Source organism: Pongo pygmaeus, chromosome 1, assembly GCF_028885625.2.
Source record: "Pongo pygmaeus isolate AG05252 chromosome 1, NHGRI_mPonPyg2-v2.0_pri, whole genome shotgun sequence".
In the NCBI taxonomy this organism is placed as follows: domain Eukaryota; kingdom Metazoa; phylum Chordata; class Mammalia; order Primates; family Hominidae; genus Pongo; species Pongo pygmaeus.
This window is the reverse complement of record NC_072373.2, coordinates 212044290-212332647: the sequence shown is the minus strand read 5'-3', so window position 1 is coordinate 212332647 and position 288358 is coordinate 212044290. Positions and strand designations below refer to the sequence as shown.

Here is a 288358-nt window from a genome sequence, read left to right as displayed (position 1 = left end):
ATTCAGTGGCATTAAGTGCATTCACAACAGTGCATCTATTTGTGTTGTATGTGATTACAAAAGATACACAAACATTTATTGTAGAATATGCAATTGGAAAAATCCAGAGAAGCCCAAGAAGACAGTAAAAATCATTTCCTCTCAGAAATAATTTGTTATTGTTTTGACTTCTTTATTTCCAGTTTCTTATCACCCATAATTTTAAAAATAAAAAATGAGATCTTATACATAACATAAAATTTACCACTTTTGCTATTTTTAAGTGTACACTTCAGTGGCAATAAGTACTTTCACATGGTCATGCAACCACCGTCATTATCCATCTCCTTTTTCATCATCCCAGGCTGAAACTCTGCACGCATTAAAGGATACCCCTCTGTCTCCCACTCCCTCCTTAAGTAAAAGTTGTCTTTAACTTTGCAAAGCATCCTTCACAAGGATGAGGAAGTTCTTTGCTCAGTCAGCACAGAAAATTGGAAATGTGCCTTAAGCACAAAGACAGACTGGTTTTCATTCATTCTGGAAAGTTCCACAAACAATGCAGCACCCAGCTCACTGGGATGCTCCGGGGCAAGAGAATCTGCCCTCACCAGAGGACATGATGAATAGCTTCCTTCTCTAAGTCACCAGCGCTCCCTCCTCATTGCCATGGGGAAAGACAAAAGGAAAATCACCCTCTCTGTTCTCCAGGTACTCCCTCCATCCTCTTGCTACATCAATTACTTTTGGTGTTGTAACAAAAATATAGGTTGGAAATGATAGAGGTATAAAATATGGGGATGATTTTGTTCCATCGTGGGTCTTAATTATGCAATGACAGGCACTTTTGGATACGTGAAACTAAGTAACTGCGATCATGGAGAAAGAATCGCTTCAAGGTTGTTTGACACCCAGGACAGGGACTGTATTTAAGAAGCATCAAGTTGCTTTAACCACAGGGATGAATGGGAGTATGGAGGATTGGAAGACCAAGGCTTGGGTGCAAAGTGGGCATCAGAGAAGGTTTCCAGAGGCAGCAAGGTCCACAAAGGGAGTAACAAGGCTAGCACATCTGCCTGTCAAATTGACAGGCATGGGTTCCACCTTTCATCCATCAGATGTTCATTAAACCAGTACTACTTGCAAGGTGCCAGGGGAACTTTGTGAATGGCTGAGCCCATTGTGCTAGGGATGCTGAGAAATAAACAGGTGAACAATTACAGAAAATGATGGGAGATTGGCACAGATTCAGTGCAGGAATCAAATGTAATGCTGGGGTGGAGAGTGACAGCGGGGGCACACTTAAGACAGTTCTCAAGGTGGCTTCCCCAAACAGGTGGAATTTAAGCTGAGATGTGAACAATGATGAGGACTTGGCCAAGAGGGAGGAAGTGTGGGGTGGGGGAAAGAGAGGGAGGGAAGATGAGAGAGAGAGGCACAAGAGGAAGAGCATTCTAGAGGAGGGAACACCAAGAGCAAAGGCCCTGTGTCCTAGCCCAGTGAAGGCCAATGTGGCCAGAGCGGGGATAGGAGACCAGGTTACACAGGTGTTGTCAGCCAAGATAAGAAGGGAGAATTTTATTCCTAGTCCACTGAGAAGCCTTCAGCAGATTTTGTTTACTTAATTTTTACAATAAATGTCTTATTTTACAATAGTTGTAAATGTACAGGAAAGTTTCAAGGATAATACATCACACATACCCCACACCCAGTTTCCCCTGTTGCAAGGGTCCTCAACCCCTGTTGGGGTTCTGGTACTGGTTCATGGCCTGTTAGGAACTGGACCGCATAGCAAGAGGTGAGTGGTGGGTGAGTAAGCATGACTGCCTGAGCTCTGCCTCTTGTCAGATCAGCAGCAACACCAGATTCTCATAAAAGAACGAACCCTATTGTGAACCATGCATTCAAGGGACCTGAGTTGCATGCTCCTTATGGGAATCTAATGACTGGTGACCTGAGGTGAAACAGTTTCATCCTGAAACCATCTCCTGCCACCCCGGTTCATGGAAAAATTGTCTTCCACAAAACCGAAACCAGTCCCTGGTGCCAAAAGGTTTGGGGACTGCTGCCCTATTGCTAACATGTTGCATTAGTATGGTTCACTTGTCACAACGAAGGAGCCAGCATTGATACATTATGATTAACTAAGGTCCATACTTGATTCAGATTTCCCTTTTATCTGATGTCCTTTGTACTCCAGTGTTCCATCCAAGACACTGCATCACTTCTAGTTGTCATGTCTTCTTAGGCTTCTCTTGATAGTGATGGTTTTGATACAGGGCAAGCAAACCTCCAAGTTGGGGCTTATCCTGGGAGGGTTCTTCACCCAGGAAAGAATTCAAGGGTGAACCAATGGTGATAAACAGCAACTTTTATTGACGCAGCAGTGCACAGCAGCAGCAGCAGCGGGAATGCTCTCTGCAGAGCAGGGCTACCTCATAGGCAGTGCACCCAGAGTAGCAGCTCAGAGGTAGCTCTCTACTCATATGTATACCCACTTTTAATTACATGCAAATTATGGAGTGGTTTGGCAGGGCACAGTGGCTCATGCCTGTAATCCCATCTGAGGTAAGTGGATTACTTGAGGTCAGGAGTTCCAGACCAGCCTGGGCAACATGGCAAAACCCCATCTCTACTAAAAATACAAAAATTAGCTGGGCATGCCTGTAATCTCAGCTACTGGGAGGGTGAGGTGGGAGGATAGCTTGAACCCGGGAGGCAGAGGTTACAGTGAGCCAAGATCATGCCATTGCACTCCACCCTGGGCAATAGAACAAGACTCCACCTCAAAAAAGAAAATGGGGTGGTTTATGCAAAAATTTCTAGGAAAAAGGGTGGCAACTTCCAGGTTGTTGGGTTGTTGCCATGGAAATGGGTGGTAACTTCCAGGTAGCCATGGTAAACTGACAAGGCACACTGATGGGCGAGTCTTACAGAAAGCTGCTTCCACCCTGACCTGTTTTAGATAGTCCTTAATTTGGTCTAGTGTCCGAGCCCCACCTCTAGAGTTAAATCTCATTTCCTACCTCAGTTTTCCAGAGCTTCCTTGTTTTTGGTGTTCTTGACAGTTTTGAGGACTGCTGGTCAAGTGTTTTGTAGACTGTCTTTTCAACATGGTTTTGGCTGATGTTTTTCTCATGGAGTTATGGGTTTCTTGACTGGGCTTACAGGTTTTAAGAGGAAGACCACAGAGGTAAGTGCCCTTCTCCTCATATGATATTAAGAGTGCATGCTACTAACACAACTTATTACTGTTGATGCAGACCTTGATCACCTGGCTGAGGTGGTGTTTGCCACATTTCTCTGCTGCAAAGCTGTTCTTTTTTCCCCTTTCCATACTCTACCCTACAGAAGGAAGTCACTGTTTGCAGCTTATAGGGTGGAGTGTCATGTTCTGCCTCCTTGACGCAGGGAGTATCTGCATAAATTATTTGGAACTCCTCTGTGTGGCAGATTCATCTATTCTTCCTTATTTATTTACTTATTCAATCATCTATTTATATCAGTACAGACTCATAGATATTATAGATACAGATATCATAGATATTTCCTTTATACTTTGAGTTATACTGCAATACTACATTGTTTATTTCCTTAATCAGATTATCCAGTTTGGGCCCTGAGGAGCTCTTTCAGTTGGCACCTCTGTCCTTTTGGTACACCCTCACTGATTTCTTTTTAGCATTTTCTTACTCTCTGACCCAGACTCATCTTCTGTATTTCCTGCCCAGTCTTAGAACCAGACATTTCTAGCAGTGGTTTATTTTTTTAGAGAAGAATATTGAAAACCAAACTCTGGACACTAGGTCTTCAGAGGTTTTGGCACACACTAGTGGTCTAGGGAAGAAATCACAATTTTTTTTCTTTCTCTTCTTAGGCCCATAGTTGAGAAACTCTCCTGAAAACAAAAGTCAGATTAACAGAAGAAAAATAAACTGAAGTTTATTAATGCATGCTATACCTATCATGTGGGTGAGGCTTCAGTTCAAAAGTATTTCTCTCTTAAGGCAGTGGCTTAGGAGTTTTGCCTAAACAGTATTTTAACAAAGACCCATAAATCCTATGTTAGAGAGAAATATTTTGGTTTCCTTCAGTGGCATTGTCTAGTTTCAGTTTTAAATGTGTCCTCTGGTTGCCATGGAGAGAATGTATTGGGGGGTGGCCAGAGGGGAAGTCAGGATACCAGCGAGAAGAATACAGAGGTCATCCGGGCAAGAGGCAATGGCCTTGATGCCACAAGGACACAGGGGCAGGCAGAGGTGAGTCTGAGTAGTGGCAGCATACCTACCAGATGGCTCCTGCTGCCCGGCCTGCCTCTGCCCCTAACCTCTCCAATACATCTGTTTTGTATCAATTATCCTGAATTTATTTCTGTTGCTTACAACCAGGAACTCTACCCAACAGAGTTTAGCAACTCTCACCTTTGACCTCTACACTGGGCTCCTAGAAGATAGGGTCTGGGTGTGATTTATTCCCCAACTCTTGCACAGAGCCCAGCACAGGGGCTGTGTTCAGGAGATGCTTGATGAGCTGGATTTGTGCTCTTCAATGAACAAAACAGTTGGCTGTGCAATGGAGCCGCCTACACAGGGCTACAGGGGGCACCATGGTAACCCACTTAAGGAAATAAACTGTTTGCAAGATCTTTCCCCACATTCATTTGCATGTAAACAATTAGTGTGCTAATTAAAATGGAGTCTTCTCTGTTCATTAAAGTAGGCCCAGCAGGACATCCAGTTGGCAAGACTTCGTTGGCAAAAAGTTTGAGTTTCTCCAGGTGGTAGAAAAGAAGCCATTTTCATCTCTCAACTAATGCTTAATAATTCAGGTGATGCTGAATCTGGCTGGCCCTCGGTTCCATGGGTTCCCATTAGTGAGGTTGGCAAGCACTTGTCAACACCTCCATGTCTCATCTCAAACGAGTGACAATTTGTAATCCTTCTCCCAGCCCGGCCTGGCTGGAGTTTGTCTTGCTCCATAAAAAAAGAGTCTGGGCCGGGCGCAGTGGCTCATGCCTGTAATCCCAGCACTTTGGGGGGCCGAGGCGGGTGGATCACCTGAGGTCAGGAGTTCGAGACCAGCCTGGCCAGCATAGTGAAACCCTGTCTCTACTAAAAATAAAAAATTAGCTGGCTGTGGTGGTGTGTGCCTGTAGTTGCTACTGGGGAGCCTGAGGCAGGAGACTCGCTTGAACCTGGGAGGCGGAGTTTGCAGTGAGCCAAGTTCACGCCACTGCACTCCAGCCTGGGCGACAGAGTAAGACTCTGTCTCAAAAAAAGAAAGAAAAAAAGAAGAGTTTGTTGCTCAAATTAATAGTATAAACAAGATTTCAGAAGGGAATGTTTAACCTACTTAAGAGAACACACTGTTTTCAAGCTATTAGTACCATTTGCACACAATGAATGAGCTAATTGCAGATAAGCCTTATTTCTCCAGTTAAGGGAGATCCAGCAGGACCAGTGCTTGGCAACACTTTGCCAACAGTTAGTTTGTATCACCACATGTTCTTGAAAGGAATAATGTAGCAATTCACCGAAAGCAGTCCCCTATATTCAGATATTTAGGTAATTTTCATTAATTCTCACTAGGCCTTAATTTTGGCATCTACAAAGTAGGGGTAATGCCTATCTCATAGGGTTACTGTGAGGAGTTAATGAGTAAGTTTATGTCTGTAAATGGGAGGTAGATTCACTCTGGCCTTCCCCCAAATTTGATCAAATGAGGAGATAGACTCTAGGCTCAGCTGCAGCTGGGGAGGACCAGGCATCCTGCTGACTGATTCAGCCAACACTGTATTTGTGGAATGAGAACGGCATCACCTTGAACCTGGTGCATTAGTCGGTTTTCATGCTGCTGATAAAGACATACCCGAGACTGGGAAGAAAAAGAGGTTTAATTGGACTTACAGTTCCACATGGCTGGGGAGGCCTCAGATTCACAGCGTGAGGCAAAAGGCACTTCTTACATGGCAGCAGCAAGAGACAATGAGGAGGAAGGAAAAGCAGAAACCCCTGATAAACCCATCAGATCTCGTGAGAGTTATTCCCTATCACGAGAATAGCATGGGAAAGACCCGCCCCCATGATTCAGTTACCTCCCCCTGGGTCCCTCCCACAACACGTGAGAATTCTGGGAGACACAATTCAAGTTGAGATTTGGGTGGGGACACAGCTAAACCATATCACCTGGGCTCTGCTACCAACTAGCTGGGCAACAGGGGACCAAACTTCTCTAATCTCAAGTGTCTTCTCACAAACAAGCTGGGTGCATTTGCTTTGCGGTTTTAAGCTTAAAAAAATTTTTTTTTTCTTTGCTTGTTTATATTCTGCTGGAAGGGAAAAACTTTTCCTCTACTCTCTTTGGTTCAGTGATTGGAAGCTTACATATTAAAGTAACAGAAAAGATAGACTCACAAGAGGAATGTTACCATTTTTATTAATATTCATGTACCCAGGAGTTCACAGAGAATTGAAACTCAAAGAAGTGGTTAGACTCGGGGACTTATATACTCTTTTAAGAGAGGGAAAAGGGTTGGGGTTCAAGGGATAAGAAGTTATGGGAAGTAACTAGAAAATATATGGGGGAAATAACGGAAGATAAAGGCTATTTGAGTGAAGTCTGTTTATGGCAAACTCATCTTGGTATCAACTCCTAGTCTTTGATGGTAAGAGTCCTCTTCTCTCCTGGAACGGGAGTGTGAGGGAACCCATTACTCAAAGAGAAATTTATGCCCTGTTTTTAGGCAGATAAGGGGAGGCCAGAGAACTCTTCCTTCGTCTGTTGATTCTCAGTTTTCTTCAGCTCAAATAATCCTTAGGCCAAAGTGATACGTTTTGGAGTGGCATATTCTTTTTTCTTTTTTGGTAGACATGGGGTCTCACTCTGTTGCCCAGGCTTCAATGCAATCATGGCTCACTGCAGCTTCCAACTCCTGGGCTCAGGTGGTCCTCCTGCCTCAGCCTCCCAAGTAACTGGGACTACAGGTGTGTACTGCCATGTCTGGCTAATTTTAATTTTTTGTAGAGACATGGTCTTGCTATGTTGCCCAGGCTGGTCTCAAACTCTTGGCCTCAAGCAATTCTGCCTCAGCCTCCCAAAATGCTGGGATTATAGGCATGAGCCACGATGCCCAGCCTTGGAGTGGCATATTCTGATCTCCTTCAATTTCAAGTGGAACTACAACCTATATAGCCCAGAGTTTTACTGGGTTGAGGGGGTCTGACCCAGAGACAGAGTCCCCCAGCTGAGCTTCTCCCTTGACTAGGGGGTGGGACCTTGAAGCAATGCCACGGACCTCTGGGAATCCAGACGGAAAAACACTCTTCTCTCATTCATTTCACTAATATTCACTGAGCACCTACCCAGCTTCAGATCCTGTTTCAAGCACAGAACAAATAAATAAAGAAAGAAGACCATTTTGGATAGTGAGAAATGCTATAAAGACAATAAATAGGTGACACAACAGAGAGTCTTCAATTGGGGTTCCCAAGAACAGACTCTGAGAAAAGGATTTGAGTGCAAAACAGTTCATGAAGGAGGTGATTCTGATATAGGTAGGAGGCAGGAGGCAAGGAAATACTGGGTAAAAGAGGGCAGTTCCCTGGCAAAGGTCCCAACCTCAGGTCTGAAAACCCACAGCCCTAAATGAGAACAGGAATTTAGTGCCCAAATGTTGCCTTTTGGCCTGCCATGCCCACCTACCCTGTACCCATATAATTCCCAAACCCCAGGCTCCACAAGCAGACAAGCAGATGAACAGAAGAGCAAAGGAAGAGAAGAGTGGCACAGAAGAGAAGGAGAAAAGAGAAGGGACATCTGAACATTGAGAGAAGTTTGACTGGGGACAGTCAGAGAGGAAATTGACCATAGCATGGCCAAACTCCAGGGGAAGATCTTCCCACTCCTTCCCCTTTCCAGGTCCCCATCCATCCTGCTGAGAGCCACCTCCATCACCCAATAAAATCCCCACATTCATCATCCTTCAAGTCCACACATGACCTGATTCTTCCTGGACGCTGGACAAGAACCCGGGTAGCAAGAGGGCATTGAGCTGGTTAACACTTAAGCCATCTGTGGATGGCAGAGCTAAAAGAACATTGTAGACTACCCACTGGGGCTTCGAAATTAACAGGCATCCACCCCTAGATGCTACCCTGGGGCCGGAGCCCAAAAGCACTCGCCCTGTTTCCTGCACCTGCCTGTCTGCGTGCTCTCCCTCCCATAAGGGGTTTGCGCATGTGCTTGAACAGACAAGACACACCCCTGCCGCACATCCTGCGAGGTGGGTCGGGGAACTTTCCCATTTCATTTCCAAGAAACGTGGATAGTGGAGTGTGAAGTAAAACAAGGAATGGAAAAAAATCACTAAAGAGTGTGCATGAGACTCAATCCTGTTGGGGAAGTCAGGGAGCCAGTGCAAAGCATACCTGAGTTATCCCACTGGAGAAGAGAGGGGATTGGGGTATTTAATCACCGGCTCCCATCAGTCAGTGTTTGAGAGATGTTCTTGGGAAAGAGGGGAGGAGGCAGGAATTTCCTGATGGTTCTTCCTGCTGCATGTGGGCACCCAGAGAAAGCCCTCAGGCAGAGTCAAAGGTGTTAAGACCAAGGGACTGTACGCAGCGTGGGGTCCCTGCAGAAAGTGTAGGGAAGAGAGGTACCAGCTTCAGTGGTGTACAACTGCTAATGTTTCTCTCCACTGGAATTCTTTTTCTCAGGGGTGAAGCAGAAGGGATGAACCATGAGATAATAGCTGTTTTCTTTTCTCTTTTTCTTTTGAAGTAATTTCAAGTTAACCGGAGAGTGGCAAGAATAGTCCCAAAACCTTTTCTTCTGAACTTTTTTCTCTATGAGCAGATTGGTGACAGGATGCTTCAACACTCTCAAATTCTTTAGTATTTATTTATTCCCTGCAAATAAGGACATCCTCCCACATAACCACAATACAGCCATCAAAATCTAGAAATTAATATTAATATGTTACAACCATGCAACCTGCCAACCCCAACTATCTCAATAATGTCCTTTGCAGCAAACTAATCCAACCAGGGTCCTACATTACATGCATCACCAGAGGTCATTTCAGTCTCCTTCAATCTGCAGCAACTCCACTGACTTTCATGACCTTGACACTTTCAATGATTTCCAGCCAGATATTTTGTAGAACATCCCTCCATTTGGGTTTGCCTAATGTTCCTACATAATTAGATTCAAGTTATGCATTTTGGCAGGACTTATCACAAAAGTGCTGCTGTGTTCTTCTCATTGCATCCTGTCAGGTGACATGCAATTTTGATGTGTGGCATTACCGGCAGCATTGATCACTTGATTGAGGTAGCATCTGCCAGCTTTCTGCATGTAAAGTTACTCTTTTCCCTATATAATTAACACGTATTTTGTGGTGAGGTGTTTTGAGACTCTGTAGGTAACCTGTGCCTCATCAAACTTTCACCCACTGGTTTTAGTAGCCATTGATATTTCTTGGCAGAAATTAGTTATTACTGTGATGGTTGCCAAATGGTGATTTCCTAATTTTATCATTCCTTCTACAGTTATTAGTTGGCCTTCTACAGTAATACCTTTCTCTTCCTCCCATTATCTATTTATTTATGTATATCCATGCGGACTCATGGACTTCTCTTTTATTCAAGGATCATAATCTCCTTTAACATAGTTTATGTTGAGGTTCAAATTGCTTCAGATCTGGCCAGTTGCACCCCTTTAAGCTAGCTTCTGTATAGCTTTGTTCTGTAGGGGAAAAAATAGCCACATAGGAACATGGTTAAAGATGAAGTCTAGGCCGGGTGCGGTGGCTCACGCCTGTAATCCCAGCACTTTGGGAGGCCAAGGCGGCCGGATCACTAGGTCGGGAGATCAAGACCATCCTGGCTAACACGGTGAAACCCCGTCTCTACTAAAACTACAAAAATATTAGCCGGGCATGGTGATGGGTGCCTGTAGTCCCTGGTACTCGGGAGGCTGAGGCAGAAGAATGGCGTGAACCTGGGAGGCGGAGCTTGCAGTGAGCTGAGATCCCACCACTGCACTCTAGCCTGGGTGACAGAGCGAGACTCCATCTCAAAAAAAAACACAGATGAAGTCTAGCTTCCGTCTGATCCCACAGAGAGTTCTGGTGCACACCGCCTGACCCCAGCCAGTTACGGGAGGGATGGCTTCAATCATTCCAGGTCATTCCTCCTGAGAAGGCAGCAATTTGCACAGGACCTGGGGGACGGGCAATCTACCATAATAAGGAAGCCAGGGATCTGGGTGTGGCACCAACAGTGCCTGCTACATGTCCATTTTCTCTAAGTTTGAATAGAACAAATACTTATATTTGGTTCAACTAAGTTTTTCTCTAAAGGGCCAGATAGTCAACCTTCTAGGCTTTGAAGGCCATATGGTCTCTCTCACAATTGCTTAACTCTGTCCTTCTAGCACTCAGGCAAGCATGGACAATATGTAAGTGAACGGGTGTTGTGTTTCTATAAAACTTTATTTACAAAGCAGGCAGAGGGCCAGATTTGGCCCATGGGCTATATTTCACAGGTCCTTGCAGCCTCTTCTGCCAGGTTATAAGTCCAAACAAATTTAGGCACTTTACCATGATCAATTTATGGACACTCCCTCTAAAACACCAAGTTTCGCCTGTGCCAGCCCCTCCCATTGTTTTTCAAGCCCTAAGTAGAGCCACCAAACTGAGCAGATGAGATCAATTTTCTCCCAGTTTGGGACCTGGAACTGGATTAAGGAACAAATTGGTCAGTCAAGGGTTCACACCCTCTAAGGACCCTAAACACATTACTGGAATCTTAAGGAGATGGAGAAAATTGAACAGAGAAGCTTAAAAAGATGACAACATCACATGCAGAAGAATGAATTTGGATTCCTGCCTCACATTGTATACAAACATTCGCTCAAAATGGATCAAAAACTTAAATGTAAGCCTAAAACTATAAACTTCTATAAAAAAACAAAGGCGTGACTCTTTCCTACCTTGGATTAAGAAATGGTTTCTTGGCCAGGTGCGGTGGCTCACGCCTGTAATCCCAGCATTTTGGGAGGCTGAGGTGGGCAGACTACGAGGTCAGGAGAGCGAGACCATCCTGGCTAACACGGTGAAACCCCATCTCTACTAAAAATACAAAAAATTAGCTGGGCAAGGTGGTAGGCACCTGTAATCCCAGCTACTCAGGAGGCTGAGGCAGGAGAATTGCGTGAACCTGGGAGGCAGAGCTTGCAGTGAGCGGAGATCGCGCCACTGCACTCCAGCCTGGACGACAAAGCGAGAATCCATCTCAAAAAAAAAAAAGAAAGAAAGAAAGAAATGGTTTCTTAAATATGACACTTAAAACACAAGCAACCAAAGAAAAAAATAGATAAACTCAACTTCATCAAAACTGAAAAATTCTATGCATCAAGCAACACTGTGATGGTTAATTCTATGTGTCAACATGGCAAGGCTACCATATTCCATTACTTATGCAAAACACTAGTCTAGATGCTGTTGTGAAGGTATTTTGTAGATGTGGTTAATATCTACAATCAGTTGACTTTACGTAAAGGAGATTAAACCTCCATAACATGGGTGAACCTCGTCCAATCATTTGAACGCCTTAAGAACAAAACCTGAGGAATGTGGAAGAAAAAAGAAATTCTGCCTTAAGATTACATCACTAATTCTGTCTGTGTTTCCAGCCTGCTGGCTTGCCCTATAACTCTCAGACTTGCCAGTTCCCACAATTCCTTAAAAGAAATATTTTTTCTGTTACTTCTATTGTTTCTGTTTCTCTGGAAAACCCTGAGTGGCTCAGACACTATCAAGAAAGTAGGCTGGGTGCAGTGGCTTATGCCTGTAAACCCAGCATTCTGAGAGGCCAAGATAGGCAGATCCCCTGAGGTCAGGAAATTGAGACTATCCTGGCCAACATGGTGAAACCCCATCTTTACTAAAAATACAAAAATTAGCTGGGCATGGTGGCGTGCACCTGTAGTCCCAGCTACTTGGGAGGCTGAGACAGAAGAATCACTTGAACCTGGGAGCCGGAGGTTGCAGTGGGCCAAGATCGTGCCACTGCACTCCAGCCTGGTGACAGAGTGAGACTCTGTCAAAAAAATGAAAGACAGACAGACAGACAGAAAGGAAGAAAGAAAGAAAGAAAGAAAGAAGAAGGAAGGAAGGAAGGAAAGAAAGAAAGAAAGAAGGAAAGAAAGAAAGAAAGAAGGAAAGAAAGAAAGAAAAAGGAAAGAAGGAAGGAAGGAAAGAAAGAAAGAAAGAAAGAAAGAAAGAAGAAGGAAGGAAGGAAAGAAAGAAAGAAAGAAAGAAAGAAGGAAAGAAAGAAAGAAAGAAAGAAAGAAAGAAAGGAAAGAAGGAAGGAAGGAAAGAAAGAAAGAAAAAGAAAGAAAGAAAGGAAGAGAGAAAGGAAGGAGGGAGAGAGGGAGGGAAAGAAGGATGGAAGGAAGGAAGGAAGGAAGGAAAGAAGGAAGCAAGCAAGGGAAGGAGAAAGAACCAAGAAAGTAAAAAGATAATCCACACAATAATAAGAGAAAATATTTACAAATCATATATCTGATAAGGGTCTACTATCCAGAATATAACAAATTCCTATAACTCAATAGTAAAAAAAAATTGAAAAGTGGGCAAATATTTTTAATAGACATATCTACAAAGAAAATATACAAATGGCCAATAAGCACACAAAAAGATGCTCAACATCATTAGTCATCAGGGAAATGCAAATTGAAACCACAAGATACTACTTCACATCCCCTAGGATGGCTACACTTTCAAAATAAAAAATAACACGTATGGGTAAGGATGTCAAAAAATCAGAACTCATAAATTGCTGGGGGGGGTGTAAAATGCAGTAGCCACTATGGAAAATAGTTTGAAAGTTCATCAGAAAGTTAAATAGAGTTGCCATATGATCCAGCAATTCCATTCCCAGGTATATACCCAAGAGAATGGAAAACATATGTTCACACAAAAACTTGTGCACGAGTGTTCATAGCAGCATTATTCATAACAGGCAAAAAGTGGAAACAGCCCAGATGTCTATCAAGTGGTAAATGAATAAACAAAATGTGGCATAGCCATAAAAAGTAACAAAGTACTGATATACACTACAACATGATAAACCTTGAAAATATTACGCAAAATGTAAGGAGCTACACAAAAAGACCACATATTGCATGATTCCATTTATACAAAATGTCCAGAACAGGAAAAATGCACAGATACACAGAACATATGAGTGGTTGCCAAGGGCTAGAGAGAAAGGGGAAATGAAAGGTGACTGCTAATGTGCACAGAGTTTCTTTCTGGGGTGATAAAAATATTCTAGAATTAAATAGTGATGATAGTTGCACAACTCTGTGAATATACACAAAAAGAATTGCTGAATTGTACACTTTAAAATAGTAAATTTGATGGTGTGTTTGTCTGTTTTCACACTGCTATAAAGATACTACCTGAGACTGGATAATTTATAAACAAATGAGGTTTAATTGACTCAGTTCTGCATGGCTGGGGAGACCTCAGGAAACTTACAATCATGATGGAAGGCGAAGGGGAAGCAGGCACGTCTTATATGGTGGCAGGTGAGAGAGAGAGAGAAGGAGGAAGTGCCACTTTTAAAACCATCAGATCTCATGAGAACTCACTCACTATCATGAGAACGGCATGAGGGAAACCACCCCCATGATCCAATCACTTCCTACCAGGTCCCTCCCTCAACATGTGGAGATTACAATTCGGATTACAATTCAAGATGAGATTTGGGTGGGGACACAGAGTCAAACCATATCAGATGGTAAGTGAATATCTTAACTTTTTAAAAAGACATGATAGAGGCTTATTTTAGCTGACAAGCATTATTAATTGCTCATCCCAGTAGCTCATGCTGGCCCCAACAGTAGTAGAATCTGCAATTTTTATCTGAATGTATGGCCATCTGGGATAAAGAGCTCCTTTCCCATAGCCTGTAGCTAGATGTGGCCAAATTCTGGCCTAGAAAAATTGCTGGCCTTCCCTCCCTAAGCAGGGAGGAAATCTGCCATTTTCCCACCCTTTCCCTTTCATATTGCCCAGAACATGCCATGATACTTGGTACTCAAGCAACTGTCCTGGACCATGAATTGACAACCAAACACAGTGTTAGCAAGACAGAAAGAAAGTAGGTCCCAGATATTGATGAACTGCCATGTTCAGTCCACTGCCTACCTTAGACTTCTTTTACAGTAGAGAGAAATACACATCTTTCCTATTGAAAGAAGAAAGAAAAGATGACAGTGTGTATTTCACTCATGCATCTGCAATTTGCTCATGCAGCAGCTCATATCTGCACTAGTCAGCATCAGCTGGACTGACTTGAAGCCTGGGAGCTAGAATCACCTGTGAGTGAACAAGACTGGAGGGTGATGGTGACTGTTGGCTGGGATCTTAGCTGGGGCTGTCAGAGAGAACACTTAAACACACCCTGTCTGTGTGACCTGGACCTCCTCACGACATGGTGACTGAGGTTCTTTTGTGGTTGTTTTTTGTTTGGTTTTGAGACAAGATCTGTTGCCCAGGCTGGAGTGCAGTGGTGCAATCATAGCTCACTGCAGCCTCAACCTCCCTGGGCTCAAGCAGTCCTTTCACCTCTGCTTCCCAAGTAGTTGAGACTATGGGTACCCACCACCACACTGACTATTTTTGGGTTTTCTGGGTTTTTTGTTTGTTTTTTTGTTTTTGTTGTTGTTTTTTTTGGTAGGGACGGGGTCTCACTATGTGACTCAGACTGTCTCAAACTCCTGAGCTCAGCTGATTCTCCCACTTTGGCCTCCAAACTTTCTGGAATTACAGGCTTGAGCCACTGCACCTGTCAAAGTGACTGAGTTTTTAAAGGGAGAAACAGAAAGATCCCCGGGCAGAAATTGTATCACCTTTTATGACCTGGCTCCAGAAGTCATGCATTTTCACTGCATTCTATTCTTTAGATATGAATCCCTAGGTCTTGGTCGTTAGTGTTGTTTAAATAATCCATATCTTTACTGATTTTTTGTCAACTTATTTTATCAATTCCTGATATAGGAGTAGTATGAGCTTTCTATTCCTGCTATAACAAACTGCCACAAAACAAGCAGCTTAAAACAACATAAATGTATCATCATGCAGTTCTGTAGGTCAGAACAGTCTGACATGGGTCTTAGTGGGCTAACATCAAGGTGTTGGCAAGACTGCTTTCTTTTCTAGTGACTCTGGGAAATTACCTGTTGTCTTGCCTCTTCCAGCTTCCAGAAGCTGCCTGCATTCCTTGGTTTGTGGTCCCTTCCACCATCTTCGAAGCCAATTGAGTCTATCTCACATTGAATCACTTGACATCCTCTTCTTCCTCCCTCTTCCTCATTCCACTTTTGAGGATCCCTGGGATTACATTAGGCCAATTCAACCTAGGGTAATTTCCCTATGTTGATGTCAGCTATTAGGTTGGTGAAAATAATGGTAAAAACCACAAGTACTTTTGCACCAACCTAGTAAGTATCAACCTTAATTCTAGCTGCAACCTTAATTCTCATTCACCGTGTAAGGCAACAAATTCATGGGTTCCAGGGAGTAAGACATGATCAGCCTTGGGGGACCATTATTCTGCTTACCACAGGAATGCTGAAATCTTTGACCATAGTTACATAGTTGTACTTCTTCTTGCAGTTCTATTAGTTTTTGCTTCATGAATTTTAAGTCCCATTATCAGTTGCAAAAATTTAGGATTATCATATCTTCTTGATGAATTGATCCCTTTTTCATGATGACATATTTCTCTCATATTTCTTGTCCTGAAATCTCCTTTGACTGATATTAATATTAATATAGCCACTTTGACTTTCTTTTGATTAATGTTAGCATGGTATATCCTTTTCATCCTTCTACTTTTCACTTGTGCCTTTATATTTAAAATAGGTTTTGGCTGGGCATGGTGGCTCATGCCAAAACCTATCACTAACACTAACCTATCCTAGCACTTTGGGAGGCCGAGGCAGGAGAATCACCTGAGCTCAGGAGTTTGAAACCAACCTGGGCAACATAGTGAGACCTCATCTTTACTAAAAATAAAAAATAGGCTTCTTCACAAGAGATACCAGCTCACACCAGTCAGAATGTCTATTATTAAAAAATAAAAAAATAACAGATATTGGTAAGCCTGTGTAGAAAAGGGAACATTTATACACTGTTGGTGGGAAAGTAAATTAGTTCAGCCCCTGTGGAAAGCAGTTTAGAGATTTCTTAAAGAACTAAAAATAAAACTACCATATTCAACCCAGCACTCCCACTACTGGGAACCTACACAGAGGAAAATAAATCATTCTACCAAAAGGCATCGGCACTCATATGTTTATTGCAGCACTGTTCACAATAGCAAAGTCATGGAATCAACCTAGGTGCTCATCAATGGTGGACTGGATAAAGAAAATATGGCACATATACAGAATACTATGCAGCCATAAAAAAGAATAAAATTGTGTCCTTTGCAGCAACCTGGATGTAGCTAGAGGCCATTATCCTAAGTGGATTAATGCAAGAACAGAAAATCGAATACCACATGTTCTCACTTGTAAGGGGGAGCTAAACGGTGGGTACACCCAGGCACAAAGATGGAAATAATAGACGCTGGCAACTTCAAAAGAAAGAAGGACAGTGACTAGGATTGAAAAACTACCAACTGGGTACTATGTTCACTATTTGGGCGATGGGTTCAATAGAGCCCAAGCCCCATAGTTACACAGGCACCCACTGAATCTAAAATAAAATAAGTTTCTTAAAGACGGCATTTGATTAGGCCTTGCACCCTTTTTTATTCAAACTGAAAGTCTCTGACTTTTAATTAGTATCATTAGACCATTCATATTTAAAGTAATTAACAATATGCTTGGGTTTGAATATTCCATCTTGCTATTTGTTTTCCACTGATTTCATCTGTCATTTCTTCCTTATTTCCTCTTTTCCCGCCTTCTTTTGCATTCATGTTTTATTATTTCCTTTTATCTCCATTCTTGGCTTATTAACTATATTTCCTTTTTGGTATTGTTTTGTTTTTCAGAGGTTGCTCTTGAGTTTACAATATACATTTTTAACTTGCTGCCATTAAAAAATATTACTTCACACATGGGGTAAAAATCATAAACAGTGTTCTTTTATCCCACACTCCTATCTTTTGTGCTGGTGTTATCATACATTTTATTTCTGTAGATGTTACAAACTCCAAAACACGTTGTTATTTTTACTTTAGCCAGTAATCTTTTAAAGAGATTTAAAAATTATAAAAATATATATTTTATACTTATCCACATATTTACCATTTCTGGCACTTTTTATTCCTTTGCATAGACCCAATTTCTATCTGGTGTCATTTTTCTTCTGCCTGAAGAAACTACTTTTACATATCTTATAGTTCAAGTCTACTAGTGATTAATTCTCTAAGATTTTGTTTGTCTGGAAAAAAACTATCTTGCCTTCATTTAAAAAATTGTAGGTATGATTATAAATGGACAGATTTTTTTATTTCATTATTTTTTAAATGTCACCTTAATAGTCTTTCAGATTACATAGTTTCTTATGAGAAGTCTGCTTTCATTCTGATCTTATTTGATATGTAATGTGTCCTCTTTCCCTGGTTGCTTTTAGTATTTTCTCTTCATCCCTGATTTTTAGTGATTGTATTATCATGTGACATAGCTTGGGTTTTCTTTATGTTTATGCTTTTGGAGGCAGTTCATTGAGCTTTGGATCTGTGGATTTAGTTTTCATCAAATTTGAAAGGTGGTTCACACCTGTAATCTCAGCAGTTTGTGAGGCCCAAGTGGGCGGATCACTTGAGCCCAAGAGTTCAAGATTAGCCTGGGCAACATTGTGAAACCCCATCTGTACAAAACATAAAAAAATTATCTGGGTGTGGTGGCATGCCCCTGTGGTCCCAACTACTTGGGAGGCTGAGGCGGGAGGATCGCTTGAGCCTGGGAGGCAGAGGTTGCACTGAATCAAGATTGTTTCACCGCACTCCAGCCTGGGTGACAGAATGAGACTCTGTCTCAAAGAAACAAAAGCAAACCCAAATCGTGGCTTCCCCAGTCTTGGGGAATCTTCCCCCAATCTTGGCGAATCTTCCCCCAATCTTGGCTTCCGGACTTACCAGCTTCATGACTTCAGATGCATTATCTCTGTTTCTGAGCCTTAGAGATTAGCCTCAGACATAATAATAGCCCACTTCATAAGGCTGCTGTGAGACAAAATGAGGTAGTATGTGCAAAGAACTTTGCACAATGCCTGGCACATCAACAACCTTGATGAATATTAACTGCCATAGAAAGAGGAATGGCCGGTCCATACTGGCCACCAGGCTGCAAGTCTTATTGCTGATGTGCAGAAGAGAGTCGATTGCAGGTTGGCTCTCTGCTGGGCCTTCTCCCTTCAGCCTATCTCATCACAGTTTTTATAACCAGACCAGCAAATTCAGGTTTCTCATCAGCACCTAGCACACGAATTTGTTTCTACATGGATTCCCAACATAGAACACTGTCTGACTGAATAAAGGAAGGAAAGCTCATCTGGCTGATTCGTTTGTTGACGGTTTTTATACAAGTAATTCTTGCAAACAAGGGGAGGCAGGAGTCTCTATTTGAACTGACTTCTGTGTACTGCGGCCAGCTGGGATGCTGGCCAAATTTTCTAGGCTGGAAATGAAAAAGAAATATTATTTTCTTGTCCATAGGAACCAATCTACCTTCAGGCCTGTGTATTTCATAAGGGTCACTGCTAGATTCCATATTTTGTTGATTTGGGGGAGTCTGGGGCAACATTCCAAACCTTTTTCTAAATGTTGTTAGCATTATTGTCCATGTAAATGAAGGTTTATTTTATGGTTTCTGCTAAGATGACCATTTCAGATGGCAACCATCCCTCGTCATGGGCTGGTCCCCCTTTCATCACTAGAAGGCTGATAAGCCAGAGGAAGGCAGATGGTGCTGGGTACTGGTGGTCTCACAATTCCTGGCAAAAAAAAAAAAAAAAAAAGCAGAATGTTGCAGTCAGTCTCCCCTGGTGGTCTTGGTCACACTAAGACTAAGAAAGAGTTTTTTTTTTTTTTTTTTTTTTTTGAGACAGAGCCTTGCTCTGTCGCCCAGGCTGGAGTGCAGTGGCACGATCTCAGCTCACTGCAAGCGCCGCCTCCCGGGTTCACGCCATTCTCCTGCCTCAGCCTCTCGAGTAGCTGGGACTACAGGCGCCTGCCACCATGCCAGGCTAATTTTTTGTATTTTTAGTAGAGGCGGGGCTTCACTGTGTTAGCCAGGATGGTCTTGATCTCCTGACCTCGTGATCCGCCTGCCTCGGCCTCCCAAAGTACTAAGAAAGAGTTTTGAAAATTGAAGACAGAAGAATGAAAAGCAATTATTGTTAACCCTCCCATTAACAGGGCCATGTTACAATGGAGGAGGAAGGGATCGCTTTGCATATAAGACACCTCTGCCCTTTCTTTGATTGGCTGCTCACCTGGCCACTTTGGGGCTGGGAGTAGAAACATCTTGTGACCAAGGCATGGCAAAAGGAAAAGGGCCACCTGCTCAGAGGAAGTGTATCAGGTCATCTAGGAAACAATGGCACACTCATTTCTGTATATGCTGTGCCATGTTTTTGTCTCTTAAAAGGCCACATACCTCCCCACTTTGTAGCGAATTTAGCAAGCAAGATCCTCCTCAAATTCATAGTTGCCGATGACATTTAGCTTGAATCCTGGGCTCAGAGCTCAGCTTGAGTGTTGGGTTTAAGAACACAGAAACAGTTTGTTCTCTTAAGCAGATCAACTACCATTCCCCTGCCTTTGGTGCATGGCATTGGTGCATAAATGATGCTAATTTAATCCCACATACATTGCCTAAGACTTAGCCTCCAACTGCTAGGGATGGGTGGGCAGTGTGTGTGTGTGTGTGTGTGTGTGGTGTGTGTGTGTATTGGGAGGTGAGGTACAGGGATAAAAAATAAAACACAGTGACTTCCTTTAAAATAAAACACAGTGACTGCCCTTAAAAACTCACCCCTGGAGACCATCCAGCAGATGCTTTTAGGATGCTCAAGGCTGAGACAGCCAACAAACTGACCCCAGATTCTCCCTGTCACCCCCAGAGATTCACATTGCTGGGTTCCCTAGAGAGCCTACTGCCATCTTGTAGGAGCACAGGAAGCATGGAGGAAAAAGGACACATAGTTTGGGGGACAGTTGGAGATGTCGTCCACACCCTCTGCCTCCCCCTACCACTTTCCTGTGTCACCAGGGTAACCAACACATCACCCACAGTCCCCGCAGGTACAGGAAGCCAGGCAGCCAGAAGGTCAATGCTAATGAAAGACGCTATCTGGAAAACTAGTGCCAAGCCAAGCTGACATAATTAGCTGTATTTGTGGTCCTTGAGGTTTGGCAAGAGAGGATGGGGTGGGAGGAGAATTGGGGAGGGGGTATCTTCTTCCAAAGCCTTGGAATAAAGAGAGCAATTTGGATGGCTTCCAGTTAGCGATAGCAACTTTCTGAGTGGCTATCTAATTAGTGCCTGCCCAGCTTCTGAAAGACGGCTGCACACAGCAAATAAAACAGGGATGCTTGGCTTCCCCTTAGCTCCAGCCCATGGACTTTCAGGATGTCGACAGCTTCAGATTCAGCATTCATTGCCACTATTCCAATGCGTAGGGCCATTTTTCCAAAAAAAAAAAAAAAAAAAGTGTCATTTGCATCATTGGTGTTTGGAGTGCAGCTTGATAATGTTGTTGACATCCCAAATATCCCAGAGCCACGTCAGAGATGTTAGTTCTCTGAGGTTGATGGGGAAAGGAGGAAGATGGATGCAACAACAAACATCCCTTTTATTGGTTTTAAATTTTCCAATGAGCCAAAGTTTCTGCTGTATGATCTTGAGCAAGTGGATTACACTAGATTATTCTCAGTTTCCTCATCTGTAAAAGAGGGTTGATAATCAGCACAACCTGAAAGATTGCTGTGCAAGTCTATGACAAGGGTATAGTTTGGTAGATGTTCAGGAAATGGTCATGATGATGCTGACAATAACAACAATAATGGTGATGATGACAATCATCATGATGGGATGGTGACGATGATGGGGTAGGCAAAAATAACAGTGACAATACCTGCTTCCCCTCAGTGATCTTGTTTCCCAGAGTGAGGAAGTTATAAAAGAGGGATCGTTGGTGGATGAGCTCACGCACTGCTCCTCATTGTACAATGAGGCAAAATAAGGGCAATTGCCATATAGAGAGAGTACTTGACCATTTTCGAAGCGCTTCTACACATGCTCTCTCATTTGCACCATTCCACTGTTCTGTGAGGAAGTTACTATGACCATCCTTAGTTTACAGATGAAAAAAAACCATGAGACTCAGAAGATTAAGGCCCTTGCCCAAGGTTCCACCAGTGGTAAGTAAAATAGCCAGGTCTTAAACTTGAGCCTTGAGATTTCAAATCTTTTTTTTTTCTTTTTATTATTATTATTATTATTATACTTTAGGCTCTATGGTACATGTGCGCAACGTGCAGGTAAATTACATATGTCTACATGTGCCATGCTGGTGCGCTGCACCCACCAACTCGTCATCTAGCATTAGGTATATCTCCCAATGCTATCCCTCCCCCCTCCCCCCACCCCACAACAGTCCCTGAAGTGTGATGTTCCCCTTCCTGTGTCCATGTGTTTTCATTGTTCAATTCCCACCTATGAGTGAGAATACGCGGTGTTTGGTTTTTTGTTCTTGCGATAGTTTACTGAGAATGATGATTTCCAATTTCATCCATGTCCCTACAAAGGACATGAACTCATCATTTTTTATGGCTGCATAGTATTCCATGGTGTATATGTGCCACATTTTCTTAATCCAGTCTATCATTGTTGGACATTTGGGTTGGTTCCAAGTCTTTGCTATTGTGAATAATGCTGCAATAAACATACGTGTGCATGTGTCTTTATAGCAGCATGATTTATAGTCCTTTGGGTATATACCCAGTAATGGGATGGCTGGGTCAAATGGAATTTCTAGTTCTAGATCCCTGAGGAATCGTCACACTGACTTCCACAAGGGTTGAACTAGTTTACAGTCCCACCAACAGTGTAAAAGTGTTCCTATTTCTCCACATCCTCTCCAGCACCTGTTGTTTCCTGACTTTTTAATGATTGCCATTCTAACTGGTGTGAGATGGTATCTCATTGTGGTTTTGATTTGCATTTCTCTGATGGCCAGTGATGGTGAGCATTTTTTCATGTGTTTTTTGGCTGCATAAATGTCTTCTTTTGAGAAGTGTCTGTTCATGTCCTTCGCCCACTTTTTGATGGGGTTGTTTTTTTCTTGTAAATTTGTTGGAGTTCATCGTAGATTCTGGATATTAGCCCTTTGTCAGATGAGTAGGTTGCGAAAATTTTCTCCCATTTTGTAGGTTGCCTGTTCACTCTGATGGTAGTTTCCTTTGCTGTGCAGAAGCTCTTTAGTTTAATTAGATCCCATTTGTCAATTTTGGCTTTTGTTGCCATTGCTTTTGGTGTTTTCAACATGAAGTCCTTGCCCATGCCTAGGCATTACCATTCAGGAGACTTCAAATCTAATGTTCTTCCTGTGGCACAAATAGTGCCTCCCGTTAGATGCGCCACAGCTTCAGTAGCGACAGCAGCTCCAGCCCCGTCTGAGCGATGCTAGCACCTCCCCTAGGAGACTGTTGCAGTCGGCCAGCCCCCTTCTCCACGGTAACCATGTGCCACCAAAAGACCATGATAAAAAATGCGGACATGTCGGAAGAGATGCAACAGGACTCAGTGGAGTGCGCTATTCAGGCGCTGGAGAAATATAACATAGAGAAGGACATTGCGGCTCATATTAAGAAGGAATTTGACAAGAAGTACAATCCCACCTGGCATTGCATCGTGGGGAGGAACTTCGGTAGTTAGGTGACACATGAAATCAAACACTTCATCTACTTCTACCTGGGCCAAGTGGCCATTCTTCTGTTCAAATCTGGTTAAAAGCATGGCTGGGCGTAGTGGCTCACGCCTGTAACTCCAGCAGGTGGGTGGATCACCTGAGGTCAGGAGTTCGAGACCAGCCTGACCAACATGGTGAAACCCTGTCTCTACTGAAAAATACAAAAATTAGCTGGGCGTGGTGGCACCCACCTGTAATCCCAGCTACTCGGGAGGCTGAGGCAGGAGAATCAGTTGAACCAGGGAGACGGAGGGTGCAGTGAGCCGAGATTGCACCATTGCATTCCAGCCTGGGTGACAGAGCGAGACTCTGTCTCAAAAAAATAAAAATAAATAAATAAATAAATAAATCTGTTGCAGATGTGGGGAAAAAAAGCAAATAGTGCCTCCCAAGCATTTCAGGGAGAGAAGTGCAGGACATTGGTTAAGGTGGCTCCAGCATATGGACTCTATAACAAAGAAGCTCAAGAGACAGAGATTTGAGACAGAAAGAAAGTGGACCTCAATGGCCAATGACCCATAATGCTCACTGCTTCTGCTGATTGGAGATATGGGAAGTTGATAGGAACCAGTAAAAAGCCAAAATTCCAAAACACACTGAAAGAAGTTGTTTTTGTTATCCATGCATAACAAACTTTCCTAAAATTTAGTGGCTCAAAACAACCACGATTTAATATTCTCTCACATTTCTGGAAGTTAGGAAATCACAGATGGGCTGTTGTCCTCTGGGGTCTATTCTGAGTGGAATCATATGAGATGGCTCACTCACAGGCGATGCTGTCTATCAGCTGAGATCTCTGCTGGTGCACCTTGGCTCCCCTCCACGTGGCCCTCCATGTGGCTTGGGCTTCTCACAGCTGGACAGATGCATTCTAAAAGGGTGTATCTCAAAAGTAAACTTTACAAAAGGAAGCATCTTCATCCATTTTGTGTTGCTGTAAAGGAATATCTGAAGCTGGGTAGTTTACAAAGAAAAGAGGTTTATTAGGCTTGTGGTTCTACTGGCTGGAAGGTTCAAGACTGGACGTCTGGTGAGGGCCTCAGGCTGCTTCCACTCATGGTAGGAGGGAAAGGGAGTCAGCATGTGCAGAGTTCACCTGGTGAAAGAGGAAGCAAGAGGAGGGTAAGTGCCAGGTTCTTTTTAACAACCAGTTCGTGTGGGAACTAACAGAATGAGAACTCACCCCAGCTCCACCATGGACTATCAAATTTCAACATGAAACAAACTGTATCCAAACTATAGCAGGGAGGAAAGAGAAGCTGGCAGTTCTCTTAAGACTGAGCCTCAGAAGTCCCAGAACATCACATCTACTAGGTTCTGGTGACTCAAAGCAGTCGCAGACCAACCTACATTCAAAGAAAAGGCATAAACTCCACTTCTCGATGTGAGAAGAGGCATGTTCATACAGGGAGGGGCAAAATTTATGGTGGCTGTCTTTGAAGATGAGGTACCTCAGAAGCTGAGTTCTATCACTGTCAAGCAGGAATTATACTGAACTTGGGTTTATGTAGTATTATCTAGAGTAAAGAAATAATAATCACTACAACTTTTTTTTTCCTTGAGACGGAGTCTTGCTCTGTCACCCAGGCTGGAGTACAGTGGCACAATCTTGGCTCACTGCAAGCTCCGCCTCCCAGGTTCACGCCATTATCCTGCCTCAGCCTTCTGAGTAGCTGGGACTACAGGCGCCCGCCACCATGTCTGGCTAATTTTTGTACTTTTAGTAGAGACGGAGTTTCACCATGTTGGCCAGGCTGGTCTTGATCTCCTGACCTCGTGATCTGCCTGCCTCAGCCTCCCAAAGTGCTGGGATTACAGGCATGAGCCACCACACCCAGCCTAATCACTACAACTTTTTGAGTGAATGCTATGCACCAAGTGCCATCTCAACTCTCACCACAGGTAGGAATTATGGAGATTAAGTGACTTATCCAAGCATCACACCCAGACACACATTCAGAAGAAGAAAAGGAGTCATCTCTTGCCTGGATGTCCTTTCTAGAAGAAAGACAATGTTTCCTGGCTATTCCCTGCTGTCTCCCCACCACAGATTTCCCCTTAATGCTCCTTCACTAAAGATTGAATTGCATGTCCTTTCATAAGTTAGTTGCCAGCAAGGTTATCATGCATGGTATAAGCAGGTGCTTCCCCACACAAGAAATAATCTTTTTGCACCTCTCTGAAAGTGACCATCGTAGGGGTTCTGATCATCCCTCTGTACATTCAGCTATTTTGAGGGCTTAAGGGGATGATCCTTCAGCTTAGATAATCACTTGAGTGGCAGTGAAGACATGGGTGCTGGGGAATCAACCACAAAGACCATTCTGGCTGGAAAGCAGCAAAACCAGAACCAAACGCCCACCTCTTTCCATTCCAAAGCCAAAGTCCTTTCCATTACTCTCTAAAAATCCAAGAACAGAAATATGATGAAAAGGGAAGTTCTAGTTTCTTCCCTTTGCTGTCTATGCTGATGACTTGGAAATCCACACCAGACTGGAGTAGGGGGTGTTCCCTGTGCTTTTGCCTCCAAAGCTTTCCTTCACCATGATGAGTAATTGAGAGCAGCAGTCACAGAACATCAGCCCAGGAGGTAGAAGAAATTGCTCTCCTCGCCAGGCACAATGGCTCACGCCTGTAATCCTAACACTTTGGGAGCTCAAGGTGGGTGGATCATGAGGTCAGGAGATCGAGACCATCCTGGCCAACATGGTGAAACCCCGTCCCTACTAAAAATACAAAAAGCTGGGTGTGGTGGCACATACCTATAATCCCAGATACTAGGGAGGCTGAGGCACAAGAATCATTTGAACCCAGAAGGTGGAGGTTGCAGTGAGCCGAGATCATGCCACTGCACTCCAGCCTAGCAACAGAGTGAGACTCCGTCTCAAAAAATAATAGTAATAATAATTGCTCTCCTGCAGGCCAGGGCTTTCAGTATGCCCAGACTGCACCAAGGCAGGTGATGTCTGATGGGCACGTGGAACTCTGAATCCCCCTGCCCAGCCACCAGAATCTGGCCCATCCGCGGCTTTTCTTGGAAGTATCTGGGCAATGGTATATATGTTGTATAAGAACCTACCTTCTCCTTTCATTAGAACAAACTCAGATCTCCCAATTTGAGTTCTTGCAAGGGAAACCTCAGATTTGAGCAAGGGCAGTGGATAACGAAACAGGCCAACTCTGTGGGCTGTAACATCCAACCTGACCTCTTCACTAACATATCTTGCACCCTGTACCCCTCCACATGATCTCTCTCTCCAGGAGGATAGTTGGACTTCTTACATGGCTACTCAGGGCTCGCAAGAGCACAAAAGCAGACGCTTCCTGGACTTCACTTCTTCTGCATTCCACTAGCTAAAGCAAGTCAGTAGGCCAGCCCTGATCCAACATGGGATGAAATTACACAAGGAAATAAATACAGGGAGGTGTGGTTCATGGCAGCCAACCAAGCAAATAGTAAGAACTCTCAGCTGCTCAAGCTATCACATTGAATCCAGATTCTCTGGAAAATCCCCCCAAATAATCAATCAAAGATTAATTCAGAAACGTTATGTAAAATTATGTTTTTCTATTCCTGGTCTAACACCTTCTGAGTCTATGCCCACCTATCTCCCCATTTTCTGCTAACAAGAATTTCCAAAAAAAAATCACTCTTTAGGTGCATACAATGCTTGGGTCTAACTTTAAGCACAGCTCTAGAGATAGACTAGATGCAGTGGAGGTGGCCAGGAAGAAACATGGCTTCCTCTTGCAAAGCGGTCATCCCAGAATTTTCAAACAAGGCAAGATTCACTGACATGGGAGGCTCTGTGAACTGGGGATTGCTTCAGCCACTAAAAGCCTCTCCAAAAGTCTAAATTTTAGAACTGAGTCCCATTCTTTTAATGCATGTGCTTGCTTTCACTCAAGAGACCCATAAGTCTATGAATTCAACTTATATTGTAGTTCAGCAGCCTGTGGGTTTAAGCAATGCAACTAATGTTCAACTATGCTAGATCTATGTCTAACAGAGATGAGAAATTACATTTAAAGCAGCCATAGAAGTTTTCTGGTTCTCTTAAGTGGCCTGGAGTCATGAATACAGAATGCTGAGTTTATTGTTTTCTTCCTTTAAACTCTACAGTATAGTTAGAAGTAGTTAACATATCCCACTGTGCTTATATTAGAAGCACTTCAAAAAGTCCCATCCCCAAAGAAGTGTCACAATTTTACCTAACTGGCAGCTCCCTGAAAAAGCCATATTTGCAAATCTTCTCTTATTTAACCCAAGACAGAGTTTGATAACTGGAAAAAGTCATATCCTAGAGAATTTGTTAAAAAAAATGGTGGAAATTATTGAACATCACAGACCAGTTGGAAGAAATAAGAAGCTGATCAAAAACTTAATGTTTGGGAAATGAGATGTTCATAGGCAACTCTGAAAACCTCCAACATATCCCTGGGAATCTGGAATGCCATGAACAGGTGCATGGCTGTGCATGTGCCCGGAAAACATCAAAGTAAGGCCTTAATCTCTCACTTCTGGATGACCTGAGACCCTACACAAGCAGGAAGTGAGAGTAAAGCAGAGTTGTAAACTGACAGAACATTGAAGGTGCACACAGACTCCTTGACAAAGGGCAGAAGTCCTATTTGTTCAAGACATTTAAGGGACTCTGTCTAATCTTTAGCTTGACACTAGGCTAAACAGGCAGCGACACATGACAAGTAATTTAGACTTTATACAGTTAGTCCAGAAATGTCACTAAACAAACATATAGGGGGAAAGAGACATCAACAGCCACAAACCCTGGGGAAGTAATCCAATTTCTAGAGTAGCCACATTATATTATTAAAAATGTCTAGTTTTCAACAAAAAAAAATTAAGACACACAAAGAAATAGCAAAGAATGGCTTATACACAGGGAAATAGGCAACCAAACTGTCTTTAAAGAAACCTAAATGTTGAACTTACTAGGAATAGCCTTTAAATCTAAATTATAAATTAAATATATTCAAAGAATTAAATAAAATTATGTTTAAAGAATTTAAGGAAAGTGTGAGAACAATGTCTTATGAAATACAAAATACAAAAAAAGAGATAGAAATTATAAGAGGAACCAAATAGAAATTCTGAAGTTGAAAATTAAAACAGAAAGGAAGAATTTACTAGAAGAGACAAGTAACAGATTTGGATTATCCTTTCCATGGAACAGAAAGTAAAATGAATAATGATAAATAAACAGAGTCTCAGAGACCTATGAGACATAATCAACCATACCAACATATGAATAGTGAGAGTCTCAGCAAGAGAGGAGAAAATAAAGAGCAGAAAAAAAAATTTGAAGAAATAATGGCAGAAAATGTCCCAAATATAATTTTTTTAACCATGGTAATCTGTGCATTTGGAAGCTCAGTGAACCCAAGGAGGATAAATCCGAAGAGATCCACACCTAGACAAATATAGTCAAAAGAGATAGACAAGGCCAGGTGCGGTGGCTTACGCCTATAATCCCAGCACTTTGGGAGGCTGAGGTGGATGGATCACAAGGTCAGGAGATCGAGACCATCCTCGCCAACATGGTGAAACCCTGTCTCTACTGAAAATACAAAAATTAGCCAGATGTGATAACATGTGCCTGTAGTCCCAGCTACTCAGGAGGCTGAGGCAGGAGAATTACTTGAACCTTGGAAGTGGAGGTTGCAGTGAGCCAAGATCATGCCAGTGGACTACAGCCTGGGCAACAAAGTGAGACTCCATCTCAAAAAAAAAAAAAAAAAGAGAGAGACAGAGAGAATCTTGAAAGTAGCAAGAGAGAAGAAGCAACTCATCACATGCAAGGGATTATCAATAAGATTAACAGCTGATTTCTCATCAGAAACCGTGGATGCCAGAAGGCAGTGGGATAGTGTATTGAAAATAATGACCAAAAAAAACCTGTCAACAAATAATTCTATATCCAGCAAAATTATCCTTTAAAAATAAAGAAGAAATTAAGCCATTTCTAGATAAATCAAAACAGAATTTGCTGCTAGAAGACCAAAAAATATTAAATGAAGTCTTTCAGGCTGAAATGAGAGGACGCTAGGCAGATAATTCAAATCCACAGAAAGAAACAAGGAGAACTGGTAAAAGTAACTGCATAAGTAAATATGCAAGATACTATAAATGTATCTCTTATAAATTTCTTCTTCTCCTATCTGATTTAAAAGTTAACTATATGTAGCAATATTTTAAAAAACTATGTTAAAGATATTATAATATATAAGGATGTAATTTATATGACAACAATAGCACAAAAAATAAGTGAGGTAGTATTGGTTGGTGCAAAAGTAATTGCCATTTTTGCCATTACCTTTAATGAGAAAAAAACTCCATTAGTTTTGCATCAACCTACATAGAACTATATTGGGGCAATGATTTGTATTCACTTATACATCGCTTAACAATGGGGAACTTTTTGGGAAATACGTCTTTAGGTGATTTCATCATTGTGCAAACATCGTAGAGTGTACTTACACAAACCTACAGAGTATAGCCTACTACAACCTAGGCTATATGATGTAGCCTATTACTCCTAGGCTACAAACCTGTACAGCATGTTACTACATTGAATACTGTAGACAGTTGTAACACAGTGGTAAGTATTTGTGTATCCAAATATAGAAAAGATTCAGTAAAAATATAATCCAAAAGATTTTTTTTTAAAGGTATACCTGTAGAGGGCACTTATCATGATTGGGAGTTTGCAAGACTGGAAGTTTCTCTGGATGAGTTAATGAATGGGTGGTGAATGAATGTGAAGGCCAAGAACATAACCATATACTACTGTAGACTTTATGAACTCTATACATTTCGGCTACACTAAATTTATTTTTTAAATTTCTTTCTTCAATAAAAAACTAAACTTAGCTTACTGTAACTTTTTAATTTTATAAATTTTAAATTTTTTTTAGCTTTTTGACTCTTTTGTAAACCAAATGCAAACACATTGTATAGATGCATAAAAATATTTTTTCTTTATATCCTTATTCTATAAGCTTTTTTCTGTTTTTTACATTTTCATTTTCTTTTTTTTTTTACTTTTTAAATTTTTTTTTGTTACAAATAAAGACAAATACATTCTTAGCCTAAGCCTACAAGGGGTCAGGATCATCAATATCACTGTCTTCCACCTCTACATCTTGTCTCACTGGAAGGTCTTCAATAACATACATGGAACTGTCATCTCTTATGATAACAATGTCTTCTTCTGGAATATCTCCTGAATGATCTGCCTGGGGCTATTTTACAGTTAACTTTTTTTTTAGTAAATAGAAGGAGTACACTCTAAAATAACCATAAAATGTATAGTATAGTAATATATAAACTAGTAACATAGTCATTTATTATCATTATCAAGCATTACATGCTACACATAATTGTATGTGATATACTTGTATATGACTGGCAGCACAGTCAGATAACAGTATCACCACAAATATGTAAGTAATGCATTATGATATGCTCTTACAATGGCTATGACATCATTAGGCAATAGAAATTTTTCAGCCCTATTATAATCTTATGGGACCACATCATATATGAAGTCCATCATTGACCAAAATGTTATGCAGTGCATGACTGTATTGTCTAAGTTAAGTTGGTATTAACCTGAACTAGATTGTTTTAATTTAAGCTGGTAACTGTAACATCCAGAGCAATTAATGAGAAAATAACTAAAAATAAAGTGAAAGGAATGAAAATGGTGTGCTAGAAAACATTTGCTTAATACAAAAGAAGGCATTAATGGAGAAATAGAGAAACAAAAAGATGTAAGACATATATAAAACAAATAGCAAGATGGGAGATGTAAATCCTATCTTATCGTTAGTTACATTAAGCACAGATAGGTTAAACACTCCAATCAAAAGGCAGATATTGCCCAAATGACTTTTTAAAAATGATTCAACTCTATGCTGTCTGCAAGAGACTCATTTTAGATTCAAAGACACAAATGAAATTACAAAAACAATTCCACTTACAGTAACACCAGAAAGAATAATATGCTAACAAATAAATTAAACAAAAGAACTGCAAGACTTGCATGTTGAAAGCTATGAACCATTGTTGAAATGAATTAAAGACCTAAATCAATGGAAAAACATCTCATGTTCATGGATTGAAATACTTAATATTGTTAAATTGGCAATACTTTCCAAACAGATCTACAGAATCAAAACAATTCCTATTCCAATCCCAGCTTCCTTTTTTGCAGAAATTGACAAGCTGGTCCTACAATTCATATGAAAATACAAGAGATCCTAAATAGCCAAAACAACCTTGATAAAGAAGAACAAAATTGAGGGACTCATCTTTCCCAATTTCAATGCTTACTACTAAGCTATAGTAATCAAGACGGACATATAAAAACAGACACATCAATCAATGGAACAGAATTCAGAGTTCAGAAATAAACATCTATAGTCAATTGAGTTTTGAAAAGGATGCCAAGATAATTCAATGGGGAATATTAGTCTTTTCAACATATGCTGCTTAATATTCACATGTAAAAAAAAAATGAATTTGGATTCCACCATACAAAAAGTCAACTCAAAAGTTGTCAAAGGCCTAAATGTAAAATCTAAAACTATGAAATACTTGGAAAAAAATAAGTGTAAAACTTTTATGACCTTGGATTAGGCAATGGTTTACTTATACACATATCACATCTAAAGCACAGAAAAAATCACATAAACTCGACTTCATAAAAATTAAAACTTTTGTGCATCAAAGGACAGCATCGAAAAAATGTAAAGATAATCAGCAGAATAGGAGAATATATTTGCAAATCATACAGCTGATAAGGAACTTATGTACAGACATATAAAGAACTCTTACTACTCAACAGTAAAAAGACAAATGACCAGATTTTTTAATGAAAAAAGATTTGCATAGATGTTTTTCTAAAGGAGATATACAAGTGGTCAAGAAGCACATAAAAAGATGCTCAACATCGTAGTCATAAGGGAAATGCAAATCAAAATCAAAAAATACCATGTCACACTGCCAACAGGATGGATATAATTTTTTAAAAGACAATAACAAGGATTGGCATGAATGTGGAGAAGTTAGAAAGTTTATACACTGGTGGGAATGTGAAATGGTGCAGTCACTTTGGAAAACAGTTTAGCAGTTCTTAAGAAGCTAACATGGAGTGGCCATATGACTCAGATTTCCATTCGAGGTGTATACCTAAGAGAACTGAAAAGATCTGTTCACACAAAAACTTATACACAAATGCTCACAGCTACAATACTTACAGTAGTTAAGTGGGAACATCTCCAAATTTCCCTCAATGTGGATAAGCAAAATGTGATATATCCATATGATGGAATATTATTTGTCCATAAAAAGGAATGAAATACTGACACCACTACAATATAAATGAAACTTGAGTACATTGTAAGTGAAAAAAGCCCGTCACAAGAGACCACATATATTGTATAATTTCATTTATATGAAATATCCAGAATAGGTAAGTCCATAGAAAGAGAAAGTAGATTAGTGGTTACCAGGGGTTGGAGAGGGGGAATGTTGGGGGTCTCTTTTTAGGGTAATAAAAAATGTCCTAAGATTAGATAGTGGTGATGGTTGCACAACTCTGTGAATATACTAAAATCCATGAATTATACACTTTAAAATAGTGGATTTTGTGGTATGTGAGTTTTATCTCAATAAGCTGTTATTTTAAAAAAAAGTAAACTAAAATAGAGGAAACTTCCTTAACTCATAGTGTATTTGCCAAAGACCTAAAACAAATATTATATGCAGTGGTACAACTGTAAACATATTATAATTAAAGTCAGAAATAAAATAAGTGTTCCCGCTACACCGTTTTTTATTCTTTTCTTTTCTTTTACTTTAAGTTCTGGAATACATGTGCAGAACGTGCAGGTTTGTTACATAGGCATACATGTGCCATGGTGGTTTGCTGCTACACCTTTTTGTGCAGCATTGTACTAGAGACCCCAGTTAGCAACATAAAGCAAGAAAATGTCATGTAATTAATTTTTTTAAAAAGAAATCATTGTTGGTTTATCATAAGATTGTTTGTATGGAAAATCCCAGATATTCTATAGACAATTACAACTAGAAAGATAAGATAGTCAGCTTCATTTCTGGATACAAGCTCAATCGTGTTCCTATACGCCCACAATAATCAATTAGAATATGTAACTGAGAGAAAGTTCCCAATCATAAAAGCAAGAAAAACTGTAAGTTACTTGGAAATAAATCCAGTGAAAGATGTGAGAGACCTTTATGGAGAAAATTATGAAAAGTTACTGAAGGACATAGAAGACCTGAAAAAAAATGGAGAAATATAACACATTCATGCATGGGAAGACTCAATGTTATACAGATGTCAGTTCTCCTCCAAATTAATCTATAAATTCATTGCAATTCCAATCCAAATCCCAATGGAGCTTTTCACAGAGCTTGACAAACTGATTCTAACATTAATCTGAAGTAGTTGAGAGCAAAGAAGAGTCAAGACAAAAGAATAAAGAGAAAGAACTTTCCCAGCTAGACATCAAGTGAACTATAAAGTCATGTGAAATTAAAATAATGAAGGAGGTATGCAGGATAGACAAATCTATCAGTGGAACAGACTAGAGAGCTCTGTGTATTTATGAGGACTTGGTGTATGTTGGAGGTGGCTTTATGTATCATCAAGAAAAGAATGATTATTCAATAAATAGTGTCAGACAATTAGCTACCTCTATGAAGGACTTTTTTTATTTCAATCTTTTTGGGGTACAGGTGGGGTTTTGGTTACATGGATAAGTTCTTTAGCGGCAATTTCTGAGGTTTTGATGCACCCATCACCAAAGCAGTGTACCCAATATGTAGTCTTTTATCCCTCACCCCGCTCCCATCCTTCCCCCTCGAAGCTCCAAAGCTCATTATATCACTCTTATGCTTTTGCATCCTCATAGCTTAGTTCCCACTTATAAGTGAGAACATATGATGTTTGGTTTTCCATTCCTGAGATACATCACTTAGAATAATGGCCTCCAGCTTCATCCAAGTTGTTGTAAAAGACATTGTTTCATTCCTTTTTATGGCTGAGTAGTATTCCATGGCATATACACACCACATTTTCTTTATCCACTCATTGGCTAACGTGCACTTTGGTTGGTTCCAAATCTTTGCAATTGTGAATTGTGCTCCTACAAACATGGGTGTGCATTTGTCTTTTTTCATATAATGACTTCTTTTCCTTTGAGTAGATACCCAGTAGGGGATTGCTGGATCAAACAGTGGTTCTACATTTAGTTCTTTATGGAATCTCTATGAGGGACATTTTTAACTGGATCCCTACCTCATACCACACATAAAGATAAATTCCAAATAGATCAAACAAAACTTTAAAACTATTATAAGGAAATGTAGTTGAGTATCTTTATGATATGGAGTTAGGCAAAGATTTCCTAAACAAATAGCAAGATATTAATTATAATGGAAAACCCTGTCCATTTGACTACATCAAATACTAAAATTTCTGTACGCTAAAACCATCAAAACAAAGTAAAAGTACAACAATACATTTGAAAAAATAGTTGCAACAGTATAGAAATAGTACTCAGAATACACAGTACAGTACTCCTGTAACTCAAAAGGAAAACGACAAATGGCCAGGTGCAGTGGCTCACGCCTGTAATCCCAGCAGTTTGGGAAGCCGAGGCAGGTAGAACATCAGAGGTCAGGAGTTCAAGACTAGCCTGGCCAACATGGTGAAACCTCATCTCTACTAAAAATACCAAAATTAGCCAGGCATGGTGGCGGGAGCCTGTAATCCCAGCTACTTAGGAGGCTGAGGCAGGAGAATCACTTGAACCTGGGAGTTGGAGGTTGCAGTGAGGCAAGATCATGCCAATGAACTCCAGCCTCGGTGACAGAGTGAGATCTGTCTGAAAGAAAGAAGGAAGGAAGGAAGGAAGGAAGGAAGGAAGGAAGGAAGGAAGGAAAGAAGGAAGGAAGGAAGGAAGGAAGGAAGGAGAGAGAGAAAGAGAGAGAGAGAAAGAAAGAAAGAAAGAAAGAAAGAAAGAAAGAAAGAAAGACAACCCAATTTTTTTAAACCGAGTAAAAGAAAACACAAAAGATGTGTAAAAGAAAACCCAAATGATTGACAAATATATGTTAAAAATGAAACTTCAATACTAAGCTGGGAAATAACATTTTTTAATTGAATTATTTTTCATACAGATCACATTGGCAGAAAAAAAAAAAATCATTCCCACCATCCTTGTCCAGTCAGGATCACACACACTGTTGGGGCTGTAATTGGGAAAATCACCCTGGAAAATAGTTTTGTAGTAACTATCGAAGTTAGGCATGCAACTATTCTATCATCTAGCATGTCTACTGTTAGGTCTATATATAGACCTAGAAAATTCCATGTGTAGCAGTGACTATAACTGAAAAGAAAAGGCAATGACCTAAATGTTCTTCCACATGAAAATAGTTTTTAATGTGTTATATTCACATAATGGAATATTATACAGCTATTAAAATGAATGAACTAGATCTGTGAGTATCAGCATAGATCAAACTCACACAGAGTATTAGGAGAATAAGGCAAATTGCAGATGGCTAAACACAGTGAATCATTTATGTAACATGTTCAATCACACAAAAACCACTACATATTTTCTGTAAGTACAAATACATATGGCAAAAATGTGAAAACATGAACAGAAAGGATGAAAACAAATTCATGATTATAAATGCCTCTGAGGGATGAAGAAGGAGAATTGGGACTAGAAAGGGGGCTAAAGAACTTCAGTTTCATTAGTAATTTTTAAATTTTCTTATTTTGTGCAAGGATGTGGGACACATGCTAACATTCATGAATTCAGAATAGTAGGTAAAGGGGAGTCTCTTCCCTCCCTCCCTCCCTCCCTCCCTTCCTTCCTTTCTTCCTACCTCCCTCCCTCCCTTCCTTCTTTCCTTCCTTCCTTTCTTCCATCTTATCTTTCTAATAAAAAATAAATAATAATGGCCTCTCCTCCCTGGAAGTGGGGAAGGAGAATGAAAAGCTAAAACGAATCCATTTTTTCTTAACTCGTACTCATATATATCTTGGAATAAGGATGGTGAGAATCCAGGAGGCCTTCAGTGAGGAAGTGATACTTTAATGGCATTTTGAAGGATGAATAGAAGTTCTCCTCTGTACAGGATCAAGGAGAAAGATGGAAGAAAGACATTCTAGATGAGGAGACAAGCATGTACAAAACCTCAGAAACCTAAAACAGCATGCATATTCAGGAATTATAAGTAAATGGGCAAGGAGGGGTACAGGGAACTGGAGAAATAGCCAAGGCCAGATCATGGAGGCACTGGGGAGACAGGCTAAGGATTTCAAACCTCATCCTGTGAGCACTAGGAACTCAGGGCTAGGAGCATCCTGCAAGGTAGACCCCTTCCAGCCTCCGCCTGCTGTGCACCAGAGTTTAGAACAATTCCATACCACTTGAATAGGTAAAGGTGGGTCTGCCATTCCAGTGGAGAGATCCTCCCTCTTGCCACTTTCTAAAGTGCCATTTTGAGAGCAACTTTATCCATGGGGGATACAACAGACCTCTTGGCACAGAGTGACTGGTTACAAGGGACTAGCATCCTGCAGGAGTTTCCTGGGAATACCAGCTGTCCAGTACTTGGAGACTTCAGTGCTCAGGAGATATTGTAGCCTCTTTACCAAGGAAGAGAAAGTATTCAGTCCTATGGGGAGCTGAGCTTCAGTGTAGCTCCTTCACTGGAAAGAGTGCGATGGAGAGAACTCAGTCTTCCCTTGTTTACTGTCCAGCCAGCCCAGAGTCTGCTGCTGTGGTCAGTTCAGGCCATTCTTCTCATCATACTACAAGCAGCAAAGGTCGTGATTAGGCTTGTTATTTTTAAAGCCTAGCATCAAGTAAAAGATGAATTGGAAGAAGGGGGCAGGATCACGTTATGACTTCATGGGCCTTTTGGCAATTATGCCTTCATGGGTTCCTTCCTCCATAAAAATATTAGAAATTATATTTTACCATGTGTTCGTATAAAGGTAAATCTATTTTTTACAGTACTACACTATTTATTGAAAATTTTTATGCATATATACAAAATATGCTGTTACATGTATTAATAGAGATAGAAAAATCATTTTAAATCTGTGATTTAAATCTGTTGTAAAGGTGAAAATATTAATATCATATGTTTAAACATTTTTATTGACCTAAAAGTTTGGTTTTTCTTCTGATTTTAAAATATCTTCATGGGTTCCCCTAAAAGTATCATAGGCCATTGGGACTGTGCCTACTGTGCCTATTGGATAAGTCAGCAGCCCTGGGGACAAGACACAGGGAGACCATGCAGGAGGCATCACAACAGTCACTGGGGTCCATGCTGATGCAGTCGCCATAACGATGGAGAGGCTGGTGAGAGAGATATTTGATGAGCTATAGTGAAGTGAACACAGATATTCTTCGTGGAAAGATAAGGATGGAGGGTGGAGGGGAAGAAGCAGAGGCCCAGCAAACAGAGAAGTACCTCTGCCTCCCACATCTCATACACTATAAATGAAGATAGACAGAAGGAAGCTAATTGGAGCCATTTGCAGCCTAAATGGAACTGCTTCCTCATCCCTCCAATGGGACACACCCACCTGGGAAACCAAGCATCCAGAGCAGCCAGTATTTAAGAACTTGCTCGTTCAAGCACATCACTGCTAAATGAGTTCCCGGGAGAGTCTCTCATGCCATAGCGGAGACACTGGCATTCTGGAGTTCCAGAACAGGGTCAGGAACCTGGCCCTCAGCTAAGATGCTCCTTCAGCTTCATCCTTCAGTGGGCAAGCTGCTCAGCTGGCATCGATGCCCCATGCAGAGCCCACGCCACAAAAAGAGCAGGCCACAACATTGCCTAGACTTGTAGCTGTGGTCAGCGTGTTGCTGCTCCATGAGCTGAGCCAGCAGCTTGGGAGAAAGAGAAATGGGTCCCAATTAAGGGCTGCCTCAAGCTGTAGCAGGATGTCAGCAGGTCCCTCCAGCTACCTATACACACACACACACACACACACACACACACACACACCTTTCTCCTATTCTTTCTTACAAAGCTGGGTCAGCATTCACTGCCTCAAATTCTGTCACAAAACCTAAGGCTCAGCTCCCTGCAAAGCAAAAAGAAAGCAGGAATGTGAAGCTTTCTGTGCCCTCATTCTACAAATGAACGTATTAATACCTTCCACAAATGTCTTGATATAGATCCCTGAAATCTCTTCCTTGCATTTCCCCAGCACAGGTCAGGCACTTTGCCACGGGGACTCTTGGGTACCTACCTATTGTTCCCAGGCCAAGTTTGAACAATCCCAGTTGTTCCCAAACTTTAGTGTGTATCAAAATCACCTGGAAAGCCTGTTAAAATGCAGACTGCTGGGCCCCAGCCTCAGGGTTTCTGTTCCAGCAGGTCTGGGTGTCCCAAGGACCTGCATTCCTAGCATGTTCCCAGTTGATGCTGATACGGCACCTTGGGGACCACACTTTGAGAACCACTGCCTTTACCCATTTCCAACCTTTTGCTTTTCTGCTTTTGACCTTCCTGCCTGTCCTCCAAATCCTTACTTTTCCACTGTTTCTTACATGTCTCCTAACTTGACTTTCCATCCAAGCCCCTGGCTCCTCTGAGCTCCAGTGCAGCCATGCTACCTGTGGCCTTCATGACTAATGACTCCCCCACCCAGCTCTGCCCCAGGAGGAAGGCACCAGTTGTGGCTGTCATGGGGCCTTTTACTTTTTAAGAACCCCTCTACATGATTCACCTTACATGTTGGAGAGGATTCTCTGTCCACACTAAGTGCTTATCAGAGAATAACCAGAGAGACTTCTCTTGTGTTGATCAAGGGGATCCTGGGGTTAGAAATGCCCCCTACATCTCACTTCAGCCCCAGAGGAAGCCGTATCTCACATATCAGGAAACTGAGCTGCACATCAGTTAGTGACTAGTCCAGAAAGGGTCCTGCTGGTTCCACAACAGAGATGAGTGTCCCAGCCAGGTCTTCTGATGCCAGGTTCCTTGCTCTTCCCACTTGCAATCAGCTTCTGTATCTGTTGGGAATGCTTTCAGCTGCAACTAACATAATCCCCAGCTAACAGTGGCCAAAACCCACCAAGGTGCATTTTTCTCATTCATGGTCATGTATTTTCTTAGAAGTCTGGAGGTGAGATGTTTTAGGACTAGGTCAGTGGTTCACTGATTATCAGGGCACAGGCGGCCTTTGCAATTCTCTGACCTTTATCTCAGGATCACAAGATTGCAGTCACAGTTCAGGGATAGTATTCTCCCTGTGGCCATGTTAAAGCCAGCACAGAGGGGCTTGCAAGATGCAGATTTTCCCCTGACTTGTTTCTCTCTTATGAAGGAGGAAGCTCCCTCTCCCAGCTGATTTCCCCTTACACCCATTAGCCAGAACTAGACAGGCAGGGAAGTTCTGCTATCAAAGGGAAAAGATGGTGATAGCTTTGGGGCAAGCAACCAAGACGGTGTGCCACGGCATCCTCCCGAAATAAGTGTCCCACAGGATTCTGGGAGCTTCTGGATGGCCAACACATTCAAGCCTATTGGACCGTAAAACCACTGATCTGTGTCCTAGTCTTCTTTCTATTCTCAGTGTCTGACACACTAAATCTGTGCATTCAACACACATCAATTCATTCCCATGTGCCTGCTACATATCAAACACTGCAGCAGGCATTGGACCAGGATGGCATAGTAGAAAGAGCATGGGCTTTAGAATCAGACTGGATTATCCTCAAATCTCACCATTTTCAAGCTGTGTGACCTCAGGCAAGCCGCTTCACCTCTCTGTGCCTCACTTTTGTCATTGCAGAGTTGTCATGAAGACTTAACACACATCAGGCACAGGACACATAGTCATTCAATGGATGAGAGCTGATGATAATGACCTAAGAAGGGTGGCATATGGCACGCTGGCCACACCCTCAATTAACACACTGCCAAGTCTCAGGACTCACAACCCAGCAAAAGAGATAGACAACAAAACACATAATCACAGCATAATGGGACAGGAGTGGAGATGGCACTAAAACAACACAGAGAAGGGGGTGGCCAATGCATCTACGCACTTACCACAGCTTTCCCGCACAGCACCTTAGCAAGCGGGTCTGATCTATCTCACCACTGAGGGGGGGCGGGGGGTGAAGGGGTGAGTCACCATCATGCAGAGCTTCAACTCCTTTGCAAAGCCACCATGAAAAACATGGAATGAGGCCGGGTGTGGTGGCTCATGCCTGTAATCCCAGGACTTTGGGAGGCCTAGGCGGGAGGATTGCTTGAGGCCAGGAATTTCAGACCAATGTGGGCAACATTGTGAGACCTCCTCTTTATAAAAAATAAAATAAAATAAGCTGGGCATGGTGGTGTGGACCTGTAGTCCCAGCTACTTGGGAGGTTGAGGCAGGAGGATCACTTGGGTCTGGGACGTTGAGGATGCAGTGAGCATGATCATGCCACTGCATGCCATCGTGAGTGACAGACCAAGACCCTGTCTCAAAAATAAAAAATCTAGGAGATAGGCATGATGATTAACTCCATTTTCAGTTGAAGAAACAGAGGCACAGGGAGGTAATACATTTGAACCCCAGGCCCCAGCTCTGGAGCCTGTGTTCTCACCATTACGTTACACTGCCTCCCTGAGATGGGTTACAAGGCATCTTCCCTGCTCAAGGACTCTGTTTGGCAGATGCCATTTGCTTACCTGGGGGATATCCAGGTGAGGTTGGATTTGAATATATTCCCACCATGAAGAGCGGCTGGCAAGGCCTCGTCACACCTCCACTCCCTGCCTAGTCCAGATAGGAGGGGGATTCTGTACTCCATTCTGTACTTCTAAGGGGATGTGGGCAGAATGGCACAGGTCCAAGTGATGCCAGTGGTACCTCAGCTCTTGGCAGTATTTCTTCTTCATTGTCGTTGAAGTCCTGCATTCCCAGGCCATGCTGCAGGATCCTCCATCCCTTTCCTGGCCCCTCATCTACACCAGCTTCTAGGCTGGGCACCAGATACAGGCAGAGATGTTGTACCAGATTCAACCTCAGCCCCTGAAGGGCTCAAGATCTAGGAAAGAACACAAAAGACCAATGTTTGCAAGGCTGCCTGCAGAAGCGTAGAGGAAGACATCGCACCCAGCCTTGGAGAAATGATGGTTAGGGGAGTCTACAATGAGATACTGCAAGATACTGCATACTGGCTCATGAACAGAGCCCAGCCAGGTGAAGCATTTGGGAGAGGTGATAATAATAACAGCAAACATTTACTGTGGCAGGTGCCTGTCTAAACACTTCACTGAAGTTAATTCACCAGGACTCAGAAACAATCCAGTAAGGTAGGTGATATGATTTGGCTGTGTCCCCACCCAAATCTCATCTTGAATTGTAGCTCCCATAATTCCCACGCGCTGGGGGAGGAACCCAGTGGGAGACAATTGAATCATGGGGGCGGTTTCCCCCATACTGTTCTCATGGCAGTGACTAACTCTCACAAGATCTGATAGTTTTGTAAGGGGAAACCCCTTTCACTTGTCTCTCATTCTTTCTCTTGCCTGCTACCATGTAAGACGTGTCTTTCTCCTTCCACCATGATTGTGAGGCCTCCCCAGCCACATGGAACTGTAAGCCCATTAAACTTCTTTTTCTTTATAAATTACCCAGTCTTGGGTATGTCTTTATCAGCAGTGTGAAAATGGACTAATACAGTAGGTATGCCTATCATCTCCATTTTACAGATAGGAAACTGAGGCACAGAAAGTTTAAAGAGCTTGTCCAATATCATTGAAATAGCAGACAGTGAAGCCAGCATCTGATTCTGGCCTCTGGGCTCTCAACCTCCACACCATGCTGGAGAGTGTTCCCTGCTGAACAGCAGCTCCTGCAAAGGCCTGGGCACCTGGCAGCAGGGTCCACCCAGGGCAGCCAACAGTGGTGAGGCTGGAGAGACCAGCAGTCAGCTTTTGTTCACTGACACAGCTATGGAGCGGGCTGACAGCATGATTGTGAGGCCTCCCCAGCCACATGGAACTGTAAGCCCATTAAACTTCTTTTTCTTTATAAATTACCCAGTCTTGGGTATGTCTTTATCAGCAGTGTGAAAATGGACTAATACAGTAGGTATGCCTATCATCTCCATTTTACAGATAGGAAACTGAGGCACAGAAAGTTTAAAGAGCTTGTCCAATATCATTGAAATAGCAGACAGTGAAGCCAGCATCTGATTCTGGCCTCTGGGCTCTCAACCTCCACACCATGCTGGAGAGTGTTCCCTGCTGAACAGCAGCTCCTGCAAAGGCCTGGGCACCTGGCAGCAGGGTCCACCCAGGGCAGCCAACAGTGGTGAGGCTGGAGAGACCAGCAGTCAGCTTTTGTTCACTGACACAGCTATGGAGCGGGCTGACAGCAGTCCAACCATGCACCATGTGGGAAAGCCGGTCAGTTCTCTCCACTCCCCTGGCTGATTGACAGCAGACCCATAGACTCAATCCCCAAAGACCCAACCCTGATTCCAGCCCCAGCCTTAACCCAGCCTCAGTTTCTGCAAAACCTTCCCCAGTTAATTAGATGCGTGGAGATCATCCAACCCACCAGGCAGTTTTCCACACTCCCTCCTCACTCTCTGCTCTCACCCCTGCCTGGTCTGGTATCCATAATGCATTTTCACAACTTATGTATGCCCTTTATGGGATCTTTTAATATCTCTCCTCAAACCACACCTGGCTAATTTGCTAAGCACTGAACCAAAATCCAGAACCATCCAGCAGATAAATTAAGGAACAACTGTTTCCCTTTCAGGAAGATTGGCCAAAAAAAAGTCACCAAACAGCAAACTCTTTTTCAATGCCAATGCATTATAGAAGGATTCTATTTGTAAATCAATCCACAAATGTTTGTCCTATTGATTTTGTTGATTTGTTTATATACACCCTGTCTCATTCCACTGAAAAAAAGGCTTGTGCAATTTTCAAAATACATGTAACAATTACAATAAATAGATGTAGAGTCAGGACAAAGAAAAGCAAAGGTAGGAAATAAAATAATGCAAGGAGTTTTATTCAGCTTCAAAATATCCTGTACAGTTTGCTTTGGTTGGGTAACTTGCTGAGTTTGAGCTTCCTGGTGGCCAAGGCAAGGACAAGTGTATTCATTAAACAGATTCCTAGGGCTCCACCATCAGTGGGGGGCCTGCCATTCACCCACCCCTGATGGCACAGTTGCTTATCTTTGAACATAGATGGGCAATGGTCCCCAAGGCCCAGACAAGCCACCTTCTCGACCAGCGATGTCCCTTCCCCTGGGCTCCTAGAAGTTCTTACTCTTAAGATAAGAAGGGGTGGGCTACCCTCTTTTGAAGCTTCCTAGGTTCCAGGCATTGTGCCAAGTACTCCATGTGTCTTAACTTACCTAATCCCACCTCTATGAGGTTCAAATTTCCAGCTCCAACATCTACTTGGAACCCAGGTTCTTCCAGAAATTATTGGTTACTTAGATGTCTCAAAGTCACACCACACTCACTGTGTCTAAGTTGACCCCTCATAATCTCCCCATCCACTCATCCAGTCTCTTTCCTGTGTTTTGGGGCTCAGCAAATGTCACCATCCGGTGGCTCAGGCCAGAACTGATAATCATCCTTATCTCTGTCATGCCCATAAAACACCTACTACCAAGTGCTGCCAGCTTTACCTCCTAAACAGTTCCTGAAGCCCTCACTTCTCTTTACTGCATCTGCACCTCCCTCCCTTGATTGGCCAGCTCCTTTTGTGTAAGCCCCTCCAAGAACTTCTCACCCTGGTTCCTCACATCAACTCTGGTTCCTCTAACACACCCTTCACTCTGCAGCCAGAATAATCTTGTCAAGACACAAAACACATCTGACTTCAGCAATCCTGATTAAAACCCCTCACTGGCTTCCCCTTATTCTTAAGATGGAGACCACAGCGCTCAGAGTGGAGAACAAATTGGCCCCTGTTCACCTCTCCGATTGCACTGCAAATCACAGCCCTGTTGGCTCCTCTCCAGCCTCACTGGCTACCTCCTCCTTCACTGTGCCTAGGACGCTCCTTCATGCCATTCTGCTCATCCATCAGCTCTTCCTAGCCATCACCTCCTCTGGGGAGCCTTCCCTGAACCCCCGTCACTAGTCAAATCCTGCCTAAGCTTTCCTAGTGCTCCACACCTCCCCTTTGAGGCCCTCATCCCAGCTGGGAGGATGGGAGCCCCTCAGGCTGGCCTCACTGTCTGCACTTACACCCTTTCCATAATAAGCAGTTGATTAGCCCTTGATAATATTTGTTGAATGTTGTTGAATGAATAGATTAGAGGCTTGTCATAGACCAAATGATGGCTGCTAAAGATATCAGGTCCTAATCCCTGGAACCTGTAAATGTTACCATATTTGGAAAAGGATCTTACAAGACGTGATTAGGTGAAGGATCTTGAGATGGGCAGATTATCCTGGATTATTCGGTGGACCTTAAATGCCATCAAATGTATCCTTTTAAGAGGGAGGCAGAGGGAGACTTGAGACACAGAGGAGAAGGTGATGTGAAGACAGGGCAGAGAGAGATTGGAAGACACTGGCCTTGCAGACTGGAGTGACAAAGCCACAAGACAAGAAGTGCCACAGCCACCTGAAGCCAGAAGATGCAAGAAGCAGATTCTCCCCTCGAGCTTCTGGAAGGAGCACAGCCCTGCACACACCTTGATTTCAGCCCATTGGTAGCCGATTTGGACTTCCGGCCTCCAGAACTTTGGAAGAATAAATGTGCGTTGTTTTAAGTCACTAAGTTTGCAGTAATGTGTTACAGCAGCCAAAAAGACCTAAGGTGAGGCTCACAGATGATGAAACCCAAGCTCAGAGAAGCTAAGTTATTTGCCCAAAGTCACATGGCTAGTCCAACCCTGCCCTCCCCTCAATCTTCTCCAGGAAGCTATTTAGACAAAGTTGACTTTTCCAAAAGGAAAACCCAAGTGGGGCTGAGGTTACATGGGAGCAATGAGAGCTCACAGCCCCCAGAGCAGGTGAGCGGAAACCGGCCCCTCTCAGCACACATGGAGCCAGCTCGGGTCCTGGCCTCTTCTCCGTCTCTTGTTCTGAGGTTGCAGATCCCAGCTTATCCCTTCACCTTGAACTCCAGGAGAGGACCCTTCTCAGGACTTGATTATTCCCAGCACAGTCCCTCAAGAAACTGGGCAATGACAGCCAGGAATTATCCAAAAGCTCTGGCTTGATCGCTCCTGAGCCATGAAGCCTGCTTGCTAATGTCTCCCTTCAGAAAGTTCCAGGCCCCTGCCTCTTTGTTTCCTCCTTCCCTTGCTCCTTTCCTTCTTGCCACTCCTGGCATCATACAGAGAGTGAAGCCAGTATGGATATCACCTTGACAGCCGTCTTGCTAGGGGAAGCTAAGACAAGAACAGTGCTACGATGAACTGAGCACAACACACCCCAGGCTCACGCTAGGTACTCTCAAATGGCACACCTCAACAGGCTCAACAGCTGGGCAACTTAAGCGGTACCTGTCTTGCTGTTGGGGAAACTGTGGCTTAAAGAGACCAAGAGCTCAAAGTTACCCAGCTAGGAAGTGGCCAAGTTGGGATTCAACCAAGTCTGCCTGACTGCAGATCTAGTGCTTTTCCCACCCACCCCACGATCTCCAGTCCCAGCCCAGGAGAAACTGCTTCTCCCTTAATAGAGAAGACACCCAGGGGTCCCGCTTTCTCAGCCTGTCTCCACCAAGTCTTCTGCCCTGAGTTTCCATTTATCCATCCAAAAAATGAAGCAACCACCCAACCCAGCCCAAGCCCACTCAAGGGAAACTCATGCAAATCAAATGCAATAATAGATGAGGAGCTGTTTTGAAAGTAAAAGTTTCGTGCCTGGGATTATTATTGTAAATACTGTATACTCAACTCTTGATTTCCCACACTAATGGGAGGGAGCAGTGGCGCAGATAATTAAAAATGCATTTATATTTGGCTCTGAAATGTGTTTTTGTTGTCATATTTGGAGACGGGTGGGTCTGATGTTCTGGGAATTCAGTGTGACTTCATAATCCTTCTGAAAAAAAAAAGGGAAAAAGAATAACAAATGCTTGTCTTGAGAGCAACCAGAAAGCCATTCCATGCTCAGTCTCAGCTGGTCTCCCTGTCTCTGCTAAGCATGGGAAGTGTCACCTCCAAGGTAGATGCAAACGCACCCAGCCTGGCAGAGCTTTGAAATAAACGACTATTGTTGCTTTAAACCACTGGATTTTCAGATGGTTTGTTATGCAGCAGTAGTTAACTAATACACCCCCAATTCCACATTCCTAGGAGGTCTGTGTCCTCTCCAAGATTTCTATGAATTCCTGGTCACTTTGGAGTCCAACTTCTTTTAATCCTTCCATCTGTCCCCCTGCCCCTCCTTTCCTCCCACACTGTTCCTTTCCCAGACCCAAAACCCATCTCTTAACCCTGATATTTCCCAAATAACTTACAAGGTTTTGGTGAGTGCAACAGACTACTGAGAATCTGGAGGCAGTGGAGGAGTTTTCCTAGGAGTTTTCCTATCACAGAATTTCAGATGACTTACAGCTGGATGCTAAAAATCTCTGTTCTTAAAAAATATTTGGCTGGGTGCGGTGGCTCACGCCTGTAATCCCAGCACTTTGGGAGGCCAAGGCAGGAGGATCACGAGGTCAGGAGATCGAGACCATCCTGGCTAACACAGGGAAACCCTGTCTGTACTAAAAATACAAAAAATTAGCCAGGCGTGGTGGCGGGCACCTGTAGTCCCAGCTACTCATGAGGCTGAGGCAGGAGAATGGCATGAACCCGGGAGATGGAGCTGGCAGTGAGCCGAGATAGCACCACTGTACTCTAGCCTGGGCGACAGAGTGAAATTCTGTCTCAAAAAAAAAAAAAAAAAAGATATGTATATGTGTATATATATATATATATATATACACACATATATTTGGTCCCCCCCACCAACAACTTTCTTCCTTAGCTTTGGTCTCCTGCCAGTTTGCCTCTCCTCTCCATTTGTTTCTCTTCTCTGTTCTTCCACACCTCCAATTTCCCATGCGTATCATCGACTAGCAGTTTAGCTATCTGCCATTTCCAGACACTTCATGCTCTCTGAGTCTTATCTTCCACTCCCAGAAGATTGTCAAAGTATTTTCCAAAACAAAGATAGTTTCCCCTAAGGGGATTCTGATGCCAGATATTCAACTAATAGTTGTACTTTTTAATCCTGCTGCATAAGTGAGGGAGGATACTTCCAGTTGTCCATTGAATATTCATTCTTTTCTTCCTTCTTACCTTCGGTTTGCTCATTTCTTCAGGGGAGTTAGTTTTCCCGCCTCCTTTGCAGACCAGAGTGGACATGAGACATGGTTATGGTCCTTGAGGTGTAAAGAGAAGTCTGCTGGGGATTTGTGAGAATGTTCAACTTTTCCTGAGACAGGTGCCACCCCATCCTCTTGCATCTTTCTGACTAGGACACAGACTCAATGTCTGGCATCTTTCTGACTAGGACACAGACTCAATGTCTGGCAGTGCAGCAGCCATCTTGCCACCATGAAGAAGAAAGGCACGTGCCCAGGATGGCAGAGCAGAAAGACAGAACAGGTCTGTACTCTTGACTTCCTTCAGCTGCACCTGGACTGCTTAATTCTGGACTCCACGTTCAGGGCAAAAAATAAACTCCTGTTTGTTGGGGTTTCATCTCTTGCATCTGAATGCAATCCTATGCGAACCTCCCTGATTCAATAAGTAATTACATTTTGATTTCAAAAACCCTTCCTTTCACTGCTGCTGCTTCAGGTAAACGGATGATGCTGTCAACCACTGACTATACGTTAAGCAAAGTTGATAATGATGTCAATTAAAAGTGTTCAAGTAATATCACCTGCAACGATTGAGTGTTGTCTCTAAGTGGAAAAGAACAGCTGGGAACCCCACGCTCATCTCAGAATAGCGCTAGCCTGAGCCCTCCTGAGGGCAGAGATGGTGCCCTTGTTCGTTCAGTCTCCCTGTGACATGCCAGGCACCGAGGGGACTCAGAGCTCATGAGTGGAAGGGGAGTGAGCCACAGAGTGGACTCAGAGCTTCCTGAGCATCTTTTTGGTTTGGGGTGGCCCTGAGGAGGTGGATTTCTTTGGATGCTTGGCAGACAGGCAAAACCCATGGGAAGCAGCTTGGCAGGACTTTAGACCTCACACCTGGCTGTTATCCCAGCTTAGCCATCTGAGTAGGCAAATAACCTTGGGTGGGGACAATATTTACTCTACAAGCCTCAGCCTTCCCGACTGTAAACTGTCGACATTAATCACACCATCTTACATAGTCATGAGCATTACCTGAGATGACACGTGCAGAGCGCTTACTACCTGCTCACAGTAAGTGCTCAGTAAATGCCCACTTTACTACCTTTACCTGCAAGAAGGTCATTTCAGTGCCGGATTCCATAAGGAGACATAGACTAAATGGGTGACAGTCACTCAGCAGAGGAGGCCCCATCTGGGCTCTGCAGGGAAGTCAGCAAGCAGCAGGCGTAGGGCTGGGTGGCTCCCTACTTGCAGCAAGAGCAACTTGCTGGCTCTCAGGTGCTCCTGTCCCCTGCTCAGACCTTCCTCATCACCCCGATGTGCCAGGATTCATCTATCTGTCCACCTTTCTCACCAGCCTGGGAGTCACTCTCTGTACCTCCAGGATCCAGCACATAGTAGGTGACAATGAATGTTTATTGAAGGAGGAAGGGACAGCCAGCCAGAGGTGCTGGATCTGGAAGTGACTTGGGCCAATCTCAGCTGCCTTCGGGCTCCCTAAAAAGAGGATCTAATTCTAGGGTACTCTGCAAGCTGCCAAGGTCTTCTGTGAGAGTGGAAAGGGATCATGGCAGTGGGGGACAGAGGCAGAGAGACTCAGGATGGGGACAGCAACCAGCCCCAGCCATGTAGCTGGGTCCTCAGCCAGAGAAGACTGAGATCAACAGCAGGACAGGCTCTGAACAGGAAAGTGAGCATCTGATTCTCCCCAGGGGTGGGGAGAGAGCATGAGATTTGGTGCCTGGAACCTGGGCCTGCCTCTGGCATCCCCTTGCTGTGGAGTTGGGGCAGCACAGCCCCTCTCCAGGCCTCAGTTTCTCTGTCTATAGAATGAACAATTGAGTGGGGTGACCTATGAAGTGGTCATCCAGCTCTGACCACCTGGGATCTGGGAATGGGCTGCTCTTCAGGGGCTGGACAGAGGCTCTTGCCAGATTTCTTAGCCCCAGGCCCATCACATGCTGAACCGAGGACCCCTGAGGGCCACTCTGACCTTATTAGGCACCTGCTCACCTACCCCCTAGGACCCCATCCCAAGAAGATATCAGAAATGAAGGGAGAAAACACTAATAAACACATTATCTGGAACTTCCTGCCCTAAGAAACTATGGATCTAGAGGGGCCTTTGCTCCCTCCCTCATTCAGTCAGTCAGACAGGCAATAACTCATCAGACCTCAAGTGGGTCCTGTCGGTTCCAGGCCCTAGGCTGGGCACTGGAGACGGAGCCACGAGGAAGATCCTGCAGAAGCCCACAGTCTAAAAGTGAAAAAGGACCGTGGGACTGACAATTCAGATCTGGAGCAGTAGAGGTTGCAGTTGGCGGCAGGAGGCAGGCTCTAGTGACACGGAATGAGAGGAGATGCACCGGCCAAGCCAGAGCCTTCAGCTCAAAAGCATCCTGGGAAGCCCCTCAGTCCCACGTAAACAGGGACAGCTGATCACCCTCTTTGGAGGGGGTGCCCCACACCTCCAAGCTTGTAATGGAGGAGATGATGGGGCAGAGGAGGACCCTTTGAGAGAGGGAAACTCACAAGGGGCAGTGGAGAGAAGGCAGATGGAGTCATTTCTCCCCTCCACCTCCTGGGCTCTGCCTCTAGGTGAGGTCTCCCTGTGCCCTGACCAGGTCTGTGAACTCCACCTTCTGTATCTTGAGGGCAAGCAGAAGGCCCTATAGCAGGCAGCGAGTGATAGCAGAGTTTTTCAGCATCCACTGAAAGCCCAGTGGGCAAAGAGTGCGTGCTGGCTCCCCCATCCACTGCTGCCTTTCCTAGCATCAGTCCCCAGGGCCAGCCGTGGTCTCTGGACCCAGAACCCCGCTGGTCACTGCCCAGGCTGGGAACAGCAGCCCCGGTGGGGGCTGTTCCTCACTGGTGCCAAGCCCTGCTTCACAACCCCAGATCCTTTGCCTTGGGGGAAAGCAGTCTACATTGGCCCCCACTCCAGCCGGGCTCCTGCTGCACTTTGATATATTGGCCTAATATTCCCAGAATTATTTTTTGCTCAGTATTCTTTTTTTTAAACAGCCCCTGGGAGGCCCCATGACTTTGCTCTGAGCATGTGGTGCTACTGTCATCAAGTCACTCCTGAAGAATCCCGCACAGCCACGATGACACCCGAGCCAGGGCCCAGGAAGATGCAGAGACAGGCACCCCGCAGCTGAGAAGGCGTTGGGCTGGCGACCTTGGAAGTTTCACCCATCCAGGGAGCTGGGAGCGCATTAGCACGTTCATCTGCACCCTGTTCCCGGACTGACCACAGCTTTCTCACCTGGCTCAGCTGAGGAGGCAGCGGGAGACCTCCCTGCTCAGGGTCCCAGCTCTACTCACCCTCCTCTTGACTTGATTTCCCTCTTCCTGTTTCCAGGGTCTCTGGTTTTTGAAATTCTCCGTATGTCCTTTTTACCCCTCCCCCTTCTCTGCTCCAGAGAGCTCAGGGAAGCACTGGACCCAGAATTAGTGGGAATGGGGTCCATGCCAGGCCCTGTACTCAGTGCCCTGCAGCTGTGAGCAGGTCCCCCAGGCTTTCAGCATTTCACTTTGTTCTTCTTTAAAATAAGGGTGCAATTTTCCGCCTTGCTCATTTCTTAGGCATTATTTAATGAGCAGCTACTATGTGCTAGGCACTATGCCATGCTCCCTTGCCATAATGTTATTGTAAAAGTTAAATAATAATAGCAGCAACAACAACCAACCTGTGATGTGCCAGACCCCTTGCTAAGCAAGCATTTCCCCTCCTTCTCTTTCTGCTTCACTTTCCTTGTCACCTTCCTCGTCACCTTCCTCATCACCATTCTCATCACCAACCTAGCCCACATGTACCAGGTGTGTGCCATGTGCACTGCTCTAAGTTAATTATGGATATTAACCCTTTTAATCCATGTAACAATGCTGTGAAGGATATACTGCCAGGATCCTTATATTGCCGATGAGAAAGCTCAGTCTCAAAGAGGTGATATGAGCCACCCAAGGTCACATGGTTTCTTAGTAGTGAGGCAGGAATTTGAATCCAGGTCTGTCTGACTCCCAAATCCATGCTTTTAACCACTACATTCAACTGCCTCCAACATAAAATAATGTATGTGAAGGTAGGTGCATGGAGCATTATGCTAAGGTGAATGTCACAATTCCCAGTCAAGGCAGCAGCAATGCCAGGAGACTGGGAGACACCTCTGCCTCCTTCACAGCACTCAGAGTGGTGCCCTGAGGTCATTCAGACCCAGAGTCAATCCTGACTCTGCTGCTAATCTGCTGCATTGGCTGGGAAAGTTCCTTCACCTCCTGGAACCTCAATTTTCCCATCTGTAAAATGGGGTTAATGATACCAACTTCTCCAGGTTGCTGTAAAGGTGACATGAAATAGAAATCTGTTTATGAGCCTAGCACACTGGCTGGTGCACAGACTCTCGATGAGAGGGGCTCCTTTCCCATCCTTTTCACAATCCAGATCCCTTTGCCTCAAGGTAGGACCACTGTGTGGTGTCATTCATGCCCTAGCATTCCCTGTGGGGTCGGGCTGAGGCTGGGTTTTACCTGAAACCACAAGCTTGCTGGCATCTTGCCCTGCCTGTGCTGCTTTCTTTGCTCCCTTACAGTAAGAGCCCTCCCTCAGTAAGTCACATGCCCCAAAGCCCTGTATCCAGAACCCAGACCTAAGACAAGCAGCACAAGAAGAAGGCATTTCAGGTGGCAGCAGGAAGGGGAAAGATGCAGGGGGTGGGCAAAAGAGCTTGGCAGCCTCTTGGCCTGGCCTCCACTGAAAAGTCTTGAGGAGGCTGGGCCCAGTGGCTCACGCCTGCAATCCCAGCACTTTCGGAGGCCGAGGCGGGCGGATCAGCTGAGGTGAGGAGTTCAAGACCAGCCTGGCCAACATGGCAAAACCCTGTCTCTACTAAAAATACAAAAACTAGCTGGGCGTAGTGGCACATGTCTGTAATGTCAGCTACTTGGGAGGCTGAGGCAGGAGAATCGCTTGAACCCAAGAGGCAGAGATTGCAGTAAGCTGAGATCACACCACTGCATTCCAGCCTGGGTGACAAGAATGAAACTCGAAAGAAGGAAAGGAAAGGAAAGGAAAGGAAACGGAAGGGAGGGAAAGGGAAAGGGAAAGGGAAGGGAAAGGGAAAGGGAAGGGAAGGGAAGGAAGAAGGGAAGGAGGGAGGGAGGGAGGGAAATTACGAAGGAAGGAAGGAAGGAAGGAAGGGCTTGAGGAGCCCAGACCAGGACTCTGGGATGGGAGGCAGGAAAACTACAAGAGCCTGTGGGTAGTCAACCTGTCAGTTCCCCTGTGGGACACCTGCCAATTCCCATCCCTGGGCTGCCAAGGGGTGAGCAGACATGCTGGCTCAGCTGACCCCACCCACCAGCGGAGAAAATGGTCACACCATGGAGTATCCCTGCAGGAGGTGCCTCAGCCCTAGGGGCCTGGCAGGAGGCCCCAAGCTGATGAGAGAGGCCTCCTCCAAAAGAAAGGGTGGACAAGTAGTGAAGATGAAGATGGCATCCCATGTGTGACAGCTGGGTTGAGGCTGCCCAACACTTCCCTACCTGGTCACACTCCACGCTGCGACCTTGGTTAAGGTACCTGACCCTTCCCCATTCCCTGCCGCAGAGCTCGGGGGAGCACTGGAGCCAGAGCCAGAGCCAGTGGGAGTGAGGTCCACACCAGGCCCTGCATCCTGTGCCATGCAGAGGAGGTCGAGTCCCCCAGCCTTTCAGCGTCTGGAGTTGCTCCTCTTCCCTCTCTTTGTTCATTGAACAAATATTTTTCCAACACTGACCATGTGCCAGGCTCTGTACTAAGTCTTCACACCCAGATGCAGGAAGCAAGTAACAGTAATGACAGTGACGATGAGAGCCAGCCTCCTCCAGATGACAGCATGAATGGTGGTCAAGATCCAGGCCTGCGTGAGTCCCCCTGCTACTTTCCCAACTGTGTGATCTTCGGCACATTGCTACACCTCCCCGTGCCTCAATTTCCTCCTTGTAAAATGGAAGAGATAGATTGTGTGTGATGGAGAAGAAACGGGATCACCCAGCCCAGGCTTTCAGCACAGCACCTGGTCCATGGGGGGCTCTCAGTACATGGTGACCACTGCTCTTACAGTCCCACAAAGCAGTGGCTTCAGACAGAGCTCGAAGAAGTGAGAAGGGATCTGGAGTGACTCTCCTTCTTGCTCTTTTCCATCCTCCCTATTGTGGCCCTAACTCAGGCCTCGTCATCCCTTACAAGGAATTTCCCCCCAGCCTCCCTGCCTCTGGCCTCGTCCCATCCAATTTGTCTGCAACACGGCCACCAGGTTGATCAACCCCAAATTGCAGGTTGCCTTGGGATCACGTCACTCCCTGGGCCTCCTCCTACATGCATGATAAAGACCACACTGCTCAGTGGGCCCTCAAGATCCTCAAAGGCTGAGGCCAGCATTGATGCTACCTCCTGCTGCCTCTCACCTCCTATCAGCCTTTCCCACGCCTGCCACCTAAGGTCTACTTCATCGCCTAGGGCCTCTGGAAAGAAGACACCTAATGGTTATCTGAGCAGGCTGGAGGCCAGCTCACATGGGCATGGAGGCCCATTCCTCAGGTTTCTGAGACCTGGAGAAATTGGGGTTACAGCAGGATAAGGGGCTTCATATAGAAAGGGGCAGCTCTGGAGGCTCCAGGGGAGAATCCTTCCTGGCCTCTTCCAGCTTCTGGTGGTGGCCGGCAGCCTTGTCATTGCTTGGCTTGTAGCCACATCACTCCAATCCCTACCTCTGTCATCACCCGGCCTTCCCTGTGTCTCTGTGCCTGTGTCTTCAGTTGGCGTTCTCATAAAGACACCTGTCATTGGATTTATGACCCCCCCGCCAATCCAGCATGATTCAGTATTAACTTGATAACATCTGCAAAGACACTATTTCCAAATAATCTCACATTTGAAATTCCAGTTTCACATGGATTTGGGGGAGACACTATTCAGCCACAAACAATGGTCTTATTCCCCCATTTTCTAGAAGAGGAAACTGAGACACAGAAAGTGACTTGCTCGAGGTCATGTGGCAGGTCCAGGATCCGTGCTCCTGTCTGCCTGACATCAGGACCTGCCCTACCCATCCCACCACCCTAGAACTCCAAGGACCTCAGTCATCACTGTCACTTATTGATGTGCCATTTGACATCCATTCTTCCATTTAACCCTCAGAACAGTCTTCTGGGACTGGAGACATTATGCTTGTTTCATAGACATCAGCTTAGAAAGGCTAAGTGGCTTGCCCCAGACAGTACAGCAAATTAGGGAAAGAGCCAGGATTAGAACTGAAGTCAATCTGACTTCAGAATCAAGGGCTTACCCACTACGGCCTTGAAACACTTCCATTTCTCTCTTTGCTTTGTGACCATTTAAATCTGGAGGAATCACATATCGCCATCCCTGCAATCCAAAGGCCGTTTTCCAGAGTCAGAGATCCTCCCCACTTAATCCATGTTGAAGGGGCTCTCCCATCCCTAGGGGTCTGGGAGGGGGATGTGGAGCGGAGAAGCCACCTCCCCCATCCACATTTACACACACACTCACACTCACACATCCATACTCACACACTCACACTCCTCTGCCAGCCAGCCATCTCCCAGAGCCAATTAACAAGGCTGGGTGGTCTCAAGGGAGCCCCACGGGGTGATAGACTTATTGATCCGCTAGAGTTGTGGAGTGTCAGGCCGGAGAGAGGAGTCATTTAGGCAGTGTTCTTTCTGAGTGCGGCAGGGACTCCGGGGGTGGAGAGTAAGTTGTATTTACTGTGACGGTAATTGAAAGGCAGCAGCAGCCACCCCGCATTGTCCCCAGCGATACCTAATTGGTGGACCAAAAACTGCAGGAGAGCTGGGGCTGGGGCTGGGGGTGGGGAGAGGGAGAAAGAAAGTTAATATAGCCCAGAATCAATAGTGAAAGCTTTCACAGTGTCAGGCACAATAAATGGAGCTGAACGACTGGAAGCTGCAGAAAATTAGCCTCGAGGCTGACTTGGTTTGAAAGCTAAAAGCTGGTAAACGCAGAGACAGACGGGAGTTCCCGGCCACCCCTTCTGTTGTCATGTTTTCTGGTGGCAACTGGAGGCCTGGTGCCAGCTCAGGGTGCACAGGCCTGGGGGAGGATGCATCAGACAGACTCTAATTTGGCCACCTGGTAAAGGACTCAAGACATGGAAAGGCTGCGGTCACCCATGACCTTGGCCCAATCGTGTCAGCTCACAGAGCTTTAGTTTGCTCCTCTGCAGAGTGTGCACCTAGTATGGGAGTGCAGTGTCATATGGTGGAAAGAACATGAAAAGACCAGGGTTTGAACCCCAGGTGTGCCATGTCCTCACGGTGGGACACTGAATAGGTGACTTAACCCCACTAGAAAAGGAGAATTGTGATACCTGGTTGTGGTAGGCTGAGAATGGACCCCTAAAAGATATTCACGTCTCAACACCTGGAACTTGTGAATGCTACCTTATAGGGCAAAATAAAAATGGTTCTTTGCAGCTGTGACTAAATTAAGGATATTGAGATGGGCAGATTATCCTGGAGCATCTGGGAGGACCTTAAATGCAATCACCACTGTCCCTTATAAGAGAGTGGCAAAGAGAGATTTTACAAAGACACACAGAGGAGGAGGTGACGTTAAGATAGAGCAGAGGGTGATCTGAAGATGCTGTCCTTGAAGATTGGAGAGATGCAGCCACAAGCCAAGGAATACTGGCAGCCTCCAACACTGGAAAAGATTCTCCCCTAGAGCCCCTAGAGGAAGAACAGCCCAGCTGACACCTTGCTTTCTGCCCAGTGATCCTGATTTTGAACTTCTGGCCTCGGTAACTGTAAGAGAATAAATGCCTATTGTTAAAGATGCCACATTGTGGTCACTTGTTAGAGCAGCCTCAGGAAACTAATGCACCAGCTTTGCAGAGCTGTGAAGATGAGAAACGTGTATTAAAACAGCTGGCACATGGCAAACTTCAGAGCCGAGAGGTCACAACTCTCAAGCAATCAGCAGCTGTCAAGCTAGAGCCCAGGGCTCCGTTTTAAGGCCAGGTCTTCAGTTTCTACATGAAGCATCTGAAATTTCTCCAACAAGATTAATTGAGAAAATTATTATAATCTTTTGAGACAATAATAATTGGTCTCACTCTGTCACCCAGAGCTCGCTGCAGCCTTGTCCTCCTGGGCTAAAGTGATTCTCCCACATTAGCCTCACGAGTAGCTGGGACTACAGGTGCACACCACCACACTGGCCTAATTTTTTTATTTTTTTTGTTTGTGAAAACAAGGTCTCACTATGTTGCCCAGGCTGGTTTCGAACCCCAGGCTTCAAGCGATCCTCTCACCTTGGCTTCCCAAAGTACTGGGATCACAGGTGTGAGTCACTGCATCTGACTGAGAAAATTACATATTGTCTGTTTTCTTTTGCTAGAATGCAAGCCCCAAGAGGACAGGTTTCTTTATTTTGTTCACCCATATACTCAAATGCCTAGGACAGTGCCTGGCACTTAGCAAATGTTCAATAAACACTTGCTGAATGATAATAATAGAACAACAACCAAAAAAATACTCACCTAATGCAAAGCAGATGCTCACAGGATGGCAGCTGTAGTGATATTAACAAAAGGCTTTGTCTTTCCTCTCTGAGCCTCAGTTTCCTGACTTGGGGAATGATGTTGCTTAAAATAGCATAGCTCTGGAGGACTGGCCATGTGGGGAATACTCAGTGAGGGAAAGAAGAGTGCTTTGAAATTTGTAAAATGTTGTCCAGAGTCCTTAACCCAGCCTTCCTGCCCTCTCATGAGACTCCAACCACTCACAGCCCACTAAACCCCCTGAGACCCTGACAGTGTCCTTTGATTGCCTTCAGGAGTCAAGAATTCCCTATAATTATGTACAAAATGTTCTGTAAATATACACTCCTGCACTTCCCTTGCTAAGTGTTCAATTTTTAGATTCTCAAAGAGGGCCTGTGACCTTTAAAAAATCTGTAACCCCTGGAACAATCTATCTCCTGCATCTCCAGCTATGGGGAGCCCCAGAGGCCAGCTAGGAGAGCAACCTCCAGATTCACATTATCACTGGCTGTGCCCCAAGACAAGACCCTCTGGGGGACGTGGCAGAAATACCCTGCCTCTGTGGGCGGAGGGCAGGAGGCCAAGATGAGGAAGCAGTGAGGCCTGGGGAAGCAGTGAGGAACGAGGGGCACCAGAGGTCAAGGGAGAAGTCTCAGGCATGCTGCAAATAACCTACACCTCCTCCCAAATGAGCGCTGACAGTGTACATCTCACCTCAATTCTGCAGTAGCTTGAAGGTGGCCACAGTGGGAATATTTACACCACGGAAATTGGCAAATGCTACAAATCAGTTTACCTTCTTTATTTTTCCTGGATAACTGGCTGTTAAACATTTTACCATCACACCACTGGAAAAACCCCCCTTGGAGACAAGCTACCTATTCCAGAGCTTTGTAAGGAACTTCCCCACCACACCAGCATCCCCATGCAGGAAGCCTTTGTCCAACATGCATTCATGAATGTTTATTTACCAGAACTCAACTGAGACAGCTCCAACACCTGCTGGACCTAGAACAGGGAGGATGGCCCATCTCACCCCATCTCATCTTTCCTGAGGGGCCTCAGTCCCAGCCCCACTGGCAGCAAAGGATTAGTGGGGCCATTTGGGCACCAGGGAACTCAGTTGGGGCTGATCTACCCAGCATGCAGAGACGGCTCCACCACAGACAGGCCAGCCTTGGGGGTCCAGCCTCTCTCCATCCCTCTCCTGAGCAAGTACTCACTTTGCTTGGCTCCCTCAAGCAAGAATCCTAAGCTGGCAAGTCAGGCAGCCTGAGGGCCGGGAGGTCTTGCACTTTCCAGGTGGCGGGATCACACTTTCCATCCCCCAGCCTCCCTCTCCTCCTCTGTACCCTGGCAATGAAGGGCAAGGACTGTGAGAATTAAACATGACCAAGTCAGAGAAAGCTCCAAGCCAAAACTCCCATTCGAAGTGCATCTCCCACACACCAGGAACTTGACAGATGGCATCATAATTCACCCTCCTGAAAATACTTCTGTCATCCCTCCTTTCCAGTTGAGGGAACTGAGGCTCATAACAAGTAAATTCCATGCTCAAACCACACTAGGAGCTTGAGGTGACTTGGAAATTAGACCGGTCCAAAGGCCTTTGCCTTCACTGGCTCCCAGGAGTGCACATGGCACATCACTGTGAGATTCTAGCATCGTACCCTCCTCGCACTTGCCATAGAGACCACACACCTGCCCCCCCAGTCCAGCAGCTCCAGCTGTGTCCCTTCTTCTCCAGCAAATGCCACAGGTTCCGGGTTAATTGCTGGCTTGAGAGCAGGGAAGGGAGGCCAAAGTGTGCAGCAGTGCAGATGGTCCAGGCAGGAGCAGTAAACTCTGCAGGTGCATTGCTGCAAGCTCCACGTCTGCCCTCTGCCTTGCTAATTGGCACTTCCTTGTTAGAGCCATTTCATCGAGATGGAAAAATACATACATGTGTGGACGTGGTGGGAATCTGCTAGGAAGGCTGAAATATCAAAGTAAGGTGGCCAACTCCTTTGGAGAGCTGCAAAAATGGGAGACTGGGACGGACAGGGCAGGGGTGAGAAGGGATGCAGCCAGAGAATTTGGTGTGGTTCAGTGCTTCCCCTCCAGTGGCAGACAGATCTGAATGAGAAACTCTCCAGGAATTCACGGGAATCGCTTGAAGCCGGGAGGCGGAGGTTGCAATGAGCTGAGATCACACCACTGTACTCCAGCCAGGGCAACAGAGTGAGACCTTGTCTCAAAAAAAAAAAAAAAAAAAAAAAAAAAAAGATATTTGTTATGAAGCAGGAGCCCACAGCATCCACAGGTCCTCAGCTGGAGGAGATGCAAGCCAGCCACACAAAAAATGTGTCTTTTTCACATCCTCTCTCACGCCCCACACACACTGTCCTTCAGGGGCTTCTAGGAGCCAGCATCACCCCCTGACTGCTCCTGACCATAAACACCCAGTGGCAGATTCTGTCTGTCATCTTGGAGAGCAGAAACAACTTGGCTCTGGTCACCAAAGCAACTCAGCATCCAGACCCCAAGAGGGAGAAGAGGAGGGAGTGGGCATCTTCCATTCATCCACTCACCCACCCACCCACCCACCCATCCAACTCAGTAAGCACTGAGCGATTCTCTCTTTGGGCTTTTGCACATGCTGTTCCCACTTGCTGGAATGCTTTTCCCTTCGGGTGCCCACATGGAAGATTCTTCTTATCATTCAGGTCCTAGCTCAAACGCTAGCTCTTCGAAGAGACCTTTCCTGTCTATTTAGAGCACTTCTTCTCCAGCCCTGGGTTTAACAGCCTTCTTGGCACTTGCTTCTCTCAAAATGATCTTGTGCCTTCGTTTTAGTCCTTGATTACTGCTGAATCCTCCCTCTCCCAATAGAAAGCAAGCATCACCCTTACTGCTGCATTCCCAGTGCCCAGGGTGCTGCAGGGTGCAGGCATGGGTGAGTGAGTGGGTGGACCAGTGAGTGTCACTTGCTGTGCACCTGCCATCTGCTGGGCCCTGTGCTAGGGACCCCCAGAGGAATGAGAGTGGTTCGGTCCCTGTCCACCACCTCCCCAGCAGCTCACAGGCCTGCTGCCCCAGGGCAGGTGGCCTCCTTGTTTTAAGTGTGGTCACAAAGCCACCAGGAAAGCCTGTGATTTCAGAGAAGGCTTTCCATAGCCAGAGGCATTTAAGCTGAGCATTGAAGGAGGAATAAGAATTCCTCAGGCATCCATGGGTCAAAGGGGATTCCAGGAAGAGAAATTCACGTGGCCCAGGCCCTGATGGAAAATGGGGAAACTACAAGTTGCTTGGTGGATCTTGAACTCAAGAGAGAGTGATGCATCCAAGTTGTCTGTTAAGATCTCTCGGGCAGCAGTGGTGTAAATAGATAGGAAGGAGAGATTCGATGTGACGCAAGGTGAGAGGAGAAAGAGGACGCTGTTGCAGGAGGCAGATGGAAAAAGGAAAGGAGGAGAGGACAGATATGGGAGATATCAGATTGTAGAAAGGAAAGGATTTGGGTGGGGTAAATGGAGAAGCACAGGATGGCATCCAGGGTTCTCTGCTGGGCCACAGGAAGGATTCCTGGGGTCTCCACTGAGCGAGGAAGCCAAAAGCAGGAGCCAGTGGGAGGAGGAATTCTGTTCTGGGTCTACTGAATTTGAAATGCCAGAGGGACCTCCTCCTCTCTCCAGCCCACCTACAGCAACAACAGAATCTGCTGGCTTAGGGGGAGTGTGGCAGGGGCGAGGCAGGGGCGAGGTAGGGGTGTGGCAGGGGCGAGGCAGGGGCGAGGCAGGGGCAAGGCAGGGGCAAAGCAGGGGCAAGGTAGAGGTGCGGCAGGGGTGAGGCAGGGGCTCCTGTGTGGGTGTGGACAGCAGCCCCTTGATTCATCCCCTGGAGGTTGAAATGGAGGGAACCCAGAGACAACCTGGCCATTGGTCCAGCCTCTCATCTTCCAGGTTAGGAAACAGGTCTAGAGAGAGGAAGTAATTTTCTCACCAGTCGGGAAAAGCTATGTTTGCTGCACTCACAAACAGTCCCAAATTATCAGCAAATGGATTCAAGCCACAGTACTTACTTCTCATTTAACATGACCGGGATAGATCCTCTGGGGTCTGTTCTGTGTCCTCCTCCAGGACCCAGACTGCCCCAGTCACTGGGGCAAAGGGGAACGAAGCCCCTGGAGAGTCTCCCACAGGCAAGCATGATGCCCGGGTCACTTCCCAACTCCTTGGCTGGAAGCAGTCCATGGCTCCACTCAACCCCAAGGGAACCAGACAAGCTGTCTTCCATATGCCCAGAAGGAGGGGGACTGGGAACATTTGGGGACTGCACTGACGAGCCTGCAGCCCAGGTCACTAACAGAGCTGACTCAGTGCTGGGCAGCGTGCTGTGTGTTTCACAGACACCATCCATGTGATCCTCACCACAACCCTGCAGACACAGCACCATGACTGCCCCCATCTGCCAGTCCAGGGCCTCATGGCTCACAGCAGGGATGTCTTGGCCAAGACCAAGAGGTGGAGCTGGGGTTCAAACCCAGGGCTTCCACTTTTGGAGGACCAGCAAGAGTCTGGATGACCCAGAGGAGGAATCCAAGACTCAGCCTTACTCCACAACCCTAACATGCTGTCAGTCTCCTCTGAGATCTGCTGTATTTTTCCTGAACACTGCAGCCAGCTCCACCCTCAAATCTCCAGGGAGTGATGGTGAGAGTGAATTTGATCTTAAAATCTGTCAAGTCACGTGTGTGGTGAGGAGAAAAGTCCCATACACTTTCCAGGTGTTTTTATTGGAAAAGAAACATGCAAAGTCCAAAGTCAAGCTGCCTTCATAAGTGGGACGAGGCCAGTCGGCTGGAAAAATGACAGCTCCACACCAGCCCTCCGTGTTAATTGCATCCCAGCCACTACCCCCAGCTGGAGAAACACGGATGCAATTAGCATGCAGCCCACGACTCTCTGGGGCCTATTCCATCAACACATTTGTCCGATGGCATTAACACCACCTCGCTGCCATCATCCTCACACAGCTGGGCCCTCATGCTCTTAAAAAGAAAAACTCGGGATATTTTCTGTGCATAACCCTGGTTACCCGCCCAGATGTCTGCACTTCTCTTTTGCTCACCTTGTATCCCCAGCAGCATGCCAGGCATGTAGTAAATGCTCAATTAATATCTGCAGATGAATGAATGATGTTCCAAGTCTTCTAGTTTTATGATTCACCTGCCCTTTAATATTCAAATGAAGTGGCTCCAGGCACCGGCAGATGACTTCTTTTGCTCTGGCCCCTCATCTGGGAAAGGCTCAGTTTCGTCCACCTCCTCTCACATGGACTTTCTCTCCTCCCTTCCTCTGTTATCCCAAATGTGGGACATAGCGGCCCCCTTGCCTTGGTTCCTCCCAGCTTCCACCAGGACAAGGCACATGTGTGTGTCCAAAATTTGCTGAAGGTTTGGGTAGTGCTGACGAAGAAAAATGACATTGCCTGGAAATGGAAAAGCAGACATCTCTGCTACGAAATTCCTTCTTCCAAGTCCCATGGATGGAAGGAAACTTGTCCTTATGAGCTCCCCAACCCCAGCCCTCTAGCCTCCCACCAGCTCCTCAGCCTCCCACTCCTCCCCTCTCTTGCTCCTGGCCTCCAACCCCCAGCAGCCATCTGCTCCTGTTTCTCACAAAGGCAGCTGGCTTTCACCCCCTCCCAGAGCTCCCCCAGGCCTGCTGTGACGGCCCAAACCTCACACAGACTCTGCCAAACAATCCGATCTTCACCCTTACCAACCCAGAGCCCCGGGAGAAGCTCGGAAATTGCCTGGACAGGGAATTCCTGGGCTTGGCTCTTGGCATGTGGGCTCTGTAGGTGAAGGCCTCAGTGCAAAGATGTATTCTCCCCTAGACACCAGTTGTGCCACCTCTGCCTCCTTGGGAAGCAGGAGTGGCTACGGTCTGGTTTGGGGAGTGTAAATGGCAATGCATTTAATCCTCACAATCACCATTTGAGGTGATGTCATGATTCTTGCCATTTTCCAGATGAGGAGTCTGAGGCCCAGAGAAGTAGGTGACTTCTCCGAGATCATCAGGTTAGCAGGTGGTGGAACCGGGATTCAAAGACAGCTCTGTGTGAGTCTGAGGTCCATGTGGTGCCTGCACATCACACGGCGCACACCGTGCTATGTCATCCCATCCAAAATCCACATCCGCTTAATAACAAGGAACACACAGAGGGCAGAGAGGTCTTCTCACCCAGGACTGAAGGGGCAGGGAGGCCTTTGGGCTCTGAATGGGAGAAAGGGGCAAAGCCAGAGGAAGGACCACCTTTGTGGGACACCTGTGGTGTGCCAGGCACCAGCTGGGCATGCTGCACAGTGTCCCATTCATCCTTGTGACAGCCTTTTACTACCATGTTACAGATGGGGAACTGAGGTCCACAGAAGGTCATGCAGCTTGTAAATGGCCAAGCTGGGACTGAAACAAAAGTCTGTCAGCCTCCGAGGCCCACACTGCACCCCTCCATCTCAGCATGGTCTTCCAGGGTAACCGTCTCAAGGTCAGGCTGTGTGGGGAGGGGAGTCCAATCCGTGTTGTGGCAAATTCAGCTGGTGGACTCTCATGACAGCCCTGTTCTCACACAGTGCTCTGTGCAGACAGGTGGGGCCCAGACACTGCCAAGCAACTGGTCCACCCCACCTGCATTCACTGCTTCCTGCAGCCACCAATGTGGAATTATTGCCCACCTGGCAAATCCACCCTTTGGGCCATTTCTGATCCCTCTGTCCCAAGACAAAGCCCCAGCATCCAGCTCCACGGGCCGTCACATCTGGTTGAGAAGTAAAATGCTTTGTTTCATCTACATGGCATAGGCTTTGCAGTCAGACCAAGGTCAAGTCCTGATTCCACAATAACAACCCAAGATAGCTGATGAGTGACTGCTAAATAGAGAACCAAGAGGCAAGGTTATGGATGCTAATGAAATCATAGAAGTAGCTGGGCATAGTGGCTCACGTCTGTAATCCTAGCACTTTGGGAGGCTGAGCAGGTGGATAACCTGAGGTCAGGAGATTGAGACCAGCCTGGTTAACATGTTGAAACTCTATCTCTACTAAAAATACAAATATTAGCTAGGCACATTGGAGTGCACCTGTAATCCCAGCTACTTGGGGGACTGAGGCAGGAGAATCGCTTGAACCCAGGAGGCAGAGGTTGCAGTGAGTCAAAATTGTGCCACTGCACTCCAGCCTGGGTGACAGAGTGAGGTTCTGAAAAAAAAAGAAAAAGAAAGAAAGAAAAGAAAAGAAGAGAAAAAAGAAAGAAGGAAAGAAAGAAAGGAAAGGAAGAAAGGAAGAAAAGAAGTTCGGGGACTATGTACACACAGACACATACAATGAGAGAGAGAGAGAGAGAGAGAATTGCCATCTGGTGCAGCCTTCTCTCTCCACTCTGGTAATATTCCCATTTTACAGACAAGGCAACTGAGGCACAGAGCTTTGCCTAACACATGGCAAAGAGGGGGCTAGAACTTGGCTCCTCCATCAGTGGAGTTCACACTGGGTCTCAGGGAGCCTCAGACTTCACGGAGATGCCACAGGGAGGGGAGAAGCCAGTCAGGCAGAGGCTCCATCGCCAGAACAGCTTTGCTTTGGTCTGCACCTGTCGGGGCTCCGTGTCAAGTTTTATTTGAAGAAATGGTTTGCTGCTTAAGGAAAAATCTGAAAGCCAAGGTACTGCTGCTCCAGGGAGAGGCCGTGGCAGCCTTTGAGGAATGAGAAGGTCAGGATGACAGTGGTTAAGCCTCAGGAAATCAACTACCCAAAAACGTGCCCCTTATTTCCTCTACAGAGTGCCTTCACCTCCCCAAGGACCTTGTGCCTATTTTCTCTCCTCTGTCTTCTACACAACCCTCCCTCCCCACTGGCTCTCTGCTGCAGGCCTTGCCCCTTAAGACTTGGAGAATAGAGAAGCCGTCAGATGCAAACCCACCATCAAGTCTTCCTCCTGCCCCACTGCAGTTGCCCCCTCCTCTTATAGGGAGAAAGTCCCCCCCAACTCACTGAAGGCCAGTCTCTCTACCCGGACCGTGGGTCCTACTAGGAACCCCCTCCATGCCATATTTCACTTACCTTCCACATCTTCAGTCTGTCCCCTTCCCGGACCCTTCCCATTAGCTTTCAGAAATGTTCTGCCCTCTCTCTTTTGTCAGGACACCTTCCCTTGAGCCCTCATGGCTCCCACATCTGCCTCTCTGCCTCCTCCCATCAGCTGCTTAGCCCCAACCCCAAAGGCCCCCACCCACCAACCTCACGTCGCCAAATCCAGCAGGCACCTGTCAGCCTGCCCATCGGGAGCTCCCAGCAGCATTTGGCCGGTGGAAGTTCCCCTCTTCTTGCGACGTGCTTTCCCAGCATCTGCACCCCCCTGCTCCCTGGCCTCTCCTTCTCAGTCTCCTCAGCTGTCCCTGCCGCTCCACATGGCTCCTAAGGAGTGGCCTTCAGGACTGGGCCCAAACCATTTTCTCCCTGAGTGATTTCCTCCATGCACACAGCCCAAAATGCCACCTGCTCACTGATGACTCCGAAATTTCACCTGTGTATGAGGCACTGACAAAATCACACGCTTGGTGTCTTTAATCTGCTTCCTGACCCCACCTGGATGTCCCAGGGGCACCTCAAACTGGCTGTAACTGGAACTGCTGATCTTGTCCCGGGATCTTCTTGGCCACTCCTCAGACTCACAACCTCCAGCTTCTCCCACCCCAACACTCTGTCCAGAAACCCACACCCTCTGCAGGATGCCTGACTCCTCCGCTGGCCCTGCCAACCCTGTCTCCTGATTCTCTGGAACCATCCACTGAATCGCTGCCGCCCCCACGTAGCCCGAGCCAACATTATCTATGGCTCAGAACTGCACAGGCCCCAGCTGTGCCCTCTGCTTCCCTCCAGCTCTCCCTCCAGTCCCTCTCCACAGGGCAGTCAGAGGGGCACTGTGAAAACAAAATCTAGTTCGTGGGGCTGCTCCTCCCCACTTCAGCAGCTCCCCGAGCCCATAGTGTGGCTCTGAGGCTCTGCCGATTGGCTCTGCATCCACGTCCCTGGGCTCACCTCTCGCTCTTGCCGTCCACACATGGCACCCCCTTCAGCCAGGCATCCTCTTGCCACAGGGCCTTTGCACGTGCGAATCCCCCTTCCTCCCCCAGCTCCAGTGCCACTGGACATTCACTGTCCCTTATTCTCAGGGGTAGGGAAGTCTCAGCTCTAGATGAATTCAAATGACCCCATCTTTCAACTTCTCCAAGGCCCTCCTCTCTTTAAACCAATCCAAGCAATGCCTCCTTCCTCCCTGGGCCGAGGGCATCATGATGAGGTCGAGAGCTCCATCCATCTCCTTGACATGATACCCCACACTTAGCGCTGTGCCCAGCACCGAGCCCATAATGGGTACCCAATAAATCCTTGCTGGGTGAATAAGTGACTTACAACAACCCTCAGAGCTCTCCAGGGGCTGCCTTGGGGCACACTCAAGTAAGGAAGCTGGGCAGGAATTCTCTCCATTCTGCAGATGGCAATACTGGGGCTGAGAGAGGAGTGGCAACTTGCCCTCAGGGACACAGTTAGGATATGGTGGGCCATGACACCGAGCCAGGTCCAATCAGCAAGCCCTAGGGCTCAACCTGTATAGATCCTGGTGACCTCTCTCCCATCTGACTTTGACAACCAGCTCCAATTAGAGTAGCATCATAAGTGGTGAGAGATCCACTAAGCAAACCATGTCCCAAACCGTCTATTGTGTAATTGGCCGCATAAGACACATTTTTCTCTGCCGTTCAGTTACAACTTAATTTGCCAGGTCAGCAGTTCTGCCTAAAGTCACGGGCAGCAGCCTGGTTATGAATATCAACTGATTCTCCCAGCACGGCTCAATGAAATGGAATTCATCAGCACTTACCCAGGGATGAGTGTGACAGAGGAGGAAACTGAGGCACGGAGAGGGGAAGTGACTCACTCCAGGCCACGCAATCAGTAAGTGCTGGAGCCGGAACTGGAATTCAGCTCATGTCTTTCTGGCATCACACCCGACACCTCCCCTACTGCCCCGCACTACACATGACTGCTCCGTTTGGTTTTGATTTTTTTTTTTTTAATATAAGGCTTCTCTGAAACGAACTGCTTCCCTACATCTCAGGTTCAGAAAATAAGCATCACTTTATATCCAACTAGATTGTAGCACTTAGTTACCATGTTTTTGGAGCTGTTTATACCCATCCCCATTCTCTATCCTGTACTCCTAGCCTCTGACCGGGAGCTCCTGGTGGGGACAGGGACTGTATTTATCTTGGTATCGAAGGTGCCCTGCACAAGTTTAACCTGAGGAAGCCAATCCCCACGGGTGCTTCCTGGGTGGAGTTGTTACTTTCAGAGCAGTCACTTTGTATATTATTAACAGTGATAGCGATGAAATATTTATGAATGAATGATGCGATGTTTGAAATTTGCTTTAACTTAATAAGGGACAAGAGGAGAGGATGGGGGTGTGGAGGGGGCAGAATTGAAGAGGGATTGGTGGCGAGTGGGGCTGGGGACTGGGTACATGGGGGTCCTTAGACACCCTGTCCGTTTGCATGGAAGTTCAGAATTCTCCATAGTCAAAATATTTTTAATTAAATATCCTTCCCAAAATAATACTAATCATGGCAATGGGAGTAGCTAAAAGTGGAAGTAAATGTGATCATTTGTTAATCACTGCTCATGTGCCACGCTCTATGCTGAGATTCACACGTGTCATCTGATTCCATCCTCATGTTACCACTATAAATATTTTGACTGTGTTGCACCCAGGAAGCAGCAGGTCACAGACAGAGATCTAGAGATTCAAACCCAGACCTGTCAGGAACCAATATCCACAGTCTCTACCCACAAGCCACATTGCACATGGCCTTGACACTGTCAGTGATGGAGACATCCTGGCCTGTATTTTGGGAAGGGGCCTCCAAGCCAGCACCTTTCCTCTGGGGGCCTGTACCTTTATCCTTTAAAGAGAGTGATGCTGATTTTCTGAGTCATCCAGGAATCACATGGAGCTAAAATCTCATGGGCCAGGAGGGCTGTCAAGCTGGACAAAACTGCCTTGGATCAAGACAAGCAGCAGTCATGAGCACCCAGGCCTCCTGGCGCCAGGCTGCCACAACTCTTCCTCTTTAATAATTCTGAAGTTCCTCCTGCCAAGGTGCCCCTGCTTCCACCCAGGTTCAGGCCTCAGCATTGCTCACCCAGGTCACCCTCTTCCCTAGTCCACCTACCTCCCACGTGGCCAGTCTGTTCTGACCTCCCCACAGTCAACGGAGACTCAAGTCTAGAACCCAAAAGTGATGTACCCTATCCCTTCCCAAGCCCCGGGAGATGAAGCCCAAATTCCTTAGCATGGCCCTGGGCAATCTCCCTGCTCCCTATCCTCTTGCCCCTGACCTTCCAACCTCATTTGTCTTATTTGCCCACCTCTTACCACTCCCTGCCATGCATTCTCTTCCCCACCCCAGCCAGACTGGACAATCTGCAGGCAAACAAAAGCCCCACATTCTTGTATCTGGATGGCTTTGCTTATCTGTTACTCCATGTAGCTGGGACAACACTTCCCTCCTTAGCTGCTACCTCTCCCAACCTGACAAATGTCTAATCATCCTCTAAGACTCAGCTCAGGTGTCACCTTCTCCAGGAAGCCTTCCCTGATGCCCCAGGCTGGGGACAGGGGTATGTTCCTACAGCCCACTATGCTTGTCTCCAGCCCTGCACAGCAGCCTGGGTTATACACACCTGCTGCTCTGTCTCCCACTCCAGCCAGGGCTCTTCTCCAAGGCAGGGACCCATCTCTGTGTCCCCAGAGCCTAGCACTAAGCCTGTGACACTGTAGCTGCTAAACAGAGCCAGTATGTGCAAGGGTAGCCTGGCCATTTAGTCTTTCTGAGCCTCGGTTTTCTCATCTGCAAAACAGGATTATGGCACCTACTGCATAAGGATGTTTGTTCACTCAGCAAATATTTATTGAGCTCCTATAATGTGCCAGTCTCTAGGCCGCAGCTTGATAGCTGAGAGCAAAGCCGGACGAATTCTCATGAGCTGACATTCCAGCAGGGGGAGACAGACAAGAAATAAGACAAACAAATACAATGTAGAGCAGTAGTCCCAAATTTTTGGCACCAGGGACCAATTTCATGGAAGACAATTTTTTTCATGGACTAGGAAATGGGTGGGTGGGAAGGGATGGTTTCGGAATGATTTGAGCACCTTACATTTATCGTGCACTTTATTTCTATTATTATTACACTGTAATATATAATAAAATCATTATACAACTCACCATAATGTAGAATCAGTGGCAGCCCTGAGCTTGTTTTCCTGCAACTGGATGGTCCCATCTGGGGGTGATGGGAGACAGTGACAGATCATCAGGCATTAGATTCTCATAAGGAGCTCACAACCTAGATCCCTCACTGACGCAGTTCACAGTAGGGTCCGTGCTCCTATGGGAATCTAACACCACTGCTGATCTGACAGGAGGAGGGGCTCAGGCAGTAATGCTCACCCGCTGCTCACCTCCCGCTGTGCAGCCCCATTCCTAACAGGCCACGGACCAGTATCAGGAACTGGGGAGCTCTGATGTATATAGGATTTCATGTGGCAGTGATGAAAATGAATCAAGAAAAGAGCACTAGAGATTAAGGGGAGCCCAGAGGCAAAGTAGCACTTTTTTTTTTTTTTTTTTTTGAGATGGAATTTTGTTCTTGTTGCCCAGGTTGGAGCACAGTGGCACAATCACAGCTCACCGCAACCTCCGCCTCCCAGGTTCAAGCGATTCTCCTGCCTCAGCCTCCCGAGTAGCTGGGATTACAGGCGCGTGCCACCACACCTGGCTAATTTTGTATTTTTAGCAGAGATGGGGTTTCTCCATGTTGGTCAAGCTGGTCTTGAACTACCGACCTCAGGTGATCAGCCCGCCTCGACCTCCCAAAGTGCTGGGATTACAGGTGTGAGCCACCGCGCCCGGCCCAAAGTAGCACTTTTAAGTGCTTTGGTCAGGAGTGGCTTCCCTGTGAAGGTGCCACTTAACTGGCGTCCTGGAGCAGGTGCAGGAACGGACTGTGTGGGTGTCCTGGAGAAGTCTAGGCAGCAGGAAGGAAATGCAAAGGCCCAGAGGTGGAGCCTTGCCAGGGACAGGGTGGGAGGTGGAGAAAGGAGGGTGGGGAGGAGAAGCAGGCCGTGGTAACCATGGTGATGAGTCCTGTACTCCGAGTTCAATGGGAACTCATTCTGAGCAGCGAGTGACACAATCTGATGTCTGGGCTGGCAGGGAGTAGGCGTGTGAGCACTCAGCCTGGTGCCGGCACACAGAGGTCGCTGCAGAAGCGTAGCTGTGGCTGCTCTTATAGCAGCAAGCAGCGTTCTCGCCCTCATCCTGATCACTAAGGCATGAATAGTAGCTGCTTCTGATGGCCGTTTCCGGAAACGTTCTGCACACGGGAGCTTCTCTTGAAAGAGCCTCGGCCCTCAGAGGTGGCTTCTTTGAAGGACAGCCGTGGTTGTGATGCGTGAACCCTGCTGCGCCTCTTTAGAGCAACACCAAAGTCTCTTTACCTGGTGCACAGGCTCCATGAGATGACTGGGGAGCCTTGCCTGGGAGCTATTTACAAGCTGGCTAGGGACAAGAGAATTGAAAGAATGGCTGTATTGAGCAGAAGACTACACCACCAGGATGAATTCGGGGTAATCGTGAGCCCCAGCGTGTGTAATGCAGGACAGGGGCAGTGGAGCCCAGCGGGGAGGTGCCTACTGGGGCTGAGATCATCGAGGGCGAATGAGGCTTCACCTCCGCCTAGAAGGACTAGGGTGGGGGAGGGACAGCCTGGGCTCGCCAACCCACCTGTGCAGGCAGGCAGTGGAAATTTCTGCCAAGGAGATCACCCCTTGTGCCTGACCCTCTGACCCAGGACAGAGAGCAAGGACCGGGAAGACCTTCTCCTGCAGGAGGATCAGGAGGAAGAGAAAAAGGAAGACAGGAAGGAAGAGGGGGAGAATGGAGGGACTGCTTTTAGAGCAAAAGGTATCCGGAGGTGTCTGGCAGTCCGATGGAGGAGACAGCCCTTGTGCTGGGGAGCTCCCAATCTGATGGGGGAGGCACACCACCACTACCTCTTTGCCCTCTGCCTTCCTTCCTAGATGTATCCCAGAAGACTTATGGGGGCCTGCGGGGACGGGGTGTGAACCATCCAAAATGAAATATCTTCTTTCAGAAATTGAGGCCAAGAAGTGAAGCAAAAGCAGAAGGTAGCGACAGGCTGCTGACTTCTACAGAAGTTTCTCCTAAGGGGATGAGCGGGGTTTGTTTTTAAATTCAAGGAGAACCACAGGAGCAGAAATAAAACGAACCTCAGCTAAACTCAGAGAAAGATTTGCCAGACTGCCACAGTGGAGCTTTGTCTTCACAAGGTTTGGGTATTTTTTCTAATTATAAAGTTAAGATGTGCACTTTCCAGAGTCCAAAAAATATATAACCAAGAAGACGGGGGAAGAGTCCCGTAACATTTGTTTGTTACCTTTCTTTCTCCTTTTTATTCTATGCATTTTAACGTGGTTGAATCACGCTGCATACCTCCTTTCACTTATTCATAGAAGAGCAATTTAAGTCTCTCTTATATACCTGGTACTGTTCTGGGGATGGGGGATACTGCAGTGAACAAAACAAGCCCCCTGCCCTCATGGAGCTGAAAGTCTACTGAGGGAGACAGGCAAGACACAAATAATTCCACACATAAAATATGTTCAGCAAATGAGAACTCCTGTAAAGAAAACAGGAAAATGATGGAAAGTCACTGAAAGGCTTGGGGCAACTTAGTCAAGGTGGTCAGGGAAAGTCTCTTCTGAGAAAAAACTTTTTTTTTTTTTTGTGAGATGGAGTTCCGCTCTTGTCGCCCAGGCTGGAGTGCAATGGTGCAATTTTAGCTCACCACAACCTCCACCTCTGTGAGATGGAGTTTCACTCTTGTCGCCCAGGCTGGAGTGCAATGGTGCGATTTTGGCTCACCACAACCTCCACCTCCCGGGTTCAAGCAATTCTGCTTCAGCCTCCTGAGTAGCTGAGATTACAGGCACCTGCCACCACACTCGGCTAATTTTGTGTTTTTAGTAGAGACGGGGTTTCTCCATGTTGGTCAGGCTGGTCTTGAACTCCCAACCTGAGCCCAACCATGGAAGAACCAGCTGTGAAAAGATCCAGGGGAGAGACACTCGGGGTAGAGGGCACCGCGGGGGCAAAATCCCAGGGACTGAGATGTGCTTGGCATCTTCAAGGAACAGAAAGAATGCCAGTGTAGCTGGAGGCATGTCCCTGTGCTATTATTAAACACTCAGGAAGAACTTTTTAGACATCCAGGGGCTGTGAGCCTGGACTGGGTAATCGGGAGTTTTGTCCTTGAGAAGACACGAGCATCCCCGCAGCCTGCATTTATCCCAGAATTGGAGCGTGAGGAGAGGATTTAGAACCCGTCTGCTCTCCAGCTTCTCTTACTGGAGGAAGGAAGAGAAGGTGGGCATTTCCCACTGAAAAAGGCTTCGGCCCTCACAGGGGGCCCATTTCAAGGGCAACCGTTGTTGCAATGCGTGAACCCTGCAGCGCCTCTTTAGAACGACACCAAAGTCTCTTTACCTAGTGCAAAGGCCCTGCGAGATGACTGGGGAGCCCTGCCTAGGAACTATTTACAGGCTGGCTGGGGACAAGAGAGTTGAAACAACGACCGTACTGAGCAAGATGAATTCAGGAGAATGATGTTGCTTGAGAGCTGCCAAATGCCAATTCTGCCAGATGCCATTTAGTGCTGTGAAAATCTTAATTCACTTCAACCTCATGGCAGTCCCATGAAGGAGATAATGTTATTCTCCCATTTTTCTCATGAGGAAACAGAGGCTTAGAGCTGTGAAATACCTTGTCCCAAGGCCGGGCACAGTGGCTGACGCCTGTAATCCCAGCACTTTGGGAGGCCGAGGCAGGCAAGTCACTTGAGGTCAGGAGTTCGAGACCAGCCTGGCCAACATGGCAAAACCCCATCTCTACTGAAAATACAAAAATTAGCCGGGCATGGTGGCAGGCACCTGCAATCCCAGCTACTCAGGAGGCTAAAGCAGGAGCATTGCTTGAACCCGGGATGTGGAGGTTGCAGTGAGCCAAGATCGTGCCCTGTGGATTGTTGCACTCCAGCCTGGGCAACAAGGTAAGACTCCATCACAAAAAAAAAAAAAAAAAAAAAAGGAGAAGAAGCGAGAACAAAGACAGCAGACGTGCCCCAGTGAAGCCTGTACTGCCTGTTTGAAGGCTCTGATCCTACATCAGGACAAGCCATGGGAGGATAAAATTAACTTCTATTGGCCAAGACCAAGTGGTGTCAGCTCAGCACAACCTCACCAAACCTCACCTCTGAACCTGTAGTTGTAAGGCCAACAGGGGGCCCTGCTCAGAGAGGAACCATGCAGATGCCCTGGCTGAGAAAAGTCAGGCACTGCACCCAACCACACCACCAGCCCAGCAGCCCTACCTCGCCTCCATACAGAGCAGGAAACAGTGAAACACCAAAGGGAAAAGAATGAGACAGACCTGGAGTTTAGTAAACAAACACACGGAACAGATGGATAGGTGGATGGACGAATGAGTGGATTCCAAGTAGAGAGCTCCACATGATGACAGATGTGATAACTATCAGAGATCTATCAGAAAGAGGGGAGTAAATTATATATTATATATGTATGACTATGCTTATATGTCAGATAGATTGACAGATTTTTGAGATACACAGATTATATGTTTGAGGTAGATGAAAAAATTCAAGGGTGGACTGGAGCCCCCATTCACATCAGCAGGTGAGTCAATCCCGTGCATCTCTCCCTGACTCTGTTCTGTAACATCACATGGGTTGCCTGAAATCAGCCTTGGTGGGAACATTTACACCAAAGAAACGGGGAGACGCTACAATCAGGGCTATATTTTTTCCAAGGTCTGATTTAGCAGCACATGCTGATTAGATCTGCTGTAACAGGTTGGTAATTGGATATATCTCAGATAGATTGTATATACAATGCACATATATGAGACAGATTATATATGCAAGGTACATAAGTTATATTTCTTTAATAAACTGACAAACATAAATATATATATACACCTAAATATAATTTACATTTGACTGAATCTTATGAAATTGTGGTTCTTCTACTGTTTTTAGTCTGCCAAAAAAAGGCACTTTCATAGGATTATACCTAGTAGACAAGTTATAAATGTGTGTGTCCCTGTGTGTATAATCTTTAGAAAGCACCCAGGACTGAGAGTCAGAGAGGAGACAGGGACACCTGGGCTCCAGGAACTACTCCACCACTTACTAGCTGTGTGGTCCTAAGCAAATGGCTATCCTTCTCTGAACCTCGGTTTCCTTGCTGGGCATTGACAGCCTCACCTCCAGGGTTGCTGAGGGGACCGCAGGAGGGCACAGCCCAGCGCACAGCCCCCGGCAGGGCTTCCTGGGAGCCTCTCAGGCCTGCACTAGCCCCCACAGCACATTCCCACTGCAGGTCGGCCCTGGGCATCTGTGTGACCTCGCTGGATCTCCAGAGATCTCCTCCTGCAGAAATGGACTCTCCCTAGGGGAAGTCGCTCCTTTCCTGGTCCTCACCCCTCCCTATGTCCCCCCCGTCAGAGTGAGGATGCACCAGCTGACAGATTCCCAGCCCTGATGCCATGCTGAGTCTGGCTGGAGGAGTGACACCCCTCGGCCATCAATCAACAGAGCCATGACAAGCACCGGTCTCTAGGAGAATCCATCATCATTTTCCTGTTCACCCAGCCCCTCCAGTCCATCCAGCAAACTCCCTAAGGGGAGGGGCCAAAGGGAGCCTTTCCAGCAGGACAGAGGCAGAGCCAGGCGCTGGCTGGGGCTCTGGTTCTAAGTGTGCTGGGTGTCCATGGGCAGGGCCACTTCCTTTCTGGGCCTCAGTTTCTCTTCTGTATGTTTAGCCTAAAAACATTTTTTTTAGACAGGTTGTCACTCTATTGCCCCAGCTGGAGTGCAGTGGCACCATCAGGGCTCACTGCAGCCTCAAGCTCCCCAGGTTCAAACAATCATCTCGCCTCAGCCTCCCGAGTAGCTAGGATTACAGGCATGTACCACCCCACCTGGCTAAGATTTTTTGAGTTTTAATGGAGACAAGGTCTCACTATGTTGCCCAGGCTGCTCTCAAACTCAGCTCAAGCAATCCTCCTGTCTTGGTCTTCCAAAGTGCTGGGATTACAGGGATATGAGCCACCACATCTGGTCCTAAAAATATTTTTAAATCAACTGAATAAAAACAAAAAAAAAAACCCTTCCAGCTGAAGAAAGCTGCTTGTAGGTGGATCCAGCTCTGGAGAGAAGAGATTACAACCCTGCCCTTCACAGAAATCAGCTCTTGGGAATCTTACCTTAGTAACTGGTGTTAAGGAACAAGTACAGGTTCAAACTCTAGCTCTGTGACCTATTAGCTGTGTGACTTCAGGCAAGTTATTCAATATCTCTGAACCTCAGTCTCTTCATCAGTAAAATGAGGATACTAACACCTGCCTCACAGGGTTCTCATGTGGATTAAAAGACATAACTTTTAAAAATGATATCAGGCCAGGCGTGGTAGCTCACACCTGTAATTCCAGCACTTTGGAAGGCTGAGGCGGGGGGATCACTTGAGCTCAGGAGTTTGAGACCAGCCTGACCAACATGGTAAAACCATGTTGCTGCCTGGGATGCTGCTAAGTTTACTAAAAATACAAAAATTAGCTGGACGTGGTGGCATGCACCTGTAGTGCTGGCTACTCGGGAGGCTGAGGCAGGAGACTTGCTTGAACCCAGAAGGCGGAGGTTGCAATGAGCTGAGATTGTGCAATTACACTCCAACCTGGAAGACAGAGAGACTCTGTCTCAAAAAAAAAAAAAAAAAAAATCTGCCATTTTTAGAGCACTGGCTACATGCCAGCTTCTGTGCCATGAACTTTGTGTACCAGCTCATTTCTTACTACAAGGATACTGTGAAGCAGGTCCTATTATTCTGCCCATTTTACAGAGGAGAAAACTGAGGCTCAGGAAGATGAAGTGACTTGCCCAAGGCACACAGCTGGCAAATGGCAAATCGGGATTTGAACCCAGGTAATCTGTCTCACCCAGAGTGGGTGCATGTTCTCACCCACTACACCACAGCAATAACACTTATAAGATCTCTGATGCATAGGAGGGGCTCTATCCAAGTCAGTTACTGGGGTAACCATTGTTAAATTTTCATCCTTTATTCACTAGGCTAACAGGACCTTCCGGACTGAGACATTTCCTCCAGGACTCAGCCTCGGGGCTTTTGGTCCAAGGCTGTGAAAGGGAAGGAGTCTATCCCAGTCTTTTGAAAGCCTTGATTGGAAATGGTTTTGCTGCTGCCGCCCTCTATCAACAGGCTTGCCCTGAGCCTTGTGCAGCTTAGCATCCCTTCAACGTGTTGGGGACATTTGGGGCTGTGCAGAGATCTGGGGCAGGATGCCAAGGGGAGGCAGAAACAGGTAAGCTTTGTGTACAGAGCCTCAGCTTGGCCTCCTGAGCATCCACCAGAGAGGAGAGCAAGGGCGGGGGGCTCTCAAACCCATTTCACCTCAGACCCTACAGGAAACTAGTTTGCAGATGCAGGGAGAAATCAAAAGCATGAGGCTGGGAGCAGTGGCTCACACCTGTAATCCCAGCACTTTGGGAGGCCAAGGCGGGCAGATCACTTCAGGTCAGGAGTTCAAGACCAGCCTGGCCAACATGGTGAAACCGCGTCTCTACTAAAAATATGAAAATTAGCCAGGCATGGTGGTGCGTGCCTGTAATCCCAGCTACTCAGGAGGCAGAGGCAGGAGAATCACTTGAACCTGGGAGGCAGAGGTTGCGGTGAGCCAAGATAGTGCCACTGCACTCCAGTCTGGGCGACAGAAGGAGACTCCATCTCCAAAAAAAAAAAAGAAAGAAAGTATGAGCTTTAGGCATGAGAGAGACTGGGAATCAAATTCAGGCTGTCCACTGTGTGACCTCAGACAGGAGAACTCACCTCTCGGAGCCTAACTTCGTCATCAGTAAAATGGGGATGTTAATGGCAACCTTGCAAAGCTGCAACGTACAAAAATGCCTGGCTCATAGCAGATGCTCAGTAAATGGTAGCTGTCACCATTATTTTAGTTTGGCAAACCACTGATTCTGAGCCAATTAGAGTCAGCCCACTTGAAACCCAGCAGCTGTTGGCCAAAGTCTGTCTGTCTGGTTTCAATACACCCAGGGGCTTGGGTTCAACCAATGGCTTTTGGGGGAGTTGGTTGAGTTTCGCTGCTGGTTATTTGCAAAGTATCTGGCTGCTCAAACCCAGCCCAGCTAGCCAGTTCCTCAAAGAAGCATCTCTGGACTGAACCACGCAGGCTGTGTCGGGAGAGCTGGCTGTTTCTTGCACATCTGCAGAGCAGCTGTAGATGTGAATTTAAGCTATAGAATGGAATTTAAGCCCTTCCTTTTCAAACACAAGAGTCTGGCTTGAAAATAAAGCCTGGCTTAGCCCCAGAGGCAACCAGTGTGGCACTCAACCTGTATTTACAGGGGAAGGGGAGGTGCTAACAGCTTGGGACTCTGCTCCAAGCCTGTCTCTTTTAAAAAGCCACTGAGCAGCTCTGCCTGGCTGTAGAACATCCCACTTGGGGTGATCTGCCTGGAACGCTGCTAAATTCCAAACCGATATTGAAATCAGCCTTCATAGGTAGGCAGGGCATCCTGGGCACATGGAAAACAGCCAGGGAAGGGCCAGTTCTTTTGTTCTGAGCAGACCCCAACCCCACTGGATGAGGCCCATTTTCCAGTGACCAGTTGAATTCAAGGACGCTGCAACACAATTTGGAGAGGAGTTGAAGAAGGGAGCCAGTGTGCTGGGACTCTGGCAGAGGGGGCTAGGAGGGACACTGATGTGGCTGAGAGAGGGAAGAAGCAGGAGACTTGGGAAGCAGTGTGAGTTTTCTTTCCATCTCTGCTGTGTGATCTTGGTTACTCTGCTTGCCCTCTCTGGGCCTCTTCTGCCTAAATGAAATATGACCATGAGCTGTATGAGCACCGTGGCTGGGCGTTGTTCAATGCTGTCTCTAAAGCACCTGGCTCAATGCTTAGCACACAGTAGGCCCCCTATAAATAATTACTGAGTGAAAATGCCTCTCCCTCCAGCCCTTCTCCATGTAATTTTCCCAAAGGCAAGCCTTTGATTAGAGAAGCATTCTTTGTCAGTACAGACTGTTCTCAGTGCAAGAAACAGTGTCGGTATGTATCTGATTTTTAAAAGCATTGATCTCCAGCCCATTCCGATCCTAATGAGGCAGAGAAGAGAAGAGAAGCCTTCATTCTCGCATTCCTCTCTGGAATTGCTCTCCCACCCCTGCCACCGCAGGCCGACAGCTACTGAAGGCAGACAGTACCTTGGGACCCAAGGCCAGAACTGCAAACCCAAATGCCTACAGGACTGATGAGGTATTGGGAGAGTGTGGGGCCCAGTGAGGTCTGGGGCAAACTGGATTGTATCCACCCCATCCACAGGGGCACCTCCTATCAGCTCCTGCCCATCATTAACACAGGAAATGCAAGCCTGATACAGCCAGCCCTTATAATCTTTCTAAGATACAAATACAGATTTGTATGTTAAATCACTTAATTTTAAGAGTTGACAACTAATTCAACATTGAAAAAGAAAAATTACTGGGTGAGGCAAACACATTTTGCTGGCAGGATTCAGCCCAGCCTCTGAAGTCTACTGGGTAGTGGATAGGAACCTATTCGAAGAGGGAGGACTCAGCTCTTGCCCTAAGGGACATGTCAGTCTGATGATGGGGACCCAGCTCTGCCCTTGGGAATCCTTCAGTTGAGATGAGAGAGGCAAAAAGAGACAAGAATTCCAGATACTTCCAGATTGACCCACAAAAATGTGCAGATGAATCTCACACAGACTAAGGCCACAGCCACTGGGAACCACAGGGTAGAGGACCAGCCTGGACTAGTTTGGGGTGAATTGGGGAAATGCCTCTGACACTTTCCTACAGGGTCTTGAAGAAAGGAAAGGATGTGGATGGTGAAGGTGGGTGGCCCAGGTGAAGTGAACAGGGGAAAGCCAAGCAGAGCAAGGTGCTAGGTGGGTAGCAGGTGCACCTGGCCGCTGAATGGAGAGGCGCAGTCTTAGAATGTCTGGGACGGAAGGGTTGCTGGCATGGCCTGGTCTCATGGTCCCAATACAAGATGGGAAAATAGAGGTTCAAGGAGGGGAGAAACTTTCCCAAGACCAGGGAGGGCACTGATAACATGGACAGGATGGAAATGAAGTCACAGGAGATGAGGCTGGGTGGGAAGGGACCAGGGAGCCCACCTGAGGGATTGCAGTTTACCGCATGGCAGTTTACACGGGGGAAAAGCTTCTGGCTGATGACCCCACCTGCCCCGCTTCCTGTGGACTGGAGCCAGGTGGAAGGCACCATCTCCAGCCCACGGCTGCCCTTTGAATTAACCTTTAGACTGCACAGATGAATGGCTCCATCTATCTTTCACCCAACAGGCTCCAGAAGTCTGACAGAGGGAGCGAGTGTGGCCCAGAAAGGGCAGAGGTCCTGGTAAGAACAGGAAAGATGTCCCAGAGACAGGAGGCCTTGCCTGCCAGGACTTAGGGGCCCATGAGGGGTGAAGGGAAAGCTGCATTGAGCGATTTCAGGGGTTGGCCAGGGCCTTCATGGTCATGGTATCCCTGACTCCTCTCATCGACCGTGCAAGGCCAGGACTGTCATGACCCATCCCACAGATGAGGAAGCAGAGACTTGCCCATGGTCACCCAGCCAGAAACGGCAGCTCTAGGCTTAGGATCTTTTGAATAGACCAGCCAGGTGATGCCACACCCTGGTGTGGAGCCACTCCATGACCCTTGCCTCTTTCTCCTGCTCCTGATCCTCCACCCTTCCCTCGCACAGGGTCTTTGCACTTGGCATTCACTCCTTCTGGAGCACTCTCCCAGCATCCTTCATACAGCTGGAGACATTCAAGAATCTGCAACAGTCGGGGGAAGGGGAGGCAGAACTCAATCTCAAGGGGACACTGGGGGCTGGGTCTCCAGGGCCTCCCTGTGCCGGGCCAAGAGTCTTGGACAATTGGGAGCTGGCAGAGGACTTTTACCCTCTGTGCTTATTCAGATACTCTTCATTGCAGCCTTTAAAATTTCCTAAATTGAGGTATAAAATGCATCAAGGGTACTGAACTTAAGTGACCAGTTCAACTTCTGACATATCCACATCCGTGTCCTTTCCACCCATATCAAGGCAAAGATCATGTCCTGCACCCCAGAAGATCTCTTTGTGTTCCTTTCTAGTCAAAGCTACCTTCCTCTAAAGGTAATGTAATTCTGACTTCTCTCGCCATCCATTAGGGATGCCTCTTGTTGACTTTCATCTATATGAAACCACAGAGCATGTGGCCTATGGCAGATGGCATTTTCCACAGCTGGCTTCAACAGTATCTCCCATTCCCCATACTCTTTTTGCAATGTGGTGTTGATACTCCTCCCATAGAGAACTGAGTTCTGTGTTCCCTCCCCTTTAATCTGTGTGGACATTTATCCCCTCATCTAATAGAGCATAGTGGGTGGAATGCTATGTGAGTTGAACAGGTGATAAAAAATGCCACATACTTCACTGTGCTCTCAGGGGACAATTGCTCTTGGATCTGGCCACCATGCTATAAGGAAGTTCAAGCAGCCTGTGGAGGGGCTGATATAGGAGAAATCCATCGCCCTGGCTGAGCCCCCAGCCCACAGCCAGAAACAGCCTGATAGCCATGGGAGTGATCCATCTTGGACATGGGTTCTGCAGCCCCAGTTGAGCTACCCACCAATGCCAATTGAGCAGAAACAGGCCACCCCACAACATCCTGCCTAAACTGCCTCTTTTGAGTGAAATAAATTATCATTTTGTTTTATGCCACTAACTCTGAGATGGTTCATAAAAAAGATTTTAAGCAGGAGAGTGATTTTGAGTAAGAGTTTTGCCCTTGTATATAATAAAAGACACAACATAAATTGGCTTGAGGGAAAAGAAAGAAGAAGGAAGGAGGGAGGGAAGGAGGGAAAGAAGGAAGTAAAGAAAGAAGGATGGAGGGAGGAAGGAAGAAAGAAAGAAAGGAAAGAAGGAGGGAGGGAAGGAAGGGAGGAAAAGAAGGAGAGAAGGAGGGAAGGGAGGAAGGGTGGGAACGAGAGAGGGAGGGATGGAGAGAGGAGGGGATATATTGGTTCTCATAACTAAAAAGTTCAAAGAGGGTTTGTATTGGTTTCCTAGAACTGCTATAACAAACAACTATGGACTGGGGGCATAAAGAACAGATAGTTATTGTCTCACAGTTCTGGAGGGTAGCAGGCCAAGGTCAAGGTGTCAACAGGGTTGGTTCCCTCTGCAGGCTGTGAGGGAGGGATCTGTTCCAGGCCTCTCTCCTTGGCTTGTAGTCAGCCATCATCTGTCTTCACGTCATCTTCCCCCATGTATGTCTGTGCATATGGGGATGCACGAATGTCCCCTTTTTATAAGGACACATGTCATATTGAATTAGGGGCCCACCCATTCCAATATGACTTCATCTTAACTAATTACATCTGCAAATGACCCTATATCTAAATAAAGTCACATTCTGAGATTCTGGGGTCAGGACTTCAACATAGGAAGTTGGAGGGGGTAGGACACAATTTATCTCCTAACAAGGCTAATCCAGTCATGGCTAGGTCCAGCCATCATCAATGTCACCAGCATCTCTACACCTCCCGAGCTTTGCTTTCCTGTTTGGGCTCATTCTCAGGCTCTATGTGCTGACAAGATGTTCCAGGCCTGCATCCTCCCGGGCTCATGTGCCTGGGAGAAGAGCGCTGCCTCTCTCAACAGCCGTTTTGAACACACAGCTCTGGCCAGCTTGGGGCCGGCGCCTGCCAGTGAGGGGGACAGGGCAGGAGAGTGGGGATGGCTCCGCGCCAAGCTCTCCAAGCCTGCCACACTCTTGCAGGAACGGATCCACCATCCCCGGGTCACTTGTGTCACGTTCCCATTCCAAGAACAGCATGCTCAACACCCAGCCCTGAGATTAAGAGGAAAAATAATATTTAAAGGCACTTATTAAAGATACTCAGAAGGCCCTTCGAATGTCAAACAGCTGTGAGCAAACCCTAATTTGATGATCTACGTGTTAATGAATCCCAGACATGCAGATTAAATTCTCTTTAAATTGCACGTGGTTTTAAAATGCATTTTTCTCTGGCATGTCTGGTTCAGAATAAGGTTAGTGAAACACCTGTGAGGCAGGTCCAACGATCTGGGGATGGAGCAGGAGCTGGAGATGTCCCTGGCTCGGGCCTGGGGGAGCCTGTGAGCTATAAAGAAAAAGACCCACTGAGAACCGCATCAGCAGCAATGCCGACTGGAGCATGCGGTTGAGGGCAGCTTCCCACGTGCGGGTCTTTCACTTAGCAAATATTTACAGAACTTCTACAGAGGGTGCAGGCCCTCTCCTGGGCATTGGGGATGAAGCAGTGAAGACGGAAGCCGCAGCCTTGCCCTTACCTCCAGGTGAAGGGGACAGACAATAATGAGAGAGGTAGATTGCTAATCAAGGGAATTCAGAGTGGAATAAGTGCTATTAAGAAAAGAAACAACGATGTGATGAGGAGCAGTTTGGTAGCAGGTAACTGGGGAAAGGAGCTGGTTCAAGAAAAGGGGTGAACCATCATGAGGCTGGGGAATGGCACAGGCAAGAGCCCCGGCACCCACCAGGCCTGGCCCAGTCAAGGTGCCAAAGCTGGCCTAGAGGGAGTGGGGAGGTGGCATATGGCAGACACAGGGCAAGCCGAGGACTCCACAGCAGGTGATAGGCGTCTTCTGAACAGCAACGCAGATACACCTGAAAACACAGTACATGGAGACCAAGGTAAGAAACAGAACAGGAGCCTTAACTCAGCCACGGCTGGGACATTAAACATACATGTTGGCTGGGCGCAGTGGCTCATGACTGTAATCCCAGCACTTTGGGAGGCCGAGGTAGGTGGATTGCTTGAGCTCAGGAGTTCGAGACTAGCCTGGGCAACATGACAAAACCCCGTCTCTACCAAAAAATACAAAACTTAGCTGGGCATGGTGGCACATGCCTGTAGTCCCAGCTACTTTGGAGGCTGAGGTGGGAGGATCGCTTGAGCCTGGGAGGTTGAGGCTGCAGTGAGCTGTGTGATTGTGCCACTGCACTGCGGTTGAGAAGGTGAGACCTTGTCTCAAAAAAATAAAATAAAAATACACATAATATACCAGAATGAGGCATGGCCAGGTTACTGGGTGCTGGTCACAAGCTGGGGGCTGAGTCCACTCTGGAAAAAGTCCTCAAGCTGTATTTGGGGTACCTGTACACCTTTCTGTCTGTATGTTATTCTTCAATAAAATGTGTACCAAAATGATTACACAACATAATGTTTGAGATGCTGGATATGCTAATTACCCTGATCTGATCCCTGTACATTACAGATATTGAAACATCACTTTGGACCCCATGAATATGGACCATTATTTTATGTCAACCATTAAAACATAAAATTAAAAAGACAAAAACTAAAAGAAAAAAGACCAAAAAAAAGTATGTACATGAGAAATAGCAGCGCGCCTTTGGCAAGAACGTGGACCCACAAAAGGATAAATCTTAAAGACATTCAAATGGTTGTCTAGGAGGGACGGGAATCAGGGATGAGGAGAAGCAAATTTTCAAAAACTTCCTGGAGCCCCCAGACCCCATAGCAGTGACTTTGTGTGTAACTCACTCACTGGTTTTGTATTGTCAACAACCTCGTGATCCATCCAAATGAAGAGACAGGCACTGATTGGACCCCTGTTTAACAGATGCATTGGCCGTAGTGGTGCATGACTGCAGTCCCAGCTATTCAGGAGACCAAGAGGGAGGATCCCTTGAGTCCAGGAGTTCGAGACCAATCTGGGCAACATAGCGAGACACCCCCTACAACACTGACCCCACGTCATAAATAAATAAATAGCCGATGAGTTCTTTGTGCCACTGATAATGAATGAATGGGTGAGTGAATTCTGGCGAGAGGCCCCGGGTGCCTGGGAGTGGCTGTGAGGCACAGGTGGGGAGGAGCTGACAGAGTCTTAAAGGCCAGTGCTGTGTGCTCTCTCATCCCTCCCCTTAAGCCCCCAAGACACCCCCAGCCCACCTCTGGTCACGGTGGGAGCTGGCCCTCCTATCACTTCCACAACCTGCACCTGCTAGGGTGGCAACATGACGGATGAGGGCTTCCGCGACCCCAGCCGCTGGCATGAGGAAGGGAGGGAGAGGAAAACACCCCCACCGTCCCATCGTCTATTTTTATTTCTCTCTGAACCTTGAAAGGCAAGGGTTCCGGCAAATCACTCTCGCTGGCTGATAGCGCCTGGAAGTGTCTTGCGTCGCCCATCAACATCCTTGAGTCAAGTCCTGCCCTGCTGCTCAGACTGACCACCCTTACTTCTGGCCCAGGTCTGGAGGGCAGATATCTCAAGACCTCAGAGACAGGGACTGAGCTGTTCATCCTGCCTCGATGCCTCTGGCAGGGCAGAGTGGACAGTGGTCAGCTCCTTGTGGGTTGCCAGGTCAGTGAGCCCAGCCACCTGCTGCCCACCTGCTCTGGGGACACAGGAATCAGGAGCGTGTGTGGCTGAGGTCAGACTTGCTCACTCATTCATCATGCTCTGCTTCTTTCGTTCCTGCACACCCTGTAAGCCGTGGTTCTCTTATGTAGAAATTAGTCGACTTATTTTTTGTCTTCCCACTGCAGGTAAGCTCCATGAGGACAGGGCCCAGGGCCTGCCCTGTCACAGTGGGTCCCCAGGTCACTCATCCCCACCTACCTCATGGCAGAAACTCACTCAATATTTGCTGAACAAGAGAGGGCCTCTGTGAAGGAGGCCGGGGTTATTCCCATTTATAGGTGAGGGGACCAAAGCTCAAGGGAAGAGCATTCGAACCCAGGACCTGGGAACTGCAAGCCTCGTATTATTCTCCGTGCAGGCTGCCTCTTGGGAACTCTGCTTTAGAAGGGACGGTGCAGTCTAAACTGGTGCATGCAAATGAAATGCAAATGACAATGCAAATATCACTGGCTGGCTTACACAATGTCCTGGCCTCTGGGAGGATTCTCTGAGTGACACTGTCGGAAGCTCTGCTGCAAACTGGTCCCTCCAGGTGGCAGCTGGAGTGGGAATAGGAGAACACCCAGAAGAGACAGGGAGAGCAGTTACAACACTGGTCCTGACCCCAGCCACTCCATCATCTAACGTCTTTGGAGGGGCGCTCACCGTCCTGTGGGCTCAGGCCCTACCCTCCCCATTCTGCAAAGAAACCAAGGCACACAGTTTAGGACTGGAATAGAATGGAGCTGAAACAAGGACCCCACCATGATGAGGAGGATCGAAGTTCTCAACCCCTGTACCCGGCTTTATGCACATAATCTCATTCTGTCCTGACACATCCTAAGCAAGAGGGATCTGCATGCTTCATTTTGCAGATGAGAAAACTGAGGCTTAGCAAAGTCAGCTAACTCACCTAAAGCTACAGAGCTGGCAAGTGTGGCTGGCATCACTGCCCATTTAAACCTCTGCACAGTTCCGCCTCGCTCATCCCTGTATTTCCTCGTCCTCCTCATCCACACACACCTATGTTGTTCCAAGGATTGCCTCTCTGCTCCTGCTGTGCTCCAAGACCCCCCAATCCTTCCAGGCTAGAGGAAGCCCTCCTCTTCCAGGGAGCCCTCCCTCATGTCTTCCTCTTTGGGAAGCCCTGCAGCAGGGAGAAGCTGTGCCCACAAATGTGTGGTTTCACTTCCTCTGTATTTCTTGCATGAGCCACTGGGCATGGTGGCTCATGTCTGTCACATCTATTTCTTCAGCCCCCACCCTAGTCAAGCCACCCTCATCTCTCCCCTGGAAGACCCCCACCACATCTCCTCATTCCATCTCAGCCACACGGGCCTCCTTCCTTTGTTTCCAACACACCAAGCTATTGCTGCCTCAGGATGTTTGCACCAACCATTCCCTCTACCTGAAGCCCAAAGTCTCTGGCCTTTGTTCAGCAGTGTCATAATTTGAGGTCTCAGCTCATAGTGCACCTCTAAGAGTAGCCGCTGCCCCAGTGGCTCCTTATCTCATTCCTCTCTTCACCTCTCCTGCAATCCACAATGCTCTGTTTGTTTCTTTCTTTGTCTCCCTCCCTTAAGGTGTGAGCCTCAAGGACAGGGACCTTGTCTCTTTAGTTTGCTGCATATTCCCCCCACAGAGGAGGCACTCAATAAATATTTGTTGAATAAATGAATAAATCAACTAGTCAATTGAACAATCAATCATGAAGGAGGGTTTTAATGTTTTGAAGAGGCTCTGGGTCCAGAGCCACTATGAACAGCCAGGGCCAAAATCCCAGAGAGGTGACAGGGCCACTCTGGTCTCACTCAGTCAATCATAGGGTCAGTCAACAAACTCTCTCTGGGCTTGATCATCCAGCTGGCACAAAGATTCACCAAGGAATATGACGGGTGTCCACCCTGCCCCCTGAGCCCGGTGTCCAATAGAGATGTTGAATGGCAGCTGACAAAACCACTACTTCGACCTAGGTCCCACTTGGGCCAGGCCTCTCCACCACCTCTCCCCTGAGTCCAGCCTTGGCAAGACTCTGAGACCCGGGTCTAGGGAAGCCATTCATTGACTCAACTTCTGCTCACTGGGAAGCAGTAAAGTGATTAGCAGTGTGGACCTGGGTTCCAATCCTGTCTCTGCCACCTACTAAGAGCATGACTCTTTGCAATGTGTCTAGGCCTTTGAGCCTCAGTTTACCCATCTGCAAATGGGGATAGTAAAGGCATCTCCCCAGGGAGTTTCTCCAAGGAGGTGTCAAGAAGGACCTACCGTGGTGCTGGGCACATACGTGAATGCTAGTCACCATTACTGAGCTGCCCGAAAGGAGCCAAACTGGGGCCCAGGGGTACAGAGTGGATTCAGACACTACTGCAGAACACTCCCAGACCACAAGGCCATGTGACAAGTGTAACAGGACAGAGTTGTGGGGAGCCTCAGAGAGCCGCAGGACCTGGAACCCACCCTGGCGGCCAGAACAAGTTCCCAAACCTACTAAGCTGGGTCAAATCGCCCCTGCCCACAATCCCATCTTGTTTTGTTACTTAAAAAAAAAAAAAAAAATTCTGGCCGCATGCAGTGTGCACACCTGTAATCTCAGTGCTTTGGAGGGCAGAGGCAGGAGGATCGCTTGAGGTCAAGAGTTGGAGACCAGCCTGGGCAACACAGTGAGACCCTGTCTCTACCAAAAATTTTAAAAATTAGCTGAGCGTGGTGGCATATGCCTATAGTCCCAGCTACTCAGGAGGCTAAGGTGTGAGGATCACTTGAGTCCAGGAGTTGGAGGCTGCAGTGAGCCATGATTGTGCCACTGCACTCCAGCCTGGGCAACAGAGCAAGATCTGTCTCTTGAAAAAGAAAAAATTGAAAGCTGAAGCCAGGATGCGGGTGTCGTTGGCTCAGCCCCTCCCTGCCCATGTCCCCTTATCGGTTCTGAGGCCTCTCCAGGTGGGCAGCAGCTGAGGCCTGGGATCTCCTCTAGGAGCTGGAGGGGTCTCCTGGGTAGAGAGAAGGAGAGAAGAGAGAAGCCTCTGCTTAAATCCAGAACCTCTCGTCCTACCAGGGGAGCACACGGGTTTTCACAGCCCAGCTGGCTCAGCAGGGGCTCTGTCCTCCAGGGCAGGGCTACCCAGGCCCAGCAGGGGCTGTAAAGGGGGAACCTGATTTTAAGCCACAGAGCCCTTTCTGTTCATGAAAAGGAGCCTGCAGGTCCCACAGACAGAACAGAGGACTAGAAGTCGGGAGGCACCAGGCAGCCTTGCCTCCCCAGAAACTAACCAATCCACCAGCTCCCTGTGCAAATGGGGAAACTGAGCCCCAGGAGGCACGGGAGGGTGACTTACCCAAGGTCACACAGAGACAAGACTGGCACTCAAGTCCCCTCACCCCAACGGACTCACTGCATGAGAGAGTAGAAACAGCACCAAGCTCTGGATGAAGGGGTTGGGAGTGAGTGACATCTGGCCAACCCGACCCCCAGCTCCATCTCGCCTAGGGCAGCCCCCAGCCCAACCAGGCACCCAGTTCCTTGGGACAGCTTCCCCCAGGCCTTGACTCTGCTGCCCCCCAGTGGCCACCTGTGTTGTTCTCCAGCACCAGGTCCCTGACATTGCTGACAGCTGGTCCAGGGGCTGAGCCCTGGAGTACGCCAAAAATATGCAGGAATGAGGGAGCAGGAAGCCGAGGTGAGAGGCCACAGAAACAGGCTCGGCCTCCTCGCCTAACTCCTCCCCACAAACACAAACCTGAAAAAGACGCTGGGGAGAAAGTGGAAGCCAGTCAGTGTGGGGTCAGGAGAACACCTCTGGGGGTCTTTGGACTCAGACTGAGGCTCCAGTCCCTGCTATGGTGGACGGTAAAAGGCAAGAAATTATCCTCGGCTGTCCTCCCACGCCAAGGTGCAGTCTATTTCCCTCCCCTGAATCTGGCCTACCCTTGGTTTTGTTTGACGAGTAGAATGCAGCAGGAGTGGCTCTGTGTGATTCTAAGGCTGGGCCTTAGGAGATCTGCGGCAAGCCCGGGTGTGGTGGCTCACGCCTGTAATCCCAGCATTTTGGGAGGCCAAGACAGGCGGATCGCCTGAATCCAGGAGTTTGAGACCCGCCTGGGCAACATAGTGAGACTCTATCTCTATAAAAAAATTTTTTTTTAAATAGCTGGGTATGGTGGTGCACACCTGTAGTCCCAGCTACTCAGGAGGCTGAGGTGGGAGGATCACTTGGGCCCAGGAAGTTGATGCTGCAAGTGAGCTGTGAACGCCCTGCTGTACTCCAGCCTGGCTGACAGAGCAAGACCCTATCTCAAAAAAAAAGAAAAAGATCCACATAATAAGCACACAGTAAACAAACAGGTCATTTTCACCAGGTCATCACCGTCACCACCACTGCCATCATCATCAACACTCTCATCACCACCATCACCACTATAATCATCATCACCATCATCACCAACATTATGCTTTGTGACCACAGAAAACTAGCTGAGCCTCTCTGGGCCCAGGAAAGTGCTGCCTTCCAAAGTGGGCAGGACCCTCAGCAGTGGAGATGAAATGCAGAAAGCTCTCTTCCCTCTCTCTTCAGCCCTCCCCCACAAGGACCAGCACAGACGAGTGAGTTTCCACCCCGTCTTCACTTCTGGGCAAAACTCCCTGAACATGTGGAAGACAGAGTCAGCTTTTTAGCATCTGGGGCTTCCTTCCCCACGTTTGAGCTCACCCGAGCCCACCAGCTTCAGAAAGGTGTCCCTGATCCATTGCCCCCACTTGTCTTCCTGAGAAGTAAGTGCTGGACAAGGACAAAGACACATTTGAACAGCCCACATTCTCCAATTATTGATCTTTCACAAATATCTCCTGAACCCCCACCTCCTGGGGCCATACACTGTGTTGGTTCCTGCACCTACACAAAGATGAGAACAAGCTTTGGAATCAGACAGGCCTAGACCCAGGCAGACCCCTTTAATTCCTAGGCACATAAAAGTGGACAAGTCATTTAGCCTTTCTGTGCTCCAAGTAATAGATAGATGACTGAACACAGGAAGCCCTTCCAAAGCTCCTCCAAGACATTCTCCGCACGCTCATCCCAGGGTACCAGTATCCAAGGCAGAGTCTGGTGTGGACTGAACAGTGGGGCTGCTCTTAGGCCTTCATAGATGCAGGTGTCCTGCCCTCTAGCTCCATGGCGAGTGGGCTGAGCATGATGTTCTCACCCATGGAGGGGACTCCCCATTCTCTGGACCTTGCTTTTCTCTCTGTTCCCAGCTCTGAACCACTTCCAGCCTCTGGAGAAGGGATGAGCTGTCAGTCAACAGCCATTGGGATATGGACGGCTAGGGCCCCTGCTGTGGCCTGGCTTTTCTTTATCACTGATGCCTTTGCCAGATGGTCACCTGCACAGGCCATTTGAAATAAACAGGAACGTTTCATCACGGACAAATTGAGGCCAGGAGTTTGAGACCAGCCTGGCCAACATGGTGAAACCCCGTCTCTACTAAAAATACAAAAATCAGTAGGGCACAGTGCCACAGGCCTGTAATCCCAGCTACTCAGGAGGTGCAAGAATCACTTGAGCCTGGGAGGCAGAGGCTGCAGTGAGCTGAGATCATGCCACTGCAGTCCGGGCTGGGAGACAGAGTGAGACTCTATAAAAAAAAAAAAAAAAAAAAACAGAACCGCTCAGGATTTGTAATGACAGCTGCTACCACGTCTCAAATGCCTAGGTGTCCCAGGCAGAACTCTGGGACCTTTCCCTATGTGCCATCAGCAAACATTTATTGAGCACCTACTATATGCCAGGTGTTTTTCTGGGCACTTGGGAGATAGTAGTGACAAACACAAAGCTCCATGACTGTGCAGAGCTGATTTTTCTATCAGGGAAAGAAAGCAAATTAAATCATAATAAATAAGTAAATTATGTAATAGGTGGTAAGGGCATTAGAAAAAGACAAACCGCATGGGGAAAAGGGATTGATCCTGCTGAGAGAATCTCAATTTTCATCAGGTGCTCAGAGTGGACACCACTGAGAGGTGATTTTGAGCAAAGACCTAAAGGGGGTAAGGGGATGAGCCAAGCAGGCATGTGAGGAAGGTTTGGCCTGTGGGAAGACCCTGGGGCAGGAAGAGGCTGTCCCGTTCCAGAACAGCGAGAAGGCCAGAGGGGCTGGAACAAAGTGGAAGTAGCAGGAGACGGAGCCCAGAAAAACTTTGGCTTTATTCTGGGGCTTGCTGCAGAGTGTTGAGCAGAGGGACAACAGGATCTGACTCATATTTTTCAATGCTCTCTCTGAAGCTGGCACAGTGGCTCACGCCTGTAATCCCAGCACTGCGGGAGGCAGAAGTGGGCAAATTGCTCAAGCTCAGGAGTTCAAGACCAACCTGGACAACATAGCGAGACCCTGTCCTTACCAAAAAATACAAAAATTAGCCAGGTGTAATGGTGTGCACCTGTGGTCCCAGCTACTCAGGAGGGTGAGGTGGGAGGATCACCTGAGCTCAGGGAGGTCAATCAGCCATGATCACATCACTTTACTCTAGCCTGGGCCGCAGAGTGAGACCCTATCTTCAGAAAAAAATTAAAAAGGCAGGGCGCGGTGGCTCATGCCTGTAATCCCAGCACTTTGGGAGGCCGAGGCGGGTGGATCACGAGGTCAGGAGATCGAGACCATCCTGGCTAACACGGTGAAACCCCATCTCTACTAAAAATACAAAAAATTAGCCGGGTGTGGTAGCGGGCACCTGTAGTCCCAGCTACTCAGGAGGCTGAGGCAGGAGGCATGAACCTGGGAGGTGGAGCTTGCAGTGAGCAGAGATGGTGTCACTGCGCTCCAGCCTGGGTGACAGAGCAAGATTCCGTCTCAAAAAAAAAAAAATTAAAAATAACTTCCTCTGGCTGCTGCGTGGAGACTTGCAGGGGGCAGGGATGGGAGCAGTGAGGAGGCTGCCTAGAGTCCAGGTGTGAGAGGATGATAACTCAGAGCAGGGTGGCCCAGTGGAGGTGGGGAGAAGAGATCAGAGCCAGGATGTATTCTGAAGGTAGGGCCCTGTATTAGTCCGTTCTCAGGCTGCTATGAAGGACTGCCTGAGACTGGGTAATTTATAAAGGAAAGAAGTTTAATTAACTCACAGTTCCGCAGGGCTGGGGAGGCCTCAGAAAACTTACAATCATGGCAGAAGAAGAAGCAAACACATCCCTCTTCACGTGGCAACAGGAAGGAGAAGTGCTGAGTAAAGGGGGAAAAGCCCTTTATAAAACCATCAGATCTCGTGAGAACTCACTCACTACCACGAGAACAGCATGGGGTAACGCCCCCATGATTCATTTACCTCCTACCGGGCCCCTCCCATGACAAGTGAGGATTATGGGAACTACAATTCAAGATGAGATTTGGGTGGGGACACAGCCAAACCATATCAGGCACCAACCAGGACTCCCTGATGGACTGGATGTGACTTTATCTCAGCTTCCTGGCCCCTCTGAAAGGTAGGCATGATTATTCCTATTGTATTTTATTTTATTTTTATTTTTATTTTTTCTGAGACAGGGTCTCACTCTGTTGCCCAGGCTGGAGTGCAGTGGTGCAGTATCAGCTCACTGAATACTGGGCTCAAGCAATCCTCCCACCTCAGCCTCCCGAATAGCTGGGGCTACAGGCACATGCCACCACACCTGGTTAAGTTTTGTATTTTTTGTAGAGATGGGGTTTTGCCATGTTGCCCAGGCTGGTCTCAAACGCCTGGGTTCAAGCAATCTGCTCACCTCGGCCTCCCAAAGTGTTGGGATTACAGGTGTGAGCCATCACACCCAGCCTATTCCCATTTTAGAGTTGAGTCAACTGAGGCTGAGAACTTGTCTTTCTCCTCCCACTGGCTCAGGGGCATGGCAGCCAGGCAGAGCTCTGCCATGAGTAGCACCGCTGGCATCCAGAAGCCGCCAGAGACAAGCCTGGGGCCTCAGGCAGGGGCAGTCAGGGGTCAACACCTGCCTGCCCAGCACCCCATAAAGCCAGCTGGAGCATGAATTGATGGTCCATTAACAGCCTGGAGCTCAGAGCAGCCGTGTCCTCAGCAGTTTATAAACTCATGAAAACACCATGGTCACGGCCACACATCCCTGCCTCCTTTAGCCGACGATGAATGGGCTTTCCTGGTGGAAGAGGTACTGGGCTGCTGGGGTGTCCCTAAGCTTGGGCATAACAGGACTCCTGTGCCCCTCCCCATCTCCTCACTAGGAGTCTGCCCAGGACCAGGCACCCACTTCCCATGGCTGCCTCATGGCTCTGTCCCCACTGTCCTCACTCTTTAAGGAAGCCCCCTGGGGCAGGGGGTATAGGAAAGGATGAAGGAAGTTTATATCTGATGGGAATGTACTGTGTGCCTGACACAACCTTTAGTCATCACAGCATCCCCACAAGGTCAGTGGCACGGCCCCCATCTTAAAAGTGGACAAACTAAAGCCCACGGGACTGGAAGGACTCACTCAAGGTCACCTGGCTGGTAAGATCAGAGCCCCGGGGGTCTGGCTCCTGAGTTGATCCCCTAAACCCCCACCCTCTGAGGCCACATGAGTGCCCCAGCCCTCAGTGTGGTTCCTGGTTTGCACAGATGGATAAACGGCATCACGTGGGCACCAATATGTGTGTGCCAATGTGTGCCATCCAGATGGGATCCTGCCCTGATCCCTGGCATGACTCTGGCACGTGTATCCCGGGGACACACTGCCATCTGGACAGAACCCAGAGGCACCACCTGTGCTCCCTCCACCATCTCTCCTTCACCATTCATTCAACAAAATTCACTGCGTATCCTGACGTTAGGGAATGCTCTCTGCATCAGGCTCGGTTCCAAGCTCATATCGATTCACCTGACCCACCCACCGTTTGATGAGATGTGTATTCTTTTTCCTGATGTGCAAGTGAGGGATGTGAGGCACAGGAAAGTTAAACAACTTGCCCAAGGTCACACAGCTGTTTAATGGCAGAACCAGGCTTTGAACTCACGTGTATCCAACCAGAACCCACTATACCTTCTGGCTTGGTCTAGCTGGCTTTCCCCTGAGGGTCCCCACTCACTGCAGGGCAGGGGGTCTCTGTGTCCAGGCTCCATCTTTGAGCCCCTGTGGAAGAGCGACCAGGCACATCTGCTGTGGCTGGAGAAGAGGCTGGGCAGGTGCCCACCTCCACTCTCAAGCTCTAGTAAGGCTTCTGTTCCTGCTCCTGGGCCACCTCCAGCGGAGCAGTGTAGCTCGCTCTCCTCAGAAGCTCACCCCAAGTTCCCTGGAGGGATGTCCTGAGGGGCGCAGGCATCCAGGGTTCCAGAAGGCACGATCCAGCCCACACCTGCCTCAGGTGGGACGCTGGCGCCACCTTGCGTCCTTCCGCAGCCCTGCAGCCCTCTGCACAAGAGCTCTTCGGACAGGGCTGGGCCTTGCACCCCAAAAACCTCAGGCCCTCCCGTGCCATCTTCATTTTGTTGTCACAACAGCACACCACCTGAACTATTATTTTTTTTTTTTTGAGACAAAGTCTCATCCTGTCACCCAGGCTGGAGTGCAGTGGCACGATCTTGTCTCACTGTAACCTCCACCCCCTGGGTTCAAGCGATTCTCTGCCTCACCCTCCCGAGTAGCTGGGATTACAGGCTCATGCCACCACGCCTGGCTAATTTTAGTGTTTTTAGTAGAGATGGGGGTTTCACCATGTTGGTCAGGCTGGTCTCAAACTTCTGACCTCAAGTTATCTGCCTGCCTCGGCCTCCCAAACTGCCGGGATTACAGGCACGAGCCACCACACCCAGCCTGAACTATTATTTACTCAGTATATTTTTATTTAAATCAACTCACTTGTTTTAGCTAACCTCATCCTGGGCAATAATGTCTGCAAAATCCCAAGTATGATGTGCTGGTCGCATTTTGTCCTGATACCAATAAATACTAAGTATATACCTTCAAAAATTGTATTCATGTGCCATGTAAAATCGCTTCTCCACTACGTTTTGGCAACAAGCTCATTCATGAGTGTGTCCCTTCTTCCCTGGGTGAATTTACAGAGGCTGAGAGCCTTCTTTATGGAAAGAGAGAGGCAGACTCCACCCCTGTCCTCATCCAATTTGCAGCCCAGTGGTGGTACCAGATATTAATCAAAGAATTGCAAAAATAAATATACAATGATGACCCATCAATGCTATTGAATTATAAAGCTGATTTCCTATGAGGAAGTAAAGACCACTGGATAAGCCCACGATAAGGGGACTTGACCTGGATGGGGAAGTCAGGGAGGACTTCCTGAAGGAGGTGGTGCTTGAGCTGAGAGCTGAAGGAAGAGCAAAACGTTAACTAGGTGAAGAGGGAAGGAAAGTGTTCTGGGCTGAAGAACCAGCATTTCCAAGAACCCCAAGGCAGAAGGGAGCCCTTCCCATGAGTTCCTGGCCTTCAAACTTGGCTTCCTGTCTGTGGGCAGCGTGGGCACTCTGCCTGTGTGGCCTCCTTCCTTTGCCTTCCTTGCTTCAGCTCCAGCCTAACCCACCCACGCATATCCCCAGCACGAGCAGGTTCTTTGAGTCTATTTCCTTTTTACTCTTGTAACTTTGAGGTTTTGCCATCAAGAACCCCATTTTTAAATCAAGAAAATCGAATTTGGGGGATTTCCAGTTATTTTTCCAAAGTCACACAGCTTGGCAGAGCCAGGATTTGCACCCAGGCCCGGTGGCTGTGCTCTCCTGCTACATTCGGCCATCTCTCAGCAGCGTCCCAACTCTCATCTCCATGGATTTAGAACCGGGAGATCTGGGAGCACAGCCTGTCTTAGCACTAGCTTGCTGGGCAACTTTGGGCAGGTCACTATGCCTCTCTGAATCTTGGTCTCCTCATCTGTAAAATAAGAAGGCTGCACAATAATGGTATTAATAGCTAACATGTGTTGCTCCTCATACCCACCCTTAAAAGTACACAGTGGAGTTATCCCCACTTTGCAGATGTGGAAACAAGCTCTGAGAGGTTTAGCAATTTGTCCAAAGCCACAATGCTGGTAAGTAGCAAAGCAGCCTGGAACTATCTCCAATGTGCTTTCCAGTAACAATGCTCCCAATCTGACTGTCCCAAGGTTGTCCCTGGAATGTGAATCCACATCTGGCCTCAGTCACCGGATTCCAAGGCTGTCCATTTTAGTCCACTCCCGCTGTCTGTGGGTGTGAGACTTTTCTGTCCAAAGAAGTAGGGGCTCAGGCGCTGCCTGCCTGGCACTGCCCAGCCCACGGTGAGCTGAGCTGGGTCCCTGGGGTTCTGGCTAAGCCCATCCCTGCAACCCAGGCCACCCACTCAGCCGCCTTTACAGAGATGCATTGACCCATTTAGACACTCTCAGGGGAGCCATTGCTCTTTCAGAGTGACATCATTCTTCTGGCCTCAGGTCAATACACAGATTTGTTCCTGGCATCGGAAAACATTTAATAGCTGGCTCCATGGCCCTCTGTCAAAGCCGCCTCCACTCCCAGCCATGGCCCAGGCTCCTCTGGGAACCTTGGGAGCGCTGGGTTGACCCACTCTGGCCAAGAGCTGGCCTGCAGAGAGGGGCGGAGCCAGGGTGTGGGTGTGGTTCTGGCCAGGTCTCCCCTGGGGTCCAGGGTGATGGTACAGCACAAGCTCTGCACATGCTGTCAGCAGCAGGGTTTGCAAGCCTCTGGGCCAACTTTTGATGCGATACTCTGGCCTGGCCCCTTCCCTTCAAGAGCCTCCAGTCTGATGGGACAGACCCAGCCTCTGCCTTCAGGGATCCCCAGGTCAAATGGGGGAAGCCAAGCTTCTGCTTTTGGAGGCCTCAGCCTCAGAAGGAAGAGTGACATCAAGATGAAAACAGCATTAAAACAAAGCCACAACGAGACAAAGGCAAATCAATGCCCAGAAAATGGAGTCTGGCCCATGTGCAGGAAGGGTTTGACAAGGGTTTGGAGTTTATCATGACTGGCTGCATGGAGGAGGCGAACATTACAGCACATTTAAAGCAAAGAAAATTACAGACAGACTGAAAGTATGAGAGTGAGCAATTTGAGGAAGGAAAGCCCGTGCAAACGTTCAAAACGGAACAAACTGCAGCTTGTACAAAGGTGGATAGTTGAGCAGTTGAGGGATAGATCTTAGACTGTCCAAGAAGAGCCGAGGTTTTACTGAGCACATACTATGTGCTGGCTGTGTTCTAAGGTCTCCACCTGTATCATTTCATCAGGTCTTCACAGCAACCCTATGTGCCAGCTGCTACCATGTTATCATCCCCATGTCCAAATGAGGGCACTGAAGCACAGAGAGGTTAAGTAACTTGCCCAAGGTCACACAGCTGGTAAGTGGCGAAGCTGGGAAGGTCCTAAGTCATGGCCCACTCTAATATCTCTGTATTACAAATAGCAGCTAAGGCTCAGAGAGGGGTGACACAACTTGCTCAGCATCACACAGTGAGAGGCAGGGTCAGAATGGGAGCTGAGGTTATAGTGCTCTGGAATGGAAGGCTAGGAGGGATCTTCAGAAGGCACTGAGAGCAACCTTCTGTAGATCTGACTGATCCACTGGGGGTAGGGGATGTGGCAAGAGCAATGTGGAAAGGTTGTTGCCATAGAGAGAGAAATGGCAGCATCAACGTGGAAGGAAGTCTTAGATCTTGCAGCACCGTCTGCTGGAACCTAAAAATAGCCTGACATTCCATCTGTAACAGGCAAAAGGTTTTAACAGATGCTCCGCCAAAGAGAATATGTGGATGGCAAGTAAGCACATGAAAAGATGCTCAACCTCATTAGTCATTAGAGAAATGCCAGTCACAAACACAGTGAGATGCCAAGTGTTGGCAAGGAAACAGGACTCTTCTTCTGGGAATGAAAAATGGTACAACCACTTCAGAAGAGTGTGGTGAGGCCAGGCACAGTGGCTCACGCCTATAATCCCAGCACTTTGGGAGGCCGAGGCGGGCAGGTCACTTGAGGCCAGGTTTGAGACCAGCCTGGCCAACATGGTGAATCCCTATCTCTACTAAAAATACAAAAATTAGCCGGGCATCGTGGTGTGTACCTGTAATCCCAGCTACTCGGGAGGCTGAGGCAGGAGAATCATTTGAACCCGGGAGGCAGAGGTTGCAGTGAGCCGAGATCGTGTGACTGCACTTCAGCCTGGGTGATGGAGCGAGACTCCATCTAAAAAATAAATAAATAAATAAAAGAAAAACGAAGGAAAAGTTTGGTGATTTCTGAAAATGTTAAACTTATACCTACCACATAATTCACCCATTCGGTTCCTAGATGTTTACCCAAGAGAAAAGAAAGCATGTGTCCACACAAACACTTGCGCACGTGTGTTCCTCAAAGCTTGATTGGAAGTAACCAAAAACTGGAAATAACCCAAACGTCCATCAGCAGGTGAATGGCCAAATTGTGGTATGTCCACACAGCAGAACACTATTTAGCAACAAAAAGGAAGGAACTAGGAATACACATGGCAACGTGGATGAATTTCAAGATAATTGTGCTGAAGAAAGAAACCAGACCAAAATGAATCCATACGGTATGATTCCATTTATATAAAACTCTAGAAAATGCAAACTAATCTGTAGTGACAGAAAGCAGGTCAGTGGTTGCAGGGAGTGGGGGTGGGGGGAAGTTGGGAGAAGGCAGGGTTACACAGGTACACAGGGAAGCTTTTGAGGATGATGAATACATTCCTTATCTTGATTTTGGCTATGGTTTTGATAATGCATGCATATATCAAAACTATCACATGGGCCAGGCACAGTGGCTCACGCCTGTAATCCCAACACTTTGGGAGGCCAAGGTGAGTGGATCACTTGAGGTGAGGAGTTCAAAACCGGCCTGGCCAACATGGTGAAACCCTGTCTCTACTAAAAATACAAAAAATTAGCCGGATGCAGTGGTGCGTGCCTGTAGTTCCAGCTACTCGAGAGGCTGAGGCACAAGAATCACTTGAACTCTGGAGGCAGAGGTTGCAGTGAGCCAAGATCGCGCCACTGCACTCCAGCCTGAGTGACTGAGCAAGACTCTGTCTCAAAAAAAAAAAAAAGAGAAAGAAAAAGAAACTGTCACATGGTAGACTTTAAATATCTGCCATTTATTGTGTGTCAATTACTTCTTGATAAAGCTGTTTCAACAAATGGCCGGGTATTAAGCAGCCCAGGGGCCCAGGGAGAATTCCCTGAACTAGAGTGGTTCACCTCTAGCTCAGGTGAGGTCAGCCTGAGGTTCTAGTTCAGGTGTCCGAGGGAGGCACCTAGACACCCTCAGGCCCTACATAACCCCACCCTCCACCTCAAAGCCCAAGATTTCAGGAGGTTTAGATGTTGATTAGTCCAACTCCTACGGTATAAAAGGGGAAACTGAGGCCCTACCCACTACACCACTGCTGTACCTGTACTCAGCCTGGTGGAAAGTGCATCCCACAGAGCATCCTGCCTGGACAGGCCATAGCCATGGTCATGGATGGCCTAGAGCCAGGCATGGGCCTGGTTCAGCCCCACTCAACACCCTTTATAGCCAACCGATGTGCAGAGCTCAACACATTGAGCAGGGAGGGCTCGTGCAGCAGAGAGAAGCCTTCAGAGTCAGATAGATCTGGGTTCAAACTCTGGCTTAGCCTCTTCATGGGTCCATGACCTTGCACAAATCACACAATTGCTCTCTCCTTGGGTCCCTCATCCATGAATGGGGATGAGAACACCCACCAGATGCTTTCTCAGAATGCTTTCCATTCCTAGTAACAGACAACCCAACTCAATCGGACTGAAACCACGAAGAGACTCCACTGGCTCACAGAACCGTGAAGCCCAGCTTTAGGTCCAGTCTGGCAAGGATTGGTCCAGCAGCAGCTCAGCAATGCCAGCAAGAAACGGCTTTCTTTCTGTTTTTGTTCTCTGCCTTTTGAAGTGTGGGCATTTCCCTAAAGCTGGCCACCCACCTGATCCCAAGAATGCAGCCAGCAGTTCCTGGTCTATAGGTGTCCTCATTTATACCCTGCAGAAATGAGAAGACATCTTTGTCTTTGCATCCCCAGAACAAGTGGTTGAAATGTTAGCAACCTCTAATGGGCACCGCCATTACCCAGACAGGTATGGACATGAAGTGCCTGTATCCCATGGGGACTAAAGGGTGGATTCTGGGAATGGGGATGAGGGCAGGGAAAGGAGGTGGAGACGAAATGAAGGAAGGAGAGAGGAGATCAGAAGCTAGATCTCTGGTTAATTCACAAAGCCTCTTTGGAATGGGTGAGGATTTCCAGCTGGTGGGAAGGAGGCTAACTGAGACAGATAGAAACCACTCTCAAGGCTTAGCGTTTTAAATGTGTCACAGAGGGTGTGTTCAGGAACAGAGACAAGTATATAAGGCATAACGTACATCCTTGGGCAGTTTTATTTTAAATTTCATTCTGTTGCATTTTAATTTTTGAATAGCTAATGTATTCACATGCTTCAAAAACCAAACAACATCAAAATATATGCAGTAAAAATCGTCCTTCCACCTCTGTCCCTCATCTGCCCAGTTCTCAGCATCGACCGCACAGGTGACCCCTGTTCATGCTTTCTTCTGTATTTTTCCAGCATTTTTTCTGCATCTCCATGCAAATAAGAATATAGAGTCTCGGTTGTCCCTCTTTTGACACAAAATGTAAAACACTAAACACACTGTCTCTCTCCTTCTAATTTTTTCTCCTAACCATGGTATTCTGTGGTCCACACAGACCATAATTTAATTAACCAGCTCCTTATTGCAGTGCATGGGCTGTTTTTAGCCATTTGCTGAACAATGTTGCGATGAACAGCCTTGTATACAGCTGTCGTTTCACACGTGCAGGTATCTCTATAGGATAAATTCCCACAGGGGAATCACTGGGTCAGAGAGAACATGCGTTTGAAACTTTGATGGATAGTGCCAAGGTACCCTTAGACATTGTCCCCGCGGTGACATAGGAGAATGTCTACTTCTCCCTCACACTCACCAACAGAAGGTGTCATTTTACATTTGGATGATTGGCAGTCTGATAAGGGAACGTGACATGTGTCTGTAGCTTTAATGGGCATTGATCTTACTATGGGTGAGCTGAACTTCTTTTCCTATGTTCAAGCATTTTTGGATTTTCCTTTCTCTAAATTGTCTCTTCACAGCTTTTGCCCATTTTTATTTTGGGTCGTTTGACTTTCTCATCAATTTCCCTACGTTCTTCAGGAGGGAGATTAACCCTTTGCCTCTGATATGAGTTGCAAACATTTTGTCCCAGTTTGTCATTTGTTTTTTTGACTTTGCTCATGATGGGATTTTTTTTTTTTTTTGACAAGCAGAATTTTTTTTATTTTTTTATCTATTTTTTTTTATTTTTTTATTTTTGAGACGAAGTCTAGCTCTGTCGCCCAAGCTGGAGTGCAGTGGTGCGCCTCGGCTCACTGCAACCTCCGCCTCCCGGGTTCAAGCAATTCTCCTGCTTCAGCCTGCCGAGTAGCTGGGACTACAGGCGCGCACCACTATGCCCATCCACTTTTGTATTTTCAGTAGAGACAGGGTTTCGCCATGTTGGCCAGGCTGGTCTCGAACTCCTGACCTCAGGTGATCCACCTGCCTCAGCCTCCCAAAGTGCTGGGATTACAGGTGTGAGCCACCGTGCCCAATTTTTATAGAAGTAAATTTATCAGCCAGCCACGGTGGTGTGTACCTGTAGTCCCAGCTACTTGGAAGGCTGAGGTGGGAGGATTGCTTGAGGCCAGGAGTTCAAGACCAGCCTGGGCAACCTAGGACTGCCCCGTCTCTACAATAAATGAATAAATGAATAAATAAAAATTAGCCAGGCATGGTGGCGCATGCCTGTAGTCCCAGCTACAAGGGAGGCTGAGGTGGGAGGATCACTTGGGGCCAGGAGTTCAAGACCAATCTTGGCAGCATAATGAAGCCGTGTCTTTAAAGAAAAATAAAAAATAAGTAAATTATCCATTTTTAATAGCTTCTAGATTTCTGAGTCATAATTAGAAAGTCCCCCATTTAAAAGTCATAAAGAAACTCTCTGATGTTTCCTTCTAAATGTTTAAGTTTTATTTTCACACTTAAATTTTTGATTCCTTCAACATTTATTTTAAATATAAAGTAGAAATCCAGATTTTTTTTCCAGGTGTCTATCCAGTTGTCCAACACCATTTATTAAATAATTCAGCTTTTCTTTGCGGGTTTGGTATGGTAACCTTACTAACTGTCCATCTAAATGTAGGCCTATTTCTGAGTTTTCTTTAATTTTATTGTCTGCTTGACTATTCACTGGTCAAAACCACATTGTTTTAATGATCGAGGCTTCATAATATGGGTTGGTCCTTCCCCTGAGCACCCTCTTTTACCAGAATTTTCCTGGCTATGCCTACTGGTTAATTTTTCATACAAACTTTAGGATAAGCATGCCTCATTCAACAAAAACTGTGGATATTTTTTATCAGAATCAAAGTATATTTATCAATTAGCTGAGAGAGAATTAAAATGTCATGGTATTGAGCCCTGCTGCTCCCCCCCTCCGCCGCAATACGATGTATCTTTCCACTTGTTCACATTCTTCTGCCTTTTAGTAATTTTGTTAATTAAAATGCTTATTGAAATAGAACATGTATACAGGAAAGTCACAAATCATAAAGGGAACAGCACTGTGAATTTTAACAAAGCAAGCGCCCCCGTGAAATAGTCACCCAGATTGAGAACCAGAACGTGACCAGCTCCCCAGAGCCCTCCTTCTTCTCTTCCTGGTGATCATACCTCTCTTCCCAAAAAGAAACACCTTTCCCATTTCTATTAGGTTGGCGCAAAAGTGATCGCGGTTTTTGCCATTAAAAGTAATTTGCCCTTAAAAGTAATGTCATTACTTTTAGTGGCAAAAACCTCGATCACTTTTGCATCAAACTAGTATCATCCTGTGTTGTCTGTTTTTATTTATTTTTATTTATTTTTATTTTTATTATATTTTAAGTTCTAGGGTACATGTGCACACATGCAGGTTTGTTACATATGTACACATGTGCCATGTTGATGTGCTGCACCGATTAACTCATCATTTACATTAGGTATATCTCCTAATGCTATCCCTCCTCCCTCCCCCCTCCCCCCACCCCACGACAGGCCCTGGTGTGTGATGTTCCCCTTCCTGTGTCCAAGTGTTCTCATTGTTAAATTCCCACCTATGAGTGAGAACATGTGGTGTTTGGTTTTTTGTCCTTGCAATAGTTTGCTGAGAATGATGGTTTCCAGCTTCATCCATGTCCCTACAAAGGACATGAACTCATCCTTTTTTATGGCTGCATAGTATTCCATGGTGTATGTATGCCACATTTTCTTAACCCAGTCTATCATTGATGGACATTTGGGTTGGTTCCAAGTCTTTGCTATTGTGAATAGTGCCACAATAAACATACATGTGCATGTGTCTTTATACCAGCATGATTTATAATCCTCTGGGTATATACCCAGTAATGGGATGGTTGGGTCAAATGGTATTTCTAGTTCTAGATCCTTGAGGAATCGCCACACTGTCTTCCACAATTGTTGAACTAGTTTACAGTCCCACCAACAGTGTAAAAGTGTTCCTATTTCTCCACATCCTCTCCAGCATCTGTTGTTTCCTGACTTTTTAATGATCGCCATTCTAACTGATGTGAGATGGTATCTCATTGTGGTTTTGATTTGCATTTCTCTGATGGCCAGTGATGATGAGCATTTTTTCACATTATAATGTAAATCAAAACATATATAAAGACAAATAAAGAAAAAAATGAAAAAGAAAAAATGTTTTAAAAAATGTGCTCTTTTTTTCCAATTTTTTCTTTTTTTGAAACAGTGTCTTGCTCTGTCACCCAGGCTGGAGGGCAGCAGCACCATCACAGCTCACTGCAGCCTCAACCTCCCAGGCTCAGCCTATCAAGTTGCTGGGACTACCTCATCCTCCCACCTCAGCCTACCAAGTAGCTGTGACTACAGATGTGCACCACCACACCCAGCTAATTCTTTCTTTCTTCTTCTTCCTCTTCCCCTTCCCCTTCCCCTTCCTCTTCTTCTTCTTCTTCTTTCTTCTTTCTTCCTCTTCCTCTTCCTCTTCCTCTTCCTCTTCCTCTTCCTCTTCCTCTCCTTCTCCTTCTCCTTCTCCTTCTCCTTCTCCTTCTCCTTCTCCTTCTCCTTCTCCTTCTTCTTCTCAGAGTCTAGCTTTGTTGCCCAGGCTGGAGTGCAGTGGCGAAATCTCAGCTCACTGCAACCTCCACCTCCAGGGTTCAGGTGATTCTCCTGTCTCAGTCTCCGGAGTAGCTGGGATTACAGGTGCATGCCACCATGCCCAGCTAGTTTTTTTTGTATTTTTAATAAAGACAGGGTTTCACCGTGTTAGCCAGGATGGTCTAGATCTCCTGACCTCGTGATCCACCCACCTCAGCCTCCCAAAGTGCTGGGATTACAGGCATGAGCCACTGCGCCCAGCCACACCCAGCTAATTTTTGTATTTTTTGCAGAGACAAGGTTTCACCATGTTGCTCAGGCTGGTCTCAAACTTCTGGGCTCAAGCAATACACCTGCCTCACCCAGCCTCCCAAAGTGCTGGGATTACAGGCATGAGCCACTGTACTGGACTCACATGTGCTCTTTGGTGTATGACTTCTTTCACTCAACACTGTGTAAGAGCCATCCTTGCTGTGATGCACAGCAGTACTTTGTCCAACTTAATCACTGTAGAGTTTTTCATTGTCTGACTATGTTACAATGTGTTCAAGCATTCTACTGCTGATGGATATTTGGGCTATTAGGAATACTGTTATGGAATTAATAATATTACTAATAATTAATAATAGGAATTAGATTGTGCATGGTAGCTCACGTCTATAATCCCAGCACTATGGGAGGCTGAAGTGGGAGGATCACTTGAGGCAAGGAGTTTGAGACTAGCTTGGGCAACATAGTGAGACCCCATCTTTACAAAGCAGTTTAAAAATTAGCAGAGTGTGGTGGTGCACACCTATAGTCCCAGCTACTTAGAGGCTGAGGTAGGAGCCTGGCTTGAACCCAGAAGTTGGAGGCTGCAGTGAGCTACAATTGCACCATTACACTACAGGCCTGGGCAACACAGATACACCCTGTCTCTTAAAAAAATTAATAATAATAAACAGCATTAGGAATAGAACACTCTTGCCTATGTCTTTTGGTACAAATATGTGCTCATTTCTGCTGAGCCCTCCTAGGAGTACCATGGCTGGGCCATACAGTGTATGTATGTGAACTCTGGCAGACACTGACAAATCATTTTCTAAAGCACCGGTACTCATTTCCACTCCACCAGTTGTCTGCTCAAATTCATTCTTCCTTTCTCATCAGGAACATTGTGAGACTACATTTCCCAGGTTCTCTTGCAGTTAGATAAGGTCACATGTGCTGAGTTCTCACCAACAGATTATGAATGGAAGTCTATGTGTCCCTTTCATAGTCCACAGTGGGTGCACCTCCTTCACACTCCTGTCCCCCTTCCCTCTCTCTGGAGCCCACAGTGACCCAGTATCAACCATGCAAACAATGGCAATGCCCTAGGAGAAGACAGAGAAACATGTTGGAAGGGATCTGGCTTCCTGAAGACCCTTTGGAACAGAGCTGCCCCACCAACTAAGCAGATCACCTCACACTGTGAGGAGTTAGACCTCTTTATTCTCCAAGCCAATGTATGTTGGAGTCTTTTTGTTCTAAGAGTTAGATCTTTCATCCTCAATAATACAGGAATTGGTACCAGAAGTGGGGTGTCAATCTGTGACAGTGTCTTAACAGCCAGGCAATGGATAAGAGTTATTCATCACCTTATGAAGACTTTCTTTATCCTTGATTTGTCATGCAACGAGGAAAGTTAATTGAAGTGCGTTTCTCCTTTGTATCTCATGTGATTTCTCCTTTAGAAATGCACCTACTATGTTATTTAGAGCATAGAGGTTCATAACTCTTATCTTCATTGTGGATACACATTTGTATATTCTAAGATGACTTTCTTTGTCTTATTAAATACTTTTTAATCTAAACTCCACATTGTGTAATATTAAGATTTTAGTCTGCATTTGCCTAGTATACCTTTGCCTAGCTTTTAGGTTCAACCTTTCTGAATTACTTTGGTTTATGATTGCCTTGTTTATAGAACACTGAGTTAGATTTGGTTTTGTGACCAAATCTAATTTCTTTTCTTTCACTGGGCAAATTAAGCTGATTTGCATTTATAACACCTGTGTTCTGTCATATTATTTTATGTAATTTTTTCCTGTTTATGGGTGTTTTAAATGTCTTTTGTTATGTGGTTTGTTCTTTTTTGTGTGGTTCTTTTGATATAGAAGGAGTTTTATACTTTTGTTCATTATTATAACTTTACATAATATTCTTAGTCCTCAATTTCTCAGAAAGTAAGAACACTACAGTGTTTATTCTTTTTCTTGCCCATCTCCCTGGCTTTCCCCCAGCACAGCTAATAAGGCACTGATGGGTTCCTTTCTCAGTGTCTCCTCTGTTCTGCTGCATGTCTTCATACTACTTGTCTTGATTTGCCAGCTTTGAAACATGTTCTTTGTGCTTCCATTGTGTAATGGTTAGCACTCTTGACTCTGAAAGATGTTCTTTGATTCCCACCTACTACAGAAGAGGCACTTTGCAAACACACCCTGTTTCCTGGCTTCTTTCACCCGTCCCCTCCCATTTCTTCTCAGATGCATCATTTCTAACCTCATCACGGAGGCCTGCATTCACATTTTTATCTATTCCTCTACTTCCCACATTTGCATTAGTCTCAGTTCCACACTTCACCACAGTCAATGCACTACCAGCCCTCTGCCAGTCATGGGGCTGAAGTTCATCCTCTAGATGTTTCCTCCAGAGAGACTCCACAGGGACAATATCCACAGAGTTCTGCCATGTTCAGAATTGCTGGTGGGTGGCGCGTATATCTGAAGGACAGCTTGGCTCAATAGAAAATCCTGCCTCACACCTTCTTTCCTCAATTAGATCTCATTGGCATTGCTCTGCTGTCTTCCAATATCTTACTATTACCTTATTATTACCAACAAGGGAAGGAGCTAGGTTTTTCTGGCCTATTTTAGGCAATGCCTTCTGCTCTTTGGTGTTTAAGAGATAGAGATGCTGTCTCTTCTGGATGAGCTTCTCACTGACACAAGTGCACTTTTGCTCATCTTTCTGGACTCTCTGCTGGTGGAGCAATCTTGCCCTTTATACCCTCCCACGTTGTTTCTGCCACCCTTCACCCCATGTGGCTTGTGTGCCAAGGGTGGCTGCATTTGACAGCCATTATGCCTTATGTTCCAGTCTGCTCTTTCTGCATTCGAGTTTGGCTGAAGATGGAGTTTGTTGGGTCTTTAGTCACAATATCCAGGCGGAGAAGATGAAAACTGCTTTTTCATGCTGACACGTTCACATCAGCGTTCTGTGGAGCGACCCTACAGCTGACCTCGCCTGCACGCGGCACTGTGGGTGCCACAAACAGAGGCCACAGCTCCTGCCTTTGACAAGCAGCCATCAGTCTCCTCACAGAATGGAGAACCAGGAAACCTCTGGAATCAGAGGCTGTCTCTCTTGTCGTTGTCCCGCATAACCATATGAGTTGACTGTACAGTCAGCCTTCTGTATCCACACGTCCTCATCCACAGATTCAACCCATCAGGGATCTCAAAAGTGTGAAAAATAATTAAAAATAATACAACATTGGGAGGCCGAGGCAGGCGGATCACGAGGTCAGGAGATCGAGACCATCCTGGCTAACAAGGTGAAACCCCATCTCTACTAAAAATACAAAAAAATTAGCCGGGCATGGTGGCGGGCGCCTGTAGTCCCAGCTACTCGGGAGGCTGAGGCAGGAGAATGGCGTGAACCCGGGAGGTGGAGCTTGCAGTGAGCCGAGATCGCACCACAGCACTCCAGCCTGGGTGATAGAGTGAGATTCCATCTCAAAAAAAAAAAAAAAATACAACAATAAATAATGCAAATAATAAATAGAACAATTAAAGAAAATACACATTTTAAAATACAGTATAACAACAACTTATACAGCATTTACACTGTATCAGGTATAAGTAACCTAGAGATGATTTAAAGTACATGACAGGATAGGCCAGGCACAGTGGCTCATGCCTGTAATTTCAGCACTTTGGGAGGCCGAGGTGCACAGATTACTTGAGGTCAGGAGTTCAAGACCATCTGACCAACATGGTGAAATCTGCTGACCTGACAGAAGGAGAATCAGAATTAGACTCAGATTTTAATATTGAATATGCTGCAGGCCCATACACTCTCTTTTTTATAGCAGAGTACATGAATATTATTATAATAAATGCCCTAACTACTACAATCTTTCTAGGAGCACTATACACTATGCATTTTCCAGAACTCTATACCACACATTTTATTATCAAAACCCTCTTCTTAACCTCCCTGTCTCTACTTTAAAATATATATATAGAAATTAGCCAGCCATAGTGGCTTATGCCTGTGATCCCAGCTATTCAGGAGGCTGAGGCATGAGAACCGCTTGAACCCAGGAGGCGGAGGTTGCAGTGAGTCGAGATCATGCCACTGCACTCCAGCCTGGGTGATGGAGTGAAACCCTGTCTCAAAAAAAATTAAAAATAAAAATAAAGTATATGAGAGGATGTGTGAAGTTTATACACAAATACTACAGCATTTTATAGAAGGGACTTGAGCATCTGCAGATTTTAGTATCACCGCAGATACCAAGAAACAACCGTATATTGTGAGCCCTGTGAAGAAAGCAAAGTAGGCAAAGGGGAAGAAAAGTGATGGAGGCTGCTAATTTAGTTAAGGCAGACTTTTCTGAGTAAGGACTATTTAAGCAGAGTGATAAATGACACTAGGGTCCACCTGTGCAGCTACCCAGGGGATGGTCATTCCAAGCAGAGGGAACAGCAGTGAGAGTTTAAGGCATGACAAGGAGGCTGGAGAGGAGCTGATGAGGGGCAGGTGCAGTCTGAAAGATAAACAGAGCTGGGCACAGTGGCTCAAGCCTGTAATCCCAGCACTTTGGGAGGCTGAGGTGGGAGGATTGCTTGAGTCCCAGAGTTCCAGACCAGCCTGCACAACATGGTGAAACCCTGCCTCTACTAAAGATACAAAAAATTAGCCAGGCATGATGGCACATGCCTGTAATCCCAGCTACTCAGGAGGCTGAGGCAGGAGAATCGCTTGAACCTGGAGGCAGAGGCTGCAGTGAGCTGAGATCGCGCCATTGCACTCCAGCCTGGGTGACAGGGCGAGACTCTGTCTCAAAAAAAAAAAAAAAGAACAAAAAGAGAAATGCCAATTAGCTGGCCACGGTGGTGCACACCTGTAGTCCCAGCTACTCAGGAGGCTGAGGTGGGAAGATTGCTTGAGCCCATCAGGTCGAGGCTGCAGTGAGCCATGATTGCACCACTGCACTCCAGCCTGGGTGATAGAGTGAGACCCCGTCTCAAAAACAAAACAAGTCCAGGTGCAGTGGCTCATGCCTATAATCCCAGCACTTTGGGAGGCCGAGATGGGTGGATCACCTGAGGTCAGGAGCTTGAGACCAGCACCAGTCTAGCCAACATGGCAAAACCCTGTCTCTACTAAAAATACAAAAATTATCTGGGTGTGGTGACATATGCCTGCAATCTCAGCTTCTTGAGAGGCTGAGGCAAGAGAATCGCTTGAACCTGGGAGGCAGAGATTGCAGTGAGCTGAGAGTGCACCACTGCACTCCAGCCTGAGCAACAGAGCAAGACTCCGTCTCAAAAAAATAAAAAATAAATAAGTTAATAAATAAATATTAAAAACAAAAACTAAAAAGATGAACAAGGGCAGGGAAGGTTACCCACAGGCCCCGATCCTGTCTTGCTGTCTTTGGTTTTACTCTGAGTGGGAATTACTGCAGGGTTTGAGCAGCGGCATGACATCATCTGACTTGCTTTTAAAGGGATCACTCTAGAAGCCAGGTAGAGAATAAACTACGGGAAGACACGAGGTAGAAACAGGGTGAGGCTCACACGAAGGAGCTTCTTGACTTCAACACTGACAGGCACACTGCAGATGAGGGTCTGCAAACCAGGCCTCCTGCCCTCGCCTGCTCTGATGGAATATCTGCCAAGCCAAGTCCAATGGCAGAAGGAGCTAGGGGGCCCAAGGACAAGCTGCCCTTCATAAGAGCGGAGACCCTGCCTCCTCAGCCCATCCTCTCCACTGCAATATTTGTTCTCTCATGACCAGACACGGAAGCCTGACCACCGGTAGCTTTGCAGGTGTGGAGGGGTATCTGGGGGTCAGCTCCCAAGGGCAGGTGCTCCGGGTCAGCCCCTGATTCCAAGGAGAAGGGTGCGGGGTGGCCACTAGGTGGCAGCATTGCTCCGCTGAGAAGGCGGCCGCGCGCTCCATGGAGCTGGGTATGTTGAAATCCCAGAAAGAAGGGGCTTCTTGGGAAGTCTCAAAACCTCCCTCAGCCCCCTTGCTTTCATGGATGAGGACGGCAGTGAGTAATATAGTGGTGAATTCAGGAGTTTCCAAGACGATAAATACTTTTCACATCAATCGCTTCATGTGACCCTTACAGCAAATATTGTGAGCTGGTCCATGGCGACCTGTTAGTCCATTTTGCAGTGAGAACAGAGGCCCAAAGAGAGCACCGTGGCTGCCGAGCCCGGCCTTCTTCCAAGCTGTTCACCCCTTCCAGAATCTGGCCCAGTGGCAGGGTAGACAGTGGAGGTGGGGGAGTAAGAAGTCCCTTTACCTGTGTCTGGTATACAGGTTGAGAGCAGCGCACATAGTTTGGAGGTGGGGAGAGTGAGAAGTCCCTTTACCTGTGTCTGGTACACAGGTCGAGAGCAGCGCACATAGTTTGGAGGTGGGGGGAGTGAGAAGTCCCATTACCTGTGTCTGGTGTGCAGGTCGAGAGCAGCACACATAGTTTGGGGCCCTTTTAGGACCCTCCAGAAGCCGCTCACATCAGTTGATGGAGGGTTATCTAAATTCAACACACATAAAGTCAAAAGTGGCAGCAAAGGAGGAATTATATTTGTCACTGCCTGTCTGTATAAACACTCCACTAATGGTGTCATTATTCACTATCATGCAAAAAAGTGGGGGTGGCTTCCTTTGTGCCTCCCCCAACAGACCTAGTCAACCCCCATATTATAAAGCATCCTATTCCTCTCCTTCAGCACAGAACTAAAGGAAATCTGTTTAACATTCTTTGGTTTTATGTGGTTGTTTTGAGACAGAGTCTTACTGTGTCACCCAGGCTGAGCACAAACATAGCTCACTGTAGCCTTGACCTCCCAGGCTAAATCAATCCTCCCACTTCAGCCTCCCTAGTAGCTGGGACTACAGGCATTTGCCACCATGCCTGGTTAATTTTAATTTTCTTAGAGATGAGCATCGCAATAGGTTGCCCAGGCTGGTCTCGAACTCCTGGCCTCAAGAGATCCTCCCGCCTAGGCCTCCCAAAATGCTGGGATTACAGACATGAGCCACCGTGCCCCGCCAGCATTCTCTTAAGTAACTATGGGATTAACGTCGCTCCCTTCCACCAAACTGTTAGCTTCAAAAGAACAGGAACTGATCTCTGTGCTCGGCACTACAACCTCAGCTCCCAGGACTGTGTGATGCATAGAACGTGTTCAATAACATGAGTTAATGAATGCGCAAATGTCCTGGCCTAATCTCGTGGCCTCCGAGAGGTCTCTCCTGCCGCAAAGTTTTGCGGAGCCCACAGCAAACGGCAATCGCTGCATCGGGGCCAGCTGCCTTCCATGAACCCGGAACTGAAGTCGGTTCCAAGTCAAAAGCTTCCCCGGGTTTGGGCCCGTTCCCCCAGCTGATGGGCAGATAGAGCAGAATGGGAGATGACCCAGCGAGGCCGGCCCCAGCCCCACTTCCACTCCCCAACCCATTCACTGGCTGGGAGTCCTGCCCAGGCTGCAGGATGGAGAAGCCGGGAGAGCCTTGCTCGTAAATTACATTTTAGACAGTCTGCTGGGAAGATTAGAATCATACTGGTTTGGAGCCAGGGCTTTCCAGAGTGTCCCTGCGGGAAAAGAGGATCCGGGATAAACAGCGAAAGGGAAAGAGAGAAGGGGAGGGGAAGGGGGAGAAGGAGGTAGCCAGGGAGAAGGAAGAGGGAGGGAGAGAAGGAGAGGGAAGGGAGAGAAAAAAAAAAAAAAAAAGACAGAGAGACAAAAGACAGGGAGAGAGGGGTGGGGGTGGCGTGTACAACCAGGGCAGTGAAGACCGGAAGCCACAGAGAAGGGCCAGGGGAGACAGAGCTGGACAGAAGGAGCCAAGATTCCTACACAGGCAGGTGGGCTGGCAGCACCCCCTCTGCCTCTTGCAGTTTTCTCAGTCCTGGGTGCTGAGGGGAGCATGTCCCCAGCGTCTTTCTCTGGCAGAGAAGACTGATGGTCTCACTGGTCCTCAATAACAAGGGAGAAGGTTTTTTCCCAACCACGGCCCAGACTGGGGAAGACGTTTCCCCAAGGTCACACAGCAAACCTGGTGGTGGATCTGAGGACTTCAGGTGCTAGGCCGCCACTAAATGCTGTTCTTGGGGTCCCCTCGTTGGAGCAGGACAGGCCTCGAGGACGGCGTGTGGAGGACGCACATTCTCACGCTTCTTCGGTTTCCACTGCAGCAACATCTACTTGTTTCTCACCACAAGACTCTGCTTCTCCCCACCATGCTGCAACACCTCTTACGGAATGAACTTTGGCCTCAAAATTTTTTTAAAAAATGAGCTCTAACCTCCAGAAAGAAACAATTTTTTTAACTAAACTTTAAGCCCTGAGATCACAGAGAGGCACACCTCTCTGACTGAGATTCAGCAAACCTGGCTTCAGATCCCAGCTCAGCTATAAACTCACTGTGTGGTCTGGGGTACCCACGTGATGTCTCTGGGTCACATTTTCCTAGAGAAGCAGAAGAGTGGAGTAGTGGTCCCCAAAGAGATCGTTCAATTTTTTAACAATCCTTGCCTCCCCCTTGGAAGAAATCCCAAGTAGGGTGCACTGAGTGAGCACTGGATTGGAAGTCTGGGGCGCCCTTGGTCCCAGGAGACGCAGCTTGCAGCTCACCCCTCATCTTGGCAGGCCCTTTCAGAGCCAGCAGCACTGGTTAAAATGCAAGTGTGGCCGGGCGTGGTGGCTCACACCTGTAATCCCAGCACCTTGGGAGGCTGAGGCAGGCAGATCACCTGAGGTCAGGAGTTCGAGAACAGCCTAGCCAATATGGTGAAACCCAAACTCTACTAAAAATACAAAACTAGCCGGGCGTGGTGGCACATGCCTGTAATCCCAGCTACTTGGGAGGCTGAGGCATGAGAATTGCTTGAACCTGGGAGGCAGAGGTTGCAGTGGGCCGAGATCATGCCACTGCACTCCAACCTGGGCAACAAGAGCGAAAACCAGGCTCACCAAAAAAAAAAAAAAAAAAAAAAAAAGCAAGCATGTCTCTTACCTGCTACTGTGTTTGAGCTTTCCTGCAACGCTGTGGGCTAGGCCTTTCAACTATGCCCATTATACCGATGAGAAAAATGAGGCTTGGGCAGAAGTGATTTGCTGATGGTGACTCAGCTCAGAAGCAGCAGACGAGGCAGGTGTCAGATGGATGGAAGCCTGTCTGAGCCCACAGCCCCAGCACATGCCTGCTCTACCCAATGGCCGAACTGAGATGGGAAGAAATTTGGGGTGGATAAACGGAAGATAACGGCTGCCTCCCACAAGGAACCTCTGGATCATCTCCCCAGGAAACCTCTTGCCCCAAATCTCTATTGTATAAAAACATTTTTTTGTACCGACAAGAAAAACTGAGACCCAGAGAAGGTTTTGTAGCTCCGGGCATCCTTTCTGCTCCACTTATAGGACAAGAGTTGCCTGAAAAAAATACAGGACAATAATTGAGACATATACTAAAAATATATTCCTAGTTTATCTGAAATTCACATTTAACTGAGCAGTTTTATTTGCTAAATCTGGTGCCTTCAGTGAGACACACCCCACTCCCCAGTTTCCATCACCCTTTAGGACTGGGATAGATGGGGATGATCCAATTCTAGAGCCTGTGTGTCTTTCTTCCCAACCTGAGCTACCCTCACCTGGAATCCTGGGCCTTGCAATGAACAAATATTGGAACAGAAACTTGGGATACAATTATTTTGTTCAACAAAGTGTTGAAGTCCAGCCGTCTCTAATGCACATCCCAACTCTCTGGGGTTGTCCAAGGAGGTCTCTGTGTTGGGGCAGCCAGCGGCCCTTGGAATCCATTGAGCCCTGACCATGTGACCTCAAGCCAGTTCCATCACCCCTCTGGGCCTCAGTTTCCACATCTGTGAAATGGGAGCCCATTCTTCCTTTCCCTGCAGCCCTGGTCCAGGAGAACACAGCTCTGGAAGCATCTCCACGCCCTGTGCCCAGCGCTCTTGGGACCCAGGCTTTGGGCTCTGTGAAGGCTTCATGTCCCTCCTCCTCCAAGGTCAGGGTGGAGGGTAAGGGGTGGGAGGGCAGCCTGGTCCTGCCACTGGGAGATGCTACTTCTGCCTTGTGACCAAGTATCACACATGCCCCAGATCTATGTGTCTCCTGCCCCCAGGTCCCAGTGTAGTGCCCAGCTAGTCAAAATCCCCGCTGATGCAAATGAAACACTGAGCCTCACACGAGGTGCCCCGTGTGGATGATCCGCTGCAATCCCCACCACCATCTCAAACCCCCTGAGACTCCCATCACCTGGCAATGCTACAGTTACTATGCGTGTGGTCTGCCTCCCCCCAGGTTACTGGGCCCCTGTGGGCAGTGATCCTGTCCGTTCCGTTTACTGCAACGTGCCCAGGGCCAAGAACAGTGCCTGGCACGTGGGAGGTGCTCAGGATCTTGTTGTGAAATACACAAGTGGACAATACGGTAAGGTGACTGCTTTACTATCCCCTTTCACAAATGAAGAAACTGAGGTAGAGATGAAGCCAGTTGCCCGAGGCCACACAGTGAGTGTATTTGAACCCAGGCAGCCTGACTCCCGAGCCTATCCTGTTAACTACCACCCTACACAGGAGCACACGAAAAATAAATGCATGAGTGAATGAATGAATGCAAAAGTGAATGAATGCATGCATGAGTGAATGAATGAATGCATACATGAGTAAATGAATGAATGAATGAATGAATGAATGCATAGTGAATGAATGCATGCATGTGTGAGTGAATGAATGCATGCATGCATGAGCCACCCTCCATCCTTCACCCGTCTCCTTCAGGGGCCTGTATTTCTCCCACAATGTGGGGCAAAGCAGTCCCTACAAATGGTGGTAAGCAGTCAACCTGAGGCCTTAACCATCAGGTGCTCATGGAGACCCACTCAGAGATGGGCAGCACTGGCCCCGAGTCACACAGCATGTTGGTAGGGGGCAGAGCATCCTCTCCCAAGGCCCCTGGCCCTCAAGCCTAGCCCTGCCCCACTCTGAAACCCTCGTGTGTTTGGTGGCACAGCCGTGGCTGGGGGTAAACTCCAGGCTTGCTGTTGACTACCTGGGTAACCTTAGGTGAGTCCTGCACCTCTCCGAGTCTCTCCTGTTGTAAAATGGGAACACTGCTACCCAACTCGCAGGGCTGTTCTGAAAATGATGGGGTGACATCGTGGACAACAAGCTGACTTGGAGAACAGGCTCCGCTCAGCAGATACCACCAGTCCCCTCCCAGCCTCTACCCCACCAGGACTAACTGGGGCCCGCCAAACCCCAGAGCCAACCTGACAATTCTATGAAGGTCTGAATCACTGGGAAATAATTGAGGTTAATTCCTCAGTCTCCCGCACAAACCACCCACCTCTCCTCCCAGCAGGCCTGGGAGGATTTATGAGTTAATGGTGGCATTGTCATGTAAAGGGCATTGAGATCCTCGGAGAGAGAGCCCTGGGAATGTATGGAGTATGAAATGGGAAGCATAATGGTATTAGCACCCAATTACTCCAGGATGATCACTCGCCCGCAGCTAAAACTAAGAGCTCTCTCCCCTAGTAACCCTTCCACACACCCCTGAAAGGACCAGGCAGGCAGATACATTTGGCTCAGGCCTGAGTCCTTCCAGCTTGCTGTGTGGCCTTAGGAAGCTCACAGGCCCTCTCTGGGTATCTTGCCACATTAGCTCTCCTGAGGGTCCCTGCAAATCAACAATCATACACCCAGCCTGCCCCTCCGCCCCCAAGTGGTGGCCCTACCAGGGATGGTGGGAACCTCGCATGGGTGTCAACTCACAGAAGAAGCCAGGGATTTGAGCTCCCAGCCCAAGCTCCTTCCCCACCCCTCACTGAGGCCCCGACACGTAGACAAACAGCTCTTTGAATCTGTCATATGAAGAGCTCGCACGCTGCAGCTCAGAGAACCTTCCAGAGGAATGCACTTAATCCTGGCCACAGCTCTCTAAAGAAGCTAAGATTATGATTACCAATCTTTGGGTGAGAAAACTGAGGCCACAGGGCAAGTTCTTGCCCACAGACCCAAAGCTGTGAAGCAGGTGACCAGGGTTCAAATCCAGAAAGCCTGACTCCAGACCTGCCTCATACGTGCTCAGTATGGAGGAAAAGCCCCAACCTCCTTCCGGAGGTCTCACCCTCAGAGCTTCGTGCTGGATCATCTGCCTGCTCCCCACTTCCCCTTGCTAATAGTAGAGCCGGAGCACAGCTTCAGTTAGCACTGACCACACTCCAGGCCCTGTGCTGAGCGCCACTGACTCGAAGCCCAGGAAATGCATGTCTGCATCCTCATTCTACAGGTGAGGAATTAAGGCCCAGAGAGGAGTACTTGGCCCAAAGTCTTATAGCTAAGATGTGGCCGCTCCATCATTTATGCCACCTCCCAATGTCATTCTTTTTTTTTTTCACTTTGAGACAGTCTCACTCTGTCATCCAGGCTGGAGTGAGTGGCATGATCACAGCTCACTGCAGCCTTGACCTCCTGGTCTCAAGGATCCTCCCACCTCAGCCTCCTGAGTAGCTGGGACTACAGGTGCCCGCCACCATGCCTAGCTAATTTATTTTATTTTTTTAAGTAGAAATGGAGTTTTGCTATGTTGCCCAGGCTGGTCAAATGACCTTCCTGCCCTGGCCTCCCGAAGTACTGGGATTGCAGGCGTGAGCCACCATTCCCCGCCTGAGCCACCACGCCCGGCCTGATTTCATTTTCCTTAGAGCACATCCTTCTCCCTCCGTCTCTTTTCTTGCATCTGTGCACAGGGGAGTGTCTGCCCAGGCCTCACCTTTCCCCTTCACTGCCGGGTTTCTAGTGCTTGGGGCAGCGCCGGGCACATAGTAGGTGCTCAACAGACGTTTATAAATAATGCTCGGAAGGAAATGTTTTGTAGGCCACGGGGCTGAGGAGTCTTCCTCATGGGGTAAGAATGAGAACCTTCCACTTAAGCAGCCTGAGCAAGGCGAGGGATTGAGGCCGGGACGGTTATGAAGGCCACTCAGAGAGAGAATCAGCAAAGGCATTGGCCGCAGCTCCGTTGCACCCAAAGTCCCTCAATGTCTTGGGTCAGACCTGCAGTCCAGCCCATCTGGCACAACTGACCCCCAAAGGAAGCATTCAGATCCTTCATCCCCCCAGGCTGCTGGGGTTCTCTGGGGCCCTCCTGGGTCCCAGAGCTCTCTCTGCCGGCCACAGCAGTTGTGGGCCCACCTGCCTTTCCCAATGGGAGCAATACAGCCTGTCTGAAAGTCTCTCTAAGGTCTCTGCCTCCTTCCTCAGAGACTGCTGGCATGCTTGTCTTGGCCCAGGTCCTCACCTTCCTCCTTCGGCTCCCTTATCCCTCCCCACCTGCCCACCCCCACACTGCCCCCTTCACCCATCAGAAGTTAATTCCTCAGAAACTTTCCTTGGGAGCAATTTCCACTTCTTATTATGCCCGCTGCGCCGGCCCAGCTCGGTGCTATCTGGCTCTGTACAGCAGGGAAGACGGTCTGACACTTGCCTGGAATAGCAGAGGTGATGGAGAGGGGGGCGGCTCCTGGGATTACGATAAGGGCTCACAGGCCGCTTGGTATGCCAGCCCAGGCCGCAAGCTTTACCTTCCATATTGGGGTGATAAAGATGATTTTCCATGCTGGTCCCTATCTCCTATCAAGACCAAACATTCAAATACAGCCCTACGTTTTAAACTCTGCAGCACCCTGCAAGACACCGCCTTCTCCAAAGGAAATGGAACCTTACAATTTGAAAGGTAAAAAAAAAATTAATTGAAGTAGCCAGGTCAATCCCTCCCTATCGACTCCCGGATTAATGAAAAAATGGAGACCCATTTTGAAGGCAGGTGTGCTTATAGGGGGCAGAAAGAGAGAGACGGGGACTGGGAGGTATTTGGCCAGCTTCGAGAAAGCCCCATGCATGCCTTCAGGAGGGTTCCAGAGAAGGGCACCCTGTCCCAACCCACTTGTAGGTGCCCTGGCCTCAAAGCTGTAAAATCCCAGCCAAGGAGGAAGACCTTGACCCAAAGTTTGGAAGGTTGGAACCTTTGCCAGGTTCTGCCAGGTTGGAAGAAGCAGGCGGGGTGGGGGTGGAGGAGGCAGCGTGACTTCACTTCCCATCCTAATAAAATTTGACCAAAGAAGAAAGAGGCTTCAGGAAGGTTTGGCTTCTGTTTATATTATTATTATTATTTGAGGATTTCAGAATTGTTTCCTGGGTTCAGAGTCTGTCAGCAGAATATTTATTGTACTTTATGGTACATTAGTAACGAGATTGTCTTCCCTTTCCACCGCCAACTTCAAACCCCCTGTCATTCTGGAAGGAGAGGGTATTAAGGAGCAGGATTTCTTTTTTGCCAAAGTCAGCAGCTATGGCAGAGATGCCCCAACTCCCGGAACTCCAGCTGCCGTGGCATTGCCCACGGGGCTGGGGGAGGAGTGGGGGAAGCAGCTAAGCTTTCAGGCTTTGTACCCTGGCTAGGCCTGGCACTACCATCATCCTTGTTCCTCTTGGTCATCGTGCACCCCGTGCACCTGCACCTGGCACCTCCTGAACTCTTCAGAGGGCTGCTGGGAGCACTGCAGGAAGAGGCCCTGCCCCCTGTGTCTCCCCATCCCCAGAGGGGCACCACACCCCAGCACAGCCTCAGCACCAGCCACAAATTACAGCCTGGACAACCGTGGATTGCTGGCCTGCAGGAAGGGGCCGGAGTGGGGCGCCGGGGATGAGGAGGCGGCGCCATCCCCCCTCCTGCAGGAGCAAAGGAACAAAGGGGTGGGAACAGAGAAGCTGGCCGCCTAGCCAGCTACCCTGCCCACAGCAGCTTCTCCTACAGGTTTTACGAGTCTGCCCTGGAGGCGGGGAGAAATGTGGCCACAAGCCATTAATTACAAATTGGTTCAGGGAGGGAAAGGCTGGAGAAGGGGTTTCCACATCAGCTCCTACCTCAGCTGGGAATTCCTCCTCTTTCTGGAATGGGTCCTGCAGTGAGCTCTGGGCTGGCAGAGGGGTCCCAGCACCTGCCCCGCTGGGTGTTTGCCTGTCGCGCCTCTGTGGGCCTCATTTTTTCCCACCTGTCAACCAAGGGATTGGATGAGATCAGCTCTAGGGATATTCCTAATTCTGGTAATAACAACAATGGTAAGAGGTGCCAAAGGCATTACCTCATTGAATCCTCCAACAACACTGTGAGCTGGGTCCGATTACTATCTTCACTGTGCAGGTGAAGGAGCAGGAGGAGCAGCAAGTGTGGTGGCCTCGGAGGAGGCAGAGTCAGCCTTGTCATTAGGTAGGTAGTGGCAGTTGGTGCCTGGAGTCCTGCCTGACTCCAGAGCCCCCCTCGTGACTCTCAGCATAACGGCCTCTGACAATTCTGCAGGTCTAGGATTATACATTTATCTTCCAACTTTTCCTCATCAACTAAAAATAAATAAAGAAATGTGTCTAGAATCTTAAAAACTTCAGGATGAGTTCCTGGGCAGCAGCAGGACTCTCTGCACCCATGCAGACACCAGCAGCAGTGTGGGAAAATCCAGGCCTGGGCCTTTCATGTAGGAGGTGGAGAGGCTGTGGAGAAGGCAGCCAAGCCCAGTTAGTACACCAGGGGCACCATGGTCCTCCACCTTCCCTCCTCTTCCAGAATCCTGCATCCTGCCAGGTCCAAATCTCCTCGCTCTGGACCAATCTCAAGAGTGGTGGGATGTTGCCGGGTACAATTCCGTGTTGGGGGGCAGCCTTAGCCTTACCAACTAGATGCCAGGGGCACCCCCAACCGCAGTTGTGACAACATTCCCAGGTATTCCCAATTGTCTCCTGGGGGGGGGCGGGGAGGGAGGCAAAATCATCGCCCAGTTGAAAAGCATTGCTCTAGTAGTTAAAAGTATGGGGCCAAGTTACCCCAGCTCAAAGTCCCCTTCTGCCACCTAGAGTGTGGCATTTGGCAAGCTGCTCGACCTATCCAAAGCTCAGTCTCCCCATCCGTCAAATGGAAGTCATAATGATTACAAGGACACACTCTGAGGACTTGACAAGAGAAAGCCTGTGCAGTGCACACAAGGCCCTTAGCCCAGAGCCTGGAAATGGCCTTAACCACAGGAAATGGTCATAGGATGGGAGAAGCAACAGTGTCACCCAGAGAAGAGGAGCTTCACTGATAGAAATCACCAGACTTGAGTCTGGTGTCATCATAGGTTGGGCACAGCACAGCCTGAAAATTTGTCTGCAGACTTTGAGACCCTGGCTCTGAAGGCCCTGGTAGTCACCTTGCCTGGTCCTTTAACCAAAAACCCCACATCAAGGTTTGCCTCATTTCATTAGATCATAAGTTCTCAACCAGGGTCAGTATTCACTCACAGAGGACATTTAGCAATGTCTGGAGACATTTTTTGTTGTCACAACCAGAAAGAGGAGTAAGTGGAGGTGCTATTGGCACCTAATAGGTAGAGACCAGGGATGCTTCTAAACATCCTACAATTCACAGAAGAGCCATCAGAGCAAAGAATTGCCCAGGCCAACATGTCAGTTGTGTCCAGATTGAGATACTCTGCATCAGACTGATTTGACTCAACTTTCTTTCCCTTTTTGCCTTGGCCACCAGGAAGCTCAAAGCAAAGTTTTATACTCAACTGCCATAGTTGTTTTCATTCTTGGTTTCCAATTTGACTATTTATCTCCCCAGCTCTCATCTTTAATGACTCTATATGTTCTTTTATCCTTCTTTCAATAGGCCTATAGGATTTTTGTTTTGATTTAACCATGCTTTACTCTTTTAGCAAGAAGATGGTATATACACCAAAGCCAAACTAATCTCTGTTGCTTCTTTTTAGTTGATTAAAAATTTTTGGTGTGTGGTTTGCACTTTCTTTTGTAAGTTATTTTATCCTCTCAACAGCCAAATAAAACATGTGTGTGAAGAAACTGAGGCTCAGCCCGGTCATTCTGTGAGTAAATAATGAAGCTAGAACTTACAAAACAAGTGAAATGTCAGAGACTAAATGAACCGTATTAACCTGCTTAGATGGGCAATAGTAATCATTCTTAATGTATTCATGCTAATTAACCAATTAATCCCTACAGCAACCTTTTAAAACATAACACCATTTCCTTTTTAAAGATGAGAAAACCCAACACCCCCAGCCAACGTGGATGACTAAATTAGATAGTCTCATCCGAAAGCCACTTGATTAATTCTGTCGTCCACACAGACTAAGTTATCCAGATGATTGGCACATGTGAGGTGGTCTGCTCATTTTTCAGCAAGCCGTCATCACGATGTCCCCTCCACTCAGCTGCCTGATGGATCGCCAAACTCAAAGTGGCAGAAACAGGTATATCCAGGCAATGGATAAAGGGAACAAAGCCACAAGAGGAACAAAGTACTCATTCATGCTACAACATGGAAGGGCCTTGCAAACATTATGCTGGCTGAAAGGAGCCAGCCACTAAAGGATACGGCCAGGAGTGGTGGCTCATGCCTTAATCCCAGCACTTTGGGAGATCGAGGCCGGAGGATCATCTGAGGTCAGGAGTTCAAGACCAGCCTGGCCAACATGGTGAAACCCCGTCTCCGCTAAAAATACAAAAATTAGCTGGGCGCGGTGGCAGGCACCTGTAGTCCCAGATACTCAGGAAGCTGAAACACAAGAATCACTTGAACCCAGGAGGCAGAGGTTACAGTGAGCCAAGATTGAGCCACTGCACTCCAGCCTGAGTGACAGAGTGAGACTCCATCTCAAAAAAAAAAGAATACATATTGTATGATGCCATTAAATAAAATGTGCAGAATAGGCAAATCTAGAGAGAAAGGAAGTGATTGCCCAGGGCTGGGAGCAGAATGGAGAAGGATTGCTGTGGGGACAGGGCTTATTTCAGGATGGATGAAAATGTTCTAGGGCTAAGCAGCAGTGATGGCTGCATGACATGGTAAATATACTCAATGCTGCTGAACCGTGCAGTTTAAAATAGTATATTTTATGTTACATGTATTTTACCACAATAAAAAAATGTAAAATAAGAAAGAAAGAAAAAAGAAAAGGGCCAGGTAAGGTGGCTCACACCTGTAATCCCAACACTTTGGGAGGCCAAGGCAGGAGGATTGCTATAGGCCAGGAGTTTGAGACCAGCCCGGGCAACATAGTGAGATCCTGTTTCTACAAAATAAAAGATAGGCCGGGCATGATGGCTAACGCCTATAATTCCAGCACTTTGGGAGGCCGAGGCAGGTGGATCACTTAAAGTCAGAAGTTCAAGACCAGCCTGGCCAATATGGTGAAAACCTGTCTCTACTAAAAATATAAAAATTGGCTGGGTGTGGTGGCGCATACCTGTAGAGGCTGAAGCCATGATAATTGCTTGAACCCAGGAGGCGGAGGTTGCAGTGCACTACGATTATGCCACTGCACTCCAGCCTGGGTGACAAAGCAAGACTCTGTCTCAAAATATATATATAAATAAATTAAATTAAAAAATAAAACAATTAGTCAGGAGTGTTGATGCACTCCTGTGGTCCTAGCTACTGGGGAGGCTGAGGCAGGAGGATCACTTGAGCCCGGGAGTTTGAGGCTGCAGTGAGCTATGATTATGCCACTGCATTCCAGCCTGGGTGACAGAGTAAGACCCCATCTCTAAAAATGATAATAAATAAATAAAAATAAAAAATAAACAAAAGAAATAAAAGGCACAACCAATCTCCCTCTTCTGGACCAGGAGACAATGTGATCATCTTTTTCTTCCTTTTCTTTCTCTCTCTTTAACAGTGAAATATTGTTGGCACAACAAACCAACCGAAAGAAAGAAGGAAGGAAGGAAGGTAGGAAGGAAGGAAGGAGAGAGAGAGAGAGACAGAAAGAAAGAAAGAAAGAAAGAAGGAAGGAAGGAAGGAAGGAAGGAAGGAAGGAAGGAAGGAAGGAAGGAAGGAAAGAAAGAAAGAAAGAAAGAAAGAAAGAAAGAAAGAAAGAAAGAAAGAAGGAAGGAAGGAAGGAAGGAAAGAAAGAGAAAGAAAGGGAAAGAAAAGCCGAACCCGCTGGAGCAGCTGAAGTCTTGCTGACATTATGGAGCGTCATCAGGTCCAAAAGGTGCTCTGATTGGTCCGTCAAAGGGTTATTTTGTCTACACAACACGCACAGCTGGTTCAAAGTTGGATTTTTGTTTTCATTTTCCCTCACTTTGGCTGGATGCTTTACCTTGGTGAATAAGCAATTTGAGAATGACTGGGGAAAAAATAATACTTTTACTCAAATCCAGGTTTCCAAATTGCCCAATTAATAGACGAGGGGGAAGTCCTTTCTTTGAAAGATCTGGCCTGAAGCATTTGGAGCCAAAGTGAGTTTTGGTCCCACTGCAAACGATGGGAAAATGACTCAACAGGAGGTCTGCCCTGCTTCACTCCTCCCTGGGGCCTAGAGAGAGGGTTTCTTATTTAGCAGGTGTACTGGGGGTTATTCATCCTGCGGGAAGGGAAAAGCAACCTGCAGAAATCCCACTTGAGAATGGCTAATGAAACTGTGTAACTCCATACAAGAGAACATAATGTAGCTATTAAATATGCTGCCTGCAAAAATTAAAAAAAAAAAACTAAAGACACGAAGAAGTATTTTCATATAGACTTGAGTGAAATAGCACTTGAAGCCATAGTACAATTGCAAATGTAGGGACAGGGGAAATACTGAAGCAAACACACGAAAATGCAGGGCTGATTCCCTGGCCAGTCTTTATTTTGCTCTACGTACTTTGCAAAGAGCGAGTGTGTTACTTTTATAATCCAAAAACATTTTTTTTTCTACAAATATTTTCAGGGAATATCAAGGACCAGCCTTCCCTTTGAAATGGCTTCCAGCTTGCAAATAGCCTAAACTCTTCTTTGCTCTCTGCCTGTAGCTGCAGCCGCAGTGGGGGAGATTTCAGATCACAGGCAGAGAAGCGGCTCGGCTGGGTTGCTCCTGGCCACCTCCCAAAGATGCTGCCTCTGCAGAGAGCCGGAGAGAAACCCGACCCTGGAGATGCTTGGGTTATGGGCTTCTGGAAACACAGAGCCTCCCACCAGTGCCAGGGCTCCTTTCTCACAGAGAATCCAAGGTTCATTTTAGATCAAAGTTGAAGCAATTCTTCCTGGAGTCTTCTTTCTAATGCCCTCCATTCGTGCCTCTGCCCTCTTACTGGTTGTGCGTCTTTAGGCAAGTCATTTGTACCACTTGCCAGTAAAAGGAGCCAGTTGTTGGCTGGGCACGGTGGCTCACGTCTGTAATCCCAGCACTTTGGAAGGCCAAGGCGGGTGGATCACCTGAGGTCAGGAGTTCAAGACCAGCCTGGCCAACATGGCGAAACCCCATCTCTACTAAAAATACAAAAATTAGCTGGGCGTGGTGGCAAGTGCCTGCAATCCCAGTTATTCAGGGGGCTGAAGCAGAAGTATAATTTGAACCCAGGAGGTGGAGATCACACCACTGCACTCCAGCCTGGGCAACAGAGCGAGACTCCACCTCAAAAAAATAAATAATATAGGCCGAGTGTGGTGGCTCACATCAGTAATCCCAGCACTTTGGGATGCCGAGATGGGCAGATCACCTGAGGTCAGGAGTTCGAGACCAGCCTGTCCAACGTAGTGAAACCTTGTCTCTACTAAAAATACAAAAAAATTAGTCAGGTGAGGTGGCAGGCGCCTATAATCCCAGCTAGTTGGGAGGCTGAGGCAGGAGAATCACTTGAACCCGGGAGGTGGAGGTTGCAATGAGCCGAGACTGCACCATTTCACTCCAGCCTGGGCAACAAGAATGAAACTCTGTCTCAAAATAAGTAAATAAATATATAAATTTAATTTTAAAAAAGAGCTAGTTGTTCCAGTGAGGTTCAAATAAGCAAGTCCCAGGGCTCCAACCCTGCCTGGAGCGTGAACCCTGCATCCTGGCAAGTCTGTTCTGGTTCTTCACCTCTCTGCATAGTCCTATAAGCCAGATGCTCTCTACCAAAGAGGAAATGGTCTCAAAGAGGTGAAGCCTCCCGCCCAAAGTCACAGAGCTGGAAAACTGCAGAGCCAGGATTCGAACCCAGATGCCTGGCCACAGAGCGCAGGCTCTTTTGAATAGTTCCTCATTTTCATGTCTACATTGTCCCTCTGACTACACAGCAGCTTAAGGATTGACACCACATTTGGTTCAGTCAACATTTGTGATGAATCCCTAATGATAATAACACTAAGACACGTATTGTAAGTCCAGGCGTGGTGGCTCACGCCTGTAATCCCAGCACTTTGGGAGGCCGAGGCGGGCGGATCACAGGCCAACATGGCTAAACCCCATCTCTACTAAAAATATAAAAATTAGCCAGACATGGTGGCGGGTGCCTGTAGTCCCAGCTACTCAGGAGGCTGAGGCAGGAGAATTGCTTGAACCCGGGAGGCGGAGGTTACAGCGAGCCAAGATAGCACCACTGCACTCCAGTCTGGGTGACAGAGGGAGACTCCATCTCAAAACAACAACAACAACAACAACAACAACAAAATTTAAAAAAAAAAAACATGTATTGTGCAGCTACTGTGCTAAGTGCTTTTCATACTTTGCTTTATTTAATCCTTTCATCAGTCCCTGAGAGGTAGCTATTATTATCATGCCTATTTTGTAGATGAGCAGATGAAGACACAGAGACGTAAACTGACTCATCCTACATCACACAGCTGCGGAGTCAGGAGGATATGAAGCCAAGGGTGTCTGATATGGTTAAGATTATCAGCTCCACAGCTTGGGTATTGCAGTTGGTGTCTACATAGGACCAGGGGTGTTAAATTCTACACTGACTGTTTTCCCTGGGTACTTTCAGCTAACAGGGCCTCTATAAATCTTGATCCCTGCTTACAGCTGGGGAGCCATGCCCTGGGCCAGAGTAGTTGGTACGCTAAGTCTCCCTTACTAGACAGAGACTGTGAGAGCAGTGAGTCTGCCCAGCTGTGGCCAGTGGCCAATAGACAGCTGTGGATTGGTGGACATTGTGGCCCAGCTGTAGATCAGCAGACATTACCCAGCTACAGGAGACAAGAGAAGATGCTCTTTTCCTTGCAAACCATGGATGTGGCCCACAGAGAAAGTGTAGGTGTTCACTTGCCAGCCTTCCATACATCATGGCACACCCAGAAACTGATACACTTAGGGACAGACAAGACCACTTGCAGCTGTAGGCACCTGGCGCAGCCACCTGCTCCCACCAACACATTCCCTCCCCAGGTTCAGGGGGATCCCTCTCCCTTCCCCACCCTTTAGAATTTACTTTTCACTCCAAGGAAAAATAAAGAATTTACCTCAGAAAGGCTTTTAAAGGAACTCCCAGTTCATCCCAAGGAAGTACTGTTTTAATGTAGATTCCCAGCTTTAATGTAAAGACATTGGTGCCCATGGGTAGATGAAAAAATGTTTGACTCTGCAATGAGTACATTTGAATGGCCTATAGTTTGCAATTTGCAGCAATCTGGTATCAGTCAACACTTTTTGTTAATGTATCTTTTAGAGAATAAAGAAAACTGGGAGGCCAGGCATGGTGGCTCATGCCTGTAGTCTCAGCACTTTGGGAGGCTGAGGAAGGCAGATCAGTTGAGTTCAAGTCTAGCCTGGGCAACATGGTAAGACCCCATCTCTGCAAACAAATACAAAACTTAGCTGGGTATGGTGGTGCACACCTGTAGTCCCAGCTACTCAGGAGGCTGAGATGGGAGGATAACTGAGCCCAGGGAGGTCGAGTTTGCAATGAGCCATAATTGCGCCACTGCACTCCAGCATGGATGACTGAGTGAGACCCTGACTTAACAAAAAAAAAAGAAAGAAAACTTAAAGATACCCTTTCTATCTGCATCAGCCCTTTCTTTCTATGGACTTCAGCCCACGTCAGTCTTTAGGGCACACACATGCACACAAACATACACACAAAAACACATGCATCCTCTCTTTACAACTCCATGAGTCTCTTCCTAGACTTAATCAATATATAAAACATATCTCCATGACTCTTCTCAATAACGCCCAGCTCTGATAATTCAGAACGGAATAGAATTTCCAGGTTTCAAATCACGGATGCAAGCTTAGGGACCATCTGACCTCATCATTAAACAGAGGAGCACACTGAGGCCCAGAGGGGAAGTGACTTATCCAAGGTCACAGAGTGAATTTATGCTGGAGCCCAAGTGGGTACCCAGGTGGCCCCCAGCTCTCAGACCAGCACTGCCCAGAGAGGTACAAGAAATAAAAGTCATTGTCTAAATTGGAAGGAGACAGATACAACTTCTCCATCCCCAAGGAGAGCCAATGGACGGAATCTTTGCAGGCACAATTGCCACAAAAAGTTTTCAAAGACTTTCCTAGCCTAATATATGTAAAGAAATCTTTGGAGAGTCATTCCCCATTAATCAGCTGTCAGCAGTGTTCTGAGGGAGGGGAGGGGAGTTGAGGATGGAGAACACTAACTTATTTCCCAGAGCCTGTCTTCAGGATTTCAAAAATGAGTTTAGCAGAGCCAGCCACTTTGGGGGCATCTGAGAAAATGAGAAATGCTTCTAACACCCTCAAATGCTCTCAACCCACGTAACGGTGGCTGTGATTTAGTGACTCTCACACTTTAGCATGCATGTGAATCTTCTGGAAGGTTTGTTAAAACAGATTGCTGGCCGGGTGTGGTGGCTCATGCCTGTGATCTCAGCACTTTGGAAGGCCTAGGTAGGTGGATCACTTGAGCCTAGGAGTTTGAGACTAGCCTGGGCAACACTGACAGACCTTATCTTTACAAAAAATACAAAAATTAGCCAAGCATGGTGGCTTGCACTTGTAGTCCCAGCTACTTGGGAGGCCGAGGTGGGAGGATCGCTTGAGCCTAGGAGGCAGAGGCTGCAGCCGAGATTGTGCCACTCCACCACAGCCTGGGCGACAGAGCCAGACCCTGTCTCAAAAAAACAAAAACAAAACATAGATTGCTGCCCACCACCCCTCTCCAACCACCCAGAGTTTCTGATTCAGTAGGCATGGCGTGGGGCCTGAGAAGTTGCATTTCTATCAAGTTCCCAAGTGAAGCTGATGCTGCTGGTTCCTGGCCCACACTTTGAGAATCACTGTTTTGTGCTCTTGATACTGTTTGGACGGTTCAGACAAAAGGGTGAAAAACAATTACATTAACCTGGGAGCAGCATCCCATGGCAGTTGGGCACAGAACTCAGAGTCAAGCAGACGTGGCTGGGACTGGAGTTCTGCTGTAGACTGCAGGAGTCCAGCCTGGTTGCTGCTGTTCCCTGCTGCTTGGCTCCGAGGCTGGCACACTGTGGGTGTCCAATAAATGTGTGTTTCTGGGTGCTGTCTTAGCTTTTAGGTGGAGGTAAATTACACCACTGCCTCCCACTCCCTAAAAGGAAGGGAACGGAGAGATGCACAAGAGTCTGCAGAAACACCAAGAGTGGCCATGGCTCTCTCGGTTTTTCACCTTGACATTGAGTTCGGAGCAATTAGGTGCTGAAGCCTGAACATGGGTCCAAAGTCCATTTCTTTTCATTGTAATGATTTTCACATGGGTGTTCTTATTTTTAATAGTTGTGACCCTCATTATAGAAAATTTACAAAATGTTTGGAGGCAAAAAGAAGAAAATAGCTATCACCCATAACCTCACCCCTGAGGAGTACTCACTCACCATTTGGGAATACGTTCTTTGGGTGCTATTTTTCCACACATAAGTATTTTTTTTTCTTAAGTAGAATCATGCTGTTTGGGAAGTTGCCTTTTTTTCACTCAATGTTTCATGAATATTTTTGCAGGTCATGAAATTTTTCCAGGTACAAATTCCAAGGGGTAGGATAGTTCCATTAAGAAAGTAGACTCATGGCCGGGTGCGGTGGCTCACACCTGTAATCCCAGCACTTTGGGAGGCCGAGGAGGGTGGATCACCTGAGATCAGGAGTTCGAGACCAGCCTGACCAACATGGAGAAACCCCATCTCTACTAAAAATACAAAATTAGCCGGGTGTGGTGGTGCATGCCTGTAATCCCAGCTACTCGGGAGGCTGAGACAGGAGAATCACTTTAACCCGGGAGGCAGAGGTTGTGGTGAGCCAAGATCGTGCCATTGCACTCCACTCCAGCCTGGGCAACAAGAGCGAAACTCCATCTCAAAAAGAAAAAAAGAACATAGACTCAGCCAGGTGCAGTGGCTGACGCCTGTAATCCCAACACTTTGGGAGACTGAGGCAGGCAGATCGCTTGAGCCCAGGAATTCGAGACCAGCCTGAGCAACATGGTGAAACCACAACTTCTACAAAAAATGCAAAATTTAGCTGGGCATGATGAGACACACCTGTAGTCCCAGCTACTCGGGAGGCTGAGGTTGGGGGATCGCTTGAGCACAGGTAGGTGGAGGCTGCACTGCGTTGTGATTGCACCACTGCACTCCAGCCTGGGTGACACAGTGAGACCCTGTATCAAAAAAATAAAAATAAAGAACATGTACGTAGCCGGGCGCGGTGGCTCATGCCTATAATCCCAGCACTTTGGGAGGCCGAGGCGAGTGGATCACGAGGTCAGGAGATCAAGACCATCCTGGCTAACATGGTGAAACCCTGACTCTACTAAAAAATACAACAAAAATTAGCTGGGCGTGGTGGTGTGCGCCTGTAGTCCCAGCTACTCGGAAGGCTGAGGCAGGAGAATGGCGTGAATCCGGGAGGTGGAGCTTGTAGTGAGCCAAGATCGCACCACCGCACTCCAGCCTGGGCGGAAGAGCAAGACTCCATCTCAAAAAAAAAAAAAAAGAACATGTATGTAGACTCTGAAGCCAAACTACCTGAATTCACACTGGCATCTGCCACTTACTAGATAAGGGAAGTTGGACAAGTTGCTTAACTTCTGAGTGTCTCCGTTTCTTCACCAGTATAATTGGGATGATATTATTTGTACCTATCACAAACAGTTGTTAGGAAAATTAGATGAGCTAATCTATGTAAGGCATTTAGGATGGTTGCTAGCGTGAAGCTAAATTTTTGGTGGAATATGGGTTATAGCCTAGAAACATTACACATTGTTGCCTCTTATTATGTGTCCTTGTAATGGCCTGGAGTATTCCATTATATGGATGTTTCATAATATATCTGTCAATATCCTATTGTTAGGAATGTTTACTTTTTTCCAGTTTTCCCTATTAGAAAAAAAATATTGTGATGTACTTATATCTTTGCACATATGCGTGGTAAATTCCTAGGCATACAAAGTGATGTACTAAGGATGGTTCTAAACATTTCTAGAGCTTTTGACACATACTTGCTAAATTGCCCTTCAGAAAGCATAGCAATTTACTCTGCCACACAGTATATGAGTCACACTTTCCAGACCTCTCAGTCATCCTGATAGTACCATTCTCCCCTTCACAACTGCCACTTAGATGGGCGGGGCATGGTATATCATTGTTTTAATTTGTTTTTCTTTGAGGTTTCTGGTAAGATGGACCATTTTTCATATACTACCAGCCCTCGAGTATGTCTTTCATAAATTGCCTGTCTATGTCCTTTGCCCAGAGATTGTTCATCATCCATATTGATTTGCAAGTGCTCTTTATATAGCAAAGATATTAACCCTTTGCAGCAGAGGCATTGAAAGCGTTTAATCTAGTTTGCCATTTGCTGTCAATTTTATTTTCAGTGTTTTTTCTCCCGCCGTGTGTCACTTTGTTTGCCTCAGATCCCAGCCAGGGGAGCCATAGTCTCCTCCCCCTCAGCATCTTCCCTGCCTAGCTCCACCAGCCTTGGGCCCTTTTAAGTCTGCAGCCTGGGGCAGTCTCTTTGATTTACTGTCCTCTACGTAATGAAAAACCCCAGATTGGAAAGTGGTCTATCAGGTCTTTTCAGAAGTCTAAGACGACCCCCAAATCCACTGGGTTCCTACCCCTGCTGGCTGCCTCATAAGGTCACAGGTCATAGGTCATCACGCCCCAATGACCCCCAAAAAGGGATAACTCAAGCCCCCTGGTGATAACAGTTGATGCCAGCCAACTGGTTTGGCTGCTTGCTTCTCTAAATTTCCCTGATAATTTTTGGTGGAATGTAGATTATAGCTTAGGACTGCAAGAGGAAAAATAATATTCAATTGAGGATAAAAGATAAGAGATGCCCCTTACTGAGCCCTGCTAAGTGCCAGCCGCTCTACATGCATTATCTCCGCAGCAGTCCCCACCAGCTAAGTGTCACTGTGCTCCTTTCTTAAAAGTGGAAATGGAAGTTCAGAGAGGTTAAGTAACTTGCCCCAAGAAACCCAGCTCCTGAGGATTGAAGCCAAGATTAAAATTTAGCTCATCAGATTTCAGAACCTGTGTCCTCTTCCTAAGCCCCACTCACCGGGTTTAACCCCGGCTTTGCCACATGCTTGTTTTATGACACCAGAAAACCCCTTCACCACACTAGTCCCCAGTTTTCTTTCATCTGGGGATAATAACAGCTTACCTCCATACCATCCAGTATCAAGAAGAGAGCCAAGGTTTTTAAAAAACATGGACATGAAGTCTCCATAACTGTAAAATGACAGTTTACCTTTGACAAAGGTACACATGGCACCTTCTTAGATGAATTCTTGGAATACAGCCATTAATTCACTTACAACCTTACAACCTGTATCAGTCATATATAGTCAGATATTTACATTTACAGGATGGATCGCCAACCCCCTTTCCCATTCCCACAAATCGTTTTCATTTATTCAACAGATATTCACAGTTTTCCAGGTCCTGCGGGAGAGAAGACTGTGTCTGTGACCTCGAGGAGCTCACACTGATACACAGATGCACACACATACACACACATGCATCCTCACCTCCATTAGAGTTTTCCTTTAGAGTGTCTTTTTTTTTTTTTTTGAGACAGAGTCTCGCTCTGTGGACCAGGCTAGAATGCAGTGGCACGATCATAGCTCACTACAACCTCTGCCTCCCGGGTTCAAGCAATTCTCCTGTCTCAGCCTCCCAAGTATCTGGGACTACAGGTGAATGCCACCACGCCCAGCTAATTTTTGTATGTTTAATAGAGGGGGTTTCACCATATTGGTCAGTTTGGTCTCAAACTCCTGAACTCAGGTGATCCACCCGCTTCAGACTCCCAAAGTGCTGGGATTAGAGGCGTGAGCCACCGCGCCCGGCTAGCATATCTTTCTCCTCCATGGCTTGAAACCTCTTGACTCTCCAAGGTCTTAGAGACACAGAATCCCTCGGTTCACATGAAACTGGGTCCCTAATGAGCCCGGCCTTCCTGACACATGGCAAACCTGTGTTCAGCTGAGTCCCCGTACCTGGAGGTGCAGTCAGAGCAGGTGTGGCCCCACCCTTTCAGAACATGGCAGCCAGCGGCCAAGTGCCATGGTTCATGCCTGTAACCCTAGCATTTAGGGAGTCCAAGGCGTGCGGATCACCTGAGGTCAGGAGTTCAAGACCAGCCTGGCCAACATGGTGAAATCCCATCTCTACTAAAAATACAAAAGTTAGCTGGGTGTGGTGGCAGGCACCTGTAATCCCAGTTACTTGGGAGGCTGAGGCAGGAGAATCACTTGAACCCGGGAGGTGGAAGTTGTAATAAGCCAAGATTACACCACTGCACTCCAGCCTGGGCAGCAGAGTGAGACTCCATCTCAAAAAAACAACAACAACAAAAAAGAACGTGGCAGCCAGAGCCAACCCTGCATTTGCCCTGCAGAGCCCATTCTGCAGACGCAACTCCAATATCCTTCAGGATCCAACTGCATCTGCCCGGCAAGTGAGACCCTTTTTTCCTCTGAAACCAACATTACCTGGGTCAATAAGGATAATCTCGAAAACATGATGTTGAGCAAGAGAAGTTTCAGAATGATGCCTAAAGTATACTGTTACATAAACTGTAAAAACTTTATTTTAATATACCTATGTAGTAAAAAATATGGGCCAGGAGCAGTGGCTCATGCTTGTAATCCCAGCAATTTGAAGGCCAAAGCAGGAGGATTACTTTAGCCCAGGAGTTCAGAGCCAGCCTGGGCAACATAGCAAGACCCCATCTCTACAAAAAATTTTAAAAACTAGCTGGGTATGGTGGTGTGTGCCTGTAGTCCCAGCTACTTGAGAGGCTGAGGAGGGAGGATTGCTTGAGCCGGGGAGGTGGTGGCTGCAGTGAGCTGTGTGTATGCCACTGCATTCCAACCTGGGCGGCAGAGATCCTACCTCCAAAAAAAATTATAAAAGCATGTATATTAGTTTCCTATGGCTGCTGTAACAAATTCCTAAAAACCTGGTGACTAAAAATAACAAAAAATTATGCTCTCATGGTCTGGAGGTCAGAAGTCCTCAATTACTATCACGGGGCTAAAATCAAGGTGTCAGGTGAGCAGAGCGTGCTTTCTCTGGATGCTGCATAAGAGAATCCCTCCCTTGCTTCTTCCAGCTTCTAGTGGCTGCCGGCATTCCTAGACTTACGGCCACATCACCCAGTCTCTGCCTCCATGGCCACGTTACCTTCTCTTCCGTCTGTGTCAAAGCTCCCTTTTCTTCCCTCTTATAATGACACTTGTGATTGCATTTAGGGGCCACCAAGAAAATCCAGGATAATCTTCCCATCTCATGATCTGTAACTTAGTCACATCTGAAAAGACCCTTTTTCATTTGAAGGTAACATTTACACGTTCCAGGGATTAAGACCTGATATTTCTAGGGGCCATTATCCGGGCTACTACAAAATGTAGAGAAACGACAGATGCCACCTTAGGGAGTGTGTTTCCTTCCGGGAAGAGAAGAAAGGGACCGAGGCAGGGAAGGGGTACTCGAGGGTGTTGATTGTGTCCCTAAATAGTTAATGGTAAACATTTATTAAAATAAATAAATAACTTAAAATTTAAAATTTTAAGCCCTGCTTTCTCCTAGCTATGCAACCCTAGGCAATTTATTTCACATCTCAGGACCTTTATCTCCTCATCTGTCTTATAAGGATGCCGATATCTACTTCATGGATTTGTATGAGAACTAAATAATATAATGAATGGAACATGCCTAACACAGTGTCCGGCTCATTGTGAGTACTGAGTTACCATTATGATTATTATATTTTTAAGACAGAGTCTCACTCTTGTTGCCCAGGCTGGAGTGCAGTGGCATGATCATTGCTCACTGCAGCCTCTGTCTCCCAGATTCAAGGGATTCTCATGCTTCAGCCTCCCAAGTAGCTGGGATTACAGGTGTGTGACATCACACTTGGCTCATTTTTGTATTTTTACTGAAGGTGGGGTTTTACCATGTTGGCCAGGCTGGCTGGTCTAGAACTTCTTTTTCTTTCTTTTTTTTTTTTTTTTTTTTTTTGAGACAGACTCTCACTCTGTAGCCCAGGCTGGAGTGCAGTGGCACGATCTCAGCTCACTGCAACCTCCGCCTCCCAGGTTCAAGAGATTCTCCAGCCTCAGCTTCTCGAGTAGCTGGGACTACAGGCATGCGCCATCATGCCCAGCTAATTTTTTATTTTTAGTAGAGACAGGGTTTCACTATGTTGGCCAGGCTGGTCTAGAACTTCTGACCTCAAGTGATCCACCCACCTCAGCATCCCAAAGTGCTGGGATTACAGGAGTGGGCCACTGTGCCCAGCCAGGCTGGTCTAGAACTTCTGACCTCTAGTGATCCACCTGCCTTGGCCTCCCAAAGTGCTGGGATTACAGTTATGAGCCACCACACCTGGCCCATCATTATTATCATTGTTGTTGTGGTTGCTACCTTTCTGAAAGTGAGGAGCATTTTCTACAATGCACCTGCGGGTACCAGCATGTGCGTGTGGGCACACACACACACACACACATGCAAGCGCACGACCCTTTCTGAGCGAGATAAATAAGTTTTTCTGCTCCAAGCCCTGGTTTCTGAAATTCAGCACTGGTAGGGGGGTGGGTACTCAGGCGAGCTGGAAACTACAATGGTAGAAGCGGGGGGAGCCCTTTGCAAAGGTACTTTTTGATCTGCTCTAACTGCCACTATAGAGAATTAGATGGAATTCATTTTTATGATGAAGGAATTAATGGTTATGGAGAGAATCGGGTTCAGGTGGAAGACTTGAATCCAAAAAAGGGAATAAAGCCTTGAAATTCAAATGAAAAATTATTATATAAGCATAAAGGAAACCTATTTTACACCTGTAAGACTAAATGTATAAATATGAACCAACTGCTCCCTCTGGGAAATGGGGATTGTGCTTTTAATTCACCTAGACAAATATGCAGTGCATTCTCACTTCCACCTATACATTTCAATGAAGACCGGGCACCCGCCAGGGGCTCCTGAGTACCCCTAGACTGGCCACCTCCTTCCCCAGGCTAAGCACTTTCTGGCCCAGCAAAAGCCTCTCTGGCTTCCCCAGAACTCCCAGAAAGCAGGTGAGGCTCTCTAAGCTGCAAAATCCTTGAGCAAGGTCATCTCAAAGGCTGCCTCCTGGTAGTAACATTCTCTGATCCTACAGTCCCACACCCCCACCAGGACTGCCAAGGCAGTATCTAAAATCTCACAGCCATCAGAATGTTTCAGCTGCATTCCGTCATTCAATCATTCATTCATTCAATAACACCTCTGAGCACCCACCATGCACCAGTCTCTGTGCTCAGTGTTGAAGATCATCTGGTTTACAAAAGAGAAACTGATGCTGCAAGAGAAGAAAGAGAAACAAGAAAGAGCTTTGAAATCTAGGAGGCCTAAGTGAAAAATATCTTCCCGGCCAGGTGCGGTGGCTCATGCCGGTAATCCCAGCTACTTGGGAGGCTGAGGCAGGAGAATCGCTTGAACGGGGGAGGTGGAGGTTGCAGTGAGTTGAGACTGCACCACTGGACTTCAGCCTGGGCAACAAGAATGTGACTCCATCCCATCTCAAAAAAAAAAAAAAGCAAAAGAAGAAAAAAGAAAAGAAAAATCTCTTCCATGCTATCTGATAACTCTTTGACCTTGGACTCCTCTCTGAGCCTCCCTGAGTCTATTTCTTCCTCTGTAAAATAGAGATGCTGCTATCTCCTACTTGGGGTAGCTTTGAGATTAATCAGGCTTACTGTCAATTGTGTGGCACAGAGTGGGCATTCAAAAATTCTAGTTATAAACGTGAGTGCCCAAGGTCAAAGAGTAACATAAGCATCCAACTTCAAGATCATTCAGCTCTTTATTGTGCACCATCTGTGTTCTTTCAGACACTGAGCTCCATCCCAGAATTGCAGAGATAAATACAAAAAAAAAAAAATCCCAGTGGCCAACTATCAAGGAAGTGGGAAACAAGGAGGCCAGCTTGCGTTGAGTGCCAACCAACTGTAGACCAACCATGATGCAAGGCGTTTTCCCCCAACTCATCCCTGCTCCTCAGGACAGTACAGATCACCATGTTCTGAGTTCTGTTGGAGCACTGTTCACCATGCACACATGGCCATGCACCCTCATGGTGCTCCAAGGGACAAGTCTCCAGTTAACCTATGAGGAAACCTTAGCACATAGAGAGCAAGCCAAGGTTCAATCTGCTAGGATCATTCATTCATCCATTCATTCACCCAGTGATGTTTATTGGGCATCTGCTATGGTACATAGTATACAGCAATGAATACACAGAACAAGTACGCTTGTCCTTGTGGAGCTTCCATAAGCTTCTGCCAAGTCCATCCGTATGCTCCTCCTGCATGTGGGAGAGGAAAGACCCCTCTGCATGGAGTGAACCGTGATAGAGGTGGGAGCTCCCCAGGGAAAGAAGGAAGCCGGAGACTTGCAAGCAAGAAAACTCAATTCCATCAGCTTCCTCTTCTCAACAAGCCAATCTAAGGTGGAGTATAGGCAGCGTTTGATCTTTTCATCCTCATTCCCATCCTGCCTCAGCCCTGAGAAAGCCTGGGGGCCTGGAGGGAACATTCACCTGGGCTTGTGGGCTTCCCTGGAACTTGTGCACAGCCCAGAGCTCCAGGCCGGCCAGTGCTGGGCTCACCACATCCCTCTGATTGTTTAATGAAAGTGCTTTGAAGGTCCCACAGATGCTCCACTGTGATAAGGTAATTGTCCAAGGGCAATTTCTACAACCCATTAATGCTGGACTTGGTGCAAATTGAACATGGAGAAGGTGCCTCGGCACTGTCTGACACTTGGTCTTTTGTTCCAGCAACTGGGAGTTTGCAAGGAGGCTTTCCTCCCGAGCCTTCCAAAGGGTGCCAAGGGAGAGAAATTCCTGTTACACATGCCCTACCTCACATCTCTGCATGAGCATATGCACTCGTGTGTACACACATGCACACATGCACATAAGTACATATGTAGCTGCACTCATACTCTCTTGTGTACAGGCTGTTGTGTACTCTTATATAGGTGCACACATGCTCTCAACCTCACATATTCATATGAACGTATCGCAATATACCTCCATCCCAATCCATTACCTTTAAACCACTGGGACCAGACTGGGGTGGGCTGGCAGGGGAGGAGGGGCATTCTCTTCCTCCTGGGAAGGTTCTTTTTCCATTTCAGAAATGGAAAGGAAAGAGGGATTACCAGGCACGGGCAGAGAGGAAAAGGCTTTTACAGATATCAGGGACCACTCTGTAAAGATGGTTTCAATCGCATCTCTGAAAGCCAGTAGAAAAGCGTTAATAGGAGAGGAAAGTGCAGAGAGGAGAAGGAAGAGAAGTGGGAGAAGCACCTTGGCGCGTCCTGGGTCTCTCTCTAAGCTTCAGCCTCGCTTGTCTTTATTTCCAGAACCTTGAGAGGTAGAAGGCTCCCAGGACCAGCCTGAGAAGGAGATGAAGGGAGAAATGGAGGAAAAGAAAGCAGAGAGGAGGAGAAAAGGAGCAAGGAGAAGAAGAGAAGGAGAAAAAGAGGTGACATAAGAAACAGGGAGGAGAAGGAAGAATGGAGGAAGGAGAAAGAGGGAGAGGGAGAAGAGGAGGATGAGGAAGGGAGGAAGGAGAACACAAGGAAGAGAAAGAAAAGAGGTGAAGAGGGGCTGGGCACGGTGCCCCACGCCTGTAATCCCAATACTTTGGGAGGCTGAGGTGGGTGGATCACCTGAGGTCAGGATTTCGAGACCAGCCTGGCCAACAATGGTGAAACCCCATCTCTACTAAAAATCCAAAAATTAGCCAGGTGTGGTGGCAGGTCCCTGTAATCCCAGCTACTCAGGAAGCTGAGGTGGGAAAATTGCTTGAACCTGGAAGGCAGAGGCTGCGGTGAGCCAAGATCATGCCACTGCACTTCAGCCTGGGTGACAGAGTGCCAAAAAAAAAAAAAAAAGAAGATGAAGAGGAGGAGGCGAAGGAGGAGGAAGAGGAAGAAAACAGAGGACAAAGAGAAAATAGAAGAGGAAGGGAAGGAAGAGGAAGAGAAAGGGCAAAGGAAGAGAGGAAGAGGAGGAGAAGGAGAGGAAGGAGAAAGACCAGGAAGAAAGGAGGAGGCTCCCTCGAGAGCCCACTTAGCAGTAGGCCTGAGACGAACCTGGTTATTATTACTGTTGTTGTATCTTTACTGATGTTGTTCTTGTCCAGTTCTTGAGAACTGGAATCCAATGCATACTATTCCATTTTTCTGGGGGAAAATGAAAATGTCAAGCAAGCTATCAACTTTCCTTATTGTTTCTATTCAGGTTTGGGCAGATTATTTCAAGGTCACCTCTAGAAGAGTGCCACTTCTTAAAAGAAAAGCATAATAATAAAATGAAAACGTCGGTGCCTCTTGGAAATGTAGCGCTGAGGGATTCCAGCCTCCAAAACCTGGAAGGAGACTCCTGAGAGCCCTTTGTTCCTGGATGTTCAGTTTCCCTCCACACCCCCACGCCCACCCCCTCCTCTCTCATTATCAAACATTTGAAGACTGAGTAATTCCATTTGTTGATATCTTTGGCCTCCTCTAGCAGAGCAGGCCAGAGCCTCTGAAAATGCAAAGGCCCCCAATGAAATAAAAACCCCTGGTTTTCAAGGTGGATTTATCACTCTTTAAATGAATATTTATTGGGTAATCACTTTCTAAAAGTGCTCATGACACAGGGGACTGAAATAAAGAGCATCCTCTCCCTTGGGCTGGGGGAAGAGGCTGTTGGCCACTTGGGTGCAGGGAGGAGGGAGCCCCTTTGTGGCCCATGTCTTGGGAGGGAGCAGCCGGAGACAGGCCAAGTTTCCCCAGCTGAACTCAAGCTGGGGTCTTGCTTCTGTATCTTGAGCCTGCTTATTTCTCTCCCATTTCCAAACCCAAATTGGGTTTGGAAGATGCCACTTGGAAACTTGGGAAGAAGAATTCCTGTTAGCATTGTTGTTGCCTTAAGAAAAGGGAAAAGGAGGAATGCAGAGATTTCAGACTAGACGGGGTGAACTAGAGATAGGAGACAATCATCCAAGCCAGATCACACTGAGATGGGAATGATTCCTAGGGGATTAGCGGGCTGGGCTGGGCCCAGAGATGCACCCCCAGACCAAGAAGAGAAGGAGGATCTCTTCCCCAAGGTCTTCAGCCAACCTCATCTGGACCAAAGGATCTTCCCAGGGATTCAGGTCTGAGTTACAGCCCAGAGAGCAATGGAGGCCCATACATACCTCAGGAAACCATGGAGATGGGGGAGGCGGTGACAAGACAGAGAGTCCCAGAGAAAAGCCGCTGGGGTGAAGCCAGAAAGGCAAGGAGGAAAAGAGAAAGAGAGACCAAAAGAACAAAACAGATGGAGGAGACCAAAAGATAGACTGAGGGAGACAGAGAGACAGGAGAAATGTTTGTGTGTGAGAGAGAAACAGAGAGAAAGAGGGTGAAAGAGGGTGAGGAGAGACGGACAGAAAGAGGGGGTCAAGGGCTAAAGGAAAACTTTCTGGAACAAGTTTGGCCCAGCCCACACACTCAGAAGCCCTAACATCATCCCAGCAGCAATTGGAGGTCTTAGGAGTTGATTAAGCCTGCATGGGGGTGACTTTTTCTAGACAAGGGGGTAAGCAAAGGGAAACGAGAGAAGGGGACGCTGCTCTCCCTCATCCCCAGCCACAGTTCCCAGGTGAACCCCCCTTTCCCCTGCTGGATGTGAAATTGCCATTTCACCCTGCCACACTCCTTAATTGTTGCAAAAATCATTTGTGAAATTGGTCTCCAACAGGCAAGAACGGCCACGCTCATTCTAATAGACAACCCCACCTCAACCCTTCCCTCTGCAGGGGCCCATGGAATCCCGGAGCTGCAGAAATGCTGGGGACCTGTGTCGCTACTGGACCCGCTACTGTGAGTCTTTTGCAGGGAGGGTGAGGGACCACACTGTGGGCAAGGTGGCCCCAGTGCAGGACTTCTGAGGTTCTGAGGGTCCCTGGCAGCAGAAGTGTCCAGCTATGTACTCGCCCCACTCGGCTCAAGATGCTACATGAGCACTGGCCAGAAGAGAGGGAGCCTCCTACCCTCGGCACACCCTGGAGGTCTTTTCTCACTCGAGAATTGACCTAAACACACACTCACACATTCCTGACGCGTGCTTAGAGCTATACCAAGGCAACCTGGAGGTGATCTCAAAGCAGAAATACAGACATGGACCCTCACTTAGAAACACACATTTACCCTAACTGACCCCAAACAGACCTACACACAAAACCCACCTGCACCTTGACACACAGACCCAAGCACAGGCAGGCCTATATTCACACGAAAGCACACTGGCCCATTCCACAAATACAGGGAAGAAGTGCCTTGAAACCTTCCAGGCAGAGGACAACTAGTGACGAATGAATGGATGAATATGCAATATACCTAATATATATGTGTGTGTGTTATATGTGTGTGTGCATAAGTGTATATGATACAAATACATGTATATATACACACAGAGAATATATATCCACCTATGGAGGCCAAAGCAGGCCAGGTCCCCAGCAAGGCTGGTGATGTAAGGGGGTTGCCATCTTCCCTGGGCACACATGCTATGACTTAAAGCTTGATCTCCCAATCTCTCCTGGGGCAGGGCCCCATAACTTGGGCCAGACAAAGTACCCGGGTCTCCCCCTTCCAATTCGAAAGCTACTTGGCATCTCTCTTCTCAATTAGAGAGAGTATGAGCTTAACAAGTTTTTCATCAGGGCCCCCATTCCCAGAAGGCCCCCCAAAAATCTGATGAGCCCCTTGTGCTAGGAGAGTGGGGAGAGGAGGGAGATCTGTCACATGCTGAGAGGGGCAAAGGTCACAGGTGAGGCGAAGGGGAGGGATGGGGACACCCTGGGGCCAGCCAGCGGTGAGCCCCCCAGGCTAAGACAAGGCTGACCCCACTGCCGAGAGAGGGCGGGCAGGGGGCGAGATTGAGGGCTGGGTTCATTTTATTGTATTTTGCCTCCAGCGTGGGGCCGGAGACGCTCTTTCCCCCGGGAGACAAAAGGCCTGCAGTTGTGGCGTCCTGCCCCGCTGGGAGGGCGTTTCGCCCCCAGGACTCGGTGTCCCGAGGTTGAGGCTACTGGTCACTCTGGCTTCAGAAAGCGAATAATTCAGGAACCTCTGATCACCCCACCCTGACTCCCGATCATTCAACTGGGGCGTCCCCTCAAACCCACCAGCAAGGAGCTCAGAGTTGATGAGCTCAGAGCTGTATCAAGTCTTGACGGGCTCCCTCCCTCCCATTTCCCACTTCTGTGGGCCCCCAGATCCTCACACCAGCACCAACTCCCTGTAAACCCAACTACCTGCTGGAAAGGAGTTATGGGCCCGGCCTGGGGGCCTGAGGAGGACGGCGGCGGCTGGAGATGTCTGCACGGGGCGGAACTGGAAGGGGAGGAAGAAACCTGTCCCTAACACTTAGCAGACCCACTTTGCCAAGCCTCGGAACCAGATACGGTTACTGGGGGCTTCTCAGAGCGGCGGGAAGGTAGAGTAAGAACCGGACACCGGGGCTCTGACATTACACAAAAAAGTCAGAATTCCTCCCTTCAAGTCACCCTAGGCCCGTTCCCGGGGAGCCTCACCGGAGGAATTTCAGAGGGTGTAAGACGAGGGAGAAGATGAGAAATAGGGCGGACTCTGGCCCTGGGAGGGGGCCAGAGAAAAGGCGAGACTCCAGAGAGGCGCCGGACTGGAGGCAGACATTCCCATACAGCCGGGACTCCGAGAGCAGCCGTGGGCGACCTGGGGGCCGGGGACTCGGCGGATCCGGCCCATTCATCAAAGGAAGGCACTGGGACAAAGTTGGCCCCCTCCCCTTCTCCCCCAGCCCCCAACTCGCCGGGATCGGCTGCCTCTGTTTTCACGGCGGTTCAAATTCTCCCCCAAAACGAGGTCGAGCCGGGGATTAGAAAAGAGGAAAAAAATATTCGTTGGCGATTTCTTTTCGTTATTGGTCCTCCGCTCCCTTGCGCCCTGGCCCCCTTCCCTCCTCATGAATAAAAGAAAAGTCCAAACCTATCAGATCGCGTTCACTGCCTCCTCCGCCTCCTCCTCCTCCTCCTCCTCCTCCTCCTCGTACTTCGGTGAAGACTTTTGCACAACTTACCCAGCTGATCACTCGCGCCCCCTCGCTTTTCCATTTCTCTTTCCCCAACCCCGTCACCCCCTGTCGCCTCCGTCCAGCCCTGAAACCCGAGGAGGCTCCTTCTTCCGTCTGTCCCCGGGTCTCCTAGGGGACCGGGGTGTGAAAGCTGGTGTGGAGGGAGAAGCGAGTGTGGTCCGGAGAAAGAAGGCGTGGAGAAGAGGGAGGGAGCGAGAGCGAGAGAATAAATATATAAATAAATACGAGAACGAAAGCCACTCCGCAGTCTCCGGGCTCGGAAACTTTGGCCCCGAGCGCGAGAGCGCGAGAGCGCGAGAGCGCGGCGCTCGCCACTCCGAGGCTGGCGGCCCCGATTCCGGCCGCGTTCCACCGGCCCCCCTCCGCCGCCGGGCCTCGTCTCCGGGTTCTGCCAGGCGCAGCAGCCCGCACAACTTCTGGCCGAGCCCAGCCGGCAGAGGCGGACTTGGGGTTGGAGTGTTTGTTTGTTTGAACTTCCTCGTCGTCGCCACCTTCCCTCCCCCCAACCTCCGCCCCCACCTCACCCACCTCCCCAGCTTCTGGACGTGTTTGACTGCAGCCGGGGTGGGGGGTGGGGGTAGGGAGTGTGTGTGGAGGGGAGGGAGAAGAGGTTAAAAAAAAGAAGACGAAGAAGACGGAAAGAAAGAGATCGCAGCAGGGGTGAAGGGAGCGGACGGGAAGCGATTTTTGCCGACTTTGGATTCGTCCCCGGCGTGCGCAAGAATGGCGGCCCTTCCCGGCACGGTACCGAGAATGATGCGGCCGGCTCCGGGGCAGAACTACCCCCGCACGGGATTCCCTTTGGAAGGTAAGAACGCCCAGGCTGGCCTCGCCGCGACTCCGCCGCCCGGAACTCGGGGTCCTTGGAGAGGCTGCGGTCTCCAGGGGACGGTGGCGGCGCCGGCGATAGCAGAGGGATCCCGTTCTCTTCTGGGTCCCAGTCCGGGCGCGGAACCCAGAAAGTTCCTGAGACCCATACTTGTCCGCTTCTGCTGGGTTTCACTGACCGGCGGCCTTCGTTTCGCAGGTCGCGAGCTGCCGGCCTTTATCCGCAGGGCTGAAATTCTGGTAGATTTGGACTCCTAGTAAATATCAGGTCCGGGTGAATTTCAGCTCTTTCCACTATTTCCAGAAACTTCTTCCCTGACAGTTTCTCGGCTCTCCAGGCTCGCTGGCTGCCAGCTTTCTACTCTTGTTTTGAATTATTTTTTCCACCCCCGGGATTGGTCTTCCAGTCCCTTTTATTTCGAATCACCTACCATGGGTGATACTTTATATGCCTCAACTACCACGGCTATCCATTTCTTCCGAAGCCACATTCAAACACTCCTGCTTTTCCGCCTGGAAACAAACTAATTGGAAATAATAATTAGTAATGATTTTCCCCCTAAAACTTTTTACTCGGGCTTCCGCACTCTGGAAATCTCCCGAGAGAGAACCTCTAAACGGCGAGGTTTAGAGAACCTCTAAACGGCGAGAGGGGCACGGCAATGTCCAAACGAGGAGAAAGAGCTGATTTTGTAAAGCGTCCTTTCTAAACATCCAGCGCCCGCCCAGGGAGACCTGAGAGGACGGGCGGCGGCGAACCGGGTCCCGGCTGGAGAAAAGGCTGGGAGCGCACGGCGGAGAGACCCGCTCCTGTGTTTTTGTTCTGTTTTCTTTTTAAACTAATGGAAGGCCTCAACCTGTCACTGAGGGATCATTTGGCTTCTGAGGGTAGGTAGCCTAGGGTGTCACAGAGAAGTCGTTAGAAATATGTGCGACTTTTTTTTTTTAAATTACTCTTCTTGTAATCGTATGAGTCCCTGGCGCGTGAGGAAGGGGAGAGAAGGCAGGGAGCGGGTGGGCGGGCTGGCAGCCTGCGATCCGGGAGGAGCTCCCTTGGGCAGCGAGACGGCGCCGGGTCCCTGAATTAGACAGAGGCGAAGAGAGTGGCTCCGTGATCAAGTGCGCGCCGGCAGCCACGCAGGCGGGAGAGCGCGCAAACCCGGGGATTTGCAGTGGCACTCTCCTGTAGCGAATGCAAGTAAAACAGGCGGCTGAGGACGCGCGGCGGATTAGAACAATATTTGCCCAACATGACGCAGAATACTGAGGAGAGCCGAGTGCCGGTCGCTAAAGAGGCTCTTGAATATAAAGTTGGGCGCTCGAGAGCTCTTGAGCGCTAATGGCATATCCCGCCACGGAGACCGAGTGACTCTGACTTTGCGACGCACGATTTCTGATTAAATCCGAGGGTGGCTTCAGACACCGACTTTTACAAAGAGAGTGGGGGGACCGGGAGAACGAGGGAGGGGGCGGTAGGAACGGCCCAGCAGCGGAGCCTCTTCTCGCCTCCTCCCTTTCAATTACAGTCAGCTCCCTCCACTCCCGCGGCTGTGAAATCGTTCTAATCTTCCAGATCTCCGCAGCCGCTGAGTCCCCAAATTGGGGGGATCGAGGCCGGATTAGTGCTCTGGGTGTCCCCTCAATCTTCTGTGAGGAAATTGTGTAGACTTTGCATTAAGGCGACCAGGGTGTTCTCCCCTCCCCAGCACACACCAGGGATGCCTGTCTTCCCGGTTCCCAAAGTCACCCCCACCCGGGGGAACTGTGTCCCATCTGTCTACCAGCCTCGCAGAGCCTGCAGGCACTGTTCATGGATTTGTGAGGCCAAGTCAACTATTTAATTTAGGAGCTTTGGGGCAGTGGTGTCCTAAAATTGTCCCAAAACGAAATTAGGACTTTGAGGGTGGTTAGAAGCAAGGGGAGTCACCCAAGGGACAGCCAGGTGCCCTTGGAGGCAGCAGCCAACAGCATATGTCACCCGTCCCTCGGCTGTGTCTCAGCTGGTCCCTGGGACAGTTCCACTGCTCTAGCCAGAGCTGTAAATGTAGTAATCAGCCAGGCCTTTCTAGCCCCCAACAAACTGGATCATTCATGACTACCAGGAGTGTAGAACTGAGCAGATGAGCCACATCACACCCGTTATTGGACTCTCCAAGACGCAGGCAGGCCTGCAGCCCAAGCTTCGGCCTGAGGGACAGAGGGTCATTGGTCCCAAGATCTCTAAGGCTCTACCAGCCTGGTGGCTCTGAGGTCTCACCTTCGTCTCTCTCCCTCCCCTTCTTAGCAGCATTCGAATCCCCCAGGTGTGTCCTCATCCCTCATAGTGTGGAAGGAGTTGGGGCACACAGCATCTGGGGAGACTCTTGCAGCTGTGACTCCTCTATCCATCTCTGCAGGAGATTTCCTAGATTTATGACAGTTGTTTCTCAAACTACCTACCTACCGAAGCCCCAGTGTGAGGACCACCGGGATCGTTGTCTGAGGTCTTGGGGCTCAAACTAACAAAACTGGAGTCAGGGAGTGCACTCAGTGTCTGCTCTCCATCCTCACCCTGCACCTCTCTCCTTCTGCATCTCCCCTCCCTTCTCCAGTGTCCACCCCGCTTGGCCAAGGCCGGGTCAATCAGCTGGGAGGGGTCTTCATCAATGGGCGACCCCTGCCTAACCACATCCGCCACAAGATAGTGGAGATGGCCCACCATGGCATCCGGCCCTGTGTCATCTCCCGACAGCTGCGTGTCTCCCACGGCTGCGTCTCCAAGATTCTTTGCCGCTACCAGGAGACCGGGTCCATCCGGCCTGGGGCCATCGGCGGCAGCAAGCCCAGAGTGAGTGTCTTTGCTACAGAGGCTGGCAGCTGGCTTCCTATGGTCAGGGGCTCTTGGTTGTGGCCCCTCTTACTAACTCATAGCACCAGGCTGTAGGAAAGTACAGCTGGAGGGTGTCTTCTACTCCCAGATATCCTCCCATTGTTTTCCTATTATTTGAATTTCTCAGAGAAGGAGCTAAGTGAGGTCTAGGTTGTCCAAGACCTTGAGGCCAATGAGCCATTCCTGGACTGTCCCCACATTTGCCTCAACCCCTGTCACCTTCCAAGACCAGAAAACATCTTCTCTCAGTCTTTCCTGAGATAATGACGGGGACCCTGGGGGTCCTAATTAGAGTTTTTTTATTGCCTATCCGTGTTCCACCCCGCCCCACCTGGCCAGACCCCCAGCTGCCTTCCTAGGAGCCAGGAACCGGTTTCTTGAAAGGATAAAGCCAATCTCTTGGGGGATGGGGGGACACATGGCAACCAGAACCACCAGCCTGGTCTGGGGCTCTTAAGAGGTGATATTAAAAGTATTTCCCTCCCCCATCCCATTTTTCCACTCCTACTCTCCCATCTCCACCTCTGAAGCAGGTGGCGACTCCGGATGTAGAGAAAAAGATTGAGGAGTACAAGAGGGAAAACCCGGGCATGTTCAGCTGGGAGATCCGGGACAGGCTGCTGAAGGACGGGCACTGTGACCGAAGCACTGTGCCCTCAGGTGAGAAGGCAGCTGAGCCGGCAGAGCTGGCCCAGAGTGTGGCCAGGGCTCCAGTGTGGAGGGCTGGAGGTGGGAGAGAGGGGAGGGGAGATGATGGTTGACTGGGAACTTACTGAGAAGTTGGGAGGAAAGGAGTACAGAAAGGCAGAGTTAAGGCATAGGAGTAAATCAAAACAGAATGGAATAAGATGGAAAGAAGGAATAGGGAAAGAAAAAAGTTAAGAAAGAGGAGAGAGAAAGAAGAAAGGGAGGAAGAAGGAAGGAAGGAAGGAAGGAAGGAAGGAGGGAAAGCAGGCAGGCAGGCAGGCAGGCGGGCAGGCAGGAATGGGCAAAAAGTTAACCTAGAAAGTTGGATGATAAGAGAGCCCCCCTGGAGGCTTTTTCGGAGAAAATGGCTTCAATAGATGGATCTGTCCTAGGAGGGTGGATGCCCATGGGCTTCCCTGGACCACCGTCTCAGAGTTATCATTTCTGCTGTCGCCAACACCAGCCATTTGAGTCCTAAATTTGGAGGTCCCAAACCATACTGCCTGTGAGAGAGAAAGTGATCTGTTGTGTGTGTGTGTGTGTTTGTACATGTGCATTCAGGCACGCGGGGCCAGAATGCACACCTGAGTGTGGGAGTGGCAGCAGGAGCTGGAGAGACTCCAGGGAGGCCCTGGGACCTCTCAGGGGTGTGGGTGGAAGCGCACCTAGGCAGGTGTTAGTGTAAGGCACAAATGCATGCAAGCATCTGCATAGGAATGCACAGTCTAACCACCCTGTGAGTGCCCGGGGTGTGAGTCAGGCTTCTCCAAGTGGATGCTGGTTATGGAGTACGTGTCAATGCCTAAATGTCTGTGTGTGGAAGAGGGATGAATGGATATCTGTAAGGAAGCAGGGGGCTTCCTGACTTTCTCGCAGGGGCCCAGGCCAGCGCTCGCTCCTCTGCTCCAACAACTTATACTTGCTCTTTTGCCTTTGAATTTCTGAGGTTTAGTGAGTTCGATTAGCCGCGTGCTCAGAATCAAGTTCGGGAAGAAAGAGGAGGAGGATGAAGCGGACAAGAAGGAGGACGATGGCGAAAAGAAGGCCAAACACAGCATCGACGGCATCCTGGGCGACAAAGGTAGGGAACTTCCCTGGGCTGCGAGGCCCCAGCCCGGGTTTTCCCACGCTCCGGTGTGCGGGCCAGTGGTTCGCTCCCGCCGCCGGAGCAGGCGACCAGAACTCCAGCGGGGAAACTCTCAGGCTGCGGGGCAGCTGGGAGCTGCTCAGGCTTTGCCGACAGCGCCCCCTCGGTGCGCACCCAGGATGCCGGCTAGATGCGAAGCCCGCGCCTTCTTTGCGCTATGGAGGCCGGGCGCGGACGGCCTGTGAGTCCCGGGAGAGCCCGGCTGCGGGGCCGCGCGCCTGGTCTACCCCAGTACTGCGGGGAGTGCGTCCTCCCTGGCTGGCGTTTTGGCTGCTACTCTCGGCGTCGATCAATTATTTATAGGAAACTTGGGCAAGGGGGCGGGGGACGGGAGGGAGGGAGAGAGGAAGGAGGAGCAGGCCCGCGGCTCCCTAAATGAATTTGTTAACCAGACCCGCACACGCTCTCTAAACGGTCCCTTGAAACCCCGCCTGACAGTTGACTGACCGCTGCAATCAATAAAAATTAGCCAGGGCCGCCGCCTGACTCAGCCCCGCGTTGCCAGGGCGGACTGGGGGCCAGAGAGTGCCTTCCTCTGTGGCGTGCGCCGGCAGGGCTGGGAGTGGAGGCCAAGTTCCCAGATGCCCAGGGTCGGAGGATCGCAGTGGGGGAGAGACTCAGGCTCCACACACCCTCTCCCCATTCTTAGCACGGCTTCCGCGGGCAGGCTGGGGTCTGAGCCCTGCGCCATGCTTTTTCTCAGGATCAGCTAAGGAGGGCGTTTAGTTTTCAAGCGCCCGCAAGCCCGGGAAAGGGGATTGTGCTTTTGTTTCTTGACGGGAGGAAGTTTCGAGAGAAGGAAGGGAAAGTTCTTTCCTCCTCATTAAACCCTCCCCTTCCTCGCTGCCCTCATAATTCCCCTCCTAAGTCTCTTTGAGACTTGGTAAGTGCACGTTAAGGGGCGACAGGGAGAGAAACAGAAATGGAAGACCCAGAGTCACAAAGACTGACAGTTAAAAGAAAAGGCCCCAAACACACACGCGGGGAGGCGGCAGGGTGAGGGAATCGGAAAGACAGTGGCCATGGGAACCCGCAGACTGGTGGCTTTGGAAAAAGTGGCGAGTGCCCTGGAACCTGAAAGCTTGCAAAGAGCCTGTGTTGTTTCAGTCTCCCTTCAGAGGTTTCTCCTGGCACCCCTCTCCTCACGACCCCAGCACTCCTAGCCTAGGTCTCTCTCCAGTTCTCAGAAGACCCTCCCAACCTTGAAGATGAACTTCACAGACAAAGCCGGCTTACTAAGACAACTCCCATCTACGCCCAGCCCCCACAGGCGTGGTCCGAGGAGGAAGGATGGGGGGCCGGGCAGCCCCGTGTGAGAGCGGCCTGGAGCGAAGGGAAGGGGCGGGCTATTGACACACAGGGCCCCTAGTGATGCCGCAGTCCCGCCCGGGACAAAAGGGCGAGGGAAGAAAGGGAGCGAGCTGTGCCGGGCGCCCGGCTGTGCCCGGCCTGACCGAGGGGCCACGGGTCTGCGGCGGGAGGCAGCCCTGCACTGCCAAGCGGTCCTTGGCTAGGCCAGTCGTCCCAGAGCCCTGGGACACCTGCCGGGGGACCCAGTCCTTATTTCAGTTCCCATTGGAAGGAGACTAGATGGACTTTTTGTGGGCTGTGGAGGGGAGGCATAGAACTTGAATAATCTTTCCTGGACAAATAATCTTTCCTGCACAACAGACAACTCTTCTGAGAGTTATCCCAGGGAGAAGCAGAGGAGGTTTGGTTTTCCTTGGAGAGACTTTAAGTGTGTTTGCACGCAGGGAGTATATCCAGTTCAATCTGCGAGGAAGCACAAATAGGTAAATTTCCTCTGAGAAAAAAGGGAAGGGAAGGAAAGGAAGAGGATGGAAAGATCGTGAGGTTTGGAGGATTCCTCTGATTCCAGGGAATGCGGGGCGTTCCATGCTGGCCTGGGCTCACCACACCAGCTAACAAGCCACTTCGCTGGATAGAGGTTTTCCCTGCAGCAGAACCAGGAAGAACCACGTCTCCAAGGGTTTAAAGTGGAGCCTGTGCCAGATGGGGGAGGCTGAGGACACAGGTGCTAAGTCTAGAGGAGCTGAAGAAATGAAATGATCTTATGCAGTGAGCCTGGTCTCCAGAAAGTCCCGCAGTTTTTGCGTGACGGTGGGTGCACTGAGTGCGCTGATTGTGCATTGAATGGCTGTGTAAGCGCAAGCATTTCTTGGTGTGACTGTTTACCCACGGGCCTTCGGATCTGAATGCTGTAGGCCATATATCTGTGCAAATAGGATTCAGCATAGGTGTGCAGGGAGTGTGTAGATGGGTGTGAATGGGCAATATGATGGTGCAGATGAGAGAGGGCCATCTATCCATCTGTGAGCAAATTGTATCCGTTTCCTATTTGAGTTCCTGGGCTGGTCGGCAGGCACCCCTGTGAACCCCTCATCTCTCTCCCAGGCCCCAGACATCAGTTTCATGGCCAAGTTAAAGGTGAAAAGACCTTCCAATCTCCATCCGAGTCATCCAGGTAGGGAGAGGCAGAGATGCCCCATGGCCAGAGCAGGGGGAGTTGTGCACTCCCACAACTTTGTTTTGGCTTCTTGCTCTTGAAAAATGCTTTCTCTGGGGGAGTTGCCCCTCTCATGGTAGGGAGTCACCAAAGAAGGGGTTTAAGAGCTCTCCTCTTTAAGCACTAAAGAGAGATCCCTCCCTGAGTCCGTTTTTTCCTATCGTCCGCTTGGCATTTAATAATGTTAAGACTTATTAGAGCTGGTAATGAAAACTGGGACTGCTGAATAGGAAACTGTGTTGGAGAGGGGTGTAATAGCTTCCAGGCATGGTAAGAAACTATTTATCCGCAATCAGTTCTCACTCTCAGAGTTTGAAGCACAAACGTTAAGTTGAAGGGTTTTAAAGCAGATTAAATTGAGCTTTTATTTCTGTGCACTTTCATCTCTGAACAGCTCACTCCTGCTCCCCTTGGGCTGATATTCATGAGGCTGTTCATATTTTTTTTTTTTTTTTTGCTCTTATCCTTGTTAAGACTGAGTTATTAGGATTGTTGGTTGTGAGTATTCTCAGACCGTTGCCGATAGGTGCTTGCCCCAGCCAAGCTCGGCTCACCTGGAGAGGGAAGTGGACAGTTCCTTGCCCCTATGCACTTAGACTCCCTCCTCTTCACCCCTTTCTCCGAGGATCAGGGGATAGACAGGCCAGGGACCCAACAGGGAGGGGATTTGAGGAGAGAAGAGAAAGGAAAAGATTTTCATAGAATCTGAGCTCAGAGAGATTCTTGTGGGGAATTTGATAGGGGTTTGCAATGGGTCAAACCGTTCCTCAGTGGGAGCTGAGGGAGTGAGTGTGAAGAAATAAGCAATAATATAAACAACAATAACAGCAGTGACAAACAATAAGAACACCAAAGCCGCATGCATCTGACAGTGCACCAGTTTAAGCCAAAACTGATCAGATCGGACCAGGGTCTCCACTTTGTTCTTTAGGATGGAAAGGCCAATGAGGTTACAATTAATATGAAATATAGGGAAAAGTTACCAGATTAGAAAAAAGAAGTAGTAGTAGTGGAGGCAGCATTTTTCTCTGGGGTACGGGGCCGGGGGGAAACCTGGGGGTGTCAAAGTCCAGGTGGAGAATTTGCAGACTTCCTGGGTGTGAAAGACCATCTGAGGTGGGGGGAGGATTGGCGAGGACAGCGAGTGAGGCAGATTTGTTTCTCTTTGCATTTTTCCTTTATTTATTTTTAAGGCAGCAAACTTACAGGTGTGGAGAGGGAAATGACGGGGAAGGATCGGAAAGGAGGGGAGAGCCCGGAGTGTCGGTTTTAGACACTTGTAAAAGGAGGTGGGAAACAATTTAATTTGGCAGCAGCGATAGCTGCTAATGCGGTTTTCGGTCGTTTGCTACACTGGAGGAAGCTGTTTTGATTGTGTGTACAAGGACCTGCCAAATTTAATTAGGCTCCGGGGGAGCTAGTGAATAGGGGAAGGGGGGCACGGCTCCCCTCAGCCCACACCATTTTTTCGGCTTCACACCTGGAAGGGACATTGTTTACGGGATCTTCGAGAACCAGGAAGGGGCGGGGGCGGAGAGGGACAGGAGCCTTGGAAGAGGGGGCGAGGGAGGGGACGAGGATAGTCTATTTATCACGAAACAATCTGCATTGATTTAAACCAACAAGTTCCCTCCTCTGTAAATGTGTGTTTAGAGAAAGGTAATTGACACTCCACCAAATCAAAGGATTACCCCGGGTTGGCAATCTAATCAAACAGAGTCCAGGCGGGATTTGAAGCTGTTCAGAGTGGGATCAGCTTCGCATAATGGGGGCTCGGAGGAAGATGGGAGGGTGTCAGGCAATTCCCGGCTTTAGGCAGCGCTCGGCGGTGGATATCCAGTGCGACCAGAGGGAGAGAGGGAGGGGGCGCGGGAGGGGGCGCGGGAGGGGCGCGCCGGGCCGGGGGCTGGGGGGGATGGGGCGAGCGGAGAGGGGCAAGCGGAGCTGGGAACGTCCCGGCGGAGGGGGCTCCCCGCGGAGGGGGCTCCCGGCGAGGGGCCGAGCCCACACTGGGCTGACAAGGCTCCCCTTTTCTTCCCTCCATCCCCCCAACCGAAGAAGAGAGACGGGGGAGGCGGGAGCGGAGACTAACGAGAAACAACAATGAGGAGATAACTATTACAAAGGCAAACACTGGCGCTCGCGCGCTCGCAGCCCCAGAACCCGCGGTAAATAAACAAAGTCTGCAAACTGTTTGCTAGATAAACTCGTGCCTAAATTGAGTGTGACGGGCAAGGAGAGAAGAGACAGAAGGAGATAAGGTTGGAGGGGGATGAACGAGCATAATCTAATAGAAGACGTTTAGAAAACAAACTTTAAACAAGGGAGAACAGGCGAGCGGAGGGCAATTATCCGCCCCAGAGAGCGGGGAAGCCGTCGGAGGTCTAAGAAGGGGTGGAAGGGAGGGGACTGGGAGCTGCGGAAGAGCTGAGTGTTGGGGGGTGCCTTTGGGACTCCGTGGGGAGCCAAGAGGGGCTCCCCAGGGCCCGCAAGAAAAGAGGCTCTGTTCCCGGATTGAGTGAGGTTCCCGTGCTCAGCCGGTCTTGGAACGCAGGCACGTCTAAACCGGGTGGGGTCCCCCGCTGCGAGGGCGTGCGGGTTTTGTGTTCCCCTCGGGGCACGCACCGCCACACCTGTTTCAAGACGTTTGTACCTAAAAGACTAGTGTGCACGGCGCAGCGGTTAAAGGAATTAGATATTTACCAGTTTGAAATAAGCCTGGCTAAGAAGAAGAGAGAAGAGAGAGACATTGAAAAGATGAGGCTGGGGGAAGACTTCAAACGAATTCATCATTTGGAATGGTGGAGGGGAGATTTACCAGACAGTATTGGGAAGTTATTTAGATATTAATAACACATTTTCCTGAGGCGCGACCACAGCAGCCATCTGCGCTGCTCTCGGAGCTATTTGGCTGGGTAAAATATGGGCGTCTCAAATGTTGGGAAGAGATAACGCAATCAGGCTAACCCCGGTCCTAAGACTGCATCGCAGCGTTAAACCCGGATTAACCTCCCCCCCCAACTCCCGCGGCCCCCTCCCCTTTCACAGCTTTCCAAATTTTCAGTGGAATTTACATGGAAGGATTTAAAAGCACATATAACAGTAGCCTTAAAGCAGTAAGGTGATTATTTGGGCTTTTTTTTTTTTTAAAGAATGTCTTTCTGAAAATGATAGTTGTCACACATTACATTATATATAAATAATATTATATAAAAACATATTTTTATATAGGCAAAGAGGGCTGAGCAAATGAGATTTCCTTCCAGGTTACCTCTTTGGAATTTCTATTTGCCATCATTCTATCATCATCAATAAAGTTGATGAGGCTTCATTCTGTACTGTGGGGCAAGAGCGCCTAAGGATATAAACATGTAATGTACAAGGTTCTGGCCGTGGCCCTGGAAGCTCATAGTCTAAGACTAGACAGAACTCACACCCCTGAAAAGACAATGCCTGGTTGAGGGAAGGGTTCCTGCACAGAGGAGAGACCCCCAAAGAAAGGTTCTCTAGAGGCTCTGGGGCCTTGAAGGCCATGACTAAGAGGGGCGCACGTTCCAGAAATTCCAGAAAAATAGCTCTTCTCTCCCTCCCATTGCAGACTAAAGGGGTAATTAGGAAACTCAGGATGAGGGTAAGAGGCACTTGGAAGATTAGGATGCCCCCCTCAGTTTTTGCTGTCCGGGGCCTTCCCTCTTCTTTTCCCCTTCCCCCAACTCTGATTGAAAGAGGAAAAGGTGGAAATGGGGTCAGCGCTTTCTGACCTGCTCTGGAGCGATTGGCCCCGGCTGGGGTCGGGCAGGGAGAGGGAGGGAGGGAACTCGCCTTCCCAAATCGAATCAAGGCAGAACGGTGACCTAAGGGGGAAACTTCGCCATTAGTAGATAGATCTCTCCAAAACTTCAAACGAAGTGGGGTGGGGGAGAGGTGAGGCAGGGAAAGAGTCCAGAGAGAGCGCAGGGGGAACTACCAGCATGCGAAGGGGAGGGGCCTGGAGGAGGAAGAGATGGGGTCGAGGGCAAAGGGGAGGCGGGGGCCAAAGGAAGGGGTGTGGGGAAGGGGATGCGAAGGGAGGGGGTCGGCTGCACTTGGAACTTCAACCCCCGGGAGAGGAAAAGCGTCTGCGGGTCGCTGCAGCCTCGGGAGGGGTGAAGGGAAGTTGTGTGCGCCCCAAGTCCAGCTCAAAAGAGGCCCCGAGGACATTCCAGGGCGCCTTAGGCACGCGTGCCAGGCCCCCGGTTTGGCAGCCGAGCTGAGCGAGGGTGGATTGCGAGGGGCACTGGGGCTGCCGCGGGGCTCTGCGTGTCGGCTGCCAGTGAATTGGCCGATTTCCCCAGTCTGAGGGTCAGCGAATGGACCTTTCCATGGCTTGGTCGCCCTGGTCCTGGAGGTGCGCTGGGCCCGAGCTCCGGTGGAGACCAAGGGAGGGGTGGGGAGAGGCAGCGGAGACAGAGAGCCACAGAGGACGAGAGAGCTAGAAAATTCAGAGTGAGAAAGTCTGAGCGCAGCAGGAGAATCTTGCGTACAGTTTGAGGACGCTGGAAAATGCGGAGGGGCAGAGGGAGGCGCCGAGCAGCAGGAAGAAAGACAAAGAGATGCAGAGTCACCGAGAGACTGGCCCTGGGAATGGCGGATCAGGAGAGCCAGCGGGACCTAGAGACGCAGCCCGCGGGAGAGCATGGGCAGAGAGGGCGAACGCTCAAAGCCGGGCAGCAGCGAGGGGAAGACGGGAGGCGGGCGAGCCGCGGCCGCCCTTTTGATCCTTCGTGTCTTCCCCTTATCAGAAGCGCTTTCGGTGACATCGGCACAAAGGCAGTTCATCATATTACAGCACATCCTGGCGGCTCGCTGCGATCCTGCCGCTTAATTAGAGGCGAGCGAGCTGGGCCGGCGGGGCGGGAGGGAGGCCGACCCCGAGGCGGGGACCCGGGTTCCGCGCTCCAACCCGGGGCGCTGGGCAGGGGCCAGCCCGCGTGCCTGGTGGTGTTGGGACGTGGAGCGAGGGGGAAGCCGGGAACTGCATTCAGAGCGTCGCTAAATTAACAGGCCGGCCCGGACTTCACTGCCCGAAGAGTGAAGCTCGCCGCCTTCCAATTTAGCCGCCGCCCCTTCTAAGTTCTCGGCTTTGGGAAGGGATTGCGCTCCGGCCACTTTCCCCGCTTCCAGGCTGCGAACGCTGCGGACTGCAGGGCGAGTAAGGGGGAGGTAACCCAGTGCGAGCTGAAGGCTCAGTACAACTCCGGGTCCAGGTTTCACCCACCAGCCCCCCGCGGTTGTGTTCCTTCCCCTCCTCCGACCGCCTTGCTCTCCATCCGAACCCAGGTGTGAGAGGCTGGAGCAATCTGAGAGGGTCAAAGTGCATCGTGGTCGAGGTTCTACTGTCCATGCCGTTCGCAACTCACTAGTGATATCACCCTAGACAACCCATTCAACCTCTATGGGCCTCAGTTTCCTTCCATGAAAAAGGAGAATTAGCTAAGACAAATGTTGTTATCCTTTTAGGGGATCCTGGATCCCTTTAAGAATAGGCTAAAACCGAAAAAATAATTTTAAAACCTTGTCATTTACATACTTATATACTTTCATACAGGCAGAATTTTTCATCTAGTATAAAGGGGTCTTTGGGGCTTCCAGAGGCCACACCCCATTCAGAACCTCAGATCTGCGTGCTTCCTGATGACTCCAGTATTCTCCAGGGAGCTTCTGATTCCAGCATCAGGAAGCTCAAAATGAGGGGATGGGGAGGAGGGGCACTGAGATCCTGCTCTTGGTCTGGTCCTTGCTGCTTCCTCCCCTCTCCAAAACAGAGCGGAGAGCTTCTCCTCCACCCCACTTGGTTACTGGAAGGGTCCTTTGGGAAGTGTTCATATGCTGATATAAGCACGTGTGCTATGCTCCCCCTTTTACCTATACCACCCAAAAGAGAAATTTTCCTCTGGAGTGTATGTGTGTGAATGTCTTCATTTATTCTGCAAAAATCTTTTGGGCACCTACCAGGTGCCAGGCGTTGTGTTAAGTGACCTCAAGAAGGTCCCTGCCCTCATGGAGTTCTGAGCCAGGCGGTGGAGACAGAAAATAAACAAGCCCGCAAATAAACAGATGTGTCTCGTGTATGTGTTTGTTTTGTGTTTACCTGGATATCTTTGTGGGCTTCCCTCTTCGCAAGACTGTCTTGTGTCTGGGTGTTTGTGAATGGTGTGTGTGTGTGCGCGCGCGTGCGTGCGCAAGACAGCAGGGTGTGTTTGCGGGGCTGTGGCTGAATTTGGCAGGCAGCCCCCAAGCTGACCTCTGGAGTGGCCCGCGTCGGCGGGCTGGGCCTTGCTTCGCCACGGGTTCCAGGGAGAGGCGGAGGGAGGAGCGGCTGGGCTGCGGAGCCTCTTGCCTTCACTGCACTCTTTGTCTGACACCACGAAAAGACCGAAGATCAAAGAGGCCCCCGGGCGGGACAGAAAAAGGGGTGGGGCGGCGGGCGTGATAAGTAGCTCGGAAAACTCCACCCTAAACTTTTCTGGGTCCTTTCCATGGGACCCAGACCCTACAGAACCTCACCCAAGTGGGCGAGTGGGCGGCTGGCGATGGGTTCTCTACAGTCCCAAGCCTCAGCGAGGGCGACAGGTGGAGAGGGACAGCTACGGCTGCGGGCTCCAATTCAGGCCGAGGTCTTTAGGTGACTGGAGAAGGTGGAGACAGAGCAACATTCAGAAGTTTTGTGAGGTGTGTGTGTGTTTGTGCGGTGTGTTCTGAACACTTTTGCAGGGAGATTGTGAGTCTGGATCAAGCCTCCTGGTTTCCTGAAACTTGTCTTAAAGTCTGCTCTGGCTTTACCTGGGCTGCAGACTTGGGAACTGGAAGGAGTCAGGAGGAGTCCTAAGGAAGCTTCTGGGACCTCTTGTTCCCAGTGGAAGCCTGCAGAAGCGCCTCCGTCTCCCGCACTTTCCTGTAACCACAGCCCTAACTCAGGAAGCTGGTCTCTAAGCCACCTGGCAAGGCGCTTTCCCCCCACCTCCCGCGGTCCTCACCCTGCAGCTCTCCTTTCCGCCTGGACTTCTTGAGTTCAAATTCACCCTTCCGAGGGTCTAAAAATATGGTAGAAAAATAAAGTCCAATGTGGGGGGATATGCCCCATCCTCCATTCTCCTCCCTCCCGCTGTCTGCAAATGCCAAAATTCAAAATGCCCACCCCTTCTACATTTTCCATGGGGGAAGATTCTGAATGATTGCAGAATCCCAGCATGTCCGGGATTTGTCGGAGGTCCTCGGAGTGAACCCTAAGAAAAGAGGCCTTGAAACTTTCTTTAATAAGTGGGGCTGAACCTCCCTCTCTCTTCAAATTAGGTTCTGGTTGGGACTTTTTCTCTGGTGGCCTGGTGGCCCGTACAGGGGACACGGAGAGGTTTGCCCAGAGCTGCCTGTTACAGGCGATTACTGCTGTAAATGGTCCCCTTTGCGTCGACCCTCTTCCCCAAAAACCCGGTCTTTTCCGTCTCGGCGGTGCCTGAGCCTCAGTTTCCCTATCTGATTAGTGAGGATAAGAGCCGCTCCTGGCCTCCCCAGACAGCAGGAAATTAGGGCCGGGAAAGCGGTTTGGAAACTGGTCAGCGGGTGCAGGCGAGCAGAGGGTGGGAGGCGTCAGGAGTTCTTCCTCCTCCCCGGGTCGCCCCCTCCCCGCCGCCCTCTCGGCACAGTCCCCGCTCGCGCCTCAATGGCCACTTTAGAAATACAAACAACTTTAGAAATAAAGTAACCAAACCCCCGAAAGGGGCTTTGAAGGGGCGAATGCCTGGTGGCGCTTTACTATGGTGTGGGCCGAGGCCCCTGCCTAATCCCGCTTTCATTTCCACCGACGGCCGCGGGGGAAGCGCTCCCGACCTCCCGGCCCCTCAGGAGGCTGATTAGGCCACAAAGAGCCCCCATTATCCCGAGAAGAAAACCGGGGGGCGGCGCGGGGCGGCGCGGCGCGGGGGGAGCCGCCCGCCCGCGCCCGGGCTATTGACTTAGTGGATGAAGTCAAGAGCGGGCACGCTGGGAGCCCGGGGGTGGGGTGGGGGGGAGGGCTGGGGCCTTGGGCGGGGATCCCGGAGGTGGGGTGGGGGAAGGGCTGGAGGGGGAGGGGGGACCCGCGCGGGAAGGGGCGGGGGACGGAACAAAACAGAACGCACAAAACCCACAACAAAACCGAGCTCCGGGCGAGGGGAGCCGGGCCCTGGTGCAGGGCTTCGTCTGCTGAGCTTGGCTGGGTCAGCTGCCCGCGCCGGCCAGCGGAGGGGAGGGGGGCAAACGACCTGGGCCCCGCCGCCACTGCCGCCTGGGCTGAGTTGCTTACTTGGGACGGGGTGGTGGAGGAAAGGAGAAAGCTGCAGCCGTTGGATAGTCTGTCGCTAAGTGCTACATGGCTTGGGCTCACGGCTCTGTGGCTCAGGCTGTCTAGTCCTCCTCTGTGACCCCAGGGAGCTGGGTACAGAGGTCTCCAGAAGTCACTCCCGCTGTGGCAGCCTGCGAATCTGTGATCACAGCTATAGAGGATGCTGTAGAGGAGATGCCTGAATTGGGGGGGATGGGGCAGGGAGAGGAGAAGGAGGCAGGAGATTGAAGGAGAAAGAGGAGGACCCTGGATTCTGAAAGATCTGGGTAACTTTGAGTGAAGCATTCTGAGAGCCTAGATGTCCTCTTCTGCAAAATGGGTCCATGGACACAACCTCAAAGTAGGCTAGGAAACGTAAATGCTATAATTACATGAAGTACAGGGCAAACTGGGAGGCTGGAGAAATATCACTCCCCCATCCTCTCCTGCCTCCTCATTTCCTGCAAGACTTCTTTCAGTCACTCCCCTGTGACTGGAGAAATAATAGGGGCCTTGGAAGAAACGGGCTGTGAATCCATAAGTGATCACCAAATGTGGGCGCAGGTGGGGTGGGGGCAGGTGCTCAGCCAAGTGCAAATAAATAGTATCCCTCCCAATCTACAGTTCTAGACAGAAGAAATAGACCTGCTCTGTGGGCAGCTCCTCATTCAGCAGAAGGTCAAGAGAAGAAGGTGGAAACGCACAGAGCCAGTTCCTGGAGCCCAGTAGACACTGTTCTGTGTGTGGACGGACTTCCCTCCCCTGATGGTTTCTGTCCCCACAGGCGGAGGCTGGGCAGCCTTGACTGACAGGATAGGAAGGTGTGGGTGAGTGCTCTGGCTTGAGGAGATGGTGAAAACATCCTCCAGGTATAAAGGAGGCAGGTGAGGGTATGTGACACAGGCTCCCACCTGACTGGCCCAGTTACCTCCCTTCCCCAACCAGAGCTGTTTTCCCCACCCCCAGCCATCTCCCAGAAACGGGCTCTGACTCCAATGATTTGGAAGTTCTTTGAAGGCAATGTCACTCTTCATCCATTCACTCTACTACTTTATTTTTGTCTTTTTTTTTTTTTTTTTTTTTTGAGTCTGGGTCTTGCTCTGTCACTTAGGCTGGAATGCAGTGGTGTGATCACTGCTCAGTGTAGCCACAACCTCCCAGGCTCAAGCGATTCTCCCACCTCTGCCTCCCAAGTAGCTGGGACTACAGGCACGCACCACCACACCTGGCTAGTTTTTGTGTCTTTTTGTAGAAACAGGATTTTGCCATGTTGCCCGGGCTGGTCTGGAGCTCTTGGACTCAAGCGATCCTCCCACCTTGGCCTCCCAAAGTACTGGGATTATAGTGATGAGCCACCATGCCCAGCCATTCCACTACTATTTATCAAGCCCTAGGTTGTGTGGGATGTGCTGGGGAGGATACCCCCCACTGCCGGTCCAGACTCATCAAAGGCTAAGTTAAGGAGTTAGGACTTATTCCAAGGGCAGCAGGGAGCCATGGAGGATATTTCAGTAGGAGAGTGATGGATTCACCGAGCCGAGAATGTACCAGAAGATGTGGAGATACCAGCTAGGAGGTCAAGGCTGTGGGAAAGGAGCAGAGAGGTGCAGAGGGGCTGGAGAGCAGAGGATGCAAGGAGACATGGTTAGGAGAGGGCTGCCCCAGCTGGAGGTGGAAGAGGAGGAAAGCAGCCCATTCCCAGACTCCCACCACTGACGCCCAGGGGTACTGAGCCTGTGACTGGCTGCTAGGTTCATTCAAGGGAACTTGGAATTCCTCTGCAGGCTGAGATTACAAAGGGTGGAGTCAGACTCAAACAGGCCTTAGACGTCATCTGGCCATTTTACAGATGGCAAAGCTGAGGTCCAGAGGGAGTGACATGAGTGAGGCCAGAGGAGGGAAAGGCCACTCTGGTCTGCTGGCAGTTATGTGCGGGTACAGGAGCAAAACGGACTGGTGGAAGCTTTGGTCTCAGGAATTAGGAAGTCATGGAATAAGGACAGCTGCGGGAATAAGGCCTTTCCCCATGCCGGCAGTTCATCGCCCTCCGTGTTTAATGTGACACATGCCTTAAAGTTCTGATTCACAGAGGGGGAGACTGAGGCACAGAGTGTTGATCAGCCCAAGGAAGTAAGGGGAAGAGGATCCCCTTCTAACAGGCTCTGCAGGACTCTGACACCTTTGCCCTAAGAAGCCTGAAGGGCAGCAAGAAGCTCCTCTTACCCCGTCTGGACAATTGCAGCCCCCATCCCCCTCCCCCGTTCTTCATAAACCCCAGATTCTCAGGTCCAGGGGAGACTGTGGTTCAAGCGATTGCCACACTCACCCCACCCCGCTACCACCCACACTCCCAGCACCCATAAGCACCTACTGGGATCTTGAGCCCTGCTAGATGCCACAAACTTGGCCTGCTGAAGGGTTGGTCTGTCCACCATCCTGGGAACAGTCCTTTCAACGGCAAGGAAAAATAAAGCCCAGAGGGAAAAGAATCACAGATTGTGGTTAGGGTTGGAATTCAGATCCTCATGTAAATGGCCCCATGCAGAGGCCCTAGCCTGAGCACTAACTGCTGTGTCATTCTGGAAGAGCTGCTTCATGTCTCTGGCCCCTGGTCCTTTTGTCTGAACAATGGCAAGGCAGGATCTGCCTAGTGGTTTTCAAACTGTGTTCCATGGAGTCTTGAGATTCTCAGCCTCAGGGCACATCCTTTGAGCTGTAATACTCTGGGCATGTGTTTAGTGGAGGTGAAGCAGTGAAAAACCAGCCTGGTTCCCCATGGATAGAGGAAACTCCAGGAAGGCAGGGCTTTGTCCTGGGAAAAGCAAGGACCACTTCCCATCCAAGGCTGCTCTGGAGGAGGGTGAGGGGAAGAAGCTCTGTATACTCCTGGAATCAGAGCCCTCGGGCTGTGGTTATTGGTCTTCAGAGATAAGGTGATAACTGCTTATCTGGTGACAAATGATTATCCTCCTCTTCTATTCCTCTGATTAGGGAACTTTCTCTCCTGGCTGGGAGGTCTCTTTGGAAGAAGGGCAGGGCTGGTCAAGAGACACTGACGTCTGCCTCTTCAGTCCCTGCCCGGCTTGCTGTGTGACCAGGAAGCAGTTACACACTCTGTGCTTCATTTTGGAGCCTGGTGGAGCAGCTGGCTTTCAATGCCATCCTGGGATGGTGCTGGAAGGAGGATTCAATGCAGCCTGTGAGGGATAGAAGGAGCAGGAGGGGTGAGGGCAGAGGACAGAGGGCTGTGCCCCAGAGTCACCCAGGTGCTTTCACAAGACATGCACACCTGGGTACTTTCTTGATTTGGGACATCTGAGCACAGTGGCTTTGGAGCAATCTGTCCCGATCATTCTGATGGCCTCCCCAGCAAGAGCCGCTGGTCTCATGCAACACCTTTTGTTATAGATGGAGAAACTGAAGCCCAGAGAAGGGAAGGGAATTGTTACCCGTTGCATAGCAAATGGAGAGGAGTCAGAAGAGAGACCCAGTCCCCAAACTATTACGCCAGGCACCATGAAGGCAACATTCTTCCAAAGTTGCTGGGTCCCTCAGCTTTTGTTATGGTCACCTGTCCCTACTGAGGGTCCCATCTGCCAGGGTACCATGCTGGGAACAATGGGGCTGGCCGGGCAAGACCTCTGCTCTGTCCTACCGTTCCCAACTCCTGCTTGTGCCATAGATGGTCTGCCAGACACTCACTGTCATCTCAGCTCTGGGCTCTGAGCCCTTATATCCACAGGCAGCTTCAGTGCACGGAAGGACCCCTGGACTTGGAATCAGTAAGACCCAGGTTCCTCCCCACTTCTGCCCCCACCATGTCCCCTGAGCTGTGGCTTCCCCTCTCTCAGCCTTAGTTTTCTCATCCAGGCAATGGGAGAAAATGAATTAAAACACAGAAAAGCTATGTGGCACATAGGAAGTACATGCTTAAAAGGAGATAAAAGACTTGAAAGTGATTTGTGTGAAATAGATGATCCCTAAAGATCTATATGCTGAGAATTTCCTAAGTCAAAAGCACATTGTTTCATCAGTGACTCTAAAATGTATATGCATATATTTTTATAGGTTTTTGAAAGATTTATTGCAAAAGTAATATGTACTTGCAAAATTTCACATCGTAAAAAAGTATATCAAATAAAAATTAAGAATCCTTCTCTATCCCTAACAACAGCTTTGTTGAGTTGGAATATAACTGTCTAGATTTATACAGTGATATCTAGATATGTCTCTCTATCTAGATCTACCTATCCATCTATCTGTTTAGATGCAGATATATATTTGAAGGAAAGTGGTGTCACATCAGCTTAACTTGGGGGCAATAGAGGCTTCAAGGGGTGACTGTGAATCCCCAGAATTAATTTATCAGTGGTGGGTATGAATCTGGAGAGAGATTCTGAGTGTTCCAGAGCTCAGGGTCCCCCAAAGGTTAAGCATCCTGAGTTGGAAGATTTGTAGTTGTTTGTCCTCTCAAAGCTCTGTCCCTCCCCCGCACCCTCCCTCCAGGCCTCACAGTGCCACCCCTCCCCCTCTCCCCTCCCCCTACCCCACCGCCTCCTCATGCACCTGCTGAGGCTTCCGGCCTCCGCTGCTTCAAAGAGGCAGGCTGGGCTTTACCTGCCTGCCTCGGAGAAAAGCAGCCTGGTTTGAAAGGGGAAGTGGCATTTCAGGCACTTAATTAGACCCGGGACAAGAATGGAAGCTGGCTCTCCGGTCAGGCCAGGGGGGATTGTTGGGGGATTAACACTCAGGTAAACCCATCAAGGCTCACCGACCCCCTGGCAGGAGGCAGCAAGAGAATCCCGGGCAGCAGCAGAAAGGCTGGGCCGGCTGGGCCCACAGCCTGGGAATCACATTCCAGAGTGGGGTAGTGGGGGTGTGCAGAGCCGATAGAGGGTGGGAGGGGAAGGGAGGGCCACTGGCTGCCTCCACTCTTAACCTCAACTGGCCCCCTTCTCGTCCCCGCCCCCCCCCCTTGCCCCAGGAAGGTAGAGTTACAACTACCATTTTATTCCTACAGCAAAATGTATTGAGAACCCACTATGTACCAGGCGCTATTCCTAGGAGCACAGCCGGCAATAGCGCGAGGTCCTGGCTGCACAGAGCTCACACACTGGGGGAAGAGCAGGTTCACCAATACGGAAAGGCTTTCAGAAGGTAGATAAGGGCTTGAAGAATATAAAGCATAATCGTGATAGAAAGGGACTGACAGAGGAGTGATGTTTATTACTAGTTGGGCTATCAGGGAGGCCTGCCACCAGAAGAGGTGATATTTGACCTGAAACTTGGGTGGAAGGAAAGAGGTAACCATTTATTCAAAACATCTACTACTTAGGACAATGGCCAGTTGAGAGCTGACTGCATACGTGTTAAGTGCTTTACATTAATGAATTAATCAGATCCTCCCAAGAATACCTCGAAGGAGAGATTATTAATTAAGAAGCCGATTTGTAGGTACAGAAATTGAGGCATACAGAGAGGTGCCTCAGCTCTTTGGGTCCAGATGGGCAGGGCCATCTCAATGGATGCCTGTGCCGTCTACCTGCCCACCTCTTGCTACGTGCCAGGAACTGAGCCAGGTGCTCTATACACCTCCCTTAACTCCCCAGCCCTGTGGGTATCTGTTTTCCCAATTTTGCAGATGAAAGCACAGCTCAGAGAGGTTTACTCCGTTGCTTGGAGTCACACAGCCAACAAGTGTAGAGCCAGTAATTGAATCTGGTACCACAAACTCTTCCTGCTGCAACAGCTACGCTTTTGCAGGCATTGACTTTGGAATACCCTCAGCTAATTCACAGGGTCCTTTGTCCCTGAGGAATGGCCTTCCCTGTCTCCTTCAGGGAAAGGGTTTCATCCTTCAGGGAAGATTCATCGAATCGGGATTTGCTGGGGTTTTTTTTATTTTTTTATTTTTACGAATGGGCTTCCTGGCCCGCATTTTGATTTGCGCTTGGGTTTATGAATTGAGGAATCACAGTCAGCCTTGGGAATTAGTTGCAAGATAAATATTGCAATCCTGGTTAAGGACTTAAGAATTGTCACTTGTGTGTGTATATTGTTGTTGTTGTTACTGTTATTGTTGTTGTTGTTGCAACGGGGCTGTGTACGCATGGTTACGGTGGGTCAAATGTGGGGAGTTAGGAAGTGGAGTTGGTTTGTGGTTAGACTTGGGGGAGGTGTTGCTTTCGGTTGTTGGTGTGCTAGTGGCTGTGTCCCTGTGATATGGAATGTACTGTCTGAGTGAGAATGTGTTCAGGGCTCTGTGGTTATGTGGATATGGGTGTGTAGCTGTTGATGACATGGATGGAGGGATGTATCTGGGTGTGTTTCTGCAGAACAAGTGATACCTGTACCATGTGACTTTGTCAGTTCCACCATGTCCAGGTGCAGGTCAGGGGTCTGTCCATGGCTCTGAACGTATCTGCCCCCATTTTACAGATAGGAAACCAAGACTTAGAGAGGGCAAGTCATCTGCTTGAAGTCATCTAGCTGAGAAGCGGCTGAGCCTGAAGGGAAACCAGGGCTGCCTTCAGAGTCCAGCCTCTTTTCCCTGCTCCCCAGGAAAGGTTTAAGTGACAACAAAAGGTTTAAATGCCAGCAAAAGGTTTAAACGCCAGCGTCGGTCACGGGGCCTGGCGGACGTGTGTGTGGTCACATGCATGTCCTCCTTCTCGTTCTGGTGTCTCAGCTCCTGCGCATTCCGTGGGCCCCCAGCCCAGCCCTGTCGCAGGAGAGCCTTTCTTTCTCAGGACTGCAAATACACCAAAGATGAACGCCGCCCGCAGCTGGCTGCAGCCCTGAACAATGGCAAGACCTAGGAAGTGAAGAAATTGCCCGAGGAGCACAGCAGCCCAGTCCAGAGAGGCAGTTTGCAGAGTCTGCCTGCTGGCTCTGGCTTGAGTGCAGTGAGCCCTCCCCTGACCCGCCAGCTCCACACTCCCGGCTGGAAGGATAAACAGTCTGTAAAGAAATTTTCCCTAGAAAGAACACTTCGCTCAAGTGCAGGTCCACTGCCTTAGACCGGTGATTAGGGGAGAGTTAAAGAAGGGGAGGGGTGTCCCCTCCCAGGGGGAAATATGCAATAAATAATCACAGGTGGGAGAGCATGAAGTGGAGGGGCTGGAATCCCAGCTGGATGCTGGACCCCGCTCCAACACCGTTCTCCAGAATGGATGACAAAATGCAACACAGTAAAACAAATCTGGTGCTCATGTGCAATGCCTTCCTCCTTCCTAAATCTCCACTCACCCACTTCTTCCCAGCGAGTGGCAAGGTGGCAGATGCCATCTGAGAACTACCTAGGGTAGCAGAGGAAAAAAACTACAACATCGGGTGGGCTGCAAGGTAGCTTGTACAAATTTGCCAGGCCGTAGTAATTAGAGATGAACAGAGCATGCTCATGTCCAGTTGGGAGGGAGCTCTGGAAAGCAAACCTGGAATTCTGGAGGATTTACCATGAGCCAGACACAGCTCCTTTAATCAGCACAGCCCTATGAACGTCACAGGTTTTACTAATCCCATTTTACAGATGAGGGAACTGAGGCTCAGTGAGGTAAAGTCACTTGCCTGAGATCACAGGGCTAAAGAAAGAGGCAAGGCATTTGAATCCAGGCCTCTCAGGCTTTGGACCTGGGGCCTCCTATCACCCCTGGGGTGGCAAGGGAGGAGCCGATCAAAGGAAGAACTAATCTTGCTTGGCACGTGCCTACAATGCCACCGTGATATTAGTTCCTGGGCCAGAACCATATATGCATTCCTTTAATTTGGGCATTATCATTATCGTTTAATTTTAACTCTGCTATTTTGTCTGGAGCTAGTCAGGTTTGCACAAACTCCTTCCCAATTCATCTCATTACTGCAAAAAATAAAGACTGTTATTTTCAATGAAGACAATGTGACTCCTTTCTAGCGGCCAGAAGCTGGTCTCCCTGGATTCCAGTTTCCACGGTCAGAAACAAGGGCTGTGGCCGGTCCCAGTCCATGACTACAGAGCTTAGAAATGCAGGTGGCACGTCCCCTCCATAGATGAAGCCACTTAATTACGACGCAATCAATATGCAAACAAGTGCCAAACTGGGTTTGAATCAAATTTCTCACTGGGGACTCAGTGGGGGAGGAAAGTCCAGCTGAAGGGGGCCAACCGGGATGAGTTGGCAGGGAGGGGGCTGCAGGATGAAGAGATGGGCTTCAGCTGGGACCCAGGCACCTGAGGGTTGCTCAGAGACCCTCCACAGTCCCCAGTGTCTGGCATGGGGCCCGGCTCCCATTGAGGGGAGCCGAGGCCTGTGGCTCAGGGCTGCAGTCGGCGGGAGGGTTTCCAGGCCTGTCAGCTGAAGTCTGGCGGCCTCCGCTAATTCATTTGACTCGGAAATCTCAACTTGACCAAGTTCCCCCTCCCTTCTTTAAAACAAACTCATTAAACTTGTCAACACTCATTAGGCCTGTAAAACATTGAACTACAGCCACTGGGGAGACTTGGAGAGGGTGTGTGTGTGTGTGTGTGTGTGTGTTTGTGTGTGTGTCTGGGAGTGTGTGCTCCAAAGCTGAACTAGGCCCTGGGAGACCCATCTCCGAGGCTTCGCAGGGGCAGAAGTCACATTCGTTTGTTCATCTACTTCCTTCCTTCCTGCATCTGTGTTTCATCAAAGGCAGAACAGCTTGGGGGTTTGCAGCATCAGACTTGAGCTGGAATCGGCCTTTACCCTCCTGGCACTCCAATGCAGCCCTCTCCTTAGCCTTGCCAGTGTATCAGTTTACCCCATCTGCGATATGGGTATTGTCATAACGGACCCATTTCACTGGGCTATTGGGAAAAATACATCTAAAGCACTTATAACAATGCCTGGTGCATTTTAAGAGTGCAATGACTGGTAGCTATTATTCTTGTTGCTGTGATTGATGATTTAAAATGTAAGAGGCAAGTCCGGGCGCAGTGGCTCACGCCTGTAACCCCAGCACTTTGGGAGGCCAAGACAGGTGGATCACTTGAGGTCAGGAGTTCGAGACCAGCCTGGACAACATGGTGAAGCCCTGTCTCTATTAAAAATAAAAAAAAAAAATTAGCCAGGTGAGGTGGTGTGCACCTGTAATCCCAGCTACTCGGGAGGCTGAGGCACAAGAATCGCTCGAACCTGGGAGGGCAGAGGTTGCGATGAGCTGAGATACCGCCACTGCACTGCAGCCTGGGTGACAGAGTGACACTGTCTCAAACAAATAAATAAATGAAATGTAAGAGGCGGCTTCATTTAGCACTTTGAAATTTGGATTTGGAAAGATTCAAGTTTGAATTTCAGCTTCCTGGTGTGAGACTCTAGATCATGGACCATTTCCCTGAGTTTCAGTTTCCCAAAGTAACATGAGTAAAATAAAATGCATGCAAAAAAAAAAAAAAAAGGGATAAGGAGGCGAGACATGGTGGCTCATGCCTGTAATACCAGCACTTTGGGAGGCTGAGGCAGGAGGATTGCGTGAGCCCAGGAGTTAGAGAGCAGCCTGGGGGACACGAACCCTCTCTCTACAAAAAAATCAAAAAATTAGCTGGGCATGGTGAGGCACGCCTGTGGTCACAGCTACTCGGGAGGCTGAGGAGGGAGGATTGCCTGAGCCTGGGAGGCCGAGGTTGCAGTGAGCCGTGATCACACCACTGCACTGCAGCCTTGATAACAGAGCAAAACCCTGTCTCAAAAAATAAAGAAAGAAAAAATAGGATCATGTCAAGAAGTGAGTTAACACATACGGAATCAAAACTAGTGTGGTGTCTGTTGCTGTAGGAATATCAGGAATGTCCTTTTTTCTTTATTTCCCTCCCTATTCAACCCACGACCCCACCTTACCAGGCAGCGCAGAATCAGGGGGACAGGTCGAGATCCCATTGTTTTGGCATGGAGCATGGGGGTGATCAGAGGCTACACCTTCTTATGACCTAATCCAAAAGTGAGGCAGATATGGGCTCCCAGGAGAGGGGCAGGGGATTGAAACTCTACCCCCAGCCTAAGGGTGGAGGTCCCTCTGATCTGAGAAGCAGAAGCCTCATGTGGAGAGGAAAAAGTGCTCAGAGGAGAAAAAACTGGCCCCATCGCCTCCACCTTCCGTGAAAAAACAAACAAACAAACAAACAAACAAAAACGCCGCAGTTTTTAAAAACTGCCTGATGGCAAAGAGACCAAATGACCCCAGATCTAGAAAGAGAAGCCAGAGGAAGGGTTCCTGGCTGCTCTTGCTTTCTGTCACACTTTCCTCCTGAGAAGCTCCTCTTCTCAGCTCGCACTCTCTGAGCTAGAGACCTGGTCTCCTCTGCCTCCTCCAGGCTGCCAGCAGAACCCAGCTCCACTAGGCTCAGGGACACTTAAAGGGAAGCAGAATTCAGGGGCCCGATGAATAGCGGTTTTGTCTGGGCTGCCTTTTAGGATCTGCGACTGCAGTGGTGGTGTGTTCTTTTTCCCTTTAAAGCGGGGTGTCTACAGGCTCTCTCTCTCTCTCTCTCTCCCCTTCCCCTTCTTATTGAGAATGCCCCCTAAAAAAAAAAAAAAGACGCCAGCCTTCTGCTATTTTTCTTCTCTCTCTGAAAATGAGAACATCAGCTATTGAAGCGGATTGATGAACTCTTCCCAAAAGTTTATTAAGGGAAGGTTAGACAAAGGCCCCAGGGCCCGCAGGCGACTGAGCAGTCAGTATATATACTGGGCCCTTTTGTCCCCCCAGGGCCGATGCATGAATACCTCTCAATGGCCCTCTTTAGAGTGACAAGATCAAGCCAGACAACGGCTTGTTAAAAGGAACTGCTAGCTGTTTCTCTTTTTCCAGCCCAAAGCTCCGTCCCCCACTTCTCCTGCATTAATGTACATCTGCAGCGGGAGGAATAATTGGCTGGAATTCTGTCGGTTTTGTGTGGGTTTTTCTTTTTTCTTAAATACACCCTTCCTCCTCCTCTTCCCTGCCCCCACCTGCCCCTCCCCACTCCTGCCCTCCCCCTCCCCCCACAAAGGTCCTGGAGCCATATGTTACTGAGCACATCCTGGCTGTGTCTTCGAGGGACCCCAGGGTGGGTATTTCTGGAAGACAGCAAGAGAAGGGGGTTCTGAAGCTTCTGTTCCTTCCAGTCCATGCTTATAATAATCACCCTGTTTCCGAACACTTACTGTGTAGCAGGGGCTGGACTAGGGACCCAGGTGTGCCATCACCTCTGCAGACTTTTTCATCAAGGTAGGTGTTATTGGCCCCCACATGATGGAAGGGAAAATGAGGCAAGAGAGAAGTAACTTTCTCAGGGAACCATCTGGGATGCAACTCTAGGCCTGGCCCACTCTTGGGGGCATGCCCTGATTTTCAGCTGCTGCATTCAGGACAGGGGTTAAAGCCAAAAGCAAATCTTAGCCCCAGTTCTATGGCAGGCTTCTGCCCGGCTGACTATGGCTCAGGCAGCTAGAGAGAATGTGTTGTGCAAGGAAGGTTTGCTGGTAGAAGCCTGACCCCAAGGACATGTGGCTGGGCAAGGTTGTAGGAGAGCTGGTTGGGGCTGACATTTCATAAACATGAAGTTGCCTTGGGAGAAACCTTTCTTCATTATCAATGCTAAGGGAACCCTTGCTCAAACAAGCCAGGGTTATGTAAAAATCCAAAATTTCCTTCATTTGAGCTGGAGAGTGTGTGTGCGTATGTGTGTGTGCATGCATGTATATGTGTGTGTGTGTTGTGTGTGTGCATGCATGTGTAATGTGTGCATGCCTGTATGTATATGTGTGTGCACATGTATTTGTGTGCATGCATGTGACTATGTGCACATGAGCACGTGTGTGACGTGTGTGTCTGTGTGTGTCTGTGTGTGTACTGCAGATTCACTGTCCTAGTGAGTTTTGTTCTGTGTTTCCAGCTCCTGCACCAGATTAGGACCTTCCTTGAGAGCAAGGACCAGTCAACTACATTTTATTCTGCTTTGATCTCACCTATTTAGTGCCAGTGCAATACCATATGCAGAACAGGTGCTCAATAAATGCTCCCTAACTTGAGAACTTCTCTGAGACACCTAAGCAGGAAAGGAGAGGGGGCAGCCAGGCCTCCGCTGAGGACTGAAGGCAAGCCTTTCCCTCCCGCTCCTTTCCATTTCTCTTCCTCCCTCTCTCGCAATCCCACATCGGTCTTAATTTGGGTGCTACTGAGGGAACCTGAAAAGGGAGTGTCCCTAATGATCATGATGTAGAGAATTCCACCCATGTCATTCACCTTCACCTTCTAAGGAGCTTCCCTGCTAGCAGAGCCAGGGAGGTCATTTGTACTCACCTTCCCTGGTGGTTTTTTCCCCTGGGGAAAGAGAGAGTGGAAAGGAAAGGACCTTAGGCAAATAGCCAGGTGGAGGGAAAACTGCTTTTGCCTGAGAGGTGGGAACCCTGCCTCTGAGTCCTGGTAGCAGGCAACTGTCCCATTTGGCCTGGGACTTTCCTGGTTTTCACACTGAGGGTCTCACATTCCAGAAAAGCCTTCAGTCCCAGGCAGACTGGGATGGTTGCTCACCCTACCCCCTGGGGTGTAAGGATCAGTCCCGTAGGTCCATGGGGCTCAGGTACCTGTCACAAGGAGCGGCCTCAACCTCCTCCCACCTTTGTTAAGGAATGGGTTGGAGGGGAAGAGTGACTGCAAAAGAATTGGGAAAAGCCCAGCGGGCCATGTGCTCGAGGGCCTTACCCTTCGGCATCTGTCCCTTGTGTGGGGTGGTTGAGGGGAAGCATGGATGTGGGAGGTCGGAATTTGTCCATGTTTGTGGGTGGAATTGGAGCCCAGTGGCTGGAGCCTGGGGTGTCCTCCTTATCAACGCTCCCAAATTGGAGCCTCTGTCAGGGGAGGGGCCACTAGGATAGGGCCAAATGGGCCTCCCATTTGGAGCTTGGCTCTTTGACTTAGACCAACTCAAGTTTGAATCCCGGCTCTGCCACTTGCCGGCTGGGAGGTTTTGGCCAAGTCATCCCCCTACCTGTGGAAGAGAGGTGACACCACTCCAACCCAACTCTGCCCAGGACAGAGCAGGCCTCCGACTCACGCCACATTCTTCTCTTCCTTTCTGCTCTGCTCTTCCCCCAGACACCTTATTTTTTCTGGCTTAAGGACAGAATTAGGAGGGAGGAAAACGGAAAATCCAGATGCCAAGTCCTTCCAGGGAGACCAAAGTGGGGGATGAGTGAGGCCTGGGAGGCGGAGGGAGGGTTGTCGTGGAGTCATCATAATTTAAGAAATCTGCCTCCCTTCCGCGCCCCAAGATGAGCATTACTATTTCATGGATGATTCAAGTCTAACTTCCCCCAAGGAAGGGCTGTGACCCCTGACCCCTGTAACCTGTATTTACCACGTTCAAAAGCCCCTACTAGCCCCAGAGAGCTGACCTGAGCTGGGACCAAGGCACCAGGACCAGCAGGGCTATAAACAAGCCTGCCTCCTTGGGCTCAGGAATCCTGAGCGAAAAAACAGAAGGGGGCTCAGAGGTGGGGCCCAGTCCCTTTAGCCAGCGGCTAAAGGGAGGGGAGAGAGGACCCATGGGGGTGGGGGACCTGGAGGATGAGTTAGGGGAGAAATGGGCAAATAAGGCACTATTTCCTCTCCTTGACCCTCGGTTTTCTTGGCTGTAAAATGGAGTAAAAGCTACTTTGCTCGTAGGAGTTTTGTAAGGCTGAAGTGAAATAGTGAGTGTAAGGGCTTCAGAGTGCTAGAGGGGAAAGTAAAACGCAAACACGCGTGCTAGAGCAGGGGCATAGAATGGGGAGGGGGCTGAAGGATGGAGGATTAGACAGTTGACACGTGGTTGTTAGATGATCAGTAAATCTCTGTTGAGAAATAAATACCCAGAGCTTGGCTGAAACAGAACAACGTGGGTCCATCCCTGCCCTCAGAGGCCCCCTTGCTTGGTGGGGTAGACAGGCAAACAGGTATCCCTCCCTTCAGTGTAAGGGTCGCCATGAGGAGTAGGGGGCATACGGGGTGTCGGAGAGTCCCGCTTTGGGGTCCATGAGGTGGAAATGAATTCGTCTTTATTTTTTCAAACTCACATTTCCTGTGCATATTTGCAGAAACTTTCTGATCTCCCCTCCCATCCCAAACCTGCCTTTGGTGTGTCCACGTCTCTGGATTAGACTTTAATCCTCCTCCAGCTCCTTGATGGGCATGCAGAGGCTGAGAGGATCGAAATGGCCTTTCCCAGCGCTTGCTCTGGGACTATCTGGAAGCCTGTACACTAACTCAGCCCTCTTCCCTGCCCTGTAACTGCAGACAAGAAATGACCTCCACGAGCCTCAGTGTTCTCATCTGTAAAATAGGGCTAACGACACCCACCTCACAGCGTTGGACAAAGCCACACGCGGTGCCTGGCACACAGTAGGTGCTCAGAGTGTGGGCCTGGAGCCCATGCTGGCTTTCCGGCTGCAGCACACAAGAGCCTGGGCTCCCTCGGCCAACTGGGCTTGGCCTTTGAAGCTTAGTGTGGCTCCTTATTATGTCAATTAATTACCCGGGGACAATGGAGCACAGCCCTGCCCTCTGCCCGCACCTTCCAGTGGCAGGGGGTGGGCGGAGGGCACAGGGAGGGGGAGGTTAAAAGGCTGCCTGTTTGTTTATGGGCACAGGAAGCTTTATTGGTTTTAAACTCCAGCCTGTTCTGAAATCAAAGATGATTTCCAGGGAGGGGGTGGGAGTCAGCCACTTGAAGCTCAGAGAGTGGCTTTGTTTATTTTGGGGGCCCTGACTGAGCACAACCTGGTCTCTGCCTGCACCAGTGTCCTAGAGACCTGCTCTGGGGTTGGGCAACAGGAGTCGGTGCTTCGCTGGGGGTAGGGCGGGTGCTGGCGGGTTGAGGGGGGCGAGGAGGCAGCTTCTCCTGCAGGCCTGGGAGGAGACGGAGCTTTGGTTTCCCAAAGCCTGGGGTGAGTGCTGCTGAAGTTATGAGACCCGGCCTTGGCCGAGCTACTCCTGCTCTCTGAGCTTTGGTGATCTTGCCTTCAAAACGGGCCTAAAGATGACCCCTGCCCCGGCAGTCTTGGAAGATGCGTCAGGTAATGCTCATTGGTGTGGTTCCATGAGGCGACCTTTCTGCAGTCCTGGAATTTGCAGTGCTCCTTTGTTCTTTCTTTAGTTCATTCATTCATTCATTCATTCATTCACTCATTCTCTCATCCTGTAAGAGAGCCTGTAGCTTCACACCGGACTTCTACTTGGAATTAGAGAAAAGAAAGCTGGTTTCTCAAATTCAAAAACACCGTATTAGTTCTAGCTTTTTGTTTGTTTGTTTGTTTTGTTTTGTTTTGTTTTGTTTTTGTTTTCAGACAGAGTCTCACTCTGTCGCCCAGGCTGAAGTGCAGTGGCACAATCTAAGCTCACTGCAGCCTCCGCCTCCCAAGTTCAACCAGTTCTCCTGCCTCAGCCTCCTGAGTAGCTGGGGTTACAGGCACACACCATCATGCTCAGCTAAATTTTTTTGTACTTTTAGTAGAGATGGGGTTTCACCATGTTGGCCAGGATGGTCTAAATTTCTGACCTCAGGTGATCCACCTGCCTTGGACTCCCAAAGTGCTGGGATTACAGGCATGAGCCACCACACCCAGCCTGTTAGTTCTTTATATTGAAAGAATCACATATTATTGTGAAGAAAAAAAAAAACAAAACCTCGAACACTAAAAGAATATAGAAAGTAAAAAAGCTTGTCAGCCTCTGCTTCCTACTTTCCAGAGTTAAATACAATGAATAACTTGGGAGTCTGATCTTCTAGACGTTTCTCCAGAGAGAAACGGCACATCTATACATATGTTTATTTTGACAAAGTGGGATTGTGCAACAGACACTGCTCTGGACTTAATCAGTTAATAATGTGTCCAGGGCATCATTTTCCGGAGGCTGGTGCCTTCTTGACACCTCGCCAGTGATGGGTTTTACCCATTGTTTTAGTCACCTTCAACCTGATGGTAGCTGAGAACTGATGTGTCTAGCCCTGGGCTCATCAGTTCCACCTGTTAACTGAGGAGCCATTGCTGTCCCCATTGTACAGATGATAAGACTGAGGGCCAGAGAAGCTGGATGATTTCTTCAGATCTCCTGCTAGAAAGCAGCTGAACTGGAATTTGTGGGGTTTGTTTTGTTTTGTTCTGTTTTGTTTTTGAGACAGAGTCTTGCTCTGTTGCCCAGGCTGGAGTGCAGTGGCATGATCTTGGCTCATTGCAACCTCTGCCTCCTATGTTCAAATGGTTCTTGTGCCTCAGCCTCTCGAGTAGCTAGGATTACAGCCATGTGCCACTACGCCCAGCTAATTTTTATATTTTCAATAGAGGTGGGGTTTCGCCATGTCGGCCAGCTGGTCTCGAACTCCTGGCTTCAAGTGATTCACCCGTCTCGGCCTCCCAAAGTTCTGGGCTTACAAGCGTGAGCCTCCACATCCAGCCTGAGCTGGAATTTGAATTTGGGTTTTCTGACTCTCAGTCCTCTAGGATAATTTGGGGCACGTGGAGGAACTGGCCCTATCCTAAGTTCAGAAGACAGACTCCGGATAAGAAGTATAACAGCCTGTGGTGAAAGATACGTGGTACCGACATCTTCCCACAGGTCAGGAACAGTTATGACTTTAACATAGCCTTGAAGTTCAGGCCAGCTGCTACCAGCCCATGCCAGATGGCTTCTTAGTGCCACAGTCTTCCCTTTTCCCTCCCAGTGAGAAAACACAGGGTGAAATGGGGGCTTAGAAAGCCACCACCCCACCCACTGGCCTTAATAAAGTGGGATTCCAGGGCTGCAATTCATTTTCCCATTCCAGGATCTTGAAACTCACAGCTCTCCCAGATCGTTGTACCAAGATTGGGATCTGGAGCTGAAAAGAGCTTCTCCAGCAGACACTTCTCAGATGTCAGCTCTGGAAGCATCCAGTCTGACCCTCTCACTTTCACAGATGGATGGGCAGAGGCCCCAGGAAGGTTAAGTGACTTGCCCAAGGTCACACAGCTAATCAGTGGCAGAGCTGGGACAGATTCCCTTTTGCTGGAAAGATGATCTCGTGCCTCTGAGGCGGTGGTGACCTCTCTCCTGGCCCCTGACAGCCTATGGCCACATCTGAGTTTTTCCTTCCCAACTGTCGAAAGTCTTCCAAACCTCAGGGAGGCTGGGAGGCGTAACAAATGGGGAGCTGGTGACCGGGAAGAGGGAACACCATGCCTGGGGAAGGGGAGGAAGGAGGGCGAGGCAGCCACGCGAAAGTCCAGTTACCAGGCTATCAACAGCCCTCTCATTTGGTCAGCACTTTACAGTTTATGAAGCTTGTCCCAAGCTTTGATCCTCACAGCCCTCTGTGAACTAGCCTTGTCACCCATATTTTCCACATGGGGAAATCGAGAGGATCAGAGGATGACATCCGTTGCTCAGGGTCCCACAGTAAGTGATGGAATATCAGATCTGGGGTGAGGCAGGGGCAGCTTGGGACCATCTAGTCCTATCCCCCCATTTTACAGATCAGGAAGGTGAGCCCCGAGAAGGGGAGGCTAGGAGCTCCCTGTTGTAATGCTCATTTCCCCAGACATATGCTGGCCTCCTGGGCATATGATGGTAAACCCCAAATCCTGAAGGGAGACAGGATGATGTGTTCCCTCTCCAGGGAGCGTGCTTCTTGACAGGGCCCAGCAGGAGACACTACCCTTTGGTTCCAGTGATTCTAAACCTGGCAGTGTAGTGTGGTGTCTAATCTTGAGTCAGCTGGACCCAAGATTCCAATCCTGGGTCCAGCTGGACACAGAGTCCAATCCTGACTCTGCTGTGTGTCCTTAGGAAGACGACATCTCTCTGTGCCTCAGTCTGCTCATGTGCAATATAGAGCTCCATTACAGGTTAGATGATGTGATGTGTGCACACAGCTTAGCAGCGAGCCTGGGCACAGTAGGTGCTCAGTAAAGATTAGCAGCTTATTATTATTTCTTAAATCAGGGCCTAGTGAGAGGGATAGAGGATGTCCCAGCTCTCAACCTCAATGGCCTTAACAACACACCCATGGCACATGACTTTCACAGGTCTCTAGCCAACCTGTGAAGGTGAGCAATGAGGTGGGCTTGTGCCTGGAACTAGAGAGCTATGACATGAGCGGGCTCGGGTGGCATTGCTTTTTTTTCCTTTTTCTTTCTCTTTTGTTTTTGAGACAGAGTCTCACTCTGTCATCAGGCTGGAGTGCAGTGGCACGATCTCAGCTCACTGCAACCTCCACCTCCCTAGTTCAAGCAATTCTCCTGCCTCAGCTTCCCGAGTAGCTGGGACTATAGGCGCGTGCCACCACAGCCAGCTAATTTTTGTATTTTTAGTGGAGATGGGGTTTCACCATGTTGGCCAGGATGTTCTCAATCTCTTGACCTCGTGATCTGCCTGCCTCGCCCTCCCAAAGTGCTGAGATTACAGGCGTGAGCCACCGCACCCAGCCTTTTTTTTTTTTTTTTTTTTTGAGACAGAGTCTTGCTTTGTTGCCCAGGCTGGAGTGCATGGCATAATCTTGGTTCACTGCATACTCTGCCTCCCATGTTCAAGAGATTCTCCCGCCTCAGCCTCCCCAGTAGCTGGGACTACAGGTGTGCACCACCATGCCCGGCTGATTTTTTGTATTTTTAGTAGAGACGAGGTTTCACCATGTTGTCCAGACTGGTCTCAAACTCCTGACCTCTGGTGATCTGCCTACCTCAGCCTCCCAAAGTGCTGGGATTACAGGTGTGAGCCACCATGCCTGGCTTGGATGGCATTTCAGCTGCAGAAATGGTGAAGTTTTCATGTAGAAAAAAGAAAGAGGCTGGGCATCGTGGCTCCAGCCTGTAATCCTAGTACTTTGGGAGGCTGAGGCAGGAGGATTGCTTGGGCCCAGGAGTTTGAAACCAGTTTGGGCAGTGTAGCCCCGTCTCAATAAAATAAGATCCTGTCTCAATAAAAATAAAAGAAAGGTGGTAGTTCATTTGCACCTCCTTTCCCCAGGCTGTGCCCATCTAATTCATTCTGTTTCAAAATCATCATTTAATTTAGAGGGGAAAAAGTAGCTCTGCAGACCAGGGCTGAAGGCCAACTCCAAACCTTGGGTCTGTCCCCCACTCCTTTGCACTTAGTGTCCTGGCTGTGGTCTAGGGGAGGCCCCGAGCTTGCTCTGACCTGTGGGGACCTCATATGCTCTCCAAAGAAGTTGTCAGGGAAGGAGGTGGCATAGTCTCTGCCACAAGCCCCAGAAAGGCTGATGGCACAGATGAACATACCTGCAAATGCCATAGTCTTCCTAATAGCTGCCCAGCAACATTTTCAGGGGTGCTGAGGGCCTGCAGTCAGCCTTGATCCTCTTAGCCCCCAATCTGAGTAAAGGTGATGCCAGCCAGTGATTGTGGGCAAAGGCTTTGGGGTGGGGGAAGGGGTTGGTGGGGCCCGGAGGGTGACTGAGGGAGACATCTGGCCAATCACAGAGCCCCGACTGACACCACCCCATTCCTCGGCAAAGTCCTCGGGGTTCAACCCTTCACCCAGGTGCTGTATGGCAGCGCTCCACCTGGAGACAGGCTTTGAAAGTGAATTATTTGAAACTGAGGAAGCCAAGGCCTCACGGGCCTCTCAGCATTCTCAGAGCAAACAAACTTTTGGCAAGTTCAGAGAAAAGGAAGTGGGATTGAATTTCCTCTTCGACTCACCTGGGGAAAAATTCAGACTGCTTGGCGGTGGGGGCACCAGGGACCTTGGCTCCAGGATAGGCTGAGGCAGCGGGAGTCCTCTGGGGTCATTGAGAAAGGTCCTTGAGATGCTCTATAGCTTCTCCATAGTAGCTGGTTCTAGAGCTAAGGGCTACCAAGTTTGGACAGTTCTTCCTTTGGTCTGATTTCATTCCCTCCTGCTGCAGATCAAAAGACAGCTTCTCCCTTGCTCACCAGCTGAGTTGAGGAATCAGGTTCAAGTCCTGACCCTAGCTGTGTGTGCTGTCAGATGATAAGCTGCTTTACCTCTCTGTGCCTTTCCTCATCTATAAAATTGGGGAAAATAATAATTGCCCCCTCAGAAGTTCTGGGACAAGTGGAAAATTTTACAAGAAGGGAAGAGGTGGGGAGAAGTTTGTACCGTGGTTGGGTTTTGCCCGCATCTTCAGAGAGTGGAAGGAAGGAAGGAAAAAAGAAGGAGAGAAGGAAGGAAGGAAGGAAGGAAGTAGCTTTGGTCTGCACACACCCCAGAGCAGCAGCCGGGTAAAAGCGGATCTTTCCTCAAGAAGTCAGATTCTCATGAAACTATGGAGCGCCAGGAGGACAAATCACAGAAGGTAGATGCTGGAGGATGCGGTGGAGGGATTGAGATTAGACATAAGGAAACACAAACCTGTTAGTATCTACAAGTCATGGAACCCTGGGTTTAAGGGGGTGGAAGTTTGAGGACCATTGGAAAGAACTCTACAAATGTGGTAGAGGCAGAGATATGGTGTCAATTACCTTCCCGCTTCACACCCAGGAACTCTGGCCCACCTGCCTACTTATGTGAGATCTCTGTCCCTAAGCTAGCCTAACCAGCACTGGGGGTTGACGAAGGTCCAATCTTTGCTTTCCTCTTTCCCCAGCCAAGGCCAGTGGGACACATGCCCTCTCCCCAGCTCCCAATCCTCCCTTTCCTCTGAGGACTTAGCTACATGCCTCCCAGCTGAGCCATCAAAGGATGCTTCCTCTACATCCCAGTCTCCTTACCATGCTGCCTCTGGAACCAAGTAGAATATGGGAAACTTCCGAGCAAAACCCAGGAGCCCAGGAGCAGGGGTTCTCAGCCTTGGCTGCACACAAGATTCATATGAGGGAGCTTTTACAAATCCCAGTGCCCAAGATGTACCACAGCCCCATTAAATCAAAATGGACAGGGGGTGGGGCAGTATTTTTTAAAGCTCCTTGAGTGATTCCAAGGAGCAGCCCAGGCTGAGAACTTCTGGCCCAGAGTCAGAGCTGTGGATATTCCAGCCACATTAGATGCCTGAGCCACACCCTCTGAATTTCAACGTCCTGGCCCACACAAAGCAGGCACTGTCAGGATCATCTCACAGAGCTGTAAGGCAGGCAACAAGAGAAAGCAGTGTGAGACAGCAGTGCCTGGCACCTAGTAGGTGCTCAGTAAATGCTTGTTAAAAATAATAACAATGGCCAGGTGTGGTGGCTCACACCTGTAATCCCAGCACTTTGGGAGGCCAAGGCAGGCAAACTGCTTGAGGTTAGGAGTTAGAGACAATCCCTAGCAACATAGTGAGACCCCATCTTTATAAAAAATTAAAAAAAAATTAGCTGGGCATGGTGGCATGTACTTGTGGTCCCAGCTACTCAGGAGGCTAAGGTGGGAGGATGGCATGAGCCTGGGAGGTTGGAGCTGCAGTGAGCCTTGATCTTGCCACTGCACTGCAGCCTGGGCAACAGAGTGAGACTCTATTTCAAAATCATAATAATGACATAACAATAATAATAACAGCTCTCATTTTTGCAGTGCCTACCTGGTACCAGATACTTTGCATGCATTCACATAAACTTTTCCCTGGACCTGAATGTTTCCTGGGATTGGCACCACTTTTCCCAAGAGGAAGGCTGCCTTTGTCCTGGTTTGAGGCAGGCGGGTGTGTCTGGAAGCCCTGGAGCAGGACCCTGGCTGGTTCTTGTTTGGACACATCTTACGTAACCTTCGGCAAACAGTGACTCAGCCGCCTTGGCTGTAGATGAGTTCTTCCCAGGCCAGGCCTAGCTTCCTCAAGTTTCCTCCTGCAACATGTCAGGGCCCAGGAAGATGTGCTAAGCACCTGTGTCGGTTTTCCTCGGGGGCCCTTGGGAGGGATCGGGGGCCGAGGGACAGGGGTCTCTCCTTTCCTTCTGCTTTCTGAGGTGCTTGTTTTGCTAGAGCATCCTCCTGCCTCCTAGATGCTGGGGCTCAGAGAAGCAGAGTGAGCAGCCCAAGGGCACCAGGATTCAAACCTAGTTCTCAGTCTCTAAAGCCATATTCTGCTGGCAGCCTCTGGTTCCACATAGCAGGGGAACAGAGGAGGAATCCATAGCCTCTTCAGAGCTCCAGAGCTGGTGTCCCGAGTCAGTGGCCTTAGGACTTAACAAAAACAGTGACCATATGGTGGTACCCTCAGGAGATCTGCTGTTGGCCATCCCTTCACCCCTTACTGATACACCCCCAGAGTGTCTGAGAATCAGTCCCAGCTCCCTCACTAACTGCTGTGTGACCTCTAGCAAGTCACATTCCCTCTCTGGGCTCAGTATTCGCATCTGGAAGACAATGAGTTGGGACTAGGTTATCTCTCAGGTTGCTCCCAGCTTGAACCGACTCTTTTGATGCAGAAAGGATGTCTCAGACATTGGAGACAAAGTCCGTACTGGGGGAAGCTGTCCCAAAAAGGAAGGCTGGTGCCTGCCCCAGACCTGAGTACAATCCCATACTCTGCTGCTTAGAAGCTTTGAGACATGGACAGTAGCTTAGCCTGAGTTCTGGCTTCTTTATCTGCAAATGGAATGATAATGGTTGCAACATAGTTGTAGCGGATAAAGGAGCTAATCCACAAAAAGCCCTTAATAGGGAGGCTGAGGCGGGCGGATCACGAGGTCAGGAGTTCGAGACCAGTCTGGCCAACATGATCTCTACCAAAAATACAAAAATTAGCCAGGTGTGGTGGCATGTGCCTGTAGGCCAGCTACTTGGGAGGCTGAGGCAGGAGAATCATTTGAACCCAGGAGGCAGAGGTTGCAGTGAGCCAAGATCGTGCCACTGCACTCCAGTCTGGGTGACAGAGTGAGACTCCATCTCAAAAAAAAAGAGCCCTTAACAGTTCCTGGTACATAGAAAGCACTTTTTATGAGCTGAAATTATCACTGATGAGGATTTCTCTGCATCTTAGACCCCCTGCCCATAAAATAGTACCTACCTTGTGGAGCCACGGCAAGGCTAAAATGAAACAGTACGTGCCCGTAGCGTGGTGTCCAGCAAATGATCCCAAATATTGTAAAATCAATTATTTGCATGGGTGTGGCTCAGTCTCCTATTTGCAACCCACATCATGAGAGCAGGAACTAAGGAGTGGAGCATTGCAGGGCAGGATGGAGGTGGCTTTTGTTTGCCCTGCCCAGGGTGCCAAAGACTTTCAGTTCCCAAAGTCCTGAGTGCCCAGGCCCAGGGGACCTGCCTGCACCGCTTCCACTTCCTTGGCTGTGGCACTACCAGCCCTAGCCCAGGCCTTGTTCTCCACTAAGCACCCCTCCACTCTCTTGCTTTCCCTCAGGCCTGAGCTCTCAACCCCTAATTCATGAAACCTGTTGACTCAGGGCCCAGACCTGCAGCCCCAGGCATCCGTCCGTCAGTCTATCTGTCCATCCGTCACACCAGAAACCTTGCTGGCCTCTCTCCAGGGCCTGGTCAGAGAGTGCCAGCCAGCCGGCAGGAGCTGCAGGCCATGGAGACGACAGCCCAGGCCCGTGTGAGTCCCTCCACCTGGCTCCTTGTCCCATCAGGCACCACTTAAGAGGATGTACCGTTACATGTAAAGGGCGAAGGCAGGGCTGGAGACGCCTTCAGAAATGGAAATGGGACCCATTTGTTTATAATTTACTCTCTGACACTTAACAGGAACCTGATGGGACCAATAAAAGCTCAGAACTCACCCAACTCCTGCCTCAAAAGTGCTGGAGCCGGTCCAGTTCTCTAGAGGCAAACACATCTTGAAGCCGGGCAAACCGCTTGGCTCCCAGCACCCCATACCCCCTCGCTCCCTCCCTCCTCGCTAAACTTTTGAAAGACCCCTCACTGTTCCCTAGCTCAGTGGGCCTGCCAGCCTTTCCAAGCTGTGGGGCAGGAAGGCAGCAGGACTTGCTTTCGAGGTAGAGAGGGGCCTAGAAGGCAATTCGGGAGAGGACTAGAATATTCTGGGCACCAGGTAGGCAAAGAGAGGGGGCCAGTGACGGAGGAGGAATCCAGTTTTCAATTTTCCTCAACAGAAAAATGAGTGCGTGAGAGACAATAATTTTCCAGTGTGCAGGCCCTGAGTGAAACCTCCTTGAGACATGGTGAGTTATTAAAGAGGAGGAAAGAAAAGAAATGGTAAAATCAGTTTGCCTTTAGCAGAACTGTACAATGCACTCTTATTTCCAGGGGAATCTAATTAGAGGGCAGACAGCCGAGCCTGGAAGGGGAAGAAAGCCAGAGGTTGGGGCTGGGAGGCCCCAGTGGGCCAGGTGGGAAAAGGGTGTGATGGTGGAGGTTGGGCCCTGGGAGGACGACCTTGGAGAAACATATTCCCTCCCAGCATCTCGGAGGGCTCAGCAGGCCTGGATTCAAATCCTAAATCTTGGCCCTGCCTTATATCTTTGGGTTGGTGGCGTAACCAGTACCTCTACTTTCTTCATTTTAAAATGGGAACAGGCCAGGCCTGGTGGCTTATTCCTGTAACCCCAGTGCTTTGGGAGACTGAAGCAGGAGGATCACTCGAGGCCAGGAGCTGGCATAGCAAGGCCCTAACTCTACAAAAAAAAAAAAAAAAAAAAATTTAAAAATGAGCCAGGCATGGTGGTGCCCACCTGTAGTCCTAGCTGCTTGGGAGGCCGAGGCATGAGGATCACTTAAGCCTAGGAGTTCGAGGTTGCACTGAGCTATAATTGCACCACTGCATTTCAGCCTGGGTGACAGAACAAGACCCTGTCTCTTAAAAAAAAAAAAAAGTAAATAAATAACTAAATAAAATAGAAATAATAAAGTTCCTGTTGGTGTAGTTGTCAAGATGAAATGAGGGAATGTCTGAGCAGAGCTTGGCACATACGGGGCACTCTGTGAGTGTTTCTGTCCCTCCTCATTCACCAAGGTGATCAGCCTGACGTCCAACCCTAACAGCTTCCTCATCCCATGCACCCTTGATAATACCCTTCACTTTCCCAAATCTCCCTTTGCCATCTCCTGTTCTTTCACCACTGCCCTTCTGAAACTAGCCACCAGGTCCCCTGGCATCCTGGTATTACAGGTCTAGCTTAGCCTCTGAGGCCACCAAGCCATCCCGTTCCCCATCTGTTACAGAATACATAAGATTCTTATAATAAAATATCACTTTTTTTTTGTTTAGAAACATATAACAGGAAATAAATGTCCTCAGGATTGTAAGGGTGCGCCATGCACCCACCCAGCAGAACCATGGCTGGCAGGAAGTGTATGTCCTTCCACATCAATTTCAGGAAACACGAGGTGCAGCATCTTCCCAGGATATGCATCCCTGTCTCAGATGCAGCGTCCCCTCCTGCCAAATGCAGCCCCAGACTGGAGAGCACTGTTTTTGTTTTTGTTGTTGTTGTTGTTGTTGTTGTTGTTTTTGAGACTGAGTCTCCCTCGCTCTGTCGCCCAGGCTGGAGTGCAATGGCGAGATCTTGGCTCACTGCAACCTCCGCCTCCCATGTTTAAGCAATTCTCCTGCCTCGGCCTCCTGAGTAGCTGGGATTATAGGCATGAACTGCCACGCCCGGCTAATTTTTGTAGTTTTGGTAGAGAGGGGGGTTTCACCATGTTGGCCAGGCTAGTCTTGAACTCCTGACCTCAGATGATCTGCCTGCCTCAGCCTCCCAAAATGCTGGGATTACAGGAGTGAGCCACCGCACCTGGCCAGAGCATTGGTCTTTTATGCAGACTCTATCGGGGCCATTTAGAGCAAGCACAGCATGGCGCTGATGCGGGGAAGAGGAGGTAAAAGAGTGTGGATGCAGCAGCACTGGCACGTGCAGAGCTGCAATTTCCAAGGCCTCCTCACTGCCCTCCCTTACTGAAAGGGAGTTGGAATGGCAAGGGTTCTGTAGCATGGGTTCTGACTCCTGATGGGCCTGGGTTCAAGTCCTGACCCAGCCACATATAGCTGTGTGATCTTGGATAAATCACTGCCCCTCTCAGAGTCTCTTCCTTAGGACTGGTTTAATATTGATGCCTACTATCTCTGAGTGCTTGGAATGATGCCAATTATGCATGCAAAGCTTAGTACCTGGCATAAGGCAAGAGCATCATAGACACCCGTTACCACTGTTTTATCCCCATGGAGAGGACCACGTGCTCTTCAGAACTAAGAAGCCCAATCCCACACCGTCAGCTCCTTAAGTGAACAATTTTTGTCCACCCCCAAATATCTAGAAGCATGGCTTCGTGCCCTGTCAGAACCAGTGTGTTTTCAGACTATACCACTCCCTGCTAGTTTAATGTAACTAACCTCTGGTTGGCCACATTTTTGGAAAATAACATTGTTTATTTAATCAAGATTCAGTAAGCTGGGCTCAGAGCAATAATTGCCCCAGGGTGCGAGTAACAGATTTTATTTTTATTGATCAAAAAAAATGTTTTTATCTAAAACACATCAAACTTTTAAAAGGCGTAAACAGCAGGATCAAATTGGATTTTAACTCCTTTAAAAAGTGGCTCCTTCAGGAACCCATTCCAAAGATGTCCAACTCTTTGCAGTGAGATACTCAAACCCCAGGTTGGATGAGGGATTCCACGGGCAAGGGAGGTTATTTTGGAGCCATAATGAAGGCACTGCATTTGCATTTGGGGGCCCTCTGAGCGGCTCAGACATCTGGAAGCAGAAGGGGGAATTCGACGGAGTATCTGTGTGTTGGTTTAGAGTGTCAGTCCTCGACCTCTTGGAACTGTTCAGCTGGCTAGCTGGGGCTTCCAGCGTGGGGCCAGGTGTCTGGTGTTGCATAAATACATCTCTAATGAAATTATTGTACAAAACAATCCTAACACACTCACCAGCAATCACGTTGGCTTGAAGAGCAGACTATTTGGAACATTGCACCTTATTGCTCAGATCTGGCCATATAGGAGGACGTAATTCTTTCACTCCTTCGACAAATGTCTGTTGAGCAATTACCATGGGCCAGGCCCTCTTCTGGGCATTGAGGATAAAGCAATGAATAAAACAGATAAAAATCCTTATCTTCATGGAGCGGAAACATAGTTCTTCCAAATAATCCAAGAGGGGAGGCTGGAAGACAGCTCATGGAGGAGGTAGGTGTTGGGTGTGGTTCCTGACTTCAGTCTTTTAAAGGCCACTCTCCTGATACTAGGACAGCTCTTTCCCCTTGCAAATACCAGTGACACACCTGATTGCTGAACACAAAGGGAAGGATGGTGAGGAGAAAAGGGACTTAGGGAAAGAGCCAGGGTGGAGAAGAAGGGGTGAAAAGAGGTGAGTTCAGAGCCCAGAGCAGGCAGGGAGGCAGGCTTCCAGACTGTGGTCTGTCAAGAATCTGATGACACAGCCACCATGGCAAGTTGCAGGAGCAGGCACAGAGAAAGAAGTTCCTCCTCCAAGCTGGCCCCCTTGGCATCGTCTCCACCCTTCCCATGTGAAAAAGATCCAGGGCTTTGGAGCCATGAGGGGCTAGGGCATGGCAGCGCTGTCTGTCCCTCTTTTTCCACTGTGATGATGGGTGAGAGGGATTGTGTGTTTCTCCCCGGGCTCTTGCTTCCTTTCACAGAGCAGCATGGTCCTGTTTATTTGCTGATGCTAGTTTTCTCTGCATTTCTATAGCACAGTGGTTCTCAAATTGTGAACCACCCCCACCAGCAGCAGTGGCAGCATCATCTGGGAACTTGCTGGGAATGAGACTTCCTAGGCTCCCTCATGGGGCCCAACAACCTGTGTTTCCAGAGGCCCTCTAGGTGATTCTGATGCTGCTAACACTTGACAGCTGGTCTAGAAGATGTTGGGGAGGTGGCTTGCTTTACTTAATATGCCTTCATTGGCTTTGGTGTCTGCCCTACCTGAGTTTGAATGGAGACTTTGCTGCTTAGCATCTGAGCAAGTCTCCACATCTCTTCGAGTGTTTGAAAGAGTCCTCTTCCCATGAGATGATTGTGAGGATTCTATGAAAGGATGTAGTGCACGATGACTTCCTGGGACATAGTGGATCCTCAGTAGCCCCGTTCTTTCCTCTGTGGCTTACCTGCCTTACCTGACACACGCCAACCATGAAAAGAAGCCGAAACTGTCCAATAGGCACATGCCGATCGCCTTGGAAAAATCAACCTCACCAACTCCGACAGCAACAGAACCACAGCATCTTAGAATCGCAGAATCTTAAGATGTTAGAACCAAAAAGGGAATATTTAGCCCCACCCAGCCCACCCAGTTTTTATGGGTGAAGGAACAGAGGCTCAGAGAGACCACCTTCCTGGCCAAGGTGACATAGCACGTCAGGGCATCTCTCCTCTCCCCAACCCAACTGTATGCTGGTGCTGTCCTGGGCTCTGGAGGTGGGGTAATGAATACATCAGATACAGCCCAGGACCCCTTCTCAGGCTGTCCCTCCAACCCCACCTGCAGTCCTGCTCTCGGAACAGCTTTGCAGAGACTGTCAGCCAGGAAGCCGAAATGAGCCCCTGGCTGCTTTTTGTAAACAGCTTTTGAAGTCTCATTTTCTGTCACACCTCTCGTAACTAGCTCAGAACGGGGCTCATACCTGTGTTCAACCCCGATGTGTTGAGTGAATTCATATCTTGAAGCCATGGCTCTACGTTCGAGTCTCTCTTTCACTTCTTCTCTTGGTGGTGTCTCGGGGGGCAGGAGTCCGGGCAGCAGGGAGATGCAGCAGGCCTCAGGGTCGCTCCCCTGATCAGGGCAGGTGACGGACCTCACTTAGCCTCCCATCTGCCCACCAGCATCCCTGCACCACGAGCTGGCTCCAAGCCGGGGTCCGCTCAGGACCAAGTTTTCCAGGGTTGGGGCATCCGCGTGACATAATACGTAACAGTAATTAAGAAATAAGCCACCTCGCCCAGCTTCACAGCAATCATTAGGCTAAGTAACTACCATGGTCCAGTGCCTCAAAAATCACCATTAGAGTACGCTCCTTATGGCCATAAAATTTCTCGTTTTCTGCCTTTCACCAGCCTCCCCCTGCCATCTTCGCCTTGCTTTATTTATACATTCGTCCTCAAACAATGGCAATAAACTCTTTCCCAGAGTGTTGCAAATCAGAAATTTGTCCACATTTTTCCACCATCTTCCACTGTGGACCTGCTCTGCCTGGGAACGGCCCAACCAGGCCAGCTGGAGAGGGCTGGGTTGCAGTAGATTGATGGGGGCACGACAGGATGGGGTTGCTGGGGAGAGAGGGTGGGGAGGGGGGCAGCGGGAGAATGCACCATGAAAGGCCTCTCGCTGCCCAGCGACCAGCCGGAGACACAAGGGGCCCATGAGTGGCTGGGGGAGGGGAGGGGAGGGGAGGGGAGGGGAAGTTGGGGGAGGGGAGGGGAAGTTGGGGGAGGAGAGGGGAAGGGAAGGATAAGGCTTCCCAACCCCCTTCTCCTAAGAGGAAAAGAGGGGGATTGGGGAATCCTGGGAGGCAGGGCAGGCCCCAGGCAGAATGGGAGGGTGATGAAATTGGTCCTTCCCCTCCCCTACAGGAAGCAGATGATCTCAGGGTGTCCTGTAGCTCATGCTGCACATGCAACTTAGGATCACAATCCCTTCTGAAACTCCTCACCACCCCCACCAGTCAATGATCCTTTCTCCAGCAACAGGCATTGTTGAGAGCCAGCCCCACTGTATGCCTGGCACTGTCCTGAACCCTGAAGGTGGGGTTTATCCATCAGATACAGCCCAGGCCCCTTCTCAGGCTGTTCTTTGAGATCCAGGAAGACCCCTTGATTTTAGGGGTAGGGAAAATGCGGCTCAGAGAGGGGTTTAGACTTGGCAAAGGTCACACGCAAGTTGGAGGTGAAGTCAGGGACAAACTTCAGGGTTTCAACCCCAAGCCCCCTCGTCTTTACAGCCAGCCCACGGGCTCCTGGGGGATGCTCCTCTGGAGAGGATGAAGAGTCCTCTCATCTAAATGGGACATGCTGGTTGACTGTAGGTGATTTGGGGGACACTTCCACCCTGACAACTCGTGTTTTAATCTGGCATTCCTGGAGGCAGTAACAGGGGAAATAACCAAGTTGATGGCTTTGGTGTTGGTGTCTCCAGAGGGTGAAATCTGTTTCATCGGGCGGGCTTCTCAGGTGGAGATCTTGTTTCTAAGGGGGCGGCATGGCCTCCCTTACAGCAACTGCCCCAGTGGTGGGGGTGTCGGGCTTATGTTTCCAGTGATCCTGCTTGACTTTCTCATCAGCACTCCAGGACCGGCGCACAGCAGACCCATCTTTCAGAGAGTGGGTCTCTTTCACGGTGGCATGATCCCGAGACCCCTAATTCCCGTTGCAATGAACATTCACTGCTGTAGCTTTTGTTAGTGTGGTTTGTGAGGCACCGCTGGGTGCTTGATAAACACCTGTGGGGCACGTGCTTCTCTGTACACCTTGTTAGGTACACAGAATGTTAGATTTTGGAGTTTTCCTGGGAGGCCTGTTTGAAGGAAGATAGAAGTGTGGGGATAGACGGGAAGCTGGAAGCATAGAAATAACTCTGGAGGGAAAAGAAACTGGCACAGAGTCCCGGGGGAGAAGCTGTGACTCTGGGGAAGCTTAATCAGTTCTCCTTGCTGTGTGTGTAATGATGAGGGTCCATGGCTTCTTTATTTAACTGATGGCTGCAGTTCCTATAGACTGTGATTAAAAGCATTCTAGCCAGGCGCAGTGGCTCATGCCTGTAATCCCAGCACTTTGGGAGGCTGAGGTGGGCAGATCACAAAGTCAGGAGTTCAAGACCAGCCTGACCAATATGGTGAAATCCCGTCTCTACTAAGCATACAAAAATTAGCCGGGCGTGGTGGCATTCGCCTGTGGTCCCAGCTACTCGGGAGGCTGAGGCAGGAGAAACGCTTGAACCCGGGAGCTGGAGGTTACACTGAGCCAAGATCGCGCCACTGCACTCCAGCCTGGGTGACAGAGCGAGACTCCATCTCAAAAAAAAAAAAAAAAAAAAAAAAGAGAAAGAAAAGAAAAGAAGCATTTAGCCGGGCGCAGTGGCTCACGCCTGTAATCCCAGCACTTTGGGAGACGGAAGCGGGTGGATCACCTGAGGTTGGGAATTCAAGACCAGCCTGACCAACATGGAGAAACCCTATTTCTACTAAAAACACAAAATTAGCTGGGCATGGTGGCGCATGCCTGTAATCCCAGCTACTCAAGAGGCTGAGGCAGGAGAATTGCTTGAACCCAGGAGACGGAGGTTGCAGTGAGCCAAGATCGTGCCATTGCACTCCAGCTTGGACAACAAGAGCAAAACTCTGTCTCAAAAAAAAAAAAAAAAAGCGTTCTAGAATGATAGGAACTGCAGAGCTGTTCTTAGTCACCCTGCCCTCGGGTAATGCCCAATATAAGAAAAAATAGAGTTTCCATCCTCGAGGAACTCCCAGTCTTATTGTAAAGACGCCATCTCTACCCTGGGCTGTCCTCAGTTTGATGGGGAGATGGACTTTCCACACATATCCACTGAAAGCTAATGATTAGTCTCCAGCAGGAGTTGATACTAAGAGCTGAGAAGACGGCACGGGCAGCAAGTGCCATAGGGATTCAAGCAGAGTTCTCTGGATGTGGCAGTCCTGGAGGGCTTCATGGAGTAAATGGCCTTCATGTCTAGATTGGGAGGACGGTGGGGTTAGACAATGGGAACTAACTTGAAGGCATCATCCCAGGGCACAAGTCGGTATGGAGGCTGGAAGTGGCTCTGCAGGGTGGGCATGTTTGAGCCAGTGCAGGGGACCTGGCATGGCAGGCTCAGAAGTGCCCATCGCGATGGTTAAGAGGGCTCTGGGACCGGCTGCCTGGCCTTCACTGTCACTCTGCCATTGAGTTACTTAACCCCTTTGAGCCTCAGTTTTCTCACCTGTAAAATGAGGCTAATAGAAATACTGATGAGCGTTGTAGTGAGGTGATGTGATTTGCTACAGGAAAGGTCCTTCGTAAGGTCAAAGCACACTATAGCGGTTTGAACGCTTCTTCTCTGTGGCCTTCACACCCAGCCCCACTGGGGGATGCTGCATGGGTTCACAGAGCCCCGTCTTCAGGGTAGAGTGAGCCCCAGGTTTAAGTCCTTTTTCATGACTGAGCCCAGAAGCAGGGAGTTACATGGACAGAGGGAGGAGGCCCAAAGCCGTTTTCCATCTCCACCTCCAAACAACTTTCCAACTGGACACAGCCCCTGTCTCCCAGGGCTCCAGCAGTGAGAAGGGGTGAGGGTATGGGGAGGGGGAGAAGGAGGGTCCTGCAGGCTTGGCCTCTCAGGCATATGGTCCTTTCACAGCCGCTTTGTGGGGCACGGATGGGTGGTCGGGCTGCCTTTTCCTTTCCATGCCGGACAGCTTAATCTGGCCACTGGAGCCCCAGCTGCTGCTCTTTCCCCTCTACTGATTTTGAGACCTCTCCTTAGGCCTCCCCTGCTCCAGCTTCCTGGGCGTCTGTCTTCCTCTGGCCCCTTAGTGCCTCCAGCATTTATGCTACAGCTGGATCACTTACCTGAGACCACCTGGCCCCCTCTTCTCTGTAGGTACATTTTGCATCCAGGACAGATTTCTGGGAAAAGGATGGGATGGGATGGACGTGGGGTCTGTGGGCATGGCTTGGGGTCTGCAAAGCCTCCATCGTGGAAGAATAAGGAAAGGATGACAAAGGCAAGTTCATTCATTCAGTCATTTGTTCATTCATTCACCCATGCATTCATTCCTTGCCTTTGTGTTTTGTGCCAGGCAACTGTGCTTGCCTCTGAGGGATACAGAAGTAAAATAGGTCCACACTACATGGAGGGGCCAATAATAACAATAGCAGCAATAATAATAGCTAACATGGATTGGGTGCTTACTGAGTACCTGGAACTGTTCTTGCCTTGCAGTAATTCCCTTCATCTTTGTGCATGACAACTCTGTGGGGTTGGTACTATTCTTGTCCTCATTTTACAGGTGAGGAAATTGAGGCCCAGAGGGATGAAGTTACTTTCCTACGTTAGTGGGGGGCTGGGACAGTTGTATCAAGGGTACCTCTGTCTGTGTATTTCTCAAGGTTCCCACCCCTGGAGCTGCATCAGTACCCTAGGGAATACACAGGATGGCAGCTCTTATTCCCAGGGGATGGATAAGCAAATAGAGATTCCAAGAGGACAAGTGACAAGTGACATGCTCAGGGTCACACAGCAGGTCATGGATGAGCCCAGAGTGCCAACTCCCCACCTGCCAGGCTTCCGTTCTGAAGGAGAGGAGAGACTGGGTCTGGGAGTGGTGGCTGGCAGGCTGGCCAGCCCAGGAGCACCCGTCACACACAAGGCTGGGAGCTCAGCCTCCATCCAGTTTTCCTCACCTCCCCTCCTCCTTTCTGTCTCCCATCACTCTCACCGTTTAGAAATAACAAGAATGAGGCTCAGGACTTAAACATACCCAGGAGTTATGGCTGGTAGGAGGCAGATTCCGAACTCAAACCCAGGTCCATCTGACCTCACTGCCTCTACTCTTCTCACCTCTCCCCCAGTGCCAGCCCTTGCTACCTCCACCACACTTTGTAAGACAGGACCAAGTGGGCAAGCCCTTCAGAAGCAGCATAGTGACTTCTGCTCTGCCCAGCACAATCGTTGCTCTCCCTGCTGCTTAAATAACTTGGATGAGTAAATGATTGAAATAACGCATGAGAGAAGTGAATGAGAACTAGTGAGTAATTTCAAGATGGACTTAAAGTCACAGGAAGAGTGTAAAAGATTTTGAGCCGGGCGCGGTGGCTCACGCCTGTAATTCCAGCACTTTGGGAGGCTGAGATGGGCAGATCACCTGAGCTCAGGAGTTCAAGACCAGCCTGACCAACATGGAGAAACCCACTCTGTACTAAAAATACACAGTTAGCCGGGCGTGGTGGCACATGCCTGTAATCCCGGCTACTCGGAAGGCTGAGGCAGGAGAATCGCTTGAACCCGGGAGGCGGAGGTTGCGGTGAGCTGAGATTGTACCATTGCACTCCAGCCTGGGCAACAAAAGCAAAACTCCGTTAAAAAAAATTAAAAAAAACAGAGATTTTGAGCTGAGCTCCTCATAGAGTGGGCCTGCCCCTGCCCCCCAAGGTGCCCTCTTAAAATGTCCCACCTCATCCTCCTCACTAATCCACAGCTGCCACCCCTTCCAAAACTCCATATTAGCTGCACAGGACCAGCATGTTAAAGAGACCGAGTTAGAAGGGTCCTCATGACATCTTCAACTTCGACCTCTTGCTTCATCTCCCATATGTGCTTTGTGCTTGGTTCACAGCTTGGTGCAGAAGAAAGAGCTCTGGGTCTGCCACGAGAATACAGGGCTCTGAATTCTGTCCATGCAACTACACAGTACCATTTCCAGCAGTACTACTTCCTTCTTCCTAGAAAGGCTCTTTCCCGGCAGGAATGTATACACAGTGCCCTCTAGTGTCTAAGGACAGTACCATGCTGCTAGCAGAGAGCCAGGATCAAAGAATGCCCCACTGCAGTTTCCCCTTGCATCAGATTTTGTGGTGCAAATCATCTACCTAGGGCTTAGAATTTTATTTTATTTTATTTTATTTTATTTTTATTTGATACGGAGTTTCATTCTTGTTGCCCGGGCTGGAGTGCAATGGTGCAATCTCAGCTTATTGCAACCTCTGCCTCGCGGGTTCAAGTGATTCTTCTGCCTCAGCCTCCTGCGTAGCTGGGATTACAGGCATGCACCACCATGTCTGGCTAATTTTGTATTTTTAGTAGAGATGGGGTTTCACCATGTTGGTCAGGCTGGTCTCGAATTCCTGACCTCAGATGATCCACCCACCTTGGCCTCCCAAAGTGCTGGGATTACAGGTGTGGGTCACTATGCCCGGCCGGGCTTAGAATTTTAAAATCCGGCCTGGTGGGGTTCGATGGGAGCTCCCTGGAGAAGAAAAAGTTTTGTCAAGTTTTGTGAACAAGGTGAGAATCCATCTCTGGCTTTCCTAAAGACACTCTCCTCCTTCCCTCCTCTCCTTGAGTTGGGAGAGTGAAATTGAACCTGTGGGCTTCTCTCAGTCACTGGGAGAGAGTGTAGGATTTGGAGTCAGATAGAGCCTATTTGGATCCTCACGTTGCCAATGCTTCCCAGCCCCCAGGAGGCCTCTGGGGCAGCCAGAGGACCTGGCCACGGAGCCTGAAGCCTAGGTTCTGGTTAGGGGCCGGTGGGACCCTTCAGACATTAGCATGGAGGAGTCTCACCCTTTGCCAGCTGTTGGGCCCCGTGGACGGGGAGGAGCCATGTTGCCCACTTTCTAGAATCCCCTTCGAGAAGAAGCAAGAAGTGTTCCCCCCGGATCAATGCCAGCTCACCCTGTCTTCTTCCCAGTGGAGAACTGGGGATGGGGGGAGCAGCCTGAAGTGGGCGGGACTCCAGCCCTAGAAAACCCCAAGTTAGAATCCCACCCTGCCACCTTCTGGACAGTGGCCCTGGGCAAGTCCCTGAGACTCTGAGCTCCCGTCCCCTCCTCTGGGGCCAGCAATTTGGTGGTGTAGCCTTGGTCCAAGGGTTGGAGATAACGGACTCCCCAGATGTGCTGTGGCCTTAAGACGTTCTCGGCCCCTCCTGGGCCTGCCTGGGAAGGGGAGAGAGGAGGTGATGCCGGGCTGTGGGGGCGGGGTAGGCAGGACCTAAGGAGTTGATGGAGATCCCATCTGTCGAGGACAGGTCTCAAGGGGAATGTGCAGAGCCCCCTCCCTGCTTCTGTACCCTCAATCAATCCCGTTCTCCACCTGTCCCTGCACGGCTGCCCAGCTGCCTGGATGGGGCAGGGCACCTGGCTGGGGTCCCTGCTCACCAGGACAGTGGAGTACGTGTGTGGGTGAAGTGGGTGGGGGTCAGGAAAGTGGTCAGGTACAGCCAGAAACCAGAGTGGGGCCAACTGGTCAGGCGGTTGGCTCAGTGGCTCCATCCGGAACCTGACCTCCCCTCCACCCATCTCCCCTGCACCCTCAGAGTAGGGCTGGGTTGATTTCACCTTTGAACTCCCAGATACTGGGACTGAGTGAGTGCACAGACACATTTGAAATGAATCAAGTGTGGATAGTTTTGCTCTGTCCCAGCAATGAGAATGCAGCTATGGATACCTTAGACCCAGAGCACCAAGGAAGGCTTACTTGTCCCCGGCAGTTGTTTTTCTAAATTTCGTTTTCTTTGAACATTCAGTTGTTACCAACCCAGCATTACTTTGTGTGCCGTAAGATACCAAGTCATTTTATCATCCATTCATTCATGCAACAAATATTTGAGTGTCCACTTTGTGCCGAGCATTGGAGATTCGGCAACGAACAAAAGGACAGTCAAGAATGCCCATTGGCCGGGTGCGGTGGCTCATGCCTGTAATCCCAGCACTGTGGGAGGCTGAGGTGGGTGGATCATCTGAGGTCAGGAGTTTGAGACCAGCCTGGCCAAAATGGCAAAACCTTGTCTCTGCTAAAAATACAAAAATTAATCAGGCGTGGTGGTGGGTGCCTGTAATCCCAGCTACTCAGGAGGCTAAGGCATGAGAATCACTTGAGCCTGGGAGGCGGAGGTTGCAGTGAGCTGAGATCAAGCCGCCGCACTCAAGCGTGGGCAACACAGGAAGACTGTCTCAAAAATAATAATAACAATAATGCCCATCCTTGTGGAGTGTGCAATGGGTGGTGGATGGGTGCTGGGAACAGATGACAAAACAGAATACATAGCACGTCTGACTGTGATTGTGCTGAGGGAGGGTCGGGGGTGTCTCTGTTATTATCTGTGTTTTCACATGTGGGGGCCACAGAACCCAGCCAGACTGAGTCCAGAGCCTGTGCTCCTCAGTGTCCGCTCTTCCTGGCCTGACCAGCTGCAAACTGCAGAGGTTCACCAGGCCATGAGGAGGGTGGGACGGGGCATGGGCAGAAGGCACAGCCTTTGCAAAGCCCTGCCATTGCTGGGAGAGAAGGTGGTGGCTGGAGTCCAGGAAGAGATGGAGTGGGCGGATGCCAGGACAGATTCCAATCTAAGAGGGACTCGGGATCTCCTGGTCTCAGTGCTGGGCTAGCTGCATGAGAGGCGGGAAAGGAGAGGAGGAAGAATTAAGGACAGTGCTGGCTTGGTGTGGTGCCCAACGCCAAGATGAGCACCCAAGAGGAGTGTGAGCAGAAGAGGTGGACTGTAGTGGGACACTTCATCCTTTCCTGGAACCCCAGGGAGGTTTAACTTGGATTCCAAGCCCCTGCCTCTCAGTCTGATCCTCCGTCGCCCTGTCCTTGTGTGTAGTCTGACTCCCACAGCCATGCCCGAGCCCCATGCACTGTGCGCTGGTTACAGCTGAGCGGTTCCCTCGGAGGGGCAGGGAGGGCCCCTGCCATGGTCCCGGCTTGCCGGGCCCCCAGCTGAGCTGTAAATGACTTTTCCATTTTCTGAGACCTGCGCCCAGGCCTGTTTGGTATTCAGGGACTCCTGGCCCACACTCGCCGGCTCTCAGCTCTGCCCGAATTACTTGATTAAAACGCATATCAACTATTATGTGATTCGTTTCTCTGCCACAGCTCCGCGCCGGGGCCTATGTTAAACTGTAATAAAAGCTGGGTTGGGAGGCTGCGGGAGAGGGGAGCACAGAATTAGGGGTGGGAGGGTTTCCGGAGGGTGTGAGGGAGGCTGAGAGAAGGACCCCAAACCTCAGGGCCACTGCCGGCCTCCACTGATCTGGGATGGGTGATTTAGAAATGGGTCAGCTCCCTCCTGGTCCTCTGTGAGCTGGGTAGATCCAGAGATTGTGGTCACCTTATCACCTTATTTCAAGGTTTTTCCTCTGGCAAAAGACAGAGGAGGGAAAGGTTGGGGATGGAAGAGAAGCCACATTGCTTTTCAGGATCAGAAATGGAATTTTCCATCACCCAGGAACTTGCTGTAGCCAAATTGGCCTTCTCCGGGCTGGGAGTTCTGAGTCCTGGGTTTACTTTGCAGCTTCACTGCCCTGAGACTCCACTGAACATCTGTAAAATGGGGATAAGACTGCCTGCCTTCCCCTCCCCTTATTGGGAGAGACTGTGTTGGGACAACAAAAGGGCTTGTAAACTGTAGAGTGCTGTGTGCAAGTGCAGGGGGTGACTGCTGCAGTGCGTCAGAGTTCAAGAGAGACTTTGCCAAGCTCTGCCAAGCTCTATTCATTCAAGGGGCCTTTATTGAGCATATGCTGTGTCCCAGGCATAGTCCCTGCCACACTCAAGGATCTCCCAGTCCAGTGAAACCCACAGACCCATAAACAGTCACGTTCAGTGTCTCCTGATGAGCTTTGAGAACGCCAAGGAGGGGAACTGAAATTACCTTGGATGGGCCCAGGAAGCCTTGCTGGAGGAGGTGGCCCAAGAGCTGGATGGTGCTGGGTGAGCACTCCCAGGAAGAGGGAAGGCACTCTGAGCAGAGGAAGCTCATGCTCAAAGGCATCAAGGCAAGACCCACCTGGCACGCTCACTCACAGAAGCCATGAGTGGCTGGACAGGGAACTGTATGGGATGGCGCGGTGAGTGGGGACACGTGGGCAGGGCCCATGATGGTTGAGGCCTTGCTGGCGTGGCTGAGGCTTCCTGGCACATGCTGGCAGTCAGTGATGGCTTCCAGAGGTCAGTAGCTGTGAAAGGAGGCTTTGAAGGGACAGGCAAAGGCTGGGGGAGAGAGGATGACAGCTGCCCCCAGCAACCTTCCATCCATCACCATCACCATCAACATCACCATCACCATTACCACCATCACCTCAGCCTGGGCCGGACACTGCCTGGAGCTGAAATTGCTCCTGCCTACCCCAAAGCTTTGACAACGCAAATGACTTCCAGCACCTCCCGCCCCTCATTCTGTCCTGAGGTTCTGCTGCTTTAATGAGTCACAAGCTGCCTTGATGTTTTATGTCTGTCCTGTGCCCCAGTTCATCTGGCAGTGTTTCCTCCACTGGACTGGAAAATCCCCAGGACAAGGTCATACCTCCTCTATCCGACTGGGAGCTTCCTAAAACAGAGGCTGTTTCTCCCCCATGAGATTGGGAGGTCTCTCAGGTAGGAGCTGCAATTCTCCTTTGCTCAGTATGGACTGCTCCACATCCCTAACTAGAGACAGGATCCAGGAACCCAGAGAGTGCGTCTCTCCCTGTATCCTTCTCTTTTGGGGAAATCTCCAGACCAGCACCCCACTGGGACCGTCCCATTCCTTAGCTGTTTGAGAGTGCGAGGGCAGAAGCCGAGGCTGGCCATGAGGCTGCTCCCCCACTGTGCACCCCGAATCTGACTGCCGTTTAATGAATGCGTTCCCATGTTCACTCCCCCCATGTCCCCCTCCCCGAACCAGCTGCCTAGACTTCACCAAGGTACCAGCTTTTGGTACACAGAAGACTCAGCCCCAACCAGCAGGGCCTCTATGGCCAATTCCACCTAATCCTGTTGATTAATTTGACTCTGAGGCTAAAGGGTTTCCAGGGGTGGGGAGGGAGAAGGGCACCCCAAGAAAGTGGGGGTGCAGGAAGCTGAAGTGAGGCTGATGTGGTGGCACTGGGGTTCTTTGTGTCTTCTCACACTGCTTTGGCCTGGTACTCCCCACCCTGTTTCCTTTTCTGTCATCACCACCGTCATTGTCCTCATCATCAACAATAGTAATAGCCTTCATGGGTCCTTGAAGTTGCAAATTACTCCCATCATCTTTATTTTATTTTATTATTATGTTTTATTTTTATTTTTTGAGACAGAGTCTTGCTCTGTTGCCCTGGGTGACGTGCAGTGGTGTGATCTCAGCTCACTGCAACCTCCACCTCCCAGATCGAAGCGATTCTCCCGCCTCAGCCTCTCAAGTAGCTGGGATTACAGGCACGTACCACCAAGCCCAGCTAATTTTTGTATTTTTAGTAGAGACGGAGTTTCACCATGTTGCCCAGGGTGGTCTTGAACTCCTGACCTCAGGTGATCCACCTGCCTCAGCCTCCCAAAGTGCTGGGATTACAGACATGAGCCACCACACCGGGCCCCATCATCTTTGTTTCATTCCATTCTCAAAGCCATCCAGGGAGGCATACAAGGATATATTGTTATCCTCATTTTTAAGGCTGAGAAAACCAAGGTCCTGAGAAGGGGGGCGACTTGTCCAAGACCACACAGCTAGGGAAAGACAGAGCCCACAAGCCAGGTCTCAGGCTGCCGAGACCAGGATTCCTGATTAGACCAGGGCTGTCCCAGAGGACCCTCGAACTCCTTCCCAATCTGTCCCTTCACGACAATCCCTCTCCAGGGCTCACTTGCTGTGTGTCCTCCATCCAAGTGACTGAACCTCTCAGAGCCTCGGTATACCTATTGGTAAAAGAGTCAATAGTCCCTGCTTCACAGACCTATGAAGGCTGGCACAGAGGTTTCTAAAATGGGGGTCTCTTCCCCTGAGGTTGGCCAAGGCGGGTGGTGGATGCTCTTTTTCAGGGGTTGAAGTCACAAACAAACTGCAGTTCTGTTCTCTTGAGGTCTCTCTGGATCTCGATGGGCAGTGAGACAGAGCTCTGCCCTCCCCACTCAGTGTCCAGAGGGTTGTTATGGCAACCTCCAACATCCAAGAGGATCATGCCAGATCCTTTCGGACAAGAGAGACCTGTGGGCCCTGCTTGGCCTTCCCCAGTCTGGGCTTCGGTCTGGGCATCTCTCTGGATCCACGGAGTTCCCCAAATCCCTGCAGAATAAGGAGTGGGAGCGACAAGGAGACAGGAAGGAATTAGACCCAGAACTCCATGGTGAGTCTAGAAAGCTGCAGGTGACTTGCAGGACCGAGGGATCAGCTGAAGCATGGGAGGGAACTGAGGCCCACGGCTCGGCAGAAGCACTTGAATTTTATCTCTCGGTGGCATAAAGCAAATGTTGGTCCTTTGCTAACTGCAGTCATGAGTTTGGTCACAACTCTATATCTTGTCCTATTATTTCCTTAATATTTTACTATATCCAAAAACACCTTTAAAAACCTAATTCAAGGATATTAATGCTCTTATAAATGGAAAATGAGTATCATTTCCTGTAAATAGATGGGAACCATAAAAACCATAAATAGCATTAAAAACAAGCAATGTTGTTAAATTCTACCTAGAGACTTGCACACGGGAAGCTGTGAGCTTGGGGCCTGCCCTCTCTTTGTTAAGAAAAAAGAACAACTGTGTTAATGACTGTATTGGACTGTGCTGGCCTCAGTGGTGGCCACCAGCCACGTGTGACTATGTAAATTTGAATTAAAATTAAATACAATGAAAGACGACGTTCTTCAGTTGCAGTAGGGAAGTTTCAGGTGCTCAAAACCCCACGTAGTTAGTACTGCCATATTGAATACTGCGAATCTAGAACGTTTCCGTCATCGCAGAAACTTCTATTGGACAGCACTGCTCTAGAACTGAATGGAGACTCAGTCAGATTAGTATTTCCAGGCCAGGCATGGTGGCTCATGCCTGTAATCCCAGCAATTTGGGAGGCCGAGACAGGCGGATCACCTGAGGTCAGGAGTTCAAGACCAGAGTTCGACACCAGCCTGGCCAACATGGCAAAACCCCATATCTACTAAAAATACAAAAATTAGCTGGCCATGGTGGCATGTGCTTGTAGTCCCAGCTGCTCGGGAGGGTGAGGCACGAGAACCATTTGAACCTGGGAGGCGGAGGCTGCAGTGAGCAGAGGTGGCACCACTGCACTCTAGCCTGGGTGACAGAACAAAACTCCATCTCAAAAATATAAAAATAAAAAGTAAATAAGAAAGACTAGGATTTCCCCCAGGACAAGGCTATGCCTCCTCCATCAGACTGGGGCTTTCTGAGGGTAGGGCCTGTGTCTGCCCTCATCTCTGACCTCACAGCTCTGAGGACAGTCTCTGCCCAGAGACTGCACTCCCTACAACTCTAGTCCCCATCTCCCTCAGCTCCTGTCTGAGCTCAAGTGTCCTCACTGGAGAACTGAATCTGGTGCCCCATTCCCCATCCACGGGCTGGCCTCCCTGCCTGCCAGACAAATGCCTGCTTCCTTCTTCTGAAGCCCCAAGGGCTGGCTTTCATTGTCACCGTCAGAACACTGAGGTTATGCAGTGCATTTCAGGAATTGAATCCTTGGCATTAGTTGTATTTGGCTCTGAGCCCCAGACATGGTGGGGAAGGGGCCCCAGGATGGCAGCTGTGCCCACTGTGGTCTCCCCACAGTGACTGGGGGGCTGGGTAACTGGCAGCCTTGGCAGGAAAGGCAAGGGCAGAGCCCTGGCAGGAAAAGCAAGGGCAGGGGTTAGATCTGACCCCAGGTCTCTGCCCTTGGGGATGAGGCAAGCCACGATGAAGGCAGGACTCCCTTGCAATCCGTTCCTTCGCTGTGTGGCATGGCATCACAGTCAGAGACAGCCTGGCACTGGCCAAAAAAAAAGCAAGGATAACTTTCCAACGGACAAGATAGCAGGATGGAAGGAAGTGGGCCCAGGGCACAGAGGCATTGCCAAGACAGATGACCCTCCAGGCGCATGACCTCCCACACCCCCGGGCCACACCCACTAGCTTCCTGGCTATGAATGTGGCGCCATGATTAAATTACCCAGCATACCTTTTGACACAACAGGCGTTTACGTGTGCTCTCCTCTCTGCCTGCAGTGCCCTTCCCTTCACCTCCACTTAACATGTAAGGCAGTACTAGTTTCTCTTTTTGTTTTTGTTGTGGGGAGGAGGGAGTTGCCCCTTCGGGGAGGGGCCTAGGCCTATTCCTGTAATTAACACTTGAAGCGATTGGGAGGAAGGGATCTTTGTATTGGTGGAAGGGGTCAGGGGCGAGGAGCACAGTTTGAGTGAACCTCACATTACCTTTCTGGGACTCAGCTTCTCCCATCTCTGATGCGAACACAAGATCTCCCAGGCTCTTCTAGCTTGACTCAGGCTGAGTGCTCCAAGCCCAGGGCTCAGTTCCTACCTTTCCCACTGCATACCTAGCCTCTTCAGGTGCATAGCAGGTCCTCAATAAATGCTTTAGGGGAGGGAGTGAATGAGTCAATGACAAAAAATAAAAGTGCGTCCAGGAATACCAGAGATGGAGAAGGAGAGGAAGTGGGAGAAAGAAATGAAGGCAAAAGAGAAAAAGGAGGAAGAGGAGTGGGGAAGAAGGAAGGTGGCCTCTGAGTGTCTGCTCTCTTTTCCATCTTCCTTTCTGCTTCCTCTTCTCTATGCTTCCCACAGCTCCCCAGGGGTGGAACAGGGAGCTGGTTCCCGGGTGTCTCAGCCCCAACAGCTAAGGAGACTGAGCAGCGGCTTCCTGCAGCCTCCCTAGCTTGGGCCAGGGCTGAAGCAGATTCCTGGCCTGATAACCCCAACCAGGCCAGGGAAGTGAGCTGGCTCCAACCTTTCGGGCTCTCCAGGCCCAGGCCCAGGAAGCAACAAGCCTTCACCCACCCCCAGTCTCCATGGTGGAAATTAGTGGGGATGATGGGGTGGGGTCCGTGGCCTTGACCAAGGTCATTCAGGTGAGGTCTCCTCTAGCCTGGGGGAATCACTCAGAGACCCTGGGGCATCCCAGGGAGAGGCTGTCAGTGGAAGTCGCCTAATCCAAACCCTTCATGTCACAAATGGGGAAAGTGAGGCCTGAGGAGGGGAGATAGCCTTCCCAGGGTCACCGGCATTTAGGAGCAGAGCCAGCCCTGGAATCTAAGCTTCTTGATGGGCAGCTCTGGACGCACGCACTTTTTCTTTTGTTGAGACAGGGTCTTGCTCTGTTGTCCAGGCTGAAGTGTGGTGGTGTGACTGGCTTACTATAACCTGGAACTCCTGGGTTCAAGCAATTCTCCCACCTCAGCCTCTTGAGTATCTGGGACTACAGGCATGCGCTTCCACACTCAGCTAATTTTCTTACCTTTTTCTGGAGGTCGGGTCTTACTGTGTTGTCCAGGCTGGTCTTGAACTCCTGGGCTCAAGCAATCCTCCTGCCTCAGCCTCCCAAATTGCTGGGATTACAGGCATGAGCCAGCATACATGGAGGCCTGTTTCTTAAAGTCAAGATTATTGAGGTATAGTTAATATACAGTAAAATTCTGCCCTTTTAACTGAGAATATAGCTCTATGGATTTTGTCAAATGTATCTCACCATGAAACCATCCCTTGAGTCTCATGTCATGGACATCCTTGCATGTCAGTGGAAATAAACAAAATGCCCAGCCAGAGGGGACTGTTTTGTTGTTGTTGTTTGTTTGTTTGTTTTTCCATAAGGCAAAGATTTTACAAGAAAGTATTTAAGCAATACTCTAGGGTTAGGCATGGAGGTTGCTTCCCATCCTTCACATTGATAAACAATGCTAGGGTGAGCATCCTCCTATCTTGTGCTTGGGAAGAGTCTGATCGCAGTGCAGTCATGGGTCCTAGGTGGGCACGAGTGTGCCTTGTGCTCTCCTCCCAGATCCCAGCACCCTTCCATCTCTCTAAGCCCCTGCCCTCTCCCTCCCTCTCCTCCGGCTGTAGGGAACCGGCTGGACGAGGGCTCGGATGTGGAGTCAGAACCTGACCTCCCACTGAAGCGCAAGCAGCGCCGCAGCCGAACCACATTCACGGCCGAGCAGCTGGAGGAGCTGGAGAAGGCCTTTGAGAGGACCCACTACCCGGACATATACACTCGCGAGGAGCTGGCGCAGAGGACCAAGCTGACCGAGGCGCGTGTGCAGGTGAGGAGGCACCCGCGGTGTCGGTGCTGCAGGTATACTCCAGAGATTCAGAAGTTTGGAATGGTCAAGGCCAGTGGGTTTAATGCGACCCCTCAGGGGGTTTACAACAGGTTCAGGGGGTTGTGCAGGCAAGTAATGCCACCAGCATTTGATGCAGAGTTGCTAGGCAGCAAATGTTGGTTGACTGAGAGCTGGACAGTCCAAGGAGGAGGGAAGAATGGAGGGAGAGATAGAGGGAAGGGGAGAAGAAAAGGAAGAAGGAGGAAGGGAAAGAAGGATGAAAGAAGGAATGAAAGAAGGGAGGGAGGCCAGGTGTGGTGGCTCACACCTGAAATCCCAGCACTTTGGGAGGCCGAGGTGGGCGGATCACATGAGGTCAGCAGTTCAAGACCTGCCTGGCCAACATGGTGAAACCCCATCTCTACTAAAAACACAAAAATTAGCTGGGCGTGGTGACAGGCACCTGTAGTCCCAGCTACTCGGGAGGCTGAGGCAGGAGAGTCACTTGAACCTGGGAGGCGGAGGTTGCAGTGAGCCAAGATTGCACCACTGCACTCCAGCCTGGGTGACAGAGCGAGACTCCATCTCACAAAAAGAAAGAAAGAAAGAAGGGAGGGAAGGAGGGCATTAGTTCAGCCAGAAGAGAGGGTTTGGGGAGTATAAAAATCTCCAAATCTCTGATGAGCAGAAGAAGTGATCAGGAGGAAGATTTCCAAACAAGCCTAGCTTCCTCAGATGGGTGATGAGTGTCCCGTTACCGGAAGCATGCACGTAGGCTGGGCAGGCCAGTTCTTGGCAGGTTAGATGCATCAGGGCAGGGTGGGCAGCCCCCGAAGACCCTGCACATCCCCTCCATGGCCTCAGTGTGTGGGAAGGAAGAGGGGAGAAGAGCAAGAGCCTCCTGACGGCTTGAGGACTGCCCCGCCTGCCCTCTGTCGGTGGGTTGAGGGGCAAAGGCGTGCTGCAGGGGGCCTGGGGACATTGCCTCACCTCCCCAGGCCAAACTCTCGGATTCCAGAGGCCTACAGTTGTTCTCCAAGTGCAGGAGCCTCTCTGGGGATCTGGCTGGAAAGGGCTGAGGCTGGAGGGTTGGGGATGGAGGAGGAAGAGCCGGGACAAGTCGTGATGAACGGCTCTTGTGGGAATCCATTCCTGGGCTGTCTTCTCCATGGATTGGGAGGCATAGAGAGAGGGGAAAGATCCCCATTACCAGAATCTAAGCAGTGCTCAGGGAGCCAGAGCGGCCTGCAGAGGGGACACCCCAAACAGTTGACGGTGGGCACTTCCATGCAAGAGGAGCCAGCCTTTGCCCGGCACCCACTTGGTGCCAGTGGCATTGCTGGGGCTGCTTCTCAAACGTGAGCTAGTGGAAGCTCAGACCACCTTGTCGGGTCAGCATGGTCGCTCCCTGCAAGCCACGGGTGCAGAAACTGGAAGTTCAGAGAAGCAACATGCCCAGGGGCACAAGCTGGATGGGGGCTGAGCCAGGCCCAGCTGCTGGCAAAACCCATGTCCTTTCCATCCAGGGAAACGAACAAGCTGAGTCACAAGCTGAAATTTGAAAGCAACTGGGACAATCCTAGAAGCAAGGGACGTTTCAGCACTCCAGGACCCAGTGGACACCCCTCAGCCCCCTGTCCCCACTCCCAGATTAGGGGCCCTTCGCTTCCTTTGAGGGAGGACCCCAAGGGGAAAGAGGCGGGAGGCAGCAGCCAGCTCATCTCATTCCCTCCCCTCCTGACCGAGGTGATATCCGAGCTGGCTCCAGGCCTCCCTCCTGCTCTGATCCTCCTGCAGCTGTTCTCCTGGGCACATTCCTGGGCGCTTTCTCGTTCCCACGTCTGGCGGCCACGGCGGCTTCCCACCACCTTGAAGCCTGACTGCTCCTTGTAAAATTTCCTGGCTGTCAGAGCAGTGCTTTTATTGGCCCAAGGGACTCAGAAACAGGTGTCACTCAAGGTCCACAGAGGGAGGGGGTCTGGGAATGGAGAGGCAGCCAGAGCCCAGGCAAAGCCATCCTGAGGGGGTGGGGTCCGCCTCCTGCGTCTTATTGACTTCCTATCATACTCTGGGCTTCCCCAGTGCATGGAGCTCCCTCTAGGGCAGGGCAGGGACTCCCCATTAGACCAGAATCTCTCCCAGGGCAGGGCTGGATCTCCCCACTTAGCCTGAGAGCTTTCTTAGAGAAGAGGGAACAAAAAATGTTTGAGTTTTTAAAGAATAAATGGCCTGGTGCGGTGGCTCACTCCTGTAATCCTAGCCCTTTGGGAGGCCAAGGTGGGTGGATCACCTGAGGTCAGGAGTTTGAGACCAGCCTGACCAACATGGAGAAACCCCGTCTCTACTAAAAATACAAAATTAGCCGGGCATGGTGGCGCATGCCTGTAATCCCAGCTACGCAGGAGACTGAGGCAGGAGAATTGCTTGAACCGGGTAGGTGGAGGTTGCAGTGAGCTGAGATCGTGCCATTGCAGTCCAGCCTAGGCAGCAAGAGCAAAACTCCGTCTCAAAAATAAATAAATAAATAAACATAAAATAAAATAAATCAAGAACATTCAGCCTGGAGAAGTGGAGACTTGAAGGACACAGCTGCTCTGAGCATCTCCAAAGGGTGAACCCAGGGCCAGGGTCAAGAGGCGAGCATCTAAAGTCCAACATGAAGGTCTGCAGGAAAGAGCTCAGGACTAAGAGCTCAGGGTTCCTGCCTTTGGTCAGCTGTGTCACCTTCAACAGGTCAATTTCCTTGCCTGAGACTTCGTTTCCTGTCTGCAAATAAGGGGATGAAACTCAACAATCACTAAAACCCTTACATTTCTGGGATCCCTGTTTACTGACAATCAGGGATGCTTTGTGAGGTGATGAGATTCCCATTACCAGAAGTGTTCAAACAAAAGCACAATGTCCAGTCAATCAGGGACCTTGAGGTCTTTGAGTTATGACCTCAAAGTCCCCTGAGTACTGCTTAGATTGTATGGCTTCATACATTTTAGGTCCTGGTCTTTGATTCTAAAGGTCTGTGGTTCTGGGATTTTGCAATCGTATAATATCTCATCTCAGTGGACCTGGGAGATGGGTGGGTTAGTGGACTGGTTCAGGGTGGGCTTGGAGCCAAATACCTAGATGTGGATTCCAGCTCCATCTCTTACCCTCTCCACCCTGCACCCATCTCTCACAGGCAAGATGATGATAATGATGTTTACCTTGCTCTGAGGATTAAATGATTACATGTAAAAACAAAAACAAAAAAAAAACAGGAAGTACCTGCACACAGAAATGCCATAAATAGGGGTTGTTCTTACTCAAACTCTGCCTGTTCTTGGCAGCTCAATTCTAGCCACCTTTGCAGCTCCAGATACATTCACCCAGCAGTCATTTACGGAGTACTTGCTGTGTGCCAGGTGCTGTTCTAGGCATTGGGGATTCAGTGGGCAAAAAGCTCTGCTGTCTTGAAGCTGGCATTCTCATAAACATGTGTGCAGGTAAACATGATGTCACGTGGGGATCTGGTCACCAAAGAGTGGCCTGTTATCTTCTCTGGCTCCCTCAAGCCCTGCCTCCCTGCAGGGGCCAGGAGCCTCTGCTTGAAGCTTGCTAGATGTTACCAGTGCCTGTAACACCTCTGCCTCAGCCAGGAGAAAGCCAGAGCCACGTGAAGGGCAGCCAAGGGGGTGTCAAGCAGGAGAACCCCTGCCTGGGGACCCATCACTCCTTTCTCTGGAGTGATGCATATATCTTCCTTAGAGGTGAGCAGATCCGTTTTTTCCTGGGTGCCACAACCCTGAGCCTGTGAATTTCTTCTAGAAATAGAGGCTGCAGGGCTGATAGGTCCCAAAGTCACCCCAAGGCCTCTCCCATGACTGCCTGTGATGACTTCCCTATCCTTCAGATGATCAGCACCGGGAAACTAGGGCTGTGTGCAGCGCCTCTTTACTTTATGGTCCTTGGAACCCTGCTCTTTGCTTGGGGTAGGGGTGGGATATTCTGAACAGAAATCCCATTCTGGAAGCACTACAGAGATTCACTAACCAACAACTTATACTGAATCTCTTAATAACACTAGGTAGCATTCATGGTGCATTTCTTTTTTTTTTTTTCCTTTTTTTTTTTGAGACAGAGTTTCACTCTGTTGCCCAGGCTGGAGTACAATGGTGCAGTCTCAGCTCACTGCAACCTCCGCCTCCAAGTTGCAAACGATTCTCCTGCCTCAGCCTCCCAAGTAGCTGGGATTACAGGTGCCCACCACCACACCTGGCTAATTTTTTGTATTTTTAATAGAGACAGGGTTTTGCCATGTTGGCCAGGCTGGTCTTGAACTCCTGACCTCTGGTGATCTGCTGGTCTCGGCCTCCCAAAGTGCTGGGATTACAGGCATGAGCCACTGCACCCGGCCTTCATGGTGCATTTCTTATGTGCCAGGCATGATGAGTCATCATGCATATGTTATCTTTATTAATTCTCACCATGACCCTGCGGTGTTATGTGTTATTCTTCTCTCCATTTTGCAGATGAGAAAACTGAGATTTAGCTAAGGAAAGTAACTTCCTAAAGCACAGTTATACATATATACAGTGGAGTACTATTCAGCCATAAAAAAGAATGAGATCCTGTCCTTTGCAACAACATGGATGGAACTGGAGGTCATTATGTTAAGTGAAATAAGCCAGGCACAAAAAGACAAACTTCACATGTTCTCATTTATTTGTGAGAGCTAAAAATTAAGGCAACTGAGCTCATGGAGATAGAGAGCAGAAGGATGGTTACCAGAGGCTTGGGCAGGTAGTGGAAGTGGGGGGAGAAGTGAGGATGGTTAATGGGTTCAAAAAACGAATAAGGATGAAGAAGATGTATTTGTATTTGATAACACAATAGGGTGACTATAGTCAATAATAATTTAATTGTACCTTTAAAAATAACTAAAAGAGTATAATTGGACTGTTTGTAACACAAAGGGTAAAAAATGCTTGAGGTGATGGATACCCCATTTACCCCGATGTGATTATTATACATTGTATGCCTATATCAAAGATCCTCTCTCTCCTATAAATATGCATGCCTACTATGTAGCCACAAAAACTAAAACTTAAAAAAAAGATACAGTTCAAAGTGACTGTGCTGGGACTTGAACTCAAGTCTATCTGCTCAGGTTCGTTTCCTCTGTGCTACATGAAGAGAAGGGCCAGATGGAATATTGGACACAGTACACAGATGGCATCAAGTATACTCTACTCCCAGTGCAGGGTATTGAGAGAAGGATCAGAAATGAAGAATAAAACCCAGCGCCTGCTTTCAAAGAACTCAGTCCTGACCAGAGATTCTGGGTAGGGTGCTGGGGCTGTCACTGTCCCTTTTAGAGCGTTTATTTCCCTCTTTGTAAACGGGCAGCTCATACAAGACGCTGGCACAGACCCTTCCAGCTCAGCTATCTTAGAGGGTCTCCAGCAGAATGATGCTTACCTGTGGCTGACGCTGTTCTAAGCATGTTGCCTGTGCTAACTCATTTGAGGTCCAGAACTACCTAGGAGGTGGCTGTTATTAGCCCCATTTTATGAAGAAACTGGGATAACAAAAATTTTCCCATCTTAGGAGTTAGAGGCAGAATTCCATCCCAGGCAGTTGACTCCAGAATCCCTGTTCTCAACCATTCTGTTACACTTAGTGAGAAGGGAGGTGCCTACTGGGAGGGATGTGAACCTAGGGACGTAGGACAATGAAGGAAGAAGAGATGACAGAATTGGCAACAAAGGCATGCCCTCTCCTCCAGGAAGTCCTCCTGGATTCTGAGAGGCAGAGTTGGAAGCCCTTCCTCTGAGCTCCTTATCCTACCTTGCATGTCACCCCATCTGAGCTTACTGCACTGAAAAGCAGCTGCTCTTTGACTCATGCCCAGGCAAAGGGCAGTTTGAGGGCTAGGAGTGGGTCCTGTCCATCTCTCTAGCCTGTCTTGCTTGGCACAGAGAGGAGTCCCAGTAAAAGTTTGAGATGAGAAGGCGGGAATAAAGAAGGAAGGGAAGAGTAGGAAAAGAAAGGGAAGAGATTAGAAGGGAAGGGAAGGAGGAAGAATGCATCCAACTTTATTCAGCATTCTTTTTTTGAAGAAAAGATGAGCGGCACCTAAGGACCTGCTGCTGCATAGCAAACTAGAGTGGCATATCCCAAATGCCCATCATTCTCCCACCCACCCAAGATGTTCGCCACCTTCACATATTATCTATATTGTTATTTACTTTTCAACGAAATCAATGTGTTTTAAAATAAAAATGCACAACACTCCCATAAAGGGAAGGCAATTGTTAAAATACACACACACACACACGCACACACACAACACACAAAGGGAAACAAAACAACGTGTTTAAAGCCTTTCAGGAAAATGTCACCTGCAAACGCCTCGTCTCCCTGCGTTCAGAAGGGAGATTAGCACAGGTTAGAAAGGCGCTGAGGATGCATTAGCACCAAACTGAGACCCCTCTTCCCCTCTTCTCCATGCCCAGGAGGCCTGGGAGAGAAGTGAAAAGGAATAACTTTCCCATCCTCATGTTCAGGTTACTGAATTCTGTTTCTCCAACACGGAGCAGTGACAGGAGGCCCACTGTTTGGGAAACACTGAATTAGTACAAAGACCTCCCCACACCCTTCCCGCAGAGCCTGGAAGCTCGGAGGCGAGGCCATTCCTTGCAGGGCTCCCTCCAGCATCCCTCCCACTCCAGGGTGCCCCGGGGAAGCCCTCGGTGCCCTGCAGAAGTGGGGAGAAGCCAGGGCTTTGAATCCATCCCATCGGGAGCCAGTCGTTTTCCCTCCAGGCTTGGCTGCCTCTTCTCCCTTTCTCTGTGAAACCTTAACAGATCAAAGCCGGCAGCTCTTGTTTATCCAGCCTGCAAAGCTGAACGCTGCTTTTCCCACCCGGGAAGGATGACTCTAGGGGCACATAAGCGCCCTCCACCTGGCTGCACTCCCCTCCCTCATCTCAGCAGACACGGTCCAGAGATTTGGGGGTCTTGGGTGATCAGGTGCCAGGAGAGGTTGCGGCCTTCACTCCCCATGAGGTTGGGACACCAACCAAGCCTTGTGGCCCCAGCCCCAGCAAAGACACCCCAGAGCCAATCCTGCGTCCCTTGTTCATTCATTCATTCATCATTCACTCCTTCATTCATTCGACAAGTATTCCTTGAACACTTACTGAGCTCCAGGCATTGGGCAAGGAATGCATGGCCTCTGCCCCGTGGAGCTTGAGTCCGAGGGGGACATTAGGAGCAGCACAGCCAAGAGACAGATAATTAGAATCATTGATCCTGTGGGGAAGCACACAGGCAGGAGGCCCCCCTGACAGAAGGCAGAGAACCTACCTGAACCCACCTTAGATGCGGCAATTAAGGAGTAGGAGTAGGAGGGAGCATTTCAGCTGAGCTCTGAAGGCCAAAGAGCCAGCTGCAGAAGAGTGTTCAGGTGAAAGGGAACAGCATGTGCAAAGCTGAAGATGGAAAACAGCCCCCTCAAGGCTGCCCCAGTGTGCACCCTCATTCTCCTCTGTCTCTGACCTGTCCCAGGAAACTTGCAAATCCAGATAAGTGGGCTCTAGAAAGCCAAACTGATTTTTTTTTTTTTTTGAGGTGGAGTCTAGCTTGTCGCCCAGGCTGGAGTGCAGTGGCGCGATCTCGGCTCACTGCAAGCTCTGCCTCCCGGGTTCATGCCATTCTCCTGCCTCAGTCCCGACTAGCTGGGACTACAGGCGCCCACCACCACGCCTGGCTAATTTTTTGTATTTTTAGAAGAGACAGGGTTTCACCATGTTAGCCAGGATGGTCTCAATCTCCTGACCTCATGATCCACCCGCCTCGGCCTCCCAAAGTGCCGGGATTACAGGTGTGAGCCACGGCGCCCGGCCAGACTGATTTTAAGTTTGAACCTCAGCTCCAACACAGACTAGCTCTGTGGACTTGGGCAAGCAACTTGACCTCTGTGAGCCTTGGTTTCCCTTTCTGTAAAATGGGAATAGGAGAATACGTCTCATGGGTCTCTATGCATGGATTGACATGTGAAATGCCAGCACAGGAAGGGAAGACAAAGATATTGGGTTATTATCCCACTAATGTTTGATAAATCCGTGTGTGTGTGTGTGTGTGTGTGTGTGTGTGTGTTTCCTATTTCAAGCAGGCCCAGGGTGTGTAAGCAAAGTAGGGCCTCAGTCTCCAGAGAAAGAACCTGGCTTGCACATCTGGGTCTGAAGTGCAGGTCTCATTCAGGTGGGTTGCAGATGCGTGGCTTCCTCCTGAGAGGCTTCCTGGAGAAGGTGGTCAAGCAGGGCACCAGCACCCCTCCAGGAAGGAGCAGCTGCAGAGGAAAGAGCACTGGCCTGAGAGCCACACAGACTGGCCGGGCCACTGACTCAACCTGGCCCACGGACAAGTCACCCACTTTCTTTGGGTCTTGGTTTCCTCATCTGTAGAATGGGGATAATGTAGATCCCCCTCACTGGTGGTTATGAGGGCAGAATGGGCTCATACCTATGAAAACACTTTGCAAATCGTCCCATGCTGCACAATGCCAGGGCCTGCAAGAGGATGCTGGCTGGATCAGAGGGTGACGGCTTGGGCAACTGGGTCTAGATGTGTTGCAGCTCTCTGCCAGGAACCTGGCCGAGGGGTCTCCATTCTCTGCTCTCCATCCCCCAGGTCTGGTTCAGTAACCGCCGCGCCCGTTGGCGTAAGCAGGCAGGAGCCAACCAGCTGGCGGCGTTCAACCACCTTCTGCCAGGAGGCTTCCCACCCACTGGTATGCCCACGCTGCCCCCCTACCAGCTGCCGGACTCCACCTACCCCACCACCACCATCTCCCAAGGTGAGTGTCCCGGCCCCATCCTGCCATCTCAGTGGTGCCCCTTCTCTTCTTTCTTTACTTTCACTTACAAAGGCTCTTCTTTTTTTTATGACCATTTCTTACTTTCATGTAAGCAGGCTATTAAGAGAAAAAAGATGCAATCCTGCCCTTGAAATTCTTGGCCCTGACACAGAGCAGCCACGTAGGGTCCCCAAGGCAGCCCCTGTGCACCTGTTTAGAACTGAGCTTCTCAAATGGTACCAGGGATCTCCCAGGAATGTTACTAAAATGCTGGTCTGGGTGAGGCCCGAGATTCTGCACTTCTAAAAATCCCCCTGGGAATGCCCAAGCTGGTGGAGCATGGACCAGGCTTTGAGCAGCGAGGATTTGGAGGAGAGGACACTGGGCTGACCTGCTTTGGAGGGAAAGGGACAGATTCTCCAGGGACTTTGGGACCATGCATAGTCACAGTCTTTGAGTTTTTAAAATGAGAGAGTGACATAAGTACCTGTGTGCGTGGGAGTGCGTGCATGAGTGTGTGCGTGTGAGTGCATGAGAGTGTGCGTATGAGTGAATGAGTGTGTGTGTGAGTGTGTGCATGAGTGTGTGCGTGTGCACGTGTGTGTGTACTTGTTGGGAAGATGTTGGAATCATGTTGGAATCTTTTTTTTTTTTTTAGATTATGTTGGTCTCCAACCTATGACCAAAAAAAAATTTACAAAGGGGCTTAAATAATTTCCTGGGACCTCATTTTCTTGCCTCTCTCTCGAAAGTTCCATTTTCAGAGATGGAATAAAGGTCAGGGCCTCCTTTGAGGACCTGAGAAAACTCCCTCTGAGGGATTCCCCCCACTCTGGGGTGAACAGCCCTAGGGCCAGGCTGGGCTGAGCAGGGTCAGAGCCCTGAGGTCTGCCTGGGAAGGAGGCCTCACTTGAGCCCAGTTCTCCCAGTGGCTTGAAGTATAAGATTCCCTTTTAGCCTTGGAAAGGGATAGGCAGAAGGAAGAAGGTGAGTGGGTGGGAGAGGATAGGGGATCAGAGGGGCCTTGGAAGAGGAAAGGAAAGTCTGGGTCCCAGGAGAGAAGGTGAGCCTTGTAGGGGAAGAAGTGTTCCCTCCCCCCACCTCACCGGACCTTGCTCTCATTCTGTCACCCCCCACGCCCTGTCCCAGCACACACCAGGAATAACATTACTTGATATTGGCCTCATGAGCTGGGCGCAGTGGCTCACAACTGCAATCCCAGCACTTTGGGAGGCTGAGGCGGGCGGATCGCTTCAGGCCAAGAGTTGGAGACCAGCCTGGCCAACATGTGAAACTCAGTCTCTACTAAAAATACAAAAAAAAAAAAAAAAAAAAATTAGCTGGGCATGGTGGCATGCATCTGTAATCCCAGCTACTCAGGAGGCTGAGGCAGGGGAATTGCTTGAACCCAGGAGGCGGAGGTTGCATGGAGCCCAGATCGCGCCACTGCACTCCAGCCTGGGTGACAGAGTGAGACTCCATCTCAAAAAAAAAAAAAAATTAAATTTTAAAAAAGATAGCTACCTCATAAAGCCTCCTCTTAAATGACTGGCAGGCTGAAGTTCTGGAGGTCAAGGAGAAAGTCAAAGAGCCCCCTCCAGCACCACTGTGACTTGGTAAGATAAATTGAACCAGTGTTGAGGGTCCCAGCCCCCGCAAAGCTGCACAGAGGGGCCCAGAGAGAGCAGAATAACAGCCTAGCAGTAAAGAACAGAGATGGCTCCAGAGTTAGGCCATTTGAATCCTGGTCCCATCACTCACTAGCCTGGTCATCTTGTGTGAGTGCCCCAAGACCACCAAGCCTTGGTTTCTTCATGTGTAAAATGGGATTTACAGTCTTGCTTCATACCCTTAGGCAGCGTTTTGTAAAAGCACCTGGCAAGTGGTTGACGCACACAAAACAAAACAAACTGGGTAGATTAACAGAGTCCCCATCAAGGTCTGGCTTTCAGCCCAGCTGACATTTATTGAGCACCTACTGTGTGCCAAGCACTGAGGAACAGTGGCTGGTGTGCATCTGTCTAGGGGTTGTCTAGAATGTTGGGTTGTCAGTCAAGACCTGGCCAGTGCCTAGTGCCCTGCCCAGGAGCCAACTTGTCTCATCTCAGGTAGCATGAGAGGGTGGTCCCTTCCCTCCAAGGGATGGAGACCGGGAGGAGGAGGCTCTTGGCTTGCCTTCTGCTCTCAGAGGCCCAGCCTCCAGGGTGAGGCCACTTGCTTAGGACCTCTCTTGGGTCTCTCTACAGATGGGGGCAGCACTGTGCACCGGCCCCAGCCCCTGCCACCATCCACCATGCACCAGGGTGGGCTGGCTGCAGCGGCTGCAGCCGCCGACACCAGCTCTGCCTACGGAGCCCGCCACAGCTTCTCCAGCTACTCCGACAGCTTCATGAATCCAGCGGCACCCTCCAACCACATGAACCCGGTCAGCAACGGCCTGTCTCCTCAGGTAGGTGGCCTCAGCACCCAGGATCCCACCGCCACAAAAGTCAGACATCTGCAGACAGCACGTGGGTGGAAGCCTTGCGCTCTTTCCTGTAGCAGGCTGACTGTGGTCGGGTTTTTGTTGTAGAACCAGGAATCCTCCCTGGACTCTGTCCCGTGCTCTTGGCTTTTCACCAGGAGTGACCAATTCCTGAAAGGCAGGACCATGTCCTATTGGTGGAGAGAATTGTGGATGGGGTTCTGGGTCGGTAACTCTACCCTGATTCGTCATTGGAATTCTGTTTGCTCCTGTGTGATTGGTTAAGTCACTCATTGCCTCAGGTGCTGTTAGAAGTCCCAGGACTTGCTTTGAATGAAGTCAGAGAGATAATGTGGGCGCTGATGGTGGTTATTGGTGAGTTTGGGGAACAGGACTTGATAATGCCGGAAGTCCCAATGAACTTGACGAACGGATGGGCTCATTTTTTTGTAGCTTCAGCAGGCTCCCAAATATCCGTGGGGGAAGGGATAAAGTGCCCCCGCCACATGTCTGTGGTGAGAATCCACTGCACATGATCCGAACTGATCTGAAGAGCCATAGTGTGGCAGAACAGTGAAGCCTGTGGCATGGGTCTAAATCCCAGCTCTACTGCTCAGGGGTCTCTGAGGCAAGTCAGCATCTGTGAGCCTCAGTTTATCCCCTATTAAACAAAGAGAGTCTGTAACTAACATCTCAACAAGGGATGCTTGCCACATTCAATATGCTAACAGGTCTGAGCACCTAGCCCAGAGCCTGGCATGAAATCAGTGCCAAGTAAATATTAGTTCTCTGGCCCTCCCAGTGTCAGGACAATGTAATTAATATGGGAAACCCATTACCTAAAAGGAGAATAGAAAGAATTCAAAGAAGGCCAGCAAGCTACATCCTGCGGGCCACATCAGTCCAGCTCCCTGTTTTTTGTAAATAAAGTTTTATTGGAATACAGCCATGTCCATTTATTTATGGTGGCTTTTTTGCCACCACTGCAGAATTGAGTAGTTTTAAAAGAGATCATATAAGGCCGAGCGTGGTGGCTCACACCTGTAATCCCAGGACTTTGGGAGACCGAGGCGGGTGGATCACCTGAGGTCAGGAGTTCAAGACCAGCCTGGCCAACATGGTGAAACTCCGTCTCTACAAGAATACAAAAATTAGCCAGCCATGATGGCAGGTGCCTGTAATTTCAGCTACTCGGGAGGCTGAGGCGGGAGAATCACTTGAACCCGCGAGGCAGAGGTTGCAGTGAGCCAAGATTGCACCATTGCACTCCAGCCTGGGTGACAGAGTAAGACTCCATCTCAAAAAAATAAATAAATAAATAAAAAGAGAGATCATGTGGTCCACAAAGCCTAAAATAAGTCAGGCCCTTACAGTAAATTTAAAAAAAAAAAAAAAAAACTTGTCTGAAACATTCCCAAGAATGTTAATTTTCTGCTTGTCTGGATTCATTTCTGTTCGCCTCCATTAATTTGTGTAGTTGAGGGTTAATTGCATTTCAGCTCCATCATTTATTTATGGGAAAACCCTTGAGTAAGTCCCTTCCTCTTTCTATGCCTCAATTTTCTCATCTATGAAATGGAGATAAGTCCAGTACTTGCCTCCCAAGGTTGCTGAGGATTGAATGAGATGATCTGTGGAAGGCACTCAGCTCAGGTCTGGCACAGAGTGAGTGCCCAGTACCTGTAGGCAGCTGCCTGCAGAGCTCCTAATGGTGATGCATCAAGCCCTCTCAGGGTCCACAGTATGAAGGGTGATGCCACTTACTTGGCTGACCTTGTCAGCCCCTGCACTAGTCCTCACTAGGCCACCCCACTCTCTTGCTGGGATCCCAGGTGAACTAAACCCTGCATGTGGAATACAGCCTGTCGGCCAGAATGTCTTCCCTGGGGACCCCAGTTGGCCTCTTTGGGGTTCAAGGTCATGGCCTCCATCTCATTAGTGCTAACCTTCCAGAGCCCTTGAGTAAGTTCCAGAACCCTTGAGATGAGTCACAACAGGATCCCTGAGCTGGCTGGGGGAGGACACTGCTGAGATCCAAGGTGTCCACACCCAAGAATAGGGTCCAGGCGCGGCTTGGTGGTACAAAACAAATTTGGAGGAGCGTCCTTAGAAAGCTGAAGAGGGTCTTTGGGGTTCTGTGTGCAGCTGTCTTGCTTTGGAGATGGAGGGCCCCGGTACACATTGGCCAGGCCAGGGTTGAGAATCCGGGGCACCTGACTCCGTGACCACTGCTTTTCCCAGCCTGCCCTGTCTCACTGTGGGCTGAGGTTTATCCCCAACACAGGACTCTGTCACAGGACAAAAGAGAGATTTAGCAAAGAAAGGGCCCCAGGCCTCCAGAGTGTGGGTTGGGGATGGGAAACTGACCCACTGGTGTGAGCAATGGATCAAGGGGGAGCATCTCCCCCATGGCTAGGAGACTTCACAGTTGGATGACGTGTTTTCCATCCTTTTCTGGAAGTTCCTAAGTTGGAACCCCAGCCCTCCACCCAGCCCAGAATTTCACCGAAGCTTAAAGCGAGACGCCTCCAGCCCATTCCTCAGGGCTGGGAGGCTGACATGATGAATTGGAGAAGCTCACAGGCTCCCATCAAAGGTGTGAAGACAGATGGAGGGTCTGACAGGGGCAGAGGGGACCAGGAGGTGAACAGCTGCTGGAGGAGGGCGGGTGCAGGGGCAGCAGGGCAGGCTGTGTGTGCTTCTGTGCATGTGAACCGCAGAGGTTAAGCTGCGAGCACTTCCTGAAGGATGGGTGCAGCGAGCAGGGCGGGAGTTTCTGGGTCTTGTACAAAAGCTCCCGGGGTTGCTAGGCTCCGACTCCCACTGCCCTCCCTCCTCAGTCTGGGCAGGTGGACTTGACACCATCAGCACATCGCTGTGGTCCTGGGAGGCGCGGGGCCAGGAATCCTCTGTGTAAAAGGATCTGTAGGGAGACGCCCTGTAAGGACAGATCTGTCTCCTGCGTCCTCTCTTCTCAACAGGACTGGCTTCTCTATAGCTCACCTGGGCAGGAGGGACAAGTTAAGCTTCCCCCCGGGCTGTGGGGTTAGCACACTGTCCCCTTCTCCAGGATGGCAGGTCCCTGACACATTGCCCAGAAAACTGTGGACCTCAAAACTGGAAGGAATTTTTTTCTTTTCTTTTTTTTTTCTTTCTCTCTCTCTCTCTGTCTCTCTTTTTTTTTTTTTTTTTTTTTTTTAGACAGAGTCTAACTCTGTTGCCCAGGCTGGAGTGCAGTGGCGCGATCTTGGCTCATTGCAACCTCCGCCTCCCGGGTTCAAGCAATTCTCCTGTCTTCGCCTCCTGAGCAGCTGGGATTACAGGCGCCCGCCGCCACTTCCGACTAATTTTTGTATATTTAGTAGAGACAGGGTTTTGCCATGCTGGCCAGACTGGTCTCAAACTCCTGACCTCAGGTGATCCACCCACCTTGGCCTCCCAAAGTGCTGGTATTACAGGCATGAGCCACTGCGTCTGGCCGGAATTTTTGTTCTTACAGAAGCCAAAGGGGCTTACACTGGAGGATGAAGTTGTGGCTCTACCGAGCACCTGGGCAGATCTGGGATAAGCTAGCTGTGCATCACGCTGGGCAGCTTGCTACTACTGTGGGGAAGACGTGCCTCCTCCAGTGGCTTGACCCAAGTCCCTTGTCTCAAACCCAGCCTAGGAAGTGGGGACCACAGAACATCAGGGACTCCATGCAGAATCTCAAGGAAAAGCCATTTACTCATCTCATCTCTGCACGTGCCCCCTGGCTTGGAAGGGAGTCACTAACATGATGAATATTTATAGAGAACCTACTATGTGCCAGGCACTGTTCTAGGCACTTGGGATAAATCAGTGAACATGAAAGGAAAACTCTTATATATTGTCCTAGTGGAGGTGACAGTACAACAGGGTCAGACAGACAAAAAATATAATTTTAAAAGGCATACAGTATGTTTAATACCAGTGTTGACAAGGACAGCTGAATTTTCTGGAGCCCTTCTAACCTTCAGATCCTGCTCTGGGTGTTTTACATATATTAATCCACTTAAAGGGTAGAACCAGGATTCAAACCCATGTCTTTAGAGCCTGAAATCTTTTTCTTTTCTTTTCTTTCTTTTTTTTTTTTGAGATAAGGTTTCACTCTGTTGCCCAGGCTGGAGTGCTGTGGCGCGATCTTGGCTCATTGCAACCTCTGCCTCCTCCCAGGTTCAAGCAGTTTTCCTGCCTCAGCCTCCAGAGTAGCTGGGACTACAGGCACGTGCCACCACACCCAGCTAATTTTTTGTATTTTTAGTAGAGACGGGATTTCACCATGTTGGCCAGGCTGGTCTTGAACTCCTGACCTTAAGTGATCCACCCACCTCAGCTTCCCAAAGTGTTAGGATTACAGGCGTAAGCCACTGTGCCCGGCCTAGAGCCTGAATCTTAGTTACTTGTTCTGTCTTCCTGCCTCTCAGAAATGCCCTCACTTGCACTCTTTTTAGAGATTGGCTGGTGCAAGAAGAAATCATCTAGGGAAGCCACCCCCATCTATGGAAGCCACCCCCTTCAGCTTGGTGGAGGAAAGAGCTCATTCGACTCAGGTGGTGGATGAGAAAACTGAGGCCAATGACCTCAGGTTAGGGACTAATGGGCAGAGCTGAGTTATATGGGCGAATGCCTTTCAAGAGGTTTGGATACCCTTGAGGCTTGGTTCCCTCATCATCTCCCCTACCAGCCCAAGCCCCGGCCTAATAGGATTAGGGATTAGGCACTCAACACTTGGAAGTCCCTGGCTCTGTGCACTGGGTCCTTCTGAAGAGATGTAGAGAAAAGGAATCCTGCCTGTGAGACCTCATTCCTGATGAGGTTCATCTGGGGTTAGGATCATAGACTACCTGCAACCCCCAGCCCACTCTCTCCCCTTTGCTCCGGGCTGAGGGCCAGTTACTTGGACAATGACTGTTAGAAAACAACTTAGAGGTGGGGTGCCATGGCTCACGTCTGTAATCCCAGCACTTTGGGAGGCCGAGGTGGGAGGATCACTTGAGGTCAGAGTTCAAGACCAGCCTGAGCAACATAGCGAAACCCAGTCTCTACAAAAAATTAAAAAATTAGCCAGATACGGTGGGGCAAGCCTGTGGTCCCAGCTACTAGGGTGGCTGAGGTGGGAGGATTGATTGACCCTGGGAGGTTGAGGCTGCAGTGAGCTGTGATTGTGCCACTGTGTGCCAGCCTAGGCGACAGAGTGAGACCCTGTCTCAAAATTAATTAATTAATTAAAAATATAAAACAACTTAGGACAAAAGGAACCTTTTGTAACACGAATGACTTTGAATAATGTGACACCTGCAGATTGATCCATTCATACCAGCCCCTTTCTAGGAATCCCAAGCAGGCCAGGCTCTTATGAGTAGTGGCCACAGGTAGAAAGGAGAACACAAGGCTGGCCCTTCAGGGATCTCCAGTCTGGTGGGAAAGACACAGCCCCTGTCTTCAGGAACTCATAGTCTGATGGAAGAGACAAACCCCTCATCCTTAGATGCCCCAGTCGGATGGGGAAGACACAGCCCCTGTCCTCAGGAGCTCATAGTCTGATGGAAGAGACAAAACCCTCATCCTTAGATGCCTTAGTCTGATGGTAGAAGCACAGCCCTCTCTTGGAGCAGAGCTCCAAGAGACAGGTGGGGGAGACAGGCATCAGGAAGTCATTCAGAGCTGCAGTTCTTGGCAGGCCGAGATCCCAAGAAAAGAACCAGGAGAAAAGTTCTGCCAGTTTCGAGGGTCCCTTGGATTGAAGGCTGCAGGCAGGGTGCCTTATGCTGGAGGCTTCCTGAGGGCCCAGGTGGTGTGTGCCAGGTGCGGCTGGGAGGTGTGGTTAGCTGGAACTTCCTCATCTCCCAACCTTTTTAAGATGCCAACTATATCAGAGTGGGAAGTGGAAACTGAGGCCCAGAGAGGGCCTAATCTCCCCCCAGATTTTCCGAAAATCACACCATTGGGTTAGCAGCACCCTTGGCTGGGGTCTGGAGGGCTCCTGCCACGACCTCGTGGAAGGGGCGTTGGTCTCTCCAGCACCGCTCCTGGTGCTCTTTCGTAATGTCCCACACTCATTGTCTCCTTTGTTCCTTTCTGGAGCTTAAAATGAAGGAACCCATAAAGGGATTTACATATTTACAATTTCCCCACACACCGAGCTAATGAAGAATATTCTCTAAGAGTGCAGTTAACCACACAACCACGATCACAGCCAACCAGCCTTTCTGTCCTTTCCTGATTCTTGATACCCTTGTCTCTGGTCCAGCCTGTGCCTTTAGTAATTATGGCAACAGCAATGGCAGAGATCGTGCTTACAGAGGGCCAGTTCCCGATGGGCCTGAATGCTGACCCCACTTGCCCTCCTTGACTCTTGGCTGTTATCTTGTGACCCTCGTTTTACAGATGAAGAAACCTTCCTTGTCCAGGGTCCCCTATCCATCCAACCACCTAACAAACATTTATGGAGCCTCTTCCAGGTGCCAGGTTGTGTGCTAGGATCTGGCAAGTGGCAGAGTTAGGATTCCAACAGTGGCTCCAGAGCTCACTATGCTACTGTGTTGTATCTGCCTGGTGAGGTTGGTCTGGTGGTCCATCCAGGGAAGCGGAGGTCCCAGGTCACAGGGGCAATTAATGGCAGAGTCAGGTTCAGAGTCGCTGTCCCCAAACGCCAAGCTTCCTCTTTCCTCCTGAGACCCACAGAAATCAAGCTCAAGGCTTTACCTTTATTTATTTGTGAATGGGGTCTCCTGGGTGCGTCTTAACAGCACATGCCGAGTATTGCCCTCTGTCATTGTCTGAGGCCTCTGGGCATCCAGTTCAGCAAGAAAAGACAGTCCGTCAATGGCACACCTACTGGACGCCAGATCCCATGTAAGCACTTTGCCTATCTGAAGTCATTCCAGCCCCACAGCAACCCTACTCTTGGGGAAATAGGCTCAGAGAGGTCAAGTCACTTGCTGAAGGTCACAGAGCAGGTGAGTGATGGAGATGGGGTTCTAATTCAGGTCTGCCGAACCCAGGAACCTCACCAACACTTGACTCTCAGCAAGACACGACCAAGACAGTCCACTTGCCCTAGGGAACTGAGTAGTGCCACTCACACAGTGGACACTGGAGATTCCTACCTCTCTCTTATCACTTCCTCTTCATGTCCCCACCCCTTCATTGGCGACACTGCATTTATAATAGGCATTTAAAATGAGTCTTGCTGGACCAGGGGCGAGGAAGGAGGAGGGAGCGAGAGATTTGTAGGCAGGAAGATGGGGAGGGGGATTGTGGGGTGTTAAATAGCCCAGAATTTTTAAAAAAACTGATGCAAATCACTGGTAGGAGAGAAAATTATGTGCAATTACGTCCTGATATTGGAAGGTTTTGCCTAGCCCAGGCAACAAGATCTCATTAACAAGCAGAAAATAAGATTGAAATGGTGTGTAAAAGAGCTGAAAAATGAATTTGAATGCTGCGTTTGTCCACAATTACCCCCTCCTTCACACATATTTTATTGCAATTTTTTTATTATTCTTAATCTCTCCATTCCTCAAAGCAGATTGGGGACATCCTGGCATTACCAGGGCTTCAGGAGGAGGTGTGGAGGATTGCCTGCCCCCCTGAAAGGAGACCCTTCTCTCGCACATTTTCCAAGGTTGGGTTTTGGAGGGATCAGAATTCATTTCTCCGGCTTAGTGGGTTGTAGGAACATGGGGCTTTAACCCCGGCTGCGCGCTCCTCTGCGCCCCGCCCAGCCCTTTCTTCTCCTTCCTTCCTGGGTGAGTCTCCTGCTGCCCGCTTCCTCCCTTTGCCTTCTCACGGTCTCTTTCAGGCCTCCGCTTTCTCGGGAGGCCTCTCCCTCATGCCCCATGGGTAGAAGGAAGCCTGGAGCGAGAGAAACTGTGTCACCTGTGCCGACAAGCAGCCCTGAGTTGGAGCTCTGGTTCTGCCATTTACTAAATTGCTGTGTGACCCTGGCACAGCTTGCTTAACCTCTCTGGGCTTCCTTTTCCTCATCGGGAAACAGGGGTGATCATTGCTACCTCTCAGGGGTTGCTGTGAGAACTAAGGGAAAATTCAAATTAGGTGCCTGGTACAAGTAGGCGCTCACTAAATGTGCACTCGTCACACCCCCCTCACCTGTGCCCTGGCCTCCACCTCTGCCTCACTGCCATCCCTTCTGTTCCCTTCCCTCTGTTCCCTTCTTTTACTTCCCCACTCTCCTGGACCCCTTTCAGTTAGCTGGACAATGCTTGAGTTGGTTTCCTATCCAGGGCAATGTAAGGTGTTCTGCTGACCTAAGTCTGGGGAGGAGAAGGTGCCAGGTGCAGGGGGTTCCCTCTCTGCAGAAAGTAGGGGAAAGGCTGTCTCCTGCTCCTCCCTCGGGCCCCTGGGGAAGGACGAGCTGATGGAGGAGTGCTTGACTCAAGTTGGAAGGGCATGGGCTCTGAGTGGTTTTTCCCAGGATTAGGGGAAAGCTAACTGAGTCATCCCCCCACCCTCCAACACACATCCCCACATCCCTGTTTCTCTTTCTCTTCGTGACCAGTGCTATTGGTATGGAGTCAGGGGGCAGTTTGTGGAGTGGGCCAGGAGTCTGTGGCTGGATCTTCTTGGACCTGAAGCCGAATGACATTTTTCAGTGTCTGCCCTCCCTAACTGGCCTTCTGTACCCAGGAAGAGCCCAGCTCCCAGAGACTGCTCCCCTGCCTCCACCCAAACCACATCCACCAGCCCCTGGTCACAGCATCAGGCTAACAGTTAGGCTGCCCATCCACTCTGCTCATCAGGCAGCTCCCAATCCCCCAGGGCTTTTTCCCCCTGTTCTCTTGGCAAGGCCAGCCCCAGGGTAGGGATGAACTGCAAGGCTCAGGGGAGCAGCCATGGCGGAGGTGTGAACTGATGGTCAGTGTGAACTGATGGTCAGTGTGAATTGACGGTCAGTGTGAATTGACGGTTGCTTTAGTCCCTGGCCCTGGGCATCCTCAGCCCTTCCAGAACCTGGGGAGACAGACCCGGCCAAGACCCTGCTCTCACATCCAGCTCCATCTTTTCCACAGTTAACCCACCTCATTGGGGAACGCTGAGTTATTTCCCCCCTGGCAGCTCCTCACCAAACAAAACCACCTGCTCATGTCCATCAAAAGCCTCAGCTCCAGCCCACAAGGGAGCGGCCTGGGCAGAGCCTCTTCTCCTGTGAAAATAGACTCGTGTTTATGTCTCTGCCTTTCCCACCCCTTTTTCCTGGGTGGAGGGGAATGAGGGGGCAGGGGAGAAGGAGGAAACCCCTCCCGGAAAGAAAGGCCAAACCAGGATCAGGAACTTTCCAGACTGCTGCCGAGGGGAGTGGAGCATGCCTGAGTAGGCTTTCCTAGGAACTGGGAGGCCTGGCGGATTGCCTGGCTTTCAGGGTGACATTAGAGCCTTTGGATCATTGAAGGAGAAGTAGGAGAGCAACCCTGACCTTGCCTCCTTTCTTAGAGAACTGGGTAGAATTCTGGGAAGATATCGGATCTTCAGCCCAGCTATCTGAGTCCGAACAAGAGGTGGGTGGAGGGTGGCCTTCAAGACCACTCTGGGGCCGGGTGTGGTGGCTCACGCCTGTAATCCCAGCACTTTGGTAGGCTGAGGCGGGCGGATCACTTGAAGTCAGGAGACTAAGACCAGCCTAGGCAACATGGTGAAACCCCGTCTCTACTAAAAATACAAAAATTAACTGGGCGTGGTGGTGCATGCCTGTAATCCCAGCTACTTGGGAGGCTGAGGGGGGAGGATCGCTTGAACCCAGGAGGCGGAGGTTGCAGTGAGCTGAGATAACGCTACTGCCCTCAAGCCGGGGCAACAGACCGAGACTCCATCTCAAGAAAAAAAAAGGGGAGGGGCATTCTGGGCCTCTTTCATGCCCACCAGCAAAACATCTTCTTCCATCCAAACCACACCTCCAGAGGGTGTGGGCAGGAGCTGACCTCTGCCCCTTTGCACAGATGGAGTAGAGACCTGGCATAAACAAGTGGGGAAGGGGAAAGTAGCCTGCTTGGAAGCTCTAGATGTTTCCACACACCACTGTTGTCAGGGACCATGGTCTTCAGTACGACCACAGGCAGCATGGCAGTACTTGGCACACAAAATCTTGGTGTGACACTTGTATTATAACTAGGTGTCTGGCAGGTAATGGACCACCACCAACTGTTGGGCAACCCGCAGGCATACAGCAGGCCTGGTGAGACACAGCTGTAGTCCATTCTCAAGAGGATTTTGAGGCAGCTGATCATGTGGTTTGCACTTGAATATCATTACATATGATTCCCTTCAAATTCATTTATCTAACTCCGCTTAACAGCATAGAGGGAGACTCAAGAAAGAAATATGCATGGCTTTCTCTGCTCTTATACTTTGGAGAGACAATACTCCTCATCCCACCCCAGAGATAAATTAGAGTATTAATTGTGGACAATTTAGTGTGATTTCTAGTCAGACAGGAAGACCAGAGGAAGTCTAGAGAAGGGAGGGCATAATCAGAGAAGGCTTCCTGGAAGAGGAAGCACAGGGATAAATAAAGGAAGGGGTAGGAGTTTGGTGCCGACCAGACAGCAGCAAATGATATGGCAGATAATAAAATAGTCACTAATTTAGGCACATCGTGGACACAGTGAATGATCATACAGACCAGGGCTCAAATGCTCACATGCTCAGCCGGGCACAGTGGCTCACGCCTGTAATCCCAGCATTTTGGGAGGCCAAGGCAGGTGGATCACTTGAGGCCGGGAGTTCGAGACTAGCCTGGCCAGCATGGTGAAACCCCATCTCTACTAAAAATACAAAAATTAGCCGGGCATGGTGGTGCGTGCCTGTAGTCCCAGCTACTCAGCTGAGGCAGGAGAATCGCTTGAACCCCGGAGGCGGAGGTTGCAGTGAGCCGAGATCTAGTCACTGCACTTCAGCCTGGGTGACAGAATGAGACTCCGTCTCAAATAAATAAATAAATAAATAAATAAAAATACAAAAACAAACTCTAGCTCCTCTACTTATTTGCTGTGTGATCACAGGCAAGTTATATGAGCTCTCAGAGCCTCATTTTACTCACCTGTGAAATGGGGCCTCTGCCACTTACCTTGCAGGCTTATGAGAATTAAATGAGATTGTTCATGTGAAACACTTAGTTCCATACCTGGCATCTAGTAAGAGCTTAAGACAATGTTCCCCTTTCTGCTTCTCCTCGCCCTGAACAGAAATTGAACTCCAGAAGTCTCGCTAGGGTTCTCTACCCAGGCAATTTCCTTTCTGGGCCTGGTCAAATGTTGGAAACTCAAGAGATCCAAGTTTCCTCTAGACTCTCCCTCCAAACCACCATGTGATCTTGATAGAGGCCTTACTCCTGTGGGCCTCAGTTTCCCCATCTGTGCAATGAAAGAGATGGACCAATTGCTAGCAGAGAGCTTTCCTATTCAGAATCAGTGATTCTGTGGGTTACTTGTACATCCAGGGGAGTCACAGCCTCCAGATCTGCCGGCAGGGCTGGCCCGCCTCTCAGTCTTACATCTGCACCTACTTCCTGCCTCCTGGGAAGCCTAGCAGGCCCGGGGTTTAGCCTTCCAGAGCTGCCTGGCTTGGTGGGAAAGAATGCAAATAGTGGATCTGTTTGCATTCCTTCTTTCTGATTAGCATAGGGACTGGGGACGAGACAGTACAGCAGACAGAAGGAAAGAAAATGAGGGAGATTAGGAATTAATACAGCGGGCAGACTTAGAGTTTCGCAGGCCTGTCCCTGGGGTCCCCTGCGGGAGGGAGGCCGCCGGGATGGTTGGGCAATCGGGCCTGGGAGGCCAGGCAAGATCGTAGGTAGGAGAGACGGGGGTGACTTTGAGGGTCCCCAAAGGAGACTCATGCTCTCCTCTGCCTCCAAGCCTTTGTACCTGCTGTTCCCTTGGCCTGGAACAGCTTCTCCACCACCCCATTGTCATCTCAAGCCCACCCCTACTTCTTTTGTAAGACTTGGCTCCCTTCCATGAAGCCTTTCTTCACCACACCCCCCGCATGGTGGGTTACCTGTGCTTTCCCTGTGCAGTTACCACATTTTATCAGTACATTAAATGTATATATTGATATAAGTAATACGGTATGTATTTATTGCTACACAAATATGATTAAATAGTAATAAGTAAAATGTTTTAGCATTTACTACAAGCCAGATGCTGTGCTAAGTCAGCTACATGAGTTATCTCATTTAATCGTTATAACATCCCCTTGGAGGAAATGCTGGAATGATTATTTCTGTCCTACAGATACAGGGACAGAGGCACGGAGCAGTTTAAATAATTTGTCTAGGGTAAGTTGCTCATTAAGGCAGGAGAGCAGGGGGGTCAAGATGCGTGCTAGAATCCCAGTGCTTGGGCTCAATCCCCAGCATTGTCACTTCCTACCTGTGTTACCCCAAACAGGCTCTTCCCTGCCTCTGTTTCCCCTTCTGTAAGGTGAGGCTAATAATCATCCCCATTTTATAGAGCTGGCCTGAGAAGTGTGTTCATATATGCAAAACATGCAGAAGAACAGCTAGCATAATAGTAGGTAGCTGTTTGCAGATGGGGCCTGAGGCTCCAGCAGGTGCCACCAGGGGCCCAGGTCACAGTAAGTTAGCGCAGGGCCAAGACGCAGACCTCCTGTTGCAGAATTCATGTTCCCTCAACACCTTTGCAGCTGTCTCTTCCACACTCATTTCCTATCTTCTTTCCATCAGCCTTTTCCATCCTGTTCCCCCACTCCTTCTTGCCCCCGACTCTAGGTTCCTGCCCTGCCCCCACCTCAGCCCCAGGGCTCTCTAACCTTCCCCACCGGCCCTTCTCTCTCTTGGCCCTCTCTCCGGCTGTGAACATGTTTCTCCAACACCTTTTTCAGTGGGGACGGGTGTCCTTGGCCACCAGGGGAGTTCTGCTAAGGGCAGGGGAGGCTCCTCCCTTGGAGCTTCGGAGAACATCAGAGATCTGGGTCGGGTCCCCCAGGACATTGTTGGAGGCCTTTGGAAGGATGGGCCTGAGTGCGCCCTAATTCCTGCGCACCTCGGTCTTGTCACTGCTCCACTCTGTGGCTCTGTCGCCTTCTGAGTGATAAGCGCCTGCACTTTCTTGGGAGGGTGGACAGCCTCTCCCACCCCTCAGCCCAGCCAGGCCTGCCTTTCACTTTCTCCCCTAGCCATTCTTGCCTCCCTGTCCCCTCCCACAGCTCAGAACTTTCTCTTGGGCGCAGTTGATGGGAAATACACGTCTGTTTTTTTTTTTTTTTTTTTTTTCCCCACACATTCCCTGCTTCCTATTTCTCTCCTTTCTCCATTTCCTCTTTTCGCCCTTCGCGCCCCATTTCCCTTCGCCCCTGTGCACCACCCCCTTGCTCACCGTCTCCCTGACCCCGTCATAACCCAGAGAATACCTCCAGCCTGGGTCCTCTCTCCGCCCACTCCGTTCTCTCAGACCCTCATTTCCCTCTTTGCCTGTCTCCTCCCATAGCTGGCCTCGCCTCCACCCATTCTCTTCCCCCAATCTCTCTCATTCTCCTCTCTCTCTCATTCCGCACCCAACAAACACCTCTTTCCCCTCCATATGCAGCCCCTGCGCGCCCCCCTTGCCCTCCCCCCCACCCCCGTGTCCCCTTTCCGAATTCCTCCGCTGCTGGTGGGCTCTGAGGCAGGGACCGGGCGCGGGCTCCCGAGGCCGGGCGGACCCAAGTCCAGGGCGGGGGTTGGGGCGGCGGCGCGGAGGGAGGATCGGTTCGGGGGAGGGGGGGATCCGCGCGGCCGCCCCTCCCCGCGCTCCGCCGCCGCCGCCGCGCCTTTGATCCATGGCCCGAGGCCGCCTGACAGTGGAAAATGCGGGGAGACAAAACCACTCAGTCAAAGTGATTCCCAACAACTGTCTCCCCGAGATAAGGACGCCCTCGGGCTCGGCAGCCCGCTTAATTCCCGCTGCCCGGGCCTGGGATCCCGAGCAGCCGCGCGCCTGGCCGCCCCCCGGACTGCGGAGCCACCGCTCGCTGGTCCAGTCTTGGTCTTGGGGCTTCGGCCGTCTCGGGACGGGGCAGGCGGCGGAGGGACGGGCAGCCGGTAAGCAAGATCCGTGCTGCCTGCTGGAGAGAGAGGCTCCCTCGGGAGCGCCCCATTCCCCTCCCGTTCATTAGGGCCTTCTCCGCTAATGCACTTGCTCTTCCCTCCACCTAGAACCTTCTTGCCCCTCCTCTCCTCGCTTAGCCAGCCCTGCTCATCTCTCTGGTCTCAGCTCAGAGGTCGTTTCCTCCAGAAGTTTGCCCTGACCTGGCTCTGGTGGCCAGGCCCCCTCCCATGCCCCTTGTATTCCCCTGGGTAACAGCTTTGCCTCTGTTTTCTAACTTTTTGGATACCGCTCTCTCCCTCTAATGCAAGGACCCTAGGCTCTTGGCCTGTGTCCCCAGCACAAAGCCTGGTACGAAGTAGGTGCCCAATAAACAGCTGCAAACATGCCCTGGGCTCTCCTGAGGGTCTATTCTGTGCTCAGAGGATGCCAGGTGGGTTAAACCTGGCCTCTGCCCTCAAGAACCTTCCAGTTAGTCCACCCACAGACAAGCAAGTAACAAACCATAAGCCAGAAGCCTCCAGAGAGGAGGGAGGCCTGGGAAGGGTCTGCAGCACCCTCGTAGGGAGGGAAATACCGTCTTGACAGCCAGCTGGCCTGACTCGCTGGACAGACCACCTAGAGCCCCGACTCTGCTGTCTGACCACCCTCCTTAGCAAGCTATGGTTCAACAATGTGTAGATTCCAGAGGGACAGGAGATGAGATTATGTAAAGTGAGGCCAAAAGGGAGCCCTCGTGATCCCACCTGCACCTCCATGGGGGTGTCAGGGACAGGAGAACCAGCATGTTTGGGATGATGGCAGAAGGCACATGTCCTGTGGAGGCAGAAGTCAGCTGAACTGAGTTCACTCGGAGCTGGCCAGGGATGGAAGGGGTAACTTTGGAAAGCAGGGAGTGCCCCATCTCTGCTCAGAGCGGGGTGCAAGCAGAATCCAGGCATACCTGCCAAAATGATTGGAGGGTGAGTCTTTGCAGGGTGGGGCAATTGAGCTAGAGTCAGTGGTTCCCAAACGTGAGCCTGTTAAAAATCTCAATTCGCAGACTCCACCCTGAGAGGCTGTTATAGTAGGTCCATGGTGGGACTGGGGAAATCTGTATTTTTTAAAAAGGTACAGTGCAAAGCAGCCGGTCCCAGCCCTGGCACATCCAAAGCATGGATTAGCGAGGTTCCACCTTATAAACCTCTCTCCAAGTGGAGGAACATGAGGATCTGTTGAAGGCCTCCCTAACCTCAGTGCACCTGGGGGTCCCTGTGCACCCCAATGGTATCCACGCCTTGACCCTTCCTTTTTTTTTTTTTTTTTTTGAGATGGAGTCTCGCTGTGTCACCAGGCCGCAGTGCAGTGGCTTGATCTCGGCTCACTGCAACCTCCGCCTCCCAGGTTCAAGTAATTCTCCTGCCTCAGCCTCCCAAGTAGCTGGGATTACAGGCATGGACCACCACGCTGGCTAATTTTTGCATTTTTAGTAGAGACAGGGTTTCACCATGTTGGCCAGGCTGGTCTCAAACTCCTGACCTCATGATCCTCCCACCTCAGCCTCCCAAAGTGCTGGGATTACAGGCATGAGCCACTGCACCCAGCCGACCCTTCTTTTCTTTAGAAAACAGGTTGGAGGGAGTGTCTGCTTGAAATGAACTGAGATCCCCCTCCCCAGCAATCTCAGAGTTAGAAGGCAGCTAGAAAGAGTTAACTGGCTGTCTCATTTTGCAGATAGAGACACTCACAATGCTCCTGCACACTTTCACTGTCCAAAAAGACTCAGGAGTTAGCAGGGCTTTTGAGGGCACAGTGGGTGCAGCAATGGCCTTATCATTGCAAGAGGTTGATTTGCAGCACGTATGGTCATCCATGCCTCTGGTCCCGGTGGCTTAGGTGACTTCTGCTTTGGCACAGAGCCCTGGGAAATCTTTTCAAGCATTCACAAAAGAGGCAACCCGTGTGGGTGAATGAGTGCTGGATGAGGAGACAGGAGACCTGGGTGGGGTTTTTGAGGGAGATCCACCCCTGCCCTGTTCCTGTCGCTCCATCCTGCTGCATGAGGGCTGGGGCTTTGGAGGATAGGAGACAGTGTGCACTCTCAGAACCCAGCCCCTAGGCCCTGGGGACTGCCAGTGGAACTGGCCTGAGGCCAAATGAATGTGACCCTCTCACCAGACCAGGGGTCTCTGACCAACGGCATCGAAGGATTAAGGTCCCGTGAGGGCCCTGACAAGTGTCTTATCACAAAGGGGACATGTCCAGGCTGAAATTGAGACATACTGCCCAGGGGCAGAAGTTCTGGAGCCTTCCCCACAAGGGGCTCCCTTCCCTTCTTGGGCATAGATAATGACCTCACCCAGCCCTGGAACTCCATAGCATCCTTCCCTGAGTATCCTGGATTGTGGCTCCAACCCCAACTAACTTCATTCTCCTTTTCTAGTTCTCTGGGGTGAAACAGCTGTCCCAAATGGGGTCATATTCTGCTTTTACCCCCAAAGAAGTGGAGTTGGTATCCCAGCATGGTTACTGATCATAGTAGCAGTCATGCCACACCACATTGGTTTGGCAGTTGGCAAAGGCACCTCTACTCCTATTAGCCATTTGGCCCTCCCTGAGCCCTAAGGGCTTGAATCATTGTACCCATTTTGCAGACTCAGAGAGGTGAGCCCCGTGGTCAGCAGCAAGGCACAATGTTGGAACCAAAATCCTTAGTTTATCCAGATACTAAATTCTCTCCTCCAAGCTGGGCTGCCAGAACAGGCAGGGTCTGGAGCAGATCCTTGCTACTCCAAGTCTGTTCTGCACTTTAACGAGGTCCCTCCGAGGCTCTGCGTGCCTGTGGATGTTTGAGAAGCACTAGAGGATGACCTCTCATGCCTTCCCCTCCTCCCAGCTCTCAGATGCTCCATAAGCTCCCTGCGATGACTCAAAGTAAACCACCCTGAACAGCAGAGGACAGAGAAAGGAAGGGGCCTGGGAGGGAACCCCAAATCCTTCCGAGGCCCAGAGGAAGAGGCAGCAGAGCAAGGGAGGTGGCTGCGGTTCTGTACTCAGCCAACACCCAGCTAGACCAGGGTATGGGCCTGGCACCCTGGCATGACAGCTCAACCCTGGGCACATCAAGCTCCTGGGATGATTTGGCAGGTGAATCTAGCAGGGAGGTGTGCAGTGGGCAAGGAAGTGGTCAGAGAGGCAGACAGACAGACCCAGAGAGAGCCAGGGTATGAGGTGCTGATGGAGAGAAGGGAGGTGGGTGCGGATGGACCCATGGAGAGAGGGGAGGTGGGTGCAGATGGACCCATGGAGAGAAGGGAGGTGGGTGTGGATGGACCCACTGAAGCGTCAAGGAAAAGGAGGGATGGAGAGGGGTGGAGGTTGGGGGCGGGGAGAGAGAGAGAGAGGTAGAGAGACACCCAGAGACTGAGAGACAGAAACAGGAGCAAGAAAACCTAGGGCAGAGCAATGCGGAGGCAGGGGCATATACAGGGGTGGGGCCAGGAGAGGGAGAGACACAGGGAGAGGGATAAATCAAGAAGGCCAGGGATGATGGAGGGGGTACCCAGAGCTGGAGGGAGGAAGGTACAGAGAGAGGGCTTGAGGGCTCGGAGGAGAGGGACACAGACAGCTCCGCCATCAGAGGAACCCGAATTTGAATTCCAGGCCCACCACCTGCTCCCCCATGTTGGTCCATGGGAGCAGCAGCAGCAGGCAGGTCCCTTTCTCTCCCAGCCTAGTGACCTGCCAGAGCCAGCTTCTCTCCAAACTCCCTCCAGCCTCTTCTCCCACTCCCAGTCCAGGTGTCCGTGGCGAGGACCTTTTCCCATGCACAGGGGGCTGCCCAGGCCTGAACCGCAGATGCCCTGGCCTCCCAGTGCGGCGGTGGTGGGTCCCAGAGCCCTCAGAGCCCAGGGTGAGAAGTCCTGCCCTTTTGCCGAGTGTTTTCCTTTAGTTCCAGTTGCCACCCTGACAGGTGCTACCCTGTGATTAATGTCCCCACCCCCAAGGCCTGGGACCAGCCCCTCCTCCCCAAGCCAGAGGTGGAGGTGGGTGGGCAACGCAGGGACTGAGCTTCCAAAATCCCTTCCTGGTTCCTCCCTCTCCCTGGACCCCCTCCAGCCACCAGGAGCAGAGAGAAGACCCCTCCTCAAAGACACTCTCAGATGAGCCACATGGCCGTGGCTGAGTTTCCCTTTAAGCCTCAGTTTCCCTGGCTCTCTGAAGGTGGCAATAGTCCTGCTGCTGTGCTCAGGAGGCCGTGCCAGCAGAGAGCCCGGAGCTCCCTGGGGCAAAGCAGAGAGGCTGCTGGGGGCCTCTGGGGAGCCCCACACAGTCTTGATACCAGAGCCGCTAGTGGTGGTGGATGTGGGGATAAAAAGAACCATTTCTCCTCCGTCAGTGATGCGGGGAGGAGAAGCTGGCAGTTGTTGGACCATGTCTGGAAACACACGGGCTTCAGCAACTTGAAGGCCCTGTGTAGAGTGGCAGAGAAGCAGACCATGGTTACTTCAAAGGAGAGTCATAATTAGGGGCGTTGCATGGTTTGGGGGACTGCTGTCAGAGACGGGGATCAAGGTTGGAGGTATAATCGGTCGTGTTAAACTGGAGAGTATTATCTAAGTTGGTGGCAATGGTTACCAGCTGTGTGATCTTGGGCAAGTGACTTGACCTCTCTGTGCCTCCATTTGCTCAAATGTGGATGATACAGAGTTAGACCTGCTTCCCAGGGCTGTTGTGAGGAGTAAATGGGTTAACTCACTGAAATGCTTAGAATGCTACCTGACATGGAGACAGCATTACAGAAATACTAGCTTAGGATTATGGATGGCTGACCTTGGAAGTGTGGTCAGCACCAGGATCATGGAGTGGGGTCGTAATCAGAGCGGGGGGCCCAGGTTGGAGTTGGGGTGCATGCAGTATAGGATAAGGCGGGGACTCCATTTGCCCAACCCCTTCCCCATATAACCCACGGCATTGCCTTCCCAGCCTGCATCGCCAGCGAAAAAGCTACTATCTCCTCCCGCATCTCTTAGGGCCCCGGGGACTGAAACGAGACAACATCACTCCGCCACTGTCCCCAGCCTCTTGTTTGTTCAGTACGTCGATGCCGTGGGCACGTTTTTGCTAATTTCGTAGCTGCCTTTATCAAATGGGGATTCACAGGCGCTTTATCCTCGATAAGTGGATTAGTCTTTGAGCTAAACAAGAAGGTGTGGGACGAGGGGGCTGCTCCGGAGAAGATATTTGTTTTGTAAAGAATGGAGCCTGCGTTCCCTGCCCTGTGTGGGTGAGGCGGCAGGGCGTCGATGTAGCTGGAAGGGCTGTCTCTGTTCCTTCTCCCAGGGCCCCGGAAGCCCTAACTCGTGGGAACTTTCTACAGTACCAGCAGGGAGCAGGAGGGAGGCTGGATCTCTGGAGAAAGAGCTCCTGGGTCCATCTGGGGAGGGGAGAGTGAAACTCCAAATCAGACCTGGGTAAATAGGTATACCGGGGCTCATTTTGAGTTGTGTCACCTCCTTGGGCTGCAGCTTTTTCCTCTCCATCTTCTGTCTTCATCCACCTTTCCTTTCCTTCCTACCCTTCACCTCCTTTATTTGTCTCCTTTCTTCATCCCTCAAACCCCTCCAAGGGCCTTTTGCTAAGAACTGTAAATTCAGGCACCAATAAGACATCGTTTCTGCTCTTGCAGACTTCATAGTCCAGTTGGACAAAACCAAGACAACAAATTAATGGGTCCCCAAATGTGGCAACAAGAGGTGAATCTGGTTGGAAACCCTAGAATGCTTCCAGCTGCTTCCTTAGCCTTGATGCTCTCTAAGGAATGGCCATCTGGTGCTCACAGGGCTTCTCAAACTTCTCTTCAAACACCCGGGATAATAGTTGAGTATGTTCCCCCTGAGGCCCTGACGGTGGAGTGTAATATAGAGTTTAATGTATTCTTTTTGAGATGCATTCTTTGCCATATATGGAGCCATATATGTTGGGTCATAATAATGGAATAAGTTGGCATCATGTCAAGTTGACTCCTCTCCAGGAAGTTGCGCCATGTTTAGCTTGTGACTTTCCATGGCACATGAAGGACAACTGAATATGGGCACTGAGAGGGGAATCAAAGATGATTGGGATGTCTGAAGTCTGAGTGACCAAGAAGGTGAGGCATCGTAGACAGAAACAGGGAATGCAAGAAGAGGACCTGGGTCAGAGCTAGCTCTTTGTAGGTCAAGACCAGGAGATAGCCACAAACGTGTCCAGGACAAAGGTCAGGGCAGAGATGTGGATTTCAGAGACATCTCTCTGCAGAGACCTGGAGGTGTAATAAGATGCACAGGGAGAGAAGAGAGAAAGGCTGGGAGGTTTCATTGCACCCATAGCGGGGGGACCCAAATGCTTTCTTTTTCCTTTCCATTTTTAATATGCATAGTCAGGATCTTGAGGTCCTTGCTCTGTGTTGCAGCAAGAGCCTGGTTGAGGGGGAGAGAGGGAGCAGAGACTCTAAGAAGGAAAGAAAAGAGTGGAGCAGAGCATTCTGGTCCCCAGCTGGTCCTTAGCAGCGTCTGTCCGCCCCAAACTGCCTCCAGCTGAGTGTGATTTTGCTATTTATTTACATGTAATTATTGCTATGAGGTGCAGATATTAACGCTGTCAAGAGCAATTTGCTCTGACATTTTTCACTCGCTCAGTGCCCCCACCACTCTCAATGGGGCCCAGGGTTCTCCCGGCTCAGGCCGCTGCGTGCTCGGTGGGCCGGCCGGGAACCACCCAGCCGGCAAGGAGTGGTGTCAGCGGGCTCACCCGGCTCCTCTGCAAACTCATTAAGCTTCGAAATTGAATTTGGTCTGGGAGAGGGCTGGCTGGGCCCCACTCCACCAGCCGAGGCTGGCTCAAGGCCTCCCTGCTCCGTCTTCCACAGAGAAAACTGGGCAGGGCCAAGCTCGCTGGGGCACAGGCCAGTGGCTAAGGCTGGCAGCAGGCTGCAGAGGCAGCTGGTGAAGGCAGTGGAGGGTCATGGCCAGAGAAGTGAGATGTACACAGCCACCATCAGCAGAGCCCCAGCACGGCCAAGGCACGCTGCGGCCATGGTAGCTCAAACCCTGTCTGTCTGCTCCATTACCAGGTCACCCAAGAAACCAATCCATAACTTTGAGGGACAGCACTGCAATTGACAGGTGCACCCACCTAACTAACAGACTGTCCTATGAAGCCAGTCAAACACCTTAGTCATCCTGCAGAGGACGGTACTATGGGGGCAGAAACTGGGGCTGCAGCAAGGCCCCTGGGTGGATGCTAGAAACAGAATCGACTTTCTATTTACAACTTTTGAGTTCAAATCCAACCCCCAGTGCTTACTAATTGTGGAGACTGGGGCAAATTATTTAGCTTTCTAGAGCCTCCGTTTCCTGATCTTGAAAACAGAGCAGCCATTTTTCATTATATTTCATATTTCATTGAATCTAAGACATCTGATGCTGGCCCTCCCTTGATCTTATCAGAAGATGGGAACAAAAGCTTTCCACACAGCTACACAGCCACGTAGCCACAGCAAGGCAGTGACGAGGGCAATATGCATCCTCATTTCAGAGAGGTGAAAATGTACGTCTTCGACCTGCTGTGGGGAAGAGGGGCTGGCGGTCCGCCTGCACATAGTAGGTGATGGACGCATAGTAGGTGCTTAAGGCTATGATCCTTTTCCCATGTGAGCTTCTCTGTAACCAGGGGCCATTTTACAAATGGGGAAACTGAGGCTTATTTGTTCATTCATTCCACTGAAGGGATTTTGTTCCTGGGAGGGGGCGAGCCGGGCCTGAGCTGTCATGGCCATGAGTCCTTAACACATTGTGATATGTGCCAGCTTGTCTGCCCAGGTACCAACAAGGCCTCCCTGCCACCGCTCAGTCCCTGCCACAGCCAATCTGCATCCTCCTCTCCACCAATTACCGAGGTAGAGATGCCCCCCCCCCGCACCCCCCCCCCCACCACGCCGACTCCGCCACACCAGGGGGGCCTGAGAGTCCAGACCTCCTCCTTTTCCAACCTGGGCGGGGGACCAGAGTCAAGGAGGCCCTCCTCCCTCCCCTCTCCTTCCTCCCGCCTGCCCCTCCTCCCTTCAGCTCGGCCAATTAGGCCCCTGACACCTGGAGCCACTGACAAACTGTTTCTGTCACTTGCTCTCTGTCTTTCATTAGGGCCGCAGAGGAGGGGCAGCAGGGAAGGGAGGGGGAGGAGATGGGATCTTTCATGCTTAGTAAGGCCAGATACATTAATTACAAAACGGCCATTTGCCGCGTGAAAGTGTGCTAATTAAATTTATGCAATCATTATCTTTAAATAGTCATATCTTTTCCAGCGATCGGCCCCTTCCCCCCGAGCCTCGCCGCTCCTAGCAGAGTCACTCTAATCCCTCGTCCGCCATTTATCGAGCCATCAGAGATGGTTTCTGAATCTCACTACGCCCTGTTAGCACCAGCACCCGCCAGGGGCCCTGAGCCCTCAGACCCATCCTGGCGTGGGCACCTTCAGACTCAGGCCGACCCAAGGATCTGCCCTGGGATGAGGGGCAAGCCTCCATCTGGTGTTTCCAGATATTTCTAGATGTTTCCAGAAATTTGGAGATTGACATCTTGTAAAACAGACATTGGAAGAGTGTGTGTGTGTGTGTGTGCGCGTGCGTGTGTTTGTGTGTGTGTGTGTGTCTTTGACTTCTTGGACAATGAGTGGAAAGCCATTCTGTTCCTCCCTCCACCCCCACCTCACCTCTAGACAGTCCCTAACTAAAAGCCTCCAAGGACCCCTGGGATGGGGAGGGGGCGCTTAGAAACCCATTGAGTTGGAGGATGTTTGCCATATGATCCTTCAATTTATTCTTTTCCTCCAACCAATTCTGTGCTAGATCCTGTGCTCGGGATAAAAAGAGAAACTCATTTCTTCATTCATGAATTTCCTCACTTAGCAAATGTTTGTTGGGTGCCTTCTGTGTCCCAGGCACTGGGAATAAGATGCCAAGTCTGTCCCCAGGCAGCTCCTGGCCAAATCCAGGTACATCATGGCCACAAGACAACAACAAACAGGGTGAGGCTCAGTCTGTTCCCAGGCAGAGGGTTGGGCCTTAGTGGGACTGAAAGTTTCCATGGGATAAGGCTCGAACACAGGGACCTCACAGCCTCTTTTGGCTGCACCTCCCAGGATCTCTCCCTCACACACCAGTAGGTTCTTACCAAAGTCTCAGCTGGATGTCTTCTGCTGCAGTTTCACAAATTACCCCCTCTGCTTTCCTCTTCACTCAGACACAGCCGGCCTCATGAGTCTTTCCAAGTCTGTGTATCAAACCGCACATGGGAGGAGGAGAGACCCAACAGGGTTGTGGGTGGGTAGCCCCCACCCTGGTCAGAGATGGCAGTCAATGCCCCGTGTTCACCACGTATCCTCTGAGCTTCCAAGGTCCCCAAGCTTCAGCCTGTACTCTGGGTTGGGGCACACAGGATCTGTGCCCCATACATGTGCAATGCTCACATGCACACACACACGCAGACAACACTCACACATGCACACACAGTAGTAGCTACTGCGTGCACATGCAATACTTACGTACACACAATGCTCATGCACTCAATACTCACACAAGCACACATACAAAATTCACACATACACAAATACTTGCACATGCACACAAAAATTCTACACATGCATGTACAATACTCCCATGCACATATAACACACAGGCACATACATAGACACAATGCTCACACATCACACAAGGACTTAGAAGCATACATACAACACACACACACAGTACTTCCATGTGCACAAGCATGCATGAACACGTAGTACTCACACATGCACACTATTCACACATGCACATACTCTCCCTCCTCTCTCTCTCTCTCTCTCACACACACACACACACACACACACACTGAGTTAACACTCAGTTAATAAATGACCCTGAGCCACCTATGGTAAATGAAGGCCTCAGCCAGGCACAAGGCGATCACCTTCTAGCGTCAGACCAAAAGTCGAGACACTTTCTAGCATCAGACCAGAAGTCAAGAGTCAAGGGTCCTTGCCCCAATCCTGCCACTCATCCCCCAGGTGATTCTGGGTGAGCTGCTAAGCCTCAGTTTTCTCATCTGAAAAATGGGGTAACAGTGCTTCCTAGAGTCATTATGAGGCTTAAAGGGAAATACTTCACAAACTGTAAAGTGCTGTGCTTGTGCAAGAGACTGCCATCAGCCAGGCTTAGAAAAGCGTTCATGGAAGTCTTCGAGGGTGACAAATGAGAGGGGACCAGGAGTCAGGGGGCTGGGTCAGGGGAGGGAAGGGAACCTTCTTGCCCACACGGCAGATACAGGGCTGCGGTGTGGGATGCTGGTAGTGGAGGGGGTGGGGTGTGGAGGCCATAAGCAGAGATGGAAACTGAGGTGGGGGACAGGGAAACCTGCAGGAAATCTTGTTTGGAAGCTCCAAGTCAGCACCCGAAGCCTATTACCGCTGTCCACAGGGGGGAAGGAGGGGGAGGGTCCAGACCTCTTAGTGGAGAATTGAGAGGAACGGGGCGAGGGTGGGCAGCTGCCTGGGTGGGTAATTTCTGGCTTGCACTAATCCCAGTGTGGGGCTGGGAACAGGCAGCTGCCGGTAGGGGCATGCGTGTGTCTGGGTGTCTCCTGGGGGCTGGAGGAGGGTGAAGGGCGCACAGGTTTGCGTGAGTGAGCTGACGCAGGTGGAGTTGTGGGGTGGCAGTGTGTGGGTGCGTGAAGGTCTGTGTACCTCTGTGTGTGTGCGTCGGGGAGGCCGGTGGATCTGTGGCCAGAGGGATGGGTGCCTGCGGGTTTTCATGGATGTCATTCTCTGTGTGTTTGTGTTGGCACATCTGTAATGTGTGTGTCTTCCTGCATGGGTGTCTGGGTGTGTGTTGGTGCATCTGTAATGTGTGTGTCTTCCTGTATGGGTGTCTGGGTGTGTTTTGCGTGCATCCCATATCTTCACCTGTATGAATATGGATGTGTCATGGTATTACATGTGTGTAGCAATTCACAGTGATGTCTTGAGACTAGTGGCTCTCAAACTTGGCTGCTCATTAGAATCAAATCACCCGGGAGCTTTAAAAACTCCTGACCTGACCGGGCGCAGTGGCTCACGCCTGTAGTCCCAGCACTTTGGGAGGCCAAGGCAGCCAGATCACCTGAGGTTGGGAGTTCGAGACCAGCCTGACCAACATGGAGAAACCCCATCTCTACTAAAAAAAAAAAAAAAAAATTAGCTGGGCTTGGTGGTGCATGCCTGTAATCCCAGCTACTCAGGAGGCTGAGCCAGGAGAATAGCTTGAACCTGGGAGGCAGAGGTTGCGATGAGCCAAGATCACGCCATTGCACTCCAGCCTGGGCAACAAGAGCAAAACTCCGTCTCAAAACAAACAAACAAACAAAAAAACAAAAACAAACTCCTGACCCCCAGACCCCCAAGTGATTCCAGTGGACAGTCAAGATGGAGAACCAGTGATGGAGCAGACAGACCCAGGGGAGAGGCCCATCCCTCTTGCCGAGTCCTCAGCCTGCTCTCACAGGGTCTGCCTGAAGGCAGAGGTGGATTCCAGGCCCCAGACCCTTAGGAACCAAGGCAAGTTGTAAGCTGGGCTGCCACAGGTCATCTCCCAGCCTGGCAACAGTTCTTGGTCCATAGGGACACTTTCATGCAATTCAGACAAACAAAGCATTCTATTCCTGGCAAGCTGTGTTCTGACAATGGGAACAGAGGGCTCTGAAAATATCTCCTCTTCTCACCTCTTGTGGAAGTCAAAACGGTGAGCCAGGGCTGGAGGTGGACCTGAGGCTTGGAGATAAAAGTGCTCTGTGTGTCAGGCCAGCAGATCCTTTTGGAACCACACCCAAGACAGGGGGCAGGAGGGAGTGGCAGTAATCCCTGGGGTGCCAAGTCACTCCCCCTCTTTGAGCCTCAGTTTCCCCATCTGTGAACAAGCAGCAAACTCCAAGTTGCCTCCCCAGTTTCATGTGCATATTTGGGTGTATTTACATGCAAGTGTGTGCGTGTGTAAGTGTATTGGATGAGTTTAAGAAAGTGGGCATGCAAATGGGAAAAACTATCCTGCCGGTTAACTGGGGTTCTGATGAAAGGCTGTTTGGCGATCGGGACCAGAGACGTTTTCAATGGACGCATCGTCGTGGATTCAGTTGTGTGTCCTGCAGAGTGTGGTGTGGGCTGCCCTGTGCAGTGTGTGTGTTGTGGAGTTGTGTGGATTCCAGGCCTTGCTTGGCTGAGACTGGGAGACTCCAAGGATTTGTACTTTGATAGTTCCTTCTTTCTATGGGGAGCACACTCAGGCCAGAGTGGGGTGCAACTTGTCAAAGCCGCACACTCCTGCTCCCTTTCCAGTGTGCAGGCCCCAGCTTCTGCGTGGGGACAGAACAGTTCTAAGAGGGCAGCGCAATGCTTCATTCAGAAAGCACCCACTGGGTGTTGGCCCCCATGGGAGAAAAAGATGAAAAACTGCACAGCCCCTGACTGACAAGTGTTCCCAGAGTCTGCTTCCAAGTGCTCATTTCCATCTCAGGCAAGGTCCCTGAGCCACCTGCCTCTTCCCTTCTAATCCAGGCAGAAGAGGTGTCAGGGAGGTGAAAAAGGAAGGGGAGGGGGACAGCTGATATTTACTGGGAACTAACAATACACCAGGTATGGCACATCCAGTGTACATTTACTCACTTAATCCTTACAATAACTCTCTAGGTAGCTACAATTATCATCATACCCATTTTATAGATGAGAAAACCGAGGCACAGAAGGTTAAAGAAATTGCTCAGAGTCGCAGTTAGTCAGGGCAGATATTCTGGCCCCCATGCTACAGGAAAGCCCTTCTGAGCACTGACTGGCCCAGGCCCAGTGCCCTCGGGGAAACTGTTGTCCCTCTTAGAGCCTCAGGGTCCCTCTTAGGCAGTGCAGAGGTGGGGCTCTGTGACCTGCCGATCGTTCCTGCAGCCTTGACCTGATTCCTGACCCCCACCCCTATCCTGACTTTCGGTCTCTAGGCCCTGTGCCTCCCTCTCCCTCTGCACCCTGCTGCGGCCCCCACCCACCCACCACAAACCCTGCCACGGAGCCCCAATGATGGCGATCGCCCCTTCTAATTGCAGCCACACTCCCAAAGCCACGTTCGGTTATCACAGAGGGTGCAGATCTCGCAGCTCAGCCTCCTCAGTCCCAGGCCCTCGGGGCCAGCTCAGGAACGGAGGGAATTAATTACATTTTTCCCATCCCCTTCTTTTAAAGTAGGGGAGCGCGCCGGCACATCCCAGGGGAGGGGGCGGTGAGCAGAGGCTGTGGAAGGGGGGCGCCCACCCCCAAACCAGCAAGCCTCTCCCCAGCGGGCGGAAGGGAGGGTGAGGCTGGCCTCTTATTGATTTAGTCTGGTCGAGGCTGGGACTGATTTGGAGCAGAGAGAGAGGAAGGGGTTGGGGGCGGGGTAGGGGCCGTGGCGGGTGGGGGGAAATGGAGGAGGAAAGGAGAGGAAGGGACGGCTGTCTGTCAGCCTGACGGACAGCCCTGAGATTTGCCTTCAGATAAAACCTTACAGATGTGGAGGTCGGTATTGATTTTGAGTTAGTAACGGTAACGTACCAAGAAGTAATACATTAGTGAAAGCAAGGTCACCAGGAAAAAAGTAAAACCCACCCGGGGAGAGGCCTTAGCATTCTTGAGGGGGGTGGATTACTGCATCAGACCTGAACTTCCTCAAGTTGAAAAGTTTGCAGGCTCCGGACCTCAGCTGGGTTCCTAACTGTGGGCCAATGCTTCCTGCTTCTGCAGGCCAAGAGGGAGCCCTAAAGGTCCCCGGGAAGCCAGAGGCCAGCGAGGGTCATTTAGGCCCGTAGGGCTCTGTGCAGTGAGGCTGCCAAACCTCTCCCTGTGTGCTCTCCAGCACAGCTGGTGGCAGGGAAAGAGCGCAGCTAGGGACCCAGGAGACCTGGGTGCAAATCCCAGCTCTGCCACTTACCAGCTCTGTGGTTGTGGGTGAGCCCTTTTGCTTCCCCGTGTCTCAATTTCCCCATCTGCATAATGGGAGTAATGATACCCCATCTGCTTGAAGAGTCCATGAACTGGCCAATATACGACTCAGGCCTTGTGGTCTTCATCAGTGAGTGTTTTCCCCTCCCGCCGCTCTCCAGTTGGGTCCTGTCCCATTAGCTTAGATGCTGCCCTGCCTGGAGACAGGGGGTTGGATGAAATGGAAGCCCTTTGATCCACAGACCCCCAGGGGCTCTGGGAGAGAGTGAGCAGTGGCAGCACATCCTCCATTCACACCTTCCCCAGATGTGGATTTGATTTGATGTTCCAGGGCAAATCCCATTGAGTAAATCCCATTACGGGAAAAGCTCCCTGGACCCAAGCTGTTTCTGAGTTGTCAGTTCACGGCCCAGGGTCCAAGGCCTCCTGAGCCACCGGGCACCACCCAAGCCCCTTCTGAGAAAGGACTGCCCAAGCTCTTGCGGCTCCTGGAATTTTCACTCTCCACCTTCACCTTCTTGCTATTTCCTAAACCTGCTGGGTGTATCTTGTGGTTCAGCCCCCTCAGCCCCAGGGACCTCAGGGCCTTTGCACTTGCTGACTTCTCTGCCTGGAAAGCTCCCCTGCCTCGTCTTCTCAGGGCTGTTCTTTCTGGTCTTGCTGGATATCCCATCTTTGGGGAGGTCTTGCCTGACTGCCCCACATAGCCCCTTATTTTTCCTCCGTAGCATTTATCAGTATCAGAAATTATATTAGTTGTTCACTTGTTTATTGTCAGCTTCGTTCCTTAGGCCGACAGCTCCAGGAGGACATGGGATTGGCATTTTTCATGGCTGTGTCCCCAGTGCCTGGCTTAGTGTCTGGCATATAATAGGTGCTCAGTAAATGTTTGTTAAAGGAATGCGCATGAATTCAGCAGAGGTTTTCTGAGCTCAGAATACGTAGCAAGCACCACGTAGGCACTGGGGCTACAGAGACGGACAAAACGCAGTTCCATCCTGCTCTCAAAGAGCTCATAGTCCAGCCCTAGCTCCAGACTGGCACATAGTAGCACCCTATGAAATGCTTGTTGGATGAATACATGAATGAATGAAGGATATCTTCAAGAAATAACACATTGTTTGGGATAGCTGGGATGTAAACTGCAAGGTAGAAAGGGGTGAAAGGAGTTGGGACAGACAGCTAGAGGTCTGGTCACTAGGAGCTTTTGCTGAGAGATAATGGGGAGCCATTGATAATTCTTGAGTGATATTGTCAGATTGGGCAGCAGTTCTGTGTAGGTCTCTGTCTTAGAGGATGAGTAGTGGGTCTACACATAGCTCTCAGCCTGTCTCAAAGCATCCTCATCCTCTTCCTAACCATCCCCGGACTCCTTCCCTCCCATCATCCCGTCCAGGCTTGGCATCTTGGGGATGGGTAGGAAGGAAGGATCAAACTGCAGTCTCACCGGAGCTGACAAACCCTCCCAGGAGTCTCCCAGCCCCCGTCAACTGTCCTTCTGAAAGAAGGGATCTGGAGCCTGTGTGTTTTTTCTGAGCCTCTAAGTCTATTCTTGGAGTCCAGGCCTCCTTTGAGCAGGGAGCAGGGTCCGTGTTTGTGTTGGGTCAGAAAGGAGATGGGTGGGAAAAGGTCTAGACTAAGAACCCCAGGGCAGAGTTAGATTCCTGAGTTTGCCCTGGGACCTTGCTCTCCTCTCCAAGCCCCTAGCACATTCTTCAAACTAAAGAGATCCCATCTTGACAGAGAGAAAGCAACAAACACAGTCCCACAGTGTCAGACACCCTTACATACCACTACCCCAGCACTCTACTGTTGACCCGACCACGACAAAGACCTCAGAAGCACATTCAACACAGAGCGAGCTAGGGAGACCTCAGCTCCCTAAAGTAGTGCTAGTGTCCAAAGGACTCCAGACACTGCCCAGCCCAGCCTCCTACCTCCCAGGCAGACTTTCTCTCTCCTTCTTGCAAACCCATTCCAGTGTGTCTTTGCCATCTTGATGAGGTTGACACACCCCTATATCCCACCCAAATCTCCCCAGCTGTGTGGAGATTAAGACTAGCCAGTTGACAGTCCCAGCTGGTCTGAGCTCTGAGCTCTGGCTGTGGGGTGACAGTGACAGAGGGAAAATGTGGAGGAGGGCAGACCCCCAGGGCTGAGGGCATGGGGGAAAGAACCAGGCAGAGGCTCTGCTCAAGACATTCCAGAGGACCTAAGCTTCCCCCAGAGCAAGGGACCCCACCCCACTCACCCCACATTAGCTGCCCAGGAAACAAACTACTGCTGGTCCTTGGAGTGAGACCCTCTAAAGTGAGCAGATGCCTCAACCTCATTCATTCTTGAGAGTTGAACTTGACATTTTGCAGGTGAGCCAGGGTCAGGCGAACTGAGCCCTGGGCCTGCTGTGAGATCTGGGGAAGCCACAACCCCTTTGCAGGCCTCAGTTTTTTCATCTGGGAAATGGGCATCCTAGCTTTGCCCCACACATCTCTGTGGGCTTTTGGGTCGGGAGAGTCAAATGAGTTAACTGCTCAGGGATATTCCTGAGGTTACACAGCTGGTAAACAGAGGAGCTCGGTGTCTGTCCCTGGCCCGAAGAATCCATCAATGCCCTCGACTGTGGCCAGGCCTCAATGCCTGTGGCACAAGCCAATAATAAAGGCAAAGGTAAAAATCTTCAGAAGGTGTCTAGTCGGCAAAACGATCACTGCTTGAATGCCCACAGCCTGCTTTCTTACCCTGTAGGGGGAGTCAGGGAACTCAACTGTGTGCCCAGCAGGGATTGCCACGTGGTTCTCCGTCTCGGTGCTGGGCAGATTATCAGCAAAGCCATCTCCACCTCATACTCAGGGTCTTCCTCCCATAAAGGGCGGCATCACCAGGAGGTCATCAGGGGCCTGGGCCCTGCAGGTTAGGTTCACGAGGGCCTGCCTCTCCCTCCTACTCTCTCCCCTGCCCTCCTCTGGACTGACTGGGACACTGTGCCCTCTCACTCTCCAGGAGCTCCTGCTGCACCACTCCCAGTCCCACTCCAGGAAAGCACTGCTTTTCCCCGCCTTCTTTCCTGGAGAGCTGGACAGCAGGTTCCACCTCCCCTAGATTTCCCAGACTGCCAGGGATGACTGGATGCCCTCCTCTGTGTCCTTTGATAGATAAGATGCCTGTATCACTACTCCATGTCTCTATTATCTTTGTTAGTAGCTTCTCTCACCCGACCCAGACCCTTCCTCCTCCTCTCCCCCGACCGAGGGCAGGGACCATGGCTCTTTCTCCACTGAAGTCTCAGAGCCTTCAGCTCTCAGCCTGGGACCAGAGCCACCATCCACGTCTGTTTGTGGAGTAAATAAGTGAACATCCCAGTAAGTGAACACCTGGACCTCCATCCAGGTCCCCTAAGCTGAGTTTCTAGAGACAAGCCTCCCCTGGTAGTCTGTGTTGCCAACGCTGACAGTGAGTTCCTATTTGTGGAACCCAGCCAGGCAGGGAAGGAAGGGATGGTCACAGACCTTAGGAGCTGGTAGAATCAAAGGAAGGGGCCTGAGAGGCTCTTTGAAAGCATTGGCCGTGGGCTTCAGTGTCGAAGGGGCAGGAACTTCAGAGTCCAGAGGAGTGGCAGGCAGAGCAAGCCACACACAGTGACGCCAGACAGATCAAGAGTCCTGCTGTAATGTTTGTGTTAGAAGACGGGGTCATCCCAGTCTGATGGGGGAGGCACAGTTCTCTGAGCTTGGAGAACTCCCTGACTGATGGGAGAGGCCTCATTAGCCAGTTCGTTCATTCATGCATTCATTCATGCATTTATTCATTCAGTAGACAGGCCCAGAGTGACCCTTAGAGCCAGACCCTGGAGCTAGAGAGGCGAGTAAGGCCCTGCTGAGTTCTCAGTGGAAGGAGGATCCCTGGGTCAGGACCCTCCTTCAAGAGAAACACCGAAGACCAGAAGCCATCCCATGCGTGAGGGCATGCAAATCAGGTAAACTGAGGACCTCGAAGCTACAGAGACTTCAAGGGAACAACTCTGGCAAAGAGCGTTCCAGGGCCAGCCTGGCATTGTGCCCAGTGTGCTCGTGTCTCTGGGGTCTGTCCAGTGAGCCTGGCACTAATGGCCTTTTCCCCACAGGTGATGAGCATCTTGGGCAACCCCAGCGCGGTGCCCCCGCAGCCACAGGCTGACTTCTCCATCTCCCCGCTGCATGGCGGCCTGGACTCAGCCACCTCCATCTCAGCCAGCTGCAGCCAGCGGGCCGACTCCATCAAGCCAGGAGACAGCCTGCCCACCTCCCAGGCCTACTGCCCACCCACCTACAGCACCACCGGCTACAGCGTGGACCCCGTGGCCAGCTATCAGTATGGCCAGTACGGCCAGAGTGAGTGCCTGGTGCCCTGGGCATCCCCCGTCCCCATTCCTTATCCTACCCCCAGGGCCTCCTGCTTGTTTGTGGAGAGCTACAAGGTGGTGTCAGGGTGGGGAATGTCCGTTTTACACATGGAAAAATTGAAGTCCAGCAAGACAGAACAGTTCACCTAAAATGACACTGAATTGGGCAAAACCCAGGACATCTCCTGGCTAAGCCCCTGCTTCCATACTGTGACTCCAACAGAAATATAATACACAACACAAATATCACTTAACATTTCTAGTGGCCACATTTTAAAACATAAGAAGAAACAGGCCAGGCATGGTGGCTCATGCCTGTAATCCCAGCACTTTGGAAGACTGAGGCAAATGAATCACTTGAGCCCAGGAGTTCAAGACCAGCCTGGTTAACATGGTGAAACTCTGTCTCTACTAAAAATAGAAAAATTAGCCAGGCATGGTGGCACGCACCTGTAATCTCAGCTACTCAAGTAGGTGAGGCACAAGAATCACTTGAACCCGGGAAGCGGAGGTTGCAGTGAGCCGAGATCACGCCACTGTACTCCAGCCTGTGTGACAGAGCAAGACTCTGTCTCAAAAAAAAAAAAAAAAAAAAAAATCAAGGAGAAGAAACAATGGAATTATTTTTACTAACATTTTATTTAACCCAGTACATCTGAAAGATTATCATTTCAAAATGCAATTCATATATAATTATTGAGATATTTTACATTCTCTTCTTCATACTATGTCTTTGACATCCTGTGTGTATTTTACACTTACAGCCCATTTTAATTTGGACACTGAGTTTTCAACAGAAATACTTGATCTATATTTAAATTTCATATAGTTTGCAATTGAGAAAATAGACTTACACACCCAAAGTGTTCCAAATTGTAAGTTTTCCAACCACTAAATAACCCAATTGAAGATTGGTTTTTGACTTTAAATTAGTTCAAGTGAAATCGACATTTGAAATTCTGTTTCCCAGTTGCACTAGCCACCGTTCAAGTGCTCGGTAGCCATGTGCTGCTGGTGGCCACCGTGCTGGACAGCTCAGTGGGAGACCCTGCCCCTTCTGCCACAGGGCATGGGAAAGCTGTGTTTGCAGCTCTCTCCTCCACTCCAAACTCTGCAGTGGTCTCATGCACACATCCCAGCTGCTATCCCCTTTGTGCCTTGCCTTGAGGCAGGTACCGTGGACCCTCACACCAAAGGCTGGAAAACGAAGGCCTGGACACAGCCTCCACCGCCTGGCAAGGCCAGCAGCAGGGCAGGCCCAGATGGGACAGGGAGCCAGAGGTCAAGGGTCACTTTCCTGCCCCACCACCCTGCAAAGGCCTCACCTGCTGGTGTCAAACTAATCAGAAGGGCGTGTGGCAAGAGGGTGAGGCCCCCATCCCTGAGGGCATCCTCTCCCCCAGCCCAGCCCTGGGCCAGCCTTTCCGACCTCTGCTTCCTGTCCACCCCCCAACCCACTCCTCTTCACGCGTCGTTGGCCTCCACTGCCAAATGAGGGCCAGCTGTCTCGGCTCCACCTCCCAGCTGGGTTCACAACCCTTCCTGTGCGGGTACATGTTTGCATATGTGTATGGGTGTTTGTGAGTACGTATGTTGGGACATGTTACAATTCATGTGTGTGTGTGCATGTGATGCTTCTGAGCATTTCAGCACCCGTGTGTTATTGCATGCATCTTTGCATATGCGCGAATACATGTATGTGTCAGTGGGCACATGTGAGCATATGTGTATATGACTTCACATGCGTGCACATAAATGAGCATATTGTGCACACGTAATGTGCACATCTGTCTGTGTGTGTGAACACACATGTGCACACATATATGTAAGTATATGTATCTGCTTAAACAAACATGTTTAAATGTGCATTCAAGTCTGTACATATGGTTGAGTGTGTCTTTATGTGTGCCTCCATGTTTGGCTCAGGTATGCATATGTCAATATGTAGATAGGTATAATGAATATGTATGCATGTGTATAGATGTATATGAGTGTGCAAACGTGTGACTGTATGTACATGTGTATAGCCATGCATTGAGGCATGCACACATGCTTGAGTGTGTCTGTGATCGTGTGTTTGGGAGTACCTGTGTGTGGACACATATATTCTGTGTGCAGCATGTAAATAGGGGTGAGTGTATGAGTATGTTTGGGTATGTCATAGGTGTGGCTGTGTGTACATGTGTATGGATGTACATGTGGGTGTAGACATACATCGTGTCTGTGTGTATAACTGTGTGTGTGTGAATGTGTGCGTGGGGGTCCTACATGTGCATGGGAGAATTTCCAGAGGGTCCCAGGGTGACCTCCTGACCCAGCCCATGTTCCTGGGCATGGAGCAGGACACACATGCTCTTGATAAATATTTTAGAGTGACCTCAGCGGCAGCAGCAGCCCCGGCCTGGGGCAGGCGTTAGTCACACCCAAGCTCAGTGCCCTCCTGCTCCAGGGGCGCCTGCTCAATTCGGAAATAAAATTAACCCCAAAGTCAGCATGGGGGCAGCAGGGGAGGGGATCAAAAGGGAAGGGGCCTAGGAGGCGAGAAAGGAGGGTTTGTTCTCCTCTTGCCTGGACAAAGCCAGCCAGAGCAGCTTCCTCCTCCCCCACCACCCCCTACTCCATTCTTCTCTTTTCCGTTCTCTCCTTCCACTCCCTTCTCCTCCTCCTGTCACTCCCCTTCCAGCTCCACCCTTGCTGCCCTGGCTTCTCCAGGAATAGCTCAGAGCTCCTCTTGGCCACATTCTCCAGTCCTCCCCAAAGGGAGCCCAGCACAGACCCCAACTCACCCCACAGAGACTCCGGGCCCAAGCTGGGAGGGAAGGGCTGGAGGAAAAGCCCCCTCCTCTGCCCCCAATTAGTGCAGGCAGCCACACACTTGCCTCTCTGAGCCTCAGTCTTCCCATTTGTGAAATGGAGGCCACGAATTAGACTTAGCCATCTCAAAGTGTTTCCATTGCACCACCTCCCTCTCCTTTGCCATTTTGGAGGCCCTGAGACACATCATGTGCCCACTAACCATTTGCCCCACATCCCTGGGCAACTTAATCCATCTGTGGCTGGGATGCCCCAGTGTGTGTGCAAGAGTCCCATGTCCTGGACTGTGCCCGCGTATGCCCAGGTCTATCCGTCCTCCCTTAACACCTGTCCTCTGCCCAAGTTCATCCCACAGGGCACTGGGCAAAATGCATGCTCCTCATTCATGTCATTCTCTAAGTTATTTGTCCCCAGGTTGCAGGTGCAAAAACGAGGCTCAGAGAGGTGAGGTAGCTTTTCCAAAATCCCACAGCATGGCAATGGTGGACCGAAAGTCCTCTAACTTCAAACCACAGATTTGTGGAGGCCACTGAGCAGCGATACACACCTGAGCCCACCCATGCGTGGATTCACGTCCACAGCTTCACATGCACGTGCATATGGACAGATGCACGCACAGAGAGGGGTTTATATGTGAGTGTTCACTAATGTGTGTACACAGCTTTAAGATATAAATATACAAAATGTGCATGTGTAAAGGAAGGAGGAACGACCATTTATTGAGCATCTACTATGGGTCTAGCATTTCATCCTCACGCCACCCGATGCAGTACACGTAGTTATTCCCATTGGACAGATGAGGAAATGGGATCCCAAAGAGGCTGTTTGCCCAAGGTCACCTGGCAGCCCATACTGATGTGTACACAGCCACACCTGCAGCCTGGTCCCTGGAGAGCTACCTTCAGGTGTGCATGGAACGAGCATACACATGGGCCAAACTCTTAGGCCCCAGAGTCCTCCTCCTCCTCTCCGTGGGCTTCTCATCTTCCCAGGGACACCTTCACTCCTTTTCCTGCTCTGGCCATTGTCCATCCACCTGTCCGTCTTTCCTCGTCTCTAGGGGGGTGGGGGCAGGGGCCCAGGGATGGGGCACACGGCAGATTAATATGGCCCTGGTGTTCCCAGAGGCCAGGGCCGTACTAATGATGGGGCTGATAGAACGCAGAAGTGTGAAAAGAATTTTAATAGATCTGACAAGTCTAATAAGAATTTGTGTCTAGAAGGGTCCTCCTCTGGGGCTGCGGGCTGACGAGGCCCTGACGGCTGAGATTGTTTACCGGTTGGCATCACTACCACGTCTCCTGCCAACTCCCAATTAATCTAATTTGAGACATTTAGAGCCCAGGCGCGGGCGCGAGGCAGAAGAGGGGAGAAGCGGAGACAGAGGGACAGGGAGGGCCGTTGACGGAGGCCATAATAAGAAATGTCACAGCCCTGCCCTCGCCGGCCCCTCGGCTCCACCCCTGGGAGAGGCAGGCTGTGCGGCCTGTTGGGTGCCCTTGAAGTTGGCAGGGTCGTCAGGAAAGTTTGGCTTCCTGGTGTTTCCTTGGCTACCTAGATGGGGCCTGGCAAGCTCCTACTGTGTGCTGGGCCATGGGCTGGTCGCTGGGAGAGGCTGACAAGGATAAGGCACACAGAGTGGCCAGAGGCACAGGCAGGACCAATGCAGGCTCCTCCTCCAGGACCAATGCAAGCTCTTCCTCCATGTCATGCACTGCATGTGACTCTGGGCCGGTGACCTCTCCGTACCTCAGTTTCCTCATTTATAGAAGGAGAACGCTGATACTTAAAGCATGGGGCAGTTGAAAGAAATAGATGTGGTCATGCCTGCCAGCACACAGTAGGTGGTCCATACATGAGGGTGTTCGCCTTGTTGTTCTGATTATTATTCAAAGCCAGTGAAAACTAGAACTACCATATTTATCAAAAGGATAGGAATCAGTGTAGCAAAGGGATGCCTGCACTCCCATGTTTATTGCAAAACCATTCACAATAGCCAAGACATAGAATCAACCTAAGTATCCATCAACAGATGAATGGATAAAGAACATATAGTGTATCTACCCAGTGGAATACTATTCAGCCATAAAAAAGAATAAAATCCTGTCATCTGCAGCAACATGGATGGAAACTGCAGATCATTTTATTAAGTAACATAAGCCAGGCACAGAGAGACAAACATCACATGTTCTCACATATGGGAGCTAAGAAGGTTGATCTCATGGAGATAGAGAGTCAAATGATGGTTACTAGAGGCAGGGAAGCAGGGAGGGAGATGAAGAGAGGTTGGTTAATGGGTGCAAACATACAGTTAGATAGAAGGAATAATCTCTAGTGTTTGATAACAGAATAGGGTGACTACAGCTAACAACAATGTATTGTATGTTTCAAAATAGCTAGAAGAGAGGATTTGAAACACATAGAAATGATAAATACTGGGCCAGGCATGGTGGCTCACACCTGTCATCCCAGCACTTTGGGAGGCCAAGGTGGGCGGATCACTTGAGGTCGGGAGTTTGAGACCAGCCTGGCCAACATGGTGAAACCCCATCTCTACTAAAAAATACAAAAATTAGCCAGATGTATTGGTTGGCACCTGGAATCCCAGCTAGTTGGGAGACTGAGGCAGGAGAATTGCTTGAACTCAGGAGGCGGAGGTTGCAATGAGCCAAGATTGCGCTATTGCACTACAGCCTGGGAGACAGAGTGAGATTCCATCTCAAAAAGAAAAAAAAAAAAAAAAAGTTAAGATAAGATAAATCCTGAAGGTGATGGATGCCCTAAACAGCCTTACTTGATCGTTACACATTCTATGCACGTAGCAAAACATCAGAGGTACCCCCCAAAATTATGTGCAAATATTATGTGTCAATTGTTTAAAAAGCCAGAGCTCTCAGCCCACCCACAGGAATAGCTGGAGAGGTTGGTGTGAGAGGCTGGCATGGTGTGAAGTAAGGAGGGGAGGCAGCGGCTGCTGTGACTCAGGGAAAGTGTCTCCTGCCTTAGCAGTGTGCCTTTGGACAGATCGCTTACATTGCTTGGAGCAGAACATGGGATCAATGCAGAATTTGGGGTGTAGAGCACCTCGTGCCCTCTAAAGTGTTGTGCATGTACAAAGGGTTATTCTCTAGGAGCCTGCAGGGGTGGCTGGGAGCCAGGCTCAGACTGCCTGGGTTTGAATCCTGGCTCCACAACTTATGAACTGTGTGATCTTTGAAGTGGTGCAGTCTCTCAGAGCCTCAGTTCCATCATCTGTAAGATGCGGATACCATCACTACCAGCCTCATAGAGTTGTGAGAATTAAGCGGAAAATGAGCACAAAATGCTTAGAACAGGACTGGGATAGAACAAGCTCTCTGTAAACACTGGCTCCTCCTCTTTCTATTCCGACTGTCCCTCTAAGAATGAGGCTTCTTTTTTTTTTTTTTTTTTTTTGGTAATAGGATAATTTTTTTTTCTTTTTATTATTATTATTATTATTATTATTATTATTATACTTTAGGCTCCATGGTACATGTGCGCAACGTGCAGGTAAGTTACACATGTATTTTTTTTTTTTTTTTCTGAGATGGAGTCTTGCTCTGTTGCCCAGGTTGGAGTGCAGTGGTGCAATCTTGGCTCACTGCAAGCTCCACCTCTTGGATTCACGCCATTCTCCTGCCTCAGCCTCCCGAGTAGCCGGGACTACAGGTGTGTGCCACCATGCCCAGCTAATTTTTGTATTTTTAGTAAAGATGGGGTTTCACCATGTTAGCCAGGATGGTCTCGATCTCCTGACCTTGTGATCCACCCACCTTGGCCTCCCAAAGTGCTGGGATTACAGGCATGAGCCACTGCGCCCAGCCAGAATGAGGCTTCTTAACGGGATGGACCCTGGAGCCCAGGTAAGGCAGGCTCCCAGTAGCAGAGTTGGTGTGGCCAGGGCTACAGGGTCCCTGCAAGGCCAGAGATGGGAATGGCCCTACCCTCACGCAGAGTAAGAGGCAGACCCAAGGCAGGGCCAGGCTGACTGCCACCAACTCTGCTCTACCAACTGGGAGCCTGGAGGCCAAGTGACTTCAGAGGAAGCCTGGCAGTCCCTGGGGGCTCAGCTCAGACCCTAGGCAGACTTAACTTTCCTCTTGTCACCCACCCTGGAGCCTGGTAAGCAGAGGTGCACAGGGTTCAGATGCTCCAGAGAGATTCCAGGGCATTTGCACATCCTTTGGGAATGTCGAGGGCCAAGCCCCTTCATGCTCTGTAACCACCATCTTAAAGAACAGTATCTCACTTCATCCTCACAGCAGCAGCCCTGGAGGAGGCTGGACTTTGTTTTCCCCATTCTGTAGACAAGAAAGCAGGTCTAGAGAGGTCAAGTGATGTGCCCAGGGCCACATGAGCAGGAGGTAACTGGGACTGCAGCCACTTCATCTGCTGCTTCATCCCCTCCTGTCCCCATCAAAGGCCATGTTTACTTACTAAATCCCAATCCTAGTCTTCCACTGCTTCCAAACCCACATCTCTCAAGCTCACAATGTGCCAGGCACAGTACTAGCTAGCCACTTTGTACATATTTCTTCTTTAACCTTCATAACAGCTCCTCAGATAGGTGCTGTTACAATCCCCATTTTACAGACAAGGAAACTGAGGTTTGAATAGATGAGGTGGGATGCCCCAGACCATACGTTAAAAGTTGGCATGTGCAGGATGTGAACCTCTGTCATTTGAACCACTAGGCAATATGGCCTCCCATGGCTCAATGATTGGCACTGCCCACCTGGCCTCCCTGGCCTCGTCCTCAGGCCATGCCTATCACCTTTTGGCTCCACCCACCTGCCCTGGGCAGGAACCTCCAACCTTAGGGAAGCGTGTAGAGTGCTACAGGGTCCCCCGTGGGCAGGTGACAGAACAAGTGTTGAGCCAGGCCTTGAAATTCCCAATGCAGTGTTCTTTCCATCTTCCTCTTGCTTCTGGATCCTACAAATCCCAGGGGTTTGGACTGGCCACAGCCACAGATCCCAGCTTGGGAGGCAGCATCTCTGTGCCTCTGGAGGCCTTGGCCACACCCCAGCCAAATCATTTGGTCAGGGCTGATTTCTATCGTAGCTCAGAAAGGCGGAATTAGTACAGTCAAGACAGAACAAATGTACATGCAGGTCAAGGGTCATCCCTGCACATACACAGATATAGAGGCAGGTAGCTGGCTCAGTTGGAACTCACCTGTACACAGTGCCTGCACATGCACTGGCATTCCCAAGGTTCATCTATTCACAAAGGTGCACACAACTCACACACATATGTGCACGTGTGTGTGCAAATGTTGCTCTTCTGTGGACATTCATTTGCAGGCCAATTATTCAAGGAGATTCTTGTTTCAGTTGTTCACACACACAAGTATGCACCACTCTCAGGCACACACACCCTCAGACACTCATCTGTCTCCTCTGGGTGACCAGATGGACAGAGCTGTAGGTCTCAGCTCCCTGCGTATCTGCGTGCTGGCTCCTTCTGCATGGATCCCTCAGCTCACCCACAGCCACTTTGGCCTCGCAGCAAAGGTCTTGCTTTGCCTTATCTGTAAGCTGGGCACAGATAGAGAAGGCAGAGAGACCTTACCCTCATCATTACCTGCACTCAGGGATTCACAGGGCCTTCCCCATAGCAGGTATATGTAGTGGGCTTGTTGAGGGGTGGTTAATTCTTTGCTCAGCAATATAGGTAATCTTCTGTGCCTCCCTAGGAACTTACCAGAGAGCTGGGCACACAATGCATTAAACATATGTGCTGAATGATTGGAGAGGAGATGAGAGAAAGAGCTTCATGAAGAGATGGTTAGATAGAAGGATGGATGGATGGATGGATGGATGGATGGATGGATGGATGGATGGATGGATGGATGGATGGGTGTAGATAGAGTGAATGGAAGAATAAACAAAAAGAACCTCAGTTTCTAGGAGAGTCTTTTCTTTTTTCCAGCTGCTGTTGATTATCTGGCCAAAAATGTGAGCCTCTCCACCCAGCGTCGCATGAAGCTCGGGGAGCACTCCGCTGTGCTGGGACTCCTGCCTGTGGAAACTGGCCAGGCCTACTAGGGCCCCTGGGGCGACTTGCCCCAGCCCAATTCCCAGCCCAACCCTAACTGACCCCTGAGCCTCCCAGCCTTGCCCCCTCATCCCCCTGTTGTCCTAGGAGGCCAGGAAGAGGACATGCTTCTCATCACCGGCCCCCTGGAGGTAGACAGCCAGCTTGTCACTCACCTGTGGTTAGGGATCCAGAGTGATGTCCTTGGAGTCTGCTCCCCACTTTCCCAAAGGAGGGTTTCTGGTCAGCCTGAAGTCCTCTGCTGTTAAATCCCATGGTGGCCTCTGTGCCATCTCAGGCATGGAGATTGAGGCCCACCTTGAACACCTTGGGCATCCAGAGGAGGATGGTGCCTGAGAAGAGGTCCTGCAGCCCTTTGGACCCAACTCCAGTGGGTGCCCTAGCTAGAGGTGGAGGTGAAGCTTTCAGGGCTGCTCTCAGCTGGATGTACTGGGAGCCAGCCCTGCAAGGAGGGTCTCTGGCTCAGTGTCAGAACCACAGCCCTTTCCTCCTGTAGACATTAGGACTCCAGCAGAGGGGGGACCCTGGCTGTGGGGTCTTCCCAGGGGAGTCAGCATGGGGGCAGTCTCACCCCCACCCAGGAATTTGAAGGACTTCAGAACCCTCCCCAGACACCTCTACTGGGGGCACGGGGAAATCTAGCACAGGCAGGGAGACTGGGGAGACCAGGAAGAGGCTTAACCAGAGGGCAGGGGCACGCGGGGGTGGGACTTATCAGCCATGGGCCCACCCAGGATATGAGGACCCAACTCAGGCTTCTGGAAGCAGAGGGCTCTTAGCCTGAAGCCCAAGTACCCCCAATGTCCACTATATCTGGGGCCTGGGGAGCCCACAGAACCTTTCAGTTTCCTTCATTAGCTGAATCAGATGAGATGGGGAGGGGATAAAGTCTTGAGGATACATGAGTGGATACATGAGTGGAGGAGCAGGAAGTGGGCTCAGAAGGCACTTTCATAAGCAGGTCCCTCTGTTTGTGGGAGGGCAAGCCTTTGTTGCCCAAGGCTTCAGCTCTCTTCCTGCAAGTCCACACCCCAGGGAGTTGAGATTTTGCCCAAAGCCTTCTGCAGAGGCTCGAGCCCATCCTTACCATGCCCCATCCTCTAGGAAGAGGCCTCCATCTTCCCCAAACCCCTTTCAGTTTCTGGGGATGCAGAGAGCTACCCTCAGAGCTTTGGAGGAGGGCTCTAGACTGGGCAGGGATTGTTTGCCCCACAGACAAGATGATCCCCCCTGGCATGTTGTTAGGGGCATATCACTGTCCTGCTCAGAGTGGCATCTTTCAATGTTGCCTCCGTCTTGGCCAAGAGGTCCCTGCCTCCTGATCCGGCACAGCTGAGCTGAGGCAGATGTGACCAGTTTTCAAGCTACCACCCCTGGGCAGAGGAAGATGTCAACAATTCCAGAGCAGAGGGAAGAGGCACCTTCCTTGACCACGCCAGTGGCCTCCTGAAGTTCCATTCTCTGAAGAGCTGGGACCTTGAGGGGATGATTCAAACCCCCGATTCCTCCTCCCTGGGAACTTTTTACCACCTTTACCTATTTATCAAAATCACATTCATCTTTACCATCACTGTCACTGTAATCTACATTCCATCACCTTTATCAGGTGCTGCTGAGTACAAAGTACTTGGGATGGGAGACACAGCACTGAATTCACAAACATTGGATCAAACTGCTTGTCCCCACCTGGGTTCATGAGGTCACCTCTTTGCTCAATCCATGCCTCTTGCCCTTAGCCAACAAGACATTCCTAGAGGGAAAGGGCTGCTGCTCTGGGAGTCAACCTGAGTTCCTCCTTCCTGGGGAGCTGGGTTGGCAAGATTCTAGGACACTCACCTGCATGGATGTCACCTCTGTGACAAATGCTTACCTGTTTCTCATCTTCAGACTTGGTGATATCAAGCCTGTTCTGGACCATGACCAGGCTGGCTCATATCTCTGGTTTAGAGAAACCTATGAATAATTGGGGACAAACAGACTCTTTGGTAGCAGCAGACACATGTGATCCATCAAGATCAACCAAGGTTGCAACTTGAGCGTCCACTGCCAGAGACCTTTGGTTCTTCAAGCTCGGGACAAAAAAGAAAACTCTGTTGTCCCTTGGTAACCCAGTCTCTGCTTTTGTAGCTATCACAGCAGAAAGCAGCTCTTCCTGAAGACCAAACACTTGTCATCCACATTCCTTGAATGGCCAATCCTTCTACCGGAAGGCCTGGCTCAGAAAGTGTCTGAGTCTCCTGACACCCTCTGTGACTCAGGAGCAGGGATCTCAGGCAGCTGACATCAAAACCACCCAGCCCCATCCCCAGGAGGCGACATTCCAATGCTAGGACCAATCCCAGATATCTGGTCCCAATGGTGAAATGGAACAAAGACCTGCTTGGGAATAAACCAAATGATCTCTCATGACATTGAACATAAGTTCTCCCAAGCCATCATCTTGGTAGAAAATGGGACTTATTCCTTAAGGGACCCCACCCCCTTCAGAAAGAGGCCCTTGACCCTGATAGGTTCTCTCTAAAACCCGTATATTAACACATCTGGCCAACTTGGGTTATAAAATTCAGCCTTGTGTTGGCAACTCGAAACATCACCAGGGAGGTGATGTTGAATGAGAGACACAAGGCCTCCATCTCTTTGGGGCTGACCACGGCCTAAGAAAGAAGGCCCAGGTTCCAGCGGCCAGGCCGTCCCAGAAACAACCCCCATCCATCCCTGTAAATAGAGTCTGTAGCAAAATAAGAGCTGCTTCCTCCAACTTATCACAAGTCACCGTTGGTCCTCTCTAAGGAGGGCTGTCTTCTGAGTTCATTGTACAATAGTTGGAAACGTGGTGATGTGCTGTTTGTTTATAGAAAGTTGACTTTTTACAAATATATATATATACTAAAAAAGGAAAGAAATCCCCCACAGTGTGTGTCGTGCTAGTGCCAGAGACCATCTGTAGGGATATATCTTCATATTGTGTGTTTCAAATTATGCATTCCAGGCTCTAGTGGGTTCTTTCATTCTTGTTCCTTTATTTTTTTCATTTGGTATTTCTCTCTTGCTATATAAAGAAAAAAAGAAGTGATGTGTAAGAACCAAGCTATGCTTTTATACTTCCATTTTATACTTGATTTACCTTTGTTGTTCTTTTGCCAGAGGAACATGAAAGGGCAGAGCAAACAGAGAACTAGGGGGTAAGAGAGAAGAAAAGAAGAATGGAGAGAGAGGTTTGCCCAGAAGGAAAAGGAAGAGTCAGACTGAAATCTGACTCTGGCTTGAGAGCAGGACAGGTCCCAGAGTTTGACCACTCTGCCAGAATCCAGTGTTTTAAGATGGAGTTGGTGAAGCATCCAAGATTTTGGATCCTGGGACTCAGTGACACTCTATCACCCAACTAAAAAGATGTTCTCTGGGACCTCTCTCAGGCTGATGTTCTTCTCATCAAGCTCCCGAATGTGTCTCGCACTATTGGACACTTTTTGGGGGTACACAGGTCTTCTCTCCTCCCCTCCTGCAGAGGCACCAAAACCAAGACCAAATGGGGGTTCTCTAGCCGCCAACTTGAAACGCTCTGAGACTTCTGTGTATTTGATGCTTCTTCAAGTCAGCTCTGACATGGCCAATTCCCTGACATGGGAAATATTTACGTAGTACTCTAGATCATTCCTTCTTCCTAGTAACTGCAACTTTGTTGCTTCCGTGTTTGACTCACAGCCATTTTCCCCCATGCGGAAGTGAGTGGGTGTACGTGAGGGTGTGAGTGGGGTGTGTGCGTGGGCGTGTGGGCGTGAGGTGTGTGTTTAAATATAATCGCACCATAATTTATTCAGCTATATGGAGTAGTAGACTAGAAAGAAAAACTGGTATTTGCTTTAACTACCTGCTGCTTGTAAGCGCTTCCTCTGTAACTCAGGCGTAACTGTTATACATTAAAAGAAATTAAAAGCATTTTGAAGGTTTCGTGTACTCAATTGATTGTCATTATGCAGCTGCTCCAAAAGGGACTCTGAGGGGTGTCCAAGAAGCCTTTGGACCTAATTTAGAGGATCAGGGTAGAAACTGTGTTTCTCTTGCTCCCCACTGGGTCCTCTAGTGCCAAGCAGCTGCGAGGTTTCTGGTGAATGCCTGATCAATATTTGATCAATGGATGTTGTTACTTTAAGCCTCTCTCTGAGCTCATAGAAACAGCACAGTGTCAAAGAATAAGGTGAAACTTCAGTTCTCTTCACCAGAGCAAAATTTTCCTGCTGCTAGTCTTAGAACCCTCAGTGGCTCTCTCCCATTACACAGGATTTGGAAGGTAGAAGAGAGCTCAGAAACTTACATATTGCTTGGAAGCATATGGGGATTCTCAGGCAATTTTCTGGTTTTGTTCTTTTTAGAGATGGGGTCTTGCTGTGTTGCCCAGGCTGGAGTGCAAGGCTATTCACAGGTGTGATCATAGCACACTGAAGCCTTGAACTCCTGGGCTCAAGTGATCTTCCCGTCAGCATCCTGAGTCATTGGGACTACCAGTATGCCTGGCTCTTTTTGAATTATTGATGGCGAGATCTCCAGAGAAAGCTGTAAGGGAATGAAGGAAGCAAGATAGGACAAGTAAAGAAGCTGAGCAAAGAGGTGGTTTTACCTGGCATCCAGCTTCAACCTGATGCTACAAGGAGCTCTGGAGTGTGGATTGTAGTACCAGAGTAGTCCCACCTTGAGGCCGGGAGCTGGCCTTTGGTACTGTGTCAGTCAGTCATTGACTGCTGGCTGTCCCGTTGATGTGGGTGGGTGGGTGATATGTAAGTGATATATAAACTATCTGTCCAAGCATCTCTCAAGTGGCTTTTGTGGGCTGCAGGCACTTCTGCAGAGAAAGCACAGCTATGAGCCCTTAGCAACAACAAGCACATCAGGGGACAGGTGCACTGGCCCAGGAAAAGAGACCTGGGCAGGGACCAGCAATGTCCACTCCACATATGTTCCCCTGGCCCTAAACCTGGGTATCCAAGTCATTCCAGGGCTCTGGTTTCCTTGGATTGTCTTCTGAACAGGAATGCAGTGGGGTGAGAGAGTTGTTGGTTGAAATTGTACATGAACAATTGATAAGGTGCTCCTGTTGACCTGTGTCCAGTTAATCCAGCCAGATTCCCCAGAGCAAGGTCTGGAGGGAAACCCTTGGGTCTTCCTAGGGTCTGAAACCAATCAGAAGTTGCCCCAGTATCTTCCTCTTCACAGAGTCCCTGGAGTGTGATAAGCTCTGTGCCAGTCCCCTGTGGAATCCAGAAAGCATATATCAGAGCTAGTGCTCCCAACCATGTCCTGTCTCACATCTGTCCCCCACCTACCCACCTGCAACCAATCTATCCTTCAGGTAAGTCAGGAAGATGTGGGGGAGAGTCAGCTCTGCATCTAACTCACTATGGGTCCTCAGACAATTTTCTTCCCTTCTTGGACCCTATTTCCATATATTTTTAAAAAGCAGGCTTGCTGACACCTAAGGATCTTCCAGGTTACCATGATGATAACCTAAGCCAAAGGTTTGTTGTCATGCAGGCAGCTCAGAGAGTGCCTGCATCGCTTGGAGGTGTCCATCACAAGTGCTGGGAAAGCAACACAACACATGAGGTGCTGAGTGCATGAGGCCAAGGAGCTCCACAACATAGCCTGCCCTTTGAGACCCCCCACTTGGGGAGCTTTGCTAGAAGCACCCCCTGCCCCCAAAGACCTTTGTGGGCATCCCAAGGAAAGCTGAGGAATGTAGTTTTCTACCCAGGCACATGACTGCCCAGAATAAAATCAGGTTCCTGTATATAAAAGAAAAGAGGAGATGGATATTGGATAGACAAGTGTATCAGTCAGCTACTGCCACAGTAATGCTGCATAACAAAGCAGTCTCTCTTCCTGGTTTCATTGATCTGCATGCCTTATGGTGAATGAGTTTCACAGCCTTTCCTTGGACAAAATGTGCTAGTGAGGGAAAGGAGCTCCTTAGATAAATGAAGCCTCTGAGGTGGGAGGGACACACAGGACAGGGAGACCGAGAGCAATTGCACCTGCTGTGTGGCTGAATCTAGAATATCTGATCCTCCTGAGAGTACAGGTTCCAGAGCTCCACCATTCCCCTCCCTAGGCTGCCACTGACTTACTCTGAAAAGAGATCATTTTCCTACTGCTGACAATGTAAACAGCTGCAGTGAGGAGTGGGGACCCATTTCCCGAAGGCAGCAGTTGGGGCTGGTGTTCAGAGCTCCAGTCACCTTAGCTCTTAGCACCTTAGTTCAGAGCTCCAGTCACCTTAAAAAGTGCTTCCTTAGGTAAAGCCCCACCCCTTAGTACTCTCTGTGTGACCATAGGCAAGTCACTTTCCCTCCACTGTCTCATCTTTCAAATGGAAGTAAAGTCTGTCCCACTGTGTCAGCAGAGAATACAGTAACCAACAACCCCAAATGTTGGTGGCTTAAAACACCAGAGGTTTGCTTTCTTCTCATCCATATTCATGACCACTACTCATCCTAGTCAGCATGATAGAGACAGGCATCCTCTCGAGCGTGCTGGCCTCAGTTACCTAAGGAAAGACAGAGCAGGTGGATCAGGCATTGGCTTTTAAAGCTTCCGCGTGAAACAGGACACATCTGCTCACATGCCATTGGCCAGAGCAAGTCACATGGCCACAATGCACTTCAAAGGGAGCAGGGAGGTGTAATCTACCACTTGCCTGGGAAGTGGGAAGTGAGATTGCACTCGCTGCCCAGAGGGTTTTTACGAGGATCAGGAGAAGCAAACACCTTCCTGAAGCACCTGCTCTGTGCTCCTCTCCAAGGTGGGCCCTAGAGGGAGGGTGGGGCAGGGAGCTTCATTAAAAAGAACAGGAGACATAGATGGCCCCTGCTCTGAAGGAAGGGGAATACCATTTAATTGAGCTCCTAATTGGCTCCAGGCAGCAGCTTTTTGTGTATCATCAGTGTAACAACAGCCTTGTGAGGTGGGAATTTAACTTTTTGATGTACAGGAAGGAAATCAATGGTCAGAAAGTTAAAGTCTTGGCTCAAGCTCACACCACTGGTCAGTGGTGGAGACTGAGCTCTCCATGGTCACGTCTGATTTTTAATATCAAAGCACTGGGGAGATGGAGCAAGGGTCTTGTGTGAGGGTGAATCCCCAGGGTCTCTACCCCATAGAAAACAGGTGGGGCGGCCTTCTGCTATGAGGCTTACACCAGAGGGGCTATCCCAGGTCAGGGAGCCCTGGGGGTCACCTTCTCATCTGGCAATGAGACACCTGCCAGGAAACCCTCAGGTATTAGCAGTGGAGTGACCCCTCCCAGAATTCACACCACATTCATTCTCTTGGGCCTGTTGGCTAGAACTAAGAGCTTAAGAGAGAAACACTAATATTACGTACCAGGTACTCCACGTCCATAGTTTTAGTTAACCCTCCTAACATCCTGCAAGATAGGCATTGTGAGTCCCATCAGACAAATGAGGACATGGACCCAGACAGTGAAGTAACTGGGTCAAGCCTCACCCAACTAGAAATTGGAGAAGTAGGGATTCAAACCCAGATCTGCCTGATCTCAAATGCCTTGTCCATCACACCAGGCTGCTTCCCCAAAGTGGAGCTATGACACTGGTTAAACTAGAAGGACAGTGCTTATTGAAAGGAAATTTAACAGTCAGCTATGTCACAATAATGCTGCATAACAAACCACCTCAAAACTCAGTGGCTTAAAACAACAAGCATTAATTCTCACATTCACAGGTTTGTAGGTTGACTATGGTTGGGCTAAGCTAGGCATGGATGGTGTGATAGGCACAACTCTAAGATGTCCCCTAAGATTCCTGGCCCCTGGTGTACACACTCTATTTAGTTCCCACCCCTTGAGCATGAACAGGATCTGTGAATATAACGGACTAGTCACTACCTTCACAGGGTTATGTTACCTGGCAAAGGTGATGGAATAGTCAGTCACTCTCATGATTATGTTACATTACATAAGACTTCATCACAGCAGACTGCAATGAGATCCTCCTGCTGGCTTTGAGAAGTAAGCTGGCTACATGGCTAGGATGTTAAGGCATCTTCTAAGAGCTGAGAGTGATGCTTGTCCAACAGCCAGCGATAAAATGGAGACCTCAGTCTTACAGTCACTAGAAATTGAATTCTGCCAAAAGCCCAAATGAGCTTGGGAACAAATTCTTCCCCACACAGCCTTCAGATGAGATCATAGCCCCTGCCAACCCCCAATTTCAACCTGGTCAGATCCTCAGCAGAATACCTAGTTCTTCTGCACTCAGACTTTGACTTGCAGAAACTGTGAGAAAATAAAATGAATGTTGAGTTAATCCACAGAGTTTGTGGTACTTTGTGATGCAGCAATAGAAAACTAATACAGCCAAGCAGCTTGGCTTCAGGCTGCAAGTCTGACAATATTTGTTCTGGGAGCCCATTAAGAAGGCAGCTTCTAGGCAATGATTACAAATCATGAGTTCAATGGATGTTGTGGGGGTTCCAGTTCAATCTCCATTTCAAGCTCCTTTTCTTGTCAGATTCACGGACATCTCATGGCCAAGGCAAGTTTCATGGCCAAGCTCAAAGTCAAGGAATGGGGATGTATACTCCACCAATCTTAAGGCATGAAAAGAGTATAAATGTCTAATTCTGTAATAGTGAAGAATTAGGACCCATTATTCAGGAAATTTAGGGGAAAATTCCTCTGTCTGTTTCTACCTCCTCCACTTCCATGGATACACAGCTGATCAATAAGCAGTTACCTCCATGCTGAGTTTAAAGTTCATGAAACCCCATACCAGCCCTGTCACATTGGTCCACAGAAGATAGGCCTCCAAGAGAGAAATATGGGACTTAGGGGAAGTCCGGTGAATGTCAGAGTATCAGTAGGAGTATCAGGATGAAGTTTGTGGGATATCAGGAGATGCTTTGGACATTTGAACACCAGCAGGAGCATTCCCAGGCAAAAGGGTAGAAAAGTTGACATAGAGGTGGCTGGTTTCCCTGGGACCTTGTGCTGGGTCCCACCTAATTGACCCTATAGATCCCTTCCTCCTTTTGTGAAGCCAGGCTTGAGGTAAGCACTTTAGCTGCCCATACTATAAGAATAAGCATTTTTTTTTTCTGTGTCAGGCACTTTACATACAAGATTTGACTACAGTTTTAAGACAGCCGACTCTGGATCCAAGCAGCCTATGTTCCAGTCCTGACACCTCTACTGTATAATCTTGAGCAAGTGGTCTAAACTTCTCTGAAGACTCAGTATCCTCATCATCTATAAAACTGGCATAATAATGGCACCAACCTCCAAGGTGGTTGTGAGGATTAAATGAGATCACAGAATAAAGAAATCAACCTAACTTTCTTAAGCCCTACGTTTTGCACATTTATTTGATCATAGGGCCTTTTATTGTAGGAATGCTTATTAACATTACAGGGAGATTCTTGGAGCTTTCTAGCAGCCAATGGAAAGTGGGGAAATCTGAAGAGTTACACAACCACTGATGCCAATGAGAAAATAAGAATCTTACTAAGGGAAGGTTCAAAGATTTCTACCCTTCAAAAGGGTAGGTTCAAATAATTTCTCTCTGGGAAGAGACTGTGTGATACAATAAATAAACACTCAGGAAACTTGTGAAATGTATAAAGATGAGTTGTGAGGGACTGTTTCTCACAATAGTCTTCAATATAGGTTGATAGCAGTTTAGCAAATATAATCCTGCTGGCAGGTGAGGAGATATGAGAACAGGATATAATCTAGATACTGAATTCTTTGATGTGTTCATTTGATCTAGGGATCATTCGGGAACATCTGGAGAAGGAGGGTAATCCCATCAAGAAAGTCATACTTAACATGACCTTTTAAGAACTAGACTTTTGTTTAATGGCAAAGAACTGAACAATATACACTCTGGAAAATTTTTAGAGTGTCAGTTATATAGATATTTAGGTTTTTTATAGACAGCATTATCAGAATCTGGCAATCTCTATCTTTTGAGGTCTATGTTTAGACCTTTTACATTTAATGTAATAAGTGATGTAGTTGGATGTAGGTCTACCATTTTATCTTTTTTTTTCCTGGTTTTAACCTCTTTTGTTCATTTGTTTCTGTGTTGCCTTTGTGCTGCCTTCCTTCAGATTATTTTAATATATTTTAGTATTTCATTTTAATTTATCTATTGGCTTTTTGCCTATATCTCTTTCTATTATTTTTTAGTGATTGACCTGGAGATTATAATATACATACCTAACTTTTTACAGTCTACTTAGAGTTAATTTGTACCTGTAAATAAAAATAAAACATAGAAGCCTTACAATCTTTGACATTATAGTTGTCCTATGTACATATATTGAACCCTCCCAGACAATGTTATATTTTATAATCATTTATTTTAAAGAACTTAAGAGAAGAAAAATAGTGTATTATATTTACCCAGACATCTAACATTTCTGTTGCTCTTTCTTTATTCCAAGTTTTCTTCTGGTATCGATTCCCATCCTCAAGAAGAACTCCCTTTAACTTTTCTTTCAGGACATTTCTTCTGGTTAAGAATTCTCTTAGTCACAATAATGAGATCAGGTTGTTTAAAAGTGTTGCAAACTACCGCCTTTAACCTTGTTGCTCCTGCTCTGACCATGTGACATGTCTGCTCCTACTTGGCCCTCTGCTATAAGTAAAAGCTCCCTGAGGTCCCCTCAAAAGCCAAGAAAATGTTGATGCCATGCTTGTATAGCTTGCAGAACTGTGAGCCAATTAAACCTCTTTCCTTTACAAATTACTCAGCCTCAGGTATTCCTTTGTAGCAACACAAGAACAGACTAACACAGGGGTGGAAGTGATAATGTGACTTCCAGGCCAAAGGATTAAATTGTCATATATGTTTCTCTAACAATCTTTTCCCCTACCATATTCATCAGAGAATCTGCATAATCCAGAAAATGCAGCTACATGATGATGAAATCTAATGGATGCAGATGCTGAGACCTATAGCAGACTTTGTAAGATAAAAACATAAAACCTTGCTGTATTCAGGAACTGAGATTTTGAAGTTGTAGATTACTGCAACTTATCCCCACTAATCCTGAATAATATCCCACATGAGAAATATTTAGTTTCTAAAACACGTCTCTAGAGTTTAAAAAGTGATACTAAGAATTAACAGACTGAACTACAATGATGAATACATCATTATACATTTGTCAAAATCTGTAGAATGTACAGCACCAAGAATACACCCTAATGTAAACTATGAACTTTGGATGATAATGACGTTGGTGCAGTTTGGATCTGTGTCCCCACCCAAATCTCATGTTGAATTTTAATCCCCAATATTGGAGGTGGAGCCTGGTGGGAGGTGATTGGATCCTGGGGGTGGATCCTTCATGAATGCTTTAGCACCACGCCTCAATGCTGTCCTTGTGACATGTGAGTGAGTGAGATACCATGAGATCTGGTTGTTTAAAAGTGTGCAGCACCTCCCTCTTCTCTCTCTTCCTCCTGCTCAAGCCATGTGAAGACACTTGCTCCTGCTTTTCCTTCCGCCATGAATAAAAGTTTCCTGAGGTCTCCCCAGGAGCAGAAGCCACTATGCTTCTTGTACAGTCTACAGAAGCATGAGCCAATTAAAGAAATTTATAAATTTCTTTATAAATTACCCAGTCTCAGGTATTTCTTTACAGCAGAGTGAGAATGGACTAATACAGATGTGTTAAAAGTAGACTCATCAGTTTTAATAATGTATCCCTCTGGTGGGGGATGTCAAGAGTTGGGGAGGTTGTGCATGTGTGGGGGTGAGAGGTAGATGGTAACTTTCTGTACTTTATGCTTGATTTTTCTGTAAACCTAAATCTGCTCTTAAAAAAATTAGGTCTATTAAAAAAAAATTTGGGAAGCCGAGGCGGGTGGATCACGAGGTCAGGAGATCAAGACCATCCTGGTTAACGTGGTGAAACCCCGTCTCTACTAAAAATACAAAAAATTAGCCAGGCATGATGGCAGGCGCCTGTAGTCCCAGCTACTCGGGAGGCTGAGGCAGGAGAATGGCATGAACCTGGGAGGCGGAGCTTGCAGTGAGCTGAGATCACGCCACTGCACTCCAGCCTGGATAACAGAGCGAGACTCCGTCTCAAAATAAAAAAAGAAAAAAAATTCACAGATTGAGATATTGTATTTTTTAAACCACACATTTTAATGTTGATATCTATTTCTTATTTCTCTGCTATAATGAGAAAATTGGCATTTCCTTCAATGTTTCTTCAAATTCTTACAAAATTTTTGTTAATTACAGTATTATTTTTACTTTATTATGCCCATATCAAATTACCTTCTGTTTTATAAACATAATTTTCATAGTTGTTATGTCTTACATGTCTATTTAATACATGGATTAAATGCTCATCACAAATGCTTTCAACATGGTTTCTATAAAATTTTTTTAAAAAGAATCCTCTTAGTTTTCCTTCATCTAAGAATATCTTTCTTTTGCTTTCATTTCTGAAGGATATTTTTGTTAAATAAAGAATTCTGGGTTGACAATTATTTCTTTCAGAAAAGATGTCCCAATGTTTCTTCTAGCATCTATGGTTTCTGATGAAATATTCACAGTTATTTGAACTGTTGTTCCTTCTTAGGTAACATGTGTCATTTTTCTGACTACTTTAACAATTTCTCTTTGTTTTTGGCTTGCAGAATTTTTGTTAGGTTGTGTCTGGGCATGGGTTTTTTAAAATTTATCTTCTTTGGGCTTTACCAAACCTCTTGAATCTGAATATTTGTGGATTTTTCTCCATTAAGTTTGGAAACTTTCCAGCCATTATTTCAAAAAATATTTTTTCTGTATCTGTCTCTTACTCTTCCTATTCAGGTATTCCAATGACAGAAAGGTTAGAGTTTTGGGTTTTTTTGTTTGTTTGTTTTTGTCCCATAGGTTCTATTCTGCTATTAAACTCATTCAGTGATTTTAAAATATATATATATGTATAATATGTTTCAGTTATAATATTTTGTTTGATTCCTTTTTATAGTTTCTATTTCTCTGCTAAGAATTTTTATCTCTTCACTCATTTTAATACCTTTACCTCATGGGGTATGGTTATAATGGCCCCATTAAAGTCTATGATAATTCCAACATCTGGGTCATCTCAGGGTTAGCATCTGTTGATTGTCTTTTCCCTTGAGAACTGGTTTAGAGTTTCCCGGTTCCTGGTCTATCAACTAATTTTGGACTTTCTGAATATTATGTTGTGAGACTCTCAATCCTGTTAAAATCCTCTGGAGGATGGAATTTTTGTTTGTTAGGTTTTTTTTTATTGTTTTAATTTAGTAGGCCATCAATCTACTGATGTTCAGAACCCAAGATCCGTCTTGCCTTCCACGAATGATGGCTTCAACTTCAGTCCAGTTTTCAAAGCCTTTGCTATGCTGTTTGGGTCTGTCCCACCCAGAGATTGGTCTCAGACTTGGGCAGTGTTTTATGTCATCACTCACTTCTCAAAACCTTTGCTTTTTTTTTTAATATGTATTTCACACATGCATCACTTGAAGGTGAGCCTGGGACTTATGTCAGTTCATACACAGAATTAGGGGGCTTCCTTCTCCATCCCTCTCCTCTTGGAGATTTCGCCCACATCCTGTCACTTCCAGGGGTCCCATTTTCTGGTCCCTCTGGCCAGAAAAATGACATTCTCTGAGTGTTTTAGCCTCCCTTGCTGTCACACAGATGCATGTGAGTGGGTCTGCCCTTAGGAAGAAGGCACAAGATATTTTAAAAGATTTTTAAAACTCCAGTCATAAAGAGATTCACCATTTGCCTCATGTATTTGGAAAAGAAAAAAAAAAACTATAAACTCTTTCCACCCTCCACAAAATAGGGGGCCCCTCTGCCTGGCTCCTCTATCCGGGGTGACAGGTTTTCTCTCTGGCCCTTAGGTGCCCACGTGCCACCAGCATCATTACAGAAGTGTGGCTTCACTACCAGGGTTGGTCTCAGAGTAGAGCAGAGAATGTTTTAAAAGCAGAAAAAGAGGCTGGGCACAGTGGCTCACACCTGTAATCCCAGCACTTTGGGAAGCCGAGGCAGGTGGATCATTTGAGGTCAGGAGTTTGAGGCCAGCCTGGCCAACATGGTGAAACCCTGACTCTACTAAAAATACAAAAATTAGCTGGGTGTTGTAGCGGGCACCCGTAATCCCAGCTACTCTGGAGGCTGAGGCAAGAGAATTGCTTGAACCGGGGAGGCAGAGGTTGCAGCGAGCAGAGATCACATCATTGCACTCCAGCCTAGGCGGCAGAGAGAGACTCCATCTCGAAGAAGGAGAAGAAGGAGAAGGAGGAGGAGGAGGAGGAGGAGGAGGAAAGAAGGAGAAGAAGAAAAATAAAACAAATATTTTTCTTATGTTTTCCAGCCCAGAGGGATATTTTTTTCCTGATCCTATGGCCAGAAAGACAGTTTCCAATCTGTCCCACCTGCAGGTAAGTGGAGTCCATATGACCCTGGTCCTTGTGTGTCAGGATGCAGACTTGGCATGATCCTTTGAACCCTCCATAAACTGTCTGTCCACTGACTCCAGCATTCTGTGCCTTCTTTTTGTTTTTTTCTGAGACAGGGCTCACACTGTCACCCGGGCTGGAGTGCAGCAGCGCAATCTCAGCTCACTGCAACCTCCACATCCCACGTTCAAGCGATTCTCCTGCCTCAGCCTCCCGAGTAGCTGGGATTACAGGCTCCCGCCACCACACCCAGCTAATTTTTTGTATTTTTAGTAGAGACGGGGTTTCACTATGTTGGCCAGGCTGGTCTTGAACACCTGACCTCATTATCTGCCCACCTCAGCCTCCCAAAGTGCTGGGATTACAGGCATGAGCCATCATGCTGGGCCTTTTTTTTTTTTTTTTTTTGAGATGGAGTCTCGCTGTGTTGCCCAGGCTGGAGTGCACTGGTGCAACCTCAGCTCACAGCAACCTCCACCTCCTGGGCTTAAAAGATTCTCCTGCCTCAGCCTCCCAAGTAGCTGGGACTACAGCACGAGCCACCATGCCCAGCTAATTTTTTATATTTTTAGTAGAGACGGGGTTTCACCATATTGGCCAGGCTGGTCTCGAACTCCTGACCTCATGATCTGCTTGCCTTCTTGGTTCCCCAGTTTTGTACGTAGTCCTAAAAATAAAAAAGAAAATTTTTGCTTCTCTGTAGATAAGAGGTCCAAGATGCAGGTGGGAATTAGGAGCTTAATTTAGGGGTGGCTGAAAAAGAAAATGAACGTTGTGCTAGTCCGAACTTAATAACGACGTTGTGTGTCTCATCTGTTTGAACAGCTTTAAAACAGCTCATCTCAAACCAACATTTTCCTGAGAGGCCGGCCTATGCCAGCTCCTGCCCAAGATGCTTCAGAAACAGCTTAGCTGGGGGGAGACAAGTAGAAAACTTCAGTGGAACATGACAGAGGCTCTGAGAGGGAGGCCAGGAGAAGAGCATGCGCCTCAGTGGTTCTGATCCCTGGGTCAGAATCCAAACCTGGCAGGCCTCTAAAGCTTACCGGTGGGACTCCACCTCAGCCAATTGTATCAGCATCTTGGTGTGGGGCGGGGGGTGGCAATCATTTTTGAGATAGGGTCTCACTATGTTGCCCAGACTGGAGTGCAGTGGCATGATTTCAGCTCACTGCAACCTCAGTCTCCCTGGCTCAGGTATGCTCACACCTCAGCCTCCTGAGTAGCTGGGATTACAGGGGCACCCTGCCCCGCCCCATGCCTGGCTAATTTTTCTATCTTTTTTAGAGACAGGGTTTCACTATGTTGCCCAAGGGGCTGGTCTTGAACTCCTAGGCTCAAGTGATCCTCCGGCCTTGGCCTCCCAAATTGCTGGGATTGCAGGCATAAGCCAGCACCCAGCAAGGGATTGCAGGCATAAGCCAGCGCCTGAGGTAGGAGTAATTTTTAAGGTGTCCTAAGTGACTGCAAACCGTAGCCAAGATGAAGACCCCCAACCATCTGGGTAGAGGAATCTAGATCTACCCAACAGTGCATTTGGTCTCATGGGATGCTGAAGGTAGACTGGAAATCAGGGAAATGGAAAGTGCAGGAAGCAGAAGGATCTTCATCAACGTGGGTGAGAGCAGGTGTACTTGCCTGAAAGGAGGGCTGGAAGAGGGGGAAAGACCAATGCAAAGACTCCACCAAGGGAACAAGATATACAGGCCACAAAGTCATGCCAATAATCCTATAGCCTATGGTGCTCCCCTAGTTCCATAATTTCTAATCAAATGTCACTTTCCATTGTCTGATTTTATTATTTTTTTCATCCACTAGCATCCTCCTTGTTGAATGTATGTCCTTAGAGTCTTGAAAAAATAGCTTTATGTGTGTTATAAGTTTACATCAATGTCTTTGTGATGTAGATTTCCTCTGTTTCTGGTCATTTTCAGGTGGCACTGACCCTCCTCCATGTGACTATATTCGAGCATCACCTCTGTGTGCTAATGAGCATTTCATCACAGTTCACTTCTCCAGTCCCTGAGGGATGCACACCTGAGCTCCCTCCAGCTCCCACTCCCACCAGCAGCACTGAAATGAACGTCTTCATACCAGACCCCTTGCAGATCTGACCTGAACATCCAGATGGGACTGCAAGTTCATCAGATGCTGTTAGAGACCCAATGTTGTCAAAGGAGAGTCTCCATCATTTTCCTTATTTGTGATTTTGGCCCCTGAGGACAGATTGGCCCATGAATCTATCTCCAGGGTCTGGCAACGTCCATTCACATAGTGCCACCTTTGGCTCCAGGTCTTTCATGAGGGAAAGCAAAGGCAGCTTGAAGTCAGGGGAGCAGTCCACAGACCACCCTCACTTCTAACTGTGGAGTTTGGGCGTTCATTCCCAAGGCCATTCTCAGGTTCGACCATTTGCTAGAAAGACTCATGGAAGTCACCGAAAGTGTTTATACCCATGGTTATGGTTTATTACTGTGTAAGGATACAGATCAAATCAAGGAAGACACATGTGGGGTAGAACCCAAGAGGGTTCCAATGTCAGAGCTCCCATTGTCCTTTGCCTGTGGAGTCACAGACAGTGCTGACTCCTCCAGGTATGATGTGTGACAATAAGCAGAATATTGCCAACCAGGGGCACTCACTTGAGCCTTGGTGTTCTGAGTTTTTACTGGGGAGTCATGGTCGATGCCTGCCTGCATGGCTGACCTTTAGATCCCAGATCCTGGAGGCTGAGCTGATATTTTCAACAGGACCTGTTATTAGTCAGGTTAGGCTTGGCTCTGCTGCAGAGGCAGATAAACCCCCAAGCTCAGCAGCACTAGACAATAAAGGTTTGTTTTCTCCATTGTGGTCCCATGTCATTTGGAATGCATGGCCCCAAAGGTCACTGCATCTGGGGAAGAGGAGGGAGGCCAGGGCATTCTGGCTGTTAACTGCCGTGGCCCAGAAGTTACACATGTCATTTCCTCTCACAGCCCATTGATGGGGATTAGTCACACGGCTGCAACTTACTACTGTAAGGAAGTCTGGGACACGGAGGGCAACTCATGGAATATTTGCTGAATGGAGGCCCAGTCCCCAAGAAGCCACCCTCCGATCATGAGACGATCCCTACCCCTTCCCGTCAGCCCAGGGGAAGTGGACAGGCACTGAGTAGGAAGCAGGTGACCTGCCAAGTTCATCCATGCTTCATACCCAGCTGGAATTCCTGGAGGGCTTCCAACGCTCTGTGCCAACTCCTGAGAGTCCGAGAACACTGAAATAATTCAACCAGCCCGGACAGCTGATGAGAGAAAGGGGCCAGCCCCTCAAGAGTGCAGAGGAAGCAAGGGGAAAGGGCTGAATGGGTGGGAGGGTACCCACATCTGTGGCTTCAGCAAGGACCTTGCTGTCTGCTCAACCTCCAGGAATTCCAGATGAGGCCTTTGCACAGCTGGTGTGGAGGGGTGGAGGGCTTGCATGAACTCAGAGTCCTTCATGGGGATTAGAAGCTTTGTCTCCATCCTGCTGTCTGGGTAGCTCAGACTCCCTCCACGGCCATCACAAGGCTTAGGGCCGCCCTCGCAATCTGGGCTGGAGGTAGACTGAGGATACTGCTAGGGTGAGGTTCTGGGATGAGGCTGTCTTCCCTGTCTACTTGCAGACAGTGAAGTCCTTGTAGCGATGTCAGAGGAGCTGCTATGAGCCCTGAGGAGCCCTGCTATTGGCCAGGTCCTCACTCTGTGCAGGTGGTCCACATGCTGTCCTGGGTCATTTCACTCAATCCTTACAACAACCCTGTCAGCTGGAAATGATTATGCTCAGTTTAGGGAGGAGGAAACTAAGGTCTAGAGAAGCAAAGAAAAGTATTCAAGATGACACCCTGGGTGGTGAAGCCAGGGCATGAACCCAGACAAGAATTCAGTGTTCACACTTTAAAAGTCATCGTAAGATGGAAAATGTCACAAGATTTAAAGACATAGCCATCACCGGCCTCCACAGTTACCAGCTCACCACCCATCCCATTTCATGTGTCCCCCCACCAATCACCCCTCCACACCCTGGGTTACGTTGAAGCAAATTCCAGACCTCACATCATTTTTAGATAGTTCAGCATTGTCTCTAAAAGATAAGGAAGGGCCTGTGTTTTTAACTACAGGACCTCGCATGGAGTGGACATCAATAACTATTCAATAAATCTTCACTTATTAGCTATGTGAATAAAATCTCTAAGCACCTGTCAAGCCAAAAGTGTATTTGTGCATCTCTAAAATGCAGTCAGGAGTAGTGGGAAGATAATGGGCTTCACCATAATCTTTGGGTTCAAACCCCAGCTCTGCCAGTTGCCATGGCTATGGGATACTGGGTGAGTTCATGGAAACTGCATGAGCCTTGGTTTCCTCCTCTGAAATCCGCACATCATGACACTGTGACTTGTAAAGTTATTAGGATTCGATGAGCACATAAATGCGGGCACATGCCCTGCAGACAGCCTGGCTTTCTAGGGTAGTTTGTCAATAGCATAACCCTGAGTAACTCATCGAACCTCTTGTGCCTCAGTCTCGTCATCTGTAAAATGGAGTAATAACAGTACCTGCCCCAAAGGGCTGCTGTGAGGAGTCAGTGAGTTGATCTATGTTAGATGTGGGATGCCTGGCACTTAATAAGTGTTCCATGTGAGTTACTAATCACTAGAAACCTGCAGTGTGGATAAGTAATGTCCAGTGTAAGGGTTATAATCCTGCAACATCAAACAGTTCTGGATCAAGCTATGCTTAAGATTTGAGCAATGGTTCTTATCTGGGGGCAATTTTACTGCAATCCTAACTGGGGGCAATCTGCTGTCTTACTGACCCCAGGAGACATTTGGCAATGTCTGGAGACACTTGTGGCTATAACAGCTGGGTGGGTGAGCTGCTACCAGCATCTAATGAGTAGAGGCCAGGGATGCTGCTCAACATCCTATGAGGTACAGGACAGTCCCTTCAACATACAATTATCTGGCCCAAAATGTCAGTGGCAAGGTTGAGAAACCCTGGATTAGAGAAAGGATCGGGAGGGGGTTAGCTCCATCGCACAGAGGCTGGGAGATTGACGCTTCAGTCATCTGGGGCTGTGTCCAGACTCACTAAATTAATGGGATTTTTTCCATCTTCAGCAGAGTAGCAGTTGATCTGGTTCTTTCCGGAAGACAGCTGGATGTGGCAGCACGCCCTTTTTGAGTTGGGTACACTTTGTCTTATGAAGTGTCCTCTCCAAGCCTCTGCAGCTGGTTTGGGAGTGGCCAGGCCCTGGTGGGTGGAGGGTTCTGCAGGACGAGGGGGCCCAGCTCCCTGCCAGAATGCAGGGTCAGGTGGGGATTTCTGGCAGCAGCTGGATGTGCTTCTGGTCCCAACCTGGAGACAAGAGGAGGGATCTGGGGATAGAAGGCACATTCAGAGAAAAAGCACGAAGAGGACATCATGGGCTTTGGAACCAGATGGGCAGCTGTTCAAATTCTAGCTCTTTCAGCTACCACTGGATGACCTTGGCATGGAACTTACCCCCTCCAAGACTCCTTTGACAGGACAAGCAGGGGTTGTCCAAAGTCCCAGAGTAACCAGGGCTTGAGTCCATGTTTCTTAATTCTCAGTCTAGGCCCTTCCCCATGCATTCATTCATTTATTCATCCATTTACTCAATCAGCCTTTCATTTGTGATAGGAGATTGGAAGGGTGAAATGGACAGTGGCCACAGAACGAAGGGCCTTGTAGATCCTGGCAAAGAAGTTAGATTTTATTCTAAGAATGAATGAAAACCACGGAGGGTCTTCAGGGACATAATCAGACTTAGAAAAAGTCTGTTTGACTATTGTATGTAGCTGGACAGGCAAGAAGCCAGGCGCCCAGTGGCAATGGTGGCTTTGACGGGGTGGTGGCGATGAGATGGAGAGGAGAGAGATTCAGGACACATTTTGGAGGAGAAGCCAGCAGGTCCTGCTCATGAATTGGGATATGGTGGGGGTTAGGATAGGAGGGAATGGAGAGCAACTCCTCGGCTTTGCTCCTTTACAGCTGGGGAGATATGGAGGCCACTTACTGAGACGGGAAAGGCTGGGAAAGGAGCCCGTCAGGCGTAGGGTGCAAGGGGCAGAGATTCAACAGGTCTGCTCAGCCATGGCAGAGCTGGGAGCTCCACGGGAGACCCCCGAGTAAAGATGGCGCTGCCTGACAATTTTGTAGCCTGGAGAAGATGGTGCATGTGGCTCTGGAAATTTGGCTGGGATGCAAATTTGATTGAGATCATTTAGGGAGGGGGTAAGATTTCTGTCTTACATGGAAGAAGAAAAGAGAGCCAGGGACTGGACCCTGGGTGCTCCAACCTTTAGAGTTCAAAAGAAAATCAGCTTCCAGCAAAGCAGTCTGCAAAGTAGCAGCAGACGACAGGGGAAGAGCAGGGAAGAAGGATGCCGGAGCCGCAGGAGAGAGCTCTGGGTGAGGCCACACGCCCCGGCACATAGTAGGTCCTCCATGAGGCGACATGCGTAAGGCGTCTGGAACATAGCAGGCCTACAGTAATTGGTCCATATTGGTATTAACTCTTAAACATGCTTGGAAGATGGCTGCCACATATCAGTCCACCATCAGCCAGTTGATGCTGGAGTCCGGCCCTTGTCTGACAGGGCAGATGCTTTTTGGGAGGACGTCGGGTCTCAGGCTCCAGCACCCACAGCCTCAGCATCCATTCTCAGCTCTGCCTGCCCTGGGGGTGTGGCCCTGAGCACGTTCCAGAAGCTCTTGGGACCCACATGTTCTCATCTGTAACATAGGGTTATTGATAGAATGTGGGGACAGAATTAGGATTCAAATCCACTTCTGCTGATCCCAGAGCCCACTGTCTTTCCAGACATAGCATGGCAGCCATTCCCATAGCAGGAGGGAGCTGCTGAAGGGGCATTGAAGACGGGGCTGCCTGGAGACGCTATTCTTGATGATTTCTGCCACGCAGGGTCCCTGCTTCAAGCACATTGAGTCCACTTGTTCTCAATTCTTGCTGTTGCCTGTTAGAATCAGATCTGGGTAGGTGAAGAGGGCAGAGGGAAGGGGGCTAAAACATATTAATGTCCAGGCCTCTCCCCTGCCCCATTAAATTAGAACCTCTAGGAATAAAGCCCAGGTATCAGGATCATTATCATCATCATCATCATCGTCATCATCATCATCATCATCATTATTTTAGGTCCCCCGTTGATTCTGACACAATCCAGTCTTGAAAACCGATGGAGAACCTGAAGCCCTAGAGCTCTAACCCTAAGTCTTTCCTACCCTGAGTTCCTACAGGATGAAAAACAAGGCTGGCTTTCTCTTCCCTGCATAAAAGACCTCCAGAGAGGAAGTGTCATGGGTAGTTAAGAACCCCCAGCATGGGGTTAAACCCTCTGAGTTACTTTTTAGCCATGTGGCCTTAGTCAAGTTCTCTCCAGCCTGATTCCTGGGAAAGATCAATTCTTCAATAACCATTGCACGACTCTATACAGTTGATAAGGCATTTTGATATACACCATCTCTTTGAATTCTCCCATACAATCCTGTAAGGAAGAGGGAAATGATTAGTTCCATTTTCTAGTTGGGGAAACTGAGGCTCAGAGATGAAGTCAGTAGCCAAAGTACATTCAGCTATGGTTTGAGTGCAGGTTTTCTTTCTCTTTTGCCAAAGGGAGGCTGGAATTAAGAAGGCCCACAATGGAGCTTTGCCCAAGACAGTTACTGGGACATAGGAGAGGCTTGGAAATTGCAGAATGAATGAATGAGCTAAACAATGGGCAGGAGATGCTTCTAAACAGGGTCCTGTAGTGACCAAGGCCCCCACCTCAGTGAAAGGAGAGGAAGAAATTAACCATTCCACGCAGCGGCTGCACCAGGAACAGGCCAGCCATTTACACGCAGCATGGGGCTTTCAGTCATACTTCCGCTGGAAGGGACCCATTTTACAGGTGGGAGGTTGAGGCCCACAGTCAGTGGGTGGACAAGATCCTCTAACTCCTGATCCAGAGCCCCTTCTGACATCCCAGAGTTCAAAAAAAGTCATGGAATTTTCGAGAAAATTCTGCGTAAAGCTTCTCTGGGGAAACAAAGTCCTCATTCTGGTATTCATCCCAAAGAAAAATTCTGCATCTCTGACCGGTATGTACCAGGTATAAGCTGGACAATGGAAACTGTCGCAGCAACACTGACTGGTTAATTTTCTTCCTCACATCCAAACTCCCTCACATCCCATGCCAGATTGGGTTAAGTGCTTTACTTATGTTATTTCAGGGGCTGTGGATCTTCATCCACAAAGATCCAGTTAGTAAATATCTGAGACTTCTTGGACCATCCAGTCTCTGTCAGTTTCTCACCTCTGAATGTTGCCCAAAAGCAGCCATGTGTAAATACATGAGCATGTCTGTGTTCCAGGAAAATTTTTTCCAGCCCAGGCTGGAGTGCAGTGGCACAATCTCGGTTCACTGCAACCTCCACCTCCCTGGTTCAAGCAATTCCCCTGCCTCAGCCTCTTGAGTAGCTGGGATACAGGTGCACACCACCACACCTGGCTAATTTTTTTTGTATTTTTAGTAGAGATGGGGTTTCATCATGTTGGCCAGACTGGTCTCGAACTCCTGACCTCAGGCAATCTGCCTTGGTCTCCCAAAGTGCTGGGATTACAGGCGTGAGGCACGGCGCCCGGCTCCAGGAAAATTTAATATGTGGGCAGTTAAATTTGCATTTCACATAATTACATATCACAAAATGTTGTTCTTCTTTGAATTTATTTGTCAACCATTAAAAAATGCAAAAACTCCTCTTAGCTCCCAGCCTGTATGGACAGGGGACAGGAGGATTTGGTCCAAAAGAGCCGTAGTTTGCGGGCAGAAACCATACGAAGTAGATTTTGTTGTTACCCTCATTTTAAAGATGAAGAAACTGAGTCCCAGAGAGGTTCAGGGATTTTCGTAAGATCACACAGCTAGCAAGTAGCAAAACTGGGAGTCATAGTTGGACTCAGAGTCAGGCAGTTGGGCTCCAGAGCCAGGCTCTTAACCACTCAGTTGCCATATGGACATAGAACCTTCACGTGGTGGAAACTTTAAGTTCATGAAACTGAGGCCCAGAGAGGGGATTAAGGCTGCAACCTAACAGAGACACACAGTGATGGAGAGGCAGAGCCCCGCCTGGCTCCCTGACTCAGTCCAGGGTTGGTTCCTCCACATCAGGCAGCTTCCTCATTTATTCCAACTAATTATTATCTGTTAAGCAGATGATCTGGAAATGCCGACATGAGAGTTGGAAGTGGGGGTGGGTGACTGACAAGGCGGGAGAGGGAGGTGGGCAAGAGCGGCTCCTGCCTCCACACGCGTCCACACGCATCCACATGCACGCACACACACAACGGCTTCCATTTCCTGAGATGTCCACCTGCTTTTATGAATATAAGTGGATTTGTAACAAGCATTGCAGCTGCATATAAGGCATTCAGACATGGAGACAATTTTACTAGATAATAGACTATCATGCAGGATACAATTTAAATTAAAAAATGCAATTTTCACCTTGAAATGAACAAATGATTACAATTTCTATACAAATTAAGGCATTCAGCCTCCCTTTCAGTAGCGGCACCAGCCCATGAAATATGACATAATTACCATGAAATACATTTTCAAATATTTTGATTTTTGTCCTCTGCTTTTTAAAAAACATAGGCCGCCTTCTAGGTCTCCGAGTATGTGTTGGCATTTCCCACCTTCTGGGAAAAACACATTAAAAAGAAAAGCCAAAGTCCCCGAAGATGAAGTTGGCCCCCCTCCCTGCCCTCCCCTCCTCCTATCTCCTCACCCCTCAGAGTTCTCTGCCCTCCCCCTCCCCGTCCCTTGGCTCAGAGATAAAATTGAAAAAAGGCAGAGAGAGGAGAGGGGACACAGGCGCCCACCTCCAAAGCCTGAAATTTATCTAAGTTGCCACGCTTATCTGCAGAATCGCATCTGTTGGTTATCACGACGCCAACCGCTTCAACCCTCCATCCCGCTCTTCTCTGGAAATGGCTCCCCCATCCCTCCTACCAATGCATTCCCCCCCGCCTCAACCTGCAGTCTTATTTTTTAATTACTTTTCCATTGTGTTGTCTCTTTGTGGCTGGAGATGGAAGGATAAAAAGCCACTGCCTGTGGCTTGATCCAGCCCCATGGAACTTTGGAGTTTGGAGTTCAGAAGGAGTGGACAGGGTGGGCGGCCAGTGAGTCTCAGCTACCGAACTGGGTGGAGCTCTCTGTTCTTTGTCCTAGTTGAATGACCTTGATGAAGGTCATTCCTACCCGAATCCGTCTCCTCCCTGTGCCTGTAAACCTGTCATCTTGAACAACCCATCCCTTTGGTCTGAGCTTTGGGTGGAATATCTCTTGGGACATTAGATCTGCATCCAAAACACTTACAGGCAGACCTTCGTCCTCTTCCTTGGTTCTTTGTGTTGGTCTGAGTCTTCTGTTCTGAACCAGCATCCACTAGGCAGGCTTCACCACTCCCAATTCTGCATCTGCTGTCCCCAGAACTTGGTTCCTATCTGTCGCGTGGTCTCACATGACTCTTTGGGCCAGCTGTGCCCTGCCTTTCCCTCCTTAAGGATTATTCTGGCTCTTCCTCCATCCTGACTAGCCTAGTCTGGCCCGAGTCTCCTCCACTTCAGGGGGTTGTCCTTCTACCTAAACGAAGCCTGTGGAGGAAGATTGACGATGAGATGCAGCGCTTAAAGCCCATTGCTTTTGCTTAGCACATTTGTTTTGGTTTTCCAAGCATTTTCGCCTGCTTCAACATGATCCCATCTTGCGATGGCCCTGTACAGAGGACCTCACTCACAAAGGAAGCATTCAGCATTTTACAGAGGAGTAACCAGGTATTCTAGACCATTGTGGGAAATGACCAAAGCAAGTCCACACTCATTCTCAGAGCATGGACCACACTCTCTTCCTCTGACCCCAGCCTACCGTACATTCCACCCTCCCTACTCTCCTTCCTCAGCCCAGGGAGAGGTGAAGACTGGATCACACTCCAGCTCAGAGAGCAAAATGGAACATCCTAGTGGAAAGAGAATGGGTTTTAGGATCAAACATTCAGAGTCTCAGACTCTGATCTCCACCTCTTTCTTGCTCTCTGACCTTGGCCAAATTAATTGGTCTCTGTGCCTCAAGTGTTCTCATCTGTAAGATGTAGAAAATGATATCTTCTGCATGGAGGCTGTGAGAATGAACTTTGCAAGAGCGTGGCAGACCTTCAGCAGATGTAAACGTCCCCTCTCATGCTCTCACTCCCAGCTTCCTTAGGGATTTTGAGATTTTATTTTTAATTCTTCTGGTTCATTAAGAAAAGCCCAAGCCCCAAAGTGTTCATCACTTAGAAACTTGTTGGTGTTTGAGGGTGAGTCAAGTGTCTATGCCTGAACCAGATACCAGGGTATTGAGAGATGAATGTGCCAGCATCCAAGGAGGGGGTGGTGGAGTTGAGGGGAAGAAGGAGGGCAAAGGATGATCATAACAACGTTCTACTAAACACCCACGCTCTGTCATAGCCACTGTGCTAAGGGTCTTTATCTCGTTAATCCTCACGATCATATTATGAAGTTAATATTAACCCCGTTGAACAGATGGACAAACTGAGACACAGAGAAGTTACGTCATTTGCCCAAGATCACACAGCTAGGAAGTGACAGAGCTGGGGTGTAAACCCAGGCTTCCTGGCTCTAACAAAATGCTCTACTCAAGTCTTCTGGGTTGACCAGATGACCATCTTTTCCCAACTATGTATTTCCTTAGTAAAAATATATAAACAAATGACAAGTGACCTAGGAACTTAAGGCACATCAACAGCTAGCTGGTTAAGTAAGACAAGTACACAATTAGCTTTAAGTAAGACAAATACACAATTAGCTTTACTCCAAGGCAAAATTGACTGATGTCAAGCACAGGAGGCAGGATTGCCAAGCACCCGTGGCACTCTGCTCAGACCATGACCCAGGGAGCAGCTAAGCCATGGGGCTGGGAGAAAGGTTAGAACATGCATAGTCAGGCGGTCAGATTCCACTCTTGGTTCTGCAAAGCCCCCCATGTGGTGTGGCCAGATCACCTAGTGACTCTGGGCCTCCCCATCTTCACTGGTGGAATGAAGGGACTGATCTGAAATCAGTGATCTGCACATATTTCCAGAAGCAACCCTAGGATAGGGGAAAGGAACTGTGAGTGCCCACACCCAGGGCACTCAGAGTGGGGAATTAACCCCAGCTAGCCCACCCCAGGCCAACATTTACTTAAATGGTCAAAATGGCAACTTTTTTTTTTTTTTTTTTTTTTTTTTTGAGACGAGTCTCGCTCTGTCGCCCAGGCTGGAGTGCAGTGGTGCGATCTTAGCTCACAGCAAGCTCCGCCTCCCAGGTTCATGCCTCCTCCTGCCTCAGCCTCCCGAGTAGCTGGGACTACAGGCGCCCACCACCACGCCTGGATATTTTTTTGTATTTTTTAGTAGAGACAGGCTTTCACCATGTTAGTCAGGATGGTCTCCATCTCCTGACCTTGTGATCCACCCGCCTTGGCCTCCCAAAGTGCTGGGATTACAGGCATGAGCCCCCGCGCCTGGCCTAAATGGTCAAATTTTTTAAGTGTCAAAAATGCATGCAAATTTGGCGTTCTGTTCCCCAATGCACACTATATTATAAAAACGGTGACAGTTCAGTTTGGAATTTTTCTCTGCAAAATTCTATCTAAAACCACTACTACTAACCACCAGAAAAGTTATAACACATTTTTTTCTGTGGCTTTTTTCATGTCTACAAATTCAGCAAAAGGCCAGATCCTCTGTAATAGCCCTTTATTTTATTTAATAAAATAAAATAAAGCCAAAGTTCTTCTAGGACAATGTTCTATCCATTATTATAACACCCACACATTCTAATATTGAGTTGTTTTTAACACTCTAACATTATAACATTGTTACCCTTGATTATCATATTATTCTAATGCGCAGACACTGTCTCATTCTAATATTCAACCTCTCTACCACATTGAAAAATCCTCTAATCTTCAATTCACCTGTTTTTAGTATTTGATTCTAAGTCGTGGATGGACAGGAAGGTGCTTCCTTGTCATGGGAGGGCAAATGAGCCCCCAGGAACCCGTGGGAGCCTTTCTGCCAGTACCCAGGCAATTAACAACCTCCACAGCCACATGACTTGAATTTATTCATCCTGAAAACGGGACAAAACGACTATCGTAGAAGTTGTTTGAGATCCTTTTCTGCAATGTAATGGCAGTTTATAGCTAACATTTGCTGGGTGCTTACTAAGAACTTTACATGCATTCTGTCATTTAATCCACCTAAACACCTTACAGGCTGCTATTATTGTTCCCAATCTACAAAGGAAAAACTGAGACTAAGAGAGGTTCAATGACTTGCTCAAGTCTCACAGCTAATTGTGAGAGAGACAGGATTTTAACCCATGACTGTCTGACCTCAGCTCATTCCTCTGTTGAACTAATGAGCACAGATGGAACTTTGGGGAATAGGGAATCAACCCCAGAACCTAACACAGTCCTAATTAAATATTTATTGAGTACATGATTGAGTGAGTGAACAGTACTCTTAGAAATGGACCAACCCTAGGAAATCACTCACCAGCATTCAGATGGGTGAAGCGTTAACCCTACTTTAAAGATAAGATGTTTAGCAAGATCACGCAGCAACAAAGTGGCAGGGATGGGGATGGTGGGTGGACACGGCTGGGACCCAGGTTTGCTTCACATGGTGGCAGAGCTCTCTGTCCTCCACCCTGCTGCTCCAACAGTGGAGCAGTGCCCAGCCTTGGCAGGACCATCCTGGATACCTTGGAAATTTGCTTGCACTGGCTTCAGATGGTCTTGGATTTAGGTAACTTGGAGATGCTTCAGGGAAACAAGTGTGAAATTTGTGTCTCTCAAGTGAAAGCCCTGTCTGTTACAAAGGCAGGATTTTTAAAACCACAGATTAAAATAAAGCTAATTAGAGGTAATGGAGATGTGAATCAAGAGAATCAAGATCCTTAACCATCTTTATAGCTGCTTCACCATCTCCCTAAAGCCTTAACCATCTTCATAGATCCTTGGCCATCATCATAGTCATTGGCCACTCCTGGGAATTCAAGCCTCAGAGAAAAACCTATGATAAGGGCAAAGCTCTCTTCATGGAGATGCGTGGGATAGTGAAATAAAATCAGAACAACCCAAAGGTTCAACAATAGAAGGGTGGTTAAGGAAAATGTGGTATTTCCACTCAATGGACTACTCTTTAATGTCCATTAAAATGTATATTTACAATATTTTTAACATAGGGAGATATTGATACTCCACTGATGAGCCAGATATCGTAGGACAGGAAACTAGCCCTTATGATGTGACCTTAAGGTACCAGAAGGTAGACTAGAAGGGACAGTATGAACGTGTCCATAGAAGCTTCCCTGGAGAATGGGATTATGGGGATTATTTTACCTCCAAATGGATGCTCTATTGCTTTGATAACTAGAAATTCATTAAAAAGAGAAAAGCAGACAAGGAATAAATATGAGAAGGAAGACGAGAAGAAAAATGCCTTGTTCTTGGCTGTCACTTCTTTTGAGTGACAGCTTCCCAAGGAAAGCAGAAGTCGCCCCGTAGAAAGAAAAATAGAGGAAAAGGATTTAACAAAATTAGAAAGCTTCAAGCCCAAATGTACCCCATGACTAAGAACCAATAAAAGCCTGCAAAAGAAAACTCCCACCCCATCTGTCTCCACGACCGAGGCCACCATTCATGAGCCACCAGCATGGCTGTTTCTAAACAGAGGATTCCAGCTTCAACACAGCACATGTGTCATGACCTTCAACAATTTTCATGCCCTGCCACAGGACTGAGCAATAATACTTATTTTTAAAATGAATAATACTTGTCAAAGCAGCCATTATGTATTGAGTACCTACTGTGTGCCAGGTACAGAGTCAACACCTCAACATGCTTGACCTTATTTTATCTAGATGGCAACTCACAAGACAGGTGCTGGGGTCGTCCTTTGGAGAGGTGTGCCCGAGGTTCTTCCACTTTAGTAGCCCACCCGGGGCCAGTGGCAGAGCTCGAATTCAAACCCTGGCCTCTGACCTTCGCCACCACCAGATCCAGCTCCATAGGCAGGAGCCCTGGAAATATCAACCAACCAATTGCACAGAAGAAAACATTGCTCCTTTTTCTGCTGCCATAAATAAGAATGTGGATGTTCTGTAGTTATTAATTACGGAACGATCTCCAAGATATCCAGTTAGATTAAAAAAAATAAAATGCAGGTATACCATTTGTGTATGAAAAATAAAAAAGAATAAATCAATGTGCTTGCCTGTACAGGTAAAAAGAAGTCTCTGGAAGCTATTCGAAAAGCTGGTTACATTGGTTACCTTTAGGGAGGGCAACTAGGAGCAATGCCTTTGTCCTTTTGAATTTTGAATCATGTGAATGCATGATATTAAATATACAGAATTTACAAATTCTTAAAATTTAAGGAAAACAAATTTAAAGAACTCATTGCTCTTGAAGGTACAAACAGGTAGATGTCACCAGCCACGTACTCATTAGGACAGGCTCTGAACCATCCCTCCTGGGCAGCCCTTGGGTTTCACAGCATTAGACCCGGATTTCTTGCCTGTCATTGCCCATAAAAGCTTATTGGCACCATCAGGTAGTTCTTTAAAGAAGCCCAAGTTAGTGAATTAGTTCCAAGGGAAGGAACGTATTTGATGGTTGAGATTTGAACTAGGAAGCTCAAAACAAAAAGAGAGACAAAAAAGTTCAAGAACATTTGACTGAAACAGAGAGAGAGGATTAAAAAGGATTTGATCTATTCCACAAACATTACATAAGCCCGTTTGTATCCCAGAGCATTGTTGGGCACTGGGATGCAGCAGGAACAGCACAGAGTTCCTGACCTCAGGGAGCTCACATTCTAGCAGGTGGAGGCAGATGGTAAGTCGCTGAGCAATTATGTATTGAAAATAGTCATTGCAATTGTCTTAAGCCTGGCAAGGGAGCAGAGGGCTCTGGGAGGGGCTAGCAGGGCTGCATTCAATGCCTCTCAGGAGGCTACATTCTTACAGCAACCTAAATGATGTCCAGGAGGCAGCCACCTAGAAGCTTGGGAAAGGCATTCCCTGGCTGAAGGAACAGCCAGTGCAAAGGCCCTGCGGTGGAATCTTCCAGAGTGGGAGATCATGCACTCTGGGGTGAGAATACCCTGACTGTGGTAGGGGTTCAGCAAGTCATTCAACCTCTCTGAGCTTTAAATCCCTCGCTGGAAATGCAATAACAGTAGCTCCAGAGTCCAAAGGCTTTGCACAGGTGCTGTGTGAAGCCCCTTATGAGCCTGTCTCCTCCTCCTTCAGCTTTACCAATGGTTCCCAAAGTGGCTCCCATCAATGGCAGCATCTGGGAACTTGCTAGAAATGCAAACTACCCAGCTTCATCCCAGATCCCCTGAATCTGAAACTGTGGAACTGGGGACCAGCAGTCTGTGTTTTAACAAGCCCGCCTGGTGATGCTTGCTGCAAACTCCGGTACAAAAACCATAGATCTACATCATGGTTACCATCATCCTCTTCACCCTTCTTGTCTAGCACTTCCTCTGATACCATCCCTTAACAAGTCACCCACTTCCCAATGTCTCCAGTGTTGACTGCTAGGCCCCTCGGTGGTCCTGAATCAGCAGCTTTTGCTACATGCCTTCAAGGTCCCAGCAGGTAGCTGCCCTGCCCCTTCTCCCCTTCTCCAGGGACTCACCAGCCACACGTGCATCCAGGGGGCCCATCTCCTTTATAAGTGAAATGAAGTGATTTAACACACAGAGGCCGGGCATGGTGGCTCATGGCTGTAATCCTAGCACTTTGGGAGGCCGAGGCAGGCAGATCACTCGAGGTCAGGAGTTTGAGACCAGCCTGGGCAACATGGTGAAACCACGTCTCTACTAAAAATACAAAAATTAGTAGAGTGTGGTAGCAATTGCCTGTAATCCCAGCTATTCGGGAAGCTGAGCCAGGGGAATCACTTGAACCAGGGAGGTGGAGGTTGCAGTGAGCCGAGATCATGCCACTGCACTCCAGCCTGGGTGACAGAGTGAGACTCTATCTCAAAAACAACAACAAAAAAAGACAAACACAGACACACACACACACACACACAGATAGTTTGAATCCTGACTCTTCTACTTACCAGCTGTGTGTTCTCAGAAAAGTTTCTTAACCTCTCTGTGTCTTGATTTCTCATCTTTAAAACAGAGATAATACATTTCCAGGATGGTTGAAAGGATTAAAGATATTAATGTATATAAAGGTTGGAACAACACCTGCCAGGGAACACACAGTTGAATTTTAGAAATTATGGTTCTCCGGGCCCTTTCCACCCAGGCTCCTGGCCCTACCTGCTCCTGTTTCCCTCCGTGCACCACAGGCACCAGCCAGACTGGACCACTGTGATTCCCGAATCTGCATTTTTTTCACGCCTCCACCCTTTTGCCCAGGCTGTGACCTCTATCTGAAATGCGTCTTCCTCTTCACCTGCAAAACTCCTGCTAGCCCATCCTTCCCCTCTGTCCTGTCCCCTCTCTATTCACAACCAGGTTGGCCTAACTCTCCCCTCCCTCAACATATGACATCCCTCCCTCTCAGCCTTCA

General features: G+C 49.0%; 1 protein-coding gene and 1 pseudogene across 6 annotated transcripts; both read left to right on the top strand.

Moving 5' to 3' along the window:
- The first annotated feature begins 22755 nt into the window (after positions 1 to 22755).
- LOC129009877 (dynein light chain 1, cytoplasmic-like) lies at positions 22756 to 23027 on the top strand (annotated as a pseudogene).
- Positions 23028 to 142566: 119539 nt separating this feature from the next.
- PAX7 (paired box 7) lies at positions 142567 to 260143 on the top strand. Of its 6 annotated transcripts, none has more exons than XM_054495005.1 (9): positions 142567 to 143409; positions 146021 to 146256; positions 146829 to 146958; positions 147932 to 148066; positions 203344 to 203543; positions 212213 to 212378; positions 214625 to 214827; positions 247039 to 247285; positions 256066 to 260143. In XM_054495005.1, exons 1-9 carry the CDS (start codon positions 143325 to 143327, stop codon positions 256179 to 256181), a joined length of 1518 nt encoding a protein of 505 aa, XP_054350980.1. In that variant the 5' UTR covers positions 142567 to 143324; the 3' UTR covers positions 256182 to 260143. The 6 variants fall into 6 exon arrangements, with proteins under 6 accessions (XP_054350980.1, XP_054350971.1, XP_054350966.1 ...); XM_063670161.1 differs by having other exon boundaries at positions 143289 to 143409; positions 146832 to 146958; positions 147938 to 148066; positions 256066 to 256551; XM_063670159.1 differs by having other exon boundaries at positions 143289 to 143409; positions 146832 to 146958; positions 256066 to 256551.
- Positions 260144 to 288358: the final 28215 nt, after the last annotated feature.

Excerpts from the sequence above, each read along its gene's own strand:
- PAX7 (XM_054494991.2), top strand. The coding sequence starts at position 143,325 with ATGGCGGCCCTTCCCGGCACGGTACCGAGAATGATGCGGCCGGCTCCG. Across the intron at positions 148,067-203,343 it reads CGGCATCCTGGGCGACAAAG|GGAACCGGCTGGACGAGGGC; the intron begins GTAGGGAACTTC and ends CTCCGGCTGTAG. Across the intron at positions 214,828-247,038 it reads GCAACGGCCTGTCTCCTCAG|GTGATGAGCATCTTGGGCAA; the intron begins GTAGGTGGCCTC and ends TTTTCCCCACAG.